Raw genomic sequence first — 288,358 nt, 5'->3', positions numbered from 1 at the left:
AACTGACTTCACTTCAAAAGTCGAGTGGTGAGAGTGTGACTGAATACGTTTTACGCGCGGAATCAGCCATCATAGCATTAAGGAATGCAGATGAGACATGAGCGATGGGCTGCTAATAGCAATGATTTTTAAAGGGACTGCCAGAGTCATTCAAACCATTCGCAATTCATGTCACTCAAAGTGAGGCGAAAATTACTTTTGTCGAATTCAAAACCAAACTGTGCAGTTACGAAGATACAGAAAAGATGATTGCAGCAGCGTCCGACGACAATGTCATGAAAACGCGGCTGCAGGTGAATGCGGGACCTGCCTCGACAAGTTCAAGTGAGCGGTGAGCTGAGAGCGCGGACAAAGTGAGCTTTAGGTGTGGGTTAAGAGGACACAAAGCCAGAGCGTGTCGACGAAAGCAGTGATGCAGTCACTGCAAAAGCACCACACATGGAGATGCAAACTGCAGACGAAAACAGCGGCGCGACGAAGCACGGATGGTTTCTGAGGAGGAGAGCATCAAGGAGTACGCATTCCGGTGCAGCAACAAGGATACAAAGGGCCAGCCAAGACGTGGTGTCAGGGCAACAGGCTTGATGGTCGATATGGGGGCAACTTCACATATCATTACGGACAAGTTCGAAAAGTTTGACGACAGTTTCCAGGTCGAAACACACTGTGTGGAGTTAAGGCTGATTTATGGTAGGCTACGGATAGCTATGGAGAGCTCTCTCCGTCTCTGGAGACTTTCCCGGAAACGCTCTCCGTCGCTTGTGTGCGTCAGCCAACATTCCTATATATCCGTTGAGGAGACGGAGACTCGCAGAGACCGCAAGGGTTGTGATTGGTCGGCTAACAACATCATTTCCGGGATCACTTTTGCTATTTAGAGCCTTCCTCTCAGAACAACAACACCGCCATATTTGAAAGAGTTTACTGTGTGCCGGTCAACATTTGGTCAAAATTATTTGCATTTCAAAATCAACAAGCTCCAACTCCAACAACAGTCTTTCTCTCTCGGTCGCGATCGTTCACTGTGAGGAGTGGAACGGAGCCGGAAGGTAAACAATCAATCAACGACTTTCACGATAGACGTCGCGAGATTGGGTCGTCTAACGTAGCGATGCCTACTGATCGGGAGGTGAATGGCCTTGCGTATCCGACAGCCCGACGGAGAACTTCGAAAGGACGGACTACAGAGATGGATGGAGACGGAGAAGCATACTGAGGCCCTGCCCTGCCCTGCCCTGCCCTGCCCTGCCCTGCCCTGCCCACATCCATGAACATAACAGATTATACTATTTGCATACAGGAAATGATAAATGTGTTGACACATGTAATGGTAGTTATGACATGAAGACATGGCTTGAGATCCTAGGGCATTGTAATTACGATGATTACAGAGTGTTACAGAGTGTTGTTGATGATATGAAAATCAAGGGTAAAACAGAAAAATCTGTCCTAAGTTGTGAAGTGTGCACTCAGGGTAAGTTTATCCAAACTAGGAACAGAGAAGAAGATGTGCGAGAGAGACAAGCTCTAGAGCTAGCACACACAGATCTGGCGGGACCAATAGATCCAGAGTCCAGAGACGGGTACAGATTTGCATTGTCATTCACTGATGACTATTCCAGTGCAGTGTTTGTGTATTTTCTGAAAAACAATAGTGACACAATACAGGCAACAGAGAAGTTCTTGCTGATACTGCCCCATATGGGAAGATTAAATTTATGACATCTGACATCCATCCATTTTCTATACCCGATGAATCCGTCGGTCGGGTCGCGGGGGGGCTGGAGCCTATCCCAGCGGTCAATGGGCAAGAGGAAAGGTACACCCTGGACAGGTCGCCAGTCCATCAACGGGCCACACAGAGACAAATGAGACAAACAACCACACACATTCACAAGGACAATTTTAGAGTCACCAATTAACCTAACATGCATGTTTTTTGGACAGTGGGAGGAAGCCGGAGTACCCAGAGAGAACCCACGCATACACGGGGAGAACATGCAAACTCCACACAGAAAGGCCCCAGCTGGGAGTTGAACCTGGAACCCTCTTGCTGTGAGGCGACGGTGCTAAACACCACACCACCTTGCAGCCCTGTGAGCTGACAATGGTACAGAATTCATGGGAAAGAATTATCAGGCACTTCTCAGCAAGAATGGGATCAGACATGAAACCTCAGCGCCATACTCACCACACCAGAACGGTACTGCTGAACAAAACTGGCGCACACTGTTTGACATGGCTAGGTGTATGCTAATAGAGAGTGAGTTACCAAAAGAGTTATGGACCTATGCAGTACAGACAGCAGCTGTAGTGAGGAACAGATGCTTTAACAATCGCACCAAACAGACACCTTACTTCATGTTAACTGGGAGACAGCCTAACCTCTCCAAGGTATAAAAGTTTGGGTCAGTGTGTGACACCTACAAACATGACAAAAGAAAATTGGACTTAAGGAGTGAGAAGGGAATTTTTATTGGATATGACAAAAATAGTCCAGCCTACATGGTTTACCACCCTGACACTGAGAAAGTGCAGAAGCACAGATTAGTCAAATTTTTGACTAAAACAGTTGAAGAGCGACAGACACAAACTGACATGACACCTACTGAGGATGACATTGAGGTGCAGAACAAAAGAAGTAGCACCAGAGAAAATGCTGACACAAGTCCAGAACCTGTTCAGGGCCAGGTTTCAGTGAATGTGTCCGACGTGAACAGCGAAGAACAGACAAGCGAGACTAGTCATGAGCCTAAAAGATACCCCTCTGGAGTGAGGAAGAAAGTTATTTAAACAAATATGTATCAGGTGAGGATGATGATGATCAGATACTGACTAACATAGATTATTGTTACAGATCAGTATGTAACATACCCCTGACATTCAGAGCAGCTATAACCTCATCTAACTCAGAGAAGTGGGTTAAGGCGATGGACGAAGAAATGCAGTCTCTAAGAGAAAATGACACTTTTACCTTAACCAACTCGCCTGAGGGTAAGAAAACAGTTGAGGGTAAATGGGTGTATGCAATTGAGAATGATCTTAACGGATCAGAAAAATACAAAGCACGATATGTAGCCAAAGGATACAGTCAAGAGATAGGTGTGGACTATGAGGAGACATTTTCTCCAACTGCTAACATGAGTATAAGGGTGTTGATTGCAAAAAGCAGCACAGGAAAATCTGATTTAACATCAGATGGATGTCAAAACTGCCAACCTTCATGCACCAATAGATTGTGAGATTTACATGAAACAGCCAGAGGGTTATGAAGTGAAATCTAACACGAGTGAAAGGTTGGTGTATACGCTGGAGAAGTCATTATATGGGCTTAAACAATCAGGCAGAAACTGGAACAAGATGCTACAAGAGTATCTGAGTGAAAACAACTTTGTGCAAAATCCAGCTGATCATTGTGTTTACACAAGGGAAACAGAAAATCAGAAGGTGATCTTGATAATATGGGTGGATGACTTGATTATTGCTGCAAGTGATGAAAATGCATTAAAGGTTGTGAAGGATATGCTCGCAGAAAAATTCAAGATGAAAGATCTAGGAAAACTAAAACATTTTCTCGGTATTGATTTTGATCAGTGATGGATGTGTAAAAATGTCACAGAAGAGATACGTGGAGAAAATACTAGACAGGTTTGACATGCAACATTGCAAACCCAGAGCAACACCGTGTGAACAGAAGTTGAAATACACCGATGCAAAGATGATGAGTGGTGTCTGAAAGTACAGAGAGGCAGTAGGTAGTCTCATTTAGCTGTCTACCTGTACAAGAACAGATTTGAGTTTTGTTGTCATCAAACTTACACAGTATTTTACTGAGCCAACGGAAGAGCAATGGACTACTATGAAACATGTATTAAGATATCTGAAAGACACAAATGACAAAGAGTTGTGTTACAGGAAATGTGAAGAATTGAATTGGTATTGGTATTGAACAAGCCTAAATAAGAACGGTCCTTTGATTTCCTGGAAAACAAAGAAGCAGCATACTGTTGCACTGTCAACTTGTGAGGCAGAGTATATGGCATTAGCTGCTGCCACACAAGAGTGTATGTATCTAATACAACTACTAGAAGGTATTGATGGATATCAATATGCACCACCTAAGGTTTATGAGGATAACCAAGGTGCAATAGCATTAGCAAAGAATCCTGTAAACAGACAAATATGCAAGCATGTTCACATAAGGTATCATTTTGTGAGGTCAACTGTGAATGATGGAAAAATAAGTTTCAACCATTGCCCAACAGAGCAAATGGTAGCAGATGTGATGACAAAGCCTGCAACAAGAGATGAACTGTTTAAGTTTGGAGATTAAACATGGATGTGAACATGTACATGGTGTTAGGTAGAAAACCTGATGTTCTTTTTGTTTGTTTGTTTGTTTAAGAAGATAACAATGTGAGAACAAGTGGTGTTGACATATGTGAGAAAAATGTTCTCAATTGTATTAGAGAAATAAGAAACATTTATTCCATATTATGAAGATAATTTGTAGTCGGTGCACGTGATATGTGTGGGAACAGTGACGACCAATGAGACGTGCTGATGATGTGGACGTGTCTGTACAGACCGACACGAATCAATAAAGTTGAGATGTGAAGAAGTTCCAGTTCACAAACTGATGTCGTGGTGAGAATTTGTTCCTCTGTAAATATTTCGTCTAGCACTGGGCACTCATGTAAGTACCGCTGGGTATTTCAACTCTGCTAACACATGCTAACTGATGTTGGGCGCTGTTTGTAAAGGTTTGATTGCTTAAAGTCTGATTGAGAAATGTCCCTTCCCTAATCAGTTGGTATCAAGCCAGTGGATTTGGTTCAGGGGTAGCGTTTTCTCTCTTTGGAGTAGCTCTTCTTTGACCAAATTCAGTTCATTTCGACTGAAGGTCACAAGCAGCTGCATCTGGGCACACATATAGCATAAGAACATACCAGTACAACAAAGGCAATTCAGTTCATTTTGTTTGGAGAATTGATCTTAAAACATGATGAAAGACATCTCCCAGTATACGTTTCTAAAATGTGTAGCAAATCTTATGCCAGCATATCCCAAAAGCTTTGCCATTTGATAGAAATGAGAAACTGTCTGTTCTGTCTTGTGGATTGAGATCGTTAACCTGTTTTTCATCATATTTGTGTCGCCACGTCACTTATATCTGATAAACCTCTTCAGTAGGGTTGGTGATCCCCCCTCCCCCGTGTGGATGATGAAGTGTGCCATCTTAAAAGCAGGTACAATATAATGCTCCAAGGTTGCTGTATACATCAACTTGGAGCAGGTTGCTTTTTTTTTCTTTGTGGTGCTGGTTATCTAATCATTTCTGTTGAAACATTGAAAATTGCAGCTGATGGCACTGCTAGAGAGATGCTAAAGTTGTCTTTGTTTAGTCTCTTTTTTTTTCTCTCCATCCGTCTTTTTCTGTATTGCCACAACCTTTGTTTGTGTGGTGGAAATGGGAGGTGTACCTGTACCCTATAAAACACCTCATGTACTGTCAAGTCCTTAATGATTTATCGATTGCTTGGCCTGGACAGCAAATGCTGGTCTTTTGGTTTACAGGGGTGAGAAATGGATGATCAATCATGTCATTTTAGTGTTTTGGTCCTCTATCAGAGGTTTGAAAGTCTGAGGGTCCTGTGGAGTATCTCAGCTAGAACAATGAGCTCAGATGTTGTATTTGCAGTCTTTCACAGTGTATGCCATTCCCACCTGGACTTATTTTTGCTTCACTTCCCACATTTTCTTCATATGTTCTCATGCTCCTCCTTCCAGATGTTACCATCAGCATGGTTTGCCACACCTGTCTTCTGTGCTTTGTCAACCGCTACTATTTTCTGCTTGGTTGGCAAACATCTGCTTTTCTCTCTGGAACTTGAACTACCATGTCGTTCTCAACCAAAATAAGTGGTATGGCCCAATGGCACTTGATGACTGTTACCCCATAAACTGGCGCTCCGTCCTTGTTATCATTTTTACCTCGCTAATACTTGCTGGAATATCGAAAAGGTGTTTCTAATAATTGCACAGCCTTTACTTTGGGTCCTGTCTGGTATGTTAGACTCCTACTAATGTGGAGACCGCAATATGTATGTTAGGCATGGGATGGAGGAAAACCACCAGTTTACAGGTGCCAGTTCTACCCGGAACATATGGCAGTATTTATGGTTGGGTAACAGTGTACCACCCATTAACCAAGCTCATGCAACTTCTATTACTGTTCCGGTTGCTGCAGCACACTTACTTATTCCATTAAAGTCAGGTAAATACTGTATGTGAAAATGCTTAAAACTTAATTATCCATTGTGCTAGCATCCCAAGAATGCAAAAAAAATCAGATTGTATCACAGCTGTAATTCATGCCATGAGGATTTCATTTTATTCATTTATCTTTCTGGACATGTCACCATCCTTTATTTTGAATAATAATGGATTTAAGCGTATTGAGAAAATGCCAGAGCCCTGATTTAGTATGCATTCACTTAGGCATTTGGCTAATTGTAGAACATTGTCAAGTGATATTTGAGTTATGCAGCATTACAATCACAGCTCTTAAACAAGGATATCTCATTTTGTTCAATGTGTTTGAAATTTCAGCCTCGACTCTGACTCTTCATGTTTCTTTCTCACCTTCCCTGGAAATTCAGGTTCACATATTTAATTCAATTCCAATTTAATTCAATAACTGTTGACCTACCATGTGACCCTATCCTTTTGGTGTTTTTTTTGTGTTGTAGGAACAGTAGGTAAAACTTATTTTGGAGGTTTAGGAGAAATGGCCATCAACCCATTGAAATATCTACAAGACCCTGGCTAGAGGGCTGGACCACCACTATTCAATGATCCCTAAAAGAAAAAGGGCAACTTACCAATGTAAAATGGAAGGGTAGGGCCAAGTGATAAGTCTAAGAGTGGGAATTGGGGATAAGCCCTAATAATCAAAGAAATTCCTTTTTATTGGTGGAATCAGCTTTTCAATGAAACTTTTTTTTTCCAACAATGGGTCTCGTGGCAAAGCCTGGAGACAGATGCAGTTACAGAGGGGCACCAATGGCTGGACTGATGGATTTTTAAAGTAAATCAAACCTCTACAAAACATCTGACCTGAAGACAAATCTTAGCTCAAATTAAAACAACACACAAACACGGAACTCAAAGCGTTTCGGTCCTGCCTATCATGACTTGCCACAGCGAGTGCCAATATGTCTTGGGTTAGATGTCAAAATATGCTCAAATGCCCCCTATGTTTAACAGAGGCAATGGTATGAAGTACTAACTTCAAAAACCTTGTTCACAAAATTGGTTAAATATTTGAATAGAATATTTTTTTTAATTACCAACATGGAATGAAGAATGGAGGTGTCAGAACGTGCTACGCAATAAACACAGGGCCAGCCGAACAACATCGTCAGCTTTAGATAAGACCCCATTGAACTGCTAGTTAGTGGGACAACTTTTGGAATTAAAGGGATAGTTCGCCTCTTTTGACATGAAGCTGTATGACATCCCATATTAGCAATACCATTTATTAAATTTGACTTACCCCCCGCTGCGTCCTGTGAGCCGAGTTCCAGCCTCGTTTTGGCGTCGACTAAGGTAGTCCGGCTAGTTGGCTGGGGCTTAAAAAATAAAAAAAATAAAGCGTTTTGCTTCTCAAAATAATATGTGTTCAAAAGAGTAATACATTTGCACCACAAAATAAGTTAAATGTAATAAATGATATTGCTAATATGGGATGTCATACAGCTTCATGTCAAAAGAGGCGAACTATCTCTTTGAGGCAACACTAGAGAAACTTGTGAACCTCAAAACTCTGAACTTCTGACTCACTTTGAACACCGACTTTTGTTGTGCATGTTCCCAGGCCTGAGCTACTGAAGTTAATGACTTGGTTGAAGGTCACATGAAATTTTTGAGGGCTTTTAATGCTTTTAATGGTCTCTTCAACATGACCACAACTTAATCTGTGTGGCTGTGCATGTGCGGGGCTCACACAGAGATTTTGCATCCTATAACTGTGGGGGCGAGACAAAGAGCAAATTTTTTGCCAAATTCTTGAATTCTATTCTTGTTACTTTGAATAGATGTTGCTGCAGATTAACGAAAGACGGCTGTGATGAGATCACGTGACGGCGCCATCCGAAAAAGTTGTGCGCTCAGAAATATTTAGTGGGCAAGGACAGATCGTGCTTCAGAGCAAACACGTTTGACTTTGTCAAGATGTGGTTCGAAAAAGAAGGCAAGTATGTTCCACTTGCATGGTGTTAGTTAGCTGTGTCACTATGGAACTAGGAAGAGAAAAACTCTCTCAAATTACCCATGTACTTGTGGACTAGACCATACCCTCGCCCTAAGAGATGGATTTGAATTCATTTGGGATGTGGGAGAACTTAAATCTTTCTCAGAAAAATCACAATGTGCATTTATTATTAAAGTTAAGATGACAGCATTTAAAAAAAAAAGACATTAAAGTGAACCTTGTGGGCAAACTCTTGTCCACTGTATTTATGCCATTGCATGCTCAGCGGTATGTGGCTGCTAAAAGGATTATATTCTGAACTGCACTGTAAACAAATGATTTATAAGTACTCCTCGGCCAGACCTTTCGAAGGGTACTGTGACTAATGAGCCGTTTATTTTCAAGCCCATAAAAGACTGAGTTGTACAAGTGAAAGTGATGAGCTGGCAGGTTGTCTTGCTTAGTGCTCGGTCTCATTCTTCTATTTGTTTTTCGGAGTGTCTATTGGCACCCCTGGTACAAATAGCCTTGGCCACACAGCTGAGCTATTCACACCCCGTGACGTAACACCAAAATAAAAGCTGCTGGCTTGCACAAAAAACATGGCGGACATCCGTTTTTTCGTCATCAGAAAGTGAAGAATACTGCTAGGTTTCGGCACAAATATCTGTTCCAATTAAAAACTAGATGGAAACATTGTGTTTTATTTTCATAATAAATGTTCAGTGAACACATTACAACCGTCAGTTTGTTAGTTTTTAGAAATTTCGTGATCATGACGTTCAGCCATATTAACTATAAAGTTACCTGCACACCACAGATATGTTATAGGATCAACTAGCGTAGTGGTAAGCGATTTGGGTAAAGACGCAGGAGTCCTGGGTTCGATTCTTGCCTGATGCGTTTTGGAAGTGACAGTGCGCGTACCAACGTCTCTGCAGAGAAGGCGCGCAATTTGAAAAACAATTCAGTTCTCAAACGGAAGTTTTGATTGCAACAATTAGCTAGTGCACCAGGGTGTAAATAGCACACTTTGCTATAAATAGCATACCTTATGCTGAATGTCTATTAGCACCCCTGGTACAATAGCCTTACACTAGTCACACCACTGATCTATAAAGAAGATTCTTTATAGATCTGTGATTCTTCACACCCCGTGAATTACCACCAAAAACACCTTGCTCGTGAGCACAAAGGCCATTGCGGACATTCGTTTTTTCTTCATCAGAAAGCGAAGAATTCTGATAATCTTTTTAAATTGAAAAAACCCATTGAAATATAGATGTCTTTCTTAACTCTTAGCTGAGGACATCTCTGGCCTAATGAATAGCGACGTAATCCTCCATACGGGAGACAGTGGTTCAACTAGCTATCATTTCATGCTAAATCACTTTTTTCCCATTTTTCGTTAAGCTTAAAGTTATGATTATTAGCTATATAACCAAAGCAACCATGAAACAAAACTTTAGCTGCCATTTCAGTTTATTTTTTCATAATCATCCATACAAATAGCACACACTTCTAATTGCACCGGGGTACAAATAGCATACACTTTTAGTTGCACCGGGGTATAAATAGCATACACTTCTAATTGCACCGGGGTACAAATAGCATACACTTTTAATTGCACCGGGGTACAAATAGCATACACTTCTAATTGCACCAGACGGGGTATCAATAGAACACATTGCTGAGTGCACCGGGGTACGAATAGCATTCACTTCTATTTGCACCAGGGTACAATCAGCATATAGTGCTAATTGTACCAGGGGTGCAAATAGCCTTACCCTTTGTTTTTTGTTATGCATCAATCTGCTGCAGATCTCGGTGTTCCCTATGCCTCAGTTTTCTGATGTACATTTTGCACACAAAATGTAATTTCAGTCACGTTTTTCCAATTCAACTGTTGGAGATGTTGGAGGGACGTGATCTGCTCACACCGTCTTTTTGGGAGGGACAAAAGTTCCAAAACCTTGAATCATCACTGTGAGTTCGAAGACACGTTTTAGTGTTAATGTTACCATAGTTCCTAAAAAAAAAAGAATAATGGAAGTCTATGTAAATGATGGACACTTTGTGTGTATCGGTGCTGCTGGTTACATGCTGAACAAACAAAGATTGTGCACAGTTTGTTCCTGCATCTGTCATATTAAAAACCTCACCAAATGGCACATAAATGAGCCAAGTGCTGGGTGAGTATTCAATTACAAGCTCAGTGTTCATGTTGTCATGTTGGAAATTCTCTACAAAGTGTGCTGTTATTAAGTCCACTGAGCCCACTAATAAGTGAAGACATTCACTATTTCTGACCTTACTTTTAAGATAAGCCATTAGCTATGCTGTACTCAAACATTCTATACGCATTCAGTTCAAACATTTAGTTAATTTTAACATGTCAAGCTCACCACCATAGCGTAGATTTAAAGGGATAGTTCGCCTCTTTTGACATGAAGCTGTATGACATCCCATATTAGCAATTTCATTTATGAACATTGACTTACCCCCTGCTGCGTCCTGTGAGCAGAGTTCCAGCCTCGTTTTGGCATTGACGAAGGTAGTCCGGCTAGTTTGCTAGGGTCCCGAAAATAAAGCTTCTCAAAACAATATGCATTCAAAAGAGTAATACATTTGCATCACAAAATCGTCCCTCCAGAAAAAGTCAGACCTCACAATCGCTTGGCGCTATTTCTCTCTACCTTCGTATCACTACGGGCTGTGTAAACTGTGCAGACCGAAGTGCAGACCGAGCAGTCCCCTGCTTCCGAGCAGTAAACACCGCAACAGGTGAGGCTATCGCTAGGTGGCTGTACGCATTGATATGAGGCAAAAATAGCGCCAATCGATTGTGAGGTCTGACTTTTTCTGGATGAATGATTTTGTGAAGCAAATGTATTACTCTTTTGAACGCATATTGCTAATATGGGATGTCATACAGCTTAATGTCAAAAGAGGTGAACTATCCCTTTAAGTCTACATAGCCAAAATCCATGAAGTTGTTTTAGTTTGAATCCAAGTAAAAATTTCAATGAGTCAGGATTACAAATGTTCTTAAGGTCCATCCTGTCATGAAGTGTGGTGTAGACGAGGAGATGAGGACCAAATGCAGATTTATATAAATAAATAAAAACTTGGTTTATTCCAAAGAACTATAAAAAAAAGCGCGGCAAAGCCGGAATAAAAAATAAATAAATAAAAACTTACAAAACAAAACAAAACCTGAAGAACAGGAAAAAAAAAAACTGACTGAGAACATAGGTGACGTTACAAACTTGACTTTGACAACTTGAATTTAACATGAGTGACGGTGAGGATCTGACAATGAGTGAATGACAACCGGGAGACTAAATACTATGGAGGGTGATTGGTGAGTGAGTGCAGCTGATGAACACAGGTGAAGGCAGTGGAACTGATGACCAGACCAGAGACAGACCGAGGAAAGTGAGGAAATGGCAAAACAAAAACACAAACGTGACTAAACCCAACACGTCCGGGGTCAAATGGGGTGTTTGTGAGAAGCAGGAATCGCAGGCGGTTGAGTTCAAAGCCGTTCCAGTGAAGAAAGATTGTGTTTTTTTTTTCATGGAGGACTGTTTTTTATTGTAATTATGAACTTGTTTATCTTTTGGTTTTATTGATGAAGCAACAATTCAGTTTATTACAATGAAGCACGGTAAATTCCCAAAAGAACAGAAATACAACACTCAAACTTAACTTAAGTAAATGCAATACATAAAATGGTTTCCAATGCAAACTTATCTGATATGACAAAACAGGCTGAGGGAGAGCTATAACATTTCCTTCTGACTCGTGCAGTCATAATTTACTGTAACAAGGAATTCAGCATTTCTTTCCAGTAGATGTGCCATTGTACACTATGGTGAAAGGGGTCTTACATGCACTTGCAAAGTAGTAATTATGTTCTACACGTTTTTTAATGAGAAATCACAGCTTAACATGAAGTGTAAAAATTGCATTGAAAACAGTATAAAGATGACATAAAGGCATCCCCATAAAAGTGAATGAAACCTCCTATCAAGTTAAGCCAGTAAGCGTAAACAGGAGGACATCTGTGTTAACTTGATATGTTTCCCCGAGTTAGAAAATGTTAAGTTTATTATCCCCCGTAGTCTTAGGAAATACATAGAATATAAAAATATCCAGTACTGATGGCACCAATAAAAATGCCATACTATCACAGATGCAGGCATTTTCCTTTCCCTGATAACAGCTTGGATGGTGTTTTTCTCATCTCTGGTAAGCATAACCTGACATCTGTTTCTTTTTTTTGTCCAAACACAAGCTTAGAAGAAATGTGGATTCCTCCGAGCACAGGAGACGTGCCCACTGTCTGTCTGTCCATCTGAGATGAGCTGCCTGGGGATCTCAGCAGTGTTTCTGCACAGAAGCCTTTTACCTTGGCTAATACAGTTTCAGGTCACATTTCTGGATGCAGTGCCAGACTATTTTGAGTGAAAATGGTTTTCTAAGATACTCCAAAGCTTATGTGTGTCAGGAAATGGGGTTGTGGCTGGATAACTTTTGTTCCATTCATGTTTTTTCCACCAGAGGGCGACTACTGGGTCTACTGCTGCTTCATACTTTAAGATGAATGAATGAACGCGTACTATTGCACTGTTAGTTCAGAGCTGTTGTGTTGTTGTTATTGGGGGCTATCGGGGGGCTTATCAGTGGCTTTCTACACATGCGTCTAGTGGGATGACGTCATCGCCGCTATACGCGGATCTCGAATGATATGAATATTGTCCAAAGGACGCCGACTTTCACCAAACTGTTATCATGAGTCTAACGTATTTTATGCCAGAAGTGGGGTCCAGGTTTTAAAAAATACAAACTTGGATTTTTGAAAATATGCATTGCATTAATTCAGGGATCAGCTCACAATGGCAGCACATCAGTGGGTATTCTTCGGCATCTAATTGGCAAATCTCTTACAAGGCTAATTTGGATATTTTGCCCAGTCTACCCATGGAGCCTCCTGTGCAAGCCGCTTTGCAGACCCTACCTGACTTAATTAGCATCATGTCTGTTTTCATTAATGCATGCTCTGCTCTGTACCCCGAGGGGTCATTGCTTCTGTTCTTTTTGCCTAAGGCTTTCCACGTGTGTACACGGTTTATTTTTCTGCTCGGTGTGGCTGTGCCCTACCGAGCAGAAAATATAGATGATGTAAAAAAATGGGAATAATATGCTCTTAGTCAAAAGCGGTCGGGGCTGAACCACTGCCAACATACGAAGTAAAGTGTACCTGTCAATTCAGCCTGCTCTGTGATCTGAACAGCTGCAAAATTACGGGTTTGAATGTTAAAAGATCAGAGGGAAAAGGAAAACAAACATGCCAGGTTGAAATCAAAATTATGCTGTTAAGGATATTATCAGAATTGTTAAAGCAGCAGGAATTCATCTGGATGAAAAGACAAATTGGTTAAGAATGACTCACTGTATCTGTGTCTGCACTGTAGACTTTTTATAGCTTAATCAAAAGGATGGTAATTGGTAAAATTGTGCATCACTCAGAGTCATTTAGTTTTAGTTCTGCATATGTCCATTGAATAAAACACAGTCCTATTTTCCTGACAGTTTTTATTCATCTGCAATGCGCCTGAGATCCAACCCAATAGAATAGAATCCAGCGGTGACTTGTTATTAGGGGAAATTGGGACATAACCACAGACACGTCACCATAAAGCACTGCAAACAAATGATAATGTTAATTCTCAGATTGTTATCTGTGGGGCTCCTTTTAATATAAATCAAACAAACTTGATGACAAGTGGGGCTTACAGCCCATTGTCCCTTTACAGCGCTGTAGAGTCCTTGTTTAGCATTGTCATATGCTAGCATGGAATCCAACTGCATGTTGCAGAAAGCAGATGCTCTAAGCAAACCTGAAATTGGAGATGAGGAGCTTTGTTGCCCACCCTGGATTTGTCATTACTCAAACTGTTGGTGAAACCTAAAGCCTCGTTTCCACTATGCAGTACGGTACGGGTCGGGTCGCTTTGGGGTCAGCTTGCGTTCCCACTGTACAAAGGGGACCCTCAGGGGTGGGCGGAGTGCGTGCCGAAGCGTAAATAGCAAATAACAGCAAATAACAAATAGCATCCATAATTTGGAACCAACTCCAAGCTTCTTCAGCTTAAAGCGACACCGGCTCGCGGTCCGGTTGAAACCACTCTCTGCCATTTTTGCGGCAATCAGCTGGAAAACTTTTTGGTTTCACACAGCGCCATCGAGCTCCCGCTGCACAGCCTCCTCACCAACAACGGAGAGCAGAGCCTGGAACCGGTCCTGTGTGCTAGGTACACCAAGCAGAAGGGTTACAGAAATGGTAACGGGTACCATGGGACCGGTACGCTTTCGTGGTAGTGGAAACACTAAATAAGCGAACCGTTCTGAACCGACCCGTACCGGACTGCATAGTGGAAACGAGGCTTAACAGTGATGCAGTGGTGTTGGAGGAAAAAGTGGCGAACGGTTGGCATGCAGACAAAGGGCCTCAGTCTCCTATTTGCTGAAGAGGCTGATTAGTGAGTTGAAACATTTTTCTGAGAGGCTGTGAAACATGAGAGCAGGGGAATTAAACTAGTTGAGGTCTGTGATTGGGCCCCCTTGGAAAGGTGGATATCACTGCCCGAATTGATCCAAAGTTTCAGCAGAACTATGACACTCATCTAAAAATGAACTTCCAGTACTGTTAATAAATTAACTATTACACCGTGTACATGAAGCATGCAGGGAGACGATAACCAACTCAAGTGGATGACAGATAATTAATTGCCACATGATAAGATAACTCATATCTGCTGTGATATGACTGCAGTGAAAAAGAGGTCTGCCGATATCCCACCTCACGTGGCTTTTCACAAACATCTACAATGCAATGGAACCGCTTAACCTGGCTGAAATGTTGATGACTCAGATCCAGGATGCTCCTGCTGTAGTGAGTGGGAACATCTTTAGTTATGTGAAAAAGTTATGGCATAACAATACATACAGGTAAGAGTCACAGGAGTTTACCGCACACTTCCATTTGTGTCCTCCGACTCTTTCTGAAGTATCTTATTTCCTCAAATAAAAACCAGCATCCAATTAAAAGCCAGGTTTCTTCTGTCAGATAAAGTGGTCGGGATGAACAAATAATAACAATAATGAAATAATAGTTTTATTTGGTGTATAACGTGTTAAGAGTGTAATAATTTAAACATATCTTCAACCTATGTTCACAGTCCCAATAAAGAAATTCAACAATTGTTTTAGCATGGTTAAAAATTTCCTTGAAGCACTGGGAAAAGCTCATTTGAACAATGGAATCTGTGCATTGAATTACTGCAAAGGGATGAAAATAATACTACATGGGCCAGAAGCGAGACGTAGTTGTCTGCCTGCTGTCACCAGTTTTATTGAAGGTGTTAAACGACGTATGAATCGCTACGCACAAGCTTTGGCTAAAGATGACCAAGTTTTCATTTGAATGTGTTCAGAGCCTAGTGATCAGTTTGACTGTCAAGCAGGCAGCTTGTTCACCAGTTCACCATGTTGTTTTATACTTCCTGGTACACAGTTGTGGTCGAAAATGTCCTTCGAGGCTGATTCCATAAGGGTTTCACACACAGTTGAAAATAACAGGATTTCTATTTGGGATGAATGGACTCAAAGATCCAAATTTTGGTTTTATGCATCCGGTCGAGGCACTGTAGATAATGGAGATAAGTTGTACTGATAACGATAAGGATTAATTAAACATAATGGCCTCCATCCAATAAAGATATTCTAATTGGTTCAAGTAAATAAATCCTTCTTCAAGTGTTAGAGGAAATGAAGCAGTTCTTATGTTGATCATTCTCAAATTATTTTTCCACTTATCAAGTGTGAATTAGTGAATGAACAGCCTGGTCTCCCAGAACTCCATATTTGTGCTGATGAAGATGATTTTCTTTTCCGATGAAGAAGGAAGGGTGTTTGAATGCATAACTTCAAAGTACTTTCAGTAGGATATATGGTTTAAGGTTTTAACAAATGTTACGTATTTTGCGGCGAGGGGAGGACTCAAGCTGCCAGTTTTCTAGGAACTGACTTATTGCTTGTTGTTGTAACCTTAACTTGGAACTTTTTATTGCCTAACCTTAGCCGTGAAAGTTTTTGAGACTATTCCAAGTTGTACCGTGACACTGGTTGGAACAAATCAGAGACCCTTGATAATACATATTAGAATTGCCTCTCAGAGCAAGACACGACTCTGGTGCTGTTTATAGATACCGCCACATAAAGCCTGCTCAGATCCTGTAAGTGTGACTTCGTCCTTATTTCTTTTATTAGGCGTCTGCCTGTTCAATATTAAAAATGGAAGTAAATTAGGATGATACAACGAACCAGTACTAAACTTCTGCTTCGGTCCAGAGCAGAAAACCTCTGTTCAACCTCCGTAAGACCGTTTGAATCTACTTTGTGCAAAGAGCTTTTTATTTTTCAAATCTCTCCCATTTCCTTTATCGTCACCACTCTTTGAACTCGTCCTCGCCAGCCTGTGCTGATAACCTCCCGACATGAATAGAGAGGCTTTTATGTCGAATTAATTTTTCTCTCTGTGTTTCAATTAAAAAAGATTCAATATGCATCGGTTGCCGCCACAATAGCTAAAGCTCCAGGTGAAGAGGGTAAAGCTGAATTTATTCACAGGTGGTCAAGAGCCATTTATCATTTGTTGTCCTGTCAGTGATTCTTCCTGCTCTTGAACAAAAAAGGCGCCGGAGTCACTGTAAATGAAATCAGCATGAGTGAAGGCTGGAGTGCTGTTCGGGACAATGCAGGCTCACAGACGGAATCTACGGGAGCAATTCGCAGAAAGCTTTTGCTTGTGTGTGTATGTGTATTCACTGAGTTATGGGTGTGTTATGTGTTTGCTTTTTTTGTCAGCTCAAGCTTGCATTCCATTTTGTGAGTGTGTGACAGTAATATCAAGGCAAGGCATCTGATGACAGGCTATATAAATACTGCTTGATATTCATGACCATCACTGAGGCTTAGGTGCCTTCGGTGTCTTCTGTTTGTTATTGTGTCCATAGACCGTGTCCTTTTAAGTTTAAACTCTTTATTTATCTAAAATTTGCTTTGAAGGGTACAAGCTGCACAAAACAGGACTTTCATCGAGAGACTGGAATTCGAAGCCTGAGGTGGGCCATTACTTGTAGATGTACATGCCTTATTTTTCTTTTATTATTTTATTCATTTATAATTATTATTATTATTACTATTATTATTATTATTATTATATGATAATAAAATGACAGCGTTGTACATTGGGTGAATGCCATGCCAGTAAATCAAATCTTTACCTCTTCACCAAGGCCTGTTATGGCCTTACATGGGACTGTCAGCCAAGGCAGTGATTAAGATTCATTTTACTTTCATTGTCATGTGGTCACACGAAATTACTCCTCTGCATTTAAACCATCCAAGTTGGCAACCGTTGAAAACACTGACGCCCCTCCAGCTGTCGGTCCACCAATCTTTTTTTGAGCGGCGAGAGTGGGAATTGAACCCACTCTAACCACTGAGTCACAGCCCCCCGAAACAGCAATAACTTGCTGATACATATTTTCAACTGTGTTATTGTGCTGTTAGGGATATATATATATATATATATATATATATATATATATATATATATATATATATATATAGGTACATACATCTTTTTAATCTTTTTTTTTAAATATGTAGTATCCCTTTCTTTTTCAGGGGAAGTCCAAGCTAATGTGTTGAAGGTAAAATTATCCGTAAAAAAAGGTGGCATGAAGGCCAGAAATGGGGGATGTTTACATTTCTAGGGAGGAATCGTCCAAATCCACATTTGGTTGGTGAATAATTCATGAAAACCGTGTTGTAGCTGATATATTTTTGTGTTCCACACAATTTGTGCCCCCCCACCCCCTCCCTCCCCCTCCTCTGTGAGGAAAGCTGTCTTCGTGTGGTGAGGAGGAATTTGCAATATGCCTGTGCCTACATAAATAAAATGGTTGAATATGTACATGATGTCCAAAGAGCCTGATGAAAGCCTCCAAGAAAAACTTGGAAGGATTTGGTAAAACAGCTATGGGAAAAGCTGGTAATTTGCTTACATGAAGCATAGACTACCCAACCAGATTATTTGCAATGTGTGTCCCGAGAGGAATTTCTGTTTGAAAGTCATGTAGGAAATGGGCAATAATCGGAGGAGTAAAGGCAAAGTTTTTCATGTATACACGAAAGCTCAATGGTAAAAATATAAGAGTAAAATGTATAAAAAAAATTAAAAAACTCAAAGAAAGACATAATTTGGACTTGAATCTTTTCTCTCATAATCAGTTTTAAAAGGTTGCTCCCAGCCAATTAGAAGATTTACAGCTTGCAAAATTTAAACAGATAGGCCGAAAATATATGATGAAATAGTAAAGGAAATGTGAATTACCTTATGAGATTGAGACAATTTAAGGTTTATGATAAATTACATGGACTGGCGGCCTGTCCAGGGTGTCCCCCGCCTCTCGCCCATTGACCGCTTGGATAGGCTCCAGGCCCCCCGCGACCCGACCGACAAATTCAGCGGGTATAGAAAATGGATGGATGGATAAATTACATGTTAACTGTCACTTCCTCTGTAAACCTCTTGTTAGACAGTTGTAGTCATTGCTTCTTGCTCCCGAGATGCTTTTGTGGAATTAAGTTCAATCCATAGAATTGGCTTTCGTTTTGTTTTAACAAAATTTTAAACACTGACTGACATCATGGAGGAAATAGTTGAGGCTCATGATTTTGCAGATCAACTGGCTTCCAATAATTGTTGTTCGCGTCTAGAGATCATGGTCATATTTCCAAGCAATTTTCAGCTGGAGAGATGTTGCATCTCTGTAAACAAAAAAAAAAAAATCACACATTTGAAGTCAAGGTCAGCGGGAGGGACGCAGTGATAAATATTTAAAGAGAGCCCAGAGGAGTCGCTCTCGTCTCACCAACGTTGTTTTTTTCATGAAGCAGCCGAAAGTTGTTCTCTGCAATAGTGAAGTTAATCTCTAATCCAAGGGCATGTTTGTCACTTTCTATACAGTGTGCTGCGTGCAAATTAATTACCATTTGCCATCCCCCACGTCTTTGAGGATCCCATATTGCCGGGTCTAACATCACCTCATTGGTACAAATTCACATCTGGCGTCATCCACTCCATTTTGAAATGATTACCATAATTCACTCTGATACAATGAAAGCTGTTACCCAGCTCACAGCACTGGCATAAAACACTATTACAGTTCCAATCAGCCCCCCAGAAATCAATGTTATTCTGCATGATATACTGCAATGATGATGTGTGTTCCTAATATGTATTTAGTTGTGGATGTGAGTGTGTGTTTCACGTATGCAATCAAGTTGGTAATACAAAGAGGCACTATTTTTGTTTTACGTTCATACCCCACCTCGGCTCAGTTGAGGAACGTATGAGAATGAATTAAAAAAAAAAAAAAAGATTGACCATCACATTTTACAGCTCATCTGGGGAGCGAGTTGATAGAATGACTCTGAAAACATTCAGGCACTGACCTCTAACACAAAGCTGATATTTGGGTTTGATCTTAGCATGTAATGTGAAACAGTAAAGAATAGAGGGAACGCTTAAAAGTAAACAAGGTTTCTGTCAATACTTTTAGAAATTAAAGCTCAGTACGGGCTTAGATTTGAAGTCACAGCCACTCATCCTCACACCCTGCCTTGCCTCTGTTTCAGCAACGTCCTAATGCAAGCTGTCGTTTCTGATCTCCGTGTAGTCACGTCCTTGATTTCATCTGTTTGTGTGCGTGTTTGTGGGCAGCGTCTCCTCTTAAATTTCTTAAGAACTGGACCCCAGTGATTTCCAGAAGACGTAATCTTTTCCATGGGTAAACACAGGCCAGCAGATCTGAGCTGAACGACAGTACAAATGCATGCTGTTTCTCGACCTCGCAGTGTATATTTCCTGGCAGACCACATGTTTTTACTTTGCAGGCGACCCCGATTTAAACTTCTATTTCCTCTGTGTGTGATGTTCATCATCTCCACTTTCAAAACTGTGATAAAAAAAAAAAACGGGCAAAGAAAGACTTCTAACCTTGCTAATTAGCTCTACTATTTACAATAGATTTAAAAAGTATAGCAATCAGTCAACTTTTACTTTTGAATTCTAAACATTTGATATGTCCTTGAACATATAAACACGAAACACACATGAAAGTGTGTTAACACATGGGCTGACCACCAGGCCATGTCTCTGCTACGTGGCTGCTTTGCAGATGGATAGTTGCATGTATGGGAGATCAACTATCATTTGTAGGAGAGACAGTCATTCCATCTCTTTGCTTCTCTCCTGTCAGCTAGCTGTACTGCAGACACAACTATCAAACAGCATGAAAATGGTGAGTGAGGACGGGCTAATTCGTCCAATGATGTCGTTAACAGCTGAATGCACAATGCTTTTTCTCCTGCCCAGTCAGAAGAATTGAAATAATAATATTCTGTTTCTGGAAATGAGAACGGATTACGTCTGCTGTAAATGTTTCTGGAAAAACAAAAGCCCAGAGTCACTCTCACCTGACATGCCAGTGCTTTGTCAGGGATGGGTTGCTTGGGAAAAATGTTCTTTTAGGGCAAACTATGATAGCGAAAACCATCTAGTAATATGAGGAAGAATCAAAAACAGCCTCAAACTTTGCTGTCTAATGTGAAGCCAAATGAAAGAACAATGGTCTTAATCTTTACACTGGAAAAAATCTAAATCTTACCAAGTATATTTGTCTCATTGAGTATCTCATTACATTTAATATCATACACAACTGCCTAACAAGTACTATTTCAGCCAGATATAAGGACTTGTTTGAAGACAATACATCTTGAATAACTTGTTAAATGAAAAAGTCTTGAAAACAAATTGTTTTGAGTCACATATCATATGTGTCATGTCTGTGGGGTTTTGCCATGTTTTAGTTTCTGCTTAAGTTCTTAGTTTTCTCATGTTTTAGGTTCAGGTCTTGTCTTTAGTTTTGTTTTGTCATGTCATGCCACCTTCTCCTGCCCTGCCATCACCTGTGTTTTCCCCATCAGCTGCACTCTATCATTAATCACGCTCCACAGTATTTAGTCCCCAGGTCTTTTCATGTTCATTGTCAGATTCTTCCCCGTCATCTATGCTCCATGTCACAGTAAGCCACGTATTTATCCATGTCAAGTCAAGTCTTTTTTCGTCACAGTCTTGTTTTGTTCTTACAGTCTCATCTAGTTTTTTGATATCTGGCTCAGCCGCGTTTTCTGTTAAAACCTTTTGAGAAAATAAATCGAGTTTTGTGTTCCAAGAATCTGCATCCGCATCCTTACCTCTCCACCACCCACCCTTGCTGACAATATGAAACCAGCTTTTTTTGACATTTGAAGAGGTGTTTAAGCTCATTTCAAGATCACTTTTATCTCAAAAGTCCTAAATATCACGTCTTATTTCAAGAAGAGCCAATTTTCACTAGTACCATTGGCAGATTTTTTTGCTTATTTCAAGCAAAAACGTCTTGTATTTGTTGGTTTTTTTACTTATTTTTGGAGGGGTATTTTTTCCAGTGTACCCAAACCCTGGTCTCCACGATGAAGATACACGGCTTATTGCACCATCACACATCTAACCTCCTAATGTTGATTTTGTCATAAACGTTGTCTCATTTCGTCTGGACTCTGACATCTGTTTTTTTTTATTTCCTGTTTTCGCTCTTTTTTCATCCACCAGATTTCCCTGAATACTTTATTTTTAGGGAGGAGACATCCCTAGTTTTCCACTTGTCATCTGTATAAACTTCCCCTCATCAGCCTCAGTAATATTATTCACCAGTAATGGAAAATTCTCTTTTTACCTCCCGGTCTGTCATCTTTGTTTTTGCCCTGTGTGCGTTGTTGGTTGTGTATATTTGTCTCTTCCCCATATTTCCCTCCCTGTCTGCCTGGATGTTGTCAGTCTGTATCCCCTAGTCCTAGTTTACAGGTCGACCCACTTGTGAGAAGCATCCATACTCTCCTTTTTCCCCCCCCGAAGGCACGTACCGAATTTTACATTTTGCTTTCTTCGTCTTGGTCAGCAGCTTCTTCAGGTCACCGATGCCCCAGGTCTTATGAATGGTGAAGCGCCTCACTGTCCTGTTAGAGATGGAGTAAGTGTAGTTTGTGACAGACTCAGTCACGGCATAGATGTCGCGTCAATGTGACTAACCGAGCACATGTCTCACATTGCCACTGAACTATGGGTACCAGATTATGGTCAGTTTTTCATTCCAAAGGACAGACAAATGAGTGTGGGGGTACTGGCTGAAATCTCCTTCCGTAGCAGTAAATGCACTGGGGTGTTTTGTTCGTAGCCTAGCAACAACTGAGCTGATGACGTCACAGCAATATCGGCAGCAGCTGATGGTGATTCAGCTTCCAAAATATCACAAGTGAACTCTTGGACGAGACGGAATTGATGAAAATGATCATTTAGTGGTTCAATGTCCAGGGTGCAAATACGCTCCTTTACGGTGACATGTCCAGGATTCCATCACCTGCTGTTGAGAAGTACTAGAATCCCTCCTCTTATTACCTGCTGTTCTTTGGAAAAGTGTTTGTCTGCCTTTCTAGTCTAAAAAACGTGAAGTGTTTGAGTCTGGAAAATGTTCCTGCAGACATGTATGGCATACATAGATAATGATGCATTCCAATATTCCTATATATAGCGAATATAATAATGGGAATGTGACATAAAACAGACCTAAAATGATCTTTTAACCAGTTTTAAACCTCCCTCAGAATGTAAATAATGCATTTTTTAATTGACTTTAATACCGTCAGAAAGCTTTTCATCTATTCCATACAATTTATTTTTGTACTGTAATTTATATCCTCTTTATTTCATCGCTGAATGTGCTTTTACTGTAATCAGGCATCACTGGAAAAAAAAAGAGCTTCCTCTCAATAGCCTCCCTTCATAGATAAAGGTTAAATAAATTAAGTCAAAGTTAACTTTAGATAACTTTCCCATTTGTGCAGATGAAACCAACCTCACTGAACCGATAATCTATGATAATGTGTTGGAATGACATCTAAAGGTCTAAACTACCAAAAATGAACAACTCTATAGTAGATATGAGCCACTGAGGGACTAGGCTCTGATTTTCAATTTAAGCTGCATATTTGGCTTATATATCAACTGCCCAATATCTTCAACTGACTCGGGGGATAACAAGATGATATTGCCACGGGGTATGTCATTTTATTTTCTGTTGCCAAATAGTAGCTGCCTTGTCCTTCGCAAAAGTCTGATTAATTATGGACTGGGGATCAACGGAATTGGAAAACTATGCCCAGTGTTCAATAATAGCAGCACAGAGAAAACAAGGGGCAATTCCAAGGATTGCCGGAATATCCAATTAAATACTGGTGGTCGACTTTCTCCTCTTTTTAAAGTCATTATTAGTTCAGAGCAGATTCCTTGTGCAGCTTCTCTGACTTGGAAGCAGCTGAGTCACTCACTAAGTGTTCAGGTTTGCATCTGAACCGTACATCCTGCGTTACCTGCAAACAGAGATGAGGAAGTTGAAAGTGACTAATTGGAGAGCTTTTGAACTCTCTGAGATGACTCACCCAGCTGGGTAATAATGAGAGCCTTTGTTTGTTTTTAAGGTACTCAGATACATCTCCAAAAATCCCACAAACGAGTGACATTTGGCCTTAATTTTGAGGAAAAGACAGTTTACGGAGTCGGGTGTTCATTAAAAAGCCCCCTGTCAGTAAATAGGAGACAGCTATTGGCACAATAAGAAATGTGGCAAATAAAAGAGACTTCTCCTCATTCCACCATTAACTTTAACTTTGTCAGGCCACATTTTCCTGATGCTCAAAGAGGCCAGGAGAAATTATTCAGGCATGTCTGACAAGCCCCAGTTTGTGACCTTTTGTAATGTTGCAGAGGAACGTTCCGTTGCTAATGTTTCTCAGTGCAGCTACATTGGAAGACCTTTTTCCACATACCTAGAATTCAGTGTCTGCACACAGCGGTTTCAGCAGCAAATTGAACAGATCCAAAGTTCCTCCGACTTGCTGCAACAGTGGGCCTCCTTACAGAAACACATTCCTTCCCTCCTGTTAAAGCTAAATTCGTTCCTTGTTGGAAGAGGCAGTGGTGATGAATCCTATCCGTTGACAAAAATAGCAAGTCAAAAGGAAAGCAAATGCCTTCGAAAAAGTAAGGCACAGGCGCTGTGTCCCAGGAGCCGGTAACATTTCACACGCCTTCATCTCATAACAGACCAGTTTTATTAATAATTGTCAACTCTGACTGATATCACATACAACACGTTTTATGGGTTTCAAGGTTTGGGAAGCTTAACTAAAATGTTTTTATGAGACCCCAGATGTGCAATGCTTTAATTAGTGCGGTGGGTCAAGTTTTCTGCCCCTGGCTGCTGCTTAGCTTTAATTGATTTTTATGAAAGAAGTAAGCGTGGACATGAAATAATACATGAAACAGGTCATTTGGAGTTAAATCTCTTCCTTTTGGGGTCTCTATTCTTATCACATGAATTTGAATGACTTGAGCCACACTAAAGGCCCTGTCACACTGTTGCGTATGAGAGAAGCGTATGAGTTGCGTATGAAAATTAATAATATAATTTTCATACGCACGAAAAGTCCTTGAAAATAAAGAATGACTAGCGTATGAGTAGCATATGAACTGCGCATGCCCAGCGTACGTTTCAACGCGCCTATATCAGCAGCCTTTCCACATTGCTCCATTATTGCAGTAGACGACGCGCTATCAACATCTCTCGAGACATTCATCTCGATCATGCCTCCCAAGAAGCAATCGTAGTTTGCCCGGCCCCTGGGCCGAGGAAAAGGCAAAAAAAACACAAGAATCGTTCTCACCCAAACCTGCTGAAATGCCTGATGCACCTGCGGCTGATGAGTTACATGCTTCTGAGCGATCAAGATCCCCAACTCCTCCTCCTGACCGCTCCCGTGAATCGTCAGTTGCCTGCCGCCTCCATCTCCGCCCGTCTGGCGGAGGTGGAGGCGGCGGACGGGCGGAGGCTATAAATACGCTAGCGGTACGGTACACCTTCATGCCAACATATGGCAACTTATGTCCAGCGTTCTCGACCTATCTGTAACGTACCTATATCGTACCTCTAGCGTATTCAGCGTATGCCAAGCGTATGCTTAGCGTATTAACCATACGCACAAAAGTTTTGAGCATGTTCAAAAATTTATTTCTGCCTCAGCGTATGCCAACGTGCTTGAAACGTATACAACCTATGCCTAACGTTCCCCTGGCGTATGTCAGCGTATACCAGCGTATGAGTGATAATTTTCATACGTAACTCTTATGCTTCTCTCATACGCAACAGTGTGACAGTACTTAAGAAAAGGAAATAAGCGGCAAAGTGGCATTTGGATGAGGAATTGATTCATGGGTGAATAGATTGGCAGAATATCTCATCACTTTCCCTCTGAAGGGAGCCACAAAGCATAAAAAGAAACATGTGTTATATTTCCCCACCCTAACTTTGTCTCTGGTCCATCCATCTGGTTGCCTCCTCCCCATGTTCATGAACACACCTACTTTGTGTTAGAGAGGTGGAAGCTGTATTGGATGGGTGGGAGTCACTGGCAGCCACATTTCCCTGTTTCCTGACTGCCCACATGGCTGAAAGACTGGAAAATAAAACTCAACAAGCATATAATGCAAACAAGACTATTTTAGGCTAACACCAAGGTTTTGTTTGTGTGGTTTGTGAAAACCAGTCTGGGTTATATACATTTAGAAAAAATAGATATCTTGTGTTGTACGGTCCCCCCTAGGTCAGAGCACTGAATAAAAAGCTGTTTATTATTAACGCTTGGGTTTAGTGCTAAAGTTAGGTCTCAAAAATCTATGTTATATCAGAGCTGATGGACATGGGACTTGAAAGTTTTCAATAAATGTAAGCAAGAAGGCCATGAATTTCTTTTTTTCAGCTCACAAGGGACCAAACAGTCCTTTTCATGCGCAAATGAATATATCAAACAGACTTGAGAGATTTGAATGGAGACCAGTCTTAGTAGTGTCTTTGCCCTTAAATTAGTTTTGTTGTTGTTGTTGTTGCATTTCTATACACAGATGCCTTTGGCGGTCAGGTGGTTTTATGGATCCCAGCGTGGGTTGTTAAATGAAGCGTCTCACTTGTGTGTAAAAACACCAAGCAAAGCATCATATGCCCTGCAGCTGCCTCTCAGACAGGCCAACACACGGGGCTGTCACATACAGGGAGAAAAAAAAATGCTGACAACGAGAAGGGGTGAGGATGTCACTGTGACATTTTAACATCAGCCAAAGTTGATGTGACATCTTATAAATTCTTCACCCCGTCCCTCCCTCCCTCGCGCTGAGCCTCCTTAACTCTTGTAAAAGAAAATACCGTCAAGTCAACTTTCCATCTGGTCACCTTAACCCCTTAACAAGTGGTGAGGGTTACAGTGTGAGCTGAAACCAGAGTCCAACATCAGGAGGTTTGTTTCGTTAAAGGGGAACTCCGGGGCATTTGAAGCGCGTTTCCATTGCTAGAGGTTGTCAAATACTGATAGTAGGACACAGACAGGTGCAAATCTGCACTCCCTGTGTGGAGATCACTCTGTTCGCACACCCTGTCATGCGAGGCTAATACGTGGTGGCTAAGGGGCAAGCGCTAACCCTTCCACGTAAAACAACAACTTGCACACTGCAGAAACGTCACACCACTTTATAACCCATCCGACAATAAAGTCACAAGCCTTACCATCAAAACCATATGCATGATTCTCACATTACTGGCATGGGGACGTTACAAAACAACTTTATAAACAGCATGTAACTCACCGGCTGGTTGTAGGCTCGCGCATGTGAAAGCCCAAAAGAGTCGATGGAGAATAATCCCATATACAAAACAATTATATTCTCTAGAAAAACTGCGTTCAAGTATTTAAAACATTACAACAATATTACTGGGCATGTATTGTTGTAATGTTTTAAATACTTGAACGCAGTTTTTCTAGAGAATATAATTGTTTTGTATATGGGATTATTCTCCATCGACTCTTTTGGGCTTTCACATGCGCGAGCGTATAACTACCCGGTGAGTTACATGCTGTTTATGAAGTTGTTTTGTAACGTCCCCATGCCAGTAATGTGAGAACCATGCATATGGTTTTGATGGTAAGGCTTGTGACTTTATTGTCGGATGGGTTATTAAGTGGTGTGACGTTTCTGCTGTGTGCAAGTTGTTGTTTTACGTGGAAGGGTTAGCGCTTGCCCCTTAGCCACCACGTATTAGCCTCGCATGACAGGGTGTGCGGACAGAGCGATCTTCACACAGGGAGCGCAGATACGCATCTCTCTGTGTCCTACTAGCAGTATTTGACAACCTCTAGCAATGGAAACACGCTTCAAATGCCCCTGAGTTCCCCTTTAATTAGCCGGGTGATGCATAGCGGAGGCACTCGCAGCCTCCTCTGACATCTGCTTCCTCATCTCCTGTGCATCTGCGTCATGTTTGATGCTCTACACAACGGCTCGTTCACTGGTAGGACAAATTGACCCACAAAAAGGATTCACAGTGTTTTCATAGATGATTCGAATGCTACACTGTGAGGAAAACCGTGACCGGGAACTAGTTTGTTAGAATTTAACAAAAAAAGCAAGAAAAACTTTTCATTTGTCATTTGTGAATTAGTTAGAACCTTCATTTAACAGATACAGGTCCAGATGAGTGATTGTAAAGTTTTGTTTTTTTTTACTGACCAGCCTTATTGTTTATTTTTTTTTTTTAGAAATTAAAAAATCTGTTTGACATTTGATGCCAGCAACATACTTAAAACGTTTTGAGAGAAGCTAAAAAAAGACGAGTTTGTGGAATATCCAAGTGACAATATTCTGGAGGATTCAACAATTAGTTCATTGATGGGTGTCCAAATTGATCATAAAAGGAGTATCCATCAAAAACTTTCCTAAGTCTTTCCAAACAAGGATGGATTGTGATTCATCACTTTTTTTGCCAAACATGGTCAAAGAATTAGCAGTAAGTTGCAAAAAAAAAACACATGCCATCATATAATATTGAATTCTAACTTTGGTCTTTTTAAAGAGGTCCGAGGAGTATTCAGCAGAACGTTACCAGAACTCATTCTCTGCGTGAAGCCCCACAGCATGGCTCCTGCAGTCCATACATACAGTGTCTCCTGTTAAAAAGGTATCTTACATCCTAAGGAAGAGAACCAGACAACAACCAGAGACTGTTTAAGCAGCTAAAAGTCTTGTTTTCAGGAAGAGCGAACACAGATTCCTTTGCAAAACTGCAACAATTATCCTCAGTTCCCAAACAACTGAGAAGTGTCATTGAAATAATGGGTGACAACGCAATGGTTAACATGTATGTGTTTTAGATGGTAACAAAAGCCTGTTTTGAATACAGTGCAAGGATTCATTGGTTTCTTGGTATCTCGAATAATGAGGTCAGGCCGTTTCGTTGGATGATAACTTGCGATGTCTTTGAGTCCTTGGATTTCTAGATGATGTATTTTGAGCTGCCATGTGTGTGGCTCCATTTACTTGAAACTGTAAAGAAGGTTCTTCTTGGCATCACACAATGATAAATGACAAAAGTGAATTAAAAAGACAGAAATGATGCATTCAGACCCTTGAGGCTCTGACCCGATGAGGCCCTTGCTGTTGATAATAGATGATATCGTCATAAAGGGCAATGATAATAGAACGTTTGAAAAGTTTTAAGACTCTTACAGTTGTCCAGTTTTTTTCCCCCCTTATCGTCTATAGATAAAATACTACAAAGACAAAGCAAAAACAAGACTAAAGTATTCCCTTTAAAGCACTGACACCCTTTGTTATGTATCAACTGAGCTCTGTCGTGTCTTTAGTCAATCATCTGGCTGTTTAAGTATGTTGTGTGTTTATGGTGTATATGATGTTTTTTTTCATTTGTTTGTTTTTATTGTATATTTTCTTCAGCTTGATGTTGGAGCATGATAATGTAATCACCATCAGATGTGGGACTAGAGTGTAGCCCTTACAACAAATGAGTGCCTTTAAATTTAGATGCATATGGATCCAGTTTGAAAGTTTTTTTTAAAATTCTTTATTCCCAGTGATCAGCACCTCAACAGTTTTTGGTGTGCTACATCTTGTTACTATGTATGCAAAAGGTGAAAACAGAACCATGAGGATGTCGACAACGTGGACTTATTTCAATGACTCTCAAAGGTAAGGTATTCCTTAGCATTTATAGGACCCCAATGGACAGCAGCCTCCATTATAAATTCATTCTGAAATCAAAGAATTTTCAAACCAGGGACATTACAAACCAAACATCGTGTCGCTTCGTGTGTTGGTTCTCAGACACAATGAAGAGATAAGGATCTGACTGACCAACAAAGACCTGAACACAATGCTGTGATTTACTCCCGGGCAAACCATCATTCTACAGTTTCTACACAGAATTGGGTTGCAAACAAGAACCAAACTAGTGCCCTGTTGGTCCACTGTTTCTTAGAGAAGTTAGCGAAACCTTCATGAGGGACAACCATGGGTGCAGCACAACACCTCCCAGGCCTTATAGGGTCGTCACACATCAGGTCGACAGTGGGTCATCAAGAATGTCTTGAGCGTAAGTGAACATCTGCCTTTCTTGTCTTTTCAGTGTGAAAAAGCACTGTTGATTCTGTTGTACCTCTTCAATGTTCTTTTTGGCCAATTTCACATGTTTAATCAGTCTTGGGTCTGTCAAAGAATGAACTGTGTAGTAAGTTAATGTCATGGTATTCTTCGATGCAGAAATCTTAAATGCTTAATAAAATCAGACTTGTACAAAACAATCCATAAGATGTGTTTATTATGAATGTGTTCAGATTTGATACTTGATATACTAATGTATAGACTTCTGCTCCTTTTGCACTGCAAAGCTATGTCGTCTTGCTCAGGTGTAGCTTGTATGTCGTAATTTGAAGTTGGGCGTCGTCATTGCGATGTGTTCAAGGGGCCATTTTTTTCCCCCAGATGGTGAGGAGTAGGAAGAAGTGGTCCTGCTATCACTGCTTTGAAATTGCCATAAGGCATGTGGATGACTCTCAGAACATGAGAAGCCAATCCTTTGATCTAAAGAGGCAAAGATTGAACTAATTGGAAATGATCAGAGTGACTGTTGGAAACCAGCTACTGAGCATCATCTTGTTAATCTCATCTTTAACTCAAACGTGGTGATGTAACGCATCCAAGGGGATGAGCACAGATAATAATAATTCTGCCAGGAAAACACAGTAGTGGCTTCGTGATAAGTCTTGTAGGTCTTGTATAGACCAAACCAGAGTGTAAACTGGTGTGAAAGAGTCCTGTCACCTAATTCTTCCCATCCAACCTGGTTAAGATTGAAAAGGAACAGAAGATGACTCTAGATATCAATATATAAAACTAGTATCTTAGTTCGTATCAGGATCTCTGCAGCTCCAGAGCGGGGGGAATATGTCAAACTCTAAAACTCTTTTCATCCTGTAAATTAAGCTGCAAATCAAATCAATCTTGCCTGAAGAGGACTCAAAAATTAACTGATGTCTGATGTTGCATCAGGTTCCTCTGATCATATGCCGCAAGCTCCTCTAAAACATTAATGGTCGTAGAAAATATCATTGAGGAGGTTGATACGTTTTCTGCATGAGAAGTTGAACATGACACATGTTGCAACCCGGAGGAGGGTGTTGCAAATAGAGTATCAGCTCTTGGGTAATGATTGTGAGTTGTCACCACTGATTACACAAATAAAGTAATGAAATAAATTCAAATGTGTTTCCTATTTGTGACCCCATAGCAGCGAAATAACAACTTTAGTGATATGTCAGCTGTGACTGTGACATAAAACGTGCCCGATGTGGTGTTTCTTCGTGCAGGCACGTACAGCCAATCATTATGTAAGAAGAATACCTAGAATATTTTTAGCCTTAAGCATGATTGTTTGCTAACCCTAAGCAAGTGGTGTTATTTTGTGAAGCCAAGCAGAAAGTGACAATGTGTTGCATTGCAAAAATATTTGTATTTGACACAGATGTGCTGCAGTAAAGGTATGTTGGTCTCGATCTCATGTGAAAAAAAAACCCCATGGTTAAAGTGCAATGCTTAGCTGCTCCATCAACCATCCCCTCTTTCTTCCTTACGAGGATATCGTTGCTTCTTAAACAAAGGAATTGAGGATGACTCCTCTTGTTGATGTGGAAATGCTCATATGAGTTACTTTTCCCCTCTTACACTTATAGGGGTGGCGGCTTACAGGACGCAATTATGAGTCAGGTTTAGGGGTACAAACAAGTTATGGTTGTTTAAGAAGGTGAACTTGCTGATGTGCCCAGCCTCACCAGAATACGTCCAATGGGTACCTTTGTCTACATTAGAAAATCACAATCAATGGCTGTAAATCACTGTGACGTGATGGAAATCACAACCCATGAAAAAATATGGTAAAATATGTAAGCGCTAATCATTTATATTTTTCTATCCCTAATTATATATTTCGTAACATCTGAAGCTAACCTATTTTTAAGTCAGGCAGAAAAGGGAAGGGACTGTGTTAAACTTTGTGTAGGATTGTTCTAATTGTGGCCAAATCAGCATCGTCAAACCTGTAGGAGATGTAAGAGATGTGGTGACATGCATAGCGAGATGTGGAAAGTAAATGCCTTGCGATTTCTGAAGGTGTTGAACATAAATGTGATCACTTAGGACATGTAAGCTCTGTCTCTGTTCTGTAACAAGCAGCTCAAAATGTGAAACTGTAATGTTTTGCAATGTGAACCCACGTAGATTTGACATGTTATGTGAGATCGGCTTTGCTAGGGCGTAGGCCGCGATTTGAGCAAAATCAATTGGGTATATACTCTTTGAAATACAAATAAAATTTGAGATTTCTTCTTTACAACTTTGAATGTTGGATTGTACAGGACACAAAGTCAGAGGCTACCAAGATCATTAGTAGTCATTCCCTGAGTACCATAAGTAGCGGGACTATGGAACTAATCATTTTATCAACATAAGTGTAAGGGCATTAGCACTTGCAAAACTGCGAAATCCAGTGGGCCAGAGTCTGGCAGAGGTTTGAACTTATTATTAGGATTAAAGGAACCACATCAGACTAGTTTAAGTCATATTTACCCGATAAGATTCCATTATATTCATGTAAATGAGGAATCTGACTCACACACATAGTAGTCATGGAGTTCCGCAGGGTTCTTTGCTTGGACTGATTACTTTCATTATTTTGAACATGCTTCAGTTGGGTAGTATTATCAGACAGCATTGCAGAGATTTGAGTAGATATGCAGATAAGACTCAGGTATTCTTATCCATGAGGACAGATGAAACCATTCAGTTGGTTAGACTTCAAGCATGTCTTCAAGATATAAAGACCTGGATGACTGAAAGCTCTGTTTCTTGATTCAGAAAAAAAACTAAAGTTATTGTATTTGAACCTGAGTGCCTTTTTTAAGACACTAACTCTGAAGTTGGGGTGATGGTAATACCACTGTGAGGAACCTATTTTTAAACCAAGATTTGTCTTTTGACCCACATATGAAACAGGTTTCTAGGTCCATCTTCTTTCACCTTCATAATATTGCCAAAATTAGACATGTTGTCTCAGAGTGATTCAGAAAACCTAGGGCACGCAATTTGTAACTTCAAGATTGGACAACTGTAATTCCTTTTTATTAGGCTGGCTTGAAAAGTCCCCAGCTGATCCGAAATACTTGAGCGGATGGCCTCCCTTCTTGGTTTTGGTTCTGTTGAAGGTTTCTTTCTGCTGAAACTGAGCTTTCCTTGAAGAAAAGATTCAGTACGATCCATTGGTTTCCCCAGCTGTGCAACTCTTATATGAATTGGACTAATTTGAATCTTGATTAATTTGATTTAACTGCATTGTAATTGGATGATAATTTGACTGAATTGGATTGTAGCTTTAGAGTGCCTTAGGTTTTGTGCATGCAACGAGAAATATGATTTCCCCATTCTTAAGTGGGAAGAACAATGAGATATATCACCCTGATAGAAAAAAAATGTCTCTTACATTTCCTGTTATTTCCTTATAAATGTCCTGGACATAACCAGCCTTCACTTTTGCTTGAGCTCCTTAAGGACTGCACAGTAATTTCCAGCATGGCAGCTATTACCCACTGATGCCTTTTACATTTACAGACAGCATTTAAAAAGATACTTTGACATGTTCTGAATGCAAAATGCCGATCACAATGCAGCATTGCTGCGTGTGACTGATGGACCTTTTGTTCCAGTTTTTTCCTCTTTTTTTTTTTTCACAGAGTCTGCGGTTATATTTTCCAAGATCACACTGATGTTGACCTTTGTTCTGACACAGTATATGTGGCATATATTGTTCCTTTTGCTCCTCAGTTAGTTTCTTCAGTGTCACATTCTGTCACTGTGTGTTGTTTTTGTTTAGCATCTATTTGCTCATTTATTCTGTGCGTAAAAAGAGGCTTTGCCCAAGGCAGTGTAGAATAGAAAAAGTAGGACTCTTACTCTCATTTTGATTATTGTGATGCACATATCTTCCCAGGAGATAATGCTTAAACTTTCAAGATGCGGTCAGCCCTTTGAAATGAATTCATTTTGCTGAAACTTGTGACCTTCTGACTATCAAGTAAATATATAATTGTATGCATTATCAAAAAAAGAAAAGGCTTTTACATAAAGAAAAGAAAAGCAGCTGCATATTGTAAAAAAGACTCATTGCAGGTGTCATGAATAGGTAGTGAGGCTACCCAGTGGTCTTCAGAATCAATGAGAAAGTGTAATTAGATGATGTTTGCAATTATTGCTTTCTTCTTTTACAGAAGCCAAAAAACTCTACCAATGTCCTCAAGTCAGAGACAGGAAAGCAACACAGAAGGGAAAACAAACAAACATGGAAATAACACAGCAAAGAACTGTCAGAGACCTTTCTGCCATTTTTGTCCTTTTTGCCTGCCCGCAGAGCTGTTTGACTCCCCGTGTGATTATAAATGTGTACGTAGATATGGTGTACAGAGAAATGCATCAATCAAAGCATGATGCATAAAGACTTATGAGAATTAGAGAGACTGACAAAGGCAAAGATATTAACAAGATGACAATGACTGTGTGACACCAGATTCTGAGAAAGGCCACTGTATGTTATTCCGGTGGATGGTCTAATATATGAAGAAGCAGTGTGAAGTCTACAGGGTCAAAAATGACTCATACCAGGCTTACAGCATAACTTCTTCTCAGTTCCTATAAACCACTATCTCTGTCCAAATTTTCCCTTCAGCCCTCCTATAGATATGCTTTTAACTCATTGGCTGCCAGCCATTTTCAGTTCAGAGACACCAATACTGCCAAGTGTTTTTCAGTATTTTGACTGATTTTCCAAGACCCACAGAAAAGTGTGTCTTATGACTATGTACACACCGAAATTACCAAAAGAAAGAGTAGACTCTCTTCTTTGATCAGGCAAAAAAAGTTTGTTTCTACCATTTTCAGTCTTTTAGTAATAGACAGTAGAACATAGATTGGTTTCACCAAAATCAGCTGTTTGACCCAAAAAATTGAGAAAACGAGCTCTTTTTTTTGTGTGTGCATAGTGGCACTGCTGCCACCTAGCGGGTAATTTTGCCAGTATATTCTCTGTTTAGTGTTTACAAGCCTAAGATTTAGTGACGAACTCCGCTAGATTGTCCCCCAGCCCGCTCCGTTAAAAAACGCAATTGACGTCTATAGACGTCTTTGGCAGTGAACGCTTTTTTTTAAATTGACGTCTATAGACGTCAATGGCACCGAAAGAGTTAATAAGGTGTCAAGTGAGAAGAGAGTTTTACTTCTTACCAACTGTTTTGAAAAGCCATGGAGGTGAAAAGAAATTGAAAATTGGGTTATTTTTTTTCTCTGAAGAGTGTTAACTGACCCTTGGTCAGACTACATTAGTGTGGGTTCCGTGGGAACAAGCGCTGGAAATGTTGAAATGGAGAATTGTTTATGGAGTGAATTTCACATTCATGTGTAGAATGGGATAAACACTGGTCAGATTATACAGTTACCAGCCATAACATTATGACTACCTGTCTAATATTGAGTAGGTTCCCGTTTTTGAGCCCTAAACAGTGCAGTGTTTCTGTGTTTCATCCAATTTTGGCCTTCCTTCAAGGCTTTTTTTTTTTTTTTCATTATATGTGGTCAGCAGGCTCACTAAAATCTGCTTGGCCATAGATAATTGGCAATTGTAGATGTAGGTGTACATTGACCAACTAAAATGTTGTGACTGCTGTTTAAAACTCCAAAGCCAGTGTAGCATTTGGTGTGATGAATACAAAAGTTATGAAAAAATAAATAAACGAGCCGCAACATGGATACAAAGTCAAAGCAGCAGTGGAAGAACATGAACTCAGTGTTCCTGACATGTTCACTGGTGCTGTCAAAGGTAAACCCAAAAGCACGACAATGAGGCAAGCGAGTAGCAAGGGAAGATCAATTTACTAGTCCTAAAAACAGGCAGAGCCAAAACCAGGCGATCAGAATCAGGCAAACAAATGCGACAAGGAGCAGGCAGGTATCCCGAGTCCAAGAAAGGCAGAACATAGTCAGAACAGGAAGGCAGGACTGGAAATGCTTGAGCACTTGGCAACGTACAACACAACACAGTCTGGCAGGAAACAAGTGGAAATGGACTAGTATATATACGAAGAAATAATGAGCAAATGGACTGCTCCCAACCCTCCCTTTTTGCCCTGCTTTCAGGGTGTGTCTTCGGAGCCTCTCTTTACATATCGGACGAATTCAAGAATGATGGATCTGATCAGCTGGTCTCTCAACGCAATTGATCACATTTTCTCTAATGCAAAGTTGGGGGAAGGAGAACCCTCATGCCCTGGCGGGACATTCTTCGCTGGATACTCAATGGACTCCTGGGGAAAATGGAGAATTTTGTGTCTATCAATGTTGTCAGTCGAGGACGTGGAAGATCTGCATACATTTGGATTTATTATACTTGGTTTCCTGCTGTTTGGAGTTGGAGGATACCTGGCATATCAAGAAATTAAGAGAACGCAGGCAGCGTTTGAGGGGGTCGGCAGAGCAATCAACACTCAGACTGAGATGCTACGTGAGCAATATCGGAAGCTGGATGCGACCCTTACACAGGTTCGCAAGCTGGCTGAGGTTCCTGGACCCCAGCAGGCTGGCTAAGGTCCCTGGACTCAGAAGAGAAATGGATTACACCTGGGAGAAAGTTGATCGCTCGGACCGGGCGGAAAGATCCTGGATTTGGCTTTACATTCCACAATTTGGCTGTTTGGATTCGCCATTGAGATGCACCAGCTAAGACTTCAAGGCAGGCGGAAAAATTAAGAGTCTGCCTGACCCAGGCTCCCCTGTGCTGGCCTTGGCTGCCAGCTGCAAACTTTTTCTCCTGTTATGTTATGTAAACAGACGCTCTGCCCCCTATGTGCTCCCTCCCCTTCCTGAGGACTCCTGTGGAAACTGTTTAGGCTGGCTGATAAACTTTCCATCGCTTTCAAGGACAATGGCCTGAGACAGGGTTTCACAGATCTACTTCCACACACTCACACGCACACACACACATGCTCACTGATTAACATTCGCAATTCTCACACCTCCTCACCGGTCCCAATGCTTGATGTTGTGTGTATGTTTTGCTTTTTTGTGCTGAGGTTTTTTGCAATCTCAAACTGTATCCTGGTAAAGGGTAAAGTGTGAAATATGATTTTTTTCCGGATGGGTATACTGGAACCATATTTCTTTATGCTATATGTGTAATGACAATAAATTGACTCTGACTCTGACTCTCTGAAACCCAGGTGAGGGAAATGAGTTGATTGCATGGCAGGGAAGAAAGGCAGGATCTGAAATGACAGGAGAGTTAGTGAAGTGACATGAAACCAAAATAAAAATAAATACAATCTAAGAGTTAGGCTGTGTTCGAAACCGCATTCTTCATACTTCCATACTGCATACTGCATACTCAACGATCAGACAGTATACAGAGCGTTTACCCACAATGCATTTCGCTCCTTCCCGAGCCGAAATCAGCCGGCCTGAAGCTGATTTCACTTAAGCTCTAAATTTTGTAAACTTTTCAGGCGAGAAAGTTGTCTCCCCAACGTGTTGAAAATCTGACTATTTACAATTTTGTTTCGACGAATTCGGCGCTACTAAAGCTAGCTGTAGTGAGCAACGCACTTCCGGTTATTTTCACAAAATAAAATACCCGTTGCCTTTTATCATAGGGAAAGCCATTACGATACAATTGGTGCTTTTGTTTTGAAAACAGGAAGTGAACCTACCCTCGTTGTTGCCAGCTTGAAACTGCCGTTTTGACAGGAAATGACGATCCGCGACGTGCATACCCAACATTTCGGCGAATCTAGTGTGCATCCGGGAACTTCTCGCTTACTCAAACTCGCGTACTAACTCGAAGTAGGAGAACTAACAAGTAGTAGGAGAAGTATGCGGTTTCGAACACAGCCTTAGTGTAACTATATTACAGTTCCACTTTATTTCCTGGTGTTTAATGTTTTAACATTGCCAGTTTCGTCTGTGAATGCTGTCCAATGTTTCGCATAAAGCAGCATTCACAATCACGGTGGGCAGATGAATTTGTATAAAGTATAAACATGGAATCAGACTCGTGGCAATAAGATCAAGGAAAACTTTCTAAATATCAAAACTTAAGAATTTGAGAGAAAAAAATCTCATTTTGAAAGTAAAAAAAAAAGATTTATGATTTTCTTTTTTGCTTCAAAAAGGTCTATTTTCTCTCAAATTCTTAGGTTTCATTTAATGTTATTGGCACAGATCTGATTCCATACCTTTGCAGCTACTTTTATGAACATGGTGTCTTTTAATAAATCCAGCTGTTGTTTATAAAGCCCACTCAATACAGCATGTCTAGATGGTGTACTGTTCACCAATACCGATTAGCATTTGTAGACACTGGTCATGTTGCAGAGAGCATTCACAAATGCTGTTGTTTGAAATAATATTTAAAAAAACTAGATTGGTGATATGAATACATTATTTTGCTGGGAAAACCAGTTTTTAGCTAAAACCGGCCCTGAACATCGGGACTGCTTTGGTGCAAAAGGTATAAATGGTTCAATGCTGCAGAATTCCATTTCCAGAAAGAGCTCTTGGGAACTGCTATGTTAAATGTATGCCACTTTATCCTCCTTTTGTTGTTATATGTCAATAATTTTAACTAATAACGATTGTCAGTCCTTTTTAATGATCCTGCTAAACCATAAAATGATTACAAGTCGAATGCTTTCCTGGGAAAACGAGAAAATATTAAATGAACTTGGAATCAATAAAGAATAAATTACCAACCATTGTTACTTAACGAGCTGATCATTTATGGTCAGAGAATAAACATGCAACAGACTTTACAGTGGAAAAGAGGTAGAAGGCAGCCTAACATTATTTATCATCCACTGTTCATGTTTGATGGCTGTGCTGGCTGTGCAACAGACTGCTCCTCGAGGATTCTAAAGTGTTGCTTGACCTTGAACATGGAAATAGTCAAATACAATTGTTTTCATCTCACCTCTTTAACTCGTCTGGCTTTGAGACTGTGAATCGAAGCAAACCGCAGCCTCTTTTTACAAGAACGGTGGTGCATCCCTTTATCTTTGCCGGTTTTGGGTGTTGATATAGATCTACGTGTCATGCATACATCTCACACTTGCAGAAACTTTGTGCTGTCCTTAAATTATCTACATTTGAGGTTTTTAATCCATTCTTTCTTCTACTATTTCATTTTTTTTCAAAATTTTGAAAATCCCTGACAATGCCATAAAGCACAAGTGCTACAAGAGCTATGATGTTTTCTCTTTTTTTTAATCCAAGTCTTCTATGTGGCTTAACAATTTAAAAAAAAACTCCAAGTTTATACCAGTGAGAAAGCCAAGAAAAAATAAGCAGTTGTCCTATCCTTTGCTTCCTGAGCTCTCACCGCACCGTTCTTTGGGTTACAAATCAGTGCGCCTGCATCCACTTACCTGATTACTCTGCACTTCAGTTTTGCACTCAGTCCTGCTGGCTTGTGACTTGACTTTGGTTTTTATGACCCATTAGCTGTTCTTCTTTTGTGCGTATGTGTGTCTTTTTGGACTTAGCTTGCGCTGCTTAGTTAGCCTGGGTTGTTGTTTAGGTTTTATATGTCACTGGAGTAAGAAAAGGTTTTTGTCTTTTCCCATCTATGTTCCTTCGTTATGTTAGCATTTAGAAATTCTTCTTTGTCTCCACATAACAGTGATGTTCTGCTGGGAAACTCTGGGTCCTGTTACTTTGACATGGTCCACCTACCTGAGCCTTGATGCAGACAAAAGCACATAACTCATGGCAACAAGTCACTGTGACTCACTTTAGCACAAAACACAATTCGAAGAGGGAAAAAAAACAAAAGGAGAGGATGGAAAAAAAATCTTCTTCCCTGCTCCAAATCCAGCTGGTTACAGTAGGTTGCGAATTTCCTAGACCACGCCTAAATCTGCAGCGCAAATCCCCCTCTCCATACCACAATTGGTAAGTTACCAGTAACAGGAATATGGGGAACATGTGCAATAAACAAGTAATTTATATATTATGAATCCAACAGCTCAAACTTATAATCATAAGCTTATGGCCTCAATTATAGTACTTTGTTATGCCTATACTGCCAGCTGCAGACACTGTCAACGTGTAACTGCTCTTATATTAATCAACATAAAGGACATCTAATAGATCTAGTAGGACATAGCAGATTAAAATTAATCTTCTGCGAAAATCAAGACTTTCATCTTTTCCTAAAGGCTGAGCTATTTACCCCTGAATGATAGCCCATTTGATTCTGTCAGTGGAAACTTTGAAGATAAATTGTACTGATGTACATACCCTTTCTTCAAATTCAGCAACCTTTTGAAGGCCAAATTTAAATCACTCAGAATTACCTCTGAAGTTCCATCTGAAGGCAGTTTGTAGCTAAAAAAAATATCCAAACAATATCAACACAATTCAACTCTGAAAGTACAGACAAATGCACACATAAGTATAACAAATATGAACCTTACAAGAGAAGGAGGTTGGTCATCCATCCTTCCAACAGGATGTTATTTAAGGCTAATTTGAACAGAACTTGTTAATTTTGCATGTTGTGTTTTATATTAAATCTTGTCACTGAGTTGCAGCACGATTACTTACAAAATCGGCTCTATAGAGCTTGCTAAATAATATTAACCTTTCCTCATAACCATCTATGTGTTTTAAGGTATGATTTCGGACTAGTGTATGTTTTCAGAGCAATAATGTATCTCGGAATTTGATCAGTATGGACTGTGTTCAATTGTTGGTATACCTGTGGCATTATCTAAATTACTTTGAGCTGAGTTTGGATGCATGTTTGAGGAATTTGTTCAATGGTTAATGTTTTGGCATTTAAATGTTTTGGGTTTTTTTAAGCTTATGAAGCACTGCTACTCTTGTCCTTTCATGTGTATGCGGGGCATCTCAAGGTGGAATCTATCATCAGGGTCTAGAAGGAAATCAAACTGATATTTTAGGATTAATGATTCAAACCCCTGATTGTTATAGGTGATCAATTGGTTTTGAGGTCAAACATGGCTGACCGAGAACAGGAAACCAACTATCAATGCAAAGTCTACAGTGGGTTAAAGTGATTGACCTTTGATCTGGTTGGAATGCGAATACATGGGGCGGACCACAAGGTGTAAATCAGAAAAGCAAGATTAGGCTTTGGACAGCTGTGGATTAGCATTCTTCTGAGAAATAATGTCATGATTAGAATGTATGGGAGAAAAAAAAAAGCTAATTGAATGCTTGCAAGGGCTTGTAGTGCAGAGCATCCATCACCTATGAAACCCATGGGGGCAGCGATATGGTATGGGCATGAATGGCAACCAATGGCAGGAGACTCCTTGTGTTTTTTCATGATATGACAGAAAACAAAAACAGTTGGATGAATTCTGAGGTGTGTCGGATATATACTCTTGGCCAAATGCAGCCAAGCTGATTGGACGACACCTATGGATGGACAATGACCCGAAACATTTTTCAAGATAGATTGAGTTAAATTCCTGATCTCAATCCAGTCAGGGTTCATTTTATCTGCTGAGGACTGAGCTAAAGAAAGGAAGACCCATAATCAACTAAAGACAGCTGCACTAAAGGGCTACCAAAGCTAGCTAAGTAAACCATTCTTTGGCAATTTCCAAGTGTGCGACACTCAACATAATCGTGAACTGCAAAAGGACTCAGGCTGAGTTTGGATAGAAATATTCAATTCTTATTATGGATATGCTAACAAGTTTTCTCTTGCTCCTGGAAAAATCTCATAGATTAAGAGTTATGACCGTTCCTTCAACCTGGACATGAATACCCTCAAACTAAAGCTGTGAGTTTTGCTTCAAGATGAAATGCCCAAATGATTTCCAGGTCAAACCTTGCATGAAACAGTCTGCAGATGCCTATCCAGCCTTACACAGCCCTCGGACAGGACTGAAATAAATGAGAACACATTTGCAATGGAATTGTGTGCTCTTGGGCAATTTTTCCGACTTTATGTGCTCATGTGTTTTTATGTTGGAGTCTGGAAACCCCAGTTCACCCAAGGGTTTTGTTAAAGTATCACTTTAATGGGATTACTACACAAAATAGCTTGTCTAATAGTATTACAAATAAAGTTGTTAGCAAAAGTTTTAAAAAAACAACAACAGATGCATCCATGCAGTTTTGAATGTATTGACTTAAATTATTATAAAATCTTCCCTTGACAAATAAACAGTGTCAATATATTATGATCTTTATGATGTGTAGAGGATGGACAGCACAGAAAAATGAACTATTCCTGCTGTAAGTCTTGTGGTGCAGCGATGGATTCAGATTCACTTTTAGTTGTGTCCCCATAGTGCAATTAATGTTATAGCAAGTAAAAAGTACATAAAACATAAAAGACATATCATTAAAAGTCCAAGAGGGAGGGATAATACAGTGTGCTGAAACAACAACAGTACAACATGGATGCTTCTGTTTCTGCTTCCGTAGCTCACTTCCTAAGTTTCTGTGGAGTAAATAACAGAATCATGATCCTACAGGCATGCAGGAGTTGATCAAAATGACAAAAGGGATTCATGGAGGAGTGAGGGGGCATCAAACAGTTCTGGGAACTTCTTGAGGGTAACTGCTCAGTGCAGAGCTCAATAAGATAAAGACACACCTTAAAGGGTTTTTTTTCTGATTCCATTGACACGGTTAATATGCAAACCAAAGTGATGCAATACCTAGCCAGTGATTGGTTGATTAGTCGAAATCATACCGCTAAATAAAGCCTGGACTTAAAGGCCTCGGTATGCTTCTCCGTCGCTATCCGTCAATCCGATTCCGTGGTCACGGAGAGGCTGTTAAACCTTTCGAAGTTCTCCGTCGGGCTGTCGGATACGCAAAGCAATTCACCTCCCGATCAGCAGTGTTGGGTAAGTTACTTTAAAAATGTAATCCGTTACAGTTACAAGTTACCTTGTTTAAAATGTAATTGTAGTGTAACTTTTTGGATTACTTAAAAAAAGTAATGTAACTAATTACTTTTGGATTACTTTTACCTATTTATGGTATAGGATAATCTGTATATTATCTGTATGATTCCATCTGTATTTATCACATTTATTTATACCATGCTATTTTTCTTTTCATTGTACTACCATAACTACATTATACATTCTCTGCACATACATGCATTTCCCTAGGTAATTGATCCATTCTGCACATATCTATTAACCATCTTTCCTTACACTAGCTGTAAATAACTGCATTTTATCTCTAAATACTGCATGCTATACAATCTGCACGCGTTACACTTGATAAGATGCCAAACTGCATTTCATTAATACATGTGCAATGACAATGAAGTGCTCTACTTTAGTAATAAATAAGCAAAGTAAGACTTTTACATCACATTTTATTTTTCTTTGCACACCCTTGCTTGTGTGTGTGCGCCAGTACTTCCGGTGAAAACTTCCGATGATTTGACAGCTAGCGCGTCAGGTTAGGGCCAGTGGCCGTAAACAAAGGTTAACTTATAGCCGAGAAGAAAGTAATAATATAACGTAGCTAAAAAGACTAGCTTTCTTCAGTAGCCTTGATGCTTAATGCTTACCGATTTAGCAAGCCTAGCAGCCTCGTTGCTAATGCTAGCCGCCGTAACGTTACCAACCATACCCGACGTCAAGGAGTTGGCTGAGCAGGGGCAAGAGTATGGGGCTGGCAGAGTTAACTTCATAATGGGTGAGTGCAGGTTTCATTCACTTGTTTTCATTCTTTCACAGGATTGATTCACTTCATTGGTTTATCCGATTGCTGGCCGCCGAGCCATTATGTGTCTGGGTTTGTGTGGGTTACTGATCATGGTTGTTAGCAGCCGATAGTCAGGTTGTGTGATGTGTGTGTGAGTGTGTATTTTTTCTATGGGTACATGCCATTGACTGTATGAGCTGTCCGTCTTCGTTTTTTTATTTTTATTTAATTAGATTGGAGATACTAATTAATACTGATGGGGGGCTGGTCCCGGGGAAAATTGCCAGGGCCGTTTTTTTTCCCCAGTCCGACCCTGCCGCTCTGTACTTCTGTCACTGCAACCTTGCACAAATTGTAATCCTGTTAAGTAAACCCCATTCTCACTGAATGTAACTGTAATCTGAGTACATCGTTTTTGCTTGTACTGTAACGGATTACAGTTACTTTTATTTTGTATCCTTTTACCGTAACGCCGTTTCATGTAATCCGTTACTCCCCAACCCTGCCGATCAGTAGGCGTCGCTACGCTAGACAACCTAATCTCGCGACGTCTATCCTGAAAGTCGTTGATTGATTCTTTACCTTCCGGCTCCGTTCCACTCCTCACAGTGAACGATGGCGACCGAGAGAAAGACTGTTGTTGGAGTTGGAGCTTATTGATTTTGAAATGCAAATCATTTTGACCAAATGTTGACCGGCATACAGTAAACTCTTTCAAAAATGGTGGTGTTGTTGTTCTGAGAGGAAGGAGCTAAACCGGAAAAGTGATTCCGGAAATGATGTTGTTAGCCGACCAGTCACAACCCTTGCGGTCTCCGCGAGTCTCCGTCGCCTCGATGGACAGATAGGAATGTTGGTCGACGCACGCAAGCGACGGAGAGTGTCTCCGGGACAACCATAAATCAGCCATAATGTCCACTTGTTGTTTATGTTTTGTTTAAATTTTAGGCTGCCGTAGAGCTGTTTAAAGCTGCCGTCGGCAGGTTTTCAAAATTCCGAGTCTAAAGTCGGAAAATTCAAACTGATACAACTTTCAGGTCCCTCCCCCAACCTCTAACAAGCTCCGAATCGCCCCCCAAACCCCTCCCCCTCTGTGGACGAGGTTGTGCACGTGAGTTCACACCAGTGTGAGCGCACACAAGCTGGGGCAGACTCACGCTCAGCAGCGTGTGCACAAGCTGTGATTGACAGGTAGGATTCCTCCACCCTAACGTGATTGGTTAAAAACAGCCGGGCGCGCTCGATTTTTGCAAGCATGAATACAGGCTTCAGAGGGAGCTACAGATTTCGTTATTTTTCCTAAACAGCCTATTTAATATTCTACTTCCAGAATCCCATGAGAGTTCAAGCTAATATGACTAAAAAAAAGTTGCCGAACGCAGCTTTAAAAGGCTCATGTTTAATCTGAATCGTGGCGTTTGCCATTATTCATGTCCTATGTTCTGACCTCCACTTTCCTCATCCTGCTAGTGTTGATTTGGCTACTGGGATGACGGAATGCGGCCTTCGTGCAAGAGATTGCTGGTTTGAGACTCATCCTGCACCGTTTTACGCATTCATTGCACTTTTCTGGTAAATTATAAGGGAATTAGAATTGAGATACATGGTTAGTTCTCAAAATACTTGGTCAGAAAATAAAAGATTCAACATGGTTGCTGCTTGCACATTTTTTTTTTTACTTTTTTGCTATTACGATTCCCATCATGTCGTGTGAAAGCTGCTCAACAGAAAACAATCTAGGAATACTTTACCGTCTAACAGTTTATAACCATTAACTGTAGCAGTGCTATGTTTCAGACAAATGGAAAAATGTTTTTGTGAGCCGTTTTCCCTGTAGGACCAGCCCGAACAAACACTGCTCTACAAACTCATCAAGCCCCCTCAGCTCCACCCATCATACCTGCAATGCAGATACAAAAAGAAACGCTACTTCCAACAGTTGGAAAACCTATAAAAATGTTCCTGCTGTTGTAAACAGCTTTTTGTCTGAGGAAAGACCCATTGCCTCAGATTTTTAAAACGCCTGCTCCCACACCTTCCTTGTTTTTTTTAACTGCATTGGTCTGTATCACTGGAAAAGCAAAGACTAACCTCAATGTAAAACGGACAACTTATTTGCTTGTCTGGAATAAGTCGTGTACATTCATTCTAAATCTAAACGTTTACTTTTAAATCCTAAAAATAACCATTAGCGAGCAGAGGCGCACCTTGTCAACAGGCAAGGCAGGCAACAGCTTGGAGCCCCGAGCCACTAGGGGGCCCCCGAGAGCTGAGGTGCATTCAATCAAAGATTGTCTAGTTACTTTATAAACTGTCTCAAACAGTGGCGAACGTTCGTGGTGAACATGTTTTCTTTGAACAGTTCAATTTAAATGATTTAGTCAAAGATTGTCAAGTTAACATGCCATTCTATAATTCCATAATTGCATTGTTGACTTCGTCAAACTCACGTCAAGTTCCACTGCAGGCTATGTTTGCGGAGAACTAGCCCCTCAGAGTGTTTGCGATTGTTGGCAACATTCGTTGGAAATTTTTTTGCTTGGGGCCCCCATAGACTCTACAATCGCCACTGTTAGCGAGATAGAAAACCAAATGAATGAGAAAGAAATGATGAAGAAGATTTGAAGCAGCAATTTCTCGCTTGAGCATCTGGATAATAAACCACTCTATGTTTTCTTTATTGACGTACATTATTTCATCAATATATAACGAAATGGGCTCTACATGTAGTGCACGAGGGCTTTCCTTTTGTTCAATGGAGCTTTGATGAGTAAAATGGGTTTTTAGTGATCAAAATTAGTTAAATTTCCATATAAAATCAGGTTTATCTCTTTAGCGCTAAATCATAATAAAATGTCATCTCTGTAAAACTTCTCCAGCTGCAGTTTCCTTCAGTCTCTTTCCCACTTTTTATATCCAAATACTGCTCTGGAAGATAATTCATATTATATTTCTTTTTTTTTTTAATTTTTTTTTTTTTTATAAATTTTCTTTTTTTGTCTTTTGCAGCAAACTTTATCATTTGTGTCAGTGTTCCTTTAAACGTGAATGAATAATAACGAGACAGAAAACTGCAAGAGATTTCGTTTCAAATCTGGCTGAGCCATCACACTGTGTGGAACCAGGAGTCAGCTGTGGTCGGTGAAGTGAGTCAGAGTCTGCGGTATCTGCTCTCTTTACTCTCTCTCAGCTCCGGTCGGTGTGAGTCCTCTACCTCCGTCTTACCCTTCCATCCCCTCTCATGTAGTCCCCAGTGCTTCAACTTCCATAAAGGAAGCTGATTTGGCTGCCTTAAACTGTGTAACTGGACCAAACAGCACCTTTATCCTGAACTTTACGAAGGATTTGCTGTCGTTTTGCTTCCTTTCCGAGCGCGTCTCCATGCGCGTCTCTGTGCGCGCTCGGTGGAACGAGTCCCGTCTGTCCGCACTGCTCCTCTGCTGATGTGTTTGGGACGAACTGAACAAAAACCCTGCCAAGACGCGTACTAAGCCCGGCTGTGGGCTTTGCGTGCCTCCAATAAGACTACAGAGGACATTAACATGTAGTAGGTAGCGCAAAAAGAGAAGAGGATACAGAAGCAAAAAAAAAAAAAAAAAAAAAAAAAAAACCTGCTGGGACTCGAAGGAAAAAGATCGGATGTCTTCACTGGTGAGTAAACCCCTTTAGTTCCAGTCAAACCGCACATCGCGAATGAAAAGATGACCACATTTACGCGCCCTTGCTGCTTTGACAAAGCGTGCAGGGTCACAGCTGTTTGGGTTATGTGCAGAGAAACCATCTGAAAGTTTGTGATATTACACATGCAGCACGCTGAACCTATTAGAATGAGACAACTTTGAGGAGATCAGTGGTCGATATGAGGGAATCTGACCGACGCAGGGTGCGCGCACCGGAGCATCCCTGCAGAGAAGAGTAGGAGAATGCGTTAAACTTCACCACAGGTGGATGAACTGGTGGAGTTTCTGCTGTTGTGGAGAACACTCGGGGATTAAAACAGTCACCCTCGTTTCTATCTGGACCAACACAGTTAATGAAAAATTCGGTTCAGGTGGAAGAAATGTTGTTCCACAATCCACTCTTGTTTGGTCGGTGTTGTAGCCAAAGAGGATTCTGGCGGCCCTACTCGAAGACAAAGTCAGCTGTAAATGTGTTGATCAGTCCGCCTTCAGGTCCGGGACTACGTGCCCTGCTCAGAGAGGGTGTGGCTGGTTATCCATCCCCGCTTTGTTGACGGCACTCTGGCTTGGTATTCAGGAACAAGCACCTGCACCAGCCTGAGAACAAACCACACGTTTGTGTTTACCTCGTCTGTGCATGTGCGCGCGTTTATTTTTAAATGAACGTCCCCCATGGAGGATTAGAGCGTTTGGGACATTTTGGGACAATATTTTTTTCCCCCTCCTCTCTCCTCCGCCTTTAAAACAGATGATCTGTGTGGCAAAACGCTGCTTCCTTCAGTTTCATCCCTAAAGACTGAGCCACAAGTGGCGTTTCATGTGCAGCATTTGCGGGGGGGGGGGGGGGGGGGGCTGGTTGTGCCACGAATGCAAATATATGTTTTTTGAACACTGAATTGGTTGGCCCCTTGAGATGGGACGTCAAACTCTGGCGTTTGTCAGATTTGAGGCATTGTGACAGCATAATTACCACTTTAACGGGGAACTCTTAAGTAATATTAAACTGTCCCATTTAATGAGATTCTTGGCAGATAAAGCGTTCCAAATTTCGTTCTCAGTAGACTGTGTTAAAACTAAACACAGTCTGTCTCCTGATGACCTAGAACCAGTTAACGTTCTTTTAAACTGTATTTTAGATATAAAGTCATGGATGGCAGAGAATTTCTTACAGCTCAACCAGGGCAAGACTGAAGTTTTAGGCCTAATTATTGGTCCTGAAGACAAGAGAGAGATAATTTTACCCAAACTACAAAATTTTAAATCTTCTCAACATGTAAAAAATCTGGGGGTTCTTTTTGACTCTGAGCTGGATTTTATCCAACATATTAGAAATGTAACAAAGACAGGATTTTATCATCTTAAAAATATTGCCAGAGTACGCCCATTTCTCTCTCTTGCCAGTACGGAGGTGCTGTTGCATGCTTTTATTTCTAGTAGAATAGATTATTGTAATGCCCTGCTTTCTGGTCTTCCCAAAAAAAGTATTCATTACCTACAATTAATACAGAATTCAGCTGCACGTGTGCTGACCAAGACCAGAGGACGGGAACACATTACACCAGTTTTAAAATCGCTGCATTGGCTCCCCGTGCATTTCAGGGTTGATTTTAAGGTTCTTTTAGATGTTTATAAATGTCTTAATGGTCTTGGGCCTTCTTATCTATCTGATCTGCTTTTAAATTATGAGCCCTCGCGGACCCTGAGGTCCTCTGGTACCGGCCTTTTAGTTGTTCCTAAAGTTCGAATAAAAACTTATGGTGAGACGTCGTTCCACTATTATGGACCTCGTCTGTGGAACAGCCTGCCAGAGAACCTCAGGGCTGCAGAGAATGTTGATGTTTTTAAAAAGAGGCTCAAGACCTACCTTTTTAGTTTAGCTTACAGCTGAATTTTATTTCATTCATTTATTTATTTATTTATTATTTTATATATATAAATATATTATTATTTTTTGTTTGTTTTGTTTTAGTTTACTTTTATATATTCATCCATTATTTAAAATATCTATTTATTTATTATTATTTTATTTTATTATATACTTATTTTACACTTATTTATCCAGTGTTTTTCCTCATGGGGATCTTCCACACCGGGGACTATGCCCACTCGGTCTGTGGGGTCATTACTGTGGGGATGGCCCTGGTTCGGGGGGGCGGGGGGATCCTGCACTGCAGCCCTGGCTGTGGTGTGGATGCCGGCCTGCCCTGATCCGGGCGGTTCCCCGTGGTGGCGGCCTTTGTGGTCATTGGTGGGCTGGCTCCCGGTGTGGACAGATCCCCAAGATACCGTTTCCTCACTTCAGCGTCAAGCCAGATTTTAATGTTGATTGTTGTTGATATTGATGTTGCTCATGTTGGGGGTGGTGGGGGGGTAGTATGTGTGCAGTGTGGTTGTCGGTGTGATGTTGTGTGTGAGTTTATGCATGAATTGATTTGATTACTGATTTTATTATGTAAAGCACTTTGTGCTGCTTTTTTAGTATGAAAGGTGCTATATAAATAAAGTTTGATTTGATTTGATAAATGTGGTGCTGTGTCTTGAGCCACCCTCGTTTTTTTTCTTTATATTTTGATTCCAAGGAGCAATACTTTCTTGTGATATCTTAAAGTGGCCTTGAGCAATAATTCTTCAGTCTCTCCGAAGGTCTATGAAAAACTTTTCTGTGAACACTGGCTGCTTTTTCAATCATTTTCAGCCCAGTCCTTGACCATTTTCAGAGAAAATTTGCTTTCTGTTTGTCAAGCCACTTAACACTGATCTATGAATTGTTCAAGCAGATTGAAAAGGGACTTAATTTCGATGAATGGAAAAGAGTCGTTTCAACACGAAACAGGCAACTTAGCAAAGAACAAATTCGAAATTATACTTTTGGTTACTTCATTTGCAGCCCGTTGTTGAAAAAAAAAAACATTCTTCCCATTTCTTGCATCTACACAAATCAGTAAAGGTAACACAGTCTGACAGACATGAAATAGTATTTTTGCACCAAAAAGAGCTGTTAGCTGAAAACTTGGCATATCTCAGCATGGTGTGCAGTGTGTCCTTTGGGGAAATTTGAGGAAACTGGACAAGTGGAGGACAAAAGAAGAACTGGCAGCAGTGCCTGTTTCAGTAAGCAAGCTAGTATGTGGCAAGCCATATTTGGCTTGCCACAATTCCCTGGTTGTACTCCGTTTTGATTTTCTGTCACAATGCAGAGGAAAAAGAAAGGTTTAATTCCTACTTGTCATCCAAGACTTTGACTCGGTATCTAATTTCAGTTTCTAAAGAAGCGTGTGCTTGTGTTCTGTGATAAAAAATTATATTCTTAACATGAAACAAAATATTTATTTGTAGAAGTGATTTCTCATGCTTGACACATCATTCCAGTCATATGGTCTTGTTTGCTATTATAGTCACGGTTGGATTTAGGTTTGAAGTGCAGATCTTTCTCGTTCACTTGTTTGGTTTTGGAGGGGGAAAAAAGGAAATGATGGGGGTTGTAAGCAGACAGAACAACAGTCACACAGATCTTCAGACATGTACACAAAGCAATTCCTCCCCATCTGATATGAACATAACACAACAAACATATTCCATTTTGCCTTTGGATCTCCCCACTGAAAATGCCATATCTATCGGCCCCATCTCCCTTATTAGATTTCCAGAATAAATCAGAGTTAATCAGCCGGCATTGACATACGTTTTGACTTTTTTCTTGTATGAAAAAAAAAAAAAAAAAAACAACCTTCAGAGAAAGACTTGATCTGAGTTGAGTGGCTGCACAGGAAAGAGCAGAAACTGCTGGGATCAGTGTCTGAAAATAGATTTCGAGGTGGAGCCCGGTAATTCAGGGAATCAAATGGAAGGTGATTAGGTGGTGAGCTTGTTGGGCCGTGCAAGTGCGTGTGTGTTCATCCCTGAAAACATCTATATAGCCAATATACTATACCAAAGTGGGAATTGTTTGTGTGAATGCATGCAATGATCTGCCCGTCTGTGGGGTGGGGCAGTCGGGGGTCAGATGGAGGCTAAAACCCAACAACAAAGTCACTTGGTTGGTTACAGTGAAATGAACTGAGCCGTGGTATTCAGAGCTGTTGGATTCCAAAATTATTCATCCATTCATTCCTCATTCATTTTTCATACCTGCTTCATTCGATTCATGATTGCAGGGGAGGCGGGAGCCTGTCCCAGCTGGCACTGGGCGAGAGGCAGGGTACCCTGGACAGGTGGCCAGTACATCACACGGGCGCACAGACAAATAAGACAAACGACCACGTATGCATGCACGTACCACCAGTATCACCAGTCATACTAACATGCATGTTTCTGTAGGGTAGAAGGAACCCAGAGTACCCGAAAGGAACCCGCGCTGGCACATGCAATCACAGAAGCTTCTGCCAAGATTTAAGGCGAGTGTGAACTGATGCACTACCATGCAGCCTGGTTCCCAAATTAGCCATAAAAAAAAAGCTTATCAGATAATGTAACAGTGATTGACCTTCCCTTGTGTAAACCCCTTTGACCGTGGAATGTCCTACAACCTCTCTCAGAAACAATTTAAGGCCAACCTTGTCTCGTATAATTCCGTGACATAAGGAGATTTTGCTTCAAACATGCCTTACCAGATGTCATATATCGTTTTGCCATTATGTAAACAATGACAGAAAAAAGTTAATTAGCAGATGGTCACTCAGCTTTACTGAGACACAATTCGTTTGTTCATTAGGAAGAATAGGACCAAAAAACAAATTTCTTTAGGAGGAGGCTGTGTTCAAATTGTCCGCTTTTTAACTACATAGCCTATATTAGATAGATAGATAGATAGATAGATGGATAGATAGACAGATAGATAGATCATTTATTGATTCCGAAGGAAATTTGTGGTAAGCCATTTTGGTTGTGCTACATAACGCCCACAAAGAAGTTGTACACTATTTCACTCGACATGATCCATCATTAATTGCTGCTGTGAGTCAACAGCAATGAAGCTAACAGAGCATGCTAGTGCTAGTCACTGCTAACATAGCTAGCTACCCAGTGAAAATTGCTTGGTCCACCATAAAGTCGCAGTTTTTATTGTATTCTTTCCCAGAGTCACAGGATTTCAGAAATGATCGGCTAAATTTTGTACAGGAAACATATCACAAACTTAAGTTGTTAAGTCGGAACTATTAGCATGTTAGTCGGAAGTTGTAATGGAACTCTTGTTTGAAATACTTGCAAAGACGTTACAGCAAGGGGGCCATGCTGCCTCTAAAAACAATTGATTACCACCATTGATTTGTTCTGACATTTAATTGCGTTTTCTTGGTAATATTAATTCATTATTAGGATATTTGATACGATTACATAGTTACAGCTGTAGTTAGTGCTTGTGTTGGTGAACAAAGTACAAATCGGAAAAAAAAAAATATTAATGACAATATGTTCTCAACCAAAAACAGTAATCTTTTGCTGTCCATCAGCTCAGATTTGGAATGTACATATCCTGATGGCGTTTGTTTATATGATGTAACTATGAAAATGGATAGATCATTCCGCACCACTACCTTCAAGTAGTATCTGACATGAATGAATGAAATTAAATTAAATGAAAATACAGACTTGTGAGTCTTCTATACTGTAAACATTTTATTGTGAGTAAAGTGGACAATCCAACCTTTAGGTTAGGTTTAGGCACCAAACTGCGACATCAAAAATTACTTGGTTAAGGTTAGAAAAATGCTGTCAATGGTTTGGGCAGCATAATGCAACCAGAGTCATTTCCCCCACTCAGGGCAAGATTCATCACTTGGTAACCAAGCAGGCTGGTCAGCGGGATAGATAAGAAATGGCTTTATTCTTTCTTAAATCCTTACATAACTACTTTTGCAATCCCCTTGACAGAAATCCATCCTTCTATTTTCTATACCCCGCTTAATCCTATTCAGGGCTGGTTTACCTCAGCTGCCACTGAAACGTGGGACAAATCAGATGCATATGTCATGAAACATTTCGGAGCCACTGACATGCATTTAGTAATTTATCCATATTTAAGTGGAATGTCGTTTGTTTTGGACATGGAATTTACTGAAGTAACATCACGAGGAGGATGAAAAATATCACATTTACACTGAAACTTGAGGAAAAGACAGGTTTCGTCTTTTTTTTTATACAAAAAAATCTCAGGCTGGTTATTTTGCTGTGCGAGTATCTTGTAGGTATCCCAATTACATGGGAGCACTCTTGAATTATCCACCATATGAATCAACTTAAGCTCTTTTCCATATGTTTCCCAACAGTCATGCGTTATATAAGCGTGTAGTGACAGCTGTGGTGCTAGATTAAGTCATTCAGCAGAGGAGAATTTAATTTTGCCTGAAATTGTCTCTCCTGGAAAAATCTCACAAGAGCAATGTGAGAATAAGTCATGTGAAACAACGATAACTGGTGCTTGTGCGACAACATTATCTTGGTTTGGAGTTTTGACCTGAAGTGGTGGGTTGGTGCTACATTAATTTTTATAGAGGCTTCTTCAGCCTGATTACACCCTTTCGTTGTAATGAAATTACAACAATGAAATTGCTTGTGTCAAGCTTTGGATTTCCAAGCTACAATTAACTGAAAGAGGGACTGAATTCTTGAATGCAGCGTACAAAGTGGTATCCATCATTCAAATGCCAATGTTTAAGTCTAAGTAACCTTTTTCTTTATCGCTCCAAAACAAAACGTTGTCAGCGTGTCTGTGTACCTTTTCTATGCCATTTTTCATTGTGATATTTTAAAGAGGAACGTGATATATCCAAAAAATGCATTGCCTGCAGTAAAAATGAATAAGGTGGACTGCTGTGAGAAATCGATGCAATGAATGAAGAATTGAGACTTCCAGCTGCGGGAAAAAAAGTAATGTTTCATGACACGCCGTCATCTGTGGTCTTTAAATATTGATCAGTGAACATTAGAGGGTGATGGCCTTTTATGTCTTTAAGGTAATGGAAACTCAGCCCTGTAATGAAAACGTATTGTCTGTCAGACTGAAAAAGCCCAAGAATAACAGTTTTCACGCTGTATAAAGATAATAAAAAAAAGTTAGAGGTTACCTTGTAAAACCCAGACAGAGACGTAAGTCTGTCAAAGTCTTTATCTGGTTTTTGTGGCCAGGATGACTGAATGTCAGAAGTACTTCACACAACTCCACTTCAAAAAAATGGCATAATGGTTTGGCGTAGGGGTGTAAACCAAAGTCAGCTCAGCTCCCGGGCACTCCGGGGCAGTTTCAGGTCCGAAAAATGTGCATACCAAAAGTCAATGTAAAGTTCACACGTTTCTCTAGTATTTCTTTAAGGTCTGTAAAAAGCCTGGAGTAAAGCTTGTGTGGAGTATGTATGAAACATAAAAGAAAAAGAAAAAACAGGATATGAAAGTATCATAGTGAGAATCATGTTCTGAGACTCTCTAATAGATGCATAAATGTGTTCTTAATGCATATTATCTAAATGCATTAGACCGAAAGGCCTGTTTTCCCTTTGGTTTTCTTCTTTTGGGATCTTTCCAAAGGCTGTTATTCCCTCTTTGAAATGTTTTATGTGACTTGCACACTTAAGGGAGATGTCTTGTGGCTCTGTGACTTTCCATCTATGCTTTATAGCACAGCTTAAGTCTTACATTATGAAAAATGTCCTCTTACCCTGCATGCAAATGATTAAATTAGCATTAATAACAAAAGTTTCTCTGCCAAAATTGGGCCAAATTCATAGTTGTCTCTCTTGTCAGGAGGACAACAGTGAAACTGCATCAGAAGCTGACTAAAATTAAATTGCATCTCACCTTTTCTTTGCCCTTGTATGTAATCTCAGTTCAGACTTGTTCACACTTTTGTGTCAGAGCTCTGCGCTTTTTTTTTTATCAGTCCCAGAGTTCTCTGGAAACTTCGGAGCTGCAGAGCCAAGTTCCTGCAGCATGTACATTTCTTATGTGATCGTTTTATCACAGAGACCTTTAGTGGCTTTATGAACCACAAATAGGTTTATGTGTGCTGAGAGGGGTAAACATGCTGCAGTGTGAATAGGGACGTATAGTGAAGTTCAAATAAGCAGGTGGGGAAGGAAAGAAAGTAAACAAAATCCCCAAATTTTTTAAATTCCATTCTGACGTTTCCTGTCCTTTTGAGTGGATCACGTACAACTGTCTCTTAGTCTGGCAGTTTAGATAACAAAGGCAGCCTGGGCTTTTATAATCCACCACAATCCCATTCCACAAACTCAACGTGTAAATTGTAACTCTCCCAGTGGCTTTACCCAGCCCACTTTTTATTGGTTCATACTTAATCCCAGGGGCTTGAAAAAGCTATTAGAGAGCTACCAAGGTTATATATCAGTGTATAGCAGATTGCTGCTCGAAAAAAACCATTAAAGACTCTTCAATTTAAGTTTTCATTTTGGAGACTAATGGCACCTTCTGCATTTGTAGCTGCTACACTTCACATATACTAAAGTATTGTATGTGCTGTTTGTCTGTAACACACACACACAAAGTAAAACGTTGACATGCAGTGGTGTAATTGCTGTAACTAAGATGCTCAGTTCTCAACATATAAAGCTGAAATATAGCCAAATATAAAGCTCTCCATATGTATTCTTAATTGGAGGGATGATTGAACTGTAGGGAAACTGCATCATCTGGAATGACTAAATGAACAAGATCGTCTCATTTTGAATTCCAATTTTAGCCAGATCTTTGTCATCTTATCCTACATCCTCTGTTAAAGGACCGCTGTGACTGCAGTTCAACAAAAAAAAAAACAAAAAAAAAAAAAAACAACCTTTGATTTATGTGAGGAATAAACTGAAAGTCCTCTGGGCCAAAAGAACCAGGATGAGGACAACAGCAACATACTAACAAGATGGAGAAAACTATAAAAAAAAAGATCAATAAAATGTGCACATCACTTTTCAGGTGAACTTCTCCTTGGAAGACAAGCCCGTAAAGGACACTTAACCTTGTCTTGTGAGAGGCGTTTGCCTCGGTACATTTCAGCCACTTAAAAGCAAGATTGTTTAACTTATTCTTAACACTTTTTGCATCGTAACAGCAAAAATATTAATGCAATTGCAGAAGTAGATTGTGAATTTACATGTTTCATGCAAAATGACATGAAAAATCACTAAACTGAAAAAAAAACCCAGAATTTTTCTTTTTTTCTTTTAAAAAAAAAAAAAGAAAATTGGGTTTTATTTCATGTGGAAAACCTGTTCAAATGCATTTGGGGTACAGAGACTTTGCTCAAGCATGGATCCAATTGATCTCAGTCAAAGACTCTTGGGAGCATTGAATTTGAGTCTCAATCGATTCGATGGCTGAGGACAGTGTTACATTTGGAGAAAACTGGCAACCACGACTGAGGGTTCTGTGAGAAACAATGAGATTCAGTCAGTGTGTTGACATGCATATTGCATTAGAAAAAGAATTGAGATGGAAGTGATGACAAAGTCACAGCAGTAATTATTCGAGAGCTGTCATATTAGTCTGTAAACACGGTTTACAGACTAATATTACTGTCTTACTGTCTGTCTGTAACATGTGTAAATAATGTGGACATGATAATTCCTCAATGTCCAGTTATAGTATAATCAAATAATTCAATTGAATGAAAATAACATTATAATATATAATATAAATGTTGAGCTTGTAAGACCCACAGTTGCAAATTTACAACATCAGTGTTTTTTTTTTAGAATTGTTAAAAGTGATCACAAAAAAAAATTGCTTTTTTTTTCTCAAGACCACATTTACATAGTTAATGGGTCCTATTGTTTGTCCTCAATGCTATTGGACAGAAAAGGTGTTTCTAGGTCCGGTCATCTCACCGTGAACTCACTCTACCTGCAAATTTCCCGTTGAGCTCATCTCCTTTGTTTTTTGCATGATTGGATTTGTCAGGATTAAAGTAAGTAAAATTCCCTAAATATTTTTTTTTTGTGTGTGTGTGTGTTTATTAAAACGTGTAGAACGTGTACATATTTAGTTATTTTGAAAAACATTCATGTGTGTGTTCCTTTTAGTATGATAAACAACTGTGTCAGAGATGGAAAAGAAGGACAAACTCAGAAACATGGCTGAATTCATTCAGGGAGAAATGCCTGCAGGTGCCTCCAGATAGTGGCAAATTTACAACATTTCCCTAAAAACTTACTAAAATGTAAAAAAAAATCTGAAAACCTTTTCATTTCTACATCAGAGGCCTCCTGAAACAATATCCGAGTGAGTTCCGGTCAAAAACTTTTGCTCATTTTCTTTCTATATCTTGGTCTTACTGGGTTAATACATGAAAGCTGATTGGACAAAAATATAAACCTTTAAGGCTTAATAACTGTTTTCTAAATCATTATCAACAGTAAATGTGAATGACACATATCTTTTCCTCATGACTTGATGCTCTATCACTTTTTTGACATATGTGACCTGATCCAGCAAAATGAGTCACAGTGACCCAAATGTCAAAATTGAGATTTTGGTATCAAAAGAAAGGAATGGAAATAAGCTTTAAAATGATACCATAGTCAAAGTCATACGTTGGATGGTTTTCAAAATATGGCCATTTGATTTATGATCTTTCACCCTCTTTTTACGATTGAAAACCTGAGAAAATTGCGTGTAAAGTTTTTTGCCCGTTTTTTTGTTGATATCTTTCAAAATCCTGTGAAAGTAAAGGGATAAACTCTTTATCTTAAAGCTTAATTTTACCAAAGTTATTTGTACACATATAAAATGGTATTAAACCAGACTGAAGCCCAAATGATTAGAAAATATTTATTTTTGTTCCCACACACACTGCTTCACAGCTCGACATAGCCCTCGTCACCTCATTAATATCAGTCACAGGTTGCTCAATGACTTCATCGTCATCTTCCACATGAGTGGTGAATTCTTGCTCCTTTTCCATATCCGAGTCTTTGACATCGCTGTCATTTTCTTCTTTAGAAGATATCACCTCAGCTCCAAAAAAAATCTGTAACTAGCGCTAGCAAGTCTTGCTGTCCAGCAGCAGAGCTAAAATTGGACGCCACGAGAGTTTAAAGGTTTGGCGACTCTACTTTCTTTAGCGAATGACATTTTAAAACAAAAACACAGATCAACACACTACACTATACTACAGTACTACACGATACTAATATTGTAATATAAGATGATGACTTTTTTGACAATGACGAATATTGGGAGACTTTCTACGATTAGTTTAGGCTACACCAACACAGATAGCTAGTTTGACAGAGTGATGGATGGACCAATGACGTGCACCAGTCACTCGAAACGTGACATCCCGCCTATTGTGGGCCTTTGTGTCACTGTGTGTGTACATTTTTAAGCATTTTGATTGGTTTTATGAAGCGAGCAGAGATAGAGACGTTTCAGAGGTAAAGGCAAATCCTCAGAGGTAATAGGAACGGTAGACGTTAACGGGAGAGGAGTCGATGAATTTGTTCAACCTGTTCAATTTTAACGCATTTAATACAACTTGCAAGTCAATTTGAATTGTCATTTACGTGCCTTTCCTCAATTATATAGACTATACAACTTTGGGAGATTGTTTTTTAATGTCTATTCTTTGAAATTAGCTAAATTGAAATTTTTTTAATCCATTGTTTTTTCACGTTATCTGCCCGGTACCTCAAAATAGAATGTTGCGACTTCCGACTCATTTCGCCAGAGCGGGTCACATATGCCTTTTCCAGCTGGGATTGATGTTTCAATGTGAAGGGGTGGAACTGGAGGTTGAACTGACTTTCCGCTGATCCCCCTCTGAGCCGGCGAGGGATAATGTACTCGAGACGAAAAGGATCCCACCCGGTGTGTGCTTATACACATCAAGCCGGCATCAAAGGAGGCGCCCCTCTAACCAACAGTGCTGTCACTGAGTCTGAGTCTGCGACAACGGCTCGGTGTCTGTAAGGACAGTGATGCGGGGCTGATTTGTCTCCTTGTCTTTGGCATGTGTGAACTACAAGAACAGGAACAGCACCAAGTCAACGAAGAAGTATTTATTGCGTCAATAAGGCGCAACACACGTGAAAAGGTGGCTTATGAGAGAAGTTGATGCTTTTTCAAGTCTGTTGCGACCTATTCTAGGCATCCAGCTTGCAGGGGTCCACTGCAGATTACACAGTACATGCTATGATGCATCATTTATCTTTATTTCAAAAGATAAATGGGGGTTCTTACAGCTTGCTAAACAGAATAAATAGCATAAATAACATTTCATGCTATGTCTTTATGCTTTTTGTTTGCCCCCTGCAGTCTCAAGGCCTGACAGCTCGTACTGAACTGTTGCCATAGTCTTAACCAATTTACCAGCTTTAAAATCGTGTGCTGACAAACTACCTATTCCGTCTTTTCTTTGGGAAGAAGTTTGCTGTGGCCCTAGTTTGCTGTGTGCAGTGTGTTTATAACTCATCTTATTTGGTTAAAGTTGAAAAAGACCAAAACTATTTTCTATCTACAAATTGAATGCGACATAGGTGCAGTCTGAGTGTCTGAGGTCTTCCACGGAGCAGTTTACTGGAGAATCTTCATGATGATGGTGCCATCAGATGCTGCTCGGACAGAGTTGGTTTCCTTTTATGGTGAAGTGCACTCCGTTTGGTAGACACAAGGTGTCATCGTGGTATCCCAGGAGGGAATGTTCAATCACCTCACCACCAAAACACCCAACATGTTCAGGTGGACAACCTTCCTGCCCTTGATGACGCTCCGCAGCTTTCCACATTGCCACACTTGCCTCTCGCTGATGTAGGAAGAGGCAACCTTCATTTATGGAAACTCTTCATGGAGCTGCACCGAATCTCAATGCATCACAGATGCGAGATCCTTAGCTGGCACGAGTCCCTGATGGAAGTGCTCCCTCCTCTCCTTGCCTGATGTAAAGTAGCCTTTCCTTCTCTGTGTTCTTTTCTGGCTCCGTCACATCTGGAGGCCTGCTTCAAAGTGGACGGGACGTCCTTAGAAAAGCTCGCTATAGCCGAGTCTTACTCATCTTCCATCCTAATCTTACTATTGTTTGGAATGATGTCAGGGGGGCTTCTGCTTTTCGTTTTTCTTCAGAAGCCTTGACCCCTCTTTGTTGGCGGGGAAGTGCTGTCAAGGCTTCCGTTCTCCATCTCATCTTCATCCACCCTCTTTCTTTTCAGTCGAAGCTTCATGTTCCCAGAACATTCATGAGGCTGAAGGTAGAGGTCTTTCTCGTGTCTATGGAATTCTTCAGGATGATACTGTATCTAGCTGCTCAAATTCCTTACACGGACTCTTCGTGTTGGTCGGAAACTTGTTCAGCGATATTTTGTTGAACCCTCTTTAAAACAACACAATTAGAAACCCTAACAATTGGGGCGGTCTGTGGTGTAGTGGGTACAGCAGACACCCCATGTATAACGGTGCGTTCAGACCGGACCGTTACTCGCGCGAGTTTTGCCGCGGGTGTAGTTGAATTTACTCGCGTTATTCGTGCGAGTAAACAACGAGCGGATTTTCGCTCAAGGGGCTATTTGGCGCCATTCCTTCCATTTCATTCTCTCATCAACCATGGCTGATATAAGTACCATCGCGTCCTTGTACCTGCTGTGGCAGTCCGAGATTCGTCGGAAACGCACACGACGTCGTGTCTGGGTCAGTGACATCACCGCCTTCTCCAGGAGTTGCGTCTGGATGACGGCCGCTTCCAGCGGTATTTCAGGCTCACCAGGACCCAGTTTGATGACCTGCTTGGGAGGATCGGTGCCGTGATCTCTCGGCAGGACACCAACTACAGGCGCTCTATGTCAGCTGCGGAGCGCCTGTCCATCTGTCTCCGGTGAGTGGCAGATAAATCAATTAAAAAGATCCCGGGACGCATGACGTCACTGTCGTCCAGAATCTCAACGCTGATAGGCTGCCGTGACGCGAATATTTCGCCAAAGTTGGATTTTCGGAACTTGCGCGAATTCGCGTCTTGTCATTCGCGCGGCGGTATTCGCGTCATTCGCGCCGCCTCAAAAGCGCCATTCGCACCGCCGGCTTGAATTCGCGTCCATGCATTGACTTTGTATGTAATCACGTCGCGCGAAAAATTCGCACCGCATCTGGTCTGAACGCACCGTAAGAGGCTATAGTCTTCGCTGCAGCTGGCCCCGGTTCGAATCCCGCATCGGACGGCCCTTTGCTGCGTGTTGTTTCCCCTCTCTCTGCCCCCTGCTTCCTGTCTCTCTACACTGTCCTATATAATAAAGGCATAAAAAGCCCCAAAAAATAATTGAAAAAAGAAAGAAACCCTAACAATGAACTGTGACTGCTGTGTGCTCAAGAACAAAAAGCAACTGACAAAGTGAAGGTTCTAAATACCAACCTGTTCCTTTCACGCATCATCAAAGAATTCATCATTGTGACTAACATGTCACCCAGAATAAGGGCTGAAGAAGATGCAGCTGACAAAAGAAACCCCCCACAAAGAAACAACTTTTATAGATTTGCATCTCACGGTCTACAGTAACAGACTGTAAAACATTGATAACAAATTCTCGTCTTTGCTCTGATTTCTTTGTTTCAAGCATAACTGTATGAATCACACCCCCCCCCCCCTCCCCACACACACACACACACACACACACACACACACACACACACACACACACACACAAGCCCACACCAGTTGTTGCTGTTGCATAATTCACACTTCAATTTTACATTAAAGGATTTATTAAGTTCAGTCAAACTGAACCCTGGAGGCAAACACCACGGCAGTGATGCTGGCGTGCCTCCATTTCAAGTCCGAGTTATCCGAGTGTATGGCTGCGCACTTCGACAGTATGCAGCCACACTGCAAAAAAATGCCCCTCCAAAAATAAGTAAAAAAACAACAAATACAAGACGTTTTTTGCTTGAAATAAGCAAAAAATCTGCCAATGGAACTAGTAAAAATCAGCTTGTCAAGATTTCTTGAAATAAGATGTGATATTTAGGACTTTTGAGATAAAAAGTGATCTTGAAATTAGCTTAAAAACCTCTTCAAATGTCAAAAAAAGCTGGTTTCATATGATATGTGACGCAAAACAATTTGTTTTCAAGACTTTTTCATTTAACAAGATATTCAAGATGTGTTGTCTTCAAACAAGTCCCTATATCTTGCTGAAATAGTACTTGTTAGGCAGTTGTGTCTTATATTAAGTGTAATGAGATATTTTGACTAGAAATGAGACAAATATACTAGGTAAGACTTTGATTTTTTTCCAGTGTGAGTTTATTGACATAAACACTTTCTAATTCATGCTGCTCTATATTTAACCAGATGAAAAGCTAGTATGTGCAAGATCATCGCATGCGTTTTTATATGTATACTTTTCACTGCCTGGCCTGACATTTCAGAGGTCCAAAATCTTTTTATGGTCATAAAGAAATTGTGTATTCCAGTACTGCACATGCTGTTTGCTTGTGTTTAGAAAGCTGAAAGGGCAAACAAATAAATAATTCCTCCAGTGTTCATTGTAAATGAATGTCTGCTATTCCTCCTTGTGCATGTGTCGTATCAGATTATTATCAGGCTAATATATTATTGGCATAAAATGAGAAAGACCAATTGTTAACTGCATTTCTCTGTATGGAGATTCTCCACTGCAAGACCAGAATCTGCAGCACCACTGAGCAAGAGGCACAGTGAAGACGAAGGAGCTCTCAAAAGATAAAGTTCTGAGGAAGTACAGGTTAGAGATGGATTATATGAGAAAAAAAAATTAAAAAGGAAACTTTTAATTTCCCTCACAGCATGAATTATATCATTATTTAAGAAATGGATCGAGTGTGGCTACACAACAGGCATCCATACCAGCTAAGAAAGGGAATATCAAAGGTGACCCAGGCTCACTTGTTCACTCACACACGCGTAATTATACACCAGATATGCAGTTACGTGTAATTTACGGTAAATATACAAAAGCAGAGTAGTTAACGGTGTCTGGGGTGACAGACGGCACAAGTTTTTGACTTTCTTTTTCAGTTGAAAACATGTTTGCAACTCAACTTTATTTGTATAGCACTTTTCAAACACAAAATTGCAATTCAAAGGGGCTTTACAAAGCAAAAACAGAATTAAAAAAACACCGAAAGCCGGGAGTGTCACGTTCATGGGGTTTTTTCCCATGTTTTTGGTTTTGTGTTTATCATGCTTAGTCACGTATTAGTTTAAGTCAATGTTTAGTTAAGTTTGCCATTGCCTTTTTTCTCACTTCCCATGCCAGGTCATTAGTTCACTCACTTCACCTGTCCATCGTTCCCCAGCTGCACTCCAGCGATTTCTCCAGTGATTTGTCAATCACTCAGTTCACTATTTAGTTTCCACGCTCCCCTTTCATTTTGTGAATTCGTTCCCTGCATTCACCTTTCATGCCACACCACAGTTAAGTACCTTTCTTGTTTATTCATAGCCATAGCCATAGCCATAGCCATATCCAGTTTTCGCCACAGTTTAGTTTTTGGTGTCCGGCTCAGCCGCACTTTTTGTTGAAACCTTTTTTGTAAAATAAACCAAGCTTGCTTTTCTCATTTCTGGAGTCCGCATCGGTGTCCTACTAACCCACCCTTTCTGACAGGGAGAATGACAATTGCCTACGATTGTCTCCAGTTTCCCTAAAACAGGATGGTGTGATGTGTTCCACGTCGATTTCTATTCGTTCCCAAAAGCACTCGGAATGTCATTAAAATATCCAAATAATACTCTGACACGTGAAATGAGCAGAGAATCGTGTGATGTCCCTGGCTGGGTGTTTTCCAACATGAAATCGGAGTTGATACTCTAACATCCCACTGTGTTGCTACTGGTCTCGGGAGCATCCTTTGAAATCATATGAAAGTGTGAGGTAAAGCGCGAATTACATCCCACGTGGCTCCTTGTAGATTTCCTCGCTGCGCCCTGTGGCCACCACTATCTGTTCCCATTCACATGCACCTGTCTGACGGTGGTTATTTTGAAATTTCCTTCTCGTTTGATCTCCCTTCAGCTCTCCACTGTGGTGCTGTCACTTGAGAAAGAAGCAGAGGGTGAGAGGGAGTTAGGAGGAGGGGGCTCTGTGAAAAGGGAATGTGTGGAATAGGGAAGGATGCTAGAGAGTGAGATGGACATGAAAGAGTGGGGGAAAGTGGATGGGTAAGAGTGAGACTGCCTGCTTCCTGGTCTAGTCATAAGTCAAAGTAAAGGATGTCAGTGAATTGAATGACTTAATGGCAACTCGTGTGCATGTGTGTTTTTATCAAATAGCTTGAGCTCTTGCCTTCGTGGATGAAAGGGGTCCTGGGAGTCACGAATGCCAGAATGCCAGAGTTCCAGAATGTGTCACATGATTTCCCCAGGAAATGGCAAAAATAGATGAACATTTTTTTTAGAAAGATACAACTCAAAAGTTCCTTGTCACTCAGTTATGTTTCTGTATAAATTCCCCACTTCTTGTATCACCTATTCTTGTGCTATTTCAATGGTGTAGCTGGTTGTGTAGCTGGTATGAACTAGTATGACTCTAACATCACAATTTGTTTGTGCAAGACCCAACGCTGCGAGCATAATCAGCACTTCCTGAGTCTCCCTCTTAGAAAAATGAGCAATGTCACATTTAAAAAAAAACAACCCATTATGTAGCCTAAAATGTTTGTAGGCGGCACAGGACTTAATCACAGTCAAACCTGGACTATTTATTTAGATCTGGACAACATCACTTTAGGTAATTGTTCTTGTATTATCTTGAAGCATCTTGGGGCTTAGTTCTGTCCAATTGTTTTATTGTTTTTTTTTAAACAATTAGATGATTTTCGCGTAAAATGATGTTCTGTATAAGTCACCTGCAGAGGCTGCCTATTACAACATGAAAACAACACAGAATCAGCTTTGTCAATGTTACTGTCAGCACAAAGAATAAAACTGATTAAATAAGAGCTTTGACAGCAATATGGTATCTTAGATTTTGCTAACAATTTGTAATACTCTGTGTTTTTTTGAGCGGTGGCAAACTGTATCTCATGTACTTAGTACCCTGTGCTTCTTCACCTGGGGTCCGTTTCACGTAGCAGGTTCAACCAACTCTGAGTCTATTCCTGATCTCTGAGTTGATCTACTCTGAGATAGAAAACCCTGAGTTTTCGGTTCCAGAAACGCTGATTTGAGTGAGGTTAATCAACTCTGAGTAAGTTCACCTTGAGTTTAGCGCGTGCGCCACAACTTTAAAAAGCCAGCATCAATGGAGCCCCGATTCGACGAGTCACCTTGGCAACGGGGAAGAGGAGGGGCTACGTTTTTCACCAACCTCGAATTGGAAATCTTAATGCGCTCATACGGCGAGTTTCAATACGTTTTTAGAAATAAGTGCAACACCGTTGCAGCAGCAAAAGTGTAAGTTTAAATGTAGTCCTTTGCAATCACAATAATATTACAGGGAAACTGCTTGAATGGTAGCCCATTCATTTTTTTCATTTAGGTGCAATCCCGCAGGGGAGAAGCGCTCCTGGCAGCAGTTTAAGATGAAATATAAAAACATTGTTCAAACAGGTGAGACCTCGGCATGGAGGTACCTCATTTTGATCATGTTTTACACTGTAAAGTAAATATTAAGTGGCTATTTGACTGTGCAGTTATTTTATTCCCAACATAATGCTGTTTTCACACACATAAACTATGTCTTCTCATCTATATCATCCATCCATCCATTATCTATACCGCTGAATTCGTCGGTTGGGTCGCGGGGGGGCTGGAGCCTATCCCAGCGGTCAATGGGTACACCCTGGACAGGCCGCCAGTCCATCACAGGGCCACATAGAGACAAACGAGACAAACAACCATACACACTCACAGTCACTCCGAAGGACAATTTAGAGTCATCATCTATATCATGTTCTGTTAAATAATTAAGCCTATTTAAACTAACACAGACTTCTACTGAGCCAACAGAAAGAAGGCAGATGCCCGTAAAACGGGTGGTGCCCAGCACCGCCACCTCTAACGTGAGGGCAGTGGCTGAGGGAATCCCTGGAGGGAGTCCACCCCCAAGACACGAGTGTCTTTATAAAATATAATAGCCCTATATATGTCTTTTTTAAGCCTATGCATACAAATATTTATTTGTCTTTTATGTCTTTTTTTTCTTTTGTCCCAACACATCCTGATGGTGCCGCTCAAAAAGATAATTGTCTGTAAATACAAAAATCTATGCGCGGTCTGATAACCATCTCCGACGAATATTTATTTCTCTGCGCAGTAATGCTGCACCTTCATCCACGGGATCGTTGTCAAAAGGACATGTTCGTGAAAAAAGTCGCCTCCTACTGTGCCTAATGGACTTATAGAAGTAGAAGAACTCGCTCTGCTGACTGAATAAATGAGGAAATCAAATGGCGTGTGTGGCTGAAAGAGGGCGGAGACAGAAAGAAACTCGAGGTTTCTTGAATAAAACCTGGTCCCGACCAGGTTAGGTTCAGAGAGTCTGTTACTCCGGTAACTGACCGTGAGGTTAAGTTACCTCTCTTTGTGAAACAGGCTAAAGTTACCCCTCTTTCTCGGGGATGAGTTACCTCCCTTTGTGAAACGGAAAACTCAGGGTTTCCCTCATTTCAGGGTTAACCTACTCAGAGATTTCACTAAACCTGCTACGTGAAATGGACCTCTGTCCAACTCTTATGACATCCCATCAGTCTGTTGGATTCTTCATCTCCTCTGCTCCACCTGTCCTCCTCTTCTCCTCTCTCCAATCCTCCATCAAAGAAAATCAGTTTTTATTTTTGGTCTTCAAGTTACACTAGATCCAAGGTTGTTATTTATTGATCTGTTTTACATACAGACGTATCCAAGTGTGCTATTTGAATCCAGTTTATTCACGATGTCTGCTCTGACAGCTTCACTTTCTCCCTCTGTCGCCGTGCGCAAAATATGCGGGAGGCAGATATAGACAGTCTGTGGTTTCATGGTTGTGTGAAGCAGATACTGAAGTGTAGGAAATAAACAGAAATCAAACATAGCCTATTTTTTTTTAGCAGACGCCTCATGTTTTTTTTATTTCTGGGGGTTTAATACAGATCTGTTCTCATATTTCTTGCGTCATGAGATCTGAGGCTGTTCAGAAAATATTCAGGGCTGCAGCCTCTGCGTCTTCTCGCACCCAGTCCTATCTATGGCTTTAACAGTGTTCAAACCTGAGGATTACCATTGTAATATTCACTGGGTCATATTTAAAGACTAAAAAATGCAAAAAAAAGGGTCAAATGAAAAAGCTGGGAAAGTTTCAGAGCAACAGGGACACACTTGGCATTCCTGTGGAAGCACACACACACACTTCAGTGTACCTGTGCGAAATCAGAGAGGCGTTGTTGCAATGCAACAACTGACTGGTGCACCTCTGATATGTTAGCTATATCGGTGCTCTGCTTCAAAAACAGGTTTCAGAATAATCCAACAGTTGTTTAAATAGGATATTCCTCAATTCAGTTCAATTCAGTTTTACTTATATAGCGCCAAATTACAAATATCATCTTAAAACACTTCAATAATGTAGTCCAATTCATTGTAATCATAATCCAATCAAATTCAATTAATTAATTTCAAAATTAGTTCAATGCATACATACAGAGCCAATTAAAAAACACTTTCCAAGCTAAGGAAACCAACAGATTGCACCAAAACTTCTCTTTGGTCCAAACCCCCGTCCTGAGCGTGCATTAGGCGACTGTGGAGAGGAACAACTCTCTTTTAACAGGAAGAAACCTCTGGCAGGACCAGACTCAGGAAGGGTGGCTATGCGCAATAATAATGTCAAATGTACAAATCAAACGGGGGAAAAAAGAGAGCAAAGTGAGAAAAGGTGTGACATAAGCTAGGCTAGGCCTATAGCAGCTTAACTATGGGATGTTTTAGGGTCATCAGAGCCATCCCTAACTATAAGCTCTATAAAAAAGGAAAGTTTTAAGCCTGGTCTTAAAGGTAGAGAGGGTGTCTTCCTCCCAGACATTTACTGGCAGCTGGTTCCACAAGAGAGGGGCCTGATAACTGAAGGCTCTGCATCAGCCTTCTGGGAACTAGAAGTAAACCTGCAGTTTGGCAGCGAGGTGCTCTGTTAGGAAAATATCTTATTATGAGATCTTTAAGATATGATGGAGCTCGGTCATTAAGAGCTTTATATGTGAGGAGAAGAATCTTAAATTCTATTCTGAATTTAACAGGGAGCCAATGAAGAGAAGCTAAAACTGGAGAAATATGATCTCTCCTGTTAGTTCTCATCAGAACTCTGGCTGCAGCGTTTTGGATCAGCTGGAGGCTTTTCAGAGAATTAGTAAAGAATTACAGAATAATTACAATCTTGAAGGAACACATGTATGGACTAGTTTTTCTGCATCCCTCTGAGAGAGGATGTTCCTAATTTTGGCAATATTACGAAGCTGAAAGAAGGCAGTTCCAGAAACTTGTTTTATATGTGCGTCAAATGATAAGTTCTGGTAAAAAAGTAAAGACACTTTCTGCTCTGATCATTCTATGTGGTGTTACTCTGTCTTTATATGCGCTACAAGCTTCAATGTTATCAGTTATCAGTTATGAGTATGAAATAAATTGTGTTGCATTAGAAAATGGCCAATTGTCAAAGTGAGCTGTATATGGGTGTGTTTCGATTGCCCTGTTGTTCCTTGTGAAGCGGAATTTACAAGGTATTCGGCTATGTTAAGTTGCATTTCAGAGTGTAGAGAGATACATTGATTTGAAAGGGAAATGTGTAGGGACAAATTGAATAATGGTTCATCACTTTACATTAAGTTGGATCGCAAACTTAACCACAAGTCAATATGGCTCACTTGAGCTTACTAAACATTTTACATCATTGTATTAATGTCATTATTAATGTGATTTAAAATGTAAACTTATTTCAAAAAACAATATTGTTCAAAACACAAAAGATTCTGTGATATCTTTAGGAAAATAAGCTATTGGTGACATTAAAAACTAGCCTATTAGCAGGATAAGCTAACTTAGCTTGGTATAGCTAGCTTAGCTTTGGAATAAAGTGTTAATGCTAGTTTCCAGTGCTAAAATAACTACAGCAGCCATGTGAGATATCGAGAGTGAGCAGCGTAATGCATGGAGAAAGTACTGTGTAGGTTGGTTACGCAGCAGAATGTTCCAAATAGTTCCCATAGCTGACATTCCCTGAGTGGGAGGTAGCTACTTGAGTCCACTGTGTTAGGTATTGCAACTTATATTGTGGGTGAATTACTTTAATGCCGCTCTCCTATGGCCTTCTTTGTCAGGCCTTTGTAGGCAAAGAGTGACTCATCTCCAAGACATATTGGGAAATTCAAAGAAAAGAAACAAGCAAATGCAGTGATTTTCAAATAAATGGGATCTCACCATTCATGCACTTTAATTGTAGGAGTGCTTGTGTTTCTTGAAAGACTGAATGCTTGAGAAGAGACTGCCTGGTGCAGACAGGTATATGACAGTTTGGCAGCACCCGTCATCATGCAGCTGCATAAAACCCGGGTGGTTGATCATGCCAACAGTTCCTGCAGACAAGCACCCAGCATCAGTATTCCCCTCAGACCTTCATTAATCTGTGCTCATACAATTGTCCCTTACCCATTTTTCAGTGTAAGTGTGAAATAACAGTGTGTTCTACGTGGTCCTACTAAACAATCCTGCAGGCTTTAAATGCACACATAAGAGAAAGAAGATTGTCATGCAGCAAGGCAGCCATGACGGAAGCTTTTACGCTTTGGTGCATCTCGAGACAAACACAAATATTGGTCTTGCTGTCAGCTCCGGGTTCGGCTGGGTAATGGCAGCACAGCAAATACGAGCGTGGTTTCAAATGCACTGTAACACAGACTTTTACACCTTTCTATATACAATATTCCTTTTATGGGCCTTTGGTGTTTCCACCATAGAATAGAAAAAATACTTTATTCATCCCCCAATGGGGGAAATTCAAATGAGTCAAGTAGCTTAAAAAAAATATTAATATTTACAATGATTGTATGTTACAACAATAATAATACCAATTCTAATAAAAATATGTGCTTGTGCCAAGATATCTGACATTTCCCCATGGTCAGTTGTCACAGGTAATACTGGCTTAAAATAGGTTTAGAACACAGACTCTAAGCCCATAGCGAGAATTAAATTAAATAAGATTAAATGCTGGCAATATTTTGTTTGAATATGCTTAACATAAGGTGACTAAGCAGTAGTGTATGGTAATCTCCAGACTGTGAAATACAGTTTTTTTTTTTTACACCTACTTCTATTCCTATTTTCCTCCTTTCTCCTCTTGTTCGTGTGCTTCCCTCTCTTGCTGCTTCCTCACTTCTTCAGTATTCTGACTCTTAAATCAGCACTGCTTTGAAGCTCTTTTGGCAGCAATTATAGCTTGTAGTCTTCTAGTGGAACTCACTGCTTACTCTGCACACCTGGGGCCAACTGCAGAAAACTGTGTGTAGACTCATGTCTAGAACTGTGAGTCTACACACAGGCAGAATTGTGAACAAGCATTCTCTTCAGAAGATTTATAAAGCTCTCTCGAGGTATGGTTCCTTTTCATAAATCTCAGTCATCAAGAACCTATAATGGGCATGGGCAAACCTGATTTCCACTCCTATTTTCAGCCATGAATGGATGTGGACACCCCCTTAATTTGTCATTTGCATATCAAGACACGATCCATCACAACTAAAAAATGCACGATAATGAAAGCAACAACCGAATGCCGATTCGCCTGTTCGTGAAGCAGATGAGAATTAAATTGATTCTATTTAGTGATCTCAAATTTGTAATCATGAACTGCTAAATCAAAGAGGGAGGGATCAGCACTGTAATTTCAGAGCAAATCCCCCTTCAGAGGTCAAAGTAAACCCCGCCTGTTTTTGAGCAGTAGGCTACAGGGTTTTTGCTGGTGGTATGCATCATTTATGCATCCGGCCCCTGTATTTTTTAAAAGTTTATCCCACTCTTCTGAACGGATCCTGTCAAGCTCTGTTAGACTTTAGGGAAAGAATCTGTGAACCGCCATCCCCAGGTGTATTCTCAGAGGTTTTGTTAGGCCACTCAAGGACAGGCAGAGAAATAACCTGAGGCCATTCCAGTTGACTTGGCTTTCTGCTTTGGTTATTTGTTGTCTGAAAAGGTAAATCTTACCCCATTCAATTCTCACTAGGCTCCCTTAAGCTTGGAGTTTTACACTCTGATCTAGAAATCTATTTCCCGTTAAAACAGAACATTTTTCTTCATCCGGTCTGGATCCTTTTAAGCAAATCTTATCATCTCATTTGGTCCTCTTTCTGGCTTCTGATGCTCCGTTAGAGTATCACCTCGACTCTTGCCTTTCTCGCCATAAAGGCCACCGGTCACCTCAGAAACTGAGCTTTAAACATTTGTCTTTTTCATCACCTTTGATCCTTTGCTTACCACAGTTTCGTCACAGAATTATTTCGAGAGTTCCTTGGACATCATGACTGTTTTTTGTCCTGAGGTGCAGTAAGAATTGTAAAATCTTATTTCAAAGGTGTTTGGATGATTGTATACATTCTAGTCTGTTTCACCAGTCAGGTTCCAGACACGTCTGTCAAACAGTGAAAGCAGACAAGATGCAGCAAATTTACGTTATCAATTTATGGTTTCAAACGAAAGATTTCTGTTCACGTTTGGATTATAAGGAAGACATTTTGTGACTACCTGGGAACCAAAAAGAGAATAATAGCTCTTTTTAGATTATGGTAAGCAGTTGGAGTGTACATATATCATGCAATGTTGTAGAAAAATGATATCTAACGAGATGAAATGTCAAGCTACTATATTTCCCTGAGAGAAGCACCCAAATGCAAGACACTAAAGACTGTTGGTTACAAACTACAATAAAAGGACCAGGCTGAATTCTATAAAGTTTGGTTGAAAGGGTCACATGGCCAAAGGAAAAACATTGACCACTTTTAGACTGTGATTTCTAACCCGAACCAATTGATGCCATTGCCTAAAACTACTCAGTAAGTGACAAAGAACCACAGTAGTGTGTCATCGTATCACCGATGCAATCAGTAAAATTGAATCCATTAAGGTTTGGGTGGTGTTAAGAGAATGCAGTTTAACCTTAACATGATTGTTTTCTAATCTTTACCAAGTAATTCATATATATATATTATCCTTCTCTACCTTTGGTACATACGTCTCCTTACTTTGACCCTTCCTTCCTTCCGTACTTCCATCCTCCTTTACTTTAGTTCATTTTTCCCTTCTACTTCGAACTTCCTTATTTGTGCTCTTGGCCTTGACTGCACTGCTGGAATTTATTTCTCTCCAACCTGCTCCTCATCTCTGGTCTTTGTTTATGTTCTCCCTCTGTTGCATCTCAGTTAACTCTCTTCCATTCTTTTTCACGAGCTGCTCTTTCAACTCTTTGTGTTCCAGCTGCATGCCGGCGAATGTAACCACTCACCGACCCTTTAATCGCTCTACCCCTGCTTGTCCTCAGCTTTTTCCGTCTTTTATCCATCTTTTTCTCAAAGCTGTAGTCTCTTGCTTGTCCTGCTCTTTTTTAACCTCCCTGTTTTTCATTTTTCTCCTACCCTTGCATAGACCTGCCTCAGGTCCTTCCCGTCACCCTGGCTTTCTAATCCCTTTTTGCTAATCCTATCCTTGCTCCTATCCTCCTTCCTCCCATTCCCCTCTATCCTCTTTCCTCTCACACTGGTGATTCAACTAGAGTTCCTGTTCCTCCTACTTGCTTGGTCCCCTTTCATCCATTTCTCTTTCTTTAATCATTATTCAAACTATTCAGTTCCATTCTCTATGTTGCCCTTTTCACCACTTTCTCCACACTTTTCTCCTTTCCTTTCCTTACCTGTTTCCTTCCCAGCATCTTCTTCTTTCATCCATCTTTCCTCTCTCTTTTGAACTCCTAAGGAATGGTCCCTCACCGTGGCTGACTCTAATACAACTGCAACACACACTAAACTTTTTTACTCTCATACAATCTGTCTTTCTGTCATGCACATATAGTGTCTGGGTAGTCCACCTTTTGAAGGTGATGTGCTGATAGGATTTGTCTGTTCCACTACTGCTTGACAGTTTGACACACACGTATACACTTTAGCTACTATATATGGGGCCAAGCACAGTTTACCAGCTAAAATACCGTTGTAGCTTGTCCCCCACCCTCTTTCTTGCAAACTCTTCCCCTTTTTTTTTCTTCACACCAGAACACGCGCCTATTAAAGTGTGTTCACTTAATGTGCGAAGAACGGCGCTAAGTCTGCAAGGTTAGAGGGCCTTGCTTCCTGCTGAAAGTGCCTGCCAGGCCATATGTAGGGTAACACATTCTTAAGCAATATTAAACTGTGATATTAAAGCAAAGCCAGCCAGGGTGAAGTCGTTATTCTCAGATAATTAACCTTTGATGATGTCGCTCACACTCACATCTACTACACGGATTTATTGGCTGAGGCCAGCGCCATCTCTGTACAAAGCACGGTCTAATTAGCTTTTGCATTGATTTCCTTGTCACAGCTGAGTGTGCTTGTCTGCAATGGTTAAAAAATAACTGCGCTCTTTGTGTATTTAGTCTTCAACGCTGCTTCTTGGTTGAAAGAAGAAAAGTGGCAGGGAAAAAAAACAACTAAGTGTTGACCAACTGGTTTCGGTGTACAGAAATTGTGAATCCGTGCAGATACATGCATACAAGGACATTGCTCCAGAAGTCTTGCAATTTATTCAGAGGCAAACCTCATCTATGCGGGCATGTGTCTTGCCTCGTAATGTGAGCTACTGCTGGCTGTAAACTTTATCGGTATACTTGCTTGTCCTTCATCCCTTTCTTTTCATTTTTTATCACGGCCAGCCAATTTACTGGGATTACTGAAGAGACTTGGGACACTCGGGGAGTAAAAAGATATGATTCAACATGGTGGTATCTCTAAAGCTGGCGAAACAATGAGATGATGAATACGCAGTCAAACACGAGCCTAAAAAGATGTTAATTAATAATCCACTCTTGACCCTCAACTGGACACACGAGCTACATGTGATTATTTACAGTAAGATAAATAATCCCGAGCTATTTATTTATTTATTTTAAAGAACTTTATTTGCAACAAAGCAGAATAACGACATATGAATGTGTACATAACGTCAAAAAAAAAGAAGGCAGCCAAGGGGAGCATAAGGATGAGAATAATAATAAGAGAATGACAGTCACAAAACTCTTGCAAAAAGAAAACTATTGAACAAACTGATATATGTGCCAAGGAGTCTCGTGTAAAAAAAACAGATTTAGATTTAGGACAACAGTTCGTCCATAATCCCAAATTCGAAACAAACACATATTGTTGTTTTTGCTTTATGATTAGTTGAAGGTTTAATTGTAAGCAAGTATTTCTTTAATTCAATAAAAAAAAACATAGAAATGTGGTTTTCTTTTCAAAAAATTTGCATTTATGTATGTGAAATTTAGCTTTGAATAATCCCGAGCTATTATCTGTCAAATAAATAGATGACCTCCATGTTTTTGATATTCAATCTATTCAATTTATTCAAAAATCGGTCAATGACAGAAGGTAACTGCTGAAGGAAAATAGATTTAAGCCATTAGGTCCAGCCATTTCAGAAACGCCATGATTGTCATTATCCATTTAGTACATTTCACCTAGTCATGGATGATTTCACTTTATGAAACGCACCCTTAAAAAAAAAAAAGTCTACTCTCTGCCTAACATACCCTTTGATTTGGACTTGCGTAATTCCTTTTGTGCTGCTTTTACAGCCAGAAATCCCAATCAGGCCATGCTTTAGGGTAGATTATCCTCTTTGAGTGTTTTTTCCTGTCATGCTGCACAGCAGCAGAGCCGGTGTTCCTGAAGCACATGGAATTGCTTGAAAAAAGCCATTTACTTTCTGGCAAGCATCCCTGGGTGGATTACAATAAGGCTTAAAAAAACTAAACATGTGGCAATATAACTGTTTCATCTGAAATGTTGTATAAAGGGATTTTGCTCTCTGTCTGTCTGTGCTCTGTAATGTCTTAAACATCTAACAGACAGCTTGAAATACCATGAAATATTGTACTTTTTCCTGAGAACTGACTGCGTGTAAGGCAAAGCAATGCTAGCTAAAATTCCAACATGTCAAATCCCTGTTACTTTGGTCCCCCGGAGAGACCAAAGCAAATGCTCACAGAGTATCTGTAAGGGCTTGTGGAGATCATAGCTCTTGCTTTAGATCTTTGGCAGTCAGCTATAAAGGTTTTTGAATTTGAATTGTGATATGTGAAGAGAAAGGGGACAGATTCTTACAACTGCCGAACTTTGGCTTCTCTGGGAGAAAGTAGAAAAGCAAGATGGCTCTTTATTAGTTTGTCTATTTGGTTGTTTTGCTTAATAAATCAGGCATTGAGAGTGAAAATATTCAGACATCTGAGCAAAATATGATTTTAACTGTCACATCAATAACTGTACATGTGCAATACATACAGTAAGCACAGTGCAACAAAACATTCAAAAAAATGATGCAGTCTTTTGCAATTTACCATAGCAAAATAATATGACCACGACACTATAAAGTACTCAATTTATTAATTTCTTATGTAAATTATTGCATTTCAGAAAGAAATTATGGTGAATCATGTCAATGCAGTCAATGTGACAAATATGTTTGTCTTTGCCTTCTATTACGAACCATTTACACCAGATTACTGTCTTTAATTGGACTGAAATTAATCCTAAAAGCGAAGCTATTTTGCATTAAAAAAAATAAAATGAATAAGAGTCATTACAGTTGTGTTTAGTTCTAGCTGTGGGCAGTAGGAATGATCTTTACGGTTCTTTGTTTGCAGTGGACCTGAAGACCTCTGTCTTAAAGGGATAGTTTGCCTCTTTTGACATGAAGCTGTACGACATCCCATATTAGCAATATCATTTATGAACATTTTATTACCCCCCACTGCGTACTGTGAGGCGAGTTCCAGCCTCGTTTTGGCGTTCACGAAGGTAGTCCGGCTAGTTTGCTAGGGTCCCGAAAATAAAGCGTCTTGCTTCTCAAAACAATATGCGTTCCAAAGAGTAATACATTTGCATCACAAAAAAGTTCTCCAGAAAAAGTCAGACCTCACAATCGCTTGGCGCTATTTCTCCCTACCTTTGTATCACTGCGTGCTGTGTAAACTGTGCAGACCGAAGTGCAGACCGAGCAGTAAACGCCGTAACAGGTGCAGCTATCGGCAGGTGGCAGCACGCATTGATAGGGAGGCAAAAATAGCGCCAAGCGATGTGAGGGCTGACTTTTTCTGGACGGACGATTTTGTGATGAAAATGTATTACTCTTTTGAACACATATTGTTTTGAGAAGCAAGACGCTTTATTTTCGGGACCCTAGCAAACTAGCCGGACTACCTTCTCAACGCCAAAACGAGGCTGGAACTCGGCTCACAGGACGCAGCAGGGGGTAAGTCAATGTTCATAAATGATATTGCTAATATGGGATGTCACACAGCTTCATGTCAAAAGAGGCGAACTATCCCTTTAACACATTTTGTTGTTTTACACTATGTTATGATGTGGGTATGCAGTGTTGTCCATTATGTGTAGCACCAGAGCCCCCCTTTTTCAACAGTTTGTTCCATTTCTGGGTGCCACTGGCGCTAATGCTGCTGCCCCAACAGATGGCTGCAAAGCATGTCGCGCACTCTGCCACAGACAATCAGAAGATGTGTAACTTCTTACTGCAAAACACCGAAGAAAAGCAGAAACACACTGCACACCATATTATTTGTATGACTGATTCTAAAAGCCAGAGACGGCATTAAAAAAACAAATCAGCATAATATTTCACTTGAAAACTTGGAAATTCTTCGAAATGTGGGTTTTTTTTTCAAACATTTAAGAGCACAGAAAATGATAATTATACAAAAAAAAAGAAAAAAGCAAGACATATTTACAACTCTGCAGCACTTTCAGGTTCAGTGATAAGTTGACCAAATTTGTGAGGGAATACGCTTTTAATTGAAGCTCGCATTTTTAAGATAAATAAAATAGCAGCAACTGATCACCTGTATTAATGATTTAAACTGCTGCACGGTGATCCCAAAACACATCTGAGGACTTTACAACTAAAAAGATCATGGACAGCAGATCTGATTGGAAAATATCTTTTCTGTTATTTGTAAAGGCACTGAAACAAAGGACAGAAAGCAGAACAATTACCACAAGGACAAAGCAAATGTTTGCAACTCCATTTTAACTGCTTATCAATGCGTCGTGTGTTCCACTATTTGTATTAACAAAAAGAAAAGTGGGCTATCAGACAGCAGGAAAACAACAGATGGTGAGAAAAGCGAATGACTGCGAGAGAGTGCCGGGGGCAATAAATCAAAGACAGGGACAATAAATAACAGAAAATTAAAAGGAAATGGAAACGGATGAAACTAAGCATCATTCAAGGTCTTCTCAAAGTACCATCCATTTAAGAGACAGTGAATCAGCCTCTCTAAACCGAGACCTCAATACATTGCGCTGTAATGGACGACTTATGAACAAAAATGAAATGAAAAACTCTCAGTCGTAGAGTAGTGTAGGCAGTGGTGGAAATGTACCGCGTACCCAGGCACTGACTGATCTGAGCCATCTATTTTAAAATGTTCACATCATTACATAATATTCTGCTATTTTTGACGTCTGCGGCTGCTTCGGGTTTCACAGAAAGAAGAGTTGATTACTTCATTTAAATTTAAATTTGCTGTAGGTAAATGAGCTTTAATCAGTATAGCTGTTGTTCATAAAGTTGCATGCCTTTTTGAATGATAAAGTTTGAATGTCACCCTATATTTTGCTACGTTTTCTCCACTTTGACTTGATTCTGTAAAGGATTATTTAGTGAGGGGGCTGTGTTATTTTGTTTCTAGTGAGTGATGAGAGAATTTTCACAGAATCACACGGAAATTTTTATTCAAAAAAAAAAAAAAAGGAGTATTAACTTTTTTAATATGCACAGATAAAAAAAGTCCACACTAAGACATCTCCAGTTCAACACAGTACCTCCTATATTCGCTTTCATTTTAAATTCGTCCTTTTTTTTTCGGACTTCCCAAAACAGGACTAACACACGAAGATAAAGCAGGGAGAGGTAGAATCACTTATGTATGTACTCAACTCGACTCAAATGGGCCTAGATGCTCTTTTTAGGCTTCAAAGCTCCAGCTTTTTGCAAAAAACATGTATGTGTACGTGTATATTAGTACGGCCAAATTCCCTATAAAGCTGTCATTCATGTGTTTCTATAGCCTCTTTCACACTGAGGAAGAACCCGCGTTTAATTCGCGAATTTAGTGTGTCCGCTGTTCCTTTCACACTGGCGATCCGGGCTGGGGTGTCAACTCGATTCGCCATTCGACCCGCGTCGGACCCTAGTCTTTTTGCCGAGCCAAATTTGATGTGAAAGCAATTGACGTGGGATGGACGTGGGCGTGGCGTGAGGCGTTTAAAAGACCGAATGGACAGCTGATTCAGAACAACAGCGACAGGTGAGGACAAGTTTTACTTCAAGTTCTACTCTGCAAGTTCGAGACATTTTGCAAGATGGCCAACTGGGGGGACAAGGAGGTCAGCGAGCTCCTCAGCCTCCGAGCAGAGGACGTTATTTACCGCCACATGTCGGGGACGGTGAAAGATGGACCTCTGCTGGAAGGGCTGGCGAGAAAGATGACAGAGCGCGGTTTCCCACGCAGCAAGACGCAGGTGACCAACAAACTGAAAGCCATGAGAAAAAAGTGGCAGAAGGCGATTGGACTGGCCATATTTCGATATTTCGACATGTGCCACGCCATCTGGGGAAGGAACCACACTGCCAACCCCATTGCCATTCAGGGCATTATGGAAATTTGATGCAGACAGGTGTATTTAGGCCTACCTCCGATGCATGGCTTGTGCCTACGTCATTGTACACGCCCAGCATTTTATGTGTTTTGTGTGACGCTCTGCCACTAGGCATCGCCCCCTGAACTCGGCTTCAGGCGGCACGGATCACCTAAAGGCGGTAGCATGGTTGCCGCGTCTGTCGCGGCGGTGGTGGACCGTGACGTCAAAATGACGTTTCAGGCCTGGCGCTTCCCTTGAACAGACGGCGCAGCGCGTTGTCGTGCACCAGTCGATTTTTGTAACTTGGCGGCGCCGAGCACAACGAACCGGATGGACCGATGTGAGACCAGGCTCAGTGAGGAGGTGCGTTTGTACAGGCAGCTGTACGAAACTGCAGTGAAACAGCACAGGGAGCACGTAAACTCCCCAAACTGGTGCACAGAGATGGGCAGAACTTTGGGGAAAGAGGGAGAGTTCTGTAAGAATGTGTGGAAGAAGCTATGGGACAGATACGTGAAGGCAAAGAAGAGGGCAGTGACTCTGTTGATGCCGGGGGCTTCAAACCTTCACCTCTTTTAACTGAATTAAAAAATTAAAATGATCCGAAAACTGCAGCAGTATCATTAATTACAGTATTCTTGCTCTTGACAGCGGCATTGTTTTTTTCTCCACTTTCGTGCTTGTAGAGTAGAGGTAACATTCACGTAGCAGCGCCACCTCTGTGACGGAGAAAATTGCAACTACTGGCGCGCAACGACTTGCGCCACTATATAGGGTCCTATGGCGGGCACGAACTCGTGACGTCATCAACACCGCTCGCGCGAGCAGACGCGGCAACCATGCTAGAGCCTTTATACGCCAAGCTTTCACACTGCTCGACGCGGGACGAAGTGGCAATTTGGACCCGCGATGGTAGCGGATCTCAGTGTTAAAACAGCTAATGTTTCTCTTATCAGACGTGTCATAAATCGCAATCAAAAACTTCCCTTTTATGTGTCCAACTCACTGTTGCTTATAGAATCTCCAGACCGTCACTCAGCTCTAATAAAATTCCAATTTTATAGCTTCAGTCTGTGTGGTGAATTCAGTCATGCTTGCTTGTAAAATGGCTTGATTCCCCTACTTGTGCATGGATACTAGACAAGGATGATTATCCAATTAAATGGTCTGGCTGAACCCTTTTCATAGCTCAACTCACCTATCCTGTACCGTAGCTGTGGTCCGAGGCAAAAAGAAAAAAAAATTCTGTCACTAATTTACTTTTTTACTCCTTTGAAACATTAAATATGGTAAGTGCAATACATTTAAACACCCGCACATACACAGAAAGGTACAGGTAGGAGCGTGCGATATTCTAGAATAGCGACCTCTAAAGATTTCTACCACATTTTTCTCTCTGTTACACTTCAACTTTGCACATGTTTGCCAGCTAATTTATGTTTTATTTTGTTGTGTGTGTGTGTGTGTGTAGGCTAATAAATGTAAAATGCTACTTTCACTTTTTTCTGAAATAACACAGCTCTGGGTAAAGTAAAGCGCTTGTTAAAATTGGCATATTTTTGCCTCTAGTCATTATCTTTATCTACTTTCTCTTTCATTGATTTTTTTTTCTCACTGTTATCCAGCTTTTTTTTTTTTTTACTTGCACTTCCTCCACAGTCTCTACACTTGCTTCACTCCATCTCCCCACTGCTACCTTTATCCCTCAGTAGTGTTTTTCCTGGTCCTTTCTTGCCCTGTCCTTGCCGGCCTATAAATCCTAGTGTCTGAGGGACTGAGATGCTGGGTGTCAAAAGCTCGCTGGTGGAATCATTCTTTTCATTGCCATCACCCTGGGGTGGTCTACTTTAGTTTGCTCGTGGGCATAGACAACTCAAGGGGAAGGGTGAGGACAAGGAGATGAAAAATGGATCAATTCTTTGTTGGTTTCTCTTTATCACCCATTTGTCTTTGGCTAACAAAAATGATCTGTCTGATCTTATCAAGTGCGATCAGTTTAATCATCCTGCTGCTATCTGAGTGTACGACACCGGACAACAACAGACTCAATCCCCAATTACTGGCTGATTGAAAGCACTTAATATCCCTGTTTTTGAAAGCCTGATTCAATTTTTTTTTTTTAAAGATTTTGTTTGAAGTCAGTAAAAATAATTCACGTTAGTGTTACATTAGTGAGTCAGGTGTTTTTGCACTACTGAAAGTACTGCTGCTGTCTTTAAGTCCTCTGGAAATTCTTCTTACTTGGTTTTTGTTTTCATTTTGCTTTCACCTTTTACAGCACAAATTCCACTTTTCTGTCTGGATTTGCTGCTTTTCAAAGTATGAGCCCGTCAGGAGAAGGTTACAGATAATCTGCTGTGGTTACCTATTCACATTAATTGTTGAGCAATGGAGTGCTGAGAAAAAAAAAAGAAAAAAAAGCATCGGTTCACCATTTGCACAAGGCAAGGAAATGGGATAAATAAAAACATATTCCAATATTTTCATATCAAGTCATTCCTTTCCAATTTAATTTCCCTTAATTCAATTTATACGTATGGCTGCTTTGCACCGCAGGCCATTGAACACAGCCACTGGAATATGAATTAGGATGTGAAGATGAACACAGTTCAGTTCAAATCTGGTTTGTTACAGTACATACTAGGACATAGGAGAGAGAAAAAAAGCAAGGCATGAATTAACGTTTTTTGATCTTTGCTTTCAAAATTTTGACACAGATGAACTGTTTGGAACAGGCTTGTTGCCAGAGAAAGGTGTTGCGATGTCATTGTATCTGTTGATGGGTTTTTTTTCTGATTTTTCTGATTTTTTTTCTTTTTTTTTTTTTTTCCACAAAGTAATGCTTTCTGAGCTGATGAGTGAGTTAAACTTGGGGTATAAGTAATAATCCCGAGCTGTCCTCATCTCCTGCCTCGTTCTGAATCTCAGTCCAAGGTTCCAATTTCTTACAGCAGCTCAGGGCAGCAATCAATCAGCCTTCACCATCGATAAGATTGTATTCGGTGACAGTGATGTATCTCTCTCCCTGTCTGGCTGTCTAGACACTTTTTCCAACACTTTTCTGAATCTCTTTTTTACATACACACACACACACATACAAACAACCCCCCTCCAAACCTGTATGTGTCTGTGTTTCACTCTGTCTTCTGTGTGTCTGTCTGTGATTGTGTGTGTGTCTCTCAACAGACGTTACAACTAGTGAAAACACAGAACATTAAGGTAATACAATACAATGCCAGGGGGTCACATTAGTCACATCAATTAGTTCATAAAAATGTTGTATAAAGTGCATAGCTGTCACGTTTGTTTCTGTTTGTCTGGCTGTGTTTTCCTTCCAGTTCAAAGGTTGGACCACCAGTCCAATCAGCGCCGATTCATGTCAAATCACACTGTCCCTTTTTTTCCCCCAGAAAATGATGTAAGTGTATCGAATCGTATCGTTCGCTGAATATCGTATCGTATCGTGAGATTAGTGTATCGCTACAGCCCTTACTGGCACAGGTGCCTATTGTTTCCTTCCATTGCCTCTTTAAAGGATAAGACCGGTTTTTTGACATTGGGCCCTTGATTTCACATTATAACATGATGTTCTACTCACCCCTGCTTGTTGTTGGTCATTTGGAGCTGTTCCGAAGATATTTGCGAGGCGTCTGGCTGCTCTCTTGAGATATTCGGCCATGAAACGGTTTCCTATGGGCAAGCTTATACAGGCACAAACTATGCTGTTTATAATTTATTAATTACTGTACATTAGCACTGATAACGTGGAGGTGCGTCGCTTACTTAAAAAAATCCGGGTTACTAATTTTGAATTTTAGCCGAATGAATAAATAGGCAGCAGGTCTGTGGGCTGTCTGTGGCAGTAGCACGACGAGGACGTCAGTTACACCCACTTTACGACAAAAAAATCAAAATTACAGTAACCCGGATTTTTTTAAGTAAGCGACGCACCTCCACGTTATCAGGTTCTAGTGGCTCGGATATACATATATAAATATACATACTTTTACACATCTGTTGATGTTGTAGCCAACTTATCTTTAAGTGGGTTTGAAGGAGCTGTTCAGCTGAAAGGCCAAGACATGTCATGTTTTATTCTAAGCACATTAACTGTTGTTGTTTAACTCGGCTGCACCGATGGCATTAGTCGATAACGTTGTGACATTTATAACGGTAATAGTCATCTGTTGAAGTATAAATGAGCGCCACATCAAGGTTTGTAGGATTTGTATGTTTCAAGCTTATTAACAGCAAGTCAAGACTGCTGGTGTGAAGCGACTAAGTACATTACAGTGTTTCAGTAGAGGTTTTGGGGTACTTAGAGCAACTACATCTCAAATGTCAGAATTTTTAAAAAGCTTGATAAGTGATTCCTATTTTTCGCTTTCAACAAATGATCCAATATCTACCTTCTCGCCTTGCTGTATTGACCTCCACAGTGCACCGCTGGCTTTTCACATAATGCATTCATGGTGTGTAGATCTGTTCACACACGCAAGAACTGCAGTACTAGAACTTCAACCCAGCCCTGCTGCATTTCTACCTTGCCTTTCACAAAATGAATACAGTTTTTCTTCTTCTCGTTCATCCTTGTCAGTTTGAATATTCAGCCAAAGTTCTGCTAACGCTGGCATCCAGAAAATGCATTTCCAGGATGAAGGCAGAACAGTTTGCTGGCTAGTAGTCAGAAACACAGCTAGATGGCATGCTTGGCAAATAGAGGTCTAATGCACTTAGTTGGTATATTTGCAACTTAAATCAGGTGTCCACTGTCACAAGGATCCCTGATTTTATACCAACCCTAAAGGTCCAAAACTGAAAAAGATGAAAATCTGTTTAAAAGTCCGTCTCTACAATTCAGTAAAACATAGTTCCGTCTTCTAATGTGTTTTAAGAAGCGGTTGTCTCAGACATGACATGCTGCACCTCTCACACTCTCAATTTCCTCAGACTTTAACCTTCCAATGTTGGGGACATTTTTAAGTAACTTTGCGGTTACTGCTGTGGTCATCAAAATAACAGGAAATGAAGCAAAAGTCAAACGAAAGCCTTTAACCAAAATGACTTATCAAATTTCCATAATTATAAATAATCTATGACAAAGAGTTCGATGAATATGGCTTAAAGTAAAACAAGTAAAAAAGTGTCCCCATGGCTCAGTTTGCCCCATATGAACTTACCCTGGGGGTCAGTAGATTGGTTGAACTGAATGGCGGTAAAACGACCACCCAACTGAATCTAAATCACCCCATGAGAAATTGTGAATATTAATTGCCTTTTATAAAAACTAACTGTTCCCTTTTTCCCCCCCAAAGAGTCGTATTCATTTTATTAGGGACATCATCAAGCCTAATAAAAGGATTCCAACAAAGCTGTAATCTTCCCAAATCTTTTTTTTTTTTTCCCCTTTTCGGTACTTACAAACACAGCCCGAAGACCAGTGCGAATGAGAGTTTAACACTCCATTCATCAAGGTGGCAGTCAAATGTAAAAAATTACTGCTCCTGCCTGGTTGAATTTACCCCACAGTTTAATGTTGGGGGGTAAAGCTGGGGCAGTTACATAGCTCAACATTTTAGTGCTTTCCTGGCCACACAGTCCACTATTGTTTCCTCCTCTCTTTGTTCATGTTATCGGGACTTTTCTTCCAGTCCTCCCAACCACCATGTAACCCTTACTGTCTGAATTTATTTACAATTATGTAAAAATAAGGGGCCATTTACATCTATTTTATGTGAGCAGAAAAAACATGGAATTCAGCATCTTTAATGTCACTTTAATGGCACCATCCTGCCCATATCTTTTTCCACTTTTGATGCCCTCTGCTTCGGAGGATAAATCTTATCTGTTCTTTGTCCCTGCATTTCAACACCACCCGCCGTCACACTGTAGACTGTTAGCACAACTCCACAAGGTAATTGGATCTCAGCTTTTCATTTTTTCCTTCGACACGAACAAATCTGCTTCCAGATGAGTACAAGATAACTTAAGCGCAGCCCCTGAATTCATGATAGATACGTCTGTGTTATGCTGAAGGGGACTTTGGGGACTTGTGAGCACTGTGTAGAACCAAATGTCAGAGACTTGAAATTTGAGGTGATCAAATCATTGTGGTGAGTGGTCAACCATATTATGTTGAGTGCTATAACCATCGCAACATTTTCGGGCAAATATTTGTGAAGGTTTCTGACTGTAAGTGGGTGTGTTTGATCATTTTACAGGCAAGTACCCATAATACAAAATAGAAGTTAGATTATTTTTGGCTTGTGCAGTTTGCCCAAACCCTAACGCTAACCCCTTACCCCCTAACCCTACCCGAACCCCTTCCCTAACCTAACCATTACCCTAACCATAACCCTAAGGATTTTGTGTGTGTATCAGAGTATGTGAATGGAGCGCAGTATGCAGTCCAAGCGTGGACCAAGTTTTTTTTAATCAAATGGCTGGATCGATTGCTCAGGTTGCTCAGATTGCTGGAGCGCCCGCTTCAGTTCCGCTCACACCACGAGTCTAGGGCATGCTCAAATCCACCCACAATTAACAAAACTGTTAGCCTACACTTCAAAAATCGTTTGTTGTGTCACGCAACAAACTCGCTACACGTAATTTGAGCGAGCGTGGAGTGATTTCATTGGAGCGGAATACATTTTTTGTGACTTATGGCGCTTTTCCACTAGCTCGCTTCGGCTCGGCACACTATTGCGTGTTGCCACTAGCACGCAGTACCTGCAATTGGGTAGATTTTCCGTATCACCTCAGCCCTGGTTCCAAGCGAGCCGAAGCGTTACTAAAACGTGACGTCGGCCGACTGCCTTCCACTGATTGGCTGATGAGTGTCGTCACTTTTCAATACTGTTTTGTCTGGTGGCCAGGAGTCTTCTCTGGCTCTCTTTTCTTGCCTTCTGTGCGACAAAAAGCCACAGGGTGAGCAGCAACATGAGCGCCTCGATGTCCTCCATGCTATCCTCCTCGTATGTTGTTGTTGTTGTTCTGGTCGCGCAGCCGTGTTACGACGACCCCGCCCACGTCGAGGAGCCACGAAATGATACTCGGTTGTAATGGAAACACAACCGAACCGAGCCGTGCCGAGCCGTATCGAGCCGTGCGGAGCTAGTGGAAATGCGCCATTTGAGCGGTGGAGCTGGGGAAGCGAATGCCTACGTGAGCGAGGAGCGGAAATTCTCACCACTCAGCTCCGTTCACATGCTCTGGTGTGCATGTGTTGCTTTTAAGGGGGCTTTCACACCTATCTCGTTTGGTTTGGAATGTTCAACCTTTCTATTTGATCGGGACTAAAAATGACGGGGGAAATTTGCAGCTCAACGTTGGTCTATAAGGGAAAAGAATAGGTCGTTTCAAGAGTGAAAGTAATCTTAGGATGGTTTAGTTTTCTGTAGCAATCACAGAAAGTTATAAAAGGTAATACTCGCAAACACAGAGGAGAAACATGCTGTAGGACCACTTGGCGAGAGGAATTACAAGGTTTATACCATCATCTATGATAGACTCCCACTCACCTTAGGGGCCTCTCTTGAAATGGAGTTGCTTGCAGTCCTCACCTTTTTTTAATTTTATTAACTGTACAGTTTTTGTTTGACCAGTACGTTTACTTGGTGAGCTCAAACTAGCCTCGAGTATTGCACTTGAAGTTTGTGGTGTAGATAGTAATGCCTGTAATAGTGACAAGAAAATGAAGCTGCTCATTCAGTTTTCTCTATTCAGCAGTAACAGCCTACCTGCTAACACGCTAATGCATATTTAACACACACTTAAGTGCAGTCTATCCATCTGCATTTAAAGAATATGTGACGTCCTCCATTGCAGTGATTGAATGCTGAGTGGCTGCAAGTTTGCTCCAGTTGGGATGGAGCAATGCACCTAAAACATTAGAAGCAAAGACAAGCATAGACGACAGAGTACTGGACGATATTAATGATGTAAACATAGAGTTTAACACTAATCAGATCTGTCCATTTTCACTTCTATTGTTTTTTTTCCAAAGCACAGCAAAGCCGAAGCACCAACAACAGCACGAACACAAACAAGAGCAGCAGCAGTTTCCACAGCAACTGTTTCACAGATTTCTGAGACTTCCCCCAAGTGGCAGGAAAATGCTATGACATGCATGCATTCTTTATGCAAAGCACTAACGTGAGAGGAGCCCGCCTCAAAGTAGCCCTGGAGGTTTTTAGTTGTGATATGCAATATCGTGATTAAATATCACAATAATGATATGACTTGTGATGTTTAAACAAATAGCTCAGTAGGTGGTGTTCAGCTAGGGTATATTAACAACAGCTGTATAATCTCCACACGTGTAAAAGCTGGTTAGTTGTAGAACATCCTCATATACAGCTTGTCTTACTATTTTAAGTTAGAATAGGTGCAGTAAAAAAAGGTCCATAGCCTACCATTTATCACAGTCCAAGCTGTCTTTTATTGGAATTGCACAATTTGATATCACATAGATGATCATTTCTTATATAGCTCAAAGGTGAGTGAATACTGATCTGGACTATTCCTCGCTTCACTGAGGATTTATGATCACTTTTCAAATGTGAGATTCAGGTTTTGGGTTCAATAACGTTGACTGAGATTAACTGAGAACTTTTTATATGTTGAACAATAATATTAAACCCAAGGAGTCAGATTTGCCCTCTATTTTTACAAGCCATGAATGTTGAGGAACATGGCTGACCACATGTCAAATTAGGATTTTGAATTGAAAGAAAATGATCCTTATGAAAATAAAGTTGATGACACATGTGATTAACCTTTGTGGAGAATAAAAAGGGAACCAATCCTGAAAAGACATGAGAGATGGACAATATAGGTTTGTAGAGGAAAGAGGGAAAGAGGATTGACACAAAGCAGTGGGTGACAGAGCAAGTTAGTTGCCCATACTGATGCATCCATTTTGGTTTGAAGGGAATCTGTAACGTCTATGTATTTTGTCAACATACCACTGAGACAAATCCCTGCTTGTTTATTGGTGCTGAAAGAAGAAAGGATTCTTATTCTGCTGGTGATTGATAAACAAAATCATAGTACGACAGTGTGAGCAGAGGTAGAACGAGATGGGGAAATGTCGTAAACATGAGGCGGGAGGAGGTGAATCTGGGCTGAGAAACGACTGATCAGAGATGGGCACAGCAAATGAAGAATGAATGCAGGCTGGGACTTTCTCTCACTTATGAAAGCAATCACTGTTTGCAACCATTAAAGCTTCATTCCTTAGCACTAAGACAATTTTGACAATGAACTGGAGCTTGGCTTTATCTTTTCCTCTTCAACTCGCAGCAGAATGGATGCGATAAAGACACATTGCTGACCTCCACAGGCTATTTAAGAATTCAATTGATTATCCCCATCTTCATGTGATAGGGAAGATGCGGTTTTCCCTTATCCCTGGAGCCAAATATGGATTTCATCAAGTACTCTGTAAATCCACTCCTCTCTGACAGTTCGCCTTGTGTGTTTTTTCCCCCTCATGGAAACTGCTACAGTGGATTAAACCTTTTTTATACAGTTTTTGTCTCACCAGACCAGCAGTTGCGTTCCTATGTTCCATCTGCTCTCTCTTACGTGTAAAATATGTTTAACTGCTCGCTGTGTTGAATCTGTCAACCTTCCCCCAGTGCTACTTTTTGTAAAAACTGTCTTTCACATCTATTTAGTAACCCAAAAGAAAAACCGAGTAGTTAAAACTACTCGGCAGTCAATTTCAAACCTTGGTTTGCAGCATGTCTTATATAATCTCAACTCAAATTCCCTGTCTATGTTGGAACATTCTCCCTCGAGGCGTGCTCTTCATCACCTAATTAGAACTTATATCTAATCACTCAGGAGCCAGATTAATTAATACACTTTTGTAGATCTTACTTATTATTTGTAAATTCACATTGAGACGACCTTACCGCGAGGCTTCACATTCAGCTGTTTGTGCCTCATAAATCAACTATTAAGCCACTTTGAGCTATGTATCTCCCAGCTCAGACACTAACCCCTTTCCCCTTGTTCTCTTCGCTTTAAAAAAAGTGTGTTTTAGCAGCTGCTGCTCTGCCCTTTGACTCTGACATCTATTGGGATGAAATATTCCAGCGCTCTCTGCGCCAAATGCCTACACCTCATTGCACTGCTAAAAAAAAATATGGTCTCCATTGTCTTTTGAATTTTATCAAGCTATGTTGACCCTGTAACGCCCCAGTTGAAGGGCTAGATGACCTCTACTCTTTGATCTTCCTCAAAAAAAAGGAGACAGATGGTTAGGGCTAAGTGGTAAGGAGGAGGGCAGGAATGAAGACTGAGCCAAAGTCTTCTGAGCATCAGTAGCAACTGAAAGTTGTTACTGAAAGCTGCTCTAATTGTGAAATAATTGCATTTAACTCACGGTAACTACTAATTGCTTTTTAATTACTTTTTTACTGATTTGGTCAAATCTATCCTGCTGTTACATATACGGAGATGATAATCGTTTTTTCTATAGTAGGACTTATTCATTAAATTGACTGAAACTATGTTTTACTGCCTTTTAGAAATCCACATTTTCAGGCGGCCATTAGTGTAGATTTATGAACACACTTGCATTTACATCTTCTAGCTGATACAACATTCGATGTCCTCAGTTTACGGTCTGAAATAGATAATCAACATTTTTCAGTCTTTCCATAACCTATCCTTCAGCTCCACCAGAGCGGACTGACCACAACAGGAAGGAAGATGAATGAGGAAGAGACAGGGTTTGGGTGGAAATAATGAGGGGAAAGATTCAGGAGTCAATGAGGAAATAATTGATGGACAGCAGAGGAGCGGAGGAAGGACTGCAGCAAAGGAGGAGCGTGAGCTAAATGCTTATGAGAGGAGTTAGAGTAATAGAACTGTCACCTCACAAAGATACACCATGGCTAGTTTTTTGGGGGGGCTGATGTGTGCTGTTTGCATGTTCTCCCTGTGCCTTTGTAGCCTGGGAATTCCCATGCTGCTTTGCGCGCGATTTCATTCTCACTGCAAAGGCAGCCTGGAAACCACCGCCCTTATTTTTGCCTGAGTTAGGGAACCAATCACAGAACGGGGGGGGCAGCAAGACGATGACGACGTCTATGCGCTCCACCAAAGCTTGTAGAGTGTTAATCCAACATGGCAGCGGACACAACGTTACCGTTCGATGCAGCCTTAGAAAGTGTTTTAAGTAGCTTAGAACGCAAGTTTTCTTCTTCCTCGTCGAATTTCTGTCGCTCTACATACGTCATCTGGTACAAGTGATACAATTGGCTATGAATTGCGCGCAAAGCAGCATGGGAAGAACCAGACGCCATTTGATAGACATTCGTAGCGCCCAATAAACGGCTCTAGGCATTCGTAAACCACGCCTCAAATACGAGAAAATGCACACCTAGTTCCCAGACCACCATCTCATCGAGATGTGGACGCGTCAGCCAGGCTAGTGCCTTTGAGGTTTTTTTTCTTTCTTGATGCTCTAGCTTCCTTCCACAGTCCAAAGACATACATTTAGGATTGAGTGGTGATTCTAAAAGAGTTGAGTGTGCGAATGTAAATACTGACTGTAAAGGACCGATGACCGGTCCAGGGTCTCATATGGCTTAGGTTTTACGATTCCAATTCCATTTTCGATTCTGCTTAACGATTCGGTTCTTTATCGGTTCTCTTATCGATTCTCATTTGGAGAAAAAGGACAACAAACCAGTCGATTAGCATCAACTTTGTTTAGTTTAGAAGTAACACGAGTCATGACCTTACAAACCCAACAACGGTGACGTCCACATTGGTCTATCATGGTCTGGGTAATTTAACTCTTCCCTGCTCTGGTGAAAGGAGAAGCTGGAGGTAGAGGTGAACTGGGGGTAGTACCACCAGCCTCTGGCTCTAGGCCAGTCAGGCTCTGTCTCTCACGATTTCATCTAAATGTAATGCCTGAGAAGGCATTCATTTAACCTTAACCGTTACTAACAGCAGGTTTTACAATGAGGCAAATGGCGCTAACATGATAGGCAGTGTTTGTTAGTTAGTTAGTTAGTTAGTTAGCTGCAGTGTTAGCCGAGGACATGCTAACGTTGCTGGGTTCAGATTCACCAACGTTAGTCCGGAGCAGATCGAAAACGCGACATTCATTCATAGTTATTGCATGTTGGTAGTATTTCCTCCCTTGTGAAATATTCACTTTGCAAGTTGCCCTGTTGTGGTCTTTTTTAGGGATGTGTAACCAAACGTTCGAGCGTTTGTACCGCTTGGGCGCCATGTTTACCGTTGACTGCTGGCTGCACCGGACTCGCCACGCAACGTTGCGTGGTGACGTCATTCGCGCCCACTGGAATCGATAAGGGAATCGTTTGCAAAATCGCCAAACGATTCCAAGGAATTGAAACACTGGGAACCGGTTCTCGATTCCCATCCCTACTTAACAAGCAGGATTACAAGAAAACTTGATTGGGCGGGCTTAAATAGTGGATAGAAAAAAAAGAACAGAGAGACTTGAAAAAAACCTGCAGCAGAGTAAGAAATGAGGAAAATAAACAAAAAGGTTAGTGACTCATCCATCTTGCTATTCATCACTTGTAGCAGCACAGTGTGTTCTGCTGAAAAGGGGAAAAGAGAAGTGCTGGGTATTAGGGGAGGGACCCCTGATAGTAGATGATGAGCTCCGGTTTAAGACTTGCAGGTGGTCCGGTGTCGGTGACAGCAGGGTCTTGATGTGCCTCAAGACCAGCCTTTCAAAGCACTTCCTAATGATAGGTGTAAGTGCAACGAGACGGTATTCATTGAGACATCAGAATGACAACGGTGCTCATGGAGATGTTGAAGATGTCTGTTAGAACATGTACCAGCTGGCCTGCACATTCTCTGAGCACTCTCCCAGGGTTGTTTTATGGCTGCTGTCCTGGAATTGGCTTTGCACTTCTGATGGCCCAAGACAGGTTGCCATTGGATAGAGCCTCCCTAAACATATGCCAGTGTTTGAAACAGTCCTGAAGAGCAGAGATTGCTCCTGCAGGCCAGGTTCTCACCTGCCTCAGTTTAAAGCATCTGACAAGTGGTCTTTATGCTGGGATTATCAGAACAGAGATTATGGTCTGAGTAGCTGAGTTGGGGGCGGGGCTCCACATGGTAAATGTTTATGTAAGCAAGATCCGGCACATTTCAAAATCAAATCAAATCAAATTTATTTGTATAGCACATTTCATGTACAAAACAATTCAAAGTGCTTCAATTGTTCGTTTATTCACTCTTGTTGCAAAGTCGAGTTCTCACACCCTTCTGTGTTGATATAAACGCTCAGGCCACCACCACGTGTCTTATGAAATCAGGTGAGCTCGTCTAGCTGAATGGCGGTGTCTGCAACTCTATCGCTGAGCCATGTCTTTGTAAAAACAAAGCCACGGCAACTCTGCATTCACGCTGGGAAGTCAGATGTAGTCCAGTTTTTTGTCCAGGGAGCAGATGTTGGCGAGTAGAATGGATGGAAAGGCCAGCTGGCTGGGATTTGCTCTTAGCCTGGCACGAATAGGGCCTGTTTGCCGTGTTCCCTGGCTTACCACGTTTGTGTTTTGAAAGCCTTATCATCATCGCAAGGTCATGAAACTATGCACACACTTCCACCCTGTCGACCTCGTACGAATGTAAAGGGTTTCGTGTGGGCGGAGCAAAATGGCTCAGTGGCGCCCCCTAGAAATTTTCAAAAAAACCTCCGTATTGGGGTTATTATGTGCTCGTATGTATGCAGAGGGTATCGTGTGTGTGGGCAGAGCTGCACGACAACGGTGTCCAGCGCCTGGCCCGACAGGCTCGGTCCCGCTCAAGTCTGCTTGCAACTTTAATTTTAATTGATGTTGGTAATTAATTGCTCAGCAAAATATTTGTACAGCCTCGTGATCGAACAGCTGATCATATCTGTTTGTTAAAGACATGTTTGATATTCGACAGGAGTAACCACATCAATTTGTGATTTATGAAAATGCACAATAAAAAAGGAAAACTCTTGACTACAATTCAAGTGTTTTATCTTTTCGCACACCAGAGGACACACACAACCAAACGTTGGTCAGCCCTACAAAATAGCCGAAGAACTCTCCATTTCACCATCTCCACCCACTCACGCACACACACACACACACACACAGGCAAAAGAAAAAGAACAAACCACCTACACACAGTTCCTATCAGACAGCTTTTTAAATCGGGTTGTCAGAAAAGTCCAGAAGGCATGTAGCTTCTAGAACCCCTTTCAGTATGTCTTCACTCTTGAACCAAATACCGGTATCACTTTGTTTGAATTTGTCTCCACAGATGCAGGCATCAAGGAGATGACAAAAACGTCCAGGCCTGCTGACTCACATCAGAGGAGGACCAGCCCATCTGGAATGCCAAAATCAGAGGTGCAATAAATCTACTTGAAGGTTCTTTAAAGGGCCTGGGAGGACAGGCAGACTCCTGCCAAGATAAAAACATATCTTGAATGACTGGGGGTGTGTGTATGTGTGAAAGATTTTTTTTTCACTGAGTAACTATTTACTCAGTGGGCTTTAATGAACACTAGATTCTATAAGCCCTGGATGTTTGCTGGCTTATGTTGTGGCTTGGCAGAGGAGTCGAGTTAAAAGTCTAGAAGTAATCCCATATTTAGTATGTGTTCAGATATCCCTGGATATATGCTATGGTGGCGGTAGGGTGTGTATGGCCATGCTATGTTTGACAAGGCCTATAGAATTAAACACCCTATCACAAGGTATTTGATCAACTTGCAGCTGTAGAAAGAAATCAAGTTTGTGAGTGTCTCGCTATTAATTTGCATAAATTGAAGTTCAGACCACAGAGTGAATTTATCCTGGTGTTTTCCTGTTGTCCTACTGTCTTGGACGACTGATGTGTCGGAGCCAACAGAAAATCATGAAGATTTGATGAAGCTGTGTTGTTGAAATTGATATCCACCCGAGATTGGGAATGAGCTGCTACCTCAAAATGAAATCTTAACAGGTCCCCAAATGACTCGGAGATACTTAAAGTTCTCACAGTTTAGGAAACTCTAGGTCTTGTTCGCGAGTGGGGGGAACACTCAAACTCAAAAACACTTTCCACGGTATTTGTTCAAATAAAGATATAATTAGTATGAAAATGAGCTTCCTCTGACAGGTGGCCGGCATCAACCATGGGGTTAAGATTTGGAGCTCAATCATCTGGGAGTGGAACAGTTAGTATAGATATGCATATGCACTCTAAGACATTCTGGCTCTCACGTTACACTTGCAGTGGAGTATATACACTCATGAGACCCATTTAAAAATATAAAACATCACACACACATATTACATCGATAAATCTTTCTACACACTAGCCAAACTTAAAAGAGAAAATTATAAAGGGAGTAAAAGGATATTAAAAAAAAGAGTAGTGTAACGTTTTTGTTAAGGGAAGCATCTTAAGGACGACGTGGAAATAACCTTTGAATTTCATCAGACAAATTAGCCTATATCCATCTAAACACAAAGACACTTTGACGCAGTAATCAAAGTTAATGCAGGGTGTTCAGTCAACTTTGACCATTGAAGGTGAATGACTTTAGTTTTAATCTCACAGTTTCCCGCAAGAGAGGTTTGAAAGAAGAATGAATTCAAAAAATGAAGACTGACATGGCTGTTTTGTATTGAAGACACAGTTTCCTCTTACCGAAGTTGCCGCTGTTGCATAATTAAGTGCAGCAGTGACAGATACACCTACAACACTGCTCCGTCAGCATAATCCACTTACACTAACCGTTTGACTGATGCCTTTGTTCAAATATCCATAGGTCTGAATTAGGGCTGGGCGATTTTGAGAAAAACAATAATCTCGATTAGTGTTTGCTGTATCTCGATATACGATATATATCTCGATATCTATGCAGGAAAAAATAATATATAAAAAAAAAAAAAAAAAAAATCGCACCAAATTCAGCAAAGTTTTTTTTTTATTGAAGTGCAAACAGGTAGGCAGCCAAGTGCCTAGAGGTAGGTACCAGTAACAAAGTGCTTGTGCACCATTTTTAACATTATCAAACCAAGGAAGAAATATATTGCCTTATTGTAATTATAAACATAAAATCTGAGGGTAGACAGTTATATAGTGGAGCGCAGTGTTTCCCACAGATGTGAAGGCAATGTGTGGTGGATTGAAGCAGCAAACATTCAGTGTAAGAGTGTTAAAAAACTACTTTATGTGATTCACAGCTGCTCGTGTTTTAACCTCGACAACCCAACTACATTTTTTTTTTTTTTTTTACGACAAACTTGCGACTAGTTAACTTTATAAAGAAGGCGTAATCGCGTGTTTGCTATGGGACGGGACGGGACGGGACAACATTGTATTCAAAATATAAAATATTTTTATAGGATATTTTAATGTGTGATTTTATAAAGATGCACGTGATACCAACCTTTCGTGAATTTCTCCAGCCGTCTTTCGGTTGAGCCAGAGCTATAGAGCTAATCTAACGCGACGCTGAGCTAGCAAGCTTCCAGGGAAGCACGGAGGGGAGGGGCTGTGTGTGTGTGTTATCGCAAGAGACGCGAGGGACAGAGAGACGGAGGCAGAGCAGGGAAAGGAAATGCATGCAGCTTAACGAATACGAGTATTTTTTTTAAAATAGCGTTAAAAAAATAATAATAACGAAACGCCATATGTGGCAGCCGGTGTTGAATCTGTGGCGCACACTGGGAGCGGACAGCTCCACAGCACAGAAGGAAAATCAGAGTGGCGAAATCTTGTTCATTTAGGTTCTACAGCATTAACTCGAGAAATTCGATATGTCAAAATCTTTCTCGATTTCATAAAACATCTCGAGAAATCGTAAAACTCGATTAATCGCCCAGTCCTAGTCTGAATGACATAACAGCAATTTGCAATCTATATTGCCTGGCCAAAAAGAGTCACCTCCTGGATTTAACTAAGCAAGTTGGCAAGAGCCTCCCATTCGAAAAGTATTGCAGTGATCAGTGTGTTTCACCTGACAACAAGTTATTTAATCCTGACTAATGCTGTGGGAAGCACAGCACAGCATTCTTCAACAACCACGTCAGAAGACATGGTTGTTTAAGATGTTACTCTGTTTCAGAAGCTAAGAAATTATTGGGGTTAGAACAGGGATCGCATAAGTATTTGGTGAAATCAAAATGGATCAATTCAACAGCTGAGCAATGTTTGATTATAAATTTCATGGCATTGTGAATCTCTGCATAACGCAACACACTAGGGCGAAACAGCTGTGAAGCCTTTAAAAAAAAAAAATCACACATCAGTGAAGTTGGTTGAAACAAAATGAAAGGCTTTAATTCACTATGGATTATAAAGTTGAGAGGAGCAGCAGATGAAGTGCTGCATCCATCATATCTGGGACCTACTGTAAGAGCCTGTGGGTCCATCATTATGATCTGTAGTTGCTTCAGTTATTCCAGGCCAGGTTCAGGAATGTTTTCAACCAAAAAGATTGGCTCAAGTTCGATATCTAATCAAAAGATTAGATTCGAAGTCGATCAGGTTTCTTTCATTGATTGATTTTTCTTTTCTTCATTGACTGGCATGGGCATTTTCCAAGATAGCAAGGCCAGAATTCAGTGGGCTGAAACAATGATAGGGGGGTTCAGGGATCTAAGACGTTATATTAACACAGTGATTGGCTACCACAGAGTGCAGACCTCAACCCCATTGATAATCTTTGTGCTGGAGAAGACTTTATGCAGCTCCCTTCATAGATACAATACAATACCCAATACAATACAAATCTTGTTGACAAAATAATGTAACTCTACGAACTCAAAAACTACATAGCATTGCATAAGCTCATCAAAATGATGCCATCGCAGTTTTGTACCAACACACAAAAAGGTGACTTTCAACATGCAATATGTTTTCTATGTTCTGTTTTACGTGAAAAATGTTGTTTTATAAGATTTTGCTTTTGTTTACATTTTCCACAACGTGCCAATTTTTGGGGAATTTGGATTGTTTGTAAATTCATTGTGCCAAGATATGGACACCAGTGGGAACAGCCTTGGCTCGTGTGAGTGACCTTCCAAACCGGAAGGTCAGTGGTTCAATCCCCAGCATGGCCTCAAGTCGTACTGTTCCCATGAAAGACACTGAACACATTGGGCCTAACATGTTCAACTGTATGTGATTGTGGAGAAAAAGCACTGCAAGCTGTACAAATAGAATGCATATAAAAACTGAATTGGTGAATGAGAATCGCATGTAAAGCTCTTCTTCTGTAGAATCTAGACAAAGTTATTAAAGGGATAGTTCGCCTCTTTTCTTATCATAACATTTTCTTATCCCCTACTGCGTCCTGTGAGCCGAGTTCCGGCCTCGTTTTGGTGTTGACGAAACACCAAAAACATGAAATACATTTGCATCACAAAATCGTTGCCAAGGTAAAAGTCAGACCTCACAATCGCTTGGCGCTATTTTCTCTCCCTTCATATCACTGCGTGCTGCCGCCTGCCGATAGCCGCACCTGTTTCACGGTGTAGATCGAGCAGTCCCCTTCTTCCGAGCAGTAAACACCGTGAAACAGGCGCGGCTGTTGGCAGCACGCAGTGATACGAAGGGATACGAATTGCACAGCTCTTCGTCTACATTGAAAACATGGCCATCGGTGGAGGCTAAGAGCGCCACAGAATGATACCCCCATGAAGGTATCATGGCTTCAAAGCTTTGTTTGTGTGTTTTTTTTTTTTTTTTTTTTTTTAAACGTTTCAAGCAAGTAAAACAGTACAAGTAATGATACAAATGACAGAATATCTGAAATGTTTATTTTGGAAATGGCCAACTTTCAAATGTATCCTCAATAAGATAATTAGAATTTTTAAAATGCAAAGTCTCTACTCTCTACCAAGGCCCAATCCCAATTCTATTTTCCTACCCCTTCGCCTACCCCTCGCCCCTTCGAACGTAGGGGTAGGCGGAGGGCTGAAAACATACCGAATTGGGACAGCACTTCACACTCACGAACGTAATAAGTCCGCGCCGTCAGTTGTTACGGAACCAAAAGCGACAGCTTTAGCCAGAAGTAAACAAACATGACCGGTGCTGTGGTGTTCGCGCTGTCCTGGGCTATTCGGATATTTTTAGAAATATCTGCGTCGAATCGACGGAGTGCCATCAGGCGAAGGCGTCTTCGACATCTGGGAGCATTGCTGGATCTTGTTACGGTATGTACAATTATTTGCGTAATATAAATAACGCGTGTGTGAGCAGCTGGTAGCTTCCAGAGCCGGCGTGTGCATATGATAATGAATTTGTGTGTGTATATGAAAGTGCTTCTAACCGTACATTTGCGATATCGTGTAATATAGAAACAATTTGCATGTCTCGTGAGATTTGCTGATTTATTGACTGGAGTAGTATCCTACCTGGCTAACCTAGCTGAAAGCATAAGCTAACGTTTAGCCTTTGTTACTCGTCTCGTTCCGTTTGGGATAAACAATGCGTTTTTGAAGAGGTTTTCTTTGTAACTGGTTCAGATTTGATGACATAAATAAATGCACTGCATTGTGTGTGTTATCAATGTGTTGGTATGGGAGGATGAAAGTCTGATCTTTCCATGTTTTTCTTTCCAGCAGACAGGTCATCCTACAAATTATTGCCGATTGGACCACAACATGTACCCCAATTTTTTTGTTATCCCTTGTATAATAAATCTCTTCATACCAATATCCGTTCCAGTCGTTAATATGATGTTGATGTGATAATCATGTTAAAAAACGTTTTGTCCGTGATTTCTTTTATTAGGCTCACATTACAGACTGGTAAGGCAGCTTATTTTCAGAAATAACAGCTTAAAGTGTCTGCTGTAAAGTGTGTGGTGCAAATATGGACAATAAACAGTATGAATATAAACAGTATGAATATAAACGGGCAACAGTGCAATCATCAAGAACGAGATGAGCGGAGCAGGAACAGCGAAGGTGCTTGGCGCATCGGAGGTGCTGCATGGGCTCAGTGATGTTCTGGGGGAACAAGACACGACATGACATTATAGCATGCACTTTCATCCATTGTAAAAAATTTAAAAAAGGTGTTTCAGAATGCGGTAGTGTTGGCTGTGTGTACAATAGGTGCATGGCGCATCAACTCACCGTAAAGTTTGTCTATCATGCGCTCAAACAGAGCTAAAAAGCGCTCCGTTTTCTGCTCGTGGCGCTTCTGCTCCTTCAGGCTCTCCTGTATCAGGTAATCCATTATGGGATTGGACTTCCTACTTCTTTTTTTGGATGGGGATGACTTTAGAAACAGATCTTCGTTTTCGGCGCTAAACCTGATCAGGCTGTTTGTTTGTGCTTGAGTCCCTGTGAATCAGTCACGTAAATGAATACTTGTGATATTAGGTAGCGAAATGACGCTCATGTCACTCAAAAGGAACTTATCTATGGTTAACCAACTACATTGCTTGTAAATACTCGTGTTACAATTTAAAAAACGACAACTCTTTCGCAGCACCTTCACATGCATTGACCGATTACTCCATGTAAATAGCGACTTTTCCCATGTGCGTTTATAGCAGAAAACAACTACACATTGCCACCATGTTAAACTCACACAATACACCAGTTATCACAACCTAAAACGATTAAAACAGTTAAATTATGGCAAAAAAAAAAATAGAAGAACTTACATTTGTGTGGTGCTCTTGCCTCTGCCATTTTTAAAAAGACTCGCGATCTCCCGGTAGTCGCGTTGTACTCTGGGAAATATATCATACCCCTTCAAACGGAGTCTGCCTGGCCGAAGCCCTCCGTTTCAAGGGCTACAACGGAGGGGTAGGGCTAAGGGGAAGGGCTTTGGAAGAGCATTGGGACTACACTACCCCTTCACGTGAACGTGCAAAACGGAGGGGAAGGGGTAAGGGGTAGGGCCAAGGGGTGAATTGGGATTGGGCCCAACACTACTTCTGCCCATTTTCAACCATATCATGCAACAGCTACGTTGATGCACAACCCACACTGCACAATGTCATAGTTGAGGTTAAAAAATGGAACACTACAGAGATGCAACTTAGTTCCCACATGTATCAACATACATGTTCGATGTCTTGCAAGCTAAATCACAACATTCCCATTCAATATATCGCTACATGATAATAGACATTAATCTGGTGACATAGGGTATTGGATGGAAGGATCAGTTTGTGGAATTTAATGTAAATACCCATCTGATGCAACTTTTTCCACTGTCTTTTCAGTTTTCTATTTTGTTGTCGCTTTTCATTCCTCAGTTTTCTACTTTGGGATTAGTTGCAAATTGTTAGGATTAGATGTTAGAAAATACACGTTTACGGTTAGAAAGTTACACACGGCTTAGGGGGCCAACTATTTTCCTACAGGTTGAGGTTCCTATCACGTCATATGGAAGCTACCCACATAAAAAAGCGCACTAGGGATATGTTGCCATTTGCCAGTTTCTCATCTAAAATTCTAACACATCCACATTTTGGAGAGGCAGATCAACATATCTACTCCATATTGTCTGGTGATACTGGGCTCATATTTTATTATTACTATTATTATTGATATAAACCCAGCTGCCAGGGTGTAGACATGCTTCTACACCTTGGCAGCTGGGTTTATATCAATAATAATAGTGATTATAGTTCATAGTTCAGTGCATGCATGCAAATAGAAGCCTGCCAACACCATGGAGTAGAGCTGCTTTGGTTAAGATGGTGATACAAATTATCTTATTGTCCCACAACTGTTTTTCTTGTAACGCCTTAGGTATCCTTACCTTCACAGTGCTGTTTGTACAAAGACAGTAGGTTAAACAGTAGTATTTGTGCCATGAGTCTCGGTAGAAGCTGTCAGATGTAATTGAAAGTGATGCATTAACGTCCTGAGATTTTGGAATAAATCTGTTTTTTTGTGTAGCCATTAACATCTCAACCCTTCCACTTCTAGCTGTGTTCCTGCATCCACACACTCCTCCGTATCGAAGTAGCTGCCAAAGCTCCACCAAAAGCTTAAAAATGTGTCTCTCTACTCATCTACAGTATCATCATCTCACAAATTCACTGGCTTCAATATGAACTTGCAAATAAAAGGTTTAATGCTCCGAAGTCTTTAATGCTCGGCGTGGGTGAAACACAATACAAATGCAGTAGGATTTTTGCAAGCCTTTTATACCCATTTTCCTTTATGCTACTCTCTCTGTTCAGATATACTGTGTTTCAATGCAGCCCAATTCCCAGTAAACCCTGATCATTTACTTTCATTTAGTCTTCAATTTCTTTTAGCGCCAGCAGAACAAGCCTGGAATGATACAAATCTGGACCATTTAGGCACGTTAACCAATTAACACGCAAGTAAGTCATTTTCCTAGCTGCCACGTTGCACTGCAACATTTTTTTTATATGCTGTGATCTTGGTTTTATGTAAATGGGAAATAATCAGAGAAAGACAAAAGTGAATATCATCCATGAATATAACCAGGGGTTGAATCCTGCGATTCCCTACATTATAATATCTCTGCTTCTTGTAACTGACACTGTAACTCATTACAATAGTCAATTTGTTCCTATGAGAGTGAATGCACAAGCCTCACTGCCATGCATCCGGTCAGTTTCGATTAATTTGTCCTGAAGTACATTTCCCCATGTCGAGCACTAAATGATATATTCTGATTATTACAGACGTAGAGCATAGCTGTGTGAAAATGAGGCTTAAGACTGCTCCTTTTGTCTCAGGGTCGACTAGGTCAGCTGAATTAGTTGGTTCATCAAGTTACTGATTAGCCTGTAGTATCAGCAGTGAAACGTGTGTCAGGGCCTCCTCATTGTGCATGCTGTGTGTATTTCTGCTACTTCCACACAGCGCCTGCAATGTGGAGGCTGAGACATGCAGAAGCATCGGGCGCATATTTGCTGTATGCAGTTTTTTGGCTTTCGAAGTGGAGTCTCACATGAAAAGGAAAAAAAAAAAAATCACACCCTACTGCCACACATACCATGCCTGAGTTGACAGAGTGGTGGAAAACCAAGGCTGTATAAAAGGGCAAATAATGGAAATAATTGTACATGCAGTGGTCTTAATGCACAGGGACAGTGTCACACAATAATGCTATGTTGACTTATCAGAGGTCATTCTCCTCACTTTCCCTGTTAGTTGTAATATGCCGCGTTTAGGCAGTCGGTATATAGTTCCAGCCGGGAGACATCTGTTGGTCTGCAGTTCTCTTTATTGACAACCTGCATTATACACACATATACTTCCTGTCTGTCCATCCCCTTATATGTTCCCTACTCAACAGGTACACATCTGCTCTCGCTACATTAGTCACGTTGCTTTTAACCTGTCTATAGCTAACCACTGTGTTCCTTTTTCACCTGTAATTTCTCTACAAGCGGTTAACCTCAGTTACAGGTTTATTCTTCGGTGACAGTTCATAAAAGTGAAGCTATCTTTGGTAGAGCTCATTGCCTACAACAGAATGCCTAAACTGTAGCATCACCATGCTACTGTAGTACTCTTGTCATGGTTTGGTAAGGGAAGACCCAGGTGCAGACACGGACAAGAGCCAGAAGTGAAGTTAAGGATTTATTTTAAATATAAACAAAAAGCGCAGCAAAGCTGGAACACTGAAAAAACTAAATTAAACATAAAACTAAGAAAATAACCAAACCAGACTGAAATACTTGCGGGACAAGGACTGACGAGGAAAACCATGGAACTTAGGACAGGACAGCTTGACGGGGTAGATAGACGGAAGTGAGACGAATAAGACGAGGAAATAAGACGAGGATCCGGCAAGGGGTGCTGAAACTAGAAAGACATATATACTGGGGAGGTTGATTACTGAAGAGGACGCAGGTGAGTGAAAAGGGCCGATGGCAGGAGACAAACTGAGGAGAGAGAAAGAGAGATGGCAAAACACAGGGGGCGCACACTAACTTAGGAAAATTAATCAAAAGCAAAGGGAAAACATACCAAAATAATAATGGGGAAATAATCTAACACAAAGAACACACAAGGAGTAATTAAACATAACTAAATACTAAGAGAAATATAACTAAGATGAAACAAAGACTGATCTAATACAGAAAACACTAAGAGCACTGAATAAAAATAGAACCAATAACTAAGTACAAAAAACATCCCTAAAAACCCAGATCCTGACAACTATAATAACTTGTGTAAGATTGCAGTTAAGCGGTACACCAATACTATACTAGAATATAATATACTACACTATACTGTACTAAAGCTTTTCTTACCCTGATGTAATGTCTGAGATCTCTTAATACCTGGCTATTCTGCTTTTTTACTCTTCTTGCATTTAGCATTATGACCTGGCACAGATGAAATTGGCACGACTCTCCAACTGTTTCTGGTCTGAGCCGGCAAACAATGAATTAAGCGGCATCTTCCCAGATATGACATGATATCCCAGATGTTACCGGAGATGAAAGTGATTCTCCCACTGAGTAGGGAAGTGGGGGTGGTTGGGGAGCATATGTGTAGTGCCAACATATGACAACTGTTGTTTTCCCTTTACTGAAACATTTGTCATTTCCTAGTTGGGTTTAGACAATAACAACACTTGGGTTGGGTTAGAAGATGATCATGGTTTGGGCTGAAATCATTTCTTTTTAGACCCGTTACCTAATGTTTGCCATTTGTTCCTCGTTGGCTTTGTTACACATAAACACAGCAACACTTTCAGAAAAAACTTTGTAACTTCCTGGTAGTATTTAGGCAATAACATTCTCCTCCGGTTTTGTCTGAAGTTAGGTCAATGGCTTTTTCATCCGAATTGAAAATGCAGCAACAATGCCTGTACTGCTGCCCTCTGGGGACGCTACACATCAAACCTGCCAGAGGAAAGGTGTCTGATTTGTGTCCGATTTTATTTATACAATTTTTTTGCACTTTTCAAAAGACTGTTTCAAATTAGCTCCAAATGGTAACTTGGCTCTGATTGCTGCCATGTCATTTCACAAGCTAATGGGCTGCCATATTGTTTTATCTCTAGTTAATCTAATTGTACCCTTTTTCCATATGTTTGCCAACCTCAGTTCGACTTCAATTATAATTATATCCACCCAATTGTATCAGATGCCAGAGCTAATTAGCTTAGCATGGGGCAAGCTCATCCCACAGGGAGTGTGACTGGGTAGTTAGATCATGGCTAACTGGCGTAGCAGTGGCAGAGTAAGTGGAGACAAGTGGTTGCTTCCAGACAGTTGTCTCTGGTGGCTACAGTCTTGTTAGAGTTAGTGAGAGAATGTTAAAGATGGAAAGAGGCAGGAAAGAAATAAAGAGAAGTGCAAAATAGGATGAAGACTGGTAGGAATGGGGAAAATGAAGGTGAAAAAGGCTCCGTGCAGGAATGTTAAGTAACTGTGCACATCCTCACTTCCAAAGCAATCCCTCGACTCTTTGTGATGTTGTATTGAAGAATGATAGACAGATTGGGGCCTTTTTCTTCTTCCGAGGCCCAATTTTTCTATATAGAGACAAAGTCTATTCATACAGTTGGCCCGCCATGGTCAGATAAACACATCCAATTCCCTATGGCATGTTTGAAAATTATCTTCTTTCCACAGAATTATTCAGATGCTTGATATATTCAGAATCTTTTAATATGAAAACGAAGAAGCTGAGATTCACTCCTGACAAATGTGTCTCCGGATTTAAGTTTTTTTTGCAAGCGTTTCATCTTTTCCTCTCAAAAAAAAAAATGTCGACATGAAAATAGTAGACACTCTACGTTTGTCTTCTGTCTGCTGCCATTAATTCTTCAACTGAAACCATTCAATTCAGTTTAATTTAGCACTAAATCACAACAAATGTTATCTCAAGGCACAAAGATACAGTCCAGTTCAAGCCAATTACAATCCAATTAATTGTAATACAATCTTAACAAATTCTAATTAATTCATTAATTGATTAAATGCTAAATTAGTCCAATTCATACAAATTCAATTAAAAAAAGAAGAGGCCCAACGAAGGAAACAAACAGATTGCATCAAAACTTCTCTTCGATCCAATCCTCCATCCTGAGTGTGCGTGAGGTGAAAAAATCTCCCTTTTAACAGGAAGAAACCTCTGGCAGAATCAGACTCAGGGCGGTTGCCCATCTGCTTCAACTTGCTGAGGTTTGAGAGGACAGGAAAGAGGGGATGAGAAACCCCAAAACACCAGCCCAGGGATGTCTGCAGAGAAAGAGAATCACAACTTAATGAAAAACAATAATGTCATAAATACATGGAGAGTAAAGAGAGCAGGGTGAGGAGAAAGGTGCATCATAGGAGTTGTTCCTAACTTTGGCAACATTACGAAGGTGAAGGTTTACAGTAAGAGTTGGCTAACCTGACCAGCTTTGTGATGATCTTCTCTTTTGGTTTTGGTTTTTCAAATCATCTATTGTTTTTCATTTTATTTTCTCCATTTCCAGTTAGCTGTATGCTTTCTCCCCGTCTTATATTGGTAAGCGTTTTGTCAGTGGTGTAGTCTACCTTTTTGAGGTGGGTATACTTAATAGTTGGCCAGTCATAGGCCCGTGGTACCAAACTAGGGGTCAGGACTCGGGACCCCTCGGGACCAATAGTAGCCCCTTAATGCACGCCGTACCTCCAGTGGCGCGCTGTAATAGTCATTGAAAAGTTAAGTACCATAGTACTACAATACTATGACATAACACAGGGCTTTTAATAATGCACTACGACTTGGTCATTGCCATTCTGGTAACAGCACATTTATAATTTAAAGTCTTAACGTGTTAAGGGACAAACATGTTTGTGGGGTCAGCTTTGCACTTACCTGCCCCTTGTATGCATGAGGGACAGGATGAGGGACATCAAACTCACTTTGATTGTGTGGACTGTGTGCTGTGTATCTCAGTGGCAATGGGACTCCCTGTGGCACTTAATCTTTGTCCTCATCCCTCAGAGCGAGACCTAACAGAGTGATTGTTTTAAAGCAGCAGAACACCATCACATCTTGAGACAGGTTTTTTATATATATATATATATATATATATATATATATATATATATATATATATATATATATATATATATATGTGTACACAAGGGCTGTCAGAATTAATTAATTGTAATAAATATATATACATGTGTATTACATTCGTTTATATATGTAATATGCATAAAAAATATATATATATATATACACACACATCCATTTTAGTTTTCCACCTTCCACTCCTATAGGGGGCGCTGTTGTGCGTTAGAGAATCACCGCTTTCAACTAATACAAAGAAGAAGAGTTTCTATGGGACGTTATTGTCAAACAACTGATAGTGAATCCCTGGGAAATTGACTGACGACCGCAATTTCCAAATGAATGCTATTCTGAAGTGTTGTCGTTGTATTGTTAAATTATAACAAGGCTTCCATGAGAAGTGGTAGTTGATGAAACGTGGCTGTGCTATTCTAAATATTGAAAAACGAATTTCAAGTGGGTATACGGAGCATTTTAGGTAGGTATACGGAAATCCCCCAAAAAAAGAGGTGGGTATACGCCGTATACCTGCGTTCAACGTAGACTACACCACTGCGTTTTGTCTTTGCGAGTGCTCCTCTTAGTTTTTCCTTTTGCATCTCTTCTCCACACCTGTTTTGAGTTTCACTGTTTACCCTGCTCTCCTGCTCAGTTACACACCTGTTTGCTTTTACGCCCTCACTGTATGTATGCACTCCCTGGAGTTCTGCTCATCAACTGATCCTGACCAGTCTCTGGCTTTGTTCAGCCTGTCTTTCTTTCCCATTGTGGTTTTGGACTTCCCACCTGTGCAGCTGTTTCTGGTTGTTCAACTGTTCTGCTCGACACCACTCTGACTCCTGCCAATGTCCGCTTGTTCAGACCTAATCTGAGTCCAAACAGCTGACATCAAAAGGCGTGTTATGTATTCTAAACTCATTCTTGGAATTTTCACAAAACACTTCTGTAAATTGTGATATTCTAGGTGCAAATACAATTTTCATTTTTGATTTCCTAACGAGCTCTTGGTTATTGCGGGTCATCAGTGACATCTCGAGTGTTTGATCAATTCAGAGTTGTGAAATCCATTCGATTTACTTTCCACGACATCACTGGGGTGCATTTCAGTTAAATCTAAATCCCACGCATCACTAAGATGTTTATTACAAATTGGCTTCGATTACGTGGAGTGCATTTGACTCCTGATAAACTCTCTGTGGGCCAATAAACCTAAAGCACAAACCCACATACTCATCCACATGGTACTTTGGACGCTTTGATTGCAAACTGAGGCAGCAGCTGAGGCTTTTCCTCAAGATTTGGAATCAAGCACTCATGCCTTCAAGTGCTTTCCCTGCTGAAAATGTCTCTAATCTCACTTATCTCAAGTGCGCTGTTGCCAATTGACTATTTCAATAGAATGCCTTCTGACAAGAGAAGGACTTTTAAACAGCGTTACAAGGAATAAATTACCTTAATTTCATCTGTGTGCTGCTTATGGTTAGCTCTACTGTGCTGATGATGGAACAAGCTTAAGGAATAAAATAAGAAAAAAAAAAAAACTGAATATGTAGAGACAAAGTTGATCCTGCCTCAGTGGGGTTGTCAAACAGAAACAGCAGCATCCATATCACTTCAAGCACAACCTGCTGGGAGATGCTGACACAACATCTCAGGAAAAAAAAGAAAAAAAGCTAACACTATGTCAGGGTTTTTCTATGTACTTCCATGTCCGCAGTGGTTTTCAGTAGAATGAGTATAAAAAAAGAGAAGAGAAATTTTCATGGATGATCTAGTGAGGGGTATACCTCTGCTAAAAAAGGAACAATTTTAACCTTTTCAACATGTCTGTGGGATGTTTTTTTGTGCTACGAGACATGAATAAAATTAGCCATCAGTGCGATTGGTTGTGGATTTCTTGCTTTGGATCTGCTGAGCACCGCTGAAAGTCTCAGAAAAGCTAATTCAGACAGCCTGTGTCAGCTGCTGGTAGAGCCAGATTGGACTATTCATAGATTCCCACTCAATGAATGAGGAAGAAGATGTAGAGTCATATCCTGATAGATTTGAAATGCATGAGAGATTTCTCAAAATGTACAATGTGGAGGTATACAGATGAATTGTTATCGGATTTACTACTGCCAGTTTGGGATTTTAAGTTGCCTCTCCCAAAAGACCTAGTTGGAAGAAAAATCCAGACAAATTATGCATTTCATGTAGCTTGAAATGGTATATTCTAGGAGAAAATGTCATATTTCCTCAAGTAAAAAGACAAAAAATTGGGACTCTTACAACGGTCGCGGGTGGGATTTACATGGACAAATAAAGCACGGCCCCCAATACAAGCTGGGCATCGAGGGGCTGGAACAGAAAGAAAATGCATACCAAAATTAAAATGAAAAAAAAAATCATTTTTTACCACTTTCATGTGATTGGCTCCATAAAATAGACATGCTGTTTTAACATTTTGTTGTAGTGGATTAAGTATTTGTCAGTGCGGCATATTAGGGTCCAATGGTATGGACCACCTCAAGCCATCTGCTGTAGGATGCCATGCACATCTTTTACAATAAAAATCTCACTGATAAAAGAAGAATTGCATGCAATTAAATTCAGAGGGGATTTTAATTTGATAAAGCACAGGAAGTATTGTAAAAGCGTGTCAAGCTAGTCCTTTGTTAGCATGTTTGCTACTTTGTTTATCCCACTTCCTGACACAGGGTACGCCCTCTCTCTCCAGTCCATTGCAAAGGTTTAACATTTCTAACGTACTCGTGGCAAATTTCAGAGCGTTGCAATGAAACAGATAGTGTCAGAGTTTTGCACAGCTATCAGGGATTACAGGCATTCCCATGGGGAAGGATTAGACCTCTGGTTGACTTGCGTATGAACACACAGTTGTGTGGAGAAGAAGTGCAACTCTTCGTTTACCATTCCAGAATTTGTTTAGAGGCGCCGAAATTAGACATTGAAGAAAATCAGGAGAAGTCCTACTAATAACACTGAGCATTACAAAAGTATAGCCTGCCTCTGATAACAGGTCTGCTGCCCGAGGCAGTCACGTTAAACAAAAGCCCCAGCCTTTATTTCAGGATGTACCTCTTGTTATGGATTTTTTTTTTGGATTCTGTTGACCTCTTTTATGAACAAAAAGCTACAGAACATATAGAGGGAAAAGGAAAAATCCAAATAGGCCTTTCTAACTCGTGGGAGGGGAAAATTGTACAGCCACTGATGATAAAAGGGCTGACGAAAGCTGGGAGGTTGGTGCTGTATTTAGGATGAAGAGGTGGAAGCAGCTGTTTTTGAAACCACACATCAAAAGAGGGAAAGAACTAGCTAACAAGGCTGCCAGGTTGATTTTGTAACTGAAGCAGACTGAAGCAATGACAGGGAATGGTGGGTATTGTCTGTCTGTTTTACAGAACGGTTGATCTCACATGCATAGGTATGTATTTTAATGGAAGTTGGAACCTTGTTGAAGTTTAATTTTGCAATGAATTATGCATAAATATCCAAGGACTGCTCTTTAGAGAGAGCGACGGTTGAGCTGTCTGTGCACATGGGGAATAATGTTTAATCCTGCTGCCATTCATACTGTCCCGTTGCACAAAGAGAAGTGACAGGGCCTGTCATTTCTCAAATGCCTTTTCATGTTTGCGGTTTAAAAGCAGACAGGCACGAAGTAAGACGTAAAAGAGGGAAAAGATAAAGAGAGGAGAAAACAGAAATTGAAATACTGGTGCATTTTAATTCTGGATATATTACACAAGCTTCCCAACATATAATTTACTGTTATGTTTTAAAATACTGCTCTGAATTGTCCACCAAACTGCATGTCATTCAAATGAAAGTGTTTACAGAGTGCATCCTAGGTTGGGGAAATCACTCACTTACTCATTTTAGCTCCGGGCAAGTCCAGAGTTGGCAAACACACCCTCACACACACTCTTGAAAAAAAAAAAAAAAAAACACATGCAAATAAACATTTGTGCCCTAGAGACATGCAACCACTCACACATACACATAGTTTTATTTAGCCAAATTATTCATATATTCACAGGAGGCTGACTGGAGTTGAGGAAATTCTCCTGCACTGGTCTGGCCCACGCTCCATTTAGCATATCTGACTGAGTTATTGGGTGTGTAAATGGACAGCACAGCAACCTTTTAAACAGACTGTGGACAGTGCTTTACAGAGAGGGATGCACTGCATTACACGCAAGTTGAACGCCTATTAAACTTCATTAGAGCCATTTCCCAAACATTTCTCACATCACGTCCCCTCTTGTTCCTCGTGCATGTTATGACTCCTATTTAATGGCATCAGCATGCTTCAGCTGAAGTGCATCGGTGTAAAACACCACGAATGGCTATGATGACAAACTGTAGGAAAGTGTGCTTTACCGTACCAGTTTGTATGATTAGGATTCTTCTCCCACTCCTCAGTCGTGACAGGCGTTTAAGCCATAGCCCATCTTCAAGTGGCAGCTCAGAAAAATGGCGGCGCTCAAATGATGACAATCTTTCTGAGAAAGTTGGAAACTAAATGCAAACTGAAACTAATTTGACTGAAAGAGGTGATCGAGATGTTTTTTGCATCTGTTCTCCTGTGCAGCCAAACACGCAGAGACATTGTTAGAAACATTATCAGAAGAAACCCATACAAACACCAACATCTGCCGCTTTGAAATTAGCATCTGAACACGTCTGATGCGCTTTAGAAACAAGTCTTTAGTCCTGGCATTGTTTGAAGAAAAAAGACCACGGAATTTCATGAAAAAGAACACCTCTCCGAATGTTTGAACATAGCAGTGGATTGATCATACTTTGAAGTTTTTTTGCAGCAAGAAAAGCCTCTAAGCCGACCCAATGGCCAACTCCTCAATCCTCCCTTTGGCTCCTCCACTTGAACAAGAAGTATAAAGAAGTATTGGTTACTCAGCTTTCCAAATGGCTCCCAAAGCCAGGGTTGATCTGTATACGCGAGATGAGCCCTCCTCTTTGAACCTTAAAAAAAGGGGCACTTTACCTCTGCAAGACCAAGTGGTCGGGCAAGGAGAGGAGTTGGGATTGGACTTAAAAGTGTTTATTTATTCTTTTTTTTCTCATTCTAAGCACTAAAAGATGGAGATGGAAATTAACCCTCCCTAAACCCCCTGTTAAAGAAATCAATTCAGCATATTCTTTTATGCAAAGTGCCAAAGGATAGTTTGACTTCTGCTCTAGGGAAGTTTGGGACCAAACCAGGGACATTCCAATGGAAGGATGACTTCTCAGTCTAAAATGCAACCTATATTTTTTGCCGGTAATGTTCAACCCAGTTCTGAATAATGTCGAATTTTTAGAGTGTGTAGAGTCTTTTGTTTGAGTCCCAGGGTTTCCACATTGGATGGCTGCGGCTCAGTGGGAAGTAAAGTCCTAACCCTGGCTGTGACTGTACTGTGACGTAATGTTCAAAACTGCAAAATATCAGACTGAAATATTTCCCATTCCTTCACCTTTTGCTCCTCTTCTGCTCAATCTTTGGTTAGCTGCACATGATGCATAAAATAGGAATCGGTAGAGGTAAAAGGTAGAAAAAGGTAGAGGGCAGAATCTATCGATCTAGCACTTTCGAAACTACAGGCATATAAGTAGGAAATGTACGAAAGAGGATGCATCCCAAACTCTGCTCTCGACCATAATAGTCTAAACTCTAGATGGTTGTTTACAAATGGATGTCAACTCCTTTGTGTCACGCCATGGGACTATGTTTTTAGTTTTATGTTTTAGGTCATGTTTGGTTTTTAGATCACGTCTTAAGCCCTATTCGGACGGGACTAGTTCAATGGGGGGACGTATGGTAATGTTGGTTAACCAGACGACGCCAGGGAGAAGAAATGACCAATTCGGACGGGACAAGAAATCCCTGTAATATTCATCTAACATGGAAGGAGTTGTTGGTTACGCACAACCGTCACATCCTGGATGCTATGCACGTCTTCATTTGACTTCCGTAAACCCCATCTGTAAACAGACATGGCGCCGACCATGCGTGCTTGCAAGCAGCGCTTCATCCAGAACCTCCATGTTTGCAAACAATCACACCTAATTGTTTCTCTCTTTCAAAGGATGTGACGAGATATTCCGTACTTATTACCGAAGGTCGCATTCGCACGGGATTAGTATTACCCATGGTAGATACTCCGGACCGTTTCACAAGAGGTACAATTCTCGGCAAAGTTTACCGACATACTCCGCTATCTTAACTGACATGGCGCGTTCGGACGGAACTAGATTTCCCGGTTATTATTACATTACCCCAGGTCCCCCCATAAACCCTTTAAGCGCCAAAGTCGCAATATTGCGACAAGAAGCGGTGTTGACTTTAACAGATGATAGAGCCAAGCAGAGTGTCAAATTTGCCTTATACTCCCGTCCACTAGTTGGCAGACATCCCCAACTTATACTTTGGGTCGGAATACGTCACACTGTAATGTAAAATGTTCGAGGAAGTCCATTCCAAGTTGTAGGAGAAAAAACCGGAGAAATTGTGCCACGGATCTTGATTGCTGAAGCGGTATTGCTGGATTACAAGAGTTAGAGACAAAATAAATAAAAGATGACTGGGAAAAAGTTTACTTATAGTGATGTGATGGGTTTCCTGTTCGCCGATTCTGATTCAGAAGGGGAAAATCTTTGTTTTGGAGATGACGGTCGGTCAACTAGTGAGCTCGCTGGTGCGTCTTTGCATGGCAATGGCGGTGCTGGGCAAAGCGAGGAAAATTGGCAAGGCTACTAGGAGTGTTGGTATTCGTAGGGGCTGGTGGGAATGGTGGAAACAGTGTAGGTGAGAGTGGCGCTGGGACCAGCGTGAGTGTCAATTCTTTCTAGCCTACCGTGCTTTACTGCGCGTCAATGCTGCGGCTGTGCAACGCACCAATGTCTCCAAAGCACAAAACACTACATTTTCCAACTCTTTGCCAAACACAAGCAGGGGTAAACGGGGACTTAGTGTCCGTAGATGGGTTGGTGGGTGTCGGATTGGCCGCAGGGGTCTGAATAGGGCGGAAAGTAGCGAAGATGAAGCGTTGCTAAATGGGAGAGGGGGTGAGAGGAATGAACGTGGCCGGAGTGCCCGTGGGAGAGGCAGCAGGGGGAGGCTAAACAGGGCTGGTAATGGTGACTGGGTCTTTTTGAGAGATGAGGAAGTTTTACAGGAATGGATAAAACCCTTTGATGAGGCAATTGGCTATCGTGGTGATAGAGAAATTCAGACTGAATCACAACCTCTCGATTTTCTGTCCCTCTTGGTGTTTACATGTGTTTGCTACTCTATGGCACAGCAGTAGTCAAAATGTACAATTCTTAGTTTTATTGTACTGTTTTCCTGTTCATTTGTTATGTGGTTAGCATAACAAAGGGACAGGGAATAATCTGTCTAAACAATTTCAACATCCATTCAAAATATCAATCTTGAAAGTTGGCCGCCACTATCTGGTGTCAAAGTATGCAAATTAGATTAGTAAATTATTCCCCACATACACTTAGGGTGATTCTCAATATTGTGCCAACTGTATGTGTGCTGTGGCTTGCCATGAGAGGTTCCAAACTCTAAAGAACTACAAACTGTAATCTGGATAGATGGGCACAGATAAGGCCTCTGCTTCTGAAAAACGCCTATTGTTTATATGAGTTTTGTGGTATAATAATGGTTATAATTTGCAACATTTGGCTTACAATTCACTGTTTGCTTGTCCATTTGATATGTGGATAACATAACAGATGGATGGAGGGGTGGATATGATGAAAAAAGTTCAACACTATCAACAATATCATTTATTTCCTGAGAATCATCGAATTCCAAAATGGCCGCCACCATATGACGTCATAATATACAAATTAGATAGGAAAATTTACAACCTACATGAAATTCAGGTCTTTCCCAATATGTTTCTCATTTACACTTTGTCTCTATCTCTAACCATTTAGAAGCCACAGCCTTTTGAAATTTAGATGTCAAAATCTAGTCTTTTTAAAAAAAAAACCTGGCGCCTAAAGGGTTAAACTTGTCCCGTCCGAATAGGGCTTTAGTCATGTCTTAAGCCCAATTCGCACAGAATAAGTATTACCTATGGACCCCCCGTAATTCGGAATAATTGCGGAGAATGTCTGAGTTCTTAGTCCTGTGCGAATGTGCCATGTCCGTGATTTGTGGGGTAATAATTCCGCCGCGAATTACCTACTGTATTTCGGCGAAACACAGACGTCCTGTGGTAATTTAAGTCCCATCTGAACGCACACCTGTGTGTTCAACCTATGTGTACAACCAGGTACAACGGGGCAAAACAGGAAGTTACGACAATTACGGAATATCCGCTCATGATGTCTGTGATTTCAGTAAATTACAGACTTTTGCTTGTCCCGTCCGAATGCGCCACAAAAAATTACAGAGGTGCGGGGGTAGTTGCGAATTACCAGTGATCCATAGGTAATACTTATCCCGTGTGAACTGGGCTTTTGTTTAGTTTTTAGTTTTCCTATGTTTTAGTTTCCCTGCACTTAGTTCATTTACTGCACCTGTGTTTTCCCCATCAGCTGCACTCTATCCCTAATCACCCTCCACAGTATTTAGTTTCCAGGTTCCCTTATTGTTTTGTGAGATCCTTACCCGTCAACATCCTCCATGCCATGCCACAACCCAGTTAAGGGTTTTTTCTCATTGCTATGCCAAGTGTTTTGTTTTGTTAAATAATTATTCCACAGTTTAGGTTTTTTGAATCCAGCTCAGCTGCACTTTTTGTTTGAACTTTGTGTTTTTGCAAATAAATCAAGTTTGCTTTTTTGAATATCCGCATCCGCGTCCTTCCTCACCACCCCCTAACTGACACTTTGCAAATTGGTACATACATTATTCAGTCGTTTATTGATTTGGCACAAGTTGAGGTTTAGTTTTCTCAGTTTAAAATGCCTGAATGGAATGGAATAAATAAAAAGAATATAAATTTAGTAATTGGACTATATTTATTATTATATCATTATATTTTATATCAACTATAAACCAAATGCTCTGAACCCCAAAGTTGAAGTTCTCTCTGAGAACTCAATAGTAGGAGTATTTTGACTTGTTCTTTTTTTTTTAAATCACACATGCTTCACTTTAAGAAATCCAAAGGATTGGAGGGAAGAAACTACAATTTCAACATCTATGACATTTGATCTTGTTGATATACATATATATCTTTTTGACATTGATATATGAACAATTAAGTGAACGTTGTTATATAGGGAGCCAGCAAAAAGTAACTAGCTATACAGGGATTCAATGTCTGTACACTCAGTCATGCCTACACAGCTTTAATTGGTGATAATAATTCTAACTTGACTTGAAACACGATAATTCCTGAAGACTGAAAGGTCACACTTGCCATACACTTAACTCGGACAGAACAAGACCTACTGACAAAGGGAGACGCAGACTATTTAAACACATGGGTAATGGGGACCAGGTGGAAACAATCAGGAATCAAGGGAATATAATCAGACTGGTGACTCATGAGGGAAGGATAAGTGACCTGAAATGTGTGGGAAAAGGCGAATACAAAGTAAAACAGAAAGCGCTAGAACATAAAAACACTGAACATGAATTTTACTAAATTGAACAAACTTGATGAGAAAATAACAATAGTTCAGTTTGGACACCAAAACATTGGGCCTCATGCACAGATTTGTTCTTAAGTCGTACGTACGAGTGATTTAAGATAATTTGCGCATTCACCAATCTTTTCGTATTTTACGTTTTCTTTCAGGTACGAACAGAATTTACGAGTGATCCAGACCTGTCGTAGGAGTTTCGTAAAATAGTCCGCTGTTAGTCCAATCAAGTTTGCTTGACTAATGGATTGTATATTTAATTACTTTGAAGCAAACATAAATAAATATATACATTATACCCCATAATGATGCTGAAATTATTCTGTTTGACTTAAATTATGAACTAATTGAAGGTTAATTTGAATCTGTATATAACAAGGTCAATGGGAAGCGTAACCAGCGGTTGACTTTCTACTTTTGGATCCCGTAGCGTGTCAGGCTCTTGAAGAGACCGTGTAGATATCCATGTGGAGACAGACGAATGGCTGACATCGCGATTTAGATTGCCAAGGACTGTGCAGCTTGCTGGAGGCACAACTCCGGAGAGAAACACGCCGATCCAACCCAATTCCACCACACGTCCAGGTCATCACCACCCTTGGATTTTTGGCCACTGGAACCTTTCAGAGGGAGATTGGAGACAGATCGGGGGTGTCCCAGTCCTCTGTGAGTCGTGCGCTCCCCTTGGTCATCAAAACTCATCAGTTTATCACCCATGGTACATCAAATTCCCATACACCGATGTCCAACAAGTACAAATTAAGAGGGACTTTCATCCCATGGCTGGACAGCCAATCATAATTGGAGCATGAGACACATATACGCATCAAAACACCCGTGCCTATGTCGTGGAGCGCACTGAGCTGAAGGCCAAGTGGGTGTGTCTCGATACAGCGGGGGGGGGGCAAACTGCTCTATAGCTCAAAGAAGGCATGCCAGATTTGCACAATATTGCCATGAATGAGGGTCTCCTATAACCTGAACCAGCCCAGGCAGACCAGAAGGCGTGGTGCCAGAAGACCCCCCTCATGGACCACCACCCCATCAAAGTGCCATCATGATGAGACAACAACTGATTGCACGGCTTTAGTTGCAGTCATCGAGCGCCTGCCCGTTTTTTTTTTTTTTTTTTTTTTTAAGCTACTTTCATATTAAACCATTTATTTTTTTATTTTTTCGGTGACATTACGAACTACAGGTGACAATAAACAGCACTCGTATTTGCTTCCCATTTCTTCGCTTTAGCAGGTCCCATAATTCCACTGCTGACAGTGCTAAAGATGACAGATTTTCCTTTTTGGATCTCTGAAAGCAGAACTTCAATCTCAGAGCCCGTATTCTCATGACTCAACAACCAAACGAGGAAGCACAGCCTTATATGGTATAATTTTGGGCGTGGAGTATGCAAATTTACTATCCTCGTGGACATGCCCCTTAAATATGCACGGGTGGGATTCATCATTTACGCAGGTTGTTTACACACTTTTTCCGAAGTTAAGAGCGTTTGTTGAATCTGACGTGACGTGTTCGTATGAGACCTTCGTACGAAAAAAGTGAGAGAAATTTAGAATAAAAATACGAAAATGTTCTTGCATGAGGCCCATTGTCCATATTCATTGTGACAGCATATTGTGGATCGGGGATGTGTTCTGAGTAGTTTGAGACACTGGAATGCTGTGACCTTTTGGCGTCATTCCATTTTCCCCCAACTGCCAGCACTGATGGCTACTAGATAAAACATAATGTGGTCTTGTATGTTTATAAATGTTTATAATTGTTTTCTTGAGTCATTTTTATCTGCATGTACTGTGTAAGCTAGTCACGTTTTTCTGTGTCTGCATTGGCTTTGACATTATCTTTCTCTGTCTGCCTGACAGAGTCACACGTGTGCATACACAAACACACACACGTATGTTAAGATATACCCTGCTGGGCAGATTAATTAGAAAATGGTGGTTATTTTGTAGATAAAGTATATACCGATGCAGAGCCTCAGACAGCAAACATACACGCTCCCTGACCTAGGTTGTATGCTAGGTTGACACAGGCATAAGACTCGGTGGCCTCGTCATCAAACTTCGGATTCGGATTTCTGGTTTGGACTGCACGGATGCATTGGAGTCTTTTAAAACATGTTATCTGCCGTATTTTCCTTTATTATTTGTCTTTCTGCTGTGGACATCTTCATCTGACTTCAGTCAGTGGTCTTTCATCTCCCTCCAGTCTACTTCATTGGCCCTCGTTAAATTTGAAAAACCAAATTAAAAACACCCCCACTATTCCTCCACTGGGGAATTTACCGTCTTTCGCCACCTGATCCTATTATTTTCTGCCTCACCGCAGACCCCCGCCCCCCGTACTTTTCAGTAGTTCTGTCTTTTTTTGTACAGCACGATCCACCATTTGGGGAAGAGGAGAATGGACAGGCAAACAAAACAGAAAACCTTTAGCACTTCAGGACAAAATGGCTGAAGAAATGACTGCAGAGCAATTCTGGAATTATAGGTGATTTCCATCTTCAGGATGTAAAATTGTTGCATTTGACATGGAAAATATTTTTGGAAAAAGACCCTCTGTGTGTTTCCTCATTAACATCTTCATATCCTCTCCCTTATCTCCATCATCTTGCTGTTCCAATGACTTTTTGTCCTTTTCAAATCTCTGAATTTCTTCCCCTCTCTTCATCTCCATCCTGTCTCTGTGCGGCGGTGAACACTGAATCAGTCAGAGACAGACGGTGCGTGGGGTCTCCCCGGGGGAGGGAGAAAAGCACACACAACATGCTCACATAAAAACACACAAATGCACACAGACATATGCTGGAACAAGAAAACCTTGTGTCTCCATGTGAACACAAGCAGGGACACTGAGGATGCACGCCGAGACTAATCTGTAGCCTAAAAAAGCTTTTACCAGCGTGAGTGAAGAGACGGGAAGCCTCAGAGGGCAAGGTTAATGGAAAATGCACACGTGAGCAAAACACATAAACAGACACTTTGCAGATCATATATTCAGTTCATTTGCCTTTTTTATATGATTGCTCCGTTATCCAGGAGACACTCTTGACATTTTTTTCCTTTCTCTCTTCGTCTCTCTCCGCATGACCTTTCATCGCCATCATAACTTCATGCTTAGCATCTTCCCCCCCCCCTTTTCTGAGTGCTTTTTGCGCACAGTCTCCTCCAGTGAGCCCGGGGGGCCCCGTGCTGCCAGATTAAAAGTTTACACTTGGTTAAGAAGCTGACATTGCATAGCACCGAACATACTGCGAACTCTGGGACTCTAGTCTTGAAAAGTATAGATGTGGGAAAATGGTTTTTAAGAGTCTCAGAGAACAAGCACATTTTGACTTGATGAGTAAATCAAAGTCAAAAGTCGAATTTATTTGTATACACATTTCATGTATAAAACAATTGAAAGTGTTTTACATAAAATTGAAGCATTGCAGCAGGGAGTGGAAGAAGGATTAAAAATATAAAGAGAAACAAATAAAATAATGAAAATTAATCAAAAACAAGCAACAGTAAAAGATACTGTGCACCTGCCGTGGCTTCACTATCGCGGATTATGCACAAACTCACACCTGTCGTGTCTTTGCTATCGAAGATTATGTACAAACTCACACCTGTCGTGTCTTCGCTATCGTGGATTATGCACAAACTCACACATGTCGTGTCTTTGCTATCGAAGATTATGTACAAACTCACACCTGTCGTGTCTTCGCTATCGTGGATTATGTACAAACTCACACCTGTCGTGGAACAAGCAACAGTCTAGATAAATTAAGATAATTAAAATGAATTAAAAAGAAGCAACAGTAAAAGATACTATGCACCTGACATGGCACCGTTATCAGGAATTATGTACAAATCAGAACAATAAGTGCCTGTATCAGCTGTTTAATGGGCTCTTGTGTGATACGATGAAAAACTACAGAAAAGCCACCAATCAGACTTGACCCGTTCTCATTCCCACAGATATGGCCAAGATGTGTCCTCCTTGTGTGTCTCTACTGTTCTTTTCGTGTAAATATTTCAATAGATACAATATATTCAAGTTGCTGTTTCAAATTGTTGCTCTCCAATCACACAGGAGTTTGGGGCTACGTTCCTTACACACGATTCACAAAATCTGTCAGAGCTTCACCTCAACAAACACATCTTGACATTAGTCCAAAGAGACACATCAAAAAGATAATGTTAAAGGGTTTATTATACATTTACAATTACAATTTGGGAGAGGAATGATGTTCCATTTTTGTCTGACAAAGGATTCCAGCTGCTCAGCAGACCTGGGCCTCTTGCGTTTTACAAGGGGACAAATGTTTTCTATTCCTGAAAGGTTTGTATTTCAGGCAGGCCGGCACCCATACTCTTCTACCACAAAGCCATGCAGTTGTAATGGAAGCGGTAATGCACTAATACTGACTGAGGATGCTGTGATCAGGGCTGCAACAGTGGGCGCAGCTCAGTTTCTTCACCAAGCATAATGTCTCAGTATGGAGACTATGGAAGCTTAACTGCATCAACTTGCAGACAGCAAGGAATGAGATAGATCGACTTTAGCCGGCAGCTCAGTTTCTGCGCCGCTGTGTGGGGCCAGTGTTGCTTGCCACGATAATAAACATGACTCATCGTTTCAGATTGGAGATAATCAGAAACTGTGGTCTAACATCAGCCGGTGGCTTCCTGTTGTCATAGTTATAGACTTGTTCCCTGGGAGGTAGTAATAGGGACGAATTGTAGCCCTCAAAGCACTGAGAGTAAATGTGGCCATAGCAGGCACATTTAAAACATTCATTTGAATTTGGTCATTTTTGGTGTAAAAATGGCATTTTACTAAGTAATTATGGAACTTCAGTTTGAACGTGCTGTGCAGATAGAGATGAAGAGAAAATTTAAGTCCATTTGATCATCTTGTAGTGGACGTGCTGGTATACTGTTTAATCTTTCTAATTGAGAATGCATTAAGAGAAGAAATATCTCTGCTGGGATCTCACCACAGTGTTTATGTGATGCAGTATTATTGAAGAAGCTGTGCCTTGATGATGAGATGCTGGAGAGATGAGGCGGCACATAAACATATTTCAAACATCCATTGAGATAAGAACTGAATGCCCGAATGTGCATCACTCTTTCTTGTGATTTGCCTCGTCTTCCATTCCATGTGGTCATAAAAAGGTGAACCACAGCTCCTAGTTGGCTCAGTAAAGTGGAGACGCAGAGAATCTGTGGTAGTAAACAAAAAAAAAATGCAGGATCTACAGCAGGGAAATGACAGGGTAATTATTAGGTGGAGGCCAATAGGGACTTGAATGAATGAATGGATCAAACAGTGGGAAAGAGCAAGATTCAAGGACAGCAAGAGATTAATGTCATAAAAGTAGACTGCCAGGTATTAGAAAGAGGAAAAGAGAAGGAAGTTAGATTTAGAGGTGTGAAGTGTAAGGGAACGGGCATGCAATGATAAACGGTAGAATGAAGGAAGACTGGAGGATATATGGAGAGGTGGAAGAATGATGGAAGGGGAGTTATCTGTCAAAGTTTTCAAACTCTTACAACTCACCCTCGTGTTCAAACGAAACAAGCAAAAGCAAGGAGAGAGAAGTCGTCTATCCCTGCCACCCTTGAGAGAACAAGAAAGCAAGACAACAAAGACCAAAAAAGGCATACATTAATGTTTCTGGAAGACAAATGAAATAAAGGAAAATGGCAAACACCAAACCTGAGGTTGAGTGATTATGCGGTCTGGAAAAATAATTCCCTCAAGACCCTAAGATTCTTATGACCTTTAAGGTTTACCTCTTTATTTCTTGCATGATCTTTTTTCAACAACCATCTCTCCTTCCATTTTATTAACTTTTACCATCTAACCTATTTTTCATTTTTGCTTTATGAGGTGTTGCACACAGTGGAGGGATATAGAGACCAAAATAAGCAGGGTATAGATATCCTTTTGTCAAATGTTATATCCCTGAAGCATCTGTTACTTTTGGGTGATGAAACCTTCTTCAATGATAGTCACCTGTGCTTTTTGTGGATGGGAAAACTATTCAGAGGCTTGAACAGCATCCAGGTCTATGTCGGTCAGCACTAAAATACTCCATTATACTATTTTTTTTCATTAGATCATGAAAACATCCCTTTTTATTTCATCTTAAAGGGATAGTTTGCCTCTTTTGACATGAAGCTGTATGACATCCCATACTAGCAATTTCGTGCATGAACATTGACTTACCCCCTACTGCGTCCTGTGAGCCGAGTTCAAGCCGAGTTTTGGTGTTGACGAAAGTAGTCCGGCTAGTTGGCTGCGGACACAAAAATAAAGCGTTTTGCTACTCTAAACAGGATGCGTTCAAAAGAGTAATACATTTGCATCCCAAAATCGTTGTCCAGGAAAAAGTCAGACCTCACAATCGCTTGGCGCTATTTTCTCTCCCTTCGTATCACTGCTGCTGCCGGCTCCAGACAGCCGGGCCTGTTTCACGGTGTTTACTGCTCGGAAGCAGGGGACTGCTCGGTCTGCATGGTCTACACTGTGAAACAGGCGCAGCTGTCGGCAGGTGGCAGCGCAGCAGTAAGTAGGGGGTAAGTCAATGTTCATGTACGAAATTGCTAGTATGGGATGTAATAAGCTTCATGTCAAAAGAGGCAAACTGTCCCTTTAAATTAAATTTGGCAACAACAGCTCTCAAAAAAAGTTGGGACACGACAATGTTTAGCCCTGTGTAGCATCCGCTCTTCTGAGAACTGAGGAGACTAGTTGGTAGACCTTTGGAAGGGATGTTGTCCACTTCTGTGACATAAGATTCCAGCGGCTCAACAGTCCTGGGTCATCTTTGTCGAATTTTGCTTCATGATTAGAATCTTTTCAACAGGATAAAGGTCTGGACTGTACAGGCTAGTCCATCCTGCACTCTTCTACTACAAAGCCATGATGCTGTGATAGATGCAGTATGTGGTTTAACATTGTCTTGCTGAAATATCCAATGTCTTCCCTGCAAATATGTGTTCCTCATTGTAGCATCTGACGCTCTGAAACCTATATGTACCTTTAAGCATTGATGCCTCCCAAAATGTGCAGGTTGCCAGTTCCACAGCAGAACACTGCAATAGGGCCTTTGCCTTGAGAAAGTTGTAACATACTTTTAAATTTGGTCTTTGAGTCTAATATGCTGTGATGGACTGGCAGCCTGTCCAGGGTGTACTCTGACTCTTGCCCGATGAAGTCTAATATGAGTTGCGATATTAACTACCAGATTGCTCATTGCCTCACATTTGTTTAGGAAATCAGTTTGGTGGAAGTTTATGTAGTGTACTTCATAGACTACAACCCCACTACTCGTGCTTAAAAATCATATTATTTCATAGAATTAGGGAGCTCAGCAGTCAGAGCTTCCGCTCTCTGTCTTGCTAAAACAAATGTAGAATAAGTTGTCACTTGCCAGGGAACATAAGTTTCCATGGCCAGTGAGGTATGTATGAGCTATGTTACATGGTGGCAAAAATTATAATATATTGAGCAATGAGTTGGACAGCTTTTGGGTTCTGTACATTTTATATGTTCTGTTTGTTTTAGTTTCTTCTCACAATTGAGATGCACACTATCCTTTGTGGTTATTCTGAGTTGGTACGAGCTTCTTCTATTAATGATTGGTCCAACTCTGATACCAGAACTGTAGCCTATATTCGGTGAGATATTTTTTGCTCAACCTACCTTTGCTCTTGCTTTTACTTTGTTTTTACTTTGTTTTACTGCCAGCTGCAACTATCTCCATTCACACGTCTCACTACTTCTTCTTCATTTATGCATGTGCTCAATAATCATATAGAAGAGACATTCCCAGAGCCTGCTAGACCTCCCTTAAGTGAAACTGTAGGCTTGCAGCAAAATGAATATAGCATTACTTGGACAAAGCTGGAGTCAATGTGCTTGGTGTATTCCCGTCATGGATGCTTCGTCTCTGCATCCTGCACACCTACCTGTTTAACCCCCCCCCCCCCCCTTTTCTTTTCTTTTGCATATTTACAGTACTTCTCTTTTCCTGCCGCTCCCTTCTTTCCCATTCTCCCTTATTTTCTCTCTGACACACACACAAACGCCCACATAAGGTATGTCTGAATGCCCTCTCATCTGTCAACAACTGACTCACCCACTTACTTTAGATTTCACATTCATGCATGTCTGAGAGTACAATTTAAATCTCTCATACCCACACTGTGGCGTACCCTGCCAGGCTGAAAGGGTGGAATGAGGGTCTGAAAGAATATTATCTGCATTGGTCAAGGCTCAAGCAGGTTGGCACACACACACACACGCTAGTAAATAGATGGGTTTTCTCTTTCTCAGAGAGTTTAATAAGCAGGTCTGACAAAGAATATCATCTTCTTTGGTCTGGGCCATCAACAGGGACACACAAACTCACACACTGTGTTGCATCAACAATGTGATGGGTTTTATTTATCAAGACCCAAATTATTGGAACCAATTACTAGCCTGGGAAATCCCATGCTGCTTTGCGCTCGATTTCATTCTCACTGCAAAGTCAGCCTGGAAACCACCGCCCTTATTTTTGCCAGAGTTTGGGAACCAATCACAGAACGGGGGGCGCGCGCAGCAAGACGATGACGACGTCCATGCGCTACACCGAAGCTTGTAGAGTGTTAATCCAACATGACAGCGGACACAACGTTACCGTTCAATGCAGCCTTAGAAAGTGTTTCGGAGTAGATTCACCCTAAGGTCATTTGAACCGTGACATCCAGCCAAGTAGCCCACCCGAAGTTTTTCCGATATTGGCTGAACATCAGCTGAGTTACTGAGTTATCCCGAATAGCTTAGTACAAGCGCTGACGGACCCTGGCAGTATCTCCAAAATTACCACACTAAAATCACATGTCATGACACCAAACTTCTACAGTAGTACAAATATGGTCTGTACTCACAAAACGATGCATTTGGAAGTTTGTACATAGTCCAGGAGTTTATTATTATCATCAACACAAGCCTGATAGCTTTTCTGCTTCTAAAGCTTCGTTGACGTCACTTCTGGGAGCTGGGAGCTTCAAAGTAAGATGAGGGTTGATCTACTACTGTAGACAACATAGCAAGGCTGCTCAATTTCTCCATTATTAAAATAAATTTACAACTCTACAACATAAAAATTCATGTACAATATAGCATATAGGCCTACTTTGTTGTTAATTTAAGTAGCTTAGAGCGCAAGTTTACTTTTATTTTACTTTTTTTCTTCTTCCTCGTCGAATTTCTGTCGTTATCTGGTATAAGTGATACAATTGGCTATGAATCGCGCGCAAAGCAGCATGGGAAGAATCTGACGTCATTTGATAGACATTCGTAGCGCGCAATAAACGGCTCCAGGCATTCGTAAACCACGCCTCAAATACGAGAAAATGCACACCTAGTTCCCAGACCACCATCTCATCGAGATTGTGGACGCGTCAGCCAGGCTAACCAATTACATGGGTCATCCTGAATTCTAATGAAAAAATAATGGACTTTAAGGCCAGGCTTGCATGGCAAATTAGGCTGTTGAGGTACAGATAAAGATAACTCACCAGTCTAGAAGATGAACATGCAACGTCCTCTACATGCTGGTGGCAGGAGGTTAGGAGGTGGTTGGGATTTCTGAAGAGGCCCCTCGGGTATCAGGAAGAGACAGAGATGGGAGGAGGCGGGTTGCTCAAAAGACGGGTGAGGACACAGAAAAACGTTTTAATAAAAAGGGGTCAAACTCTTTGGGTTTAAAAGTAACAGGCGGAAAGAATATGGAGGAAGTTTTACAGCGAAGGAAAGTGGAAGGGACTCATTGCAGTTGGGGGAAAAGTCCAAACCCCAGGGGAAGAGGGTAGACATGAGGGAGCAGATTTTCCTTACTGAACGTATGCAATAGCTTCATGTAAGTTGGAACTAAATCAAAGTCCATTGTCTCATTAAAGTGAGTTAAGTCCATTTCAGTGCCCCAATAGCGACAGGAGGAGCACAGCCAGCACATCCATAAAGTGAACTCTTAGTCAGCCATGGGCCTCAATCCAGCTGGCAGTGCCCACTGACTTTTAAAAGCAGGCATCCTTATCAAGAGCCAGAACCACCCCAACTAATTCCTCTCAATATGGATGGACCAGTGGATCTGCTTTAGCCATATTTCCCGAATTCTCACACTTTAGAAAGAATTTTTATGATGTTGGGCTTTTGGAAGTATCAGAATGGTAATGTGTTTGACAGCTTTGCCATAAAACTTGGCTAACTTTTTACTGTATGTGTATAAGTGTAGTAACAGGCTTGTAAAAACTCATGGGATGCTTGCACCAATTGATGATCATTTCCGCAGCAGTGGTAGACAAACTCTGCTGTATGATCAATCACTGATGATTTACGGGTCTTGGGAACGAGCAGAGCTGCAAGACTTTTGAACTGCATCAGTGTAATTAGTCATTTTGGCACAGGAACTGACAGGTCATTAAGCACAAGGTTGGGCTAATTAAGGCCTTTTTTATAGATTACTTTGAGTGCTTCAAATTTATGTGGTTGTAAAACTGGAGGGGCTTTTCAAACTTGCTGTTTTCCTAAAGCTATTTCAATTATTATTACAGCAGTTCATTAAACTTTAAAATGGCCTGTTGTGGTCAAAACTGACACACTTTGATTGAGATGGAATGGGTTTTTCTTCAACCTTTGATGTGGAGTGTTTTGTGCTTGGCAACTTAATGGGAATTACAACACGTAAATAAGGTGTCAAGTATTGATTATAAGAGCTATGGGCGTTATATGAATAGTTTTTAAGATTTAATTGAGCTTTTTTTTATAGGAAACATCTTTCAGGTTGACTGAATAATTGCTATTGATTGACTTTAATTACATCTTTAAAATGCTAGCAATTAGGCATAAGCTGCACGAGTGAAATGAAGTGTTTGCATAAGAGCCTGGGTGTTTGTTGTGTGTTTGGGAGTGTGTCATTTGTTTTCCAGCCTCTCAATCATACCCTCCCTGGTAGTCTGTCTGCTGTTGGCTAAAATCTATCTTCCTTCTTATCTGATGTTCCAGCTAAAAACATTACTTTATCTTTCATTCTGAATTGTTTTGGGTTTTCTCTGCGAGTATCTTCACATTCGGGATTCTGTACTGCACTAGAATACAACCCAAATTCCCCAAAAATTGGGATACTTTATAAAATGTCAATTAAATCAGAATGAAATGATTTGCAAAACACACAAAAAAACAGCTTTTTATTCACAAGAGAACAAAAGACCATCCTCTCAGAAATTATTTCTTGAACTTTCCCGAAGCCCATACAGCGATTTCAATGACAGAATCACGCCCGCTTTAAATTCAGAGCCACCTGAAGCCCTGACTTAATATTATACTGAAATATACTGACTTAACCTGACTAAATATTCCATTTCCAATGCACACGAGTGAGTGTGACACAACCTTGTATTTTACTCCTGCTCTCAGCTCCAGTTGCTTTGAGCCCTTGTGACTCTTAGCTTGGCTGCTTTTGATGGTGGCCTCTTGTGATAACCGGCAGGTTCAAGGCGCAATGCAGGGATCTCGGCTGGTTCTGTATTATGTAGTTTTCCTAATGCCAACAACAAGTAACTGTAAAAATAGGGGAAAGATATTGAAGAAAAAGTGAAGTAGGCTAAGGAATCAACAAATGTCTTTAATAAGTAAATGCAAGTATACAGAGCACAAACAGAACAACCACAGCTTTGAGTGTACTTCTTCGTGTTTGTTGAAAAAAACATTATAGACATAATTCAAAATACCATTTACTTTGTCAAAAAGACAATGCTTACCTATAGAAAAATTCCTTATCAAGTTTACCTTAAAGCTGCAGTCTGCAACTCTTTTTCAAGCATAATGCCTGGAACTGTCTGGGGATTCTGAAAGTAGCACATTAAATACCCCAATACAAAAAAAAAAAGAGTTCTCTAGGTCCCCTATATGTCCCGCTAGGTCCCTCCAAAGCCAGCAGGTTTGTTTACAAAATTGCAGACCGGACCGGTAAAAGGTAACCAATCAGGTTACGAGCTGGGCTCTGCTGCCTGTCAATCACCAATTGTGCACGCGCGATACAAGGTAGGCTCGTCCCCACGCTTATTTATCTAGACTATTGAACTTCATTACGGCTAGTCTACTTACTGTGTCTTCCATGATCGCAAATGACAGGTGAGTCAACTTCCGTTTTCAACTTCAAGCGTTCTGATAGATCATGTTAACTCTTAAAATGCCAAAAATTAGGACTTTACGTATGACAACAACAAATCCTGCAGACTGCAGCTTTAAACAAAGGTTCTTTTTCGAGATTCTATAATGTCTTACAAGGGTGTGACAGTCAGGGTGTTGGGAATGTCCTGAAATATTGGGAAGAGGATCTCGGGAAGGCCTATGAGAAGGAGGTTTGGGAGAACTGTTTTAAGCTATCCCATTCTTTGTTTTTGAGTAATAAATTTAAGGAAATTCAATATAAGATCATCCATAGACAACACAGGACACCATATTTTCTAATCCCAACTGGTCACCGATATGTCCTAAATGTAAGACGGGTATTGGAACATATATTCATTATTTTTGGAAATGCCCTGTTATATCCAGGTTCTGGAAATGTGTAACCAAAGAGATAAGTGCGATTCTAAAGATGAGAATTTGTAAAGATTCTGGGCAGTGTCTATTGGGGCTGCCACCCCCAGACAAAAAAATAAAAGGGAAAAAAAACTCCTGCTCACTAACAAATTACTATTCTTGGGTCGGAAATGTATTCTGCGAAACTGGATTTGTGAAAAACCTCCTATGGTAACTCAGTGGTATAGGGAAATATTTGGAGCTATTCCAATGGAGAGGTTAAGTGCAAAATTAAGTGGTAACACTGAAAACTTTAAAGCTTTGTGGCGACCCTTGATGGACTACCTGCCCGGTGATCTACGCTCTGACCTTCTCAAAGGAGAGCTTACTTTCAACTGGAAATAGTGCCTGTCAGTTTTATGTATTTAACTATTCCCTCCCCTCCTTTTTTTTCTTTCTTTCTTTTTTTTTGTTTTTATTTTTTCACATTTCAGTTTGTAACATAACCACACCAACTCTGTGTAGTGTTTGTTCTGTTTTTGAAAAATAAAAAATAAAGTGTTATATACAAAAGACAATGCTTGATGATTTAAACATCACATAAAAAAGGAAAAAGAATTGCAGACCCAAGCACGAGCTACGCAAGTGAGACGTGATCTCCTGATTGAATTGAATTTCAATGAATTTTGCAGTCATTCATGGCCTCCAGAGAATTAAGACCTTGTAACTTTTTGATTTTTTTTCGTATTCTTTTCATACTGCCCAGAGGTTGACATTTATGCTTTTGTGTGAGGTACTTTGCAAACACGCTGCAACGTTTCCCGCATCATTGACTGTAACAAATACTTCACTTAGCGCTTTCAGCGGGGAAAATTGTTTTGTTTCTCGAAAAAAAAATGTGCTTCATGGCCTAATTGTCACAGCCCCAGCTGTACCATGGGTTCAGTGCAGATTTGTAGTTGTTGGCATTTTACAACTCCAAACTCCTGTGGAGAACATGGTAAAAATGAACATTGCCCCAAGGCATCACAATCCTAATCACCACAAATACCCAGCGTGTATTCTATGCAAGGCAGGAGAACTTGGACCATGTTTTTTGTTTGTTTTTTTTGCACAGACAATGCAAGGACACCCAGCGGGGGCCCTCCTGTCACTGTTTTGGTCTGGCCACTTATAAGAACTAGGCTATGTGTGCACATGCACATATTTTCAACATATAATCACCGGCTTTTACTGGATTGGCGATCTGCTAAAAATAATTGTATACAACAGAGATACTCATTGCGCGGCTCGCGAGCCACATGTGGCTCCTCAAGCTTTAGTTGTGGCTCGCACTCGCATAGTAGCTTATAACAATATGGTAACAATAACAATACATTTTTTTCAAATAACATACAGCGAATTCTGCACAGTATTAAAGGGATACAAGGTAGTTTAGCGGCAGTATAGCGATCTCTATTGGTCAAACTGAAATTCTACACTGTCGTAAAAATGCCCACCTGTACACACCCACTAGCTAACCATCGTGGCGAATGCTGCCGTTGTGTTATTTAGTCAGTGCAGTTAGGTCATCTGATTCACAAGTGTAGACTGCCTACGTAAGATACTATAATCAGAGATTTTCTGAAGAGAGAACTCAAGATAATACGCTATAATCCTGTTGCTGGAGGAAGTGGCCGGGGACAGCTCGTCGTTTCTCTGCTCAGGCTGCTGTCCCCGCGACCCGATCCCCGGACAAGCGGAAGATAATGGATGTATGGATGTATGGATGTATGGATGGATGGACTGTTGCTGATCTTGAATGGGATTCTTCCCTCATCATGGTGTATTCGTGGAGTGATTCCTTTGTATTAGCAGACACTTACAAAAGTTACATCTTAGACAGATGTGCGCAGGCACTACCAACACACGCCGCAATAAACGCAGACTAGCTCTACACTATTCCGAATACAATCACAAATGAATCCATTTTCATTTGTAGATAACAATTCTTGTTCGGATCAAAACGCCATTCTTATTCTAATCAGGTCAGTCCGTGTATTTCTGAAGCTAGGCTACGTCTCGAACTCAGGGGGGAATTAGAGCATCGTCATCACCTGACTCTTTACGATCTAAAACGCAGATCACTATGGTAGATGAACAAGATCACGCTTGGAGAAATTTCACAAAGATGGGAAGTACCAACATCGAACGTTTCATATTCAGTCTGTGAAAGGCAGAATATGAAACGCTTGGTGTTGGCTCTTCAACGCAAGCGAACACATAGCTACAACTACAGCTAGCATACAGTACCTAGCTAAGTGCCGTAAACACAAACGACTCTTCTCGCGCATCACGACACTTCAGAAGCGGGTCGCTCCTGCCGAAGTTACATATGGGATTTTCAGCATACAGACCCCTGCTGGGAGCGAGACAGGCTTCATTTGCTTACCATTGACTTGTTTAACTTTTGTTAAACTCCTGAAGGCTATAATTTTAGGTGAAAATGCTACCTAGTGCTCCTTTAAGTATTTTTTTTAAGTTTGCATTTTTGTTGTATTTATTATTTTTATTACGTATTAATTAAGGCTTAATGGTGTTTCCTAAAGGGGGGACTGTTAAACCTGGCAACGCAGCCCGCGTAAACCACCATCACACTTGACCGCAGTGCACGCTAGCTCCTTTAGCCAGCGCGAGATGCAGGCACAATGGATCGGTTTTTAATTAAAAAAGGGCAAAAACCAGCACAAAAACCATGCTCATCTTGAATCTCTCACTATGATTACAACAACAAACTACAAATACAACATGAAGAAAGTCAAGGACATGCATGCCAGCTTCTGCTCATCCCAGTATTAAGGAAAATATGGTCTGAATTGAAAATGTTATGGCTGTGTTGTTTCTTTTTTTTTATAGGATGTCTTATGTAGAAATTCATATTTGCAAAAGGGGACTTAGTATGTTGTCATGAAAGTGGCTCTTCCCTTGATTTTGCTCTGCCAATGTGGCTCTTGTGAAAAAAATAGTGAGTATCACTGGTATACAACGTTATAAGTATCATATCAGTCTGTATAGTAGATTGTTCAGGACAACATATTTTGCCATCCACAGAGTTTAACAGCTACATTACAGTTGGTGTTAAAAATGTATAGAACACGTGAACTGGGTTCATATTGGAGCTTAGTGATCAGAAAGCTCTTCAAATTTCCCTAATACTGACATCATTTTCGTTTCGTTTTCGCTCGCTACTATAGTGGGATAAAATTCTTGTTGAAATCAAAGTTCAAATCAAGATGTTGTTTTTTGCTGTTTATTTCAGGCTAAAAACTCCAAGTCAGATGTTTGAGTTCTTCTTATCTAAAGAAAGGGTCTCCAGAGCAGACGCGACTTAAACCAAAAACCGCAGCCGCTCACCCATAGGAGATCTCATCCAGGCGAAGATCATAACAGCATACGGCAGTGGTGAGTACATCCAAACACAAATGATGTAAAAGACACGCATCATCTCCATTTCAGGCCCGAATCAGTTCTTTTTTAGGTTAAGTTGTATAGAACATAAACTGTGTAAATTCGTGATTGGACACACTGATTGGTGCCAGTCTTCGTGTGATGGTACAATATCAATAATGTGCAATCTATATTGTGCAAAGCGAAAATATTGATTGAAAGTATACAAGAGCTGATTTTCCCTGCCGTGTTGGTATTGATAGCCTTGTAGTTATGGGTTGTTGCAGCAGTGTGGTCCTATATCTCTCTCACAGCGATCCATTGTTAGATGGATAACTGCCTCACACTGTCTGATATAATCATTTTGAATGAGTTTTTTGGAGGAGGCGCATGTAAAGGCACCGCTGCGCACACACACACACACACACACACACACACAAACCCACGCATGAGCCCCGCTGTACTCACAATGTCATCCAGGTGCACAAAGCTCAGGGATGCTGTGGGCATGCTTGCTGCTCGTTTCAGACAGAGACCGTCAGCATTCGGTGTTTTGTGGCACCATCTGTCCCCTGCACAGCAAAACTCCCACAAGAAGGCGCGTGCACACACTGACACACAAGCATAGGAGGGAAAAAAACCTGACATTTCACCACCTCGCGCACGCTCAGATTTGTTAATTATCTCCCTCCAGCGGATGCCTGATTTCCCCTCACCTCCTGTCATGTTCACCCCTATGTCCTCTCCCTCTCTTTCTGCATCTGATGATGTCTATTTAAGGGGATTGAAATGCTCACACACAGACACTTTCTCTCTTCTTAGATGGCGCATCTCGATCTTCGGATGTGTTTTTCGCTTTGGAAAAAGTTGCCGCAGTCCCTGCCAACCTCGAAATCTCAGTACTAATTAGCTCAGGGGTTTGCTTGCTCTTCTGAGTGCACGCGAGTTAGCAAAGTGATATCTGCTGATATCTTATAAGTGGGAGTTCTCTATATTTTCTCAAGACTTTCTTGCTTTCAAAGGTCCGCACACATTTTAATGGTGCATATCGGGAATGCCTTCATGGACTTGACTCTCCAGATAGTGAGCTCCTGATAATATCTGGACCGCTGAATGGTCCTCCAGCTGATATTTGTGACCTATGTCAGTTTCATGTTTTCAAATCGCATGTTGCTCGCTGGTTGTTGTTGTGGCTCTTTCCCCCCTAAAAGCTTAATTGCTGGTTGATAATGTGCATTTTGATATGAACGTCAGTTAGGTCAGAAATGCACATGGCTCTCAACTCACTTTACCAACAATAGGAGAGGAGAAAACACAGACATGCTGTTTGGTTTTGTCGTTTGTTCATTGTTGTTTGTGTGTCTTGTCCTGTTTTTTACGCTCTATGGATTTGTTTCTCTCTGTAATTACTCTATTTCCTATTCGTACTTGTGTATATATGGTTCCCTTTGTGACTTGCAAAAGCACAATGATGGCAAATTTCCCGCCATTCTGCTCTGGCTGTGCCGAAAGAGGCCTACATTCTATAGTCTTGTTCTTCTGCCCTCAGCTAAGAGCTTTAGCCTATGCAGCGAGCTAAACATATGGCTTCAGTAACCACTCGTGGAGCATTTCTTAGTTTACTGATCCATTTTACTTGTAAAACTGTGACAAAAGAAACACAATAAACAACGTTCAGTTTCAGTGTAAAAACATACATTCACACTTATTTCTGTGTGTACAATAACCAACCTGAGGTCTTAACATTAGCAATACATCGCACTTTGAATAGCAACCACAATGGTAAATGATAACATTAGCTTTACTGAGTGAATAGCGTACCGCCTTCAGTAACACAAACGCAACATAAAAGAGCTAGTAAACATGCCTAATTAAGCATATATGACTTAACTTACAGATTATGCCTTTGACAAGCGCAAAAGGTGAGGAAAACGGCAGACTCGACCGAGCGACATGTTTTGGGGACTCTGCTGCACTTTATCGCTCCCACTTAGCGGACTTCTTGCTTCCAACATACGCCACCAGAGGGCAGTGTAGGGTTAACAATAAACTCAAAATCACTAGATTCTCTTAAAGGCACAATAACCAAATTAGCTGTAGACTGGAATAGCTTGAATCTGTCACAAAATAAACCTCAAATGCAGAATAAACAAATAAAACAAAACTGAGAGACAGAATACTCCCCGTCTGACATCAGCAGGATGTCATACTAACCCACACCCACTGTTTTCAAAGGATATGAGGAGTCTTTTAGGCGTGATTCCTCGGCACAAGCAGGATGACCTCACTGATAGGTCTCAAATACAGTCTCTGTTCGCCGCTGCGGGTTATCTTGACCTGGATCTTCCTTACCCTTTCATCCTGGCTAGGAAAGGTCTTTGCCACAACACCAAGAGGCCAGTTGTTCCTGTGCTCTTGCCCCTCCTTGAGCAGGACGACATCTCCTACTTGTAGGTTGGGTTTAGGTGTTCTCCACTTGCGACGAGGTTGTAGTCCACTGAGGAATTCCCTCTTCCATCGCCCCCAGAAGACATTGGCCAGATACTGTACACGTCTCCATTGTGCTCTGAACAGGTCACGGTCATCAAAGTGGCCTGGGATGACTGGAGGTGTGGCTGCTTTCTGCGTGAGCAGCATGGCAGGAGTGAGAATCTCAGGATGCTCCGGGTCAGTGGAAACTGCTGTAAGCGGCCTTGCATTAACAATAGCAGTCACTTCCGACATGAATGTCACCAGCACTTCATGTGTGAGCTTGGCCTTTCCATGCTGCAGCAGCATTGCATCTAGAATCCGCCGACTGACGCCGATCATGCGCTCCCATGATCCAGCCATGTGGGAGGCGTGTGGGGGATTAAAGTGCCACTCGCAACCACTATTTCCAAGATAAGTGTTGATTTGGCCGTTGTGACAGCCTCTTTTGTCAATTTGAAGTTCTCTGCAAGCACTCACAAAATTTGTACCACAGTCTGATCTGAGCAGCTTGGCAGCACCTCTGATGGCGAAGAAACGTCGCAGTGCATTAATGAATGACGAAGTGTCCATTGACTCTATTACTTCAATGTGGATGGCACGAGTACTCATGCATGTGAAGATTACCGCCCATCTCTTGGCTTCTGCCTGACCTGCACGTGTTTTCCTGACTGTGACGGGCCAAGGGCCAAACACATCTAGGCCGACACATGTAAAAGGAGGGTCTGTGCACATTCTGTCTTCTGGCAGGTCTGACATGATTTGTTCTTGTTGTTTGCCTCTTAATCTGCGACATGTAACACAGTTAAAGACAACACTGCTGACGGCTCTTTTCCCGCCCACTATCCAGAAACCCGCAGCTCTGATGGCACCTTCAGAGAAGTGTCTGCCCTGGTGGCGTACTTGTGAATGAAAGTGTCTGATTATGAGCTGAGTGACGTGGTGTTTACTGGGGAGGAGTATGGGGTGTGTTTCGTCTGCTGTGAGTTGAGCCTTTGTCAGCCGACCTCCAACACGGAGGACCATGTTAGTGTCCATGACTGGGTTCAGTTTGCTAAGTGGGCTTTGCTTGAGGACAGACTCACCGCGTTCTACGTGCCTGATGTCATCTGCATACACGTCACTTTGCACTGCACGAATGATGATGGCTTTGGCCTGCTGGAGCTGTTCTTCAGTGATGTTCTTGTCACACTTGTGCCATCCATGGCATCTGCTCCCAGTGGCAGCCTTAAAACATGCGACGATGTGGAGCAGCCTGGCGATGGTATTTAACAGACGACTCCAGCTGGAGAATCTTTCGAACCTTGCAGTTCCGAGTGTGCCTTTTGACAGGGAGGTAGCACAGGATACAACCTCTGGACGCAGTTCAGTGTCATGTTTAGGATTAATGAGGTCAAAGGGCATTTCCTGTGTTTGACCTTGGCTTGAGTCAGCAAGGAAGGGAGGCCCGCTGAGCCATGTAGAGTGGGAAAGATGCTCAGCAGGCAGTCCACGTGTGGCGTGGTCAGCTGGGTTTAAATGTGTGGGCACATAATGCCATTGGTGGGCCTGAGTGGAGCGCCTGATGCGTTCTACACGATTATGTACATACACATAAAAGCGTCTCTTGTCATTGAAAATGTAGCCCAGTACTACTTTAGAATCTGTGTAGAAGTTTACTTCATCGAATGTAAAGTCGAGCTCTTCTTGGACCATGTCTGCTACTTCGACAGCCAGCACTGCGGCACACAGCTCTAACCTGGGAATGGTGATGTCTGGTTTTGGAGCTAGCCTGGCTTTGCCGAGGATAAAGCCCCTGTCACTATGTCCATCAGCAGTGGTGAGTTTCAGGTAGGCGACAGCCCCGACTGCTTTTGTGGATGCATCACAAAACACATGCATTTCCTTTCTCTGTGCTTTGGACAGTGAGATGGATGTATACATACGGGAGATCTTGAGCTGACCCAGGTGCTTTAGGGAGTCTTTCCATTTCTGCCACTTGTCCTGTTGCTCCTTAGGCAGTGGAGTATCCCATTCACTGATGTCTTTGGAGATCTCTCTCAAGATGGAGCGTCCTTCAATGCTGACTGGCACAGCGAACCCAAGCGGGTCGTATAAACTGTTAACGACTGATAACACGCCACGCTTGGTGAAGGGCTTATCATTGATCTCCACTCGAAAGGAGAACTGGTCTGTGGATAAGTTCCAGCCCAGTCCGAGGCTGTGTTGCATGGGCGGGGCATGCTGTCCAAGCTCAAGTCCCTGCAGACCTGTGGCGAGATCCTCACCCGGGAAGGCACTGGTGACTACAGGACTGTTGGACGATATCTTGTGGAGACGGATGTTGGACTGAGCCAGCATTTTTTGTGCTCTGATGAGGATGTCGATTGCCTCGTCCTCAGAGGCGAATGACTTTAGCCCGTCATCTACATAAAAATGGTGCTCAACGAATTTCCTCACATCACTGCCGTACTCACTCTCTCCCTCCATAGCGGTTCTCTTGAGTCCATAAATGGCGACTGAGGGAGATGGACAGTTTCCAAACACGTGCACTGTCATTCGAAACTCTTCCACTTCTCCATCCAGGTCGTGGTTTCGGAACCAGAGGAAGCGCAGGTAATCACGATGGTCCTCCCTGACCATAAAGTTGTGAAACATCTGCTCCACATCAGCCATCACAGCGTATGGTTCACCTCTGAAACGGAGAAGTGCACCTACAAGACTGTTGTTAAGATCTGGGCCTTTAAGCAGCACTTGATTAAGAGACACATTTCCACACTGGGCACTTGAATCGAATACAATTCGGATTTTACCTGGCTTTTGTGGGTGGTAAATGCCAAAGCTTGGGAGATACCAACGTTCTTGGTGGGGTTTAAGAGGAGGGGCCTTTTCTGCGTGTCCTTTGCTGAATGTCCTTTTCATAAACTCCACGAAATGTTCTTTCATTTCCGGCTTTCTCTTGAGTGTTTTACGTAGAGACATGAGGCGGGTGAGTGCCTGCTCTCTATTGTTAGGCAAGCGGAGTCGGGGATGACGAAACGGGAGGGGAGCTACCCAGTTATTTGCCTCATCTTTAACAAAGCCATGGTGCATAACATTCAGGAACGACTCATCTTCTGCAGAGAGTGCCAGTTTGTCATCATCTGCTGTTTGTTTAAAGATGTGTTTGCTCAGCTCATCTTTGGGTTGCATGCTCTCAAAAAGGGGGTTGTCTTCTGTGAACTTTACCTTTGTGTAGATTCTGTTTTCACAGGGAGAGAGGAAACTGGGCCGGCCGTTATCAAGTATGTTTGTCTTGTAAGAGTTCACTGTGGGTCTGTGGGCTCCTGAGAGGCAGACATCTCCAATAATTACCCAGCCAAGATCAAGCTGTTGGGCGTAAGGAGCCTCGTTTGTGCCGTTTATCTGGCGGCGAACCTTGTGAGCCTGAATCACATCTCTGCCCAGCAGGAGAAGAATGTCAGCTGATGGATCAAGTGGCGGTATTTGTGTGGCTACGTGAGAGAGGTGAGGCTGTGCGGCTGCAGCTTCAGGGGTGGGTATCTCACTTCTGTTGTCTGGGATCTGATTACATTCAGTGAGTATAGGTAGTGTTATTGACACTTTTCTGTTTATGCCCTCGATGGCAAAGCCATGAGCTCTGCGCCCTTGTGTGTTCACTGTTCCTGAGCATGTTTTCATTGTGTATGGGAGGGCCTCACCATGCAGGTTAAACATGTCAAAAAAGGGGGACCGAGCTAATGACACATTACTCTGATCATCTAAGATCGCGTACATTTTCCTTTTCTCATTGGGGGCTGAGCAGGGGTACACATTCACCAGGCAAATTTTAGAACATGACTTTCCCTGTAGTCCTTGTCCACATACCTCAGTGCAGCTAGATGTGGTCACTGTGAGGCTTGGGGTATCTGGCTCCCCGCCATGGGCCAATGGTAGGGTGCCTATATCTGTCCATGGGGGTGGCCCAGCATGCATGGCGGAAGTGTGTGAATCACTGTTGCACTCCACACAGTGAATAACAGCTTTACAGTTTTTAGCCCTGTGTTCTGTTGATGAGAGACACTTGTAGCAGATTGACAGCTCCTTAAGCAGACCTCTCCTCTCATCCAATGTCTTCATTCTGAATCCTCTACATTTGGCGAGAGAATGTGGTTTCTTGTGTACTGGACACTGTTTATTGGGGTCGAGAGGGGGAGCTTTTGGTTCATTGTTAGCTGCGCCAACCTGTGTTTTGTTCGTTGTGACGGGAACTTTGAACCGTGTTGGTCTCACTAGTGTCCTTTCTGCTTTCATGTGTGCAGGGCCACAGCTTTGCAGGATGAAGCTGGGGTCTGTTCTCATTTCAGCGTGGTTGTTGACAAACTGGACAAAATAGGAGAAAGGTGGGTAGTGAGCTTTGTGATCTTTTTTATATCTTGACCCTACTTTGACCCAAGCCTCCTGCAGGCCACCAGGGAGCTTTTCCACAATAGGGTTTATTCCTCTTGAAGAATCGAGAAAGCTGAGGCCTGGTAAATACCCTTCATCTTTTGCCGCCTCAAGCTCTTGGAGAAGGTCTGCAAGCTCTTGCAGGAGGTGACTGTCTTTATAGCCAACTTTGGGAAAACTTTCCAGGCGACTGAACAGCGAAGCCTCGATCGCTTCTGGTGAACCATAATTTCTGTCGAGCCTTTGCCATAAACGTTCAAGACCTGCTCTGGGGTTGCTAACGTGAACGGCTCTAATCCTCAGAGCATGCTGGAGGGACTCACCGCTCAGCCATTTGGTAAGTAAATCAAGCTCTTCGCAGCACTTCAAGTTCAAATCTACAGTGGCGTTGTGAAACATAGATTTCCATGCTACATAGGTCTCTGGCCTGTTATCAAACACTGTGAGTCCTGCTGTCAGGAGGTCACGACGTGAGAGGAGCACAGCGAGGTCTGATACATCAGTTTGTTGGCGCAAAGATGGAGATGGGACAGTATATGCTCCAATGTAGCTGGGGGAATGGAATGGCGGTGGCTTGGGTTGTCTGATAGGTTGATAGCTGGGCGTGTATTCACATGCAACTGTTGGCCCGCTTGGCTCGACATTTTTGATGTTATTTATGTCCCACTTTTGTTCTTTATCAGGCTTTGTCTCATCTTCCATATTAGCAACATTATGAAAGTGAGTGTTTACATATTCGTGTGTGCGGCTGGCAGCCATGGCTGTTGTAGCAGGAACCTCTGGCGGCTCTTCCAACTCTGTTTGGTCCAAAACTGCAGCCTCAAGGACCCTTGCTGCTGCGAGCGCTGCTTTAGCCTCTCCCTCTTGCTTCAGGGCGTTCATAGTAGCTACCAGCCGAGTCTTTTCCATCTCAATGCGTGCCGTTTCGACCTCCATGTCTATTTGGCGCTTGGCGTACTCTGCTCTGGTGCTGGCGGCTTCGGCGTCGGCTCGTGCTTTTGCTGCAGCAAGGCTGGCTGATGACCGGCGTGATGAAGCTGAGCTGCACTTTGATCTGACTTCTAGCTGGGAGAGTGGTGGGGTGTCTCCGTGGTTAGACATGTCTGCTTTCACTGGCGTGGAGAGTCTCAGGACCCCGACGATGCACTTGATGTGTAGGTAATCTTTTTACTCTTCTGCCCTCAGCTAAGAGCTTTAGCCTATGCAGCGAGCTAAACATATGGCTTCAGTAACCACTCGTGGAGCATTTCTTAGTTTACTGATCCATTTTACTTGTAAAACTGTGACAAAAGAAACACAATAAACAACGTTCAGTTTCAGTGTAAAAACATACATTCACACTTATTTCTGTGTGTACAATAACCAACCTGAGGTCTTAACATTAGCAATACATCGCACTTTGAATAGCAACCACAATGGTAAATGATAACATTAGCTTTACTGAGTGAATAGCGTACCGCCTTCAGTAACACAAACGCAACATAAAAGAGCTAGTAAACATGCCTAATTAAGCATATATGACTTAACTTACAGATTATGCCTTTGACAAGCGCAAAAGGTGAGGAAAACGGCAGACTCGACCGAGCGACATGTTTTGGGGACTCTGCTGCACTTTATCGCTCCCACTTAGCGGACTTCTTGCTTCCAACATACGCCACCAGAGGGCAGTGTAGGGTTAACAATAAACTCAAAATCACTAGATTCTCTTAAAGGCACAATAACCAAATTAGCTGTAGACTGGAATAGCTTGAATCTGTCACAAAATAAACCTCAAATGCAGAATAAACAAATAAAACAAAACTGAGAGACAGAATACTTGTTAGTCTTGGCTTCTGAAGGACTCTGTTTGGAAGCGTGGATCAATAGAAAGGGCTTCGTGAGAGAGGACAGGGAGTGAGAAAGAGAAGGTATGCATTTTCTTTCTTTTTTGCTTTGGATTATATTTCCATGACAAATAAAAGGGACGAGACTGTACAAAAGTCTTGAGAGTCATCTTCTTTTCTCCATATATTACCTTGGAAAACAGGAAGAAAGAAAAACCTGTTAGAAATAAGGCTGACCAAGCTGCCTTGGTTTTCTGATGCCTCACCTGACTGGAAGCAGAAGTAAAGGGTGACTGAAAATAAGAATAAAGTTTCACAAGGAATCAAGTTTAGAGAGACTGTTGTCTCTCCTACGATGACAATGTCAAGACATACCTTCAGACTATGTTCATTCATGCTGTTATTTTCATGTCCACTTGCACAAAAGAGCTGTTAATTCATGTCTCTGGGCATTAATCATTATATTACATTCATTTTGCAGATGCCTTTATCCAAAGTGACTTACAAGTCAGAAACAAATTACAATACAGGCTTTAATATCTTGATATATACAGCTTATGACCTTCCATCATATTGCGTTGGATAAACTGGTGGGTAGGCAGGGCACGGATGCGGACTCAGAGGTGTAAGACAAGAAACTGGGTTTATTCACAAGAAACAAAAGTTAAACAAAAGGCGCGGCTGAGCCGGATATCGAAAAACGTAAACTGTGGGAAATGTGGTGGCTGTGGCTCAGTGGTTATAGTCGGTCGTCCAATAACCGTAAGGTTGGCGGTTCAATTCCCACTCTCGCCACTCAAAAAACGATTGGTGCAACTGATACCTGGAGGGGTGTGTCAGTCCACCTCCTTGTCACGGCATGAGCAAGGCAACGTACCCCCCCAATGCTCCCCGGGCGCTTCATGGCTGCCCACCGCTCCTGGTTGGCGTGTGAGTGTGAGTGCATGTGCATGTGTGTGTCAACAGGTGCCAACCTGGATGGGTTAAAAGCGGAGGACAAATTTCGTGTGTATGCATTGACCAATAAATCGGATCTTAAATACTTGAATATAATTTTGACAAAACAAAAGACTTGACATGAAAGACACTTAACTTAAGCTTGACATGGCATTAAAACATAAGACTAAAAACATGGGGAAAATCCCAGGGGCGTGACAAAACTGCAGTTAATATACATTCAAGGTTTTGGAGAAGGGGTGTCAGTCTGAAGTGTCAATTGGGTTAGGGTTGAGATCTCACATGTGTATTTCGTCCTCTGCAGTTTTTAATCAGAAGTGGACTTTTGCATCGTTGTTTTTCCCATTTTTAAATCATCAAATTAGTCCGTTTATCAGTCCATCCTCAACCTTTGGCCACCTCCATCACACTCGCTGAAAAAGCGCCCTCCTTCTTGCTTTTTACCACCTTGAGATGGTCCAAGAAGTCAAAGATTTAAAGAGTGGGTACACACACATTCACACACACATTTCTGACAAGTTTTCCAGGTGGATCGTCTAGGTTTAAATTTAGATTCCTTCTTTGCCGTCAACACTACCTCTTTCACTGATGTGTGATGAAACTCGGTGTCCCGTGTCCATCTGCCTGTGAGGACGACATCCCTTTGTCATTTTAAAATGCACATGTTCTCTCTCAGGGTGTTGAACAGGAAGGGCATGCCTCTCTTAGGTAAACGAGTCTCTCCGGCCCTCTCCTCTTTTCTTGCCTTTCTCTTCTACTCTGTCACCAGTGCGTGGCAGCCCGATAACCACACGTGTTTACACCCCTCATTCTCACATTTAATTTTCGCTCCACAAATGTATTCGCACACATAAGTACCCATGTGCCCTCCGATATCTTTGATCCCAAAGCCAAAAATCAATTACTTTTGTCGGTGCGGTGGAACCACTGAGTTTAATTACATCCTCGCTCTGGCTGAGGGGGCAACCTGTGCGTGTTTGGCCGGAGGGATCAGCCATAATCGAGTGTGACTCTAACTGATGAAAAAAATAAAAAAATAAATGAATGAATCAGTGAATTAGCTCAAGGGTTGAACACACTGCTTAACCACGGATTACCTCTATACGAGTGCCCCCTCTCTTGAAGCTGCTTATTTACTTTGAGATTTAGCTGAAATCCTTTCACATCTGTTGAGAGTTCAGAAACCACAGCTGGATTTTCCCCATGTCATTTTTTAATTGGATAGTCTGTATATTCGAATCGTCTCCCCTGATGTATACTTGGCAGCAATGTTGATGTTTTGCTATTCGGGATTTCTACATCTAATTTCTAATCGAAATCAAACTTAAATGTAATACTTTTTTTTTTTTCCTTTTTAAATAAATAGCAACGTCTTTGGAGGTACCTATAAGTTACATCATACACTAATCCTTCATACAGTGATGTGCAAAAGCTTTATATGTTTTTTTTAGATCAAACTTTCTTGTAATCTTTCAAAGTGGTCTTGAGCAATAGTTCTCCAGGCATTTGAAAGTATTTCAAAGTTTTTCTTCAGGGCACTGGCAACAATAAGATGATTCTCAAAGAGCTATTAGCTCAATTTCATCATATCTCAGCATCGTGTGCAGTACTGGGATCTTAAAAGAAGTGAGGAAACTGAATAATTGGAGGACAAAAGAAGAAGTGGCAGGCCTAAACTAAACTATCTACAGCAAATTAACCTCTCTGAAAGCGAAGTCCTTAAGAAATAGGAAAGTAAATCCAGCGAAGAGCTGAAGCAGGACCTGAGAGATGCATCCATCTACTGTTCACCGAAGCCTCATCAGAAATGGTCTCCATGGAAAGGTGGCTGTCAAGAAGTAATTCTTAAGGACGGGAAACGGGGAGAAAAGGCTGAGGTATGCCAAAGTAAACGATCCAGGCTCAAAAGTGGTGAGATGACAACATATTGGTTGGTCTGAAAAGGAGCATTAGCCAAGTTTGGGAACTACAGTGTTGTTCATGACAATGATTGGTTTACTAAACCTGTAAACCTAACTATGTACATAAATGCTAACCCTGATGTACTTTTATCTTGTTACTGTAACCGTTAGAGCAAAGTGGAAGCGCACGTGATCGCAGAAGAGGAAAATTGAAAGGAATGTGGAACATTTTGTGTTTGAACCAGCAGTCTCATGCTTGAGAATCAGTCTAACACCAGCCACCAACCCCTTGTTCCCCCTTATGTGGATTTTTTTCTTCTTCTGAAGACCAGCAGCCGTCGACATCATTACATCATCATGTCGCGCCAGGAGTGGAAATGTCCTCAGTAGCATGACAGGAGCCCTATTTCAGTAGAGAATTAGGGCGGGAAAATGTAGCTATTGAACAATTTCGTAACCTTAATTGTGAAATTGCTCCAAATTTGTTTTTGTGGACCAACGTATGTAATTTACGATCTGCCAGAAAAATCGTGTTGTTTTGTTTTTGATTGACAGTGAACACTTCGTGCCCTCGTGTGCAGGTTTGGTGTTTTTGTTCAAGGTATTTCCTGTTTAATGTTGATCATTTCCTTTTTTGTTACTCTAGTGTTGTCCTCTTATCTGCTTCTTGCTCTGTGGGTTTGGGTTCTACTCTGGTGTAATTTTCTGCAGACGGTGTGTATCTTTCGTAGTTTGGCCCAGTCTTGCCACAGTCACAGATTGTCTACGAGTCTTCAGTTTCCAGGTCTACACCCATTTAGTTCCCAGAGTGTAGATGTATATATAGTGCTGTCTCTTCCTGTGTGCCCGGCTCCTCACCTCTCATCTCCGCGGTACTTCCTGAGTTTCTGTTTTGTTGTACTTTCCCTCTGCTGAACTTTCCTGCCTCACCCTGTTTTTGTTTCTGAACATACTCCTTTCCCATTTTTCTAAAGGTTGCAGGTTTTTTTTTTTTTGCTCAACCAGCTTTTTGCTGTGTTGGTATTTGCATGAAACTTACAGAGATGAATTCAATGTTACGGGAATGTTTTTCGCAGCATTGCTGTAGGAGTTGCACGTGTCAGATTTTCACCTTCGTCGGTATCACTGAGGGGTCATTTGCCCACTCGTGTGATTTCCAGAAACTTCCGCTGTGGCCAAGTGCAAATTAAACCCACGAGTTTGTGATGATTTACAAGAGGTCATCTGACACGGTTGATTGAAGAGCTCATCGGGCGGCATGTGCATATGGTTCAACTGAGCTCAACCGATTTACAATCAGTCAAACTACAGTATGACATGTATAATGATCTTCAGGAGCAGGGACTCAACCTCTCAGGAAGTCTCTATATCTCTGTCTTGTGGAATGACTCCAACACTATCCATGCTCCTAACACACTTACCAGGACCTAATTTACCGCTTCAATTTTCTCCTTCAGCTATCTGTGGAGCTATCTGCACTCTGCGCTGTATCAGCCTGGAGGAGAGTTCAGGATGCCAACATCTGACTTAAAAATAGGATTATCGCCTCACCACCAGCACTAAGCTGTGAGAGTAACCAACTATGTTGCAAATTTTAAGTTTCATAAATATAGTTTGAGAATATCAAGACCAGAGAGTCTGCAGGTGAGCTTTATCTCACTGATTTTCAGTACGGATGCCCTGTAACTGTCTGCTTCTTCTGTCATTATTGATTGCTAGTGTGATCAGAAAGGAAGCACGCCAGGTAAAGATTGAGAATCACTGACCCAAACTTGTTAGGATGAAGGAAACTGCCAATATATTTGATTCGTCTCACAACTGAAACATGGGCACCTAACATGTGGCTTCAGGTTTAATTTTCTGATAGGCTTTAACAATTGCCTGTATTCAGTTTTTTTTTTTTTTTGCGCCTGTCACACCCAAGGAATGGAGGACGCAGGAGCAGGAGATGTTTAATCCACAAGCTTTTATTGGAGGAGCAGGAGTTCCCAAAAACTCTCCAAGAGAGAACAAAACAGACTATAGAAGTTATCAATACTATATATACTTCTCCCTAAATGAGAGAAGCATAACTATGAAAATTTATCAAAACAATAATCACTCCACTAAGGAGGAAAACAAAAGGATTATCAAACTTTGGTCTTAACTTAAAGTCAGTCCTGCTGTGGAGGAAAACAAAAATCCTCACCGGAAAAATAGGAGGCACTACAGTATGAACTCTTATCCAAACAAAAGATGACTCCACTTGGAGGAAAAAGCAAAAACGCTTTAAAACTTAAACTAGATTTAATCAAGGCTAGATTGTTAAAGTTATCAAGAAACAAAAAACTCTCTTAGCGAGGACTCGATCAAAACGATGACTTGGACAACGGCTCAGTAAAGGCGCGAGTGAAGCACGTTTGAACCAACAGATACGACACACTGGCACAAGACAAGGGGAGAAGCAGACTCTTATACACACAGGGTTAACAGGGAACAGGTGGAATCATTCATGCAACAATCAGACTGGAACACGAGAAGAAGGGCAACGAGAGGAGAGTTAATCTTTCAAAATAAAACAGGAAATGACAAGACATGACATGGAGACGAGACTAAAAACCCGCTTGACAGCGCCAACATGACTTTTAGTCAACACAATGGATTTGACTGACTGTTTGAGTTAATTCACGAGTCGGTCAGTTGACTCAGAGATGAAGTGAAACAACTGGACGGCCCAGTGTGGGAGTTTTTCACTCGCAGCCGTTCTTTAAGCATATAGGCGGGACCTCTCTCGTTTTCTGTGTAACATTTCCATGGTGGTCTGTTATTCCACTGTTGCGGAAAGACCTGTGAGGATTCTTCCAATTAGCTGGCTGTTTTGTGAATAAGAAAGAGCAAGGCCTCTGCTGCTCTGAGCGGCAGCTCAGTGTGTCGGTGCCGACTGGTGCTGAGACACTGAACTTAAACGGGAAGCAGTGAGGGCCACAGCAGACAGAGTGCAGATGTGCTTTAGCTGTGCTCGTACAAAATCTGGCCATGAGATGCCTTACTGCAGAGTTTGGCAAAGCTTCATTTGTAGTTTAGATATAACCACTGTGAAATGAACCAACAATTTCATTTTTATTTCCCATCATTGATGTTAGAATTGCAGACACACTATTAGTTCACTGCATAGCTCTATCAACTGCTGCCGTGTGACACTTTCCTCACACAAAAAGGAGAAGAACAGTGGACAGACCTTCAACAGCAGCAAAGTGTTCGGACCAATGAGGGAAATGCGAGAAATAACACCAATTCATTTCATTTTATTTGGAGTTTTTTGCCTGAGCTGCAGTGAACACCGCGCCAGCTGGAGATGGTGAGATGACTAAGAAGAAAACAGCAAAAAATGCCATTTTCTGATTGTTCAGCAGTGATTACATTCCAAACTACAAACAAAGAATCCGCACAACCCTGCAACAAGGTGCCACGCCGCCAAATTGAACACAAAACCTTTATGGAGGTGCAGCTTCAATACTTAGTTTCATCATTTTCCTTGTCAGGATATAATAAGAAAGAGTATGGACCTCAGCAGGTCTTAAAGTTATTCAATTTTTCAATACAACCTCCGATGAGCAGATGAACAACAACACTTGACACATATTAAGAGGATAATAAGCAGCCGGATTCTGCTAATCAAATGCACATGGTTGACCTTTTTTTTTATGATTAAAGTTTTGTCATTAAGCTGGTCTGGAGCATTCTGGTGTGAGTTAAAGCAATACTATGTAACATTTCTACCTTAAAATAACAGCTTGAAAAAAATTGTGCGGCTAGAATGAGTTTTAATATTACGATTGGCCTGTCTCCTATGCCCTTCGGGGGTCTGAGTTGGAAAAACTGCGCTATGTAACTTTGCTGGAGCGGCCCGGGAGCTGAGCGGAAGTACTTCGACTTGCTTTCTGGCACACCTACCGCAAAAACAAATAGACCCCTCTCACGCTCCCAGGTACATTTGATTACTCTTACCTTCTCGGTCGACATAGCTTGCACCTTCTGACTCCTCGCCGCTTCGTCAACAAACGTGAAAAGTGAAAGTGAAAGGGTGTTGTATTTACGACAGTGTAACCGTACATTACCTCCAAGCCTGTAGGGGGAGCTCTAGAGTGGGCTTTTTGAGAAGTTACATTGTATCGCTTTAACACAATGCAAAGGAGGAAAGACATCAGCAGTTATTTCAGAGAAGCAGTTGTTGCGGCCCATCAATCTGGAAACGGTTATAAGACCATTTCAAAGCAACGGAAGTCCATCATTTTACAGTTAGAAAAACAACTCACAAGATAAAATCATTTCAAAGAGGACGGCTGGAAGAGCAGTCACCTACCAATCGCAAGATCGCTGGTTCAACTCCAGGCTTACCCAGGCCACAAGTCAAAGCATCCTTGGGCAAGTTTCTGACAGCACAATTAGCAAAAGACTGAACAAGGGTGGCTTTTTTGGAAGGGTTGCAGAAGAAAGCCCCTTTTTGCTAAAAAAGAAACAACATAGGTTTGGTTTGCCAAGTCACATCTGAATAAATAAAAAGATGCCCAGAACATTGTTTTTTTTTTTGGTTATATGAGATCAAACTGGATATGTTTGGTTATGATACAGAGCACCTTGTTTGGAGAAACCCAAACGCAGCACATCAGCAGAAACACCTCATACTAACTGTATAGCACGGTGGTGGAGGGCTGATGATCTGGGCTCGTTTTGCAGCCGCAGGAGCTGGGCAGCTTGAAGTCATTGAGTCGACCAACAATCCACGAAGCAAAATGTGAGGCCATCTGTCTGACAGCTAAGGCTTGGCTGAAGCTGGGTCATTCAACAAAACAATGCAACACAGCAGAAAATCTGTCAAGAAAATCAATGTCCTACAATTTGGGTACGTAGTAAGCTCTCCTCACAGCCTCTGTGTTTTTTATGCAGATAGCAGACACCAAAGCTGGCGGAAACTGTGAAGTTATTTTGGGTGAGAACAATCCATTATTCAAAACACAAGTGTGAATCCTGCGTTTGGGTGCTGTCACAGCCCGGCTCTAAGGCTGCAACAAAAAATGGGAGACAGACGAAAGCTTCCAAATAAAAAATAACTTTTATTACAAAAAATAATCTAAACTAAAGAAACGTGGAAGTCAGTGGTCAGTTGTGTATGCATGCCTGAGTGTGTGAATGTGTAAGCGATCAAAAAAAAAAAAAAACAGCCGCCACCCTGTAAGTCAAAGCAAGTCAGGAGGGGGTCGAAACTGGCAAGAGAGCAAGCTTATGAAGCACAGGCTCCAGGTGTGCCCAATCAGGCTGACGAGCACTCCGCCTTGCTCTCTGCAGAAGGGAAAAGGAACTGAAGAGAACCGGGACATCCAGTGGAGCGGAGGGGTCGTCACAGTGCGATATTGACTAATTTTAATCATTTTAAGACCTGCTGAGGTCCATCCTCTTTCTTATTATATCCTGACAAGGAAAATGATGAAACTAACTATTGAAGCTGCACCTCCATAAAGGTTTTGTGTTCAATTTGGCAGCGTGGCACCTTGTTGCAGGGTTGTGCGGATTCTTTGTTTGTAGTTTGGAATGTAATCACTGCTGAACAATCTGAAAATGGCATTTTTTGCTGTGATTGACAGGATGTTACAGTGCTCACACCTTCATCTTCGAATGTAGTAAACATAAAATATTGTGTGATTGTGTGCAATCACTGAAATGATTGTCCCTGTCCAGGCTGCCAATCAAGCCCCTTCCAGCTGTATAATAACATGCTGATGAGGTCCTAAAGACTGAGAAAAAGCCTAACAAGCTTTGCAATTAAAATGATTGAAAACTCTCCTTCTTTTATTCCCCCGGGCTGGGTGGGGGGGGTCTGGGCGTTTTGTCATCCCTGCATGGTTAAAGTAGTTTGAATAATGGAGGCAGCCACATCAAGAAAGTGTCAGTAATTATGGGAGGGTGCGTGAGAGGGGAAAAGTGTGTTCAGAGTGTCCCTTTGTTTAATCTGCAGTAATGTTTCTGTTTCGGAGGGGAGGGCTGTGTCAGAACGCCGAGTAAAACTCAGGCCCAGCCTACACACACGCACACGCACACACACACACACGCACTCACTTTGCTGCATGTTTCCACACACTGTCCTCCTACTCTTTCCGCTGTCTCTGCCTCCTCAGTCTTTTTTTTTTTTTTGTGCGTGTGGTGATGCAAAATGGACAAGGTCTTCGAAAAATTCAAATCAACCAGAGAAGGAGAGAAACGGGACAAGAGAAGGGGGAAAAGAAAGCCGAGATGGTCCTGTTCAAGTGGCATGAAGGTGCCTCTCGTCTTCCTGCCATTTGCATTAAATCATCCAGCGCATCCCCCTTGTTGACTGCCAGATCAATAGAAGCAGTAATTTACCTTCTCAGCACTCCACAACACTGAACCCAACCACAAAGCCCTCGTGCTCCCCGTACGTGTGTCGCTGAGTAAAAGTCTGCAAATTGAAGCCTCTGTGACTTATCTTTGTCGCTGCTCTTGAATGCAATTTTAATGCAGAGCAGTTTATTTACGACACGACCTTACAGAGACCTCCAGCTTGGCCCACTGTATTCTTGTTTTCCAGCCAAAAGAGAGCTGCAGTGTTGTATAAGACGACTCTCTTTCAAAACCGGTCTCCTTGAGATCAAATGCACACGCAGAATGAGACGATGGCTCGTGGCAGCCAGGTCCGAGCGGCAGCTGTGCATGCTTTATTGTCTCCTCTGTGAACGAGTTGGAACTCATTTATGTAGAATTAGTTTTTCTACATAAATGAAAAACTAACTAAACTTCTACATTTCTACGTTTTTTTTTTTCCCACACTAATTTATATTTCAAACTATTTTTGGCTATTTAGATAAATGAGCTTTTAGTCAATCTATTCATCATTTTGTAAGCGTAAGAAACTAAACTTGGCCAACAAATTGAAACTGCCATTAGGAGGATTTAGTATTGGTGATCCACTACATCATTATGAAGGTAGTTAACACATGGTAAGGCTCAGAGGCATGAGGGTGAGGCTGAGTCATGCAAAATGATATTGAAAGAAAAGATCTGAAGCAATATGAGGTTATTTGAATAAAGTGGGTATTAGCAATGCAGGAGCTGGAGTTTTTTAATATCTGTTCCCACCCGAGGTGGCATAAGTATGCATTAACTTCTTCTCCCCTGAAGCCGGATGCACTGGTTTGGGCTGTATTTGTTATGAGAACACAACAAACTGCGTTTAGACAGGCGCTTTCATATTGAAATATTACCATGACAAAAAAAGATGTAGCATTTGTTGTGCTTTCTGTTATCACAAATGATCTTGACCTGTAGTTGAGAATTTCTCAAGAAGATGCAGCGACAGACTGAAGGACTCAGTGGAGTTCCATGGCACTGAAAGGATCGGATTATTGGCTAAATTACAATAAGAATGAGTTGAGCAAGGGTAATTATCCTTGGATATATGGCGGTGAATGAATCGGATCAGAGGCACAAAGCATGTCATACTCCGATACTACAGGTGGCGCTGTGCCCATTTCAACTATTGCTAATAGACCCCCTTCCTGTTGACCGCTTCAAAACCAACAACAAACTCAGGCATTTGAGAAAATGGCGAATGAAGAGCAAGATGAAGGTACGTCCCTCTATATTTCGTTTGTGATTAGCTGCTTATTGGACAAACGCAATGCACAACGGTGCATTCTGAAACGCGGCGTTTTTCTTTCCGATGGCGACTACAACAGTAAGGCAAGGCAAGTTTATTTGTACAACACAATTCAGCAACAAGGCGATTCAAAGTGCTTTACAGATACATTAAAACAGTAGAAATAAAAAGCATGATTTAAATTTTAAACAAAAAAGAAAGAAATAAGAACAATAGATAAAATCAGATAAAATAAGTAGTTAAAATGTGATTAAGTTTTGAAACTCAAGCTTCAGATTTGGAGCTTTATTCAAATGCAGCTGAAAATAGGTGTGTCTTCAGCCTGGACTTAAACACACTTAGTGTTTCAGCTGATCTGAGGCTTTCTGGGAGTTTGTTCCAGACATGTGGAGCATAGAAGCTGAATGCAGCTTCTCCATGTCTGGTTCTGACTCTGGGAACTGATAAAAGACCGGATCCAGATGACCTGAGGGGTCTGGAAGGTTCATACTGGGTCAGGAGGTCACTGATGTATTCTGGTCCTAGACCATTCAGAGCTTTATAGACCAGCATCAGAACTTTAAAGTCTATCCTCTGATGGACAGGCAGCCAGTGTAAAGACCTCAGAGCTGGACTGATGTGGTCCACTTTTTTGGTCCACACAGTAATATCGTCTTTTCCGACTTCCGGTTCCCGACCCCAGGAAAAAAGTCTCGAGCATGCGCAGAACGCAAAGTCTAATTCACCACGTGCTTCACCGTCTACAAGCACGTTTATTTTGACTTTCAACCGAGTTATCTCGGGTTTCTTAATCCGATCGCGAGTAACTCGATTTGATCCAATTTCTTGTCAGATTCAGGTGTCTACATGCACTTAATAACTCAGTCTTATTGTAATTTAGCCAATAATCTGATCCTTTCAGTGCCATGTAACCCCAGTAAGTCTTCTGAGGCCATCACTTTCTGTCATATTTGAAAAAACTGAGTCAAGAGCTTAATGGGTTAATCCACCGGAGCCTGTTCAAATGCAGAGTTCCCATCGCCCAATCCTTATACATGTCATTCTAAATGAGGCTGCCGAAGAAGGTGCAATCTGCAGGAAAGAGATATTTGATTACTGTAGCTTACTGGTGAGTCTGGAGATCGAGGTAAATCACCAGCTAAGACAAAAGAGTTCCATCAATCCTCTATGCGTGTTTCAGAGAGCTGGAGAGTGACAGCAGCAGGATACACAATGTTTCTGGAAGTTATTCATGAATAAGGGAGAAAGCTGCTTCTGTTTTGTGACACAGTCCACCCAAACTCCCAATATTTTCTATCAAGCTTACATGTTATGACCCATACATCAGAAATGGGTTCCTTATTCCTGGTGCTTTGCCCAGCAACAAATCCACATGGAGCTATTACAGCGAAATGTGAAATGTTGAAATGTGAAATTGCATTGAGGCAACTTTGCTGTTCCATCAGGAATAATGTCCAACAACTAGAGAACACAAAGCACACAGAGTTGATGAAACACAATAAATATGTGACACAAAGTTTACCCAAGCTCCCTCAACACAATGCTAATTGCTTTGGCAAAACATTAAACCTCAGGCTCTAAAATGGGTGACCCGTGCCTTTTGGAATAGATCAGTTTCAGACGACGCTGTGCAGATCAGGCAGCTTGACGTCAATCATTTTTATGAGGACTGAACTATGTAACGCAACCTGCTCTCATCTCCTGTTGAGCACCAAAATAAAACCAACTGTCTCACACTGATGCTGCTCCCAAAGGGAAGAGGAGCCAGCTTTGGCAACAAATTGCAGAGCTTCAGCTGAATGCCAACTAATTATCCATTAATTCCTACATGGATTTCTTGCAGCGAACCTAACGAGCCGCCCCTTGGTGACAGTTCAAAGAAGAATGAGGCTTTTCTCCCAGAAAAACAAAACAAAACATCCCACTCGTCTTTTAATTGGTGTGTTTTAGTTCTTAGCATTCATTTTTTTTTGTTAACCCTGACCGAGTGACGGAACGCTCGTATTCTTATCATATCATATCATGTCATAAAGCTCTGCACATAACAAAGCTATCCAGCCCCCTAAATACCTTCTTTTAAAAGATTTTGGGAGCTTAGATTATGTTTGCTTCAATGTGGAAGCGCTCACATGAGTCATGTTTCCCTCCTGCCGGTTGCATGGGTGGTGCATTCGAGAATACCGGCATGGGCCATGATTAAGGGTATGAACAAATGACCCAATTAGTCGCTTTTTTTGGAGGACGTGTTGGTCTTTTAATCCAGAATGAGAATGTGTGTCTGGTTCCATTTCCAAGTTGTCTTTTTCAACAAGAATCTGTATTCAAACAGATGTACACACACAGAGAGAAAACATTAAGTGAAGAGCATGATGCGGTTGTTTTCTTCTGGCAGCTCATACAGACGGTGCGGTTGAATCAAGTCGCGCTCCTTCTGGCAGCATATTCCTTTTTTTTTGGGTGTAGAGTCCAAGAAAAGGCAGCATTTCAGTTCAGGTAGCTTATCTCCATTAAAATGCCACCAGCGTATTCTCATTCAATATACTGAGACTTTACTCACTTATGCTGTGTTCTGTCACATCGGTTTGAGGTCACACCAGCCCCGGTTAAAGGAAGGACAACTTGCGCTTAACTCGACCTTAAAGGGATAGTTCGCCTCTTTTGACATGAAGCTGTATGACATCCCATATTAGCAATATTATTTATGAACATTGACTTACCCCCTGCTGCGTCCTGTGAGCCAGGTTCCGGCCTCGTTTTGGTGTTGACGAAAGTAGTCCGGCTAGTTGGCTGATGATAGTTTCTTCTCAAAACAAAATGCGTTCAAAAGAGTAATACGTTTGCATCACAAAATCGTTCACCCAGAAAAAGTCAGACCTCAGAATCGCTTGGCGCTATTTTCTCTCATTTCGTATCACTGCGTGCAGCCACCTGCCGATAGCCGCACCTGTTACGGTGTTTACTGCTCGGTCTGCACTTCGGTCTGCACAGTCTACACAGCATTGCATTGATATGACGATAGAGAGAAAATAGCGCCAAGCGATTGTGAGGTCAGACTTTTTCTGGATGAACGATTTTGTGATGCAAATGTATTACTCTTTTGAACGCATATTATTTTGAGAAGCAAAACGCTTTATTTTTTACACCCCAGCCAACTAGCCGGACTACCTTCATCAACGCCAAAACGAGGCTGGAACTCGGCTCACAGTACGCAGCGGGGAGTAAGAAAATGTTCATAAATAATATTGCAAGAATGGGACGTCATACAGCTTCATGTCAAAAGAGATGAACTATCCCTTTAACTCGATAACTACTTGTTAACTTTGAATTTCAAAATGTTTATACATTCGATCACGCAAGGGAAATCATTTTTTCCATCGACAAAAGCAACGAGAGACATGAGAGTTGAGGAAAAAAAACTTTGAAAGTCATGAAAATCATTGAAAGTACAAATTGTCCAGCAGCGTTTTTAAGGAGAGCATTCACTCGTTGTGCTACTGGAATGTCCTTGTGCAGCAGTATAATTCAATTTTTTTTTTAATATTATTTCATTTCATAACGACTGGAGGCAGCAAGGTCGCAAAGTTATTCAATTTGCTTTCCACTCCTCCTCTGTCTCCACCTCTCCTCCCCTCATCCATCCTCCTCTTTGACATTACTTGTGACGGAGACTATAAAACCTCCCATGACAGTGAAAGCGCCCGTAGTGTTGTGCTCATTGCTGGAAGGACAGACTTCCTTCTATCCTTTAAATGAATGGGCATAAAAGGGGGAGGAAGCAAAGAGGCTCTGTCTGACAGATCACCGACATGTAGATAATTCAAACAAAAGCCGGGACAAGGACAAATGGGAAAAAACTAGCAGTAAAGGGAACTGAAAGAGGAGGACTAACACAAAACGGCAGGCGTAAAAGTGCCTGAAAAGTTATGCAATATGTGTACCTGAACTAAAGCGGTGCTGGAAAGTGTTTGAACCTTTTCGATTTTTCTTTATTTCAAACAAAAGTCTTAAATGTAGATGAACACAAGAGGATGAGCTTAAACTCCCCCGAGGCGAATAAAAATAAGACTGAGGTTATAGTCTTTGGACATTCAAAACTTTTTGACACTGACACTCTTGGTCCTTTTGCTTGAGATATTCACTCTCCTGTGAAGACTCGGGCTTTTATTTCCTCTGCTGTCCAGTTTCTCCCAGTTGAGTTACACAGCAATGGTAAAGCTCTATCTCCCCCCTCAAGATTTGGAGAGGATGATCCATGCTCTCATAACTCCTCAACTTGATGACCGTTATTCATTGTATGTGGGCTTAGATCTGTCTGCAGTTAGCTCAAATTGCTGTCACTGGTCTCCAGACAGAAAAGAAAGAAGAAGAAAAAATGACCATATTACACCTGCATTGCTCTCCTCTGGATACCAGTTTGCCAGAGGATTGATTTTACAATTATGTTGTTTACTTTACTAAACACCTTAGTGGACTGGCCACCTTAGTTAGTCGATCTCTTAAACGACCTGCCGTCCACCAACCAGCTGCTCCTTGATGTGCCTTAAACCTCCTTTTCTTGGAACTCCTTTTGAGTTTAGCAATTGTATCTTCCTGGCAGATTTGACAAAAAATTGTTTAATGTGCTATTTATTGTTTTATTGATGACTGAAATTAAAGGTTCACTTACTTTAACCTCTCACAGGTATGCAAAAATCAGACTATTTTCTTTAATTAATAGATAGATAACCAAGTATTTTGAAGTCTTTTTTCTTTAATTGCATCATATTTACAACCTGAATCTGATTTGATTTGATTTGTACCCAAGGGTTCTCAAACTTTCAAGCACCGCCGTAACTCTCTCTGGATAGTCCATCTATCTGTTTCCCTGAGTACATACTAAGTCTGTTCCAGCTCTGCTAGAATCAGGTAAAGAAGTCAGAGCCCAGTTGCTATGCGGTGTGGATAATCATGGCCAGTGATGTTTCATAACAGTAATGACTCATTTGAACATTTTTGTGATATTGCTTTCAGCCATCTTTAGTCCTTTTACCTGCTCTACTACTCTAAATCAACTTTTGGAGGACAGCAAGAAAGATTCAATCAAAAACCAAAGATTTTGTCTGGGTTTGCTTGGCCTCTCCAGTGAGAGTTTATTCTCTTTACCTTGATGAAACAGCGGTTTAAAACTGTCTGTATTAAAGGGATAGTTTGCCTCTTTTAACATGAAGCTGTATGGCATCCCATTTTAGCAATATTATTTATGAACATTTTCTTAGCCCCCCGCTGTGTACTGTGAGCCGAGTTCCGGCCTCGATTTGGCGTTGACAAAAGTAGTCCGGCTAGTTGGCTGGGTTTTAAAAAATAAAGCGTTTGGCTTCTCAAAACAATATGCGTTCAAAAGAGTAATACATTTGCATCACAAAATCATTGTCCAGGAAAAAGTCAGACCTCACAATCACTTGGCGCTATTTTCTCTCCCTTCGTATCACTGCGTGCTGCCACCTGCCGATACCCGCGCCTGTTACGGTGTTTACTGCTCGGAAGCAGGGGGCTGCTCGGTCTGCACTTCGGTCTGCACGGTCTACACAGCACGCAGAGATACAAGTTCATCGAGCACCTTTTTTTTTTAAGCCATTTTCATATCAAACCATTTCTTTTTTTATTTCGGTGACATTACCAACTACAGGTGACACGGAATTAACAGCACTTGCAATAACTTCCCATTTCTTCGCTTTAGCAGGTCCCGTAATTCCACTGCTGACACTGCTAAAAATGACAGATTTTCCTTTCTGGGTCTCTGAAAGCAGAAGTTCAATCTCAGAGCCCCTAAAGTTGTTCTTTTTGCACCTTGATGCTTTTTTCATGACTCAACACTCAACACTTCCTGGCACAGGAGAGAGGAAGCGTAGCCTTATTTGGTATTATTTTGGGCGTGGAGTAAGCAAATCTACTATTCTGGTGCACGTGCACTTCAATACGCACGGGTGGCAATCATCATTTACACAGGTCGTTTACACTATTTTTCCGAAGTTAAGAGCGTTTGTTGAAACTGACGTGGCGTGTTCGTACGAGACCTTGGTACGAAAAAAGTGAGAGAAATTTAGAATAAAAATACAAAAATGTTCTTGCATGAGGCCCAATGTCTTGGATTAGCCGTACACATTAACTGAGGCTTTACAAGCAAGAGATTTTTTTTTTTTTTACTCTGACAGTTATCATGAAATCCAGTGTCATGCTGTTGTAAAAACCGTAGCGGATTTACAACAGTCGTCATAGTGTGTGACATGGAAGTGGAGGTGTTAAGACATTTACATTCGACTGAATGGAGTTCCCTTCAGGGGATGACTTAAATTGAGCAACTTTGACTCCGGACGGAAAGGTTGGTTTTTGATTTTTGGATTCATCTCAGTCCTTTCACCTCCATCTGTTCACTTTGCTGAAAGTTATTGCCAATTGACCTGGCCTCATTCACTCTGAACAAAAGGGTGAATCACTCCTGATATCAGCCAGAGAAGTGGAGATGTTGATGGGCAGAGGGAAAGATGAGGGCAGCCAGAGGGGAGAGAATGCTCCACTTGTATGACAGACAGGAAGACCCTCATCAGTGCTAATGGGTGAAGCAGACAACTGCAGTGTAATTCCCATTTTTACCACTTAGCTGCCTCTGTGTGAGTCATCCATACAATGTGACAAATATGCTGGGCTCCACCTAAGCCTTTCTTTGGTCTGCTTCTCATTGGCTCTGTCATGGAGCGGGTCACCTCTAGCTTTCTTGAGGGGAGCCATTTAGTTCCTATCATGTATGACTCTGTGACCCATTCTTGGCTGCAGCCCATACTGAGTGGTTGACGTGTGTGTGTGAGTATGGTTGTGTGCACATGGAAAATATGTTTGTGGGAGACAGCGATTTGGACTGTTTATGTCTGACAACCATATTATTGGCCTTCTCCAAAAATGCTTGCTATAATTTATCCACGCAAGCTGTTACAAATGACCCGTTGAGTGTGCGCGCTCATTCATCTCCCTTATAGTTGTACAGATAAAACTTTCCTCTTTTCAGTGTTTTTTTTCCAATTATGAGGCAGCTTTTTGCGCAAAACATGTCCTCTGCTCTTACATCTTGCCTCTGTTTTCAGCTTTTCAAGCTTTTTCAGATGAAAAAGAAACTACTTAAAATGCAAGCAGCAGTGCATCCCCCTAAGAGTAGAAATAAAGCCTGATTTAAAGCATTGCATTTGTAATGCATTTAAGAGTTTTCATTGCTTCACTAAGGAGCTTCTATTTCTTTTAATGAACAGCCTAATGAAGAGAATCAGTACCTGCAGTGGTTGAGTTAACTAAGATAAAAGCTGCCCAATTAGTCATATTAAACATAGAAAAAAGGTCCAAATGAGGAGTAGAACAATTTATTACAGGTCCCCAGGTGGTTGATTAAAGTCAAGAGCAAACTACGCTATTACTTGCTCTGCTAGTTTAAAGGGATAGTTCGCCTCTTTTGACATGAAGCTGTATGACATCCCATACTAGCAATATCGTTTATGAACATTGACTTATCCCCCGCTGTGTCCTGATATCAATGCGTCCAATGTAAACTGTGCAGACCGAAGTGCAGACCGAGCACTCCCCTGCTTCCGAGCAGCAAACACCGTAACAGGTGCGGCTATCGCTAGGTGGCTTGACGCATTGATATCAAGGGAGGCAAAAATAGCGCCAAGCAATGTGAGGTCTGACTTTTTCCTGGAGAACGATTTTGTGATGCAAATGTATTACTCTTTTGAACGCATATTGTTTTGAGAAGCAAGACGCTTTATTTTTCTAGCCCCAGCCAACTAGCCGGACTACCTTCATGGAAAACTCGGCTGGAACTCGGCTCACAGGACGCAGCAGGGGGTAAGTCAATGTTCATAAATGATATTGCTAATATGGGATGTCATACAGCTTCATGTCAAAAGAGGCGAACTATCCCTTTAAGAGCAAATGGGATCAGAAGATAGGAGTGACTAATGGTGCACGATAAAACCACAATGGACCCGAAACCAGCATAAAACTGACATTAATCCAGGGGGGGTGAGAATTTTCACAGAAAGTACTCGGACGAGAAGAAAAAGCTACAGTTTAAAAATCAGTGGAAACAAAAGAAAAATTCCTAACACCAATGCTATTTCTTGCCAAATCATTTTTGGGAACTTATGACAGCAATATTGGTCTGTGAAGCAATTAAAAATCGACTGAATTAAAATAGCATGAATCTCATGGCACCTTTTTTTTCCCCCATTTTGGTCATTTCTTGAAAATTGAATTGACATTGTTTTTGTGTGCAAATGTCCTCCATACAATATGGACATGTGGGAAGTTAGTGTGGGTGAGTAATGGACAGAGGGACATTGCACAGCACAACCTGGCTGCAGTTAAGAAATGAGTCCAGGGATGAGAAAACTCCTGCCTCATTTTCCTGGATAACTTTCCAAATGTTGGGCTGCATGGTGGTGTGTCGCCTCACAGTGTTCCTGGTTCAAATCCCATCTGGGGGCGTGTCTGTGCAGAGTTTGCATGTTCTGTCAGTGCATGCGTAGGTTATCTCTGGGTACTCCGGCTTCCTCCCAGCGCCCAAAAACATGCCTGTTAGGTTCATTGGTGACTAGGAGTGAGTGTGAGCATGCGTGGTTGCTTGTCTCCATGTGCTGGAGGTTTGAAGAAATGTTGTTTTCACTAGGAATGATGTGTCTTTGGACTCACTTGACCTTCCCTCTCCATTAAGCCCTTCTCTTTTCATCCCTTGCATATCAGTCAAGATTTCTGAATAAAAGCTAAAAGTTGGAGGGAAAGAAGGGCTCTTTACAAATTGATGTGGACTTTTTTTTTTTTTTACTTTGAACTTTTACTAAATGTAACTCACAAATAAAAGGCAAATAGTGTTAAACACTAAACCTAAACATGCAAATGCAAAAAGGACATATGTACACAAACTGATGTTTCAGCAGTATACACACTTGCTCGGAGAAAACCCACCCAGGTACATGAAGAGCATTCAGCTCCATGCAGGAAGTGCAAATTGACAAGTTAGGCAAACTAAATGTTCAGGCAATACAAAATGAAACACAAGAATACCCAATATATTTCTCATCTCTGGCAGGTTTGGAAGTCTCCAACCCACCAACCTTCCTTGAGAGGCACAAACACACAAAGTTCAGAACCAGGCGGCCCTTTGACGATATATAAAAAAGGTAATCTTAGAAAACAGGAAATGCTAGCATTCTTCTTCAAACTGGCAACCTTCTTGCAATGAATGTAACTCCCACGTATGCGGCATGCTGCCCATCTTTTGTGTCTTCATGCTTAGTCTGACACACCAGGCTAAAACCATTGCTGATTGAAAGGCCAAAACCTATTGCAGTTTTCATTTCATGGTGCATTGCACCCTGCCACTGTATGTGTTTGCGGAGCGTGTCTTTTTATGCTGGTGTGTCTATCTTCTGTCTGCCAAAGAATGTCAATTAAGAAACAAACAGAGGCCTCCACGGATTAGTCTCGGATTTTGATCTGCTATTAGTATTCAGTTTGCCCCACTCCGGACTTTGTTGGTTGCATTGCATTGCCTTGTGGGTTTGGTGTTAAAGGCCGTGTAAAAATGAATGTCACACAGATGAACAATGATAAAATGAAGCAGAGCTTAAAAGGGAAACTAATCAGAGTTAGGGAGATAATGAAATGCATGAAAACACAGAAAACAACAAAGGAGACGGTGGAAGTGACAGCTGACTTGAATTAAAGGTTGATTTTGACTCTGCTGGTAATGCAGTATGTGAAATATCAGGCATAAAAGACCACCTGCATTTTACTTTAAAGATTTTACTTTTCTAAACATCAATATGTAGTTTATTTGCTTATACTAAAAATTAAAGGTGCGAGCAACTAAATAGCACTACTTTGTTGTAGGCAGTTGTTGTTGTTAAAATTGCCAGAGCTTTTAAGATATAAGGTGGGCTACTCCACCCCGTGTTACAGGCTAATGCTACCATGCAAATGTAGACTTGTAAACAAATTGCACCCACATAAAAAAGCACATTATTGTAGTATGAGAGGGCATACAATTTGTTGCCTGAGAGCTCACACTACCAAACACCAAACTGATGGGAAAAAAAATTCTTAAATATTATAATTTTGTTCATTTGCTGTTTGTCTGCTGTTTGGATTTGGACAATTTGTACTGATCCTTTCTTTTGGGCATAGTCTCTTTGCAAGTCATACATTAAAACTGGCCTAGGTGAGGTGGTCCGTGGCGTAGTGGGTTGAGCAGCCGCCCCATGTACAAGAGGCCATAGTCCTTGCTGTAGCTGGCCCCGGTTCAAGCCCTGCATTGGACGGCCCTTTGCTGCATGTCGTTCCCCCTCTCTCTACCCCCTGCTTCCTGTCTCTCTTAACTGTCCTATCTATTAAAGGAATAATAGCCCAAAGAAAAGGATACATTTTTTGTTTTAAAACTGGCCTATGGTTTTAAACACCACTAGGCAGAGGAGAACGCTGAAGTAACATCACATCCAGTCAGTGGGTGGGAGAGTCAAAAACAAGTTGTAATTGATCCATCGCATGTAGATTTGTTTTAAAGCCCAAGCAAACCTCAGTTTGAGCATATTTCCAACCAGTACAAACATCAATGGGCACATTTGAGGTAATGTTCAGTATCTTGCTTAAAGAAACTAACGCGCAGGCAGCAGGAGCTGGGAATCAAACTTCTAATTGTCACGCCCATGTGATTTTCCCCATGTTTTTAATTTTGTGTTTTATCATGTTTTAGGTTGTTTCCTGTCTTGGTTTTTGAGTTCATGTTTAGTTAGGTTTTTCCATTGTTTTTTCAATCACTCAGTTCATTAGCTTCACTCACTTCACCTGTGTTTTCCCCATCAACTGCACTCATTCACAATCACCCAGTTCCCTATTTAGGTTCCAGGCTCCCCTGTTTCTTCGCCTGATCCTACCTGTTCTTATCCCTCATGCCATGCCACGACCCTACGTCCAAGCTAAGAATAGTTCCATGTTACGTCAATTGTTTTGTTTTGTCAAGTATTTATTACACAGTTTAGGTTTTTTGTTATCCGGCTCAGCCGCGCCTTTTGTTTAACTTTGTTTTTTGTGAAATAAATCTCAGTTTTTGCTTAACACCTTTTGGAGTCCGCATCCGTGTCCTACCAACCCACCCCATACTTGACACTAATCTCCTGATCTCATTTTTTATTTTTCCTGTCACAGTTGCTATATATATTTGAAAGCCCATTGTTGCAATGAGATTCATGCCCATAATGGATGATTGGAATATTTCAATAAGAACCCTAAAAAATATTATATGATCAGAAGGTGTTTATGTACACGATGAATGGGACAGATGAACCAACTCTGTTCAGTAACAAAGTGCATGTTGGCTGAAAGAAACGAAATAGCCTTTGGGCAAACCATGACATCAGAATTCTTTATCAAAAGCTACTGATTGCTGAGGGAGTTGGGTAGAAACAGCAGACTATATAAGCCATCTAATCTATACTTGATTTTGTAACCTTCCTGCAGGGTTTTGCACCCAATCACTCACAGCTATCAAAAAATCTAAATATAGCTACAAATCAAAATATGGTGGAGGGAAAGTTTCCGCAACTAATTTAGGTTCAACACTGACATGGCTCTGTGATTTATATGTCATTCCAGGTTGTTTAGCTTTTAGGGGCTTTGCAGCTCAGTCAAGTTCTTCCATTGGAAAACCATTTTGCACTGATGTTTGAGAAAGAGGCTCAACAAGCAAACATCCTTGAAACTTCACAGATATCTTGTCCCTGCATTGTGCCTTTAAAGCTAGTCCTTAATAAGGTTTTGTGCTGATCTGTTCCTTTTTTTTTTTCTATGACTCGTTTTCTCTATAGTCTGCCTTTGTACCATCTCTTCTCTATACTTTAACTTTCCACCGCTACTTGATGATGCTACAGCCTCCTACCTGATTTACACCCACCTATATGCGTGTTACTTTAATAATAGGCTTTTCTGTATCCGAGTTCTTCTCTTTAGTTTGTGTGTGAGGTAATCCACCTCTTTGCTCAATGTGAAATGTTTCTGTTGTTCAAGACCTATGGATGCGTGAGTCTCGCAATGTGCTTGTCCTTGATCCTTTGCACGTATGTGTGAATGTTTAGATATATCTTTCATGTGACTAACACCCACAGCTCAACATCTCCATATAACATTTAGAATGAGACACTTCAGCAATCATCTCTCTCACTCTCTGAATAGTGTGGATCAAACTTGCGGAGAGATTCCAGGTCAAACCAACTCAAGGACCATCAGCGGGGTCTGAAGGCGTCTTTATGGCCAAAGACCTCCAGCAGACCCAATTAGAGAGTGAGATGGAGGGAGGATTGAAGGATTGAGAGAGGAAAAAGAACGCTGGGAGGGAGGGAATGATGAATTGTGGGGAAGTGGGCAGTATGGAAGATGAAATTAAAAGTATGCAAGAAAAAGCCATGAAGGGTTTTGTGGAGGAAATCATGGGGGAAATGGACAGAAAGTTTGCATGGCATGTTTAGTTACAAAGAGGAAAAGGGAAGAAATGAGTGCAAAGAAAGGGGGGAGCAGGCAAAAATGAAACACAAAGGCAAAGATGCGACAGAACTAATTAGATACAGCCATTGAGAATGAATCCTGTAAAAAAAATAAAAAAAAACTTGAGCTCGGAGGCCTGACAGTGATCGCGATAGAATATCGATTTGCCCTTATATGCGATAAGGAACTGGTTAAAGGGATAGGAATCAATACAGAAAAGGAAAAAAGAAGTAAAGAAAAATGCGATGGGTATAGGGTTAAGACTGAATGAAGGTTAAATATGCCCATTACCTTCACCTATTACTGTTAGCATCCATCAATAGATACCTCACCTCCACACTAATGCACAAGGTGTCTATTCGTGGGATCTTGTGTCTGTAAGGCCACCGTAAATCGATCACACATACGCCCGCAACGCTGAAAGTCTTAAAGTCAGCACTGAAAGATTTCCTGTCCTTGTAGTTGTAGCCTAAACCGAGAGTGATGTCCGAGATTTATTACAAAAAAAAAAACTAACATCAATAAGACAGATTTTTCTTCTTGACAGCAATCATTTGGTTTGTTGGATTGTTGAAGGCACAGAGTTTGAGGACAATCGAAAAAAGTTCACATATAGGAGTGTGCATCGCTCCCTTCTTAGACAACCCAAAACATGTGTAGAAATATGGGGTGCAATATGATTTATAGACAATACATCTAGGTGTATAATGATAATGATGATTATCATAATACACATACAATGATGATGATAATGATTCGGTGCGATTCCAATCAGATTGTTTTGATTTGGTTTGATAGCTTAACATTAAAGGGATAGTTTGCCTCTTTGACATGAAGCTGTATGACATCCAACAATTTATAAACATTTTCTTACCCCCTGCTGCATACTGTGAGCCGAGTTCCAGCCTCGTTTTGGCGTTGATGAAGGTAGTCCGGCTAGTTGGCTGGGGTGTAAAAAATAAAGCATTTTGCTTCTCAAAACAATATGCGTTCAAAAGAGTAATACATTTGCATCACAAAATCGTTCATCCAGAAAAAGTCAGACCTCACAATCGCTTGGCGCTATTTTCTCTCCCTTCGTATCACTGTGTGCTGTGTAAACCGTGCAGACCGAAGTGCAGACTCAGCAGTCCCCTGCTTCCGAGCAGTAAACACGTAACAGGCGTGGCTATACGAAGGTAGAGAGAAAATAGCACCAAGCGATTGTGAGGTCTGACTTTTTCTGGATGAACGATTTTGTGATGCAAATGTATTACTCTTTTGAACGCATATTGTTTTGAGAAGCAAAACGCTTTATTTTTGTGGCCCCAGCCAACTAGCCGGACTACCTTCGTCAAGGCCAAAACAAGGCCGGAACTCGGCTCACAGGACGCAGCAGGGGGTAAGTCAATGTTCAGAAATAATATTGCTGGTATGGGATGTCATACAGCTTCATGTCAAAAGAGGCGAACTATCCCTTTAACATTTAAGTATTAAATTTGATAGTGCATTATCAACTGTGTAAGAGACATAGGACATGTTCAAGATTTTTCCTCGTAAGCAACAATAGTGGAATGTGTCATCTTTTCCATGATCTTGTGTTGACTCTGTGCCGAATCTGCAGCAAAACCTTTGTCAACTCACCACTGAGTGGTTCATACTACACTTAAATCAGTTAATTATTGTTATAACACTATTATTACATTTTTCCAATTAGTATGGGTGAACCTTTACACCCCTTGTTGCACAGATAATATCAAATTTTCAGATAACCGAGTCGCTTCCTTTTCTCCATTGTTTTTATCATAATTTGTGTGATGGTAAAAGCTTTATAAAGGTAAGTTTGAAAAGCTGTGCAACTATTTTACTTGTACTTTACATGAGGCTGTCCAAGAGCCATGGGTGAAATCTTTATAATAGTCTCAAAGCTACCGTGATATTGTAATAGTATGAGAAACGAAAGTGGGAAATAAGTTCCAGAGCCAATTTAGATTACTTTTTACATTGCGTTCACGTCATCGCCTTTGCAAAGTCAAATGTAAGTGCGAAAGAGATGTCACAGCTCTCCAAGTGTTTGCTTTCCAATTCTTCTCCTCCACCTAAAATTTACTGGGAGGCATGTGGAGAGATGGATTGAGGGGGTGAGATGGAGATGGAGGAGCGTGTCGTTGCCCACTCAAGGGCAAAGAACACCTTGACAGCCTTTCCTGGAGAGAGACGAGTGATGTCAGAGTCTTTCTGCCTTTTTCCACTTCCTCTGGATCATATCATTTCTATTCCCGTCAGTTAATTTCTTCTTTCATCCTTAATGACTCTCCTTTTGTCGCATATCAATATTTCAGCATTTTGCTTGAACATTTTTTGCATGTAAGCACAACAAAGAGCCGAGGACGCGTGTGTTTATCAGAAATTTGACAGATGGCTGCCTTAAGGTGTGGAAACAACATCCCACAGGATCAAATCCAACTTTTTACATGACATAAACAAAGAATGCTGCCTTTTCTTCCAAGATGTTACAGCACAGACCTTCTTTTTAAAAGCTAATCATTCAGCCAGAGGAAATCTGGGAAGAGGGACACTTCCCAGATTTTCCTCAAATCGTCTGAAAAAAACTTTGAAAATCACCAAATGGGCACCACTTAAAGGGATAATCCGGAGTAAAATGCACTTTAGATCAATTTACGGGATGATTTGGAGTACATACGTTGAGTTGACATGAAAATCATGTCATTCGGATGTGTTATGTGTTTATTTCGATTTGACCGTTTTTAGCCAAAAGTCGTTAGCCTGGAAGTGACGGGGGCATATCATATCGCCGCTACAAAACGCTATTTTTATACCTCTTCTACAGCTCCAAACAACATAACACTTACGTGGTAGTGAGTAGAGGGTCCCTAAAGCCAAACCAAAGTGTCCCGAGGTCTTCATGTGGTCGGATATAGAGTCCAGAATGAATTTAATCAAGCCAGTACCTGCTCTTCTTTGCTGCTTAATCAGAGCCTCTTCCGTCAACAGGAGGCTATCTCACGCGAGACATCACGTCACGTGAGTCCGTAGTTGATTGCCGAGTGTGGAGTAACTCGCTCTGGAAATTCACAATTTCGTTGCCGTTTTTTTTACAAACATAGTCCAGTATTTCTTTCGAAACTGAAATGAAGTTGTATGCAACAGCAAAGCCTAGCTTACTAACAGGTTGGAATTTTGAAATGTCACGTGACGTGATGTCTCGCGTGAGGTAGCGTCCTGTTGACGGAAGAGGCTCTGAGCACCACAGGAAGACCTCGGGACACTTCGGTTTGGCTTCAGGGACCTTCTACTCACTACCACGTAAGTGTTATGTTGTTTGGAGCTGTAGAAGAGGTATAAAAATAGCGTTTTGTAGCGGCAAAATGATATGCCCCTCTCACTTCCAGGCTAACGACTTTTGGCTAAAAACGGTCAAATCGAAATTCTCAAAACACATCCGAATGACATGATTTTGGTGTCAAATCAACGTATGTACTCCCAATCATCCCGTAAATTGATCTAAAGTGCATTTTACTCCGGATTATCCCTTTAAAAACGATGTATTTTGTGCTTTCGATAACAAATCCCATTAGATTTCTAAATTCAGGTCTGTGCACTCCGACAGCCGAGGGATTTAGAAGACTAAAATTATACAAACCCTACAAAATAAAGGCAGCAGCCATGACTGGTACATAGCTGGCTCACAGCAAGTTACTTGATGCCAAAACACAGACAAGCGTGCAGAGACTTAGCTTGAATCAGGTACCTGTTTACAGAACATGCACACTTTTAATTATTCTTTGTCTCTCTCCCTCTCTCTATTCCAGTTTTCACACACACACACACACACACACACAAGCGCCCAAAGAGTTGTAATCCATCTTAATACATGTTAGTAGAGGGATAAGGGAGGATAGCTTTTCGTCTTATCACAGCAATTGTTCATGATTTTCTTTCTGTGTTTCCAGCTCGACCATGTGTGTTTATGTGTGTTTTATAATTTACTGACACACCAGTAGAATATTTCCCCTTTAAATTCAGATACAGATCACTATTTCATTTTATTTATTTCTCGTTACTGCAGTTATTTGCATATATATGGGGTAGCGTGCATGTGCTATTAAGCTAATATCTGCTTCTGTCATTTGTATTCCACAGAAAAATATGACAGGTGTTTAGAGTGGAATTATCGGGAAAGAGCTGCTAATCTTGCAGCTTGTCTGAAAACAGGCAAACACACACACACACACTGTGATTTTTTTGTTGTTGTTGTTTTTATTTAGCACAAGAAAAAAGGCTTTCTTTGGACTTGGGACAAATTGTGTGCAACCCAAACGCACATCTGCCCACACACAGCCACACACAGTATAGGAAGATATTTTTTTCTTACAATGAAATACGCAGTTCAGTAGCTAATTACATTTCTCTGAATAAAAGGCAAGGACATCTGAGCCGAGGGTTGTGTAAGCCAATATTGTGTGTTTTCTTTCAAGTGGAAAATGAAACACTGGATGAAGATGGCATATTCTGCGAGCCGGAACCTAACTCTGAAAAAAAAAAAAAAAAAAAAAACTTTACAGATATTACATTGTCAGTGAAACGGAACTGAAAGAAAAAGTAATCAAAGTTTTTTTGAACAAGCGTAGCGCAATCTTGTGACGCAGAGTATTACGTCATCTGTTTGTCGGCTTTGGGAGTACTAGAAACTACTGACAGCAGTGATGATCAGCATGGATAATAAGGAAAAGCGAAGCAAGGGCGGCTACTATTGTATTACCCACGTACGTGTCACAACGGGTGGGTAGGCTGGACACGGATGCGGACTCAGAGATGTAAAAAGCAAAACTGGGTTTATTATTAACTTAAGACAAAACAAAAGGCGGGGCTGAGCCGATAACATGACTAAACTGTGGAATAAATACATCAACAGGACTATGACTGAGAAAAAACAAAGAATTTGACTTGACATAATATACTTAACTTGGCGTGGCATGAATGATATTGACGGGTAGGATCTGGCAAACACAATGAGGAAACCTGGAAACTAAATAGGGAACTGGGAGTGATAGGTGACTGGGTGCAGCTGGTGACAATAACAAACAGGTGACGTGAGTGACAACTAATGAGCTAACAGAAACTAAATACAATACATGGCTAAAACATGAACTCAAAAACCAAAACATGATAAAACCTAAAACTAAACAGGAACTAAAAACATGGGAAAAAAAACCATGGACGTGACAGTACGCAGTGATGGGGAAAAAAAAAAAAAAAAATGTTGACGTTCCAAATTTGCCTCTGAAGCGCCAAGTTGTTCTGCATTGTTGGCTAGCTGCTTTGTAACAAAAGAAGGAGCCGTGATGCTGTTTGTGGTGAACACTTTTTTAGATGGGGACTATGTGGAGGAGAAGGTTTTTTGAGTCAGCTATACTGGTAATTCATTGATTCATAGAACTAACAAGGTGAGCTCAAAGGTTGCTCCCTCTGTGTTTGACGTATCTTATCTAAAAGCAAAGTAGCAGCTCTGAGCCACATGCTAACTACCCGATGTCACACCACTTTGGCAGAGCAGAGAGGTACCATTGGCAAAATAACCATGAAATACAATCAAAAGCCTTTAGATTACTAGAGTTACTTAGAAAGAAAATAAACAAGGTTTAATTCACCCACCCACTGTCATGTCCAAGCATTTGATCAGATTATGATATAACAGTGAACTGGATTGTAAATGGCTTGAATTGGACCCTGAGATGACATTTGTTTTGATTTATATAGATAAAAATGAACTGAACTGAATCAATATCAAACATCTCAATGTAATTTTAAATAATTTCCTCATCTTACAATATTGATTGATTGGAGCCTTTTTTTTCTTTCAAGTAATACATGATAACCCACGCATAACAACAACAGAGTTTAGATAATGCAAGCTATTAAACATTTTCTCAACCACTCGCTGACAGAATTGTCCATGAAAACGAATACAGAATCAACAGCTTCTCATTAATAAAACTGGAACTACTCTTTGGATGCCGAGTCAGTTGCATTAAGCAGCTCTGACCTAAGCTGGCTCTCTCCCACTTTATCGCAGATTCACATGGCATTAATGAGGTCTTTGGCTGTTTGATTTCATATTACATACTGCTTCAGAATCAATCAATCAATCAATTATTTCCTGTTGTTTGGCCATAGTTGGAGTAAGTCACAGCACAGGTACCACAAGCACACTAGTTTTCTCTCTTATTTCCAGACAATAAAAAAAGGTCAATGGTAAAAATACACCATTTGATGCGACTTCCTGCAGTTTACACAGATATATTATATTGAATTCTTGCATGTAAACACATGTGATTACGATGGGTGTTCTGTCCCTAAAGGCTTTTCATAATGTTTCATTATTGTGAGCCTTAATACGTATACAGGCCCCATCTTCTCATGGCAGCTATAGCTTTATCTGCCAGGAAAATAGAAGAGAGGCTGGGAAAAAAAATGATGAATTTCAGCAATCTTTTGATTCCCCCATCTCCCGTGAATTTTAATGCATCGTGGTTCAATGTTCAATAGTCCCTTCCGCTTGCACTGTCTTTTCCTGTGCGATTAGACTGTTTCAGTTGCCTGCGAGGTTTAATCACAGCTCATGTTTATGTGATCGGATGAGCGACGGCTCCTGCGAGTCGGTGAGTATCTGCCTCACGAATCAAATGATCAAATTCGTACCGTAGAGCCTTGTGAAAATCATGAGAGCAAAACAGTGATTCAAATTTAGCACACGCAGCTGTTTGAACTCCTCAGAGTCTACATCAGTAGGCAGTTAGTCATTGTCAAAAAATCCAGCATACGCTTGTTGTGGAGATGGGAACGGTAAGTCTTTGTCTCGTTCATTCAACAAAGCCCAATTTTGTATGATTTTTTGCAGATGTGCAAAACAATAGATGTAGTGATTTCTTAAAAGAACAACTGGCTCATGGTGCAGTAAAATAAAGAGAAGGTGAGAAGATCTGTGGAGTGAACGAAAGGCTTATTGTGATCAAATGCCCTCCGACGCTATGAGCCACAAAGTGTAAGCTGGTGACGTAGAGGTTGTTTAGGGTCACACAAAACATGTGATGACCTATGAAATCTATCGTTTGAAAAGTATAGGAAACATTATCGAGCCACAGCTGGACATCTGGTGTTCACAAAAAAATGTATGTATCATGTTCACATTCCAAGGTGAAACGTTGTCTTCATAGGAATTTTGAAAGTATTTTTGTTGTGTATTTGTAGTTTTTTTTTTTTTTTTTTTTTGGTTTGGTATGGTTTTACATAATAATATTCTACATTCATTCTAAGCCTAAAACCTCATGAAATCTAAAGTTGTAGTTTTATTTGTCCTTATGGAGTCCTTTTTTTTATCTTAATTGCATGGTACAAGGCCCTTATTAGAGGCAGACCTTTACTTCTCATTGTCATTTTTATTAGCAGAACCTGTCATATTTTCAATGGTAACATTTCTTTAATGCCTTGAAAAGTCTGGATAAGTGTACATTAAGGCTTACGCCTTGATTCTTCAGTTGTGTGTGTTCACATGCGAGTCAAATGGCTGTCCATTCCCTTTCGAAATCCCTTGTGAAACTCCATCTTTGTTTTTGGGGTTTTTTGTGGGGGTTTTCTTGCCTTCAAAATTGATCTCGAGCACATTAGAAAAAATGTCATCTTTTGACGAGAAGGAGTAGGCATCTTCTTGAGAGACATGCTTTTCGATGGTGTTTGACAGGGAGCACAGCGGTTGTGAAACAAACTGACACAGAGTGTACAGTATATCTTACCTTCAGTTTCACACCTGTGTTCCGTCTCTCTTTCTCTATTTTCACATGTTTGTTGTGGTGTGAAATAAACTCATCCGACAGTCTATGTAAGCAGTGTGTAAGCTCAGTTTCCACTGGGACGTCTGCCTTTATTACGCTGAAAACTTGAAGGTATTTTCAGTCAATCTGATTTGATTTCGTCTCAGGTTAAACCCGAAATTGTGCTAATCCCAAATGGCAGTTATTTGTTGTTAGCTACACAAATTGACCAATGTGATTAAATAAGGTGTAATCTGTCCTGCCTTTTGAGGGGCAGCAAGGGTTTTTCAGACATGAGAAACGTGTCATTAACGATTTTTTTCAAACTGTTGAAATAATCAAATCGAATTATTCAGACATAGATTACTTTTATCTATTTCTTAAAAGTATAAATGTTAATGTCACCGCCTGCAGCTCAGACTTGTCCCATGTTGGAAGAGATCTGTAAATTTTGCTTGGTTCAAACCAGTAAGTTACTAACTGCTTGGGACAAGTCTTGAGGCGCACATCCTAACATGATGCCAACTCAGTTGTAGACAGATGAATGGAAAGGATTGCTTGTCTGAAAAGGGCTATAGTGGTCCATAAAGGATGGCGTCTAAATTCTGGCTTTATTAGTGACTTTCAAGCTTCTTTTATGGTATCAATCAATTAAGGTAATTCATGAAACCTTAGTTCAAACAGCCCACATAGTGTTAATGTGGGCAGTCCACGAAGTACAGCACAGCTCTCTGAGCAGATGGCTTAGTTGATCTCTATGCCAGGCCACATGAGAACACCTCTATCCTGGCATCTCTTTCTCAAGCTGTGTCTTAACTTCATCAATATTAAACACTGATGCCTGCTCTCCTCTGTTACACGTGGAGCCATTGTGGCAGCGCTTGTCACTCTCCAGTTATGTATGGAGATTGGCAGGGAGGTCCCAGGGTAAGAACATACCACCAATCATCATTTCCAGCAGCAAAATATAACATTTTCTTTGACAAAGTGGCCCTGACTAGAGCACAGTTTTGGCGTATCATTTTTTTCCTAAACTGGTTTAGCTACGGGGTAGGAAGCGGTTGGCCTAATTACAGGGTTTATCCTGAAAACAGACACTGTATTATGGCTGACACAAGGCTAATATTGAGACATTAAATTTACCAGCCAGAAAATCAAAAGAAGGAACCGAAAGATGAGCGGTATCTGAGCAGGACTGCACAGTTGGATGATCCATTGTTGTAGGGTTTGTGATGACCAGTAATCTTTTAAATTTGCCATTATTTCATCCTCTGTTTTTGCTCTCTAATGTGCCTTGAGCATCACCTTTGATGCCTTTTGTAAGGCAGTGGCGCTCTCTTTTTTCCGATCCTGGGAAACAGCTGGTTTACTCCCTTTGGAACAGCAGCTACCAGAGCTGGCACAGCTGTTGCCGTCATTGGCTGCAGATGTTGGGCTTTTGCACGAGGTCGACTTCTGCTCGCCTTCTACTCGGTGGATGGGTGGGGGTTCTTGCATGCTCCCAACAGGGCACCTGGTTCTTAAAAAAAATTCCATCCCACTTTTCTAACAACTATTCAAAATTCAATTCTCGTCTTGTTTGTTGAAACGTGTCAATATCTGAAGATAAAGTTTATAATCAGTCTTGAGTTCTGACGGGCTAAGGAGCATTCATTTAATCAATCCTGAGTAGGAAACATGGAAAACAAGAAGATACATGTTTAGCTACAAAATTTGACCGATTTTATACTTGATATAAGCAGATTTTTTTAATGCAGAACATCTCACATTAGAAAAGTGCAGAAAGTTTTCATTTGCTAATGGAAAATACCCGCATATATCAAAATAAAAATGGATGCTGGACAGATGCGATATAAAATAAATTCCTGAAATTCCTTTTGAAATGTTTTCTGACAACCAGGGCCTCTATAAATGTTAAATCTTCTGCTTTGTGCCACTATAAATACTTATGGTGGCTTTATAGCCTCTCAATTATCCTAGTTAAAAGTGCACGTCTCTTTTTCTAATACACCGGATGGTCTTAAATCACAAAAATGTAGATTTGATGAAATCCTGTTGAATGAATTCATTCCCTAGGTCATCGACTGTGAGTTACATTTTCTGTGTCGATACTTCCTAAGTTTACATCTTTCTCTATCTATTTCCATCTTACATCGTTTTCTGCAACTATCAGCTTCTAAGATTTGTATTTTATGATCTCTCAGTGTCTTCTCTATTTCTTTCGTTCATTCTGTCTCAGTCGAATGATCATTTCTGATAAATGTGTTGCTTCTGATAAATAGCCAAAAGGCCTTTCAGGAAACATAATGAGTTTCCCTTACTGAGGTCTGTGGGGGAATGATGTGTGCTTGTGTGTCTCTCTCTTCCCCTCCTTCTCCTGTTTTCTCCCATTGAATTAGCCTAGTGCTTGTAACAATGAGAAGCACTACAATTTCATTACCTCACTTATTCCCATTCCTCCTCCATTTTTCCATTCCCTTCTTCGTCTCTTGCCTTTTGAGTGCAGTGTAAAAGGTTTTAATCAGCATTCAGTACGAATTAGAGCCACTAGCAATGTAGCCTATACACCACCCTGGCGACACTGCTTTACAATTATTTTTTGTAGCTTTTTGAAATATCACGTCAGACTATAGACCAGTTGCACTAACATTGGATATCATGAAAGTCCTGGAGAGACTGTTACTAGCTCACCTAAATAACCAAGTGAAAACTGTTCGGTGAAAATCGCCCTGGAGGTGGTGTTGACGATACCATCATCACATTACATTACATGACAGTCATTTTTCAGACACTTTTATCCATCTTTTATCGTCTTTTATCTTTGTTCCCTTCTCCCTAATTTCACATCTTTGCCTCTCTTAGAAAGACCCTGTACTCTAAAACTTTGCGCTCTGAGACGCTTTTATCATCTACCTGCTTCACCGAGCCTACTCTCATCTGGACAAAGCAGGCAGCATTGTGAGGATCACGTTCTTTTTTTAATTTATTATTTATTTATTTTGGGCTTTTTATGCCTTTAATGATAGGACAGTTAGAGAGAGACAGGATGCAGGGGGCAGAGAGAGGGGGAAGACATGCAGCAAAGGGCCGCTTGGTGCGGGAGTCGAACCGGAGCCAGCTGCAGCGAGGACTGTAGACTCTGTACATGGGGCGCCTGCTTAACCCACCACGCCACCGACCGCCCCCGGATCACGTTCTTTAACTTCTCTGGTGCTTTTAATACAATGCACAGGAGCACCACAGGGGACTGTATTCTCACCACTTGTTTTCACTCTGAACATCTGTTGGGGCAGCAGCGTCATAGCAGGTGACTAAAAAAATAAATAAATAAAAAAAACGATAAAGAAGGCTGTCTCTGTGCTGGAGACTGAACAATAATGACCATCCACCTGCTAACATCTTGTTGAAACGACATGTGATCAGTTTAAGGGTTCTTCAGCTTCGCTGCAGTAAAGTGAGATACAGGAGAACCTTCCTACCAGCAGAAATAACTGCTTATAACAAAAGACTTTAATGATTGCTTTATTTAAAATAAATAAATTACTCCAACATTATAATTTCCCCTTTGGTATTAATAAAGCATTTTTTTCATTGAATTTAAATTCAATTTAATTTAATTTAATTTGCTAGTGACCAGAAACCATGCTAATAAGTATCAAAATGCTTTACCAGTAACAACGTGTAGTTTTCCAGCATTAACTATATATTCTAATGTATGGAGTTCATAGTTCACAGGTGAGAACTAAGTAAGGATTCACTGGCGGGACAGAAAGTAGACAAGTAAAAGAACTGTGGACAACGATACCATCCCCTCATTCCTCCTAATGAGGTGTTCTTGGCCAAGTCAACAGTGTCAAACTTTGCCAACGTCCTTCATCAAATTGTTCTCCATGACAGCATCATTCAGCACCACATAAGCTGCATCTCAGTAAAGATCTATGCAGTCTTACAGCTTTTGGGGCTTTACTTATGAAACTGCTATGGTTTGCATTGTGCAACAATGTGGTTATTTCACGTTTGCCACTTTCTTCGTCGTATTCCTACCGACCCTGTTGCTTTATCTCTGTGTAGCTCGAGTCCTGGTGAATATTCTGACATTTTCTTATCGTTTCTTCCTTCCTTACTCTATAATGTTAGCCTTTGCTGTAAATGTTCAGTTAATGGATTTATTTATTGTCGATCGTATCCTTCCTCTTTCCTTTTTTTAGGCCTTTCTTCCATAATACTTTTCCTTTTGGCCAGTCTTCCTTCTTCTTTTAAGTCAGTCTCTCTTTTGCCCACGCATCAAATATTCCTTCCTTCGTTCCCTTCCTCCTAATTTCACGTCTTTGCCTCTCTTAGAGAGACCCTGTACTCTAAAACTTTGCCATTAAACTTTTCTTCTGTGCTGCATCCTTTTACTTACTTTCCCTCTCTACCAATTATCTCAGTCTCTCTGGCTTTGTCATCATCTATCATTTGTGTCCTTTGAATCTTGAGTTGCATCCTCTCCCCCTTTCTCATTTATCTCTCTTACTCTCTGTGCTGCCAAAAGGCCCTTCTTTCTATTCCTCTTCGGCTTCGTACGCCACCAGCTTCATACTGTGTAATCTGAGCCTCTCCACTGATTTAATGAACATTCGGTTCTGTTCTCGATCGCGTCTCAGAGTGGATGCGCGGCAATCTGTTACGTGTCTGCCCAGCATTACGCACTGCATCGCAATGCATTTCGACACATGAGTGCGTCAGCACACACACACAGCCATTCAAACACACACTTGCAAACACAGATACAGTCAAATATATACATGAGTCGAGTGCTATTTCACCATGTTTTAGACAAGTGTTGTATTTCATCTCTCATCCTTTAATCTTTCTTACTCCTGCTGAGTGGTTCACAGACACATCTTCAGATTGCAAGCTAGCTCATTCCACTCCTGCCTCTGACACACAAACACAGATGGAGGGATTATGTGGTTTCACTTTAGCACTGCAGCCCTTTGTTAATAGCCTTTATATCATCTAGCAGAGAAATAACTGAGCGGCTTTCACTCTTTAAGCATGTTCGACCTTCTGACCGTCTATCACTGTCCGTCCCTCTCACCGCCAGTTCCCCTCTACTCACTTGCTCCTTTTCTGTTTCTTTTTAACCTTCATTGTTTAGATTAAAATTGGATTAAATGGGAATCAGTTTGATTTCCATCAACCATCCTAATGTAAATGTATTCCGGGCGACTTGCCAGGATTAGGAACTCAGTTACATTAACGTACTTCATTGCAACTTCTCATCTTAGAGACTCTGAGTAATTTTGTTTTTCTTGAGAAAAAATGTGTCCTTTATCCACCCAATGGCATTGCTACCAATGTTAGAGAAGCAACCTTGAATTTTGACGTCTTCTCTTTAGAGAGGCATAAGTGATTGGAATGGACCAGTAGTCAAACCAAAGAAGGTGCAATATCTACACCAAGTCCCGTTGCCTTCTATTTACTTAATTTATTTTAAAACTGCAATGATAAGCAAATAACTTTTAACCCTATATTTCATTGAAACCCTTTTGTTCCTTTTTCTTTTTAAATGAATGCTTACTTTGAAGTTGATACCAACAATATGCATCAGAAAGTGTCACGGGTAGGAGGTGGCGAGGAAGGAGGACCCCGGTGCAGATACCAGATTGAAAACCAGAGGTAGACCAAATATAGACTGGTTAGTAAAACCAAACAGACAACACAGCCGAACAGGAACACTACGAAAAACTAAGCTGAAAAAAACAAAAATCCAAGAGCTGATAAAACTGCCTAGGAACAAGCAAGCTGAAGAACAGAGGATCTGACCAAGAGTGAATAAAACCAGGAGTTTAAATACAGAGGAGGGTGAAGACAGCTGAGGGAAATAACACTGGGGGGAGTGGAGCTGATGACCAGACTGATGAGAGACTGAGGAAGTGAGCAAGTGAACAGGACTGAGACAAGACACAAAAAGACACAACTAAGTAGGGTGATTGGCCACAGGTTAGATATATGATGGGATTTATAACGAGCAATATTTTACTCCGTCCTAATCTCTTCTTCAATACTTTTTCATTTGACAAACACGATTTTGTATGTTGATTATAAGTTCCACCAGAAAGGACTGTGTGGTGATATAGTGATGGGAGTGTTTAGGGTTTGCAGTGTTGTATCTAACAACAACTGGGGTCCTGGTTTGAATCTCATCTGGGCCCTTTCTGTGTGCAGTTTGGATGTTGTCCCTGTCTGTGCATGGGGTCTCTTTGGGTGCTTAAGCTTCCTCCCAGAGTCCAAAGGCATGCGTCTTAAGTGGGTTGGTATCTCTCTAAATTGACCCTAGAAGTGAGCATCAGCTTTCAAGGTTATGTGTATCTGTGTCTAACTGCTGACCTGCCCAGAGTATATACCTTGCCTCTCACCCAAAGGTAGCAGGGATATCTTTCACAATATAGTCCAGCTGCAAATTTAATTATAGGATGCAGTAAATGTGTAGTAACAGCTTAATGTGGTGACTTTAATGTTTTGTTTCTACATATGTTCATAATTTTAAGTGTGATGAAAAGATTTCACCTTCCGAATTTCAATGTAAGGAAACGTTTTACATTTCCAGCTTCCCACAACCTATAGGATGAAGCAGGTATGGAAATTTAATGAGGGAATCCCATTAAAAATCAAATCTAAAAAACGGCTTTAAAAAATTCTGTAGTGGCACGTCAGAACGTTAATATATTCTATCTTTGAGCCAGGCAGGTGTGTTTTAGACTTGTTCACACAAGTCTGACAGGACTGCTCACCCTGCTGACCCATTCAATACCCCGTGCTCACTCTCCTCTCATTGAAAATGAACTAAGTATGAGCACTTTTTCTATAATTAACTGGATGGTGGTATTGGCTTCATACAATATTTACCTACTAAGATGGAGAATCTCTTCATCCATCTCTTCATCAGATAATGGCTGTCGTCTATGGCTCAAGGCATGGCTACGCTCTTAAAGCAGTTATGTTAAGCGTCTAATCTCCAAAGAATCTTGATCTACAACAATCCTCCAAGATGTTAAAACCACTCGCTCAGTTTATGTTGACATTTTTGATTTGCGTTCATAAGATGTGAAGAAAAAGAAGTGAATGAAAATAGTAAAAATCAAACAAAGCTCCACTAATGAGCAAGAAAGATGATGTGGTTGTTTTATTGATCTATTGTTTTATTCATTTCTTTTTTCCCCGGGGCAAAAACGACTTGATGCACATTAAATTTATAACTCACGGGACAGACCAGCACCTTCCCAGATATGATATAATATCCCAGATGTTCCCCGAGATTCAAGTAAGAGCATCTTGAGGATGTCCACCGCAGGTGTTGATGTTTTTCCTCCTTGAAATTTGTTTCTGCTTAGGACAACTACTTGTTCTATTGAATAACTCCCACTAACAACACAGTCTATATCACCACCCTCTGACAACACTATGCAGCACTATAGTTTGTTTCAAAGTAGTTATGGGAAACATGTCTGATTCACATTTCTTTTATGCAGATTTTCAAAGAAACACTACAGATTTGCTTCACTAGAGATTGGGAACCTGGCTACTAGACTGATGTATGACTTGTTTGTATCGTGGTCCCATGACATTAGAAGTGGTGACGTATCTAAAACATTATGCAGGTATTAATAAATGCAGAAACTTTAAACAGATAAAACTGTTTTAGTAATTTAATCTGCTAATTTAATCAGTGTCTCAGTTGAGCTTTGCTTCAGATACTGATATTAGATACTGAATCAGATACTGATTCAGATACTGAGCTTTGCTTCAGATACTTCATACTGACTGGAAACTTGGCTACTGACAGGTACAGTAAGTAAGATTGCTCATCTTTTGACAGTGCAATGCTATGCTAGGCTAACCTACATCTAAGCATTTACATGGATGTGACGCTTCCCATCAACAAACACATTTCTGAAGACCTGGCTGACTGGCCTGAGCTCTTTCAGAGTGATGAGAAGGACCCGATTAATATTAGGTGGTGTTATGGTTGATTGGTGTAGGCCTGTAACTTTTTGTTATCATGCATGTCGTATCAAGTAAATTAACTAAGAATTAAGCCCTCCTTTATTTCAGTTTCTTTGGGTCTCAATACAAGTATTGCCTTCGTTTTCTTTTCTATTTTTTTTTGTTTGTTTTGCAGACTTGTTCTTAATTTTCTCCGCACTCCTTAAAGTAATACAATGTAACTTCTCAAAAAGCCCACTATGGAGCTCCCCCTACAGGCTTGGAGGTAATGTACGGTTACACTGTCGTAAATACAACACACTTTCGCTTTCACGTTTCACGTTTGTTGACAAACCGGTGAGGAGTCAGAAGGTGCAAGCTATGTCGACCGAGAAGGTAAGAGTAATCAAATGTACCTGGGAGCGTGAGAGGGGTCTATTTGTTTTTGCGGTAGGTGTGCCAGAAAGCAAGTCGAAGTACTTCCGCTCAGCTCCCGGGCCGCTCCAGCAAAGTTACATAGCGCAGTTTTTCCAACTCAGACCCCCGAAGGGCATAGGAGACAGGCCAATCGTAATATTAAAACTCATTCTAGCCGCACAATTTTTTTCAAGCTGTTATTTTAAGGTAGAAATGTTACTTAGTATTGCTTTAATTTTTCGGTACTTTAAACATACCGATGTGTTTGATTATTCAAACCATAATCGCACAAATCTATAAAACGTTGATTTTTCTACTCTCATCTTTTGGCACAGCAACTCAGTTGTTGGTTCTTTCTCCCTTTTTTTAACAAAGAGACATTGCATTTGTCTGTATGACATTCTCAGCCACAGAGGATTAGGGTCAGGTGTTAAAAGTGCAGGGATAAATAAAGGGTCAAATTCAACATGCAAGGGTAGGTGTCCAAGATACAAAATATATATCTAAACGGTTCTGGCTTACACATTGTGATATTCGTGAGATTTTGGTCAAGTCACATCAATGCTGCTTTTCAGAAAAGAACAGCCAAGCGATTAGTTACCACTTCAAATAGAGACAAATGAACAAATAAATAAATGTAATGTTTGTATTCTGTGTATTGAATATCTTATTTTTTATTTAAGTTTCTCCATTTAGTAAGTTCTCATTGTGCCATCTATCCAAGAGCATTTAGAATTTTCCTCGTATGGTAACGGCTCATGTTGTCAATCAGTTTTTACTCTGAATTGGCATTTCACACATTGCAAATACTCGTACTGTGGTCTCATTTTTAATCCGGATAAATCGCTGTTAGACAGGGTTTTTGCTTTGAGAACTGATTGTTAGTCAGTCCTGTGCCTCTCCTGTGTCCACCTTATTTATTTCTGCTTCCTTCATCATCACTTCACACATTCCCAATCCATCTGTCTTGCACCTAATGATTCTCCTTTTATATACTCCATTTGGTGGCCCTGCATGGCTTAGTGCCTGCATTGATGGAAATGAAGGTGACGTGAAACACAATCCGTATCCATCCAACAAGATGTGTCAGAACTGCGTAAACATTTTACAAGCAGAAACAAACATGCAATGCTACTATGCCAGTATTTTGTGAAAGGACCATCAGCTATGTAACCTTTGTAACCTATGTAACAAAGAGAATTGTTCAGAATTTAAGTTAAATTCTGATTCATAACTAATTCTGCCTCCTACCAATCATAAAAATGTTTTCAACCATAACAGACTGCAGGCTAATATTATAATTCACCCCAAGAATTGAATAAAATGAGAATTGCTATAGAGCCAATCGGCATGCTATAGCTTTTATAATATTGTGAGTATGTTTGTTTAATCCTCCCATTTCTCGATCCAACTTAATCTACTCTGTGTCAAGATTAAACCACATTGGATTAAATGCAGCACTGACAGATTTTCCCGTAAAATCGTCTGGTTGAGTGTGGCATATGCAAGCATCCCCCTCTGTCACATCATAGAAGGCTTGATGATATGTAAATGATGACGCTGTGGCACAATTTGACAATTCGTTTCCACATTTTCGTAATGTGTGGCCATGCAATACTTTGCCCACCGATGTCACTGAATGAGTGCTTTACTTAACGTCACAAAACATTACAAAACTAGGAGCTGTACTAATCGATTTGTCATAAACACCACAGGGACCTAATTACAGTAATGAATGAATCACTTACTTTTGTTAAAAACTAGGCATTGGAAATCAAATGTAATGTAGACCCAACACACGCACACCCATAGATGTTCACATGCGAGTTCACTAGTGGTCCATTCATTCCTATGGAAATATTGTCAATGTGCAAAACTCTGCCATTCCTTTCCCTTGATTACATTGAAAAATGGGGCTGAGCAACTTCCTTAGTTGCTTCTTCACTTGTAATAATAGTTTTTGCTTTCTTATAATAATACGATGCGCTTAGTCCATGAAAACCTTTTGTGAAAATAGCTCAAATTAGCTTTTTCGTTGCTCTAAGTTTTCACCCATGTGAAAAGTGATACACTTCCTTACGTCAGATGAGATTAGCCATACATGTAGTTATTCAAACATAAAATGATAATGCTTTTCTCTAGCAACAGGGCATTAAATGTGAATTCTTTGTGTTAAAAAGTGTGTGCTTTAAAAAGCGATGCAACTGACAGCCATTAGGTGTTTCTTTCGAAACACACACAGGGTTTCTTCTACTTCTACTTAAAAACGTTTTAAAGGTATATTTGTTCAAAGGTGTTCACCATCACACAATATCTCCCTTTGCTTGTTGAATAGTTCAGTGTGAAACTTTTCTGACAGCATCGACAGGTGATTTCATCATAGTTGCATTCCCTCAGGATGCAAACCAAGGGGCAACCACTTTATTGTCAATGTTGTTCTGACAATCAGAGGTCCAAGCGAAGCAGAGTTGAAAATGTGGAACGTTGGCAGCTGGTTCTGTATTGGATTATGCAGAAATAAATGTCGTAGCAAATTCCGATTCCTCCATTCTTAGTGTAGCGAAAGGGTAACTGGCTATTAAAATGCAAAAAAAGTGCTGATAACAAGGTTTGTACCAGCGTTATCTTGCTGGTGTTTTCTGTTGCCATGTCAACATAAGAGAATTGGTCACATATTGTGTCATCAGACCACAAGCCCAAGACCAAGCACATAGTGGTTATCAAAACATTTGTTTGTGTGTACAGTGCCTTTGACAATAAACTTTTCCCTCAAATCATAATGATGTGATTCGATAAATGTACTTCTTCTAAAGGGTATGCAAGCGGTCATTTAGAAAATACTTGCATTAATGGTTAGATACGAGGCTAAAAACACAGGGCTTTCTGTCTGTATTTAAGGGTCACTTTCCCCCTTTGGACAAATATGGTCTTTTCTGTCTTTGAAATCCTAGAGAGCTAGCAAGAGAGCTAGCAAGATTCGAAAGTGGCCCCTCCTCTAAGCTCCACCCCCCCCCCCTCCCCATTCCGTCAGTGCTTCATCCAAAGCCGGTAGAACCGCGTGCGCACATGGAGCAGGGAGCCGACAGAGGGGGGCGTAGGCAGAAAGCAGAGGCATCTGATTGTTTTTTTTGTAGGCGCTCCAATCCGAGATCAGCGGGATTGGTCAGCTTTTTCTCAGTCCTGCAGCTGCCACAGAGGTCTGATTATTTTCGTCCCTTTTTCTAAATACATCTTGTATAGATTTCTCTCAGGATAGACGGACCATTTCACCCAGTATTACAAAATGTGTTTCTGAACAAGATTACCAACCATGTCTTTAACTGATCTTTTCTTTTTAGATTCCATGGAAATCCATGGCCCATTTACAGTTGAAATTCATGCTTTTAACCATATATGACAAATGTTTCTCACTCTCATACCTTCGACTTTCTTGTGGCTACTGATATTCAAGAATCATCCAACCAAATGGAGCGCATGGTGCTTATTCAGTGCCTCTGTGCATGTGATGGTTGCAGGAGCTGAAGTGTTGCTGTACATTCCGTTGTGTTGTTGCGTGGGTGTGTGTAGGCGTCATTGTGGTTTCAGGAGGTTTTCAGTCACTTTTACCACAGGTTTGATCTGAAATGTTTACAAAAACACATCAAAATTCAGAGTGTCTTTGTTTTTTTTTTCCCACTCCATCTTCCTGTGCAGATGAATGGAGGACGATGATCCCGTGCTGTGGATGTGTGAAGTGACAATTGACAGCGGAATTCATACAAGAGAAAGGAATCAAGAGGAGACATTTTGTTGTCACTTCTCCCAGTAACAGAAAAGAGTGGAAAAGGTCAAGCACATCGATCAGCAGAAGAAGAGAAGTGAGTTACCAGATTTAGAACTAGAGGGGTGACACGATGGCTCACTCACTTTCTATCTTTACATTGTTTCTGTCTCTAACTTTCTATCTTTTCCTACGCCTTTTAACTTTAAACGCTCCCAAGTTAAAGCTCATTTTTGATAAAAACATGTCACCTCTAACAGTTTTGTAGTGTTAGCTTTAAGCTTAGGGTGTAAGTAGCCAAAGAGGATATGTTGCTACAGGTTACATGTCGCCATTCCGACATGGGCCTCCAATTGTCGGAATGGCGACACTTAATTTTCTATCAAACGTCCCATCATTCACTGCACGAAAAGAGGGATTTGTGTCACTGTGGACGACAGTGAACTTCCGCGAATTTGCCTAATTTTCGGACGCACCTGGGCGCTTGCAGGCAGACAAACTTTAAGTTTGTTGAGCGAGAAAATCGTCGGAAACGAACCCGACTCGCGGCGGGCTCTCACAGCGGGGTGCTAATGGCCCAGCGATTAGCACCCCGCTGTGAGAGTGCCTGGACCTCTCACTGGCCTCGCTGGTATTGGACAAAAAAGGCACGTGATTACATGAAAAAGCTCCTGCAAAGCTGTCTGCCCATTGGCCAATAAGGTTAATATATGCATACTTTATATGGGCATATCATTCAGCAATTATGATTAATAATTGTGATTATGATTACTAATATTCCTGGGATGTTTGTGTACTTCATATATTCACGTCATTCTTATAAGCTGCACTATGACTAGGCTAATGCAGGCATGAATGACGTGAATCTATTGAGAATGAAAAAGGAAACTTTTTTTTTTTTTTAAAAGCGCTTTTATTGCCACACCACACAATGTACATAGCTTACATTGTAATAAGAACCATGTTGATAATAAAGAATTGAAAACTATATACACACACTGCTGTAGCCTACGATATACACAATAAGCCTAAACGCCGCCGTTTGGAATCCGCATTCTTCGCATTCCTCCGGTCCCTGCAGAGTCTGCGGAGTTGTCAGACGTCCTCATCCTGGATCAGAAGCTGGCTTCTGGGAGCTGTTGGAATAACCAATAAATAATCCATGCACAGCATATTGACAACTTGTCTATAAAGTAACAAAAGTCATATTGACAGCGTATATGTTCTTACTCTCTTTCACTCTTCTGTGGTGAGACTGTGAGTATTTCGGGTTGGCTTCAAGACGCGCCTGTAGCACAGCACACAGGTCCGTCACGCAGCTAAAAACAAACAAACAAGAGGAATGAATAAAATGACCAGTGCTTAAAAGTGTCAGTGCCAGCCGTGGTAAAAGTCAGCGCTGCTCACCCTCGATAGTGTCCCCGTCTGCCTCTCTGAAGTTCGGACTGTTTGCCACCGCCTCCTTCAAGCGACTCGTTACATCCATATTGTGAGGTGACAGTAGCCTGTAAAAACAAAAGGCCTATGGTTTATAAAAAAAAAAAACTGCATTAACGTAACATCGGGTCCAACTCAACTAGATATTGGGAGAACATTCACTTATTCTTACCCTTGACCTGGATTATAATGCCACGGTGAGTTATGCAGGCGGCGAACTGCTTCCTATAAATTGAAAACACGAAATTCATTTTTTTTAAATAAAGCAACTCACACTGGTTTTCACGTGATGGACACAATTAAGTTGAGTTTAGCCTAAAGCCACAGTCAATAACCTACTCTTACCGCAGTTTTCGGATTCTGTATCCGCCTTCTCTTGCGCTCTTCAACTTCTCTGGAATGTAACTCCAGTCCGTTCTCGACGGCCATCTTGCCTCCAACCTAGCGAATCTCTGGTCCATTCCCTCCAGCACCCTCTCAACGACCGTATCCACAGTGCTGGCCACCATACGAGACATCCCGGTCATAGCATTCAACAGGACTTTCATTTTATCTGCCTGTAAGCAAGTGAGTAAGTAAGTTTAATATACAGCACATTTAAAATCAGCGAGAACTGTCCCAAGTGCTGTACAGTGTCAACAAGACTAAAATTAAACAATCAAATGGTCATGTGCAAGTAGAAAAAAACACACAAACCTGTAGACCCGCAGAGAGTTGCTGGGGAGTTGAAAGCAAGTTGTCTTCCAGCCCATTGTATTCCGCATACCAGGGCAGTTTTCAGCGATTTCTGTCTCCCTTTCTGCCGCCAGATCTGCTCCTTAAACTTTTTGTTTACACTGCACGACACAATGTTTCTCATACGTGATTGAACGAGAGCTTATGCGAGCCGTTAAGCTCCACCAATCATATGCGTATACGTCATTACACGGAATACTCGCGAGACAACCTCCCGTCCTTTTGCTATTTAATGTTGTCTGACCACAGCTGGCAATTTGCACTGTGTTGACACAAAAATGGACTCTGCAAGGACAAAGAAAAGACCTCGGCGATATTGTGACCATTGTGACACCGAATTAAGCCATACACAATAAAACACTGAGCGCACTACTGCACATTATGTATACAGGCCAGATTTCTATATTTTTATTTCTATTTTATTTAAGAAACCTTTTAGAATATTGCTGTTGCATGCTTATTTTATCTTTATCTTATCTTTATTATTATACATTTGGACATCCAGTGCGGGCAACAAAGAAAATAATTTCTTTGTTCAGGGAAACACGTTTCTAACTGCACATATGACAATAAACCTTTGAAACCTTGAATCCTTGAATTTTGCCCACAAAAAGCGGTTACAAAAGAGGTGTTTGGGAGAAAAAAAAACAGATATGCATCACCTGTCACCAGCAGACAGCGTGCACCTCTTCTTTTTCAAGACAACACAGCAACAAACTTGGCTGGAGTTGGAGGTGATGGTGAACATGTAGAAACAGGCCTGCCCACCCCCCACCTCACCTCACCCCACCCCACTTGAAAATGACTGTGGCACCTCCTGACCTGATCACTGGCATTTACATATTAAAGGCTCTCCTAAGTAGGGGAGGGGAGGGGGGCATGGGGGAGCAGTTGCCAGGTCAATTTGCGACAATTTGGGCCAAGTTTTCACTTTTACCACCGCAAATGCAGGGGCTCAACGTATGCGGACATGTAAGGGGCCACATACATCCGCAAATCCCTCTTTTCATGCAGTGATTACGACATTTATTTCCTCCCATTGTCGAAATGGCGGAATGTTTTATTTTTTATAAACATCCCGCCATTCCGACAATTCCTTTAATAGCCTATTAACACTCTGGGGTCTAATGCCCACCGGTGGGCATTTTTGACACATCTCCAAAAACACATCTGTAACTCTGTGAGTTTGGGTCATTCAAACATATAAGTGACACCATTAAAAACTTTGAAACTTCTAGTTTTCAAATATATATATTTTGAAATAAATTATATAGCTGGCCCTTTTTAAAGAGAGTGAACAGAAATCTTTGGATTTTCTGTACTCTCAGACTGCAGCAGCTTCCTCGGCCACACCTATCGCTATTCACATGTAAAGTACCAGGTGATTGAGTGGCTATTCACAGGTGAGAACACACCCCATTCAGCCAGAAAGTGGGGGAAGGCAGCAATGTCCTGCCAGTGACAGACAATTATCACATGGAGAGTGACAGGGGGGTGGGGTGGGGGGAATCAGGGGTGTTACACACCCATCTAATTAGTATTCAACGCTCAGAGACACTGACTGGAGTTACAAAAACTTTTTTACAGTTTGTGTGAAAACAAAAAAACATTTCTGACTGCACTTTTTACTTTTATCCAGCCAACACTTTTGTTTACAAGGTTCAACCTTCAAAAGTCTTGGCTAGATATATTTATAGTGTGTTTTCTTGCACTGTTTGAAGACCTCTAAAACTTGTTTTTTTGTACAGTTGTGTTTACCCTCAATTTAAATAAAACTTGTTTGTATTACATTCACTTTACTCTCACATTATTTTTTGTTAGGCTTTTCCGAATACAACCATATGTGTCACTTTTGCATAGATGTTTACAGTTAGTTGAAATACTTGAAAATGTCAAGGTGGTGACAACTGCCTCAAAGTCTCTGAAAAGGCCTTAGACCCCAGAGGGTTAAAGCCTTTTTTTTTTTAATTTTAGAGGAACTCTACAACCTCGCAAACCAACTATAATAAATAAATAGTAAATAAAGAACAGATTTCTTTTAGACTATCATTTCTCAAGGCAACATCTTAGAGATGTAAAAAAAAAAATTGAAAAAAAGAGAAAGTTTCTCTTTGTATGTCTCTTGAAAGGAAGGCAATTTTCATTGCTTTTGTTTTGCTTTGTCAGTTCTGCTAGCTATCAAGGCTAGGTTGTTTGTGCTGTGGGAATATGTTAGCGGGGAAGTGTATGATATAAAGAGGTTATAAAACTTGCAGCAACTAAAATGTAAGTCTTATGTAGTTGTGGAAATTTTAGCACGTAGGCCTTGATTTTCAGTCCTTGCTAAATTCCGCAAAGCAAATTCAGCAAATCAAGTAATACTTCTTCTATTTTGGATCAGAATTACAAACTGTGTATTAAAAGCTGAGTGTAAGTATTCCTTCTGAAACATTTTTGTCCAATAAAGTTTCAAATACAGATGACCTACATATCCACCATCACCCTCTCGCCGTCTTCTCCAAATATGGTCACTGCTGGCTTTTTTCAAAATCTCAACTCAACCCAACTTTATTTATAAAGCCCTTTAAAACAGCCGTGGCTGAAACCAAAGTGCTTTACATGAATAACAGCACGAAATATGAGGCATAAAACATAAGAACGATGTAAAAACAACAACAAACAATAACAATATTAAAACAATAAAAACAATAACAGAAACAGAGTCTCATGCTGGGTTAAAAGCCAGAGAATAAAAATGGGTTTTAAGACGGGTTTTAAAAATGGGCAGTGAAGGGGCTTGTCTTGTGTGAATTGGGAGGTCGTTCCACAGTTTAGGACCAGCAGTGGAAAAGGCTCTGTCTCCTCTGAGCTTCCGTTTGGCCCTCGGTACCTCCAGGAGCAGCTGATCAGCTGACCTGAGGCACCGGGCAGGAGCATAAGGATGGAGCAGCTCAGAGCTAACGACTGAATTTCAGGATACAAAATAGAAGTTTATAAAACACTGGGGTTTTTCTCTGGAATTTGCACCAGTAGTGATAGATTTTACATGAACCAGCTCTCACTGGCTTACCAGAGATAATGAGGTGAGCAAGTGGTGCTCAAACTCATAGTACCTACTATGTGCTGTGTTGTAGTATCTGCAGTTACTACCAGACCATGGATAAATATGTCCTACCCAACTCCAAAAACATGTCTAATTACTCTGAGCTCTTGCCTATTAACTCTTTCACTCATCTTTTCATAAACTGTTTTGCATGAATAAAACATGGCCCAGAATTTAACTTTCCATTTACTATGAGAAATCCACATCCACCACTCCAATAGAAACTGTGATGTTTGTGATGGGGTTCAATAAAGCTAACCAGAAGGCGGACTATGTGCGTCCAGAATCCTTTTTTCAAGGTTTTTGTAGAGGATTTAAAGATGTCTAATACCTAAAAGACTGTCTTATGAAAGGATTACAAAGAAACATCTCTGCATGCCTTTAACTACAGCAGAGGAGCTTATACGTACCGTTAAGTTGTCCTACATACAAGAAAAGCTCACGTATGAGCAGTGGATTGAGAAGCAAACTATACGATGTGACAAAACCTTTATTTTATCTCGTAATAGCAGATGACATTTAATCATTTCCCAACAAGGCTTTTTTTTTTTCTATCTCGAGGAAAAAAAGAAACAACATCAAAAGCTGTTGCTGTTTGTGAGGTTGTGAAATAAAAAGAAAATCTGCCCCCTCCCATTTGCCTGCCACCCTCCTCTGTTTTATCACACGGAGCAGAAAGGCCCTCAACAAACATAAGTGCAGCAGCAATTTGCCCCCGCGGTGAAGTGGAAAGCGACTGCGGACACATCCGTGCCGTCACCAGCTTTCGGCAGCATGGTCCTTTGTGAGGTCTCCAGACGCATCTGCGTGACACTCTCCAGGAAGTGGGTTGTAAATGTTGCACAGTCGCAACACCAATTAGGATCTACAGATGATGCGAGCGGTTAGCTGCGGCACACATTCTCTCACTCTGCGGGCTGCATCTAATCTTTGCTTTGAAGCTAATGAACTGTGTGTGTCCGTGCCAGTTTTGAGGATAAAACTAAATGATTAAAAGGAAAACAATTATTTTTTTTTAAATCACTCGTGGTGAAACATGTTTCTCTCCTGTGGAGTCAATATGATTCAGAGTTTGAGTGTCTTTTCCTTTTGATTTCGTTTTCTTTTATCTGTTTCCCCAGCTCTCTGTCTTCCTTTATCTCTCCAGTTCTTTCTCTTATGTTCTTTCTCTTTTCTCTCCCTCCATGCTGCTCTTCTCCCTCCGCGCTCTTCAACCTCGCTGCTTTATCAGACCAGTTAAATGGTTTCCCTGCAGCGCTGTTCAGTTCCCTGTGAATAGTGACAAGCACATACAAAGCAGCCGCGTATAGAGCGCTGCACGGCAGAGGTGATAAACGCACACACATGTTCCTGTCCGTTCACATGGTTTAATCCCACTTTTTATTATCAAGAGTTCTTTGAAACGTTTTTTTTTTTCCTGTGTTGGAACTGGAGGATTTTTTTTAAGTACGCCTCCACTGATATTTCTACCCGACCATTTTCAATCACATACACGCCATCCCCATTAATGGAATTAGTTTTGCGGTTTTATTGACTTTCTGTTGCCCTGTTTATCTCAGTGCAGGCATAGCCAAGACTAAAAATCAATAAACCGTGATAAAGAGCAACTTCTTGTACACAGTGAGTTACCAGTTGTATTTATCCCGATTCTTCAAGGTTGTAACTATTGTGTCCTGAGTGTAAGCTCAGAAAAAGTGTCTTCTCAATCAAAGGAGGTGTCAACATGAATGATTAGAGATGATGGGAAAAAAGAGGTTTGACACGACGTGCTTGGACAACAAAATATGGTAGGGCCAGGTAAAAAGGGTAAATCAGTCAGTAGCCTGTTTTCATCTACTGTGTATGTGTGTGTATAAATATATATATATATATATATATATATATATATATATTAGGGCTGGCCAAAAATTAAAATTTTTAATGATGATGATATCCCTGATTAATCACGATTAATCGCATTTGTACGCAAAATCCAAAAATTAATTCAAAAGTAGTGTATAGCTTTTAGCATTTAGTTTTATTTTAAATGTGCTGCCATATGAATGAAACATAACATTTGTTGTGCAAACACACTTGTAACATCAGCATCTTTATGTAGTTTTTATGGAGAAGCCTCGCTCCACTGTCTGTTTCCTTGAATGACTTGCTGCTATCAGTTGTGTGTTTTGCCTTTAAGTGATATTTTAGACTGGAACTACTACGGTGAGAAGACAATTCAACTTGGCAGTGTTTACAGATGACTTTGGGTCTGTCGACTCTGGAAGAACTTTAAAATGAAAAATGGCCGAGTAAAAGTTCCGTACCCTTCTCCATGTTTGGTGGATCCGCCAATTTCTTTTCCGGTTCCGCAGCAGACAGCAACAGACTTTTACAAAATAAAAGCCTGTGAGCAACAGACTTTTACAAAATAAATAATAAAACAGGGGTGGTCCGTGGCGTAGTGGGTTGAGCAGGCGCCCCATGTACAAGAGGCTATAGTCCTCGCTGCAGCTGGCCCAGGTTCAAGTCCCGCATCAGACGGCCCTGTGCTGCATGTTGTTCCCCCTCTCTCTGCCCCCTGCTTCCTGTCTCTCTGAACTTTCCTATCCATTAAAGGCACAAAAGCCCCAAAAAATAATTTTTTAAAAATGCGTTAATACGCGATAAAATATTTATTGGCGTTAAATAATTGACGAGTTAAAGCGATATTAACGAGTTAACTCGCTCAGCCCTAATATATATATATATATATATATATATATATATATATATATATATATATATATATATATATATACACATGTATATGAATCATTGCCTTCTTTAATCCACCAATTATCCTACATTAATAATACACATCAATAATTTATGACTACCCATTCTGCTTGAAAATCTGTTTTAAAAATGATTAAAGGCGGGGTAGGGGATCTTTTTCTGGAACATTTTTTTACATATTGCTTGAAATACTCTTCACACCCCCATTGCAACCAATTAATTAAAAGTTTTGACACAAATATGAAAAGTTTTAGTGGCCTCTAGAACGTACAATCTAGGAAAAACACTATCCAATCATACTGAATGGACCGTTAACAATGATTGGATTCCGATGCCGTCTATCAAACTGCAATCTGCTCCTCCCTCTCCCTCCTTCCCCCTGTGCGCGTACCCTGCTCCGTGAACGAATTACGCGTCCAGAAGCTTGGCGGGAAGCTAAACTAGAGCCAGCTTGGCTAGCACCTAGCATTATTAATCGTATAGTTATCATATACTAAATACTAAATACGGCAACGATCGATGCTTGCTGTCAGAACAGCGCTCGTGCACCTTCGTGCTCGTGCGCGTTCATGTACTCTCGAGGCGTGCCTTCGGGGGGAAAGTGAAGAAAAGGGTTGGGACTTCTTACCTGTGTATTTTCAAAATGCAGCTTCGCTGGACTCAAAATCCAGGATCTCCTACCCTACCTTTAAGTTATGATTATTTTAATCCACCTTCTTGTCCATACACGTTTTGGGAAGCGTGACAACTCTTTATTAACCACGTGGTATGAGTGAGATCATAGGCATGCTTGGAGGAAGTTGGACAAAATGACACGTTTGCCTTTCAAAAGCGGAGGACACATATTTCATGTGTATGCATGACAATAAATCTGATCTTAAATCTTAAGAAAAAAAAAATCTCTATGAAATGGGATGCAACATGATCTAAATGAAATGAAATGACCACAAAGTGGTGCATAATGTATAGGGTACTTTGGAGAAAGGGCAAGGCTGCGATTTGCATCTCGATGACTGCTGTCAGTTTGGCTTTCTTTTGGAGCAGTTTTTTTTACTGCATTCTGTGACAAAATCTGTTCCTGTCTGAATGGAAAAGCAATGAAGCACTAAAATTGTCCTCACCAGAGCAGCCGTAGCATCAGTCGGTTTTACGCTTCAAACGAAAAAAATGACCATTAAAAAAAAAGAGAACAAATCTATAAACTTGTTTGCAACAAGATCCCTTTTATTTCCAAAACTTGAAGCGACAGAGAAGAAAAGGCGTTGCTCTGTCATTTAAAAAATGGACAGAGGACATCTAACGCCACTCTATATTTCAGTGTATTTGGTCCATAGTGAAAGCCAGGAGTCAATTGGGTTCCCATTGAAAATGAAAGCTGGAGGGACACAGCTTTCCTGACTGTCTCCAAAGTTATTAAGTTAGTTAAGTTATTAAAAATACCTATAAAGTTCCACATATAATTTTCCTGTTCATACACCAAAAAGAAGTGTAAGAAAATGAGCAGTTATGTATTATTTTTGGAGCATGGAGTTTTGTTTTTAAGTAAAAATTGCTTGGCTTCTTGGTCGTTGGCATAGTGGGTTAAGCAGGCGCCCCATGTACAGAGGCTACAGTCCTCGCCACAGCTGGCCCTGGTCCGAGTCCCGCATCGGGCGGCCCTTTGCTGCATGTTTTTCCCCCTCTCTCTGCCCCCTGCTTCCTGTCTCTCTTCAACTGTCCTATCATTGAAGGCATAAAAGCCCAAAAAAATCATTTAACAAAACATTGTTTGCAAGACTGCGATCGATAATGTTGAACATTAAAATAATAATGATGTTGACTATTTAATCTGATCCTAAGAGCCATCCACATCGAGAGCAATGACAACAGAAATACCTGCTCTGTACTGGTGCCAAAGTGGATGTGATGACCTGCTCCTGCTGTATGGTGCACAGAGAAATAACAGTAAAAAACAGAGGCGTGCATGTTCATGAAATTCTTTAAACATGGGAGAAGTCTGTATCAGTAAGAGATTGTATTATTCTGCTATGAGAGCCATCCTCTTCCAGCTACCTTTCATTTAAACTTTTATATGCTCTGACATCAGTGTCCTGGTAACTGTCGAAGATGACATCTGTAAAAAGCAAACTTCAGAGACCCTGCCAAAAGTGTCTCTCACGCTGTTGATGAACTTCCATAAGGAGGCAGCGACAACGGCTACCATCCCATAAATAAAGTACACGACTAAGCTTTGATCTTCAAACTTGCAAAAAAAAAAAAGAATATGAACGATTGTGGAACAGTGTGAGGCACAGCTTTTGAACGTTCCATTTTTCATCACCACGGCGGAGGGGAGGCGATACTGGCTGTATTTTGATTATCGGTCAATTATTCCATTATTTTTTCTCCTCTATCGTTGTTGTTCTAGCGGTGGTGTGGATATCGCCACTCAGTTGAACTGTAACAACATTTACAACCACCTTCTTAAAATCATCATTAGTTATCCACCTTGGTGTGGACGGCCCTTTACCACTATGTGCTTATGTTATGGCAAAGAGCCAGGGTGTTGATAACTCTTGCGTTGATATACCAACAAATGGTAAAGCGAAACTGCTGGAAATAATATCTGTCTCTACACAGTTACAATCTGCCATCCATTCCTCCTGCATGGTTATTGATAGAAATTAGATTATTTTTCCCTTTATTGTCCCACAATGGCTCTGGAATAAGCTCCCCGTTGAGCTGCGTCTTATTTCTGACCCTGGCCTCTTCAAATCTTCCCTAAAAACCTTATTTAGGATTGCTTTTAATACCCAGTAGCATGATGACACTTTTATCTGATTTCATTATTATTCGATTTTTTTGTATTTTATTGCTTTCACTGTTCTTTTATTGTTTTTATTTATTTTGACTTATTCTTCTCTTTATTTATTACCTGCTGTAAAGCAATTTGGTACATCGTAATGATTGTTCCTAAAGGGCTGTATAAGTAAAATACATTTACATTTACATTTACACAATGGGGAAATTCACATTGTTACAGCAGCAAGAAAGATCCTGAGCCCTGAGAAAGATAAAGATAAAGGAAAACAGCAGAAACACACAACAGCAGGTAGTATCAGCAATAGCGGCAGTTGTACATGGGTTAGTGTATTGCACAGTGTAAAAGTGGTTATTGCACATTGATTATTGCACATTTGATCTTATTTCCCAGTATTTCAGTGATTGTTAAGCAGTCTGACAGCAGCAGGAAGGAAGGACTTACTTCATACATGAAGGAGTCTGTGGCTGAAGGAGTTAGTGAACTGATGGTGTCCTGCATGGGGTGGGAGACATAGTTTTGTTATCATCATCCTCCTCTCTCCCACCACCTGCACTGAGTCAAGGGGTCAACCCAAGACAGAGCTGGCCAGAAAGAGCAATATACACGATAAAAAAGAACACGCAGACATCTACAGTGCGTAGGAGATTCACAGTCTCTCCTATTAACCATGCGGTTCCTCACCAATAGAAATCCTGCATGATTGTTGTGTTGACATGAAATTAAATTAATATATATCAGACTAATCTTCTAACCACAAAAATGGCAGAACTGTCACTCGAGCCACTTGAAAGAGGCAGCAAAAAGCATGTTCTACGTAGTGATTTACGAATGGTGACTTGTAATAAAGAACACGCGTGAGAGCACACCGTGCGTCTGCCTACACGCACTTGAATAATCTGAATGAGTTGTGTTTGCACACACAGTCACTCCAAGAAGATTCATTTGCATGCATAATTCACCCAAACGGGGGCAAAATAGAGACAAAGGAATACACATGTTAACACAAGCAACTGGTGAAAAAATGCAAAGTAGGAGTTTTGTTACCGTGCAAAAAGCAGCGTGTAAAATAAAACAATGGACTCGCACTTGATCTTGCAGTACCATAAAGACCTACTGCTCACTGAACTATCTTCGCTGGAGGCCTGGGTCCGTCTGGAGATTTACTGGCTTTTTATCTCGCATACACACACGAAGAAAGAAAGAAAAACACTGGGAAGCACACATACACCCATTCACTTTTCAAGCCCACGCACTGTAAAACATGCCTCCCTGGTTTCCACAGTCTTACACTTTCACTCTATCTTACTGATACAGGCGAAGACACGTGTGCACGCACGCTGCACACACTGGCAGACTCAAACTCCTCCACCCAGCCTTGCAGACATTTATGAGGTACTAAATCACTAAGCTGACTGAGTGTTAAGGGTAAATAGAGAGGACAGGCCGTACTTCAGCACACACACTGCGGTGTGAGGGTGTAAACATCAAAGCATTGGTTGCAGTTGATCTCCCTCAGTTTATTTTAAATGCGATGTTTAATCCTGATAGTTGTACTCAGTCCAAAGGCTTTTATAAGGAGTGCTGACAGTATCATAAATTAGTCTGGTAAAAGAGCAATCTTAGCAAGCAAAGCACCAGCAAAGAGAGGGAGGAGAAAGGAAGAATTGAGTAGGGGGGGTTGATGGATGCATGAAAGGTGTGCTCGAGGATTCAAAGAGGTGAAAACTGAGATGGAGTGGGGAATGAAAGAAGTGAATGAAATGGATGGAGGAAAGAAAAGTTGTCGAGACCTAACAAAGCTTGTGATGTAGGGGGAAATGGGATGCAAGAATCATTCAAGACAAAGGTTCGAATTGAGCAAAAGAAAAGGATCTGACGCTTTCCTTTCACTGTTTCTCTCCACAGCTCAGACTGATCATCAGCTGGGATACGACCGACAGAAAGCCACTTGGATGAACACCTTGGAAACAGCCGAACCCAGCAGCAAGGCTCGCAGCTGAATGCCGATACTGGCATATATTCACGAGAAGTGGTCCACACAGAGGAAAGTGGGCAACAAGCCATGGATATGCGCAATCCAATTTTCACTTCTAAATTAGGACCTTTGAAAGCCTCCCTTCCATTGGGCGGGAGATGTGGTTAAATCCCAAGAAGCAACTCAGGACATCCTGGCTCAGTGTATACCTGAATAACTCTTTGCCAATGACTTGTTGGCAGAAAACGGGAGCTTGTAAACTCCGACAGCAGTTTGAGGCTGTGTGCAGCTCGCAATACTTGATTTAAAAATTGTAGAAGATTACGAACACTTCTGTTTAGTTCCTCCTTAACCCCCTATCCCACTTCCCTATCTTTCCCCAATCTCGCAAGGTTCTCTTTCCCTCCTTTCTCCTCTTCTCCCTGAAGCCATTGGTGTCCTGCTAATATTAAGATCTGAACAAATCAGTGAAGTCTCCCTAAATGCTGTGCACATCTTCATTCCCAGCTTCTTGCGTCTGCTCGTGAAGAGAGTGAATTAAAACAGAAGGATACCTCTTTAATCTCAAGAAAGGACAATCATCTGTCTTTGGAATGGGCGGCCCGGCGAGGGCTCTCCTTGGAGGATTCGGCACAACCACCTTGTCCCTAGAGGTTGGAGGTCAAATGGCTTGGCCGAGCAACAACCCCTTGGACCTCAACCAAACACTGCCGTGGGAGATAGGAGGCAGCATTGGAGAGGGAGCTGCAGCAGCCATGAGTTTAGGTCTGGACAATTATACCACACAAGAATCCGTCTCCAGGACTGCGATCCAAGAGAAAAACTGGCCAGCACTTCTCATACTTGTCATCATTGCATTGACGGTTGGCGGAAACATTTTGGTGATCCTGGCAGTGTCGTTGGAGAAGAAGCTGCAGAATGCCACCAACTTCTTCCTGAGGTCACTGGCTGTAGCAGACATGCTCGTAGGAATCCTGGTCATGCCGATCTCCCTCATCAACATCCTCTATGGTGAGTCGTGCACAGAAAACACCTTGTAAGACGGATGTGCGTTGGCCAATACGACGCGTATAAGTAGCACGCTGGAAAGAACAGCGTGAACACTCTTAAATGTTGGGCATGTTTGATCTGTAATAATGTTTAGGCTGTTTGTCCAGTTCACAGGAATGTCAGGACCCACGTTTCCCCAGCAGAACACTGTATTGTAAAAGGATGATTAATGTTTTCCATTTCGCCTGGCAGTGATTGTAATGTTGTGGCTCAGCAGTGAAAAAACAATTCCAAAGCTAAACGAAGCACATACTGTAGATCACGTCTTCATTTGCTTTAGCTTTTTGTCATTTAGCTTAGCTGTAACAGCTACATTTTTGCATGCATTGACTTCCAGTATTGCAGATAATGATAGTAAAGTTAGCTTCAGGGTTACATTAATTTAGCACCAATGCATGACGTAAGTAATGAGATGTTGTTGAATGTATCTTATTGATTACTGTCACTAGAGGAAAAAAAGCAAGGAATCACAAGAGTCATTGTGTTTATCGATCTGTGCACCATGAAATCATTTGTAACAAAAAAAGCTGTTGATGTAGTAGCAGTTGAGATGTCTGCAAGGTTAGTATCAGTAACATTTGGGTTAAATTAGACCATTTAAAGACAGGATAAACTGCTCCTTTAATCATAGATAACTTCAGTAATCAATTCAGTCATTTAAAGCAGGAAACTCAAAAGCATACGGGAAAAAAAAAAATCGCTCCACTAAACAAAAATACAATTAATCCTGCAGTCTGTCTCTCTATGTTTTTTGAATATTCCAACTACTTCCTGTTATGCATACAGAGATGTATGCTGTTGTAAACATGAATAATTCCTCGTGCATTACCAGTAAGGAACTCATTCGTGTGTCCTACTTTAATCAAGATAGATATATGCCTCTAATACTCAGCCAATTTTTTAAACAATCTTCACGGTGGATTTCCACAACTGATCTCAAGCACTCACCCACTCACCAGCTGCTGCCAGCACACTGCACAACGCATGTGGTGATTATTTCAAAATATTATTCCGTGTAAATATTCAAGTGATTATAGCTTCGTCGCTACTTTGAGCAAGTCTTTTGAGTTTCAGAGGACTGCCAAATCAATGATTGCAATGTCATACCCACCACTGCTGTTTTTGTTTTCGCTATCCAAGCTTGTGCCCTGCATAAAGACCCCCGGCAGTGTAATAGGATGGCTGCTTTTCATTTTGAAAGCAGTGGGTGTGATTTTTTTTTTTTTCAATCTTGAGTGAAAGCATTGCTTTAAAGAGAGGCTGTCTGTCACTAACATTTTAGCCAGGTCTCTTCTTTTAAAGGAGTGTGTCTGTAAATGTCACCATCACAGAAGTGGTCACAGAGGTGATGTGTGAGCCAACCTTCTTCAGGGCTTGTACCCAAACAGACATGAACCTTTGCAGTTTTTCAGTGATGGTAATAGCTGCCATTGCTGAGAACACCGACTTTCCAGAACTCCCTTCCTAATGGGTCAGTCTGTAGCTTTCAATTGATGTCAGCTCTGCAGCTCTTTGGAACCCTGTTTAAAAGCATTCACTGATAATCCATTTGATATTTAGAGACAAAATATAGCACTTTCACCAATTCTTAAAGTCTTCAGTGGAGGTTAAGCTATTTGAACTGAGTCTTTAATCCATCCATCCATCTATCTATCTGTGGCTTAGCTGGAACTGGGTCTTAGGGGAACAACAATCTAAACAGATATCTCCATTCTCCCTTTCCCTGATCACCTCCTAAAGCTTTTCCAAGTGGACGCAGAGTTGTTCCCAAGCCAGTCAGATCCTGGGTGTGCCCCGAGGCCTTGGTTTCCACTGTAGCTTCAAGTTACAGCTTTGTGTTTATGCTGGTGTGAAGGGGTTAGTCAACACTACTTTATCAGAGATCCTTTAGATGAAAACGGGTGCCTCATGGAGGTAAAAAAATCTTTGCAGAGCAGACAAAAGTGAGTATTATGTCTGACTTATTGTTTTTCGGTGCCAAAAATGGTCATGTATTTCCTCACCAGCAACGACTAAACATGTAACAGTCAGATTTAGAATTTTTAGAGAGAAAAAAAATCCTAATTTTCAGTTCCCAGATACATAAAGTGTCAGATCCATAGATACCTAAACCCCCTCCCGTACCATTAGAGATGCAGAGCTTAAAACAGAGTTGTTAATAAAACCCGATGGGCCCTTTCCTCTTTGGTATTTAGGAGGCAACGTTTGGGAATTTCAAAAAGAATTTCAAATTTCAATTGTTCTTGAACAGTTTCGCCTTTTGCCTCAGTCCATTTTAAATGAGCACCGGCCCACTGAAAGGTGTGGTGTTTCTGGATCTTGTTCACATATGACTTCTTCTTTGCATGATGGAGCTTTTACCTGCATTTGTGGATGGCAAGGTGCATTGGCCATGTTAACAAGCGACATCATCATTTCGGGGGGTCCGGTTTGGCGACCTCAGAGTCGGGTCTCTGCTTTTTGCGGACGATTTGGTTCTGTTGGCGTCGTCAGGCCGTGACCTTCAGCTCTCACTGGAGCGGTTCGCAGCCGAGTGTGAAGCGGCTGGGATGACCATCAGCACCTCCAAATCTGAGACCATGGTCTTCGGCCGGAAAAGGGTGGAATGCTCTCTCCGGGTCGGGAATGAGATCCTTCCCCAAGTGGAGGAGTTCAAGTATCTCGGGGTCTTGTTCACGAGTGAGGGACGAATGGAACAGGAGATTGACAGACGGATCGGTGCGGCGTCTGCAGTGATGCGGGCTCTGCATCGGCCCGTCGTGGTGAAGAAGGAGCTGAGCCAGAAGGCGAAGCTCTCGATTTACCGGTCAATCTATGTTCCTACCCTCACCTATGGTCACGAGCTGTGGGTAGTGACCGAAAGAACGAGATCGCGAATACAAGCGGCCGAAATGAGTTTCCTCCGCAGGGTGGCTGGGCTCTCCCTTAGAGATAGGGTGAGAAGCTCGGTCATCCGGGAGGGGCTCGGAGTAGAACCGCTGCTCCTCCGCATCGAGAGGAGTCAGATGAGGTGGCTCGGGCATCTGGTGAGAATGCCTCCTGGACGCCTCCCCGGTGAGGTGTTCCGGGCCCGTCCCACTGGGAGGAGGCCCCGGGGAAGACCCAGGACACGTTGGAGAGACTATGTCTCTCGGCTGGCCTGGGAACGCCTCGGGGTCCCCCCAGAAGAGCTGGAGGAAGTGGCCGGGGACAGGGACGTCTGGGTCTCTTTGCTCAAGCTGCTGCCCCCGCGACCCGATCCCCGGACCAGCGGAAGATAATGGATGGATGGATGGATCATCATTTCTGGTAGTGTTCCTCTGTTATTAATGTTTGTGTCTCCACAGAGATGTCTCTGGGTTGTCATACTCTTTTAATCATACCATTCGGGTTATTAAATATTTAGATTATGTTGAGTATCCAGGAGGAAAAACATGCCATTGTCATTGTATGTCATTTCAAAAGTCATGATTTAAAAGTTTCCCATTTAGTTTTAAGACATCTTTGCAAGGGCGGGCAGGCCATTCGGGAGTAGCAGGAGTTTTCCCAGTGAGCCGTCAAACAATTGCACCAATAAATCCTATTGTGTTAAAGTTGGATGGAGACAAAAAAAAGCTTCCAAATCAACTTGAATATGCCTTGATAAACTAGCCCATGGCATGGTTATTGGCGGGAACATGGGTGGAGGGTGAAGTAGGAGGGTGATTGAATATGATTGGCGATGAAACAGTTTTACATATCCCCACCTCATAGCCAATCTACTTTGATCCACTTGAATCTGTGAAAACCTGGCCTCTTTTTCGTACTTGCTGACAGGTAGTTGGACACATTAAGATTGAACAACCCCCAGAGTCAGAACTGGCTCCAGACCCCAAAGACTGGAGGCCAAAAACTCCTCCTTGCGTATTGTATCAAGAAAAAGAGTTGAGTGCGTATTAGTTTGTTTTGGCAGTGATAAATAAAAAATCCAATTTGTCAGGTTGTCTGTTGGTTTGTGTACTGATCATTTTACACACCTTTTTTCTTTGTATTGCCTGTAAACAATTTCTATTGCTCTCTAAAAAGTCATATAAGCTGTATCACTATTAAAGGTAGGGTAGGAGATCCTGGATTTTGAGTCCAGCGAAGCTGCATTTTGAAAATACACCGGTAAAAAGTCCCAACCCTTTCCTTCACTTTCCCCCCGAAGGCACGCCTCTAGAGTACATGAACGCGCACGAGCACGAAGGTGCACGAGCGCTGTTCTGACAGCAAGCATCGATCGTTGCCGTATTTAGTATTTAGTTCATGCTAACTATACGTTTAATAATGCTAGGTGCTAGCCAAGCTGGCTCTAGTTTAGCTTCCTGCCAAGCTTCTGGACGCCTAATTCGTTCATGGAGCAGGGTACGCGCACAGGGGGAAGGAGGGGGAGGGAGGAGCAGATTGCAGTTTGATAGACGGCATCAGTATCCAATCATTGTGAATGGTCCGTTCACAATGATTGGATACTGTTTTTCCTAGATTGTACGTTCTAGAGGCCACTAAAACTTTTCATATTTGTGTCAAAACTTTTAATTAATTGGTTGCAATGGGGGTGTGAAGAGTATTTCAAGCAATATGTAAAAAAATGTTTCAGAAAAAGATCCCCTACCCCGCCTTTAAATGTGTATTAAATGTGCAGCAGAGTCCAGCAAACTGATGAGTTTACATTTGTTTCATTCAGCTCAAGGGCCTAGGTAAAGCGATTATTTTTCTTGATGGGAGCAAGACGGTTGTTTCTTATTTTGAAAATGGGTTTTAATGGCTTTTTTCTTGATGTTCTGTATCTGCTTATAGTATTTAAAGACACAACGACTCCCCAACAATCGCTTTGTCTAGACAGTGGGCAGTTCAGGGACAAATTCGCCCCCGCTCTTTTGTGTTGGTCTCCTGTGGTTTCTTGTAGTCATAAAGCTCAAATATCATAAAGCTCTGTGGCCATAATGGATAAAGGTTAAGTTCTGTGTAGATGACGCTGGCTTTTTGGCCGAATAGTCTTTGTTGTTTTGGGAAGGCTCATAACAGAGTGAAATGATCCGGAAGCATCAGAGTAGCAGCCATGATAAAAGCTAGCTGGATTTTCTAAATGTGAAAGGAAAGGAGCTGTAATATTTCCTTATACTGGACCATCCTTTACGAAAAGGGAGTAGATTATTCTGTCCCAAAATTCCATGTGACAGCAATATTCAAACCGTTTTGGTATTAAGTTGGCCATATCTAAATTAATATTTGAATAGGGTGAGTGGCTGTTCCCCTTCTTTCACTTTTGAAGTAATATTTTATAATCTTCTTATACCAATACGATGCCTTAGTAAAACAGTCAGATAAGAATACACGAGGGGAAGTAAGCAATGTCTTTTCTGTGGAAAGTTTTTTAACCATCAATAGTTTCACCACTGCAGACTGACCTTACAGCTTAGCCTAAGTGTGGTCAGATTTCTTAAAGGATAAGACCGGTTTTTTGACATTGGGCCCTTGATTTCACATTATAACATGATGTTCTACTCACCCCTGCTTGTTGTTGGTCATTCGGAGCTGTTCCGAAGATATTCGCGAGGCGTCTGGCTGCTCTCTTGAGATATTCGGCCATGAAACGGTTTCCTATGGGCAAGCTTATACAGGCACAAACTATGCTGTTTATAATTTATTAATTACTCTACACTAGCACTGATAACGTGGAGGTGCGTCGCTTACTTAAAAAAATCCGGGTTACTAATTTTGAATTTTAGCCGAATGAATAAATAGGCAGCAGGCCTGTGGGCTGTCTGTGGCAGTAGCACGACGAGGACGTCAGTAACACCCACTTTACGACAAAAAAAATCTAAATTACAGTAACCCGGATTTTTTTAAGTAAGCGACGCACCTCCACGTTATCAGTGATTTTTTTGGACTTGAATTTATTTTGACAAAATCTCATCACCCACCTGTCTGCATTCGTTTTTGTGATGTAACAGTGTAGCTGGGGAGGGGGGTTAATAATGTCACCTTTTTAGCATCCACACTCTCGAAGTCCTAAGTTGGATTCTGTGTATTTTTTTCTTCTTTTGTTCATTAATCAAATCATAAAGTACTATAAATACATCAGTCCTCACGTGGCTGAAACAGTGTGGCTTGTTTAAGGAGTCCATATTAAGGTTTGAGTTTTCCTCAGTGTTTTACACTTTTTTATGCATGTGAAATCTCTGCACAGCTACAAAGGCTAAATGAAATACTGATGGAGATTAGAAAACCTCTTTACACAGCCTGAAACAACTTGTCTCTCGCCAAGGCTTGTCCTGCTGGACTTCAAAACACCAGGATGAAATACATTTGCATAATACCCACCTAGTGGCTAATTTGGTATTTTGCAATCATTAAATAGAATGAGCAGCTGATTTGCACTCTTGTCTGTTCTGATCAATCAGCTGACGTGGTCTTAATGATGATGGACAAGGAGCTATGACACAAATCATGTTCAATCTTTTTTTTTTTTTTTTACATTAAAGCATGTGAACCTGTTCTGTTCTGACTCCCTTAGAGTGAACACCAAGGCAATCAAGGCAAAGACAACTTATTACCTCACTTTAACAGGATGAAACTTTGAGCAGAACCTGGCTCTCAAAGGAGGTCCTGACAGATAATCCATAAAGTGACTGTCTACTTACTGTAGTAAAGAATCTGTGCACATTTTGTAAGATGCAGGGGTTTAAAATGTATCCAGGTTGATGTATACTTTCTCCTTTATTAACAGCTTGCATCTACAATGCATACCCACAGTCCAACTCTACCACTGACTTAACTGTTTTACTTTTTCGGTGTGTGTCTGAGGCTAAAGGCTAGAGGCCTCGACGGAAACAACATTTCACCGAGGCCTCTAGCCTTCAGCCTCATACAGATTAAGAAGCTTACTGATACTCAGCCCAAGAAGAAGTTGGATGCTAGATGCAGAAAAGCAGCAGGGGCAATTCCAATGGTAGTTTTGTAGGTTTGTGGCCTAGGTATACAGTCTTTGAGTATTATTTATTTATTCTTTAATCTGTCTATTATGCAGTACAGTTTTGGGGAAAATCAACAATAAATTGCTAAAGCACCACTTTTGAATTAGTTGAAATATGCCAGTTATTACTTACAGGCCTAGAACATTGAGATGTAGGCTCTAGATATGTTGATATTTTTACCTCTGCCTTCTTTCACTTCACTAGCTCTTTTGTATCCTAAACACAACTTGACCAAACTTGCAATCTCCAGCTATTGCTTTGTAGCCGCCAGGCATCCCTCAGGAATACTAAGCAGGACATGGAGGGTTGTTTGGTGCTTAATGGACCGCGTATGGTGAACAGATACACTCGCTCAGTCATTCTGTGTCTGCCTGTCAGTTCAGGCTGCTGCCTCTGCTGATTGCTCACTGTGGTAATCGGTGTTTCACACAAACACACACACTAAAAGAACAGTTTGTGTTTCACAAACAGATGCACGCACATGCCGAGACAGATAAGCAGCGCATCTCTCAGTCATTCATACGCACATCACAAAAGAGCGCTAGTCCTTGCGAACCGTTCACACAGATGCTCACACACACTTGAATGAATCCAAGCTTGGATCTATATTTGCAGTGTTATCCATCACGCTGCTAGTTGACTGCATTGATCGGCGAGATCTGCCTAATAGACAGACGAGACACACACTGGCAAGCCACTGAATGTTCTCACACCTCTGAAATGACGGTGAAATTGTTCTGACTGTGGTCATTGTCATTGTCAACAGTGGCAATCACAATAAAAGATGATGTGGAAGGTAATTTAGCAAACTTTTATCTCTGAGTTTTTTTTCCCCCACTTTCTGCATATATATCAGTGGTTGGTGCCAAGGTCTGGCAAGAAACAATTTTTCTTATATATGCAATTTAATCTTGAATTAATTTTTCTTGTACATAGGTACAAGTGATGGTGAGTGTGTCCTTCACCAGCCCTCTTTGACCACCTAATCTAACAAGCTTTATTGATTAAAACAACTTTGATTTAGTCAGCGAGGACTACAATCGCCGACAGTGGAACACAAAAGGGCAGGACAGATAAAGACAAGAGACAGAAGACAGACAATGACAGGTGTGTGTGTGTGTGTTAAGGCCTCAGTATGCTTCTCCGTCGCAATCCCTCAAGCCGTCTCCATAGTCCGTCCTTTCGAAGTTCTCCGTCGGGCTGTCGGATACGCAGGCAGTTCACCTCCCGATCAGTAGGCGTTGCTACGTTAAATTACCCAATCTTGCGACATCTATCGTGAAAGTCGTTGTTTGATTGTTTACCTTCCGGATAAGATAAGAAGATGAATAGATTAATAAGATAAGACAAGAATTTTGGCCGACGCACTCAAGCGACGGAGAGCGTCTCTGAGAGGGTCTCCGCTGACGGAGAGGGCTCTCCGTAGGCGACCATAAATCAGCCTTAAGGTGTACTGTGGTGCATATAGATGAATGTATGGAAGTTTTTGTTGTGGTCTGTAAGTAACCTCCGTATCCACTAGAAATAAAGCCGTCCAGCAGTCAGACATGTTGACCTTCAACACTTACTCAGCATCAACCAGTGACCACTGCCAGTGACAGGCTGGATCACAGCTGGTGCTGGTGCTGGTGTGTAGGGCCACCAGTGCTCTGGATTGCCCCCCAGTCCTCGCAGGACCCGTGCAGCCCAGCTAGACCCTACCAGCAAAAGAGCCAGCTAGGGGCAACAGGAAAAAGGACCAGCCCAGAATCAGCGGCCCAGCCAGTAGGGTTAGGGTTAGGGTTAGGGGGAGAGTAGCACCCCCTATACCCGTACAAAACATCTAGCAGTAGTTACTTCATTAGACGTTGAGGTTTAGGCTGTTTTCTAACTGCCAGACTGCCAAAACCCGTGCTGTGCGAACCCCAACTATGTGACTAACGATAGGTGATGCGAGAAGGTGGGGGGGGCAAGAGAGGACAGCGACACATCTCTGCATTTTTGCAGCTATGAACAAATGTGTTTTTGTAATCTTTTTTAAGTTAATTAGTCAATTAAGTGTTAATAAAACTGAATAAACAAATGATAGAATAAAATTAATGGAGTCTGAATAATACACACACACACACACACAGGAGCAGACAATCTGAAATGCCTCAAAACAAAATTCATTAAATATTCTTGGGGACGGATGATCCAAATAATCCTGAACAAGTTGTGTTTCTTCGATAAATCTCTTGAAACATCAAGAGTGGGAGGAATTATTGCAGAAGGGAAAAACAAGCATACCCACTCTACCCACACACATGGGTTGAAAGTTATTTGCAGTCTTTAAGAGCCTTATTTCATCATTTGTTATAAAGTGCTTCAAGTGATGTCACTAAACTACACATTTGAAAATCTGTGGTTTTATAAAAGGGACCTCCATCCACTGCCAAAAATTGTGCTGAAAGGCCAGGTAAAGCAAGACTTACGATAAATAATTTATGTCATACGTTCTCGTGAATAATGTCGTCACGTTTGGTCCAATTATAATACAATTCGTCACTGAACGCTGCTCTACACAAAACAGCTTAAAACAATGTTGTCTTTTCAAGATTTATGAGCTTTTATTGTGACCCTGTTGCATTTTCTGCATTGTGGATGGTAACATCTCCTGTGTCGCAGGTCAGTGGTCAGCTGACTCATCCATCTATCCAAGTCCCCCCAAATGTTCATGCAGACAGCAACAGCCAATAATTAATTTAGAGATTATTCAATTCCCAGTGGCAAATGCATATGAAGTGTACAAATGGTGACTGTGGCATAGTACAAGAAAATTTTATTTTAATGTTAACCATGAAGTTTTCTAATTCTAACCAAGTATTTTAAATTCAAATCTTAAGCAAGCGATGTCACTCCCTGAACTCAATCAGGGAGCGACAACAGTATAACATTTTTTATCAATTTATCATCTGAAAGTAAGTGAACAGTTGCCGAAACCTAGAGTGCACTCATAATCCAGGGTGTAGTGTAGTGGTTTTTTAAAGGGAAATATTTTAGAATAACGTTTGCTTGTTCAATGTGCAAACGTTCATGCAGCATTGGTTCTATTCCTTTTTTTGCCACCTGTAGGGGGCAGCAGTTTAGAGGATATCCCACAGGGTTGTTTTGATTGGAGGGCTTGTTGATCCATCCATACCCTCCTCTTCCATACGGCCTTTCTTGCCGTAATATGAGATCATCTTAATTAATTTCATCCCCTCATGCATGTAATGGTAATTTTATGTCTTATACCAACAAAGAGTATGTCAATCTGATTTGTCAAACAGATAGCATCTCAATTCTCCGTTTCACTGAGTTGTCTGAAGTAATGTTCAGTCTCATAGAAGAAGAGGAAAGGGATTACATTTCCGATGTGTAATTATTATTTCGATTTTCTTGTTCCATTTCTTGGCTATTTGTTTGCACCATGATAATACACAGAAGTTATGACAAAACATTGATATCGTGAAGGAGTTTCATGAGTAAAAAAAAAAAAAACAAGTAGATGTGATTTCAGATCTTGAAAACGTAAAACAGACACAAACAGAACTTTATTCATTTTTTTATGTTGTAATAAATCCCTTATTACTGTAAGCACACACTTACGGATAAAACATATCAACACATTCTAACTTAATAGAAGATTAAAGCATGGTGTCATCTCTGTTTCCATTCAAAGGAAACTGGATCAGCATATAGTTGAAACTGTGAAATAGGTGACACTTTGTAATATGAACAAAACTTTAATTAAATATAAGTATATTAGATGTGTCTTCTGTGATTTATGTTCATCATAATGCTGTAAAGGTTAATCATCCATGAAATAGACGGTAAATGACAGTATGACATTCCGGATTACTTTTATCTGAGCTGGGACTGTAATGATTTTGCATTATATTTAAATATCTCCATATGGTTCGCATCCTGTCAGGTTTTGGTCCCCATTATTCATGTGTACAGTACACACACACACACACACACACACACACACACACACACACACACACACACACACACACACACACACAAAGGCAGGGAAATGTATTTGATAGTTTTCCTCCAGATCATTCTGATAAAAGTCTGAGATAAAATTACGAATGAAATGAAAAATGACTTTACTTGTCCCAAAGGGAATTAAAATGTTCTAATTTTAGTTTTCATCAATCAATATAAGCTTTCATTATGTATAGTTATTGCTGCTGGCAGGAATAACCTGTATCAATCTGTGCTGCAGTAGAGTTATAGAAGCCTCTTACTTGACACACTCCATTGCTGCAACACCATGTTATGTACACCCTGTACTGCAGTATTGTCCTATTATGTTCATCAATTTGTTCTTCTTTTTACAATCAGGTCCAGGGGCTCTAGAAATGTCCCCACAGCAAGGGGCCAGCCTTCTTCATCACTTTGTTCAGCTTCTTTGAGTCTCTAGCAGATTGCACTGTCTACTATGGACTTATAGAAAATATGCAACATCTAGGTGCAGACATAAGCTTGCTCAAGAAGCACAGTCTGTTCTGTCCCTTCTTGGAAACAGCCCCAGTGTTGCATTTCCAGTCTAGTCTGCAGTATATATGTATAAGGCCGGGTGTCTGTGATCCTCAAGCATTTGCAGCTCTTCAGGATTACGGATTACCTTCACAGACACACAAACATTTAGCCTTAAACTATGGTCTATTTGTGAGGCAGTCAATAATCCAGGTGATTGTGGAGGCATCCACCTTTATTTTCTGCAGCTTCTTTAATAACAGTAAAGGGCAGGATTGTAAAAGCACTGGAGAAATCAAAGACCATGATCCTCACCATGCTGCCTGCTTTGTCCAGATGAGAATGGGCTCACTAAAGCAGGTAAAAGATGGGATCTTCAACACCAACCCCAGGACATTAAGCAAACTGCAGTGGGTCCTGAAAGGTGTTCACTTGTCTACTGAGGGGAGCCAATAACTCAGTTTCAGGTTTCTAAATGACTTTCATGATGTGGGATGTTAGGGCAGCGGAGATAAGACAGAATGTCTTCCACAGTACTGGAACGTTCTCCCGACTAAGGCTAAAGTTGAAGAAGTGCCGTAGAGTCATCAGGACCCTGGACCTGAGACCATCTGGACATGCAGCCGCGTTCTGGTTCAGTCTCTCCAGCTGCTTTTTCACCTGATTGCCAGAGAAAAACAGGACGGAGAGGGCAGCAGATGAGGTCTCAATGTGTCCTAATATAGGGTGTGTGTCCTTATTCAGTCCTTATTTGATGACATGATTGAGGTGTGACAGGGAGGCTGTGGGAACAGGTAGTATGTGAGGTCTGTGTTGCTGGAGGCAGGTGAGGAGGATGATGGAGTGTCTATCTGAGCTGAATCTTTTAAAAGAAATGTTCAGTCCAGGTTTCATCAGTCTGATCCTCTATTATCTTCAAGCCTGTGATTATGTTTTCATCCCAGTGACCACATATCTCTCACGTTCTTCTGTTAGAGCTTGTGTCCTAGCTTCTTTTTCTTAGCTACTTTTTCAGCTGTTACTGAACAGTCCTCAATAACTCCCCGTCTCATTTCCTGAAGGCTTTCCTTTCCATATTCAGTAGCTTTTTAGGCTCCCTGGTAATCCAGGGTTTGCCATTTGGTACGTCACAACCCGGCACGTAAGGCGATGACAAAGAGTGGAAACACACCGTTGATAGTAGCCAATAAAGATAAACGGATAAATTAACCAAATCTTTATCGCCAAAAGATAAAATCGTGGCATCAGGAAACCTCAGTATATCAGTGGTGTAGGAGGTGGATGGGAATGAAGATTAGTGCTTGAGTGTTGCGTATCAAACAGAAAGAACCGAACCCAGCATTACCACAGGTCTGCCTCCTGCAGGGAGAGAGGGAGAGGTTAATTACAACCAGGCTATGTAGACCCTCTCACCTGTCAACCTAAAGCAAACAATTACTGCAGGATGGCAAGGGCCGTCACAGACACCTCACTGTCCTGGTGGGAATTATACTCTCCACACAGACGTTAATATAATGTCTTCTCTTCGGCTGTCTGACTGAACTTTTTCAAAGTCTGCAGGTTGCCACTGAACAATGGGCATGTAGTTGGAGGTAAGGAGAACCAGATCGTGGTGGGATTTTGCTGTCGGAGAATGTGCAGAAGAGCGGTATGCCTCTTCTACTTTTGTATAGAAAACACACAACTTTTTATTTTCCCTGGTGGTGAAGTGCGACTGGGAGGGAAACATGATCCAAATCGCCATGAATGAGTTTGGATTATGTGTTTAAAGCCTGGCAACGACTAAGCCGGGTCCGCTGTATCAGCAGTGTTGCCTGGTAACAAATACACGGCTACCAGAGAAACACAGATGAACTCTTGGTGGATAATGTGGACGTAACCTCACAGCTAGCAGTCCTGTCCTGGTTCTAGACCCTCTCCTTCACAGTGACATGTCACTGTCAACGTGATCCCAAAGCGCTATAAAATTTTGAGGCATTTGAGAAACAACACTTATCACGAGCACTCGGAGCCAATTTGGTTCTCACTGTGTATTTACCAGATAAGTCAGAGGCACCCGCTAGCCAGCTGAGTAACAACTTGTGTGCGTGAGTGTGTCATGCTGTGCCTCCAATAAGACTATGACCTCGAAAAAGTTGTGCAAAGCACTCCCACACAAACACTAGTTCATTCCACATGCATCTCTTACACACTGCTTGTCCCACAAATCAGAGATGAGATAAAGCAGTGCAGAAATGTGTAGTCGTGTGTGTACGTGTGTGTTTTGGTGTTTGACTGCAGGTCTTTTCATTTTGCGAAGGAAGGGGTAGAAAGACACAGAGAGAGCTCATGTGCACTCCTCAGAAAGCCGACACAGCGTGATGGGAAGGAGAGCCGAGATACACGAAAGCTCAATCGGTGATGATCACTTAAATATTTTTGCTTGTGTTGATCCTGCACAGCTGAGCTTTTGAAGGTAAATGTGTCTTGAAGATTGAAATATGTGTAATGTGTGATATAATACAGGCTTGCATGTCAAAAACAAAATACTAACATGAATTTCAGACATTACATGACAAGAGTGACAGATAATGCGTTATCTAGAGGAACAAAAGAAGAGAAACGCAGTGAGCCTGAGTCAAGCTATGACAGGAATTATGAATAAAGTTAATGGAACAATCATGTTTGGGGCATTTTACTGAGCTTTTTGGGTAATTGTATTCACTTTTAACCTTTTTTTGTTTGTTTTTGCATTTCTCCAACAGCCACAAACTTTTAAGCTTTCCTGCAGGAATTCAAAATCGTGTCAAAAAAGTTGCTAATAAGCCAAAGGGCCAATCAAGCTAATTCATTCTGTCCAAATGAAGCAGAAGTTGATCTGATTTTCTTCCACTCGAGGTTTTGTTGGTCACTTAAAGTTGCTGTGATTTTTTTAATTCTTGCTGGCACCCTGGTTTAGTACTGAGGTACATTAGGAGAGAGTGACCCAAACTTTTCTTCCTGCAGAGCGGTATACAAAGACGCAAACTTCTTATCGGCTTTGTAGGGGTATCACACTGGCACTAGCTCTACATTTTGAGCTCACCTTCAGGGATCAACAGTGTCAATGTAAAAAATGGGCCATGATTGCAGTCACAAGCTATAAATTATATCTTCCTTTCGTCTTGGGCTGCACAGCAGTGTGGTGGTTAGCATTGTCCCCTCACAACATCACAATAGCATGCATGGTTGTTTGAGTCTTTTATGCCTGCAATGGACTGGCGATCCATCCAGGGAGTACCGAGCCTTACGCCCAATGGCAGCTGGGATAGGCTCCATCCCCCGTGACCCTGAATTGGATTAAGCTGGTGTAGAAAATGGATGGATGTCTTTCATCTTTGTTACCTCCTGGGAGATGACTCACAACAAAGTAGGTTTTCCAGAATGTAACATTTTGTCATCTTTATTCGGTAATTTTCTTGAATGAGGAAATAGCCAAAGCCATCACATATTGCCTGATTAGGGTTTTTGATTTCTTGGAGTTGGAACGTTTGCAGGGTCATTTCTCTAGCATTTGTTCAACCCAGGTGAAGCTTAAGTTTCACATCTTGTGAGCGCTAACTTGACCACAAGCACTCACTGTATGGTATTTTCGTCACGGACAGTGGGGAAGAAGCATGACCCGTTGAGATTCTTCTTTCATTTATCATAATGCTTTTTATTCCGTCGATGGTGCTTGTTGTTAATCAACTGTGCTCCATGAATAAAATTGCCGTTGTTAGTACGTATTAGAATTCCAGCATACACAATTGGCACAGTAGTTGTTTATGCCAGAGCTCTGTTTCCGTTGTGTTTCCTGCTCACAAGCAGGAAGAATTGCCCTTCCTGGGCATTTCTGTTCATTCATACAAGTCTCTGATGAAGCAAGCAAAGTTCTACCACCATCTCTGGTTAAAAACACTCCCACACAGTGTTAGAGCCTGCTTGTTACTTGTTATTGTGTGTCACTCAATCCTAGCCTTTCTTGAAGACAGAATACCTGTATAAATTGCTTGACGATGGGGATAGATTTCAATCCAACGCCCTACATCAATCACAATAAATGCCGTAATGGACTGCATTTCTATATGTAGCCTGGCTAAATGGGCTCAGGACACAAAAATCTTATTTTGGGGTCTTTATTCTGAACAGAAAAATTGGTGAAAGTCATATTTCGTTTGTATTCGTATACTAAGAGTGCAGAATAACTGCAATGGCTGATCACTGTAAAACGAACGGCGCACAAATTCACAGTTAAACATCTTACATTCACAGACATTAACAAACCATCATTGAATGTGTGAATATACTGACAACCCAAGACACGGCAGACACGAGGCTCTACGCTGTTATGGGAAACAGACTCGGTCCCGTGAATCCGCTATGCATCAGCAAAATACAGAGGCATCACTACAAAATACTTAACAAAAACATGGTCATGAGTTATTTCTAACAGTCTTATAGCTATTATTTCATGCCACTTGTTGCACTTAGGAACACATTTTACCTTAAAATCCACTCCCACATGTGGCCAAACCCACATGTCCGTGTTGTTGTAAACAATATGGCGTCTCACATCCGGGTATTCTTCCGGACCGCTACCCAAACACCACACCCAACGGTGGGACTCCCTAATGGAGACCGGTGGCTTAAACATATAGTCACCTTTTTCCACCTGGCTACATATAGCACCTATCAAGTGTTGTTGACCAATCAAAGCATTTTTACACTTTTACACAAGCCACGTTTACTCATTCCCATACACATTCACACAGAACCTCTGATATAGATATGTGGGGCATTGTGGTGTGGGAATGTATGTGATAGAGAAAAGGGCCAAGACATGCTGTATGAGTGTGTGTGAATGCGTGAATGAGGCCTGCAGCGTAAAAGCCCTTTGGGTGTTCAGCTAGACTAGCACCATATTAGTACAGTCCGTTTACCTTTTACCATTCATCATAAGGACCGGGGAACCACAAATCTTCCGGCCACTGGATGACCTACTCTGTGTGCTGAGTCACAGCCGCCCACGGTGTCAGTGAGTTAGGAAATACTGAAATACTGTTCTCATACTCATACATAAATTACAACCATTAACTGACAACAGTAATTTTACATGTAAGAGGTGTAGATTTAACTTACACTATGATGAAATATGATGACGTGCTGTTGTAAATCCACTGGATAATTACAACAGTTCCGTAAAGTGTGGGTTCAGACGCAGCAAAGCATCAATTTGCAGTGACAGGAATATAGACTACCATTAATGTCTTTCTGAGACATGATCTAAAGCACAGTGTTGCATTTCTACAGCAGAATATCTTTTATCAACCAACAAATTATCTTCATCCATCCGTCCATTTTCTATGCCTGCTTATGTCCAATTTAGGGTCGCAGGGGGGGCATGAGCCTATCCCAGCTGTCATTGGGCAGGAGGCCGGGTAGAGCCTGAAAATGACCTTTACTTAACAGCTATTCTGAAATCTTCCACGTAAAGGTTTTTACCAAATTCGCCTGACTATAATAACAGTTAAAAAACAGTAAAACACGCAGACTCTGGTATCAAACTATCGCCTTTGATTTCTTATGGCAGCTTCATAAATTTAGTGCATGTAAAACGTGCTGTTCCCTGTGCTGTGATGTACTATGATTAATTAATGATAGGTCAACCAATCAATGCAGCATCTTTAGCCTTCACCGTATGTTAACACTGATGACATTCACTCACCCAGGCCCCTCGGAACAGACTGACTATAATGAGACCGCTGCTGTCAAAGAGAGCAGCATACACTGAAGCAAGGGGACCAGTTCAGGTGTATAAGAGTTTTCATCTGACTACCAAAACCGCATAATAACTAGTCGTGCTCTCTGCTGTCGTTCTTTCAGACTATGCTTGGCCTCTCCCAAGCGCCCTATGCCCGATCTGGATCTACCTGGACGTGTTGTTCTCCACGGCCTCGATCATGCACCTCTGCGCCATCTCCCTGGATCGATACGTCGCCATCCGCAACCCCATAGAGCACAGCCGCTTCAACTCCAGAACCAAAGCCATGATGAAGATCGCTGCCGTCTGGACCATATCCATAGGTCAGCCTCCGTCAATGTCCGTCATTAAATGTGTTCTGATTCTGCACACACAGTCAAGTTTAACGGGATTAATCCAAGACAAGAGTGACTTTCAAACAAAAATTCTCACCGGCAGCATAATCCACTAGATTACTCAGAATCAATACTGGCCACATTTGCATGATTGTGTTGTTTACATTCACGCTGTCAGGAGAAAGAAGTCTATTGATTCTGGACACACTCCTAACTTTCAATCTCACTGTGACACTGTGGCAAACAGCTTCGTTTCTTCTGTTTGTCTGAGTTCTACTGATTAAAACTTACAGCATGCAGTTCCTCTGAGACATAAGAGAGGCTCAACTTGTCATTTCACTGAACCACTGGATGAAAACAAAGCTTATGCTTATCCTTAGCAGGTGGAGTTTGGCAGTTATTGATTTGCATTGTGTATGGATGTACAAATCTTTCTGCACTATTGACCATTTTTAAGCTCCAGTTTGGGCTTTCTCTGCCTCAAGTTATTGTGGAAATACAGTGGCTTGGTTTCCAGGCACCAGGAAACGATTTAGAATCTAATGGAGTATAATTTAGAGAGCACTTAGTATTGCTCTCAAATGATTATTTACCTGTGTAGCAACTTCTCTGAGTCGGCACATTTTTGATAGGATTTGCTCTCCTATTCACTATAAACCTGGATTAATCTTACTTCAACTGCTCGTGTGCAAGATTTCAGCTCACCCTAATACTTTCTGAAATTTTTCTTTAGGTGTTATGACCACTGAGCTTGTTTAACTGAAGCTATATTACCCCAAGAGCAAAACATCAAACAACCTATAGATGTGAACTCGGCCAAACATTAACTCGTGGCTTTTGAAATACTTCCTTTGGTTCCCTTTTGAGAGGGAGAAATATCCCAACATGTTTATGTAAATCCTTTGCCTTTGAATCCTTTGAATAATATTCAGTGGTTGCTATGATATCTTTTACATATTTTGGGAGACAAGAGTAGACTAGCAACGGCTTTGCTAAAGTGGCAAGGACATTGCTACCTCATAGCAAATTTTCCAAATAAATAAAGGTTTTAAGCTTCTTTTCTGTTTCAACCTGACACGAACAATAGGCGACGTTTTCCACAATGCCACCCCTCAATCCCTCCCTTTCCTCTCCCCTTGTTAGAGTAATTTCCCTCACAATTTTCTCTACTATGTGTGCGCTCTTGTGTCTTGCTCTGCGGGTATCCGATGACTTTTAAAACTCTTCTCTCAGTGCTGTCTTGCTCTCTCTGACCTCTAGTTTCGATTGATGTCATTTCTTGCCCTTTAAGGCCCTGCAGGGCTTCCGTCTCTCACCACATACACACACATAAACACATTAATACACACATACAGATTGCCTGAGAATATAATTATGTCTTCTGACCTTACAGTTAAAATGGTTCCATGGAAAGTCGTTGCATTCGTTCATGAAAACCCCCCTTAGGATAAATTGGTGCAGCTTGTAAAGTCACAAGGACCATCCAGGAGAAATGCATATGTGCTAATGGGATCCTATATGAGACTTAATACATGTGAATACATTGAACAAAAGAGAAACATATAATTGTATCGGAAATTGTATATTTAAAAAGATGTTTTACTCATCATTAGATTGTATATCATTGCATGTCATTTTTAGATTGACAAAAGGTTTCTTTTAAAAGAGCAAATCTGTACTATTCTGTTGGCTCAGATAAAATGCTCAATCTTTCCCCAGTGATTAAACACCGAATGGAAACATATTATTTCCATTTTGTCTTTTGTGACATGTCTGTGAAATGCTTTTAAAAAAGCACTCCATGCCTGCCTTTGGTGGTAAAGCTTTGCACGACTATGTTAATGAGAATCTGGACACGAATTACAATTAATCTTGAAGCATGTTAAAGGGATAGTTCGCCTCTTTTGACATGAAGCTGTGTGACATCCCATACTAGCAATATCATTTATTGAATTTGACTTACCCCCGCTGCGTCCTGTGAGCCGAGTTCCAGCCTCGTTTTGGTGTTGACGAAGGTAGTCCGGCTAGTTGGCTGGGGCCACAAAAATAAAGCGTTTTGCTTCTCAAAACGATATGCGTTCAAAAGAGTATTACATTTGCATCACAAAATCGTTCAACCAGAAAAAGTCAGACCTCACAATCGCTTGGCGCTATTTTCTCTCTCTTCGTATCACTGCGTGCTGCCACCTGCCGATAGCCGCGCCTGTTACGATGTTTCCTGCTCGGAAGCAGGGGACTGCTCGGTCTGCACTTCGGTCTGCACGGTCTACACAGCACGCATTGATATGAAGGTAGAGAGAAAATAGCGACAAGCGATTGTGAGGTCTGACTTTTTCTGGATGAATGATTTTGTGATGCAAATGTATTTCCCTTTTGAACGCATATTGTTTTGAGAAGCAAGACGCTTTATTTTTGTGGCCCCAGCCAACTAGCCGGACTACCTTCGTCAACACCAAAACAAGGCCGGAACTCGGCTCACAGGACGCAGCGGGGGGCAAGCCAAATTTAATAAATGATATTGCTAATATGGGATGTCATACAGCTTCATGTAAAAAGAGACGAACTATCCCTTTAATACCCTATGAAAGAGCATTTAGGACTGAGCCGGAGAGCTCACACTAGCATACTCAGTAAACTGAGCTCAGACTACCAACATATCAAAATGGGAGAAAAATACTCTACTGGCAGTTTTATTCTCAAATGCCTTTGTTCCTCATATGTCATTTGACCCGAGAAAGTTGACTCTGATCAGTCTTTAAGGCAATATCTCATTATAAGTCATGCAGTAGACTAGCTCAGGTTGTTAAAACACCACACCACACACAGGAATGTTAAAATAATGTAACAGCCATTCTCAATGGTAAGCAGTCCAAACCACTTCATAGTTCCTCTGTTGCATGAAATAGAGTTTGTACAATTTAATATTTTGAAATATTTGGTATGAGCACCTTTAATCTTCAACACAGCCTGAAACCCTCTTAGACCAGCTTTCTTGTCATTTCAGTAGTCTTCAGGAATAGTTCTCCAGGCTTCTTGAAGGACATTCCAAAGCTCTTCTTTGGATGTTGGCTGCCTTTTGTTCTGTTCTCTGTCAGGATGATCCCGCATAATGTTGAGGTCTGGGCTCGGGGAGGATTCATCCCTCCATAAGACCTGCTGCCACTGATTCTCACTCCAGTTATCATTTGGCATACCTCAGCCTTTTCTCTATTCCCCTTCTTTAAGAATGTTTTTTTGACGGCAGTCCTTCCATTGAGACCATTTCTGATGAGTCTTGAGTAAACAGTAGATGGATCAATTGAAGCTCTTTAAGAATCACCTTGTTGTTGTCAAACTGTGTTATTTGGTATTTTATTGTATATACAACCAATGAAATGGGAACATGTTTTTTTTAGAGAAGCTGCTAGTAGCAAAGTGCCTAAAGATACAATTTAAAATTGGTTCTTTGCTAGACTGTCTGTTCTGTATAGACACAGCACTGGTTCATCCCTGGTGTTGGATGCCTTTTTGATACTTGAAATATTCATAGGTCGTCAAAAAAAAAACAAATTGGGTCTTTGGAAGTGAAATGTAAAGAAAAGTGGGGAAGCTTAAGACTTTTAAACCACTCTTCAGAAGAATCTTACAGTTACACAAGTACAATACAGGTAAGTATGTGTCCAATCATGTGCAGGCATCCGGTTTTCTGAAGAAATTAGTAGTTTGAAAGCAAATCTTTAGTCTCAATAAAATTTTACAAGTCTTTGTTTGTCAGCTACTTTTGAATCAAATTAAATATCTGTTTTTTCCTTTTTGGCATTTCATTGAAACCCTCAAGAGATGGAGCACCACAACACTCTGTAATGAGTGAGGGCTGAGAAGGCTTACAGCAATCAATGGTGAAGGATAAGCAATGAAAAATCCAATTGAGGATGTCTTAACTCACCATGATTTAATGCTTCTTTTTGCCTTTTTGGACTAGTTTTGATGCTACGTCTGTCCCTTGTCACTCCTCAAATCCACAAGGCCTGAAGCATTGACTCTCACGTACCAATCTTGACACTATACTTTCCTCTTTTGTGACGAACTTGAAATGCACAAGGTAATTGAGTTTGCCAGGTGTCAGACAAAAGGTCTTAGAACTGTAAGAGAACATTTCAGGCAACAATTCTTTTTTTGGTGATTTTGTTGTTGCTTTGTTTTGCTGTTGTGTTTTATACAGTGTTGTAGTGATTTGTATATCTACAACAATTAAGCACATTTTATATTTTGCAGATTTCACGCTTGATAAAAGGTTACTTTTGTTTTTTATCCTCCTGCTTTCCATCTTTAAGCTTGTGTTACCGTTTCAGATTTCTTTCCTCCTGACCGTAGTATGGACACGTCTGGTTTAACAGTTTATTATTACTAGCTGGTAACTAACTCTCATCCGGTTCATAGCACCTGTTCGGCAACCAAAATGGAACTTACAGTCATCTGTCTGCATAACTATCTGAGAAACTGTAACAGCATGAGACAAAGGCCAGGATGGCTACAACATACTCACCACATTAACACATACAACAACAAAACATTTTCTTACAGATTTACAGGGTCTTTGTCACACACACAAGTATAACATTGCCACCTTTGGATAAGACCAAAACAAAGGAAAGAACATTTACTTCAAAACTTTTATCTGACTCAATGGAGGCTTTTCATGGATGGGATGAGCACTTTGTGAGAACTAATAGCTTAAATTCTCCCCTACATACTATTTGAGACAGGATGAATAGATCGTGATTTAGATCAGGTCACTGGAAAGCCTCATTTGTCCGATCTAATTGTATTCACAGGTCGTTTCGGCCATTACAGAAGAAAAATGTTTTCTCGTAATGCAAACGAATCATACTTCTTGGAGGGGTTTGTGTGCGTGTGTGCAGTCAGTTGTAACAATTGCATTTGGGAAGCTGACAGTGTTCCAAATTGCATTCTGATGATGGCCTGGGCAGTAGCAGAGCAGCAGAGATATTATGTACCTTGCGCTTACACCGGCCCACACTTCGGACATAATGCAGTTCAGATAAAACTGAAAGGTCCTACAGTGGTGCTCTTATTTTCAGGAGCTTTAAATCAGGAGCTTTTTCTCTCCTCAGAGTCTCGGTCCTCAGGTCAGCAGACACTTTCAACAGAAAAGCCTGTAATAAAAGAAGAGCATTAGTCAGTATAATCATCATAGGTCAGAAAATCAGCTCAGCCTTGAAAGGCTTGTTCTCACTTCATCCTTTTATCAGCTGCGTCCTCTCACAGCACCAAAGCACCTCTATGAACATAATAGATTTTAAGAGCACTAATAGCATGTTGATTTATTACAGGCGTAGCTCTCATTACACGCCTAATGTGTTATTCTGCAATGAATTATGATTATTTGCTTTCATTATCATAAAAATAGAGACTTCACAGCCTTGTGCACAAACCAACAAATGTGTTTTGGGGTAGGCTCGGGGAGATGATATTACATTTTCTCACAATGTTTTATGTTCTTTATTTGAAAGTAGCTCTCTTCTAAGGTAATGACTCTTTCCCCGTAAGCATAAAATAGCTAATCTAACTTTGAAATCACGCATAAGCGGTTTTTGTTCAGTATTAATGGGAGGGGGAAAAAAATGGCCAAAAAAATCTTTACGGGGTTCTCTACGTCATTAGACTGATGAAGAGGACTAGTTCTAGCTATTTTCTTTTAGATTCTCATTCTGGAGAAAGACTTGCTTTTTGTTTGTTTTCTTTCACTTAACTCCTCAACTTACAGCAGTTTAAACTGAACCCTCCTTCCAAGTTCATTGAAACGAAATGCCAAAGTAAAAGCATCAACAAGTGGGCTAACTGTCCCAAAATAAACTTTTCAACTTAGCAAGGTGTGGACGTGGCTTTTTTTTAACTGAACCAAGTAAAACAAGATATAATTTGCCATCAAATTAGTGACAAACAAGCACATAAACATAGCTTTGAAATAATAGAATAGAAACTACTAAAATCTAGGTCAGATTGTTTCTATAAAACTGACTGAACAGTGGAATGAAGATTCATAGCCAAACTGCCAAATGATGTAACAATTACCTAGCATAGCATTTCAAGTAATGCTGCGGTACAAAAAAAGCTGTTGAAGCTTTAGTTTTAAAGCATTGTTAACTTTTTAAGGCCTTTGTGGTTATAAAAGTCTCCCATGAAAAACATTAAAAGATATGATGATACATAACCTGCTATATTGGGGCGAACTTGTAGAATTGCCACCTTAACATGGTTGAGGGATTTGAGTTTCCCCATGATCCAGAGAGCTGTGTTGCCAGGGGCGATAGGCAGTGGTGGGGTCTCCCATGGTAAATTGGTCTCAGGGCAAGGGTCAGACAAAGAGCGATTCAAAGATCTCGGTGGAACAGCACCAGTTGAGAAAAGCCACCTCACCCAGGAAAGGGAAAGCGGGGCACACACCTGCCTGATTCAGCCTGAAGAAAGCAACGGGAAGCCAACCACTTGCGGAGAGAAAATTCGAGGTTGGGTACATTGCGAGCTGGGTGGCAGATGAAGATGGGGGCCTTGGGGTGCAGATCCCTGGTGTTGCAAAATGGCTCTTGGGATGTGAAATGTCCCTTCGCTGTCAGGGAAAAAACCTGAGCTGGTGTGTGAGGTGGAGCAGTACCAACTAGATATAGTTGGGCTCACCTCTACACACAGTGTGGGCTCTGGAACCAAACTCCTGGAGCAGCAATGGAATTTTTCTCACTACTGGGAGAGGTCAGGGACATGGCTTCTGAATGGACCGTGTTCAGAACCTCCATTGTGGATGCGACTTCCAAGTGCTGTGGCCTGAAGGTTGTTGGTGCCTGTCGTAACAGTAACTAGAGAACCTGCTGGTGAACGCCAGTGGTGAGGGAAGCTGTCAAGCTGAAGAAGGAAGCCTTTCAGGCTTGGTTGTCCCTGGTTGAAGGGACCCGAAGCAGCCGACAGGTACCAAGTGGCTAAAAGGACTGCAGCGTTAGTGGTTGCTGAAGCTAGAACTCGAGTGTGGGAGGAATTTGGTGTGGCCACGGACTTTCGGTTTGCCTTGGGAACATTCTGACAAACCATTCAATGACTCCGAAAGGGAAAACAGAGTCCCAAGTTGTGCTGACGTAAAGTTTTTTACATAGGAAGTCTGTGTTTTCATTTCCAGAAGCTTGAACCTAAAGGCTGATTTATGGTCACCGACGGAGAGCCCTCTCCGTCAACGGAGACCCTCCTGGAGACGCTCTCCGTCACTAGCGTGCGTCGGCCAAAATTCCTATTTATCTGTCGAGGCGATGGAGACTCGCGGAGACCGCCTTCCTCTCAGAACAACAACAGCGCCATTTCTGAAAGAGTTTACTGTGTGCCGGTCAACATTTGGTCAAAATTATTTGCATTTCAATTTCAACAAGCTCCAACTCCAACAACAGTCTTTCTCTCTCGGTCGCCATCGTTCAGTGTGAGGAGTGGAACGGAGCCGGAAGGTTAACAATCAATCAACGACTTTCACGATAGACGTCGCTAGATTGGGTCGTTTAATGTAGCGACGCCTACTGATGGGGAGGTGAATGGCCTTGCGTATCCGACAGCCCGGCGGAGAATTTCGAAAGGACGGAGAGCTGATGGATAGCGACGGAGAAGCATACTGAGGCCTTTAGTCTGTTAATAATCAGAACTTTTCAAAATAAAATTTTACAGCTACTCCCTTTTTTTTTTTTTTTTTTAACCCGTCTAGGTGTGTCAATGCCTATTCCAGTGATCGGCCTGCACAATGAGGACAAGGTCTTTGTCAACGGCAGTTGTGTCCTCAATGAGGAGCGCTTTATGCTGGTTGGTTCTTTTGTGGCCTTCTTCATACCGCTGGTCATCATGGTGGTAACATACTGCCTCACCATACAGGTAATCTTTCATGTGTAGGTCTGTGCTTGTGGTTGTTTTTCCAGCTGAACATGTGTCCTGTAAAGATGTCCTTAACGTTCCTCTCCTCTGCAGGTGCTCCAGAGGCAGGCTACAGTCTTCCTGTGTGAAGCAAAGGCTTCTTCCCAGCAGCCTTTGAACACACCAGTGATATCAAGCACGCTGCAGCCTCCTCCAAGCGCATTCCAACTTTCTCAGCTCAATAAACTTGCTCCTCCAGACTCGCAAGGTAAGCACAGATTTGGATTCCAGCAGCTGAAATCTGCTTTTAAAAAAAACCCACACGGTAGACTCGTGACTTTGTTTTTCCAACCCTTGAGAAAATTAAGTAAATTTCATTCCAACTTCATTTCCATTTTAATAATGGAATAGGCTTCTAAGGCAGCTTAGCACAAACTACTATGCTGAGTCCACACAACCCATTTTTTTCTTTCCATGTCATCTTCCAGCTATGAATCCTATAACACTACTTACATAAACAACCCTATACATCTTATCAATTCATAATAATCTTATGATACTATGTATCAACCCATTTCTTTAAAAAAAATAATCCCTAATTTCTACTAAATCCACACCTTGACAGCAACTGTAACTATGCACAGGTGGCATTGTGCCATTGCATGGTGGTGTGTCTGCAATCATTTTAGCCTTTTCAATTTCCTTTAGCCTTATTGCTTTAGTTTGGGGGATTACTAGTTAGGTCACAATTAGAACATCCATTGTGACTGTGCATAAGTCATGCTGGATTCTTTCGCATCAGAAAGTTGACTCATTTGTGACTGTGGTACAGAGCTCCAGGACTCCAGCACAGTAGCAAAGACGGTGGGAAGTAGTCAAACACTCACATCCCCAGCCCATCGTTTCCAAAAGAGTTTGACACCGTGTAAAGTGTAAATTAGAATTGAATGGCAAGATTTACAAAAAAAAAAAATGCTTATATTTCAATGAGAATGGTACAGAGATGGTTCATAAAATTTTAAATGTGAGAAATTCTTTTAATGTATGCTCATTTTCCCTTTTGAGCCAACAGTGTTGCACCACCTTTTCTTTTACCAACGCTCTCAGCCTTTTAGGACTGTGGAGAATGGTTGCTGTGGTTTCAACATTTTTCCAGTCCCGACTGATAAAGTCGTGATTCCCTTGTGTGCTATCCGATCCCATCAGATGGGTATCTGGGAAGTTTGGAGGTTCAGCTTTCTTTGTTCTTTGAGCACTCCCCAACCCTTTTTTTTGGTGAGCCCAGTACTGGTCTTATCGGGGAAGTTTCACCGCGACGTGACCGGTCAGTAAAAACTTCAAGGTCGGCAGCAACTATAAAAGCAATATCCATGTAAATACCTGGATTTATGAAAAAATGAGCAGTCCTACTCATTAAGGATTTTCTTCAGAGATGTACAAAGTACATATGATATTTGCATTAATACAGCCCCAAATGGACCTGGCTTTAAACTGGATTCGGAAAGCAAACTGGATGGTCCCTTCCCTTTTTTTAGCCTGCAGGTCGCAAGCGTTTCTTGATTACCGATAAATATTTCAGTTTTTAATTTGTCAGACCACAGGGCAGCATTCCGTTTCACTCATTCCATCTCAAAGGAGCTTGCACTCAGAGAAGGTGGTCTGTCCGGATCAGTTTATCCACTAATTGGTGATGAAGACATGGCGCAGCTGTGGCTTAGCGATACAGCGAAGGCCGGTGGTTTGAACTCTGGCTTCCTCAGTCCACATGCCGATTTGTCCTTGGGTAAAACACTGAACGCCACATTGTCCTCCCCGGTGCATTTAACCGTAAGAATGTGAACACTAAAAAGTCCAGTATTAATGGGTGTGGGAATGGAAGAATGTGGCATGTAGTGTGAAACCCTTGGTGGTAAAAGAAACAGATAACTCTAACAGTTAATACAATTTCTATCCATTATGAATTATGTCTGTGGATGCTACACAACAATCTGTGTTCAGTGACACTGGTATGGTGTGTCTACAATTTTAGAAGCATGGTCATCTTACAAAATGAAAAGTACTATTTTGGGACCTATATGGAATCTAAGCAGGTTATGTAAGCACAAAGATTACGTCAACTGTCTGATCTTGCATCTCTATACTGAACAAGAGTAAAGTGACTCTGATTGCATGTCTTCCGCATTTATCGCTAGGTGGCAAAGATGCTGACTTTTCTGCTTACGTGCAGCTTTAGCATCAATATTTTAGCATGTCATAAAGTATGCATCCATCAAGTGTATATTTAAACCTTTTTGCAACATTCCTCGATGGAATTTTTCAGTGTTTAGGCACGAAAAAGCCATTTGTCTCTGCCTATGTCTGGGAAAAAAAAGGAGTGCTTTTACTTTGTGGTTACTAAGATATCATTGGAAGATGTGTGACGCGGAAGGGGGCAACTGTACAATAAAAAAAAGATTTCTCCAACAGCAGCAATCTGATCCTATCAGTTTTTCCCCACACATGCGCGGAGCTTGCTCCCGTTTGGAGATCAAACTGCACGATGTGGCAGTCTTCCCCCATTGCCATCTTATCCTGTAGCCATTCCAGACAGAAAATTTTAAATAAAACGTCGACACATATTTAGACTTCTCTTCTTCTCTCTATCAGCAGCCGTGCTTTTAGAAAATGTGGCATGGTTCTTACAGTCAAGTAATGTTGTTGGCTTTTAAGGCAGTATTGAAATTCTCAACTGGTTATAATAAATTTATAGATACAATCTACATGTTACACAGTTAGTTTGTCTTGAGTTTTAGCAAAAGAAAAGTTTTCTTCTTGAATCTGCAAACCTTTTAGCTTTACGGATTATTGATTTGTCTCCCGAAGAGTTAAAGCCCCCACCCCAACAGAGCAGGCGAAACACCCTGAGCTGCCTGCAAGGCGCAGAGCCCGGCATCCTGCTCAGCGCCACTGCTTCAGACAGCATCAGCATCATTCCCAGCTCTGAAGCGGCATCGCAGCTCAGCTCTCCGGCCGCAGGGCCAGGTCGGACTGACACGTCAGGTTGTCATGGGCGACGGGGGATGATGCAGGCCATAAAAAATGAGCGGCGGGCCTCAAAGGTGAGAATAAAAACTGGACCTAAGCCAGACCGCTTGTTGCTTATTTCAGAACATTTGTAAATGGTAACAGCTGGCAGCTGTATATATTTAAATACACATCTAATATGATACGATTTTGCTTTTGCTTTACACGTTTTGTCATCATTCTTAAATTAAAATGTTACATTTTATTTAGTCATATTGAGTTCTGTTTTCATAGATTTATTAAATTAATATTTTTATCATAATATTTGTAAACCAAATTAACATTAATTATGAATATTTGACATATTATATTCATATGCATTCTTGTAAAAAACAAAAGTACACCCTTTATCATTTTTAAGGTTTAATATATCTGGACATAAGACAAGAAAAACATCATCTGGTCAGTATTAGGCTAATACAGTATCAGGTGGATAAATACATATGACATAACACACATTTCTTTATCAATTTAAACAAAAACTAAGCCAAACTGTACCAGCAATTTGGGAAAAACTAAGTACACTCTTACTGCTTCTATGGTACCTAAGAAGAAGTTCTGTCAGTTTGCTGGTTTGGAACATTCAGGTGTGTGTTAACACAATACGAAGAAGGAAAGACTGTTCGGCACTGATCTTAGAGGAGCAATTGTTGCTCCCCATCAATCTGGGAAGAGTTATAAGACCCTTTCCAAACAGTATCGATTCCCTCATCTACAATGATAAAGATTATTCTCAAGTGAACATCATTTACGACACTTACTAATCTTCTCAGAAGTGGACATTCCAGCAAGTTCACCCCAAGATCAGACCACACAATGCTCAGAGAAAAACAGAAAACATGAGCTACATCTCAGACTCTACAGGCCTCAGTTAGCATGTTAAATGATCAAGCTCAAGACAGTACGGTTATAATAAGACTGAACAAGTATGGATTGCTTGGAAGGGTTTCAGGAAGAAAGCCTGTTCTCTCTAAAAGAAAAAAAAACATGGCAGCACAGTTTAGGTTTATTGAGTTAAATCTGAACAAGTCAAAATAATTCTGAAACAACGTCCTTCAGACTGGAGAGACAAAGGTGGAGCTGATCGATGAATGTATAAAACAAACCATGTTCCATTAAGCTAAAAGGAACTTCACAGCTGGTAATAAGTCCCTAAGGGCTCATTTATGGCAGCACATACATTTTGTGTTCACGCTTTGCACAGTTCTGCAAACACACGTCTACCTGTTTTGGCATTTTGCTGCAACTTGGTTGCAGGCTCAAAAAATATGTGGAGCAATCTGAGATGTAGGCTACTCGTGTTGGTGCTGTTGTTGGTCCTTTAGCTTTGCTCTGTCTCCTGGAGAGACAGAAGTCAAAGTGGGAAAAGATATGTTTGTGACGGAGTGAAACTAAAGTTTTTAAGAATATTTAAGATCGTTTTACACACGCTCCTCTGCTGGTTATTCTTTTTCAATCTTCGTCCCTTTTGTGATAAAATTTGTTGGGATCATCCCCTCTAAAATTTAAGTGAACTTTCATCCAATCAACATTCAACCGCTGCATAGGGATATCTCTGAATGTTGTATTTAGGACAGCCTCAAGCCTGTCTACGTTAGTTAGTTACCCAAAATTCTTCACTCTGTGTTTGATTGTGAGCCATGCACACAGGTACCAATATGCTAACATGAATTAACCCAAACTCTGCATATTGTCACCAACATTATGTTGCACAGTAATGTTGAGTCAGCTGAGCCATTGTTTGTATGAAAATAAAATGATTAAGTAAGTGTCTTGCTTCCATTGAGCAATGTCTGCTGTGAATCAAGATGATAAAAATCCTTAAAAAAAAAATAGACACTGCATTCATTTGATTTTCTTTTATACTGTGAAGTTGTGGCTGTGACTGAATATATCTTAATTTGTCTCTTTTTGAGCACCAGGACGGGTGAGTTTCTCTGATGGAGACATTTCCTTTCGGCACATTTCAAATGTCTTCTCTGAAATATTTACCTGAGTTCATGTCTCAGGTTATGAAATCCAGCCACCAGACACTTTGAGCAGCTTTAAAAAAAAACTTGGAGTGCCGCCGGAGTAACACAGTACTCAGCAGCGGCTCCAAATTAGTCTTGGATGAAACCCAAAACTTTTTTATACCTATATGAAAGATTTAAATGACAGTAGAAGTGGTGCAATTAAAAGGATGGAAAAAACATCAACCTACAAACTTTATGGCGCCTGCAGTTTGAGAAAACGAAAAAAGAAAGCTTTAAACTCGTCTTCGTAATTCGTCTTTTTCCTTCTTGATTTCCTTATTTTTGTACATTTTCCTCTTCTATTTCTTTCGCTTTTTTTTCCTTCAGGTTCTGGGAATTGTCTTCTTCCTCTTCCTCATCATGTGGTGTCCCTTCTTCATCACCAACGTCACCTTTGTGCTGTGCCGCGGCTCCTGCAATGAGTCCCTGCTGAACGACCTCCTCAACGTCTTCGTCTGGGTGGGCTACATCTCCTCTGGAGTCAACCCCCTGGTCTACACCCTCTTTAATAAGACCTACAGGAGAGCCTTCTCCAGCTACATCAGGTGCCAGTACAAAGTCGGGGCCAACGCGGCTGGACAGGGCTGCAAAACCCTCCTGGTGCCTCCACAGTGCCCTTCGCATTCCGCGACCCCTCTTCTCCCAGGCAGTCACGGGAAAGCAGGGGTGGACCGCAACAGTAACTGTCGCAATGGCAGCAGGGGGGGTAATGGTCGGCTAACGGTGGACCCAGAGGACACGACCGACGATGGCACGCAAATCGGATTAGTGCCACAGAGCCTGACTGAATGCCACAACGTCGGCATGCTTTCCGAAACTGAACCAGAAACAGAGCAGGAGAAGGAGCTGTCGCTCATTAGCTACGGCCCTGCCTCCAGAGAACACACAAGCAGCGTGTGACTGCATGCTCGCATCCTCTTTTTTAATCAGGCTGAGTAGATCATTGACAGGCTGGCGCTTGCAGACTGCAGCCTTTGCAGCAGTTTTGGCTGTGCACCTGTAGTGGGGACTCCTGTGAAGAGCTTCATCTCCACACAGAAGTGCACCACTTATGTCCATTTGGAAAGAGAGCAGATGGTGAAAACGTTGGATCTCTCCGATGGGTTTGTTTTCATTTTGTTTCCAAAATGTTGGTTTTCACGACACGACTAGGAAATGTAGGGGTCAGTCAGGCCTTTATGTGTATGTAAATGTGCTCATCAGTCACTGAATGTGGTGAACTTCATGGGGATCGAGGTGTCGGCTGAAACCGGGAGGAAGTGAAACAGCTAGTGAAGACCCAACTTATTCCTAACCTGGCATGAAGTCAAACGGACCCTCGTGGAGTCCCACTGATGCAGGTTACGGAGTCAAGGATCGACCGCCAAGTCATCTGGGACATGACTTCGCCGAGCCTTCACAATAAGTCGAAAATGCAGTCTGAGCTCTTCACAAAGCAAACTCAACCAAAAAATATCATTTGTGCCGTCAGGCTTGATGGCAGCGGTCTTGAATTCCTTCTGAATGAACCTTTTCAGCATGTGTATATTCCAACTACTCGGACGACAAAAAGGAGAAAAATACTTTTGAGGAAACTTTCTCAAGGTTTACATGAAAGGACCGAGATGAAGGAATGTACTGCTGGTCTCTAGTGGACTCACAGTGCCATCTGGTGGCCACAGAGGTCTTCTTGGTTAAAAAGCAGTAAGGCCAGGGATACCTGCATCCGGTCCTTGAGGGCCACTGTCCTGCAGGGTTTATATGTTTCCCTGCGTCAACACACCTGATTCAGATCAATGCGTCAGAAGCAGGCTTGTGCAGAACTTAACAATCCTTTGAAGAGATCCATTTCATCTGAATCATGTATGTTGAAGCAGGGAAACATCTAAAACCTGCAGGATGTGGGTATGCCTGCGTTTGGCTACTGCTTCGATTGTCCATTACAAGCACTTTCGAGATCATTTAACTCAACTTCCAGAGGTTTTTACGGAAATTCATCGGCAGAGTTTAAAATAAAAGGGGAGAAGTTTTTAACAGAGCGCACAACTATTCTTAAGATGTTGTCTTTATTAGGGACGAAAGATGTGAACTTTTTTTTGTCATCAGCCATGCTAGAAGTCATGAACTTCATCCATTCGCCTTCATATTTTGTAGAATCTTCCCCTGTCTTCTCCATGATTCAGTCGTCTTTAAACAAGCTAAACATGGGAACAGATCAAGTTAATTAGTACACAGCCACAGTTCAAGAAAGGCACAAGCAAGACAGAAACCTGCTATTAAATTCCATTGTACATGCTGGCTCCATGAATCAGATATTTAAAACTGACCGTGCGCTTAAATATATTTGACTTCACATGTTTTCAGTGAAAAAAGAAGTAACCAAATCGAATTAATGACTGTTATTTAGAATACGAGGACAATGACCTTCTGACCTGCAGGACAAGACCTCCGAAATGAAGTCACCCTCTTATCAGAACATCAGAACTCAACTCCATGCTCACTCAGAAACACACCAGCCCCGGTTTGATGCAGATCAGATCAACAGTTGTCCATACAGGGAGGAACACACTATCAGATGTGATTTATTACTGCGACGCTGCATCTCTTCTTACGATACATTAATCATCAGATTGCACGTCAGAATATTCACATCATCTCCAAGAATACATTTCGACTGTTTAATATTCAAGTCATCTGTGAAGCACAGATGAAAAAGAACTTGTGAGTCATTTACTTTTGAAAGAAGTCAGCATTTGAAGTCAAGTCCAGTCATTAGATCAGTGCCATTTCTCTGCAAAAATCCCTCAGCTGCAGGATTTTCTATGATGCTGCTGGCCAAATTTGCTCAGACCGGTCAGGAAAAGCCAACAAAGAGAGGAGGGAATGCTAATTCCCTTGCATATTGAGCAACTTTAGTCAGAAATGAATAATTCAAGAAGTTAATCAAATGAACAGAGCATCCCGGTTGGTTTTTAAAATGAAGACTCTCAAAGACCAAACACCATTTGATTGCAACAAATGGGCCATTCGGTTTGAACTGCGCTTTATTTATACAGTGCCATTTAACGATGTGTCATTTCAAGGCATTTTGAACGGAGAAAAAATAAATCCAATGACTTTGAATCATAATTAATCATTCATTGTTGTCCAATTCAATTCTAATAAGCCAAATTCATCATAGCTGTATTCATATAATGCCCATTTATTTAAAAAAAAAAAAAAAAATAGCCTAAGGAAAGCAACAGATTGCATTCAGTTTAAGTTTAATTCAATCCCCTGTCTTAAACATCTTTGGCGGGCGACAGTGAAGAAGAAAACTCCCTTTTAGCAGTTGAACCAGCAGACCCAGACTCAAGAAGGGTGGTCCTGTGTCTCAGTCGGTGGGGGGTTAGAGGACAGGAAAGAGCAACAAACAAAGAAACAACAGGCCGGGAACACCTGCTATGGGATGGAGGAAAAAAAGGAGAGCAAATCAAAGGTAAGGGCAACAAAAATGGCCTGTATGTATTCATAGAGAGTAAAAAGTAAAGAGAGCAAAGTGAGACATTGCATATAACAGGGGGGTCCTTCAGTAGTCCAGGCCTATAGCTAAAGAGATGGTTCAGGGTCACCTGAGAGGACATCTGCTTCCCGAACCTATACAGGCACCTGTACATGTGGCTCCTCCACATAGCATCTCCATCAGCTGAGATCCCGGTGACTCTCTGCCACACAAAAGATTCAACACTGATTTAAGATTTAAGAGATCAAATTATATTGTCTCGTGAAGAATTTGACCTCTTAGACTATAATGCTGCACAGGAGCCAGTTTGTCACTTTATCGTGGAAAATAAAGAAAAAGGAAACTTGAACCATCATTGGTGTAAGACCTTAATTACTTTTATCAGATCTACATGACTTGTTCACAGTAATGAGGAAATTCCAGCAGATGCAAACTTCTGTCTTTCACAAACTCTGGTAGCTGTTCACTCTGTGGTGCAATAAAGAACAGGTAGCTGGCAGGGATGAGGACTGTTGGAGTTTAGAATCAAAAACCCCCTGTCCGATCGCAAAATACCTTCATCAAGATTTAGAAAAAAATTAAAGTTGGGGGCACAATTGTTCTGCTTGAAGAATATATTCCAGCAAACTCTGGAAACCAACACTATGCGCTAGTTTAAAAAAGAAAAAACACAACTCAAAATCCACAATGGACTACCTCAAGAGTCGTCCGCTGAAGGTTCCCCCAGCCCGAACATTCGAACAGATGTCAAAAGCGCCATCCATGAACAAAATTTTGCAGAACTAGAAGCTCTTTGCGGGAAGAATGGGGAAATAAAATCCCACAGACAGCAACTGACAGAGTCTTAGCTGTATACAAAAGTAGTTACAAGCTAGAGTACTCGCTATAAGAGGTGTTAATTAAGTACTTACCCAATGGTACTGTCATTCTGCATTATCGTTTCTCTTTTTTCTATCTGCTATGGACTTACAAAGCGGGAGTTTTGGCATCACTTTCCTCTCCACACAGCAAGAAGTTTTCATGAGCTAAAAATGGCAAACCAGCCTCAATGGCCTTGCAAATATCATGCATGTTTGAATTTTTAAAAAGATTCTTCCTGACCCTCTCAGATTTTATGTTTTCTCATCAACACTCAAAAGACATGAGTAGGGAAGAAAGAACAAAAAAAAGCAGTCTACTAAATACAGTCCTACATCCATTTTCTCCATCAACTTGCAAAATAGCACAACCACACTTTGAAAACATGGAAAACAGATGATTTTGACAGATGTTTGACCCGGAGAGTGAGGAGGAAGCAAAGTGCTACAGCCAGGCCAGTGGACTCAGTGTGTTGTAGTTTAATAACAACATGTTTGCAGTGCACCTGTGTGTACCAGGCTTGACTCAGATTACTACCTGAGATTGACTTTCAGGCATTTATCGATTGTGTCCAGCACAGCGAACGAATTTGGGACCAGATGGATGAAAGCAATCACTTTGAAGAAGTAGGTGGACGGATGTCAATTGGTAATTTGATGCAGGTCTGGTATGTGCAGCTGTTTATTGACAGGCTTTCTTTGAAGGGGCATTTGAGGGGCTCTATTTTTGGGCTTTTAATTCCGTTCTCCTCTGAATGCAAGCAATGGTTTGACGTCATAGGAACACACTTAGTTTCTTTTTCTTTTTTTTTTCCTTTTGCCAAGAATTGAATTTGAAGTCCAAATTTAGGTCAGGGTGCTAACATGAGCAAGCTAACCTGCCTAGCTTAGACTTAGCTTAGCTTAGCATAGCACAGAGGAGAATGCAATGGAAAGACAAGGCTGTAAAGGGAAGTAAAGCTTAGCTTAGTTCAGAAGGTTAGCTAAATTAAGCTAATCTGCTGCTTTCATGGAACTGTCAGCAGGAAAGTCAAATTGTGATTCACTAATCATACATATCAGTGTCAAAGAATGTTCGAAAATCTAGAGGTTTCTGCGGTGTTTCCCCCTAAATGATGAATAAGAACCAACTGGAAAAAGTAACAAGATTTAATTTTGTTTTTCAGCTGAAATTGACTAATGCCACAATGTTTTGACCTTTCAATTGCACCAGCAACAAACTTTCCAAGAGACTTAAAAATCTCCATCGTCTGGATTCATCATCTTGTAGCCGTCTCACCTAGCCGTCCAGCATGCAACTCTGTCCCTAAGCAGCTAAAAGAACAGCTGGAGCAACAGGTTGTTTGAGAATCTGAAAACCTCTAATTCCTCGATGAGCCTTCTTGTCATTAAACTCGGACTCTTGAAACCCAAGCCTCGGCTCCCTTTCAAGCTGGTTTGCATTGACACAAACCAGCCGAGTGGTTTGTCTCCGACCCACGAGGGTGAGCAAACTTTTCATGTGTTCAACCTTCTTCTTTTAAGCGGTGGCCATTTTCTAAACCATTTGAATTGTGAATGTGACACATTTTTTTTGAGTTTCTACAATGATTATGTCATCATCCACAAAATGTACATATATTTTTGTGTCTGATGCTGCAATTTATTTATTAAAATATAACTCTAATGTGTGGACAGTTGTCTAATATGTATATTAATCACACAGCAGCCCATCTAGTCAATGGAAGGGAACTTTTTCGATATATTTCAGCACCATTAAATATCATAAGCTATGTCCTGTGCACGGATAATTCTCTCCTGTGCCTAACTCTGCTGTAAATCTTTCTGAATCTGACCCAGTGAGCCATAGAGGAACCTCCCTTACGATGTGAGTTACATACCCATACAATTACATCGATAATTTATACCTTTTTAATCATGTATGTTGCTGCGTTTGATACGTTTAGAGTGCTACTACACAATATTTTTGCAGATTACTCTGGAATAAAGTGTCACATAATTTTTTGAGCTTTTGAGCCACTCCTGTGCTTATATGTTGTAACTTTAATTGCAAAAGGTCCACCAGAAACCACCCCACCCCTTTTCTGTGGTTCCACCTTGTTATTGTTAAAGGTTCATAAAGTCTTTGTCAGATTTTGCACTGGAGCTTTCAAAAGCGGGCGTGCTGTGTCAACTCTCCTGGCAGTTGCCACATTGAGCCACAAGATGCCACCAGAGTAACCTAATGCATACATTCAACAGTAAACTGTCACGAAACGTTACAAAAGATAAGACTCATGAAACCGTTGATGTTTTTTTTTTGAGTGTATGCTTTGTCTTAGACTTTAAAAATCCAGGGGAAAAAAAATCTCATTTCCATGTTTCAGGTAGAAGCTTAAAACTATTTCACACTCACAGCAGTTCTGTTCTATAGAATATGAGAGATATTCAGTTTACCATTAGTTGCCCCCTTTATGCCCCTCAAAATTGCCGGTAATATTCCTGTGGTTCGTTAAATCAGGTTGTCCCGATGGAAAACAGATTGAGTAAGTCCAGCTGCACCAATACAGATAGAAATAAAAGTGGACTCATTTTGCACACCTTATTAAAATAATAATTCAGCCAGAGGAGAGCTGGGTGATGGGTGAGTTCACAGACCTGCTATTTGCCTTTTTACTTGATATTACTTTCATGTGGAAAATTAGAACAGGAATCAATTATTTCTCATGGGAATTTTCACCTGCGAAAAAAACCTTTGTGGTATCGTATATTTACAGGAAAATATCTCATTCAATTTGTGTGTAAGTCCTGAGATAGGCCTACTTCCCGCTGGAATTCCCTCGGGTGACGTCTCAATGGGGTCAGCACCGCGGACAGTGACTGGAAGTGTATACGGTGTCAATGGAATCAGCACCGAGGACAGCGACAGACGCGGAGGAAGGACAACCTGAAGACGACGTCAGTTTTTAAACGTGACGCCACACTGTCGCCTAGTGGTGGAGGTGGGGAATAGCAGCAGCGTGCGAGGTTCTGGGATTTCTTAACACAGAATGACGTGCCGTAGATTTAAAAGAATTCTAAACTGTAAAACCGACCGTTCAACCTCGGTTTTACCAGTTACTGACCCTAAAGACCGGAGTTTATCTACTGATACAGACGTAAAGATATCTACTGTTTATCTACTGAACACTTCTATGTTCTCTTTGCTAATCGCCATGATTTGCATGCATGTTGCCAAGTTAACGTGTGTCTTGTTTGCCTTTTTTGGGGTTGTCCAGTGTCCTGGCATAAATTAAAATATTGGCAAGATTTTTCACTTACAAAATCTATTCATATTATCATGTGACATCAGCGGGTGTGTGGTGACACCCCTGTAACGTGTGACGTGTAATGTGTTATTTTTGAAGAAACACTCGGTGGAAAATACACAGAGTAAATTTTCAAGTGATGCGCTTATGAACACGTGCTTTGAATTGCATTTCCATTACGTTTTCACTCATAACATTTCTAAACATTCCGTTATGGTCTCGAATTGCTTGCCTGTGTGTTGTGGATACTGCCAAAACGAATGACTGTCTGTTTTTACAAATATAAGCATTTATGGTCTTAGGTGGGATGACGCCGGTGAAATATCATATATATTGACAGGAGAGAATATCTGAGGATTGTTTTCAACAATCTCCATGCTCCATGCATTGGCTCAGCCTCCTCGGCGCGGCGGTCTTCCTGTGCATCCCTGTCTCTCCGAAGGGCGGATGGTGGTCTCGGCCATCACCGGCAAGAATCGGAGGCCTTCGGCCACGCTTGCGTTCTCCCACGGGTTTGCTGCGGCTCGGGTTTGGTCGGGCCGACGTCTGCGTCAAGCTAGCGAAATGTAACACTGAAAACACCGCCTGTCGATACACTTAGCTTTCAGTAGAAAGAGTCAAAGTATTTACGAGCTTTGTGATTTTATGAATGATGCATGACTTAAGCATTAATGTATTTAAAGAAAATACCGTGTTCATTTGGGAACCTGCTTCGTTGTAGCAATAGCATGTTGTACTAGCCATAGCTGCTAACAGCACTGCTACAACAACAAATTAAATTGAGCCTAAATATATTACTTGGACTTAAAAAAACAACAACAGGACTTTATACGACTTCTACTAATAATTTGGAGTTGTTAAAATAAGTCCTAGTGACACCACCTCATTGTAATTTCCTGTCATTTAATTTCCTGAGCTATGATGTTAGTTGTTAAGCATATAATTTAAAAACAATTAGGCTATATTAAACCTTGTATTCTCTTTGAATGTAACGCATTAAGACATGCAAGTATGCAGAGAACAGATCATTCACTGACAGAGCTAAAAAAAAAAAAAAAAACATGGGTGAAATGTTTTCTTGTAAAACAATAGAAGTACTGATACATATTAATTGTGTTTAGCCTTTTTACAATTAAGTTGTAGTTGCAAAATTAATATAGCAATCAGTAGAATTTCATTATTGGGATTTGTTAAGATCGTTATTGTAATAACATAAGGAGTTAGGCGTAAACGTAATCAAAGTGTACAATAAAGTAGAACACGGTTGGTCATTTAGTTTGTGCCACCAGAATAAATAAACTAAAAGCACATTTAAAAAGAGGTGGAAAGATATGGCTTGTCTAATCTTATCAGACAAATCACGAGATAGCAAAAGTAGCTCATTTCTCAGTGGCTGCCCAACAGACACACCCCAAATCTATATTTTCTTTCCTTACCGTAACCCGTATCAGAACCAGATTACAATATTTGGGCCTCATCAGGCTCACGTCATATGCCACAGCTCACCTTTGGGCCATTCTCGGCCTACAATAACACTAGCCAGTGCGAGGCTGAGTGCTAAGAGTAGTCCAGATGTGGTCCAGATGCGTCTGCTGTATGTGGAGGATGTCTGGGAACTGTAATCCTATTGTCAACTTGGTCTTTGTACGTTCTTAAAGATTTAAGTGTGGGCAAAGTTATTTGTAATTTTTTTATTGACTTGTTTATTTTTTTATGTAACAATTCAATTCAATTCTATAACACATTTTCCGGATTAAAAACAACAACAACAACAAAAAGAGCAATAATAATTTGAGGGCCAGTTGAAAACTTCCCCTTTAATCGAGTCTCTTGTTTTGAAATAAACACCGGAAGTGGTGCATCTTCGCATTTGGCCCCAGCTTGACCCTCATTAGGTCGACAGACGCTGCCTTGGAAACGACATAAATCCAGTCCACGCAGCTGGGTTTGCGAGCAGGGACCTACATTTCCTCACATCAAAGGCTTCCGCCCCTCGGCTCCCCTTCCTCCTCCACCTCTCCTCCATCCCGCCAGCCGAGCACGGATGGGTCTGAAATGAAGCGCGGATGCAGGAGAGAAGGAACGGCGAAGAGCATTTGAATTTACCGAGAGAGAGAGAAAAGGTGACGGGGAGAGACCGCAGCCAGGTAAATCTGAGCGGATTTTTAAATCGGCTTTGCGTGTGACAGCGATGGTGTGGACACGCGCCTGCTGCGGGAGCACGTACGGGGGGGGCAGGGAGGGAGCATTTGTTGTTATCGCATCCTTACTGTACGCACTCGGAAAACACAGGGAAGCAGCGCGTGGAGCCGCGTGCATATGAATTTATCTATACGTATGTGTAAAGGCTCGTTCTCGTGTTTTTTTTTTTTTTTTTTCTCACCATTTTCTCCTGGTGACCGTCGTCTCCCAAGCTGGTCAGGTGCCTCTGTCTGTTTTTTTTTTGTTTGTTTTTTACGGCCGCCACAAAATGTCACCAGTTTGTGAGAATTTTTTTGGTTGGATATGAAACGCTCATTCCGGCACCCAGAAAAAGAGCAATGGGGAGGAGGTGTGCCGGGGGGGGGGGGGGGGGGATTAGTCTGTGACAGGGATCCAAATAACTCAATTCAGAGAGATAACCCTACCACACGATGACATATGTTCATTTTCAGTTGATAAATCCGGACATGCCCAGTGCGTTGGAATGGTTAGCATGTTGTGCATTTATATTTCTTAGATATGGAATGGAACAGGCCACCTGGATGCCTAGCTCTCATGCTAGCTTCAAATGTACACTAACCTACATTACAGATGTTTCAAGTGTTGTTATTGCTGGTGCTCATGTGGTTCCTTACATCTGCTGGTTGCTGCCCTCCATGAAGGCCTCCTTGGGGGCGTGGGGGGGCTGCAGATGACTGTACCCACAAATTAACTGGGCAAGCAAGGGATTTGTGTGATTGGGCTTTTGCAGTGTGGTGCCTAATTAAGATATACCTTATAAAACACTCAGAATCAGTTGGTCGAAATGTAGCTACCAGTGTGTTGCACAGAGTTACTGGTGAATGGGCTGGAACTGCTCTCAGAGGAGATTGATTATGCAAATCATTGTGAGTTAGAGTCCAAATGTGAATAACTAGACAGATAACTGTACATGGAATACTTGTACTGTTGCGCATACTGCAAATGCCACTGACAGTCAGTCCGATGCAACACTAATATTGGAACTGTTTAATTGAATAGGAGAGAAATTTGAGGACTTTTCGAGTTTCAACATCGATAATGGAATGACTTTTGCCACCGAACGTAACGACTCGGTTATTAACAAATATACTGAGTCCACCTCAGTGAGTCCTTTCAGGTGTTGAATGTAGCATGGATGAACAGTGATTAGATAATAGCTCTTTTTTTTATGTGTTTGCGAAGCCGCTGTACAGTACAGAGTTGTATTCATGAGAGAATGTGCTCAGACAAGCTTGCACTGATTTGTTACATAAGCAAATCATCAGAGAAGGAGGGCCAAGAAGATTGAATTCTAAATAAGCATTAAATGCTCCACCAGGGACACAGTACAGCTCACATCGGTGTATGACTGTAGACACACACATTTACAAGGACAGCTACTTTACTTGAGGTAGTAAAGGAAAGACAATGTGGCATTCAGAGGTAAGATTCATGACAATGTATTTTTAATGGGCAAATTATCCAAACTAGCTAAGCTAATTTAGCACAATACTTTCTGTCATTGATTTCACTGGAACAAGTACTCCAATTAAGAATTTTCCGAACAAATTAAGTGTTAGTCAGTTTGAGAAATATTGTTACTACGGCCAATGCCATGCCAGAGCTAGCACGCTAATAGTTTAGTTAGTGGTTTGGTAAAGCAATAAGAGAAATAGTGTTAATACGGTGAATGGCACACCAGAGCTAGCATGCTAATTCTTTAGTAAGTGGTTTAAGGTAAGGTGACTTTATTTATACCCGAAGGTAGATTTGTCCTCTGCTTTTAACCCATCCAGGTTGGCACCTGCTGACATGCACAGGGTCACACACTTAGAGACAGATGCCAACCTGTAGCGGTGGACAGCCATGAAGCGCCCGGGGAGCATGGGGGTACAGTGCCTTGCTCCTCAGCTGTGACAAGGAGGTGGACTGACACCCCTCCAGCTATCAGTTCCACCAATCTTTTTTGAGTGGTGAGAGTGGGAATTGAACCACCAACCTTCTGGTTATTGGATGACTGACTCTAACCACTGAGCCACGGCCGCCTAAAGCAATAAGAGAATTAGTGTTAATACAGTGAATGCCATGCCAGAGCTAGCATGCTAATTCTTTAGTTAGTGGTTTGGTAAAACAATGAGAGAAATAGTGTTAATACGGTGAATGCCGCGCCAGAGCTAGCACGCTAATAGTTTAGTTAGTAGTTTGGTAAAACAATAAGAGGCTTATGTAAAGGCTTAACTTTGTGTTTTATTTATTTTTTGTTTGTGTTATGAGTTAGTTGCTTATTGATATTTAAAAATGCTAAAAGGGGAACTTTTGTTTTTTTCTGACAGAGCCAGGCAGGATGTCTTCATCTTAAGCTAGGCTAATCACTTACTACCTCAAGCTTTATAATAGCGAGCAGATATTAGAGCAGTCACAGTCTTAAATTCTTAGTTACCTTAAGACTGAAAGCAAATTATGACATTTTCCAAACGCTGTTCCTAATGAGTTAATCATTCTCAATAATAAAATGTAAGAATCATTTGAAACCTTTTTTAGGAGGCAACATAGCCTATACTGCCACCTTCTGACAATCATATGCAACCTAGTTTAGTCTCTCCAATACATGGTACCATATTGCACAATACGCCATCGTACCTTTGTTTTTGGTTTCATTTCCTTATTGAAGCGATACTAAACTGTGACACAAAAACACTCCAGATCACTGACTGAAAACAGAATTGTCACAAAATATGCGCAGTTTTTAAACATTCAAATCAAAGTCACCATCAGCAGCTTTTCCTTTGTTCAACTCACTTGTAGATGCTCACAAACCCGTGCTGTGCTCAGTCCAGGAGGTACAAACCCTTTTTAACAAATTCTTTTGAATTGTCTTGCAAACAAAACACAACTGCTATGACAACCAGTAAGATATCACAACTCCACCACCTGCAGTAGGCTAATTATCGTAGTCAGTGGAATAATCCTTCTTTCAGTTTGAGGAATTCTGTGCCTAAAATATCAGAGCAAGAACCGTGTCTATTAGCTCTCATTTCATAACAAGCATCCAACAAGCTTAATCCGTTTGTTATTTATCATTTAGCTTTGCTTCTCTGTTTCTTTACTGGATTAGTGTTTTCTGATGACCTTTCTTTCCTCATGCTGTAAAGATAAGATTTCTGGGTTTCATTTCAAAGGTCGACTACAGAGAGGTTTGACTGAATATTCACTAAAATTAACTAATGCTTCTGATTGATATTAGGCTTAAGCTCTTTGTTCAATTGTGAGAGTAGGTCAATACAGTATACAACTACACTCTGTATGAATTTAAAAAAAATAGATGGCTGCCAACCTGAAACAACCCTTTGATATTTAATATGTTCCGCACTACGTTTTCCTGTCTCTGCAAAGATTTAAACCTCCATTTGTTGCCCCCCCACCCCCCCACCCCTTCTGAAACTCAATGTGTGATTATAATTCCAGAAGCAAGTAGTGTGTATTTCCTGACTCAGCCATTCAAGGGAGCAAGATAGCGTCTTTGTCCCTTTATGGAAGGCACTTTATATGTTTTCCAGGCGCATGTCTTGTTCTCACGGACTGCTGTAGTTTCTTCCTCCCCAAGGATCTTATTCTGTTCCTGGACCTCAGGTCTGTTTCTCTGCCTCCCTTTTGAACCAGATGTGGTTGCTTTGAATGCTCCCAGGTGAAAAGGCATTGCGATTGATTTTATATTACAACAGATCTCTTCCTTGCTTGGGTTTTCATGTGAGTACATGCTCAGTTGTGGCCTAATGGTTCGAACGAACTGTGAAGTTGCACAGCAGCCTCTTCAGGGTGCACTCAGACTGAGTGATGTGACCACTTAGATTCACTCCGGGACTATTCATAGTTTGAATTACCATCTGACACATTGAATGAGATATGACTGTTGGGTGTCCTCAACATGTTTTCTCCTGTGCTCGCTGAACGACGGTTACAGTTAAAAGCCGCTTTAAAAGAAGTACAGCTCTGCATAAATGAACAGGCTTAAAGCAACACAGAGACGGCTGCATTTTTGTGAAAAGAATCAAGCTTTTTCTACAGGCAAATGTGAAAAATACTGCAATCCCATCAAAGTTTATCCAAAAAGTGACTTTAAAAAAAGCGAAACAGGATTTATTTGAGCTTTGAAGGTGTTGGTCTCAGATTATTATTTATTTATTTTTGGCATTGTGCCAAAAATGGCTGATTCTGTGGTGTAAAAATTATCTTCATTCCCATACTGCAGCTTAGCCAAGAGCCAATCATGTGAGTTTTTAGCATGCGGGCTACGCCGTAGCATCAATTTCCATCGCACGAGGAACTGCTCTGCAGCTGCAGATTGCCAGTTTCTCCGTGACAGGGCAGCTGGAGTAATTGTATAACTGCTTGGTTATTAACAGTTAACATGGACCTCGTAAGGAGGTCAAGGGGAGGATGGAGATAGTCACATGACTCCCATGTGACTCGTGTTTGGTTTGTCTTTTTAATTGTATTTATTCTACCTTACTACTGTAGCCCGCTATTTTGTTAAACGTTAAAGAACTTTGTCGTGGTTCGGTATTAAAAGTACTTGCTAAAGGTTATCCAATAAAAGTACTTGGTTACGTTTTCAATAAAATCATGGTCTAGTGTAATAATACACAAAATATATTTTATCGCTATATGATTTAGCAACATTTTTTTTTTTTTTTTTTTTACCAGTCATTGTTGAGTTACCAGTTTAGGAAACCCTGCATGTCCAAAAGTGATGCTTTGGGGGTACCCTCTGCATTCAAAACTGAAGCACCGGGCTCTCGTCCAGGGATTAGTATGTGACGAGAAAGCGGGAGTGTGAACAGGTTGTGTTGTTTTTGCACCTAAATCCATGATGCCGATGTAAGTAAACGCTAATTGAAATGCGGTCCCTTAAAATGGATTCAAGATACACAGTAAGTGCTAACCAAGCGCTACAAAAGAAGCGGTGCGCAAATGGTGGTCAATGACTTTGAAATAGTGGTGAAAAAAGATGATTCTCTTAGTTTCATCAAGATTTCTTTTCCTATACAGCTAAATGGAAGCAATTGTGATAATTGAGCTTTGCATAATTGTGATAAGCTAAATTTAAATATGACTGGCAAGTATATAATGTGATAGGTCCCAGTCCCCCAGAAGCTTTTAGAAGTGTGGCCACACCACAAGTAAAATAACTGTTTCTTTTATTTTACTCTGTAGCAGTTAGAAATGCACAGACATATCAGCCCAACGTCATTATCAGTCGGTTCACAACTTTCAGCCATTTTAGTTCCCCAATGATATTGATGTTGCCACAGAATTTCACTGTCGACGCATCCCTGGTAACGGTACTTATTTTTGTAAGTGATTTAGAACCAAAATTTCCCTTTTGCTTTGGAAAGCATTTAATGTTTTCTGTCATTTTGCCGACTGCCTTTCTTTTTTTTTTTTTTTGAAGAAACATCTGGAAATAAAAACCTAACTCGGGTTAAAGACCTACCAGGCACAGACCAAGAAAGCCACAGAAAAGCATCACATGTGAGGAGTATAAGCTTAAAAAAGAGCCCAAACAAAAAGGAGTGCCGTTCAGGTCTGTGTTGAGGATTCAACAATTGTTTTCATGTGTGTGTACACGTGAAAATGATATTCTAAGGTGTGATCAACACCAAGATTGGACTGAAAACAGAGGCGCTCTTGTGTGCGCAAGGATTTCCACCAACAAAGTCAAAGTTTTTTCTGAAAAAGCAAACTGTTTTTACCGTAGTAAAGATGTAGTGTAACATCCGAGGAGAAATATATGCTGCTGTGACTAATCGCTGCTCTGGCTTTCATAATTGTCAGAAAGTAATTGAACTTTTCTGCCCTGACGTTTACCCGCCCCACCCTTTGGATGTCCAGCTTACTCAGCGATATCCAGGCTCATTTGTTCCCATGGAGATCGATGAGCCTGCCTCATTGTGACGCCGGTTGCTAGGGGCAGCGTTTGGGTGCTCACATTCAAGTGTTGCTGGTGGTTTTATCGACGAAACTATTGATCCAGGGTCGACAGTCTCTGGCCACACACTTTTTTTTGAGTGTGCGTCTGTGTGCATGCTGCGTAAACAAATGGCTGATAAGAATACATCTTTTGCATTTTTATTTTCATTGATTGATCTGGCGAACCTGTCCAAGAAAGGCCGGAGATGAGGGCTAGCTCTTTTGGTTCAGTGCCTCGATCAGAGGTACTTCAGTCTGCTGAACACGTTGTTATCCTTGGTTTGACAGATGAGTAGCAACTACTCTGTGTTTCTGTACATAATTACGTATTTCAGTGTAGTTTGACATGTCAGTTTTTGGTAAAAATAATACATTTGAAAGCACACTTCAACTAAAAGTGGAAAGATGGGAGATTGCACTTTTTTTTAGGCGTTATTGACTTTTTTTTTTTTAAAGGGAGGTGTTTTAATAACCAAAATATCAGTCATTTAGCTGGAAAACATAGCATTTTACATTTTACAAAGTCGTTCTCAAATGGATTCCTTGCAGTCCATAGATGGTAAAAAAATAAAAAAGAAATGAAAAGATGGACATAGCCACCAGGTCTGACAAGTGAAGCCGTTGCTCAAATGCTTTGCAAGGCAAGGGGTATTTATTATTATTATAGCACAATTCAACAACTACGCAAAAGCAAAGTACAATACAAGACAAGGAGCAGAGGAACCACTTGGACCATTATGCACACATTTACATTAAAGTTCTGATGCTGGTCTATAAAGCTCTGAATGGTCTAGGACCAGAATACATCAGTGACCTCCTGACCCAGTATGAGCCTTTCAGACCCCTCAGGTCATCTGGATCCGGTCTTTTATCAGTTCCCAGAGTCAGAACCAGACATGGAGAAGCTGCATTCAGCTTCTATGCTCCACATGTCTGGAACAAACTCCCAGAAAGCCTCAGATCAGCTGAAACACTCAGTGTATTTAAGTCCAGGTTGAAGACACACCTATTTTCAGCTGCATTTGAATAAAGCTCCAAATCTTAATCACATTTTAACAACTGATTTTATCTATTGTTCTTATTTCTTTCTTTTTTGTTTAAAATTTAAATCGTGCTTTTTATTTCTACTGTTTTAATGTCTCTGTAAAGCACTTTGAATCGCCTTGTTGTTGAATTGTGCTATACAAATAAACTTGCCTTGCCTTGCCTTACAATGTACCCCTCAAGATGTACAAGACAACACGGGAAGCTTTGACACAGCTGACCTAAAAGGTATTTGGATTGGACTCTGTGCGCATATGCAGTCCCAGGCAGTTTCCGTACATTGAAACCAGTTTTAAAGTGCAATACCACTAACAGGTAATTCATCCATAAAGCACTAACCTCTCAAAGGAAATAGAAAGTCACCCCATTTGACCGCTGTGCAAATACATCTATAATTGATTAGATATTAAGCCTCAGAGGAAGCATATCTTTGTCCTGTCAGGTTTCAGCTTAACCCACTCATCAAAATACGGTCGCTTCGGACTGACAGCAACCAAAGGTGGGGGCGACCAAATGCTGAACTCAAGGCTTCCAGAATGACGATTCACACACCCCTGAGTGAAGTCATGTAGGTTGCTTTTCTGTCTCGTGTTTGGTGTACGATTGCAGCACCGTATATCAGTGAAAAGTGGAGGAAAAAACAAAAAATCCCCTCACTGGAAGCATACACGTTCATCCTGAAATGTAGCCAGTCGACTCCACACGGAAGGCTCATGTTCAACAGACTGGCTGCTCTGTGGCGCTTTGTATCCAGCAGAAACAAACAAAAAAAAAAAGAGTGGAAAAACACAACGTTGCCGATGGAAGTTTTCTCTGAACTGAGCCTCGCACACTGCTGCTCTGCAGACAGCTTGGATTTTACTCAAGTTTCAGTTGCTCTCTTCCTGTGTTCTTGCACTCTGCTGATCTGCAGTGCAATTTGATTTGTGCCAAAAGAGCCAGTTTGTGCCGGAGGGGATGGTCCCCCGTGCTTCAGCCATGATTTAATATTCATACTGTTGACTTTTTGTTACAGGAATGTACTGCAGGTTTTAGCCTCACACAGCATTTTGAAGATGAAGTGTCGAGTAGAAGTTTGGGAAGTCTCTTTTGAATTAAAGTTGTCATCTTACCGTGTTGTGTGTCAAACTAATCCACTGACCAGAGGTGTTCTCAAACCATTTGTAATGTTGCTGACTCTCTGCCTTTTCAGCTTCATGGGAAATTCAGAGAGTAAGAAGGCTGTTTATGGCCACAGATGGATTTTGATAGGATAGTAAATCATGGTGATAAATTTCTGTAATTTCTTGTGTTTTTCTTCGCTGGGGGAACAAAGACATTCTTGTCTTATTATTACACCAGTTAACACAATCTCAAATTGTCTTCTCTAAAGATGTACGTTATGTGATCTACTGTTTGTTTATTTTTTTGGACTCGCAGACAGAACTGTAGTCTTCAGGAATAGTTCTCCAGGATTCTTGAAGGACATTCCAAAGCTCTTCTTTGGATGCACCGGGCTCAGGGGAGGATTCGTCCCTCCATAAGACCCGTTGCCACTGATTTTCAGTCCACTTCTTGTGTCATTTGGCATACCTCTGCCCCCCCCCCCCGTTTCCCTTCCTTAAGAATAGCTTCTTGACAGCCACCCTGGAGACCCTTTCTGATGAGGCTTCAGAGTGCAGTAAATGGATCTAGATGGATCTCTCAGGTCCCGTGTCAGGGCTTTGCTGGATTACTTTCCGTTTCCTGAGGAGATCACATTCAGATACTGCTGATCTGCTTTATAATGTTTTTTAGGCCTCTCACTTAATTTTTTGTGCTCCAATTGTCCACTTTTCATAGATTTTTCATGCACACACTATACACCATGGTGTGATATGCCAAGGTTTGGGCTAATAGCTCCTTGGGAATCACCTCATTGGTGCAGAAATACTATATTATGTCTGGCAACCTGTAATATCTTTGGCAATTTTCATAGCTGCAGCCAAAGAACCAATTTGGTGGTTTGTTCCACTGAAGCCATGCGCTTTCCACCTTTGGCTTTTGGGTTCACTCGAGATCGAGACTGCCATTTTTACCCCCACCAATATGTAATACAGTGGAAACCGCTTATAGTGATCCAGAGTGGTCCAGAGCCAATTTGAACACTATAAGCGGTTGATTACTAAACCGAATTTGTATTACAGTACAGGTATTTCACTTATTTTTTTATGCAGAATATCATCTAAATGCCATTTGTATTGTTTTTCAATGAGAAAAATGAAACGAAATGGATAGCTTCAGCATTTACTGAATTTTATTATCTTGCAAATTTAATCACAGTACTGCGCAGTCCGCCGTCGTTTTCTTTCTCCGTCGTTAGCATTCATGACTGTCTCTCGTTGCTTAATTAGACTACACAAGGTAGCCTGAGGAATGCCAAGCTTCGCCGCAGCATCTCGTTGGCTCGTTTTTGGTAATTTGTCATACGCCTCGAGGAGACTACGTTTTTCATTCAGAGAAAATGACTTCCTTTTTCCAGCCATGATTCGCACGCTTGCTGCCCGGTGTCAACTCGTTACGTTAGCTAGCGAGGCAGAAGCATAGGGCAGAAGCAGACGTCCAGAAAGGAATCAAGGGAGTAAAAGAAAAATAGCTACACGTAGTTTTAAAATTATTTTTGCACATGTTTACATTCATAAAATGGCCAAAAATTAACATTATAAGCGGGTTTCTTGATTACTATAAACAAATTATTTAAACAGCATTTGTATTGAAATGATTCTGTCCCAAGCCTTTTGATCCATATAAGCGGTTGATTACTATATCCGTGACCACTATAAGCGGTTTCCACTGTAGCTGTCTTGACCTCTAGAGGTTGCAAGGACTATTGCAAGATCTTGACTGAAGCTGAGGGGGAAAAGCAGCCAAAAGCCAAAGAAAAAAAATTTGAAATCTTTTCATAAAGTCTGGAAGACCAACGCTCAAGACCCTTTTAAAAGATGTATGTAAAGTCTGTCTCTTCAGAAGCAACGCCGTCACCTGCATGTGTCCCGTTTGTTACATTTACGCTGGTCTGGAAGCTTTGAAAGCAAACCTTAAAGATCATGCATTCTTTGATCTTTACCAGCCTACAGTTCAAATTTTTCTCTGCCCTCCTTTATCAGACCTCGCCCGTTTGAGTAACTCGGACATTTGCGATGCATCACGTCGCAGCTTTAACGTGACCCGTCTCTCCCTGCCTTCATCTCCGGGGCAGCTCTTTCTGCCCACTGGCCCCGCACCAGTCGACCCAGTTCATTCCGCGCTGTGTATGTGACAGCCATCGGGTCACATGGTCGTGCTGGATGACTTGTTGCAATCGCGCTGAGGCTGGCACATTTAATTGTGAGAGACAGGGTCACAGAGGGGAGAATGAAGGGAGTTCTCACAACACACAAACATGCAGAGTGTGAATGCCGCTCTGAAACACAGCGCTCATTGCATTCTTTCTGTGGCTGACCTGTTTACTTACCACATTAGCAGACAACAAAAGAGAGCACAATAGAAGAGATGGTAGGACTAAAAAGCTTGGTAGCTGTGTGTAATAGAAATGAAATTTCTGCTTGAGCTGGTTTTCAAAGGCCCATACCAACTGTTTGACCGCTTTCCGCTCCATTAGATGAATTTTTTTTTACCTTTTAATGTTACAGAGTGGGGGTGTGCTTTGCCTCAGGAGAGCTGAGCAGTAGTGCTACAGTTTACAGCAAAAGCCACATACTCAGTATGTGAGTAACTGTTAAAGGCATGCACCACTAACTGGAGGATTGATTAATAGAAGAGATGCATTCAGGTAAGACTGACGGAGCTCACTATGTAATTAATTGACTGATGACACATAATCTCACCATCCGCGACAGCACCAACGAAGGGGTGCACGTTCTTTTGATTTTTAAGGGTTTAACATGTCAGGACATCGTAAAAATAGTCTGGTCCTGTCGTGGAAATTTTGTCTGAACTCCCTATTAAGGTTTTGCTTACCTTCCTATTACATCTGATGAGAAGTGAAATAGAGACTTTCAATGTTTCTGCCGGCCGGCCACGTGTTTATTTTCTTCTGCAAAAGGGTCAGTCGGCACCAGTCAGCGTTCATGGTGAAGAAAGACCCAGGACAAAGGAAATCAGATGCATTTATACAGGAGGAAGGGTTCTGTTTTTTCAGATGTGTATTCTTCAAGCATCACCTTACCACCCCCCACCCCCCCGGGGACGGTCTCGCACTTTGGGGAGATGCAGAATCTGGTAACAATGGTCATTCGAATGATTATTGTCTCTGTGTTAATCAACAGACACATGGTCTGCAGACATTGGGTCTACAACAAGGTGTCATTTAAAAGACAAGTGGTTAGCAGACATCGAATATACCATAACAGTCCATAGTAAATCTTAAAATGAGGTAAACAACAAGTGTCATATTACACCATTTTAGTATTTAATCTTTTTTTTTAATTTATTTAATATTATATAAAAAAAATTTTAAATGAATTTATTTTACCCACTGGGAGATGAATAAAGTATTTTTGTATTCTATTTTATTCTATTAAAGACTAAGCCAAAATGCAGAAGCAGTTTGAGAAAAACTGAAGTACACTCCATGATTCGATAGCTTGTCAAACCATCATTAGCAGCGTTAACTTGTTTAAAAATATTTTTCACAGTACTGTGGAGGAATTTTGGTCGAGTCTTCTTTACAACTTTGCCTCAGTTCATTGAGTTTTGTGGGGATTTGTTTATGCACGGCACTCTTTTGTTCCCACCACAGCATTTCAGGTCTGTACCATTGCAACACCTCAACTCTTTCCAGCCATACTGCCATACAGACAGATGACCTCACATTTGACTCTAGAATATTTTGGTATACCGAGGAGTTCACGGTCGACTCAGTGACTTCAAGGTGTCCAGGATCCCGTTGCTGCAAAACGAGCCCAAATCATCAGCCCTCCACCACCGTGCCTGACAGTTGGTATGAGGTGTTTGTGCTGATATGCTGCGTTAGATTTTTTTATCCAAACATGCTGCTATGCATTTTGACCAGACATCTCAACTTTAGTTTCATCTGTCCAAAAGACATTGATGCACAAGTCTTGTGGTTGGTTCAGGTGCAAAAGAGCAAATTTAAGCTGTGCTGCCATGTTCTTTTTTTTTTTAGAGAGAAGAGGCTTTCTTCCAGAAACACATCCGAACAAGCCGTACGCATTCCATCTGTTTCGAATTGGACTGCCATGAATTTTAACATTTAACATGCTAACTGAGGCCTGTTGAATCTGAGATATAGCTTGTGTTTTTTGCAGTTTCTCTAAACATACCATGATCTGACCACAGGGCGAACTTGCAGGGACGTCCACTCCTGGGAGCAATTTTTGGGACGTGGGTGGGTAACCTCTTTTTGCGCCAGTAAAGTTATTTTTTATTTTTATTTTTTGTCCTTAATTTTTATAGAAAGAAACAACATACAATATACAGAAAAACAGAACAAACAGTTGGTCACCTACACATTCATATAGACATTATGCTGATGGAGATAAAAGTCAGTTCATACAGTAATGGCTCAGTGAGCATCTCTTGTGGCCACAAACACAATCCATTTTTCCCAGTATTGTGAATATTTATCGATCCGTAGACTTAGCAAAAAGGTCATCCTTTCCATATTTTCAATATTTGTCACAACATCTATCCAGTCTGTCTCTGTTGGAGGTGAAGCCTGCATTTCCTGGTTACAGCTTTCTTGCTGGCTGCTAATAATATTTTTAAAAGATATTTGTCTCAGTAAATGGGGTGCCATATTGCCGAGATAGATTGTGGAAAAAGAGCAGTAAATTTCATCGCCAAATATATTTTGGACAACCCGCATGATCTCTTTGCACCAGTAAAGTTAAAGACCGACATGTCATGTCCCTCCCTTCTCGCTTCCCCTTTGTTTTGGACCTTTTGGCTTCTTTTATCAAGAAATTAGGCTAGTTAATAATTTACATTTGTTTGGCTCAAAATTTGCTATTGTGGCAACTGTACACAACTGCAAATGCACTAACAACAGCTGAAGGAAGAGGCTCTTTGACAAAATAAAGGACTTACATGTAGTATTAGATTTTTATACTCAACAATTTTGATGCCCCTGAAATCTGCACCCTGAAATCTGTGGTCTTATTAGCCAATTTTACAGTGATTGATCCAGATAAGTTTAGTATGTGACAATTGGTCAAACCCATAATTGGCAGTTATCATGTTATTCATTTATGTCTTTGCTAAAAAGGTTCAATAAAAACTGTTGAAACAGATGGCAAATGTAAAGGACTAAGCCCAAATCAGAATGCTGTATTATATGATAGCATTGTAATACAAAATATTTACCAAGATATTAAGATATAGCATGTGACCATTTAGTCAGTTTTGGTCCCAACTCTACCCAACAACATCCACAGTAGAATCAAACTGAATATTGTTTTACTGTCAGCTGTGTCTAGTTTATGTGTGACTTATAGTGCTTTATTATTATGTCCTGAGGTGGGTAGAGTAGCCAAAAATTGTACTCAAGTAAAACTACTGTTACTTCAGAATAATACTACTCAAGTAAAAATAAAAAGTAGTCATCCAAATAATTACTTGAGTAATAGTAACTGTTTGTAACGTCTGATTTATTTGTTAACACAAGCATTCAATCAGTCAGACAAAAATACTAAATAATCATCTTTAGGCAAATAAGAGTTCATCCAATTGATAAAATAAATTAAAACTAATTAATTAATTACAAAATAACTTAAATTAAAATAATCCAGGTAAATTCAAGTACTTCAATAAAAAATAAGAGATTTACGAAATGTTTAAAACATGTAACCTATAAAACAAACATTCATCAATCTATGGGAGGAAAAAACGAATTTAGGAAACTTACCGCTACATGTTTCCTCAAGTTAGATGTTGAGTTTTTGAATGCTGAAATATCTATTTGTTTTGGTTGACACAGAAGACACATAATGTAGCTGCTTTTTCGCACTCTTTGTAAGGTAAACATGCTTTCAGTATGAGGCCTCGTCTGTGTCTTCATTTCCGACCGTTGATTCTGACATTTTTCATCTATTTCTTTTTTTGTTTGCTACGACTGTAAATTGTAAAGCTAACCCGTCACGCCTCTGAGATTGAGTACGGTCACGTGACGAGACCGCACGGCTACATTTGATTGGTGAAACACAGTCACATGGTGGTTTGGCGGAAGTCTCTCTCTGTCAAAATAAAGCATTAAAATGAGGCGTACGCGGGAGGATAAAAATAATGATGCGTAGAATACCAAAGAGGTAAGAAGAAAAGTAACGAGCGCATTGTAGCCTAATGTAGCAGAGTAAGAGGACAGTTTCTGCTGCACAAATCTACTCAAGTAAAAGTAAAAAGTAAAGTGATTTAAAACTACTCCTAGAAGTATAATTTTTTCAAAAACATACTCAAGGAAATGTAACGGAGTAAATGTAACTCGGTACTACCCACCTCTGATTATGTCTCACGTGTTTTATTTGGGCTCCATTAATGTAGCGGTTTCAGAGCGGAGCTAGTGTAGACACACACTCTAGAAACGATTCAGAAAATGAGATCACTTGCAGAACTTTGTCGCCCCAGTGTAAAACTCTTTTCCGTCTCTCTTTCAGTCCTACTCCGACCACTCTAATATTCAGCCAAAAACCGAAAATCTTCCAAAGAAACCATGACAACAACTCCACAGAGTCTGCCCGCTTCCTCTCAGAGAAAGCGGGTAAGAGACGATAAAGAGAGGAAGTTCGTGGCGAGCGTAAAAATCCCTCGTCTTCCCTCTTGTTTCCCTTCTCTCTCGTGCTTTGGCCCGATTTGTTTTTTTTGGGGGGGAGGATTGGTGCGAAAGATGGGGGTCGGGGGTTTATTTTGTAATTGCGATCATTCTGCACAATGTGCGCCTCACCCAAGAGCATCAACAAAATGCAGACATCAAAGAGAGCAAAGTCTGAGAGGGGGAGGGGGCATGAGGAATATGGGGGGTTTTAAGTCTGAGGAGGAGAAAGGCGGCCAGAGAGAAGGCGAGAGCTGGCGCACGGGGTGGGGTGGGGTGGGGTTAAAATGAAGATGTATGGCATCTCTACGGTAAGAATTGAAATGATCACGCTCAGTCTGGTTGATGCAACATCAAACGGAATCGCTTTTCTTCTGATTTGGTAACCTCAAAGAAAACAAGGCTGCTTTTTGAATTTTTGATTTTCACACAGCTGACGGCTTGTCTCAGTCATTTCTTATTGATAATGGTTTGGGTTTGGGTTTTTTTCTGCTTTGTTCATCTCTTCCATCCCTGTTGCCTTTGTGAGCTGACACTTGGCATCCAGCCAGGCAAAGAACTTCCCAGGCTTGCAGAGCAAAACCGGAGTAATCCTGACTCAGAATAAAACATAGGCTCCGTTTCACTGTGCCGGTTCACTTTCTTGTTTTCAGAGCTCATTTGGAGTCAGTCAGGTCCAGGTTTACAGTCCTATCTTTTATATATTTCATGGTTTTCAACCTGTTCGTGGTAAGTTGTGCAATGTGCTGAGGGGGGTGCAGTTTCCCTAATCCAGACAAATGGCGACAGATAAATTGTCTGTCATAAAACAAAATCTTTACAACTTCCACCTGAGAGTATCAGAACAAAGCACTATTTCAAAGTTTTCCTTCCATTAACTCACAATATTCTCAACTTTGAGAGTTGAAACATATGATATTGGGGTTTTCTTAATCTTCTCCAAATGCTTGATGTTTTTCTGTCCTTTTTGACGCATGAAATACTGTTTTAGATTCGCTGTCGCTGATTTTCTGGAAAAAGTGACAGCCGTGTCGTGCATGCATGTAGCATGTCTTATACAGGAATGTCCAAAGTCTAATCGAGGGCCAGATGATGTCTTGATTCAGATCAAGACATCATTAACAGGCTTGTGCAGAACTTAACAATCTGTTGAAGAGATCCTTTTAATCTGAATCAGGTGTGCTGAAGCAGGGCAACATCTAAAACCTGCAGGACAGCGGCCCTCCAGGACCGACTTTGGACATCCCTGCCTTATGAGGAAAGATGCTCATTTGTGAAAGCATTACGCAGCATGAGCTGTCACATTAACAGGAATCTAAACTGTTCTCTAATGCAGTTTATCATCTAATTATGTCATTAGGTAGAACCAGCGCTTGTCATTTTCAGTAGTTTCTGTTGGAACGCTAATTAGCTCTGATTATACGGAGCGTTCCTATGGAGCAGGCGGGGGGGGGTTGGGATTGGGTTGTGTGACGGGGTGAATAGCAGGTTGGGACAGACGCAGCTTGATTTGGCACAGTGGGAGAGGTATGTTTGAGTGTGTGTACATGATCAAGAGAATGGACTCAAGCCTACATGGCCGAACAGACGGCGCAGTAATAGCATTAGCTGTTGCTTCCCTGACCCCCCTCCCAGCAGGGATGAAGAGTTTGATTAAGGACAGTAATCAGTATCGTCTCCACTGTATGTGTCCATCTGTACAAAGCCATGCACATGACTTAATTTAGAATAAAATAAATCTGGTATTGCCTGTATATATTGGAGAATACCCTTTGTGGAACTTGAAATGTTTGGGTACGTCAACCAGATTGGTGGTAGGTGGAGGGCTGGAGTTTGGTACAGCTTCTCAGCACCCCTTTACAAACGGGCTCCAATCAGCTTTGAATCAGAGGCGGTTCAAGTCTTATCTGATTACAGCTGTAATTACACCCACAGCCATTTAAAACATTATGATTAGGCTGTTTAGGAGGTGTTAAAAGTTGTTACGGAGTTGGGGGGGTAAAGTACCATCAACAGACATTACCAAGTGGAGTACGTTTGAGAGTTTCCCAGAGAGGCACATAAATGGTATCACAGGCTACGGCTACACGAAAACGTTTTTCACTGTAAACGATACTTTTGCTTATCGTTTGGCTGTCGCGGCCACACGGAGCCGGCGTTCCCACTACCCCAAAACGATAGTTTTGGAGAACGGGTTCCAAAGTGGGATGATTTGAAAACGGTGTCGTTTCGTTTCCATTGTTACACCCAAAACGGATTTGTTTACATCTGCGTCACAGCCACATGGCTAACGCCAGTGACGTATACACATACGTCAGTGACCAGAACAAAATGCTGCTTCCATTCAAAATCCGGAAGAAGAAGACACAACAAGGACAGACAGCGATCATCATGGACCCCACAACATTGATAGTAGCACTGCTGCAGACACTGCTAACTACAGCGGCGTTGTTGAAGGAACAACGTGAGCTTCGCGCTGGTAGAAGTAGAGGCGTACACGCATGCGCATTGTTTCTTCTATTGTTCTGGTGTAACCGGTGGGGGTGGCTTACAGCGCACCTAGAGGTGTTTCGTGTGTACTGCATCATTTCATCGTTTTTCATAGTTTTCGTCTGGACCTGTCTTTACAGCAGCATTGCCGTATGGCCGCAATAATTTTCATACCAGTTTTCAAAAAAAAAACTTGTTTCGTTTTCATGTAGCCGTAGCCACAGTGTTGGGACAGGAACATTTTATTTTATCAAGTGTTGTAGGTGATTTTGAACAGGTGGGTTTTGAGCTGGCTTTTGAATGAGGGGAGTGTATCGGAGTTCCGGATGGCGGGGGGCAGGGAGTTCCAAAGGGTAGGGGCGGCGATGGAGAAGACTCTGTCCCCTGTTGTTGAGGACTTTGTAGGTGATGAGAAGGATCTTGAAGTTGATTCGCTGTTTTTTTGGAAGCCAGCGAAGTTGATCTGGAGGGGGAGTGAGTGAGAGGAGGGGAGGCCACGTGGTACCACGTTTGTCCAAGTTGTCTCCATAAGAGGGACTCTGAGGTGCATGGGAATCAGATCAGCCTTGAATCATATTTATAAGTCTCTCATAATTGACTTTCCTCGCTATGTGCTTTGAAACATTGTTTCCAGTTCCTACAGAATCCTAAATTCGACCTTAGCTCGGATGCAACTGTTAATCTTGTTTGCTCACACCTTGGTGACAGTAAGTTGTAAGCCCAGGAGTTGTGGCCTACCATTATTAAAGTTTTAGTGAAATATCTGTTCATTCCAGTTAAAACTTTGTGAATTTTCGAGGTGCAGTTGGGCACATTTTGTTCCTTTCAGAGGAGCCATCTTTTTCAATTGATATGCTAAGCTAAGCTAAGCTAACTGTCTCATCACTGCAGCTTCATATTAAAGGATGATTTCCTTTCATATAATTCTTGACAACAACTATTTAAATTCTATATAGTCTGAACTACTGGGGCTCGTGGATACAAATAACTGGCATAATGTGAGGAAAGAATGTTGCGGAATCTTAGCGGCTGCTAGCGGCCGCTGGTGTGGCGCTTCATGTGGCTGCAGCTATGCACCGCAGTGTCATTAAGATTTAATCTTTTCACAAATCTCTGGTCTTAACTGACCTTTCAGAAGGAGCTTTTTTCAGTGCAGTAGTGCCCAAAGCTGTCCGATGCTGTCAAAGTGCTGGTGTCAGATTTAGATAAATCCTCTTCAGTCCTACTTATGTGCAAAAACCTAGAAGTAGAAACTTTTAAATCAGAAGTCTTTATTTCCTCCCCTCCCTCTCCCTCTCTCTTCCTCCTTTTCATATTTTTCTGTTTGTCTCCCTGGCTCCTACTTGCAGACTCTCTTTCATACCATTTTCAGAAGCACAGTGAGTTCCACTTTTGAGCAGTAGAGCAGATTCCTTCAAGTGTTGTCATGACAACACTCTCATGGAATCACGACACACTTTGGCTCGTCTTCTTCCTCTTCTTCCCTTTTGGGCCTTAAAAGTCGAACATGTTTGAAACTGTGCAATCCAAAACTTTAAATCTATTTATTATCTTCAAGTCAGATGAGAAGAACAGTTTCTCTCGTTCTAAAGGTGAGAAGTGTCTCATTCTAACTGGATTCAGTTGCTCAGCAGTTCTGGGCCTCCTTCTGGGCTGTATTTAATGTTTCAGAATGCACCAGACGTTTTCAGTTGGTGGTAGGATTGCACTGCAGGCACATCAGTTTAGCAGCTTGACTGCCTTTATGCAGAGACAGGTTGTCATAGTACATGCAGTATGTTGTTTGACGTTGTCTTGCTGAAATATGAGGGTTTTCCTCAGAAAGTTAACTTAATTCATTGTGAAATGTTCCACCAGTTGTTGACATGTTGTCAATATGTTTTTTTCTTTCAATGATGAACCATATTAAACTCTATTGGTTCTTCAGCAATTAATTCAACTCCTGAATAAAGGAAAAAGAAAAAAAGTCCAGCAAAGGACACAAGCAACCTGACACAAGACCTAAGAGAGATCAATTTAAAAATTAAAACACACAGTTAAAAGCAATCAAAGAAGAGGGGGAAAAAAGAAAAATATAAAACAAATAAAAGGATTTATAGCATTATACTTTAAAATTAGTTAAAGGAACTCAACCATAAGCACACTGAAAGAGAAATGTTTTTAACCTGGATTTAAAAGTGCTTACAGTTCTGCTGGCAATTTGTTCCAGTTGTGTGCAGCATAACAGCTAAAAGCTGCTTCACCGTGTCTAGTTTGAACTCTGGGCTCCACTATCTGACCTGCGTCAGTAGATCTCAGAGTTCTACTGGGTTTATACTCTGCTAGCATGTCATTCATGTATTCTGGACCTAAACCATTCCGTGATTTGTAGACGAGTAGCAGAAGAGCATCCAAAGAAGAGCTTTGGGATGTCCTTCAAGAAGCCTGGAGAACTATTCCTGAAGACTACTGAAAGAAATGACAAGAACGCTAATCTAAGAGGGTTCAAACCGGGATGAAAAATAAAGGTGATCATACCAAATATTGACTTTCAAACTTATTACAATTGTGCAAACTCTGTTTTTGCCTCATATACTACTGTATTCCCATTTATGTTTGCACATTTTCAATAAATCTCTGCACTTATTTACAGTCTCTGTGGTAACATCTAAAGAAATCAACGTCGGCTCAAAATCTCTGCGCAGAACGGCATTGTGCTGGGAGATGAAGATTCCAGTTCTTTTCCGGGGCTGCCTTCAATGCGTTGCCTCGGTAGAATGACCGATGACATTTGTTTGCCCTGCAGCTGACCCAAAAGCGCGCGTGCGAGGAGACTAAGAGCCTGTGGCTCAATAGTGCAGTCGGCTTGTGTGTTTTTATTTTTTGCGCTCCACACACACATTCGCTGATTTTACACCAAAAAAAAACCCAACTAAGATGCTTTCAGATCAACACAGAATTGAAGGGGAAACCCACTCAGTGTTAGACACCGGGGATTCCAAAGGAAAAGATAATTCACCCTTACTGATTTATTCATGAAGCCGGGGCGTAGCTGGAGAGAAAACGTGGAGCGAGAAACACGTGCGGGAGTGCGCAGAAAGGGCGAGTGGCGAAGGATCCGGTAGACGAGACCAATAGGATATGAAGAGGCAGCAAAGGGGCATGAGGAGGAGGATGTATGTATTATTAAAGGGCACGGGTGTTAGATTATTTACAACAGCTGGAGGAGGAGGTCGATATTGGTTCACACACACCAACGCGCACACACACACACACACACACACACACACACACAGCGAATTCCCTTTTTAAAGACGGACCTGCACAATTTTCGGTGGTTTGTGTAATTGAATGTCAGAAGCTATTAAAGAGTGTAAGAGAAGGAACGCAAGAGACGTAAAGGGGACAAACTAGTCACATTTATTAAAGTTGGCATGTGTGTTTCTGTCTAGACAAACAAATCAAGGGCCGCACACACACACACACACACACACATTTTGTCCCTGATGTGTAAATCAACTGAGAAGACTTAAGTTTGGTCAGAAGCACGCGTTTTTAGCCGCAGATCCATCCGCGTCCTTCGATTCTTTTGTTTTCACTCCTAACATCGTGGAAACGTTTGCAGGGCTAAGTGATCACAATCGAGGTGTGGGAGGCAGTGTGAGAATGGTGCGTTGAGACACAGTGACCCTAACGCACGCCTCCCACGTGCACACGCCAAGACACTCGTGTCTCGTGCACACAGGCATGAATAAACACACATGGCCCCTTCCAATGAAAACATGCTGATCAGCTTTTTTTGTTTGACACCTTCTACCTATTCTATTGCTTTTTTTAGACGCATGTTTTTGCTGGGGGGGGGTTTGGTTTATAGTTGTAAAAGTCCACAACCCATATATAGCTATAATATAGGTTCAAAACATCTAGAGAACAGATGGAAATCCCAAATGTTTCCTAGCTCTTCTCATAAGTGTCCCAGTTTATTCTTAAAGTCCCAGCATAAACCATGCTTATGAAGTTAATACTTTTTTTTTCTCTACTCCAAACTGAAAAATGTTCTTGCATAAAGCAAAATAAATTACCTTCTTCTTTCCAAAAGCAGCGTGGTTCAGCCTATTATACAGTATGTTGGAGTTCAACCCTAAAACTGTGCTCAGTTCTCAGTTTAACCTAAATAATGTTCCTGCACTCAAAAGATTGGGAAATTTGATCCAAAGATGGTACACTTCGGCCTTAATATGTATGTATAATAGGGCTGGGCAACGATTAAAAAATTGAATCTAATTAATCACTTCCCTGATTATTCACGATTAATTGCATTTGTACGCAAAATCCAAAAATGAATCAAAAGTAGTGTATAGCTTTTAGCATTTAGTTCTTTTTTAAATGTGCTGCCATATGAATGAAAGTGCCATAACATTTGTTGTGCAAACACACTTTTAACATCAGCATCTTTATGTAGAAGCCTCGCTCCACTGTCTGTTTCCTTGAATGACTTGCTGGTATCAGTTGTGTGTTTTGCCTTTAAGTGATATTTTAGACTGGAACTACTACGGTGAGAAGACAGTTCAACTTGGCAGTGTTTACAGATGACTTTGGTTCTGTCGACTCCGCCGTCTGGAAGAACTTTAAAATGAAAATGGCCGAGTAAAAGTTCCGTACCCTTCTCCATGTTTGGTGGATCCGCCAATTACTTTCTTTTCCGGTTCCGCAGCAGACAGCAACAGACTTTTACAAAATAAAAGCCTGTGAGCAACAGACTTATACAATAATAAAATAAATGTTAAAACCTGCGCTATTGCGCGATAAAATTATTTGTCGGCATTAAATAATTAATAAGTTAACGGGATAATAACAAGTTAACGCGCCCAGCCCTAATGTATACTTTAACCTTTATTTTTTTAGTAATTTCAGCTAAAAAAGTGTGTGTGTGTGTGTGTGTGTGTGGTTGGGGGGTTGCAAGGAAAAGTGTAGGTTTAGATTAAAATAAAAATCTTAATCATTTGAACAGAAGCAGGTGGTTCAGATCCTTTGTTGGATTTATATAATACCAATAATATGAGAAAATGAGAAATATGAGCTTTATTGATTGATCTATGTTACAATGTGCCATCAAATAGAATTACGCGAAACATGTTTTCCACATTTTATCACTACTATTGTTCATATTGTTTTTGGTCTCTCTTTTTTTGTCCCTCCAAGGCTTACGGTTGTAAAGTGGACATTCTAGCTCTGGTCATTGTAGGAATTCGGCTAATGGTTGATATCAACAAAATTGAATCATGGGGGTTTACACTCGAGGCTCCATCTCTTTTGGCCTCATTTTGAACCAGACTGATTCCTCTTCCCTTGTCCCATTTTGTCTAAAATCCCCTGGAAGCTTTCACATACGACATGATGGATCTAGAATGCTGTCTTTTACGTCCTTGGTACCACTTTTTTTTCTTTTTTTTATCACTTCATCCTTTCTGTCCATTCTTTTCTGTCCCTCGCGGTCTTTCTGGCCACAGTTTTGGCTCGTTAGCGCCATTTAGAAACTTCTTTCCGGCTCATTTGGCTCTTGGCTCAAATCAAGACCCTCCACCGTACAGCAGCTTATTTTCCCTCAGATTTCCACTTTATTTGCCAGTGATGTTTTTAATGGGTTTGCGGTGTATTTCTCACCAGTTTAAGAACATAACCCACAGCAACTTAATTAATGTCAGAATTTACCGGAAAGTATTTCAGTTTTGGGGGGATGTCGGTTGGGATGTTGTAAAACTGCACAGGTTCGAGTTCCAGATGATGGATCCTCACTATAAATCCATCATGAAACTCTTGTCGTCGCTTTAAAGAAGTGGATGAACTAGCTTTTAATGACATCTCTTTGCATCTTTCTCTGTTGCCTCCACAGGAGTAAAGCAGCATGCCGCTGGTGAAGAGGAACATTGAGCCCCGGCACTTGTGCCGCGGGGCCCTGCCGGATGGGGTGACCAGTGAGCTGGAGTGTGTCACCAACAGCACGTTGGCAGCCATCATCAAACAGCTGGGCAGTCTGAGTGAGTTTAATGTGGCTCAGGATAGGAGTGCGGCTCCTCTCGCTTGTTAAACTTGCTTTTTAAAATCACAGTGCTTGCAGTGTTTTTTCAAAGCAGGCTTTTTCCTGTATTGAGAAGTTCTTTGATGAATTTTTCCAAGGGTAACATCCTTGTAACTGTGAGACATCAGTTTTCTTCAGGAATAAGAGGAGGAGAGCGGCTTGTTGGGTCTTTTTGGGTCCCAGAAATAGCTGAGGATTCACGGTAAATTAGTCCTACTCAAGATCATCTAAAACTAAACATATTTATTCACTTGTGACTTTCAAAGACTTTATCAACTTTGACTTTTGAATCTAATCTCACATTGGAAACTGGCCCGACGCCCCCTATCATCCCCTCAGTCAGACACTTTTTTTGTATTATATTACGACTGTCATGGAAATGAAGTCCTTGTTTAAACTACAAGAAAACTCAAAAGAAGAAAGAAAGCCCTTCAAAGCCCTTTTTTTTTACATTATTTTTTTAGGCTTTTTATGCCTTTATTAGATAGGACAGTGTAGAGAGACAGGAAGCAGAGAGAGGGGGAACAACATGCAGCAAAGGGCCGTCCGATGCGGGATTTGAACCGGTGTAGGTACCAGATCGACTCGGGTTCCGTCGTCTGCTGATTACGTCACACAATATGGCTGTCCGCTTGAATGGGAGTACATTGTGATTGGCTGTACGTCGGAGAGTTGTGATTGGCTGTAGTAGCCATAGTAACTGTAACTAGGCGCTGTGCGTCGGAGAGTTTTTTTCTCGGTCTTTCGGTGATCGGCAGCAGCTATGGAGAGCTTTTACGAAGAAATTAAATATTTCCTACAAAATAGTGTGTACCACACCTTGACCACCACTAGCCCCAAACCTTTAAAATCTAGTTTGTTTTGTTTAATCATTTTGGCCACGGTTCACTCTGAAGAGAAGCTTCATTTTCAGTTTTGTGTATTGTTTGTGTGCTGAGCAGCAAGAACCTCTTTGACTATATGCTCCTGCACATAAATGTACATAAAACTTGTAAAAATTGTTCCGTTGGATATGTGTGTATATACAGACACTACATGTATATATATATATATATATATATATATATATATACATATATATACATACAGTCTAGGTAAATAAGATAAATACACACACTGAAAAATTAGCTTAAAGAAATGGCATCTATCTATCTATCTATCTATCTATCTATCTATCTATCTATCTATCTATCTATCTATCTATCTATCTATCGTGAAAGTCGAACGCAACGGAGTTTGTCCGAGCCAATCACAACTGTCCGACGTACAGCCAATCGCAATGTACTCCCATTCAAGCGGACAGCCATATTGTGTGACGTGTTGAGCAGACGACGGACCCCGAGCCGATATGGAAGCCGAGCCGATCTGGTACCTACATCGGGGCCAGCTGCAGCGAGGACTATGGCCTCTTGTATGTGGGGTGCCTGCTGTACCCACTACGCCACAGACCGCCCCCCTTTAAAGCGCTTTAACTACAACATCATATGGCTCCTTCATATTAATGCTGTAGATCTTTGGCGCTCACATGCTATCATGTTTAGTCTCTTGACTGTCTGACACTCTTAAAGGAGAACTCCGGTATTTTCAACATTAAGCCTCTTTTCTGAGTCGTCTGCAATGTTTTAGAACCCCCCTCACCGCTTTTTTGATGTTTACTACTGTCTCCGGTATTTGCCTAATTTTGATTCATCTCAACCTGCTTCAGAATGGCAAGTCATATGCATGTCTTAAAAGGTCCGTAAAAGCACAATAAACGTCCGTTTTCAAAATCATCAACTCACCGGAGTGGTTACTGGTGTGCACTGGTAATCCATATCAAATTTCGTGTGGAAAAGTTGCTTCTGTCGTGTTTTATTTGACATTTTGTACTGGATGTTCGTTGATATTACTCCGCCACCGCTAAGAAAATAGTGCGAGCATGAACGAGCTGCCAAATAAAACACGACAGAAGCAACTTTTCGCCACGAAATTTGATATGGATTACCAGTGCACACCAGTAACCACTCCGGTAAGTTGATTATTTTGAAAACGGACGTTTATTGTGCTTTTATGGACCTTTGTAGACATGCGCATGACTTGCCGTTCTGAAGCAGGTTGAGAAGAATCAAAATTAGGCAAATACCGGAGACAGCAGTAAACATCAAAAAAGCGGTGAGGGGGGTTCTAAAACATTGCAGACGACTCAGAAAAGAGGCTTAATGTTGAAAATACCAGAGTTCTCCTTTAAGCAAACACATCCCAACACGTCATCCTTATCATTAAAGTGCAATCACACCTGAAATGAATGAATTCAGAGCGATGTTCCTTAAGACGCATCACTCAAGATGTGTTGTGTGCGACTAGGACCAGATCTGCACATGTTGTGTGTTGATGACAGCACTTTGTGTCTGATGGGGTTTGTCCAAAAAAACAAAAAGAAGTTAGTTTAAAGCCCGAGTTCTTATCTGATAGATCTCAATACAGTTTATCTGTAATAGTGTGCATCGCCTGTCAGGCCGGTTAATCTGGGTAGATTTGGCTTTTCAGGCCCAGAAAAAAGATCCTATAGTGGATTTGTACAAAGAGAAAAAGAGGCTATTCAAGTAAGCTAAACAGTTAGTGGCCAAATGAAATTCAGTGACAGCTCACTGTGGATGAGTGAGGGCTCTGCCTCTGCTCCATCTGTCATGGCGTGGGCTGAGCGGTGGCAACAAGACAGCAGAAAACATCTAGAGACATGGAGATTTGCGTGGCTGATGGGTGTTTACATGTGTGTGCATTGCGATGTGGTTTTATTGAGGCAGGCCTTGCATTTCTGCTTGTCAGGTATATGTGTTTTGGATAGCCGTGCCTCTTTCAGCCAATGCTCTCACGCAGACAGAAAAGTCCTTTTAAGCAGTCAGTCAGACAGGTGCACAGCAGGAGTCGGCCCGTCCTGCTGGGACAGACGGTAGGTGGAGGAGGAGGGGGGAGACCGCATCGACTGACCTCCATCTCTCTGTTTCATTGGCTCTTTTTGTTTTTTCTGTCTCGTTCCAGGCGTATTGCACTATTTTGGACTACATTCTCCTTTTGGATCGTTAATTAATACAGAAGAGATAATATTAAACACTAGACAGACATCATCCTTACAGTTATGCACCACTTCTTTTCCCTGTGCTGGTGACCTGCTGGCATCCTGCTCAAAATAACATCTACTACTCACCATATATTGGCCTCGTGCCTGTCATACTTGTACACAAATTGGCACAGACTCTCTACACCTGTGATGGCTGCTTTCTGTTGGCACTTAACATGCACATTAAGAGCAAAACGACTCAATTTTCTTTTTAAATTATTTTTGGGGGCTTTTTATGCCTTTATTATATAGGACAGTGAAGAGAGACAGGAAGCAAGGGGCAGAGAGAGGGGGAATAACACACAGAAAGGGCCGTCCGATGCGGGATTTGAACTGGGGCCAGCTGCACGAGGACTATAGGCTCTGTACATGGGGCGTCTGCTGTACCCACTACGCCACAGACCGCCCCAAACGACTCAATTTTCAATCACATTCGTGATCTCCAATCAGGAACAGCTGTAGATGTTACAGTTTCATCATTTTCATGATGCTGAATGAACAGAAAAACCTGGTGTGAATGCGCTCCTACAGTTTCTCTGGAACAATAGCCGCTTTCGGACTGTAGGAACCTTTGGCAGTTCTAATAACCTTTTAATCCACGGGGCCGTTTTCTCCCGTGTTCGGACACACAGGAACTCGGGGCTATCTCCCTTAGTTCCTATAACTATTTAGCTCCTTCTCCGAGGTCGGGTCTTTTCATAGTTCTATAGAACTAATCTGACGGAGGTGTGTGGTGGTTGGTAGCTACGCCCCATGTCATGCTATCACGGCTGAAATGTCTCCTCATATGACACAGACACAACCGGTGGGTGTATAATAAGTTAAACTTACACTGGTCTCATTTGTCTGCAGCGCTCTGCTCTCCTTTCTTCCTTCATGAAATAAAAAAGTATCTCCTGACTCTCTGTGAGCTCTTCCAGCCTCGATGTTAGACGCCTGATGTGATTGTCCATGATTAATATCACCATCATTCAGACCATGAACACAGTGGCCTCCCCGCTCTCCATATTAGCTTCTGTGTGGTGTTTTTTCTACTCTCCTTACTTTTACCGTTTTGTTTTGTGTTTGAATGTAGCGCTAAACGGCTAACGGCTAACACGTCACTGAAGCAGACGGCTGCGCGCGGCGCATCAGTCCCTATCAGGTCCCGACTCATGTGCGAATGCAGACTGAAACAGTTCCGCTGGGGAAGGATAGTTATCAGAACGAAATTCGAGGAGGGTAGTTCTGATAACTACTTTCTTAGAACGGTCTGTCCGAAAGCGGCTAATGGCATCATTTGCTTCTTTTTTTCAACAGAATTGGGGATTTTTTCCAGTGAATGTACCCGGTCACATCACAGAGAAGCACAATTCAGTGTCGGTCTTTACTGTGTGTGTGTTTTTTTTTTTGATCCAGGTCGCCACGCAGAGGACATTTTTGGAGAACTGTTTAATGAAGCCAACAGCTTCTACCTGAGGATGAGCAGCCTGCAGGAGAGAGTGGACCAGCTGGCAGTAAAAGTCACTCAGCTCGACTCCACAGTGGAGGAAGGTGTGTGGTTTTTTTGCATTTGTTCTTTGCGTGCGTGTCCCTGCGTGTGACCCCGAAGAGGTCCTCTCTTCCGCAGGATTATGATGGTTGTTACCTAAGCGCTCAGGTGTTTGTCTTTTATGTTTTTTTTGTGGCTTATGCAATGTGTTGTTGGACAGCAGGCCCCGTTTCTGTGTCCACCGGTGCGATTGAGCATGTGTGCAACTATTTATATAATGCACTCCTTAATTATTACTGGCGTTTTGTGTTTGCTTCCTTTTATTGTGTGCACATTTTTCTGCGTCAGTGTGTTTTTGTCTTTTCCGAGTAACAACCCTGTTGCATTTTAATGGGTATGTTGATGAGTCACTGATAAGAAGAGGCTTATTTATTTTGTGTTTGTTATATATGTGTGTGTGTGTGTGTGTGTGTGTGCGTGTGTGTGTGTGCGTGTGTGTGTGTGTACTTTTGCATGTATGGGGACTGAGTTAAATTTCAAGTTTTGTTTGCGAGGACATTTGTTGAATGTGAGGACCTTTTCCACATGAGGCGTAATAAAAGCCATTGTGACAGCAGCCAATGGTTAGTTCAGCTTCGGCATTTGGCTGTCGGTGTTTTTTTTTCTTGAAATTGAACTTCACCCGCAAAGTGAAGGACAGTAAGCCGCTTATGTGATAGCAACTTCTCAGTCACGAAGTATTCTCACTGTAAAGTACATTTAAATTATTTTAATAAGACTCCATACTCAAATTTGTGATCATAAACTCAGAGACATTTTTTTTTTTTGCAACACTTCTGCCCCCTGCTGGCCGTTAGAAAGAAAGCTTTAAAGGTTTTACATGTTTTAGGGTCACTTAGTGTGATTCTGACACACCATCAAAGAAGCCAATAAATGGACTAAATCTACTGTAATGAAGACTTTGTTTGGCCTCATATGAAGGGAACACATAGTTGTCGAGCTAAATGTATGAGGATGTGGGAATACATTGAGTCATTTAGACTCTTGACAAAGACGTTAAAACAAACACTGTGTGTGTCATCAACATGTTACACTCTTTCAAATGAAGTCCGTCAGTCTTACCCTTCTGTGTGTGTTTCCCTACCGTCTAAGTGTTTCAGTGAACACACTGACAGAGTAAAAACTCTCCTATGATTCTCTGGAAGGCTATTACTCTTGTGTTAGTAAGTAGCTGCGTGCGCTTGCGGTTGGTTGTTGTATGAGTCAGAATCTCCATCATTAAGCTTTTTACTGTCTCTGAAGGTCAATTTTCTTAATGTAGTAATTGATAGGCCTCTCTCACACACACACACACACACACACACACACACACGGGCAGGGCGGTTGCTCATTGGCAGTTTATTGTTCCTTCCTTCCACCCTCACTCTTTCCTTCCTGTTTTCTCACCTCTCTCTTCATTCGGTTTCAGTTTTCTTTTATTTCTTGTGCTTCTCCCCTCTTTTTCCCCACTCTAGTTTCCCCCCTGCTCCTCATTCCTCCTTTTCTCTTTCTTTCCCTCCCCTCCGATTCTGCCTAGTCATTCTGCAGCACAGCGGCCTCAGACAGTCAGCGTCAGAACAGCACAGACTGGGATGAAAAGGAAAAGCTCAGCAGTCCTTCGTCTTATCTTTCCATTCCTCTCTCACTCCTCCTCCTCACCTGCTCACACTCTTTCATCTCCTTGCCTCCTCCTCTTCCTACGCACAAACCTCATTCCTCTATCCTTCAGTTTCCTCCGCACTTTTGTTCTTTCATCTTTTACTCCTCTGTTTTCTCTCTCGTCTCACATCCTCTCACTCCATCTTTCTCATCCTGCTTCTCAGTTCATTGGGTCCATTTCTTTCTTTTTTTTCAGACAGGAAGAGTGGCTAAAGAACAAACGAAAGGGAGTTAGCGACCGTAGAAAGAGAGGAAAGTTTGTACATAAAGGAAGGGAGAAAGAAGGAGCATGGAAAAAAGAGGGAAGGTGGATGAGAGAGAAAGAGCCACACTTAGAGGAGAAACAGAAAATGGAAAGGGCAAAAAATGTTGTATCTGAAGAGAGGAGAGGAGGGAAATTGAAAGGCGCAAGCACATTACTTTAATCTGGGCATTATGTAATAAGTTATTATTTTAAATGTTTCATTTTAATCACATTCAGGTTAAACTTCATAACACAGCTGCCTAGAGAACCAGCCACACAAACATGTGTACTGTATGGCAGATTTAAGATTCGGGAGGAAATGGAACACCATTTGTTTCCAACAAAAGTCAACTTGAGCCAAGACTTTGGTGGAAGCAGGTTGGAATGTACTGATTGCACTGGCAGATTTCAGATTTTCTGGAGAAAATGCTCAGAGTAAAACGTGAAGACACATCGCGTCACGAGAACAGCATCCTGTGAACACTGCCCTCCATTAACTGTGCCTGCCAGCCACTTACAGTTTATGCTAGCACTGTTGTTACTTGTTCAGCCTTTTTGTTTTCTAAAGTGTTTGAAACAAAGATTGAGCTGGTAAAGAAGAGCAAAAATAAGTGGAAAGTTAATCCCACTGCCTTGAAATGAGATAATCCGCATGAACTAGAATTTCTAATTGCCAAGTTTGTTTCAGAGCATTATTATCTTCTTTCTTTTTAAATGCATTTGCAGAGCTTTGCTTGCAAGTACTTTTTTTTCCCCCAGTAGGCTGTGAGTTTAATCTCTGCTCCAAAGTCTATGTAAACTCAAACGCATGTAAATGTGGCTCTTAGGCCACTGCAGAGCTTCGTTAATCTCCCGTTGATCACATTAGTCTGGTTATTAGTTGTAATTAACATGTTTGCAAGCACGTTGACGTGTGGAAAGGAAGACTCATTTCCAAATCCGGTTGACTTGAAAGGATGAGGAGAAAGAATGCGCATGGTCCGAAGGCACTGAGTTGGCCGAAAAGAAAAAAAGAACCGATTCTGAGAGCTTGAGGTCTCTTTGAAGATGTGTCTGAATGAAAGTTGCATTCGCTGTTGGTTTCTGTGGATTATCCGAGTAGCTGCAGGGATGGAAGCTTAGGAAGGAATGATCAAACGGCAAGCAGGCAGGAGGGTACCCCGACTGCAAAGTTACACAAACACTCTCGGACACAGAGGGATTAACATCCAGTCACCCTTCATTTTTATCTTTCTGGGTTTTTTTAGTGTCTTTGCAGTCTGTGGAATGTAAGGGGCGCCACAATGAAAAAAGAATAATGAAGAAGATGGAAGAGCAAATATTAAGGAGAACCATTGGACAAATAAATATGGGAAATAAAGATGAACAAAAAGAATAAATGATGGTGGAAGTATAACCTTTTTTTTGTAATTTAATTAATTAATTCAGACTTTTTACCATTGTCCTATTGATATTTTTCCATTGCTTTTGCCATTTTGAATTTGTTTTTGTCATTTCTGAATAACTTTTGGCTTTTTTTTTGGCTTTTTTCCCTCCTTTCCCTATTATGTTCAGTATTTCCTGAGTGCTCCATTATGTGACATTTTGGATTTTTTTCCATCTTGAAATTGCTTTAGCCATTTACCTGGTGCGTGTGCTACTCTTAAAAAGTCAAATGCAGTTTGCAGATGTTAATCTTCAACCTGGAACCTTTAACTTCCTCATCAGAGAAGCTAACAGCTGGACTATGTGTGCCTCTAAATCATTTGGCTGAATGTTAAATCAATGCATGCGAGAATCCATTTTGTCCTTTGGCAAGTATTTGGAAACATGGGCAATGGGAAGCAACACCATATTACACAATACTTTCAAAGTGTGACACTGGTACTGGAGGAGCAGGTTACACGGTTTTGTGTTCACACAGTATAATTGCAGCAGCATAAGACTACAAGCACCAGCCACTTTATTAGGTACACCTGTTCAATTGCTTGTTAACACAAATGGCTAATCAGCCAATCGCATGGCCGCAACTCAATGCATTTAGGCATGTAGAGGTGGTCAAGTCAACTTGCTGAAGTTCAAACCGAGCATCAGAATGAACGTAGCATGGTTGTCTGTGCCAGACGGGCTGGTCTGAGTATTTCAGAAACTGCTGAGCTACTGGGATTTTCACGCACAGGGAATGGTCTGAAAAAGAGAAAATATCCAGTGAGCAGCAGTTGGGTGGACAAAAAGGCCTTGTTGATGTGAGGGGTCAGAGGAGAATGGGCAGACTGGTTCGAGATGAAAGGAAGGCAACAGTAACTCAAATAAGCACTGACAATGAGTTCACTGTACTCCAATGGCCTCCCCAGTCACCAGATCTCAATCCAATAGAGCACCTTCTGGATGTGGTGGAACGGGAGATTCGCATCATAGGCAAGGCAAGGCAATTTTATTTGTAGAGCACAATTCCTACACAAGGCAATTCAAAGTGCTTCACAGCTACATAAAATCACAAGAAGGCAATAAAATCATTCCAAAAAAAAACATAAAAAATAATCATTCATTCATTCATTTAAAAGTGGAGAGTGCAGATAAAATACTTCCAGGTGTCATATGCACAGCTAAATAGAACTGTTTTCAGCCTGGATTTAAACATGGTCAGAGTTGAGGCCTGTCTCACATCTTCTGGAAGACTGTTCCAGATTTTAGGAGCATAAAACTGAAACGCAGCCTCACCTTGTTTAGTCCTGACTCTGGGAACCAGCAGGAGACCCCTCCCTGAGGTTCTCAGAGCCCGAGTTGGTTCATATGGCTCGAACATGTCAGAGATGTACTTTGGTGCTAGACCACGAGGAGACTTGTACACAAGCAGAGCTGTTTTAAAGTCTATTCTCTGAGCGACAGGAAGCCAGTGCAGAGACCTGAGCACTGGACTAATATGGTCGTATTTCCTGGTTCTAGTCAGGACTCGAGCAGCAGCGTTCTGGATGTACTGCAGCTGTCTTACAGCCCGTTTAGAGAGCCCAGTGAGCAGGCCATTACAGTAGTCTAACCTGCTGGAGACAAACGCATGGATCAGTCTCTCTAAGTCTGGTTTAGACACTATTCCTTTGATTCTGGCAATGTTTTTTAGGTGGTAAAAAGCTGCTGATGTTACAGATTTAATCTGGCTGTTAAAGTTCAGGTCTGAGTCCAATATTACCCCGAGATTTCTGAATTGATTATTAGGTTTTAGAGAGAGAGTCTCAAGGTGACTGATGACACTTTCTCTTTGTTTCTGTGGGCCACAGACAATGATTTCAGTTTTTTCTGAGTTTAGCTGGAGGAAATTGTTTTGCATCCACACACTGATAGACGTGCAGCCGACAAATCTGCAGCAACTGCGGGATGCTATCATGTCAGTATGGACCAAAATCTCTGAGGAATGTTTCCAACACCTTGTTGAAAGCATGCCACGAAGAATTACGGCAGTTCTGAAGGCAAAAGGGGGTCCAACCTTTTGCTAGCAAGGTGTACCTGACAAAGTGGCCGGTGAGCGCACGTTGTGTCCTGCAGTCCATGCTGCCAAGATCTGGACAAAAGAAAGAGGAATCCGTGTCTACGAGGATTTATATCTTAGCCCCGGTTAGATGATTAGCTAGAAGGAATGGGCTAGTGTTTAGTTTTAGTGACTCGGACTTTAGAGGTTGCAGGTTCAACACCAGTCTGTGGCAATTATCCCATTATCCCAGTGGCATGGTTTAACCTTATCGTATGCTCGAATGAAGCACACTAATGTGAATGCGTGTGAGTATGCGTAGCGTGTGTATTTTGCCATCTGGTAGATCCTTAATAGCTTTGCCTTAAATCGGTCACACGGTTAAGTGACTAACACACATGCACGCTGTAGTTTTCTGTTATCTCTTCCCCTGGAATGCACGCAAACCGCAACACTGGTAGTCGGCTGTTATTGATGCAGCAGCTTGATTCGTGTGTGTTATGTGTGCGTCACATCCCTGCTAAGCTGATGCAACGAGCTCCAAGACTAATCTGCCCCTGTCGTCCTATTATCACCTTCCTGGAGCCTGCATTCATATCTGTGTTTGTGTCAAAGTGCAGACGCTACCATCTATTAATCTGTTTGCATGTGTAGTGTTTTTATGGAGACTTGCAAGCTCACACACACACATATATATGTATATAAATACATATATATATATATATATATATATATATCTATATCTATATGTAGATATAGATATATATAGATGGGAATAACAAATTCCCACACTACACATAAAGAGAACTCGGTAGAGTTACCACAAATATATAGATATATATATATATATATATATATATATATATATATATATATATGTTATATATTTGTTATATATATATTATATGTTTTTTTATATATATATATATATATATATATTAAGAACCAGAGTGGTAACTCTAACGAGTTCTCTTTATGTGTAGTGTTTTTATGTTTTTATGGAGACTTACAAGCTCACACACACTCATATATGTATAGAAATACATATAGATATCTATATCTATATGCAGATATAGATATATATAGATGGGAATTTGTTATAATATATATATAAATATGTATATATATTTGTAGATATAGATATATATAACAAATTCCCATCTATATATATCTATATCTACATGGGATATATACATATATCTATATCTACAAATATATTAAGAACCAGAGTGGTAACTCTACCAAGTCCTTTTTATCTAATTTTGAAACTTGTCTACAAGTGCAAATTATTTATGTACTTTATGTAAATCTACAAAACACTGTCCGGCTTTCTGTTTTTTTTCTCTCGAGTCGTTTCGTCAAATCGTGGCCAGAATTTGTTGGTCCTTCAACAGCCGTGGTCTGATTAGATCAGCTCGGTTAATGTCATCCGAGAGCACTAACAAGCCATTACGCCGCCGCCTCCCTTCAATTCCCCCAAAATTCCGACTTAATTCATGACGGTTAACTTAGCAGCTCTGCATCCAGAGGGCAGCGGGCCGAGCCCTAAATGTGGGATTTAGCTGCTAATCCGCTGCTACTTGAAGGCATGGAACAGCTGTTTCAGAGGAAATTATGGAGACAAATGCGACAAAGTATAGACAGTATGGGATTCGTCTCATTTTCACTGCTTATCAAGTTGTTCACTGTTTGATTTTTATGTAAGACTTTTGTTTTGCTTCCAGTCTCCCTGCAGGATATCAACATGAGAAAGGCCTTTAAGAGCAGCACAATACAGGACCAGCAGGTAGTGTCCAGGACTTCTGTGCCCAACCCGGTTGTGGAGATGTACCACCGCTGCGACAAGCCTCCACCGCTCAACATTCTCAGCCCCTACAGGTCAGCGACAATTCCAGTCCGTCTGCTGTTGGAAATGTCCCTCTCTGATTGGGATTAACCTTTGTTTTTTTGTTTCTTCTTCTTCTTTGGTCAACCGTCTCCTCCCGGGCAGGGACGACAAGAAAGACGCGCTGAAGTTCTACACCGACCCCTCCTACTTCTTCAACCTGTGGAAGGAGAAGATGCTGCAGGCCACCGAGGACAAGCGCAAGGAGAAGAGGCGACAGAAGGTCTGTGTCTGCCCCCTGCCGTGTGCTGGTGGAGCGTGTGACGGTGTATTTGTGGCCGCTAACAGATGGGTTGGTGCGTGCATGCGTGCGTGTGCAACTGCAGAAGACGGCGTGACAGAAAAGCAAAAGAAACTCATCCTTGCTTTGATTTGCCGATATGTTTTCTCCCGCCCAGTTCGTGTCATTTTTATGCTGCTATTTCAGTTGATGCATTCCTATTTTTTTTTTTACTTGGCTCGCCATTTAGCTTCGCTTTGTTGTGCATTTTGGTTGTTTCATACAGCAGCAGTCGGGGAGGATCGTTGCTAAACGACAAAGATGCGATCAAAGGAGAATTGCGGCTTTTAAAAAAAAACACTTAATGCAAGTTCATCGCCGCGGCGAAACGGGACCATCGAGGTGATGTTGGCATATTCAGAGATGTCACTTTCACATGGTGAACGCTCTGGTATGTTTGTTTGTTGTTGTAGGTGGTCTGATGGTCACAGCAGGGCAAGCAATGACCGTCATAATCTCTGAGTCATGTGATTATGTTGTAATCTTCTATGGAACATTTGCTACTTTGAAGAAGTCAGAACGTGTGCTATGAAGAACAGCGTCGGTGCAATGTATTCAATCGGTTTGATTTAGTAGTTTCGTATTCAGTGGCCTAATGTTTGGTTTTCTTTCACCATTATCAAATGTGCAGTTTGGACACTGAACACACTTATCTGCAAGTCATTTAAACCTTACACCTCAGAGATGGGACCAAGTCACACATGTGCAAGTCTCAAGTAAGTCCCAAGTAATTTTTTCTTGGTCAAGTCAAAGTCAAGTCACCTTATTATTGCAATTTTACCTGCAGAATCTGATCTTAATAAAAGTGAAAAGACAAATATATAAGTAACTGTCAGTAAACATCATTGGCCAATGTGTCCAACCTGTCCACCCCGTATCATATCAAGCTAACGTTAGCTAACCACCAACTAGGCTATCAGGATAATATTAGCTAATTTGACAAGCACTTACTGGTCAGAATGGATCTTCAAATGACGAACAAAGTTCGAAGTTATGCTAGATGCTTAACACTCAAGTCATTCAAGTCATCGTGTCTCAAGTCAAGTGCCGAGTCTTTAACTTCCAAGTCCGAGTCGAGTCCTCAAGTCTTTTATTTTTTGTCAAGTCACAAGTCATCAAAACAGCGACTCGAGTCGACTTGAGTCCAAGTCACAGTGACTTGATTCCCCATCTCTGTTACACGTCATCCTGACTGAACGCGAGCGAGCGATTGATGAAAAAGTGATTAGAATGCGTACTTTTCATTCAGCCTGTCCTGACATGCAGCGAGTGATGTCGCTCCGTCCAGCGATCTCGCCGACCCCTTATAAAATCGCCCGCTCTGTCTCTATCTGGACGACAATTCGCGGCGGCGTCCCGTTCTCATTGGTTGATATGAACACGCTAACACAGCCACTCCATGGATCATCTATTGCTTCAGCTGTGCAGCAGCAGTGGAGAAGGACTGTTAGCATTTCTAGCCTCGGTTGACAACCTACTAGCACTTCTTTTTTCTTTTTTTTTTCTTTCAGCGGTGCGTCCTGCAGTACACGACCTGCCACCCGCTGTTGACTTAGCTGACACTGCAGTGTGCGGGGCGAAAGAAACTAGAACTCATCTGCTTCAAGGCTCGCTTGCCAAAGACGTATTTTATCCGTACTTCATTTCCGTTGGACTTCCTGGTGGGAAAAAAAAAAAAAGAAAAAAAAGTTTGCGCACAGGAGTCGCTATTTTTTATCGCCAGGGAAACCGGCCCGACCAGTCAGCTGAAGCCAAACGACAGACGCAGAGAACTGAATATTTCCGAGGTCACGTTCAGTCGCGTTTCCCTTTGATCCAAAGTCCACCGCATGTCTTCTCTGAGCAACTGCTGCTGTATGCGTTCGCTGCTCTTCGTCAGTGTTTCTGTTGAATTTAATGCTGCTCACGTGTTTTTCTGTTCCCGCCCTTTTACCTGGAATCTTTGCAGAATGAAAATACCCTTAGAGCCAACATCCTTTAAGTCGTCATTTGAGGTGGGGGGAAATAATAATGGGTTTGAATTCCAGAAGAAGCTGTTGGAGGCGGGCTTATCCATCACTTCCCTTTTTTTTCCCCTTAGGGCTTCCTCTGTCATGTTTTTAATTTACCTATAGCTGCCTGCTTTAGGGAGATACTCGGCCGCTCCCTCCCTCCTCTTCCTCTGCTCAGTCTAACGCACCAGCTTGTCTTTTTCCCATGTTTCCATAGGGCTGTCCGGCCCACCCTGACAGGCCCCACTCCAGACAGGCCCCACCCAGGAGCCCCCTGTCCATCTCTGTAAGAAAACCCCGACCCCTAACCTGCCCCATCCTGCCCCTCACTCCCCCAACCCCCACCCCCACCCCACACCCCCACCCCGCACACCACCAACACATAACACACTCATTTGTCGTAGAGGATGTAAGACACACGCATAGAGGAACACGGAGGGAAACACGGACATTTAAACACAAAAAGAGATTGAATTGATGATAAAAGACAAACTGAACACGCACACACCCCCTTCTGTTTGTGTTTGTGTGTGTTGTGTCACGTCAGCTTGCCACCCCATCCTCCCTCCATCCCTCCCCTGTGTTCGGTTTGGTTGCTGTTTTGTGTTCTCACCAGTTTTGGATCTGTCGCCCACCATGTGCCAGTGTCCGTGTCGCCCAGTACTGACCGGCTAATTCGTGTGTGTGTGTGTGGTTATACCCCACGGTGACATAAGCTGGTGATGGGGTCCAGTGTGTATTCCCTCTGCAGAAGGGAATATAATCAGTAGTCAATAATCAATGACCCACTTCCTCTCCTTGGCTGTCCGTCTGTGTCTCCTAGGAGCAGCAGAAGCAGGTCGAAGACCCGAGCCGAGAAGTGAAGAAGGTCAGTGATGATTTACTCGCCTAATTATTTCTCATCTTATGACAAATGGCTTGTCCTCCGGGGTGACACAGATGTAACGCTACATCGAAGCGATTGAGTGAGCTTCCACATATTCCCGCCAAAGTAATCGCATTCATTTGAGTTACCTTGGCAGGATTGGCAGCCTGCACACGGACATGAGCGGGTTGCAGCCTTTTTTTCCCGGTTTTTCATAATAAAAAACACATTTCAGGGATTTTCATTCACATAAGTTGTCGCCGGCAGCAGTGCCGGAATGTAGAAGAAAAGAAAAAATGAGAATGATAAGTCACCGCCTCTCTCTAAAGACTGAATGAACATAAAAAACGCTCCGGCATAAAACACTGACAGCACGGTAACCCACAGCAAAGCTATCAGGAGCTTTACAGCTTTGAAATGTGTAAAAAGCTTTTGTCTGTTTCGTTTCAGGTATTCGGAACGTTAGTAATTCTGTATGTTGAGCTTCAATAGTTCAAAATAACGATTAAATAAACAACTGCATTCTTCTTGATAAAAGTAAAGCAAATCCAGTTCCTTATGGGGACCTAAACATAAGAAGAGAAGATTATAAGCCAAGCTCAGAACATGAATCACAATGGTTACAACCTCTGATCTGACCGGAACATCTACGATCTTAGACATTTAGATTGGACTTTGTAAGTCCTTCATCAGTCGCTGTGGTATGTAGTTGTTCATGATGTCCAATCAGCTTGAGGGGAGTAAAGTTGTCTTTGTATTTTGTATTTTATCACTACTTTAGTCTTTTCTGGGTGCACAGTGGCACTTACATTTAGTCGCATATCAAATATTCAGTTAGTCGAGGAAGCTTTGAAATTTGTTCTTTACTAAACTGGCTTTAATTTGGGGGGGGGGGGGGGGGGGGGACTTACCGCTACATGTGTGATCAAGTTAGACGTTGAGTTTCTGAATACTGAAATGTCTGTTTGTTTTGGTTGACACAGAAGACACATATTGTAGCTGCTGTTTCGCACTTTTTGTAAGGTAAACATGCTTTCAGTATGAGGCTGATTGTTGACATTTTTCATCTATTTCTTTGTTTGTTTGCTCCGACTGTAAATTGTAAAGCTAACCCGTCCCGCCGCTGAGATTGAGTATGGTCACGTGACCAGACTGCACGGCTACGTTTGATTGGTGAAACACAGTCAGGTGGTAGAGCCTTTGGCGGAAGTCTCTCTCTCTGTCAAAATAAAACATTAAAATGAGGCGTACGCGGGGGGATAAAAATAATGAGGCGTAGAATACCAAAGAGGTAAGAAGAAAAGTAACCAGCTCATTGTAGCCTAATGTAGCGGAGTAAGAGGACAGTTTCTGCTGCACAAATCTACTCAAGTAAAGTATAGTATTTAAAACTACTCCTTGAAGTATAATGTTTTCAAAAACTTACTCAAGTAAATGTAACTCGTTACTACCCACCTCTGCACATTAGTAATCGGGGTTTTTTGTAGGGGTGGGTTGCTGCTTGGGGTGTTAATAGAACCAACAAAAAGCTGAGTGTGTCGAGCTTTTTATGGTGAAAAAAACCACCACGGTGAGACCTTCCTCTCTTATCTTTCCGCTGGTTTCATTCTTGAAGGTGCGTAAGGCTCGTAACAGGCGTCAGGAGTGGAACGTCCTGGCCTACGACAAGGAGTTCAGACCGGATGCCAAGCTCACCCCGTCTCCTTACCATGGCATGTCCTCTGAGGGCTCCCTGTCCCCTGATAGCAGGTACAGACCCACACACACACTCCTACCCACGGGGGCCTTTTCTGCGTTGGGAAGTTATAAAGTATTGCAGTTACACACATTTAATACGCTAACTGTAAACTATAGAGATTTAAGCTGCAGCAGACTGCTTCTGTTGTTCAAAGGTCTGTGCTGCCCTCTTCTGGAGAAAGTCATTCGTATTTTCTGTGGATTTTACAGTTTGACATCCTACTTCTGTAAGAATGAATAGGAACAAACTGTGGAGGAAAGTTTGTAGCAGCAAAGCCGGGGTACTGGAAATAATACAAAACAAGAACGTGTGGATGTCATATAAGTAGGACATCAGGTTGATTTTTAATTAGGGCTGGGCAACGATTAAAATTTTTAATCTAATTAATCACATGATTTCCCTGATTAATCACGATTAATCGCATTTGTACGCAAAATCCAAAAATGAATCAAAAGTAGTGTGTAGCTTTTAGCATTTAGTTTTATTTTAAATGTGCTGCCATATGAATGAAAGTGCCATAACATTTGTTGTGCAAACACACTTTTAACATCAGCATCTTTCTGTAGTTTTTATGTAGAAGCCTCGCTCCACTGTCTGTTTCCTTTAATGACTTGCTGCTATCAGTTGTGTGTTTTGCCTTTAAGTGATATTTTAGACTGGAACTACTACGCTGAGAAGACAATTCAACTTGGCAGTGTTCACAGATGACTTTGGTTCTGTCGACTCCGCCGTCTGGAAGAACTTTAAAATGAAAATGGCCGAGTAAAAGTTCCGTACCCTTCTCCATGTTTGGTGGATCCGCCGATTACTTTCTTTTCAGGTTCCGCAGCAGACAGCAACAGACTTTTACAAAATAAAAGCCTGTGAGCAACAGACTTTTACAAAATAAATAAATAATAAAACAGGGGTGGTCCGTGGTGTAGTGGGTTGAGCAGACGCCCCATGTACAGAGGCTATAGTCCTCGCTGCAGCTGGCCCTGGTTTGAGTTCCGCATCGGACGGCCCTGTGCTGCGTGTCATTCCCCCTCTCTCTGCCCCCTGCTTCCTGTCTCTCTGAACTTTCCTATCCATTAAAGACACAAAAGCCCCACATTTTTTTGTTTGTTTGTTTGTTTAAATAAAATGTAAAAAACTGCGTTAATGCGCAATAAAATATTTATCGGCGTTAAATAATTAACGAGTTAACGTGATAATAACGAGTTAACTCGCCCAGCCCTCTTTTTAATGTATTTATCTCCACAGTAAATATTCAGTGTTACTCTGCTCTGAACACACTCTTCAGCCTCACACCCGCTAACATTCTGTCCACCAGATCTATGGCGTCTGACTCCTACCCAGCCAGCCCCAACCATCCCTCCAACCAGGCCCCTATTGCCACCCACCCGGTGACCATCACGGCAGGGAACACCTCAGCGCCGCAGTCCAGACCCAGTCGCTGGATCGGGGCCTCAGGCCGGCCAACCAGCCCCCAGGAGCGGGTTCGGCGGCGGGGGCAGGGCGGCACGTGGCCTCTTTAGGCAGGACTCCATCCGGACACGGGGTCCAGGCTGGAGGAGATCCCACGGTTAACGGGCCGAGGCAACAGTCAGTTAAAGACTACCGGGCCGGACACGGGTAGGCTGGATAATTTAACATTTAGAAATGGCGTACAGATAATTTTAGGGGGTAGTTAACTGTGCCTGGCTCAGTTCGTGTTTTGTAAAAAAATGTTTCCATCCCTGTTTTGTCTCCACCTCCAGCAGCCAGCCCTCCACCATCCCAGAGTACTACATCCCTCCAGCCCCTCCTCCACCTCCCCCAACCATCCCCTCCGCGCAGACCGCCTTCGACTCTGCCACAGCCCCACCCTCCGCCGCCGCCCTCCGCTCTCCCCCCGACCTCCTCCGCCCTCTCCCGCCCCTACTCCCCCCTCCCCTCCTCCCCCGCCGGCCAACTACGTGCCCTCACCCGCCCACCCACCTTCGGGCGCACCCCCGGCTGCCCCTCCGCCCCCACCTCCCGGAGCGCCTGCGGGACACCTGGCCCACCCGTCCCCCTCACATGGCGCCGTGCTGCAGACGGCCGTGGACGCGGCATCCTCGGCGAGGAAGTCCACCATGCTGGGGATGATCCCGATGAGCGACGCACGCTCCGACCTGCTGGCCGCCATACGTAGAGGTAAGTGTGTGTGAGGGAAGGTTAACATGGTCAGAGACACCTAAACGCGGATTTTTCTACTTTTTATTACTTTTTCATCAATCCTTTTATGGTATTAAAAGCCACTCCCAAGAATCTTTACGCACACGAATAATCCAAGTTTCCAAATGGCACCAAAAACACCTACCCACCGTCCACTAAGGAAGAGGAAGTCAGCAGACATAACACTTGACAGTCTCCTTCCTTGCTCCCTTTCAGGTATCCAGCTGAGAAAAGTGCAGGAGCAGAGGGAGCAGGAGGCCAAGCGGGAGCCCGTCGGCAACGACGTGGCCACCATCCTCTCCCGTCGTATCGCGGTGGAGTACAGCGAGTCTGACGACGACTCCGAGCTCGACGAGAATGAGTGGTCTGACTGAAAGAAGAAGAAGAAGAAGGGGGAAAAATGAACGAGATGGAGATAGAGGGTGTGGTGGGTGGAGTTGAGAGAGAGGGTAAGGGGGAAGAGATTCGACACTGAGCTTAAAATGAAGGGATCTGGTCCATTTTAACTGGAAAGTTCACCGGAAATCAGTCATACATACATTCACGCACATAGTTGCCCGTTGCGGCCTCTTTGAAGACGGCGCAACAAGACGTTGCATGGTTGCCCCTGACGACATCTATTCTTGAAGTGAAACCCCAGAGGTTTTTTTGTGCTTCACCTCCCAGGGTGCATGACACAACAAACAAACCCTTTTCATTACCACAGCCTAACAACAAACACTGTGGAGCAAATGCGCCAAACTTCCCTCTTCCCACACATTCGAGTGGTAATTATTAGCAATATTACAGGCTCTGGAGCTGTAAGTAGGCGGGCCCCTAGCGAGTAAAGGGGGTAATGTGTTTACAAAACACATGGTATAGCACAAGAAAGGCTAATAATAGTGCAATTTTAACCTATCAGCCAAATGTTGGAAAAGAATTTGCGAAAACAAGTCAAGATAATCAGGGAAAACGACAGCTTATTAGCAGATTACTGTGCTTTTTCCCGGCTGTGCCTGTTTTTGAGACACGCACAACCGTCATTCAGCAGCGCCGACCTTTTGGGAGTTTGGTGGAACTGATCATGTGACCAACATAAGACAACAGAATCAACCGCAACGCTCTCTGCGTTGTGTCCTCTGGCTGCTGTGCATGCTTATCTAGCACGCTGGCTCACTGTAGCGGCACGGCCACCGTAAGCTAACGAAATGGTTCTTAAAGAGACTTGAAAAATTAGAGATAGATATCGAAACAGGCTTGAAAGCTTGAAATAATTCGATTATTTTCAAGTTTGAAGTCACCGGAGCTTATTCTGTCGGTAGCTCCATTTGAATATGAAGAATAAAGTCAGAAGTGTGTTTGCCAGAGTCAGTGGACACGAGGTAGAACAAGTGAGAAATCCTGTTAAAGCTTCTGGTAAGTGATTGGAGAGCCAAACTCCCAAAAGTCAGTGTCAGTTTAGATTGTGTTCTACTATATTTCTCCCATAGAGATAGTTTAATGAAACCGTGATGAAAGACCCCCCCCCCCCCCCCCCCCCCCCCCCGCCCACCCAGAATTAAGCTGGCTCGGGGGAAACATGCACCACCAGCCTTGTTGAGGTTTAGCTCGCCTCCATATCACCGCATCAACATCGAAGCAAGCCAATGAGCTTTTATGACATTAGTTTGTCCTTTTTTTTTTTTTTTCCCCTTCTTCCTTAAATGATTCTTTATATTTTGTAGTCATTCCTAACTCGAAGCTTCAACATTTCAGGCTGTGACTGTGTGCCGTGATCTTCTACAAGCGCTTTCGCACCTAACCGCAAACGACTGCCGCACTCATAAAGCTCATCATCCTGAGCCAGTGGCCAGAGTTCGCTCGCTCTCTGCGACCCTGGGTCAGCACTGCTCTCTGCAGAGGCTTTGTGAACTATAAATACATAAGTGTAAGAGACTTGCAACAGTAATATACAGTATATAATCTCTTATCTCTTTTCAGTTTAGGTTTGGCTAATCCTCGGTATGAATTGATTGGACTGTGGCGTTTTTATATGATGTGCTTTACCTTTTTTTTTTTTCTTTTTTTTAATGTGCTGCAGTGAGTTGTTCACTTTGCTTTTTGGATGTTTTTTTTTTTTGTTGTTTTTTAGTTTTTTTTTTAGGGGAAGTGCCGGATGAAGGAGGTCAAACTGTGTCAGAGGAGCCACAATCAAAAGATGAGCCCAACTTTTATTTTGGGATTAACCCAAATTTAAAGTCTAATCTCCAGCCAAAGGCAAAAAAAGTCTATTACATTTCCCTCTTTGTTTCCGTTTTCGATCACAAGCGACAATTCATTTTGTAGACTGTTTTTTCTTCTACTTCTATAGCCAGAATTTACCGTGATGGCAAAGCATTATGGGGAGTGGAGTTTAACGTGTGCATTTTGTGACGCCGCAGCTAAACTTGTTCACGGATACTGTTCCAGGTGATTTTTAGATTTACTTCTCGAGCAAACTTTCAATATGGTTCTTCTGTTTTTATGTATTAAATGACCTAAAGACATATTCCCTGAAGTACTCGACATACAGTCTTTTTCCAGCTGTGTAGCCCAGTTTTCTCTCAATGTGAAGCTCTGCTTATGCTGAAGTTATTTAGAGCCTGCTTCTGATTTAAATGTTTTTTTTTTGGCTTAAAATCTGACCTAGTTCAACCTTTTATATGTAAATGTGTCTCTACCAGACATTCACTGAACTGATGAGAATGACAAAAAGAAACAATTAGAGACCAGAGACTAGGCGTGTGCCACATATCTGCGACTGTTTCCGAGCTTAGTTGTCCCACAGGTTTGAGGATTTTATCGTGTCGATTTATTACAGTTGACACCACAGTTTTCGGATAGGGCTCAAAAGTCGATATTTTGTCGTTGTAGTTAAACACAATAGTTGAGGGTAGGGCTCACTCAGCAGCTGCACTCGGTTGTAGAATACAAATCACATCTGGATTAAGGACTGGATGACACAATTTGTTGACGGGTTCTTGTTATTCTCCCTGATAGTTTGGAAGAGGATTTCAGAGCTGTGCCAAGAGCCGCATTTGTGGACATTGTTACTGAGGCAAAATAAAAAAAAAAAGCACACAGGAACAGCTGGAACATGGATTTGCCGCAGAGCTAGGTGAGATTTGACTTTAAAAAAAAAACAAAAGGAAAAAAAAAATGGTTTGTGCCTAAAATATGCGACAATATCCCAAATGTGACCCAGGTCTGGTTGTTCTGGTGGTTTATTCTATGGTTGTGTTGTAGTACAGGAGCCTTAGATACACACACACACACACACACACACACACACACACACACACAGCTGCACGTATAATTTTACAGTATCTAAGATTGTACAGCTCTAACTTACAAACCCAATTTCCAGGAAAGATTTGGAAGATTTCTAGAAAAAAAAGGGAATGAAAACAAATCAGCTCTTTATTCATTTGCGTGAACCTTTTATTGAAAGTAAGAATAAAAAAATAAAAAAATGTGTTTGCAACCGTTCAGCGAAAGATGAATGTTTGAAAATGAAACACAGCAATGAAGCAAACAGAGCCGAGTTCCTTTCCACCAAATCAAACTGATGTTAGATGCTTAGATGTGAAATCCCCAACACACATTACAGCTCATGGCGGATGTGTCCTCGCTGCTGAAGATTCAGCAGACATACCTCGGCTTGTTATGTGTGCACCAGTGGAGGAGCAACAGACTGTCTGTATTTGTTAATCCCAGCTGTCTCCAGTTAAAGTACAAGTACAAGGTGAATATTTAGGCAGGTGTTGGCGGTGATCCTCAACTCTATTTGTAAAGCTCCATTCAAATTCAATCCACATAGCCTCCTGAAACTTCTATCCTCTCAGAAGGCATCTTGATGCCAGATCTGTGGTGGTGTCGGATTGCAGCTTCACTCTGCACACAATTAAGTCAGTTGTTTTTTTTCTCAGTATCCCTCTGCCATTTAAGTACATCAGACATCCAGAGAAGACGCATTTCCACAATGAATGCAGATTCATTAGTAAGCTAGCCAGGTGCTAGCCCAAGACAAGTGCAGGTTTTACTTTTGTAGTGTTAGTGGTGGGTTCAGCTTCTGCTCACCTTATATACACACTCCCACAGCGTCATGGATTTGTGATTTTTAGACCCGTCCTAAAAATCCTGAGCAAAACAGAATGAACACAGATTTCTTTAAAAAGCTGCAGCAGTTGGCATCCTCAGTTCCAAAATGATTAAAAAGATGAACACAATGATCAACTTTGAAATTTGTTTAGTTTTTTTCAAAATACAAAGAAGATGGTCAGCGAAAGACACTGAAAAAGGTTTCTTTGGACTTGTGTCTATTTGATAAAGGTTCAAACGAATTGAGTATTTAGGATTTTAGGGCTTTAGAAACTATTCCCAACTTTTCTGAAAACGGGGTTTGTAAAACATTTGCCACCTTCTTTAATGTGCCGACAACATTATACTATGTGTATACTACATGTTTCTATTTGTCAGCATGCTCATCCACTGACGAAATGCTGGCTGCGAAAGGGTGAGATTTCGAAACAACCTTGAAATGTGTAATACCTTGTGTATACCTTGTGTATCTAAGGCTCTTGACATGTAAGAAACTGTCATGATGTGTTTACAATGTGAGAAACAAATGATGTTGTATAGGCTTTTGGTAAAGCAGGCTGTAAAGTTGTATACCTTTGGTTTAATATAACCTAGACAAATGAAACAAAGTTAAACTGTGTATTGCACACTAAAATCAACTGTAAGCAAGTATGCATGTAACTATAGACAATAAATGGTGAACAAAAAAACTGGATACCATGTTTTTTTGTGTTTGTTCGAGGCTGCTGATCGTTGTCGTGGATTTGGTTGTTAGCCGGATTACACAATCAAACTACCAAGCCGAATGTCATGAAATTGGTGGAGACTGAAGATGACTAAAGAAAGAACTGATTACATTTTGGTCAACATCTGGAACTTTTTTTATTTTTATTTTATTAGAATCAACATTCAACTGCTCCTAAAGACCCTAAGAGCACGACTTCTCTCTCAAAGTAGCAACACACTACTTCCTGCCTGCGTGATGATCAAAGGTGCAATTTTCTTCACTACTGTCACACCTCGTGAACTGCCTGTAGATTTTTCTTGGAGGAAAACCGACCTTTCCTCAGCAACGAGTCTAAAATGGTGGCATTTATTCAGCGGTATCAGTCATCTCGGTGACAGTGGCGGTAAATCCAGCAGTCATCATTCCACGTCTTCAGCGCTGCGACACCACTGTCATCGTGGCCCGCTCCAGCTCCGTGCTGTTTTGTGCCTCGGCAGGGTGGAGGAGGAAGCGATGGGCAGGCTGTTTGTCATTTTGAGACACAGATGGTAACACAGCAGAGAGGGACATATACAGACGGAGAGGTCAGTGGCAAAAATAAAAAAAGATGTCTTTTCTTCCCACTGAACGTTACAAACGGACTCGGAAACCATGACTTTTTTTTTCTGTGGACAGAGTCTTGAAAATATTTCCTGCTTCCCTCTTTTTTTGCTCCCTTTATTTTTCCCTTTATTACTAAAGGCAACATGATACGCAGCACTGCCAGTTACAATTGCAAATATGATTTTATGGACGGGATGCAGAGACAGGGAGTCAATACTGGTCTATGCTAATACTGTTTTTGCTCATTAACAAATGATAAATGACCATTTCTATATGGAAAAAACAAATCCATGAGTGTTTATCTTTATTTCAGAAATCTACAGCGTGAGATTGGCGCTATTTAAATAAAAATGAATTGAATTGAATTGAGACTCCACCTTCTAGGACCCACCGTAATTTCTTAGGCCAAGGCGGAACTTTCTAGACCAGAGGCAAACATCAAATCCAACTCTCCTGTTTCTTACTGAGTATTAGCTGATAAACAATAATGTTTAAATCAATTATTGGACGAGAGGAAGTTGATAAAGTGAGCATTCATCCATTCTTCATTCCCATTTTATCCCGTTGAGGATTTAGGGGCTGCTGTAAGCTGAGTCAGCAGACAATGAGCAGGAGGTGGGTTATACCCTGGGCAGGTGGCCGCTCCATCACATGACTGAAACACACAGAGAGACAACCAAGCACACTCACACTCAGTTTAGACACGCAGGTCCACTGACTGTGGGAGGAACTGGGAGTACATCCAAAATCCACACCGAAAGGCTCCAGCCAAGATTCAAAGTGGGAATCTTCTTGCTGTGACGTGACTGTGCTAACCAGGGTTCACAGGGTTCATAGCTCTGTCAGATCTTCATATACTTTGCTTATTAGGATTAGGCGAACACTTTTATGGTAGATTCTAAACCCAGGTGGAGATTGCATAATGACGAGAGGCTACTTGCAGTAACTGTGCTGTTAAAAAGCTAAAACCTGTCTATGGGATGTATGTCAGGAAAAGCATCCAGAGATAGATAGTTCTATTGTAAATAAATATGTTTAATTTATTTTAAAATGGCACCTTTGAAAAGGTATTTAACACAGAAACATGGCCCAAAAGAAACAAAAACATTTAAAACAGAGCATACAGAAAAAAATTTAAACTATAAAGCAGAATTCTGTAAGTAAAGGCCAAATCCAAATCTCTCCGCTTGGCTCTATCACTCGGTACCCCTTTTTCTTTCATAGGTGAAGGAATAGTAGCCATATAACCATCCAAATGGCCCCCGAATGCAATCATCACTAAAAGAGAAGGGGGTACCTTACTTGTGCTAAAAGTACTCCCACTGAGTTCTCAGTCATGAGCAAAGAGCAACTAATGGACCCCTGATCAAAACATCTGAGGGGTCTAGTAAGAATAAAAGGCATTCAAAATGTTTTTAAAACGTAGATATGTTTTACCAGATGGGGATCCAGGGTGCCTTAGTGGAAGTCAGCAGTCTCAATTTACTCTTGTGTTGTTTGTCACACAGCTGTAACCTTGCGGTTGTGCGTATAATTGTTCCCATACTTGGTTGTGTACTCTGTGTTTTTATTTTCCTGGAGGATGCTACACAACAGAGAACTCAAAATCCAGATTTCCAGGGTGTAAACAATGAGCATAGAGGAAGTATGGCAGCGACCGCAGCAGTTACACATGTGTTAAATAGAAGATGATAAATATATATGCCCCTACACTCCCACTACAATTATTTGAATGTTGCGTTTTGCAAGCACAAAGCGTTTGGTTTTATGAACACGAACAGACGTAGCACACCCAAAGCAGCCACCATATGGACACAAACGCATGAATAAAAGCAAGTATTCATACAATGGGCTTTAATCGGCGGGCTGTATTATTATGCTCAAATATATTAAATGTTCCTTTGTCTCAAATGGATAAAAAAAAGCTTCTGGAAAGCTTTGAACCTGTCAGATTATCGAAGAGTTTATCATCTCCAGTTCAGTCGTGAGTCATCTCCTGGCCACATGGAGGAAATCATGCTCACAGGTTTCCGTCAAATGTTCATTAGAATTTCAAATCAGGCTGACGAGGTGTTTGCCTTCACGGCAAAATGTGCTTCCGGGGACCCCCTCCCGCATAGGAACAATGACATAGCAGCACTGATTTATTTGCTGGTGTTTAGTGTACATGAAAACTCTATGGAGGGGCCCAGCCAAAAGATTGGCCTGAAGCTCATCGAGCATCTCTGAAAGGACCAGAAAATGGATGTGCCCTGACGCTCTCCATCCAGCCGGTTTGAGCCAGAACATTTCTACACAAAGTGTGTGTAAGGAACTTCAAAAGAAAAAGTGTGTATAGCTTGTCTAATCATTCCCCTGAAGACTTGAGGCCGCCATTGCTACAGTACAAAGGGTGCCCGATCCAAACTCCAATTGAAGGGTCTGAATGTATACATTTAAATTCCGTTTAGTCATTAAGGAGACACAATTGTCCACAATGACTTGCAGTTGTAAAACAGTGTCCGAGCTTCAATACAATGAGACACCATGGAGTAGGCACGGGGAGCACTACATCTATTTAAATAATGTGCAAGTAGTCATAAAAGTCCAAATTAAGGCTCTTATACACCAAGTCAACAATCTGCTGGCCTGGAATGTCTGGAGCACTGGTAAGTATCCGTCAATCTCCTGTTTATTTCTCCCTTTTTTGGGGGGTTTAACAAATGACTCCAATATTAGACCTCGGCTGCTCGGAATGGTTTCTCCACACTGTCACCTCTGCCACCTCCTATCTTCTTCCAGAGCCAACAGTCCAAGCATTGCCAACGCAAGAACCGCAAGAAAGTCCCCCCCCCCAGCCATATCCTTGATATACACAAATTGACAGTGGTGTAAGAATAAGCAGCTCTGCTTTGTTTGCAGTTTCAATCCACACGGTGTTCTACTTTCCCATGCTGAATACCATAAATGGACAACTACCCCCTATGACATTGGCTTGGTG

The 288,358-nt window shown here is 41.3% G+C and overlaps 2 protein-coding genes across 2 annotated transcripts; both read left to right on the top strand.

The window, feature by feature from the left end:
• Positions 1-47,279: 47,279 nt before the first annotated feature.
• On the top strand, positions 47,280-233,966 carry htr2cl1 (5-hydroxytryptamine (serotonin) receptor 2C, G protein-coupled-like 1). Its single transcript, XM_075451399.1, has 10 exons — positions 47,280-47,336; positions 93,503-93,591; positions 131,699-131,841; positions 183,485-183,648; positions 196,268-197,348; positions 214,739-214,939; positions 222,687-222,850; positions 222,944-223,097; positions 225,692-225,927; positions 228,235-233,966. Exons 5-10 carry the CDS (start codon positions 196,931-196,933, stop codon positions 228,805-228,807), a joined length of 1,746 nt encoding a protein of 581 aa, XP_075307514.1. The 5' UTR covers positions 47,280-47,336; positions 93,503-93,591; positions 131,699-131,841; positions 183,485-183,648; positions 196,268-196,930; the 3' UTR covers positions 228,808-233,966.
• A 3,461-nt stretch (positions 233,967-237,427) lies between these two features.
• On the top strand, positions 237,428-281,471 carry LOC142369067 (actin-binding protein WASF3). The gene is given in 13 exon segments (XM_075451305.1): positions 237,428-237,679; positions 260,897-261,041; positions 265,578-265,712; positions 272,759-272,912; positions 273,025-273,142; positions 275,408-275,476; positions 276,014-276,058; positions 277,671-277,804; positions 279,106-279,173; positions 279,176-279,407; positions 279,533-279,648; positions 279,651-279,950; positions 280,188-281,471. Coding segments are annotated over 12 exon segments (1,662 nt in total). The 5' UTR covers positions 237,428-237,679; positions 260,897-260,908; the 3' UTR covers positions 280,346-281,471.
• Positions 281,472-288,358: the final 6,887 nt, after the last annotated feature.

The sequence above is a fragment of the Odontesthes bonariensis genome, chromosome 19 (assembly GCF_027942865.1).
Source record: "Odontesthes bonariensis isolate fOdoBon6 chromosome 19, fOdoBon6.hap1, whole genome shotgun sequence".
Classification (NCBI taxonomy): Eukaryota; Metazoa; Chordata; class Actinopteri; order Atheriniformes; family Atherinopsidae; genus Odontesthes; species Odontesthes bonariensis.
The sequence above is the reverse complement of the archived record's forward strand: the minus strand, read 5'-3'. Positions and strand labels throughout refer to the sequence as shown.

What these genes read in the sequence shown, in the direction of transcription:
- htr2cl1 (XM_075451399.1), top strand. Translation starts at nt 196,931, where the DNA reads ATGGGCGGCCCGGCGAGGGCTCTCCTTGGAGGATTCGGCACAACCACC. An exon ending in CATACTGCCTCACCATACAG is followed by an intron (nt 222,851 to 222,943) that starts GTAATCTTTCAT and finishes TCTCCTCTGCAG; the next exon opens with GTGCTCCAGAGGCAGGCTAC. An exon ending in TGCTCCTCCAGACTCGCAAG is followed by an intron (nt 223,098 to 225,691) that starts GTAAGCACAGAT and finishes TGTCTCCCGAAG; the next exon opens with AGTTAAAGCCCCCACCCCAA.